The sequence below is a fragment of the Neomonachus schauinslandi genome, chromosome 11 (genome assembly GCF_002201575.2).
Source record: "Neomonachus schauinslandi chromosome 11, ASM220157v2, whole genome shotgun sequence".
In the NCBI taxonomy this organism is placed as follows: Eukaryota; Metazoa; Chordata; class Mammalia; order Carnivora; family Phocidae; genus Neomonachus; species Neomonachus schauinslandi.
The window spans coordinates 17,418,802-17,703,284 of NC_058413.1; the positions used below are offsets into that span (position 1 = coordinate 17,418,802).

Consider the following 284,483-nt stretch of genomic DNA (forward strand, 5'->3'; position numbering starts at 1 on the left):
CTGTTTGGATGTGCAGTGGTTGAAGAGAGAGCTGAGCGCGGCAGTCTCGAGGTGGGTCCCCAGCATCTGCGGCAGTGGCCACGTGGGGCCCAGCTCCACTGCCCCACGGGCCCTCCTTTCGGCTGGGTAGCCAAGAGGAGCTTGTCCATGAACGCTACCGTGTATCTCGCTTGGGCAGCCAGGTTGAGGGGAGACCGTCTCGTAGGACACCCCGGGGCCTCTGGTCTGCTTGATGGCCCTATCAGGGGCAAAGGCAAACCAGACTAGCTGGGAGGAGGATGGTTGGCAAACCGGCCCCAGGATAATCACCCATGGCCATGAGAGAGAAAAATGAGAAGACCACGAGAACCCTACTTCCAAAGTCGCAACAACCCCGCTTCACCTCACCGAGGATGCTGTAGGGAGGAAAGGCCTTCTGGCGAACCGAACGTGACCTAATCCCGCCCTCCGCCTCTCCCCCTTCACGTACACACATAGAGCTAGGCGTTTATACTACTGATTTTGAAGGACAGTTTTCAATGCCTAATAATCTGTTTGGATGTGCAGTGGTTGAAGAGAGAGCTGAGCGCTCCAAGGAACGTGAACCTCACCCAACACTGACTGTTCTCATTGTAAGATATTTTAACCCTGTATAAACGCAACTTTTCCTTTAGCTTAATGGCCTGGGGTGGAATATTAAAAATATATATTAAAAATACATTAAAAATTCAGAAAAAATGTTTAAAAAAAATGAGGTCAGTTCCATAAAGTTTTACTGCCCTATAGCACTGTGTAACTACATTATAGCAAACTATTAAGAGAATCATTTCTTGCCTTTTAAAGTAAGTTATTGCACTTACATCTTCTTTGGGAGGGGAGGAATATTGGCGAGAAGGGGACTGGGGCCGAGGCATGGGGCCCAAATGGCTTGAGCGGCAGCAACCGGGCGCTCCGGGGTGCCCTTCCCTGGGCACAGCCCACCCTGTCTGTTTGGTCGGTGTTTGCAATAAACTCCTTCTCCTTCCTCCTCTCGACTGGAACCTGTCTGTTTTGTTCCTGACTTGTGACAGATGAAATGTGATCAGAGGGGCCTCTGAAATCTCACATTAATTGAAGTCGGCAAAAAATACTAACAGTGCCCTTTTGAACTGCTGACACAGTACAGAATGGATTACCAGGGCTAGATTAACAACAGGTGGCCAGGGCTCCTGCACAGAGAGGGGGCGCTTGGCCTGCAAGGGTCTGGGACAGCCCCCCTTCATCCCAGAGAACCTGCCTGCACAGCAGGCAAGCGGGAGGGGGGGGAAGATGTTGGGGGCGGACCAGAGTCCACTTCTCAGGCAGCAGAACGGGTCCCCGCAGCTCCTTTGCCACCACCCTCCCCGCCCCAACGCCATGGCTCAGGTCCGCACAGCACTGCCCATACACCGAGGTCTTCACCGCGGCCCAGCCAGCCATCCCCCACCTCCCCGGTCCCTGAGCGCCGGTCTCTATCTCCGGGGGCTGTTCTGGAAGCAGAGAGAGCCGGGACATGGAGGTCCAGGGCAGGGGAGCCTGGCCGCTTGGCCCAGAGCACCGGACAGGCCTCCAGGAGAAGCCGGTCCCAGTCCTGGCTCTACTCCTTAGTGGCTAAGGGAACCTGCAGGAAATGTAGCCAGATGATTTTTTTAAAGCAAGGCTCTAGAAGCAAATTACGAAGCAGGGAGGGCCCAGGTTCTTGCCCCAGACTAGGGGCTTCCTTGCTTCCCGACGTGAAGGCGACTCATGGAAGAAAGAGTTAGCCTCCAAGGGACCACAGTGTGGAGAGGGGGGTCAGCTCTCACGTCGCAGTGGGCAATAAGCCTGTCCCTGACCAGTTCACCAGTGTGGGGAGGGCCTCATGGAGAGCCTTTGTAAGCCGACAGCGACATAACGGACGACGATCGTCTCCCAAAGACATCTCCCTCCGGTTACCAGCTGGGCGTCCACCACAAAGGCCCTTCCCATCCTCCCTTTCCAGCTTTTTAAGTGTTGCTTTCTTGGAGCCACATCTCTGATTTGCTACCTGTGGTGAGTGAGGTATAGACCCAACCGGGTTTTAGGTTGGCCTGGGCTGGGCATTGTTTTTAAAGAAGACACCTGTCACCTCTTCGGGCTCTGGGTCAGGGTGGCATCCCCCATCACTGCCAAGTCCCCGGGCAGGAACTGAAGCGGAGAGGGAAACCCTGTGTGCACGCGGTGCTGTCCGCCTCGTGGCCCCGAGCACCCCAGCCCCCCGGGTCCAGGTGAGTGCTAGGCCTAAGTGCAGGCGGCTTGACAGGGGCCCTGTCCCTGGGACCCGTGCCTCTGAGGAGAATCTCTGGGAGGGCGAGGCCAGCAGTCCTCTCTCGAACAGGACTGTAGCTCAGCCCTCCAGGACCACTCACTGCCCCCCGCAGCGTCTGGGGCCTTTCACTTGGCCACATTACTGGAATGCTCACACCCCCCGGTCAGCCGCGGGCAACGGAGAACTCCTGTTGGTTCCCTAAGGCTTCCTCCCAATGGCGACACCCTCCGTGAAGCTCTTCCTTAAGTCCAGGCCCCACCCCTGCCTGCACTCGAGGTCAACTGCTGGCCCCTCTGTGCTTCCGCAGAGCTGTTTCTAATCCTGTTTCAGCACATAATCTGTACATGTCATCTGCTTACCTGCCTGCCCCACGTGCCTAAAGGGCTCCAAGGAGAGACAGGTTGGTTCTGTTCACATCTGGATGTCTCAGAAAATACTCAGTTGAGTAACCGCGTGAATAAACGGGAGGATGGGAATGAGGCGATGCTCTGGGTCACGAGGGGAAGAGGAAGGTCAGAGAAGGGATTCAGGTAGAGAGAGCTGGAAGCTGGCTCAGGCCACCAGGGATCAGCCAGGAGTGAACTCAAGAGTCTCCACCTGGCCGTGGGCCTTTCCCACCCTGTTCCTCCAGGGGTCAAGGGCACTCAAAACTCGCCAAAGCCAGGACAGGAAGCCCGGCCTCTTTGTTTAGCGTTCCTGGGGTTGAGCCAGCACAAGGCCAGCTCCCCAAGACGGCCCGAGTGGTCTCATTACCCAGGGTGCTCATCTCAGACCTCTTCTGCTGCGTCTGGGGCTCAAACCCTACTTTCTCCAAGTCGTCCCTGGATAGTCCTCATGCCCCTACGCCCTCCACACCACCACCTGCCTCAGGGCCATCCGCACGCAGCCCCCCCCCCCTGCCAACCCAGCAGATGCTCGTCCTGCCTTCAGTTCCTCACCAACCCCACCGCCCCAGGTATTGCTACAGGAAACAACGCTGCCCTCAGGGCGCCGCAAGCTGGCCCCTCCGGGTCCATTTATCAGCAGAACCCCCCCCCCCCATTGTAGCTGCTGGGGAGTGGGGCGGTGCCGCGGTGGTGGCCTTCCCCCCCCACAGGCCCAGACCTGCGTGCTCAGCTGCCGAGGAACAATAGGCCCACCACAAACAGCCTGCTCCCCAAAATAGGGCCACTGCAAACCGTCTCTGTGCTCAGAAGTGAGAAGATGCATGTCAGCTCCAGAGACAATGGGGTGTGAGAGTTGACATTTTCCCAGGAATGCTGTGATTCCAAACAGATTTTTTTTTTGGCTCTACACAGACCAACAGGCTTGAGGAAGGCAAACTTCCGAAAGGAGCTTCAGTTTATGACCATGTGCGCACCATGTGTTAAGGTGTTGCCTTAAGTAGCTGGGAGCAAACCCGCTGTGGGGCCTGCACGGGATCTCCCCGCAGCCCGGGTCAGGTGTTCCTGCCCCCCTCCCGACCCTGGGGCGCCCCCAGCCCCCTCCCCATCCCTCCTCCGTCCTCTACTCCCAACAGATCTCTGTGATGGCCAGGCTCTGTGACAAAGACGGGAGCTCCGGCTGCTGTGACATAAAGGCCCGGCTCTACCGCGGAGAGAGAAGGAAAAGAAAGTGCGTGCACGTGTGCTGGCAGGACGAGGAAGAAGCGAGGACAGCCATCGGCATCCTGATGAAGGATGACGTGGCCCGTATCTCCTCTTGGAGACAGGTGTGGACGGCAAGCTCTGTTGAGATGCGGCCACCTATTAGCTCGGTTATCTCAGGCCATCTCCGACTTTCCATTGCTTCATCTGTAAAATGGGGACAACCAGCTCTCTCCCGCTTCTCTCGCAAGGCGGTTATGACGTCCAAAAGCATGACAGCATTTGAAACGAGTTTGGAGCTCACTGAACAGACAGGAGAAATCATGCACTCTGGTATCTGGGAAGTCGCCACACTGGGGAGGAGCCCTGAGAACCGCCGGTCTTATACTTACGGGACTGAAAAAGGGGTGCCGGCGAGCGATCTGGTGGTGAGCAGCGTAGTCTTGTGCTCGGGCTGCCAGAACAAGACACCCACCCACACTCAGAGTGGCTTAAATAATGGCTATTTTCTCACAGTTCCGGAGGCGAGAAGTCCACGATCAAGGTGCTGGCAGGTTTGGTTTCCAGCGAGGCTTCGCTTCCTGGCTCGTAGATGGTTGCTTTCCCCGTGTGCTTACGGCTTTGTCTCTGTGCTCATGCAGAAAGAGTTGTGGTGTCTCCTCCTTTTCTTATAAAGACACCAGTCCTATGGCATTAAGACCCCACCCTTAAGACCTCACATAGCCTTTATTACTTCCTTATAGGCCCTATGTCCAAACCCAGTAACACTGGGGGGATTTAGGGCTTCCATCTGTGGGTTTTGCAGGGGGACACAATTCAGCCTATAACAAGCAATGTGGCTGGTGTGTGACCTCGGAGGGGATGTGCAGAGCCAGATGCGCACGGCGCTTCCCCAGTCTCATGTCCCAGAGGCTCTCAGCAGGTCCCAGCAAGTTTCCATACGGGCCTGGCAACATCTCGACTCCGTGCCTTGTCGCTTTCTTCCTGGGCCACCTCGAAGTGGTCCCGTGCCATTCCTAGTCCCTCCCTGCCTGCTCATCCCATCCCTGACACCAGAGCGGCTGCCAACGACCCAACTCCCTAACTCCAACGAGCATCTGAAGAGCCTGTGCACGGCCTACACAGACATTTCAGCTCTTTTATTTAGGCCTAAACTCCTGTCCAGCCTCATCTTTTCTAACACCCCAGCCTGGACTCAGGGTTCCTGCAAATCCAAGACATCCATTACACTTTCCCATCTTTTTTAAAAAATCATTTTATTTGATCATGATGTGTACTCTTTAATCCCCATCCACTATTTCCCCACCCCGTCCCCTCCAGTAACCATCAGTGTGTTCTCTATAGTTAAGAGTCTGTTTCTTGGTTTGACTCCCTTTCCCCCCCTTTGCTCATTTGTTTCCTAAATTCCACATATGAGTGAGATCATATAGTATTTGTCTTTCTCTGACTTATTTCGCTAGCATTCTGCTCTCTAGCCCCGTTCGTGTTGTTGCAAATGGCAAGATTTCACTCTTTTTTTTGGCTGAGTAATATCCCATTATACACACACACACACACACACAAACATAATATATATATACACCACCTCTTCTTTATCCGTTCATCAGTCAGTGGGCACTTGGGTTGCTTCCATAGTTTGGTTATTGTAGATAATGCTGCAATAAACATAGGGGTGCATGTATCCCTTTGAAATAGCGTTTGTATTTTTTGGGTAAATACCTGGTAGTGCAATTCCTCGATCATAGGGCAGTTTTATTTTTAATTTCTTGAGGAACTTCCATACTGTTTTCCACAGTGGCTGCACCAGTTTACATTCCCACCAACAGTGCAAGAGGGTTCCTTTTTCTCACATTCTTGCCGACACTGGTCTCAGGTTGTTGATTTTAGCCATTCTGACAGGTGTGAGGTGGTATCTTATGGTAGTTTTGATTTCCCTGATGATGAGTGATACTGAGCGTCTTTTCATGTGTCTGTTGGCCTTCTGGATGTCTTCTTTGGAGAAATGTCTGTTCATGTCTTCTGCACATTGCTTAATTGGATTATTTGTTTTTTGGGTGTTGAGTTTGTTAAGTTCTTTATAGATCTTGGATACTAGCCCTTTACCTGATATGTCATTTTCAAGTATCTTCTCCCAATCCATAGGCTGCCTTTTAGTTTTGTTGATCTTTTCCTTTGCTGTACAGAAGCTTTTTATTTTTATGTAGTCCCAATAGGCTTTTTTTGCTTTTATTTCCCTTGCCTCAGGTGACACATCTAGAAAACTGTTGCTATGACCGATGTCAGATTACTGCCTGTGTTCTCTTCTAGGATTTTTATGGTTTCAGGTCTCACATTTAGGTCTTCAGTCCGTCTTGAGTTTATTTTTGTGTGTGGTGTAAGACAGCAGCCCAGTTTCATTCGTCAGCATGTGGCTGTCTATCTTTCCCAACGTCACTTGTTGAAGAGACTTATCTTTTTCCTCTCGTATATTCTTTCCTCCTTTGTCAAAGATTAATTGAGCATATAATTGTGGGTTTATTTCTGGGTTTTCTATTCTGTTCCATTGATCTATGAGTCTATCTTTGTGCCAGTACCATACTGTTTTGATTACTACAGCTTTGTAATATAACTTGAAATCTGGAATTATGATGCCTCCAGTTTTTTGTTTTTCAAGATTGCTTTGGGGGCACCTAGGTGGCTCTGTGTCTGCCTTCGGCTCAGGTCATGAACCCAGGGTCCGGGGATTGAGCCCCACGTTAGGCTCCCTGCTCAGTGGGGAGTCCGCTTCTCCCTCTCCTCCTCCCCCCACTCATGCTCTCTCTTGAGCACGCACTCTCTCTCAAATAAAATCTTAAAAAAAAAAAAAAAAGATTGCTTTGGCTATTAGAGGTCTTTTGTGGTTCCATACAAATTTTAGGATTATTTGTTCTAGTTCTGTGAAAAGTGCTATTGGTATTTTGATAGGGATTGTATTAAATCTGTAGATTGCTTTGGATAGTATGGACACGTTAACAATATTAATTCTTCCAATCCACGAGCACGGAGTATCTGTCCATTTTGGTATCTTCTTCAATTTCTTTCATTAATATCTTGTAGCTTTCAGTATGATGGTCTCTCACTTTCTTGGGTAAACTTATTCCTAGGTGTTTTATTGGCTTTGGTGCAATTATAAATGGGACTATATTCTTAATTTCACTTTCTGCTGCTTCATTTTTAGTGTACAGGTATGCAACAGGTTTCTGTACATTGATTTTGTATCCTGCAATTTTACTGAACTCACTTATCAGTTCCAGTAGTTTTTTGGCAGTCTTCAGGGTTTTCTATATATGGTATCATGTCATCTGCAAATAGTGAAAGTTTTATTCCTTCCTTACCAATTTGGATGCCTTTATTTCTTTATGTTGTCTGACTGCTGCAGCTCGGACTTGCAGTACTACGTTGAATAAAAAAGGTGAGAGTGGACATACTCGTCTTGTTCCTGACCTTAGGGGAAAAGCTCTCAGTTTTTCACATTGAGTGTGATGTTGGCTATGGGTTTTTCATCTAAGGCCTTTATAATGTTGAGGTATGTTCCCTCTAGACCCACTTTGCAGAGGACTTCTATCATGAATGGATGTTGTACTTTGTCAAATGCTTTTTCTGCATCTATTGAAATGATCATATGGCTTTTATCCTCTTATTGATGTGACCTATCATATTAATTGCAAATACTGAACCCCCCCTTGCATCCGGGGAATAAGTCCCACTTGAGCATGATGTATGATTTTTTAAATATATTGTTGGATTCAGTTCACTAATATTCTGTTGAGGATTTTTGCATCACACTTCCCATCTTCTTGGTTTCTTTCACTCTCAAGTCAAAGTGCCTGCCCCAACCTCTCAACACACCCCTATCCACCTAGTGCCCATCTTCACCTATTAATTCTCCAGGACCACCTCAAGTGCCACCTCCTTCCCCAAGTCAGAAGTGATCACACTCCTCCTTCCATGGCAGGGAATGTGCACAACTCACCCTGAATTATGCACTTATATGATAGGATTATAAATGACTTATCTCCTGTATTTACTAATTCCATTATAAGCTCCTCGAAGGTGGAAATGGTATATTCTTCACCTATTTATTTGTAGCACCCAGCAAAGCATCATAGCAAGCATTTGATGTTAGCTGGATGGCTGGCAAGTCTGCATTCCACATCAAGAACCTATCAGAAAACACTAAGTTAAAGCAATGGAACTAGAGGCAGCCTAGATCCTGAGGCCCTAAGAGAACTCCAAGTTAAGAAGGGAAAGGGATCCCAGCCCACAACAAAACCAAGGAGCTGTAAAAGGTGACCGTATTTCATTACCACTTAAAAAATAATCTTTATTGAGGTATAATTTACATAATAAATTTTAAGTGTAGATTCAGATGAGCTTGGACAAATATATATATGTATACACATACACACACACGTAACCGTCACCATATTCTCCTGATCCCAAAAAGTTCCCCTGTGACTCATCCCAGTCAATCCCCAGCCTCAGGCAACCACTGAACTACTCTATCACTCCAGGTGAGTTTTACCTGTTGTAAAGCTTTATCAAAGTTTTATACACACACACACACACACACACACATATATATTTCCTGCCTTTTTGATTAAATACTTTTCTTGTGTTCCACCTTCAATATTGGCCTACATATATATGTGTGTGTGTGTGTGTGTGTGTGTGTGTGTGTGTTTAAGAATACATACTGTATGGGGGTGCCTGGGTGGCTCAGTCGTTAAGCGTCTGCCTTCGGCTCAGGTCATAATCCCAGGGTCCTGGGATCGAGCCCCACATCCAGCTCCCTGCTCCGCGGGAAGCCTGCTTCTCCCTCTCCCACTCCCCCTGCTTGTGTTCCCTCTCTCGCTGTGTCTCTGTCAAATAAATAAATAAAATCTTAAAAAAAAAAAAAAGAATACATACTGTATGTATATACAGTATGTACTCATTTGTCTCTGGCTTTTGTTCACCTGTTTTGGAAAATCATCCATGTCGTGTGTCTCAGTAGTTTGTTACTTTTATTGCTTAATTGTATTCCATTGTATGGATATACCACAATTTGTCTATCCACTTATCTGTTGAACATTTGAGTTGTTTCCAGTTTTCAGCTATTCTGAATAAAGCTGCTATGAACATTTGTGTGCATGTCTTTGTGTTTTCTATGTTTCTTTAAAACATACATTATGTAAATTATACCTATTTATTCCTCTTCTATTTTTGAAAAAAGTTTATATAAGATTGGTATTATTTCTTCCTTAATTGTTTGATAGAATTTGCCAGTAAAACTATGTGGGTTTTGCTTTGAGTTAAGTTTTAAATTGTGGATTTGATTGCTTTAACAGATATAAGACTATTCAGATTTTCTATTTCTTCTTGAGGCAGTTTCATCCCTTTGTGTGTTTCAAGGATTGTGTCCATTTCACGTATGTGGCAGAATTTATCAGTATAGGGCGCCTGGGTGGCTCAGTTGGTTAAGCGACTGCCTTCGGCTCAGGTCATGATCCTGGAGTCCCAGGATCGAGTCCCGCATCGGGCTCCCTGCTTGGCAGGGAGTCTGCTTCTCCCTCTGACCCTCCTCCCTCTCATGCTCTCTGTCTCTCATTCTCTCTCAAATAAATAAAATCTTAAAAAAAAAAATTTATCAGTATAAAGTTGTTCATATGTATTCCCCTTTTAATATTTTTAGAATCTGTCCTCATTTTGATTCCTGATATTGGTAATTTATAACTTCTTTTTTTCCTTGAACAGTATAGAGCACTTATTTTTTCAAAGAACCAGTTTTTAATTTATTTTTCTCCATTCTTTGTCCATTTTCCATTTATTTCCACTCTTCCTTCTTTCTTCTACTTTGGACTTAATTTGCTCTTCAAGTTTCTTAAGGTAGTTTCTTAAGCTTGGTTAATTGATTTCAGTTTTCTTTTTTCTTTTTACTTTTTTAAAAAAGATTTTATTTGAGAGAGACAGAGATAGTGACAGAGACAGAGAAAGAGAGCACAAGCGGGGAGGAAAGGGATAAGCAAGCTCCCTGCTGAGCAGGGAGCCTGACATGGGGCTCAATCCCAGGACCCTGGGATCATGACCTGAGCCAAAGGCAGACACTTAACTGACTGAACCACCTAGGCGCCCTTATTTTTACCCTCTTTAAAGTTTTATTTATTTAAGTCACCTCTACACCCAATGTGGGGCTCGAATTCACCACCCCGAGATCGAGAGTCACATGTTCTTCCAACTGAACCAGCCAGGTGGCCTGATTTTAGTTCTTTTCTAACATAAGCACTTCAAGCTATAGATCTCCTAGTACTCTATCCCACACTGTGATACATTGTTTTCATTTTCATTTAGCCCCAAATATTTCTAATTTCCTTTGTGTCTTTATGAACCCATGCATTATTTAGAAATATGTTAATTTCCACCTATTGGGGACTTCCACAAGTATCTGTTATTAATTTAATTCCATTGTGAACAGAGAACATAGTTTTTATGTTTTTGTTTCCTCAAAAATTACTGAGAGTTATTTTATGGTGCAAGCATTTGTGGTGCATGTTGTATGTATACTTGAGAAGAACGTGTATTCAGTTATTAGTGAATGAAGTATTCTATAACTGTCAATTAAGCCAAGACAGTTGATAGTATTATTCAAGTCATCTGTATCTTTCTGACTTTTCTACCAACTTGTTCTGTCAATTACTAAGAGAGTGGGGTGCCTGGGTGGCTCAGCTGGTTAAACATCTATCTTTGGCTCAGGTCATGATCTCAAGGTCTGGGGATCGAGCCCCATGTTAGGCTCCCTGCTCAGCAGGGAGTCTGCTCTCCCTCAGCCTCTACCCACCCCCACTGGCTCGTGCTCTAATAAACAGATAAAATCTTTTTTAAAAATTACTAAGAGAGGAATGTTAAAACATCCAAATACAATTGTAGATTTTCTTATTCACTTTCAGTTGTTTTTGCTTTATATATTTTGAAGCATCATTACTCAGTGCCTGATTTAGGACTACCTGTTTTGTCTTCTTGATGAATTGATTCCTTTATCATATGAAACATTTCTCTTTCTCCCTAGCAATATTCCTGTTTTTAAGTTAATTTTGCCCCTTATGAATTAATCATCCCCACTTTTCTTATGATTCATGATTGTCTAGTATACTCTACCTATATTTTATAGTGTTTTCCTTATAGATAGCATTTAATTGCTCTTGCTGTTGAATTCAGAATAATCTCTACCCTTTACCTACAATGTTTAGACCATTTACATTTAATGCAATCACTGATCTATTTGGGTTTAAGTCTACTCTATTATTTTATTTGTCCTGTCTGTTCTTTGTTTACTTTCTTCTTTTTCCTGCCTTTTTGATTAAATACTTTTCTTGTGTTCCACCTTCAATATTGGCCTATTAGCTATGCCTCTTTTAAAGGTTTTTAGTGGTTGCTCTAGGGTTTACAATGTGCATCTTTAATTTATCACAGTCTATCTTACAGATACCTTCCCAGCTTTCTTCCTAACTAACCAGCAACTTTTCAGTCTCCTCTTCTGGATTTTCCTTTTTTTTTTTTTTTCTCTCTATAAATGTTAGAGTAGGCCTAGTAATCGGGTCTTAGTCCTTTTATCTTCTCAACCTATACTGACTCTCTGGGCAATCTCATCTAGTCTAAGGGTTTTAAATCCCATCTATATATTCAGTCCTAACTTTTCCCCTGAGCTCTAGATATATAACTGCTTAAATGACACTACCACTTAGATGTCCAAAAGGTATCTCAAACTTAGCATGTCTGCAGTAAGGCAGTTGATTTTCACTCTGAACACTTGACTGCCCTCACCCCTGCATAGTCGACATATTCCAGTTAATGGTATCACTCTGTTACTCAGGACACAAACTTAGAGGAGTTGGCTGTGAATCCTCTATTGTTTTCTTCTCCTACATTCATCAAGAAGTCCAGTAAGACTGTATTCCCAGTGTAACTTCTTACTACCTCTGCTACTACCACCCAAATCTAACTAAGCCATCATCTCTCACTTGGGCTCCCTAAAAAAGCCTTCTAACTGATTTCCTTTCCTTCATTCTTGCTCCATGTAGCCTACTCTCCACACAGTAGCCGAAATGATCTTTTAGAAAAATACCATTCAGATATCACTGCTTTGCTTAAAACCTTCCAGTGTCTTCCAATCACACAGAATAAAAATCTAGAATCCTTTTGGCCTACATGGTCCTAACACAATTTGGCTCTGGCCTACTTTTCTGGTGTCATCCCTACCATGCTCTCCACACTAAATACACAGGCGTTCTTGCTGTTCTTAAAACAAGCTGAGCTTGTTCCTGCCTGAGGGCCTTCGTGTTAGCTGTTCCCTCTGACTTGTACCCTCCTTCTCAACATTTACATCTGTGCTTAAATGTCACTCTGACCAACCCATCTAAATACCTCCTCATGCCCAAGCCACTATCTCCCCTTACTCTGCTTTATTTTCTTCACAGCATTTATTACCATTTGAAATTATATTCATTTACTTGTTTTGGTTGTCTTCCTTCTTAGAATGTAAACTTTTAGATAAAAGTGGGCATTTTGTTCTGTTCAATGTAGCATCCTCACATGAAGAACAGTATCTGGTACTTAGTACGTGCTCAATGAGTTGAACTGATTGAATGAATCCATCACATCAGGCTTATTTTTTAAAGGAAAAGAATCTTTAGGAGTCAGTAGACTAAAAACACCTGAGTGAAAATTTACTTTCTCTTGGTCTCTTCTCTGAAAGTGAATTAAATCTCATTGTTAGGCACAATTCTCTTCATTAACAGACTTCAGGTTTGGGTTGTGTCTACAAAAAGATTTCTCTACTGACTTACCAGGCTAATCCATCCTAAGTAGCCGATGCTCTTCAATCCAAGTTCTGTTAGACAAGGCTGTGTCCTGGCCATAGTCTTACCGGGTACCTTTGATGTGTTGTCAAAGCCTGAAGGAGGCAGAAATCACTCCTTAGGAAGTCCTAAATCAGAACACTTCCTAGTTCTCAGACCCAGACACAGCATGTAACACACTGCACTGGGCTGCCAGATGTTTCCTTTCCATCCCAACGCTGTCCCTAAGTCACCCTCTCCAGCGAGATGGTGTAGCCATGGGACCAAAAGGAGCAGCAATCTGATATTCATGGATATTCATCCCTATAACTGCTGAAGAAAGGCCAACATACAACTGGCAACTGGAAGATGCTGTGAGAAGAGAGGGAAAAAACCCTGCATCTCCCAAGAATTGGAGCAGATGGAGTTAATGGAATCCTCATTTGGCCAAGTTGTCAATACATTGAACCCAACTGGTGACAAGAACAAAGCTGTTACAAGAGAAGTTATTGGGACTATATCCAGAGAGCAAGAACAGAGACTGAGCACAGGGTAGGCAGAAGGGAGGGGATGAAGGTAAACCCTTCAGGATCTACTAGAGAAAGACTATTGGAAATCCTATAGGAGCTGCTGCCACCAATGCACAATTTTTGTTAATTACCTCAACTGTGGCTGTTATCCCCTTAATGAGAAACACAACTTTACTTCTAAGCAGGCAGTGAGGCTGGCAGAAAGCAGAAACCTGAAAATCAACAGATACAGGGCTGCATACAGACCTTACTATTGAAATTAAGCCACATCCAAAACACAGGGGGTAGGACTCCAAATAGCTTCAGACAGCAGCCAGCCATGCAGGGCCCTCACCAGGCACCGGATGGACGCTCTCTGGACTCGTCAAGAGGCCCAGATCCCAAGTGCTCATTTCAATAACATAAGAAAATAAACATGGGGCTTATTTATAGCACAGGAAAGGGACTGGGGCAAAAGAACCACTCATCTGGTAATCCACCCTGACGGGGCCAGATACGATCCAGACCCCCAAGCTCTCTAGTAACAGGGTGAGCAGAAATAGGGGCCGGAAGAGGGCTGGCGGCCAGCATCACCAGGTACAACTCTGTAAAGGTCCTGGTTAAGAGAAGGAGAAAAGATCTCATGCATTCCATCTCACCATCCCGGGGCCTAAGTGCTCTTGCTACCTCCAGATTCGGGTTGAAGAAACTAAGGCATGGGAATGGACTCTCTCGAGGCCAAGGAAGGCTCAGGGTTCAACTTAAGGGAAGGTGCTATGAGAAGAGGAAATGGGAACATCCTTGCATCTTCCAGGCACCAGAAAAGATAGTGTTAACGGATTCTTCACTTACAGCTGGGACTAAAAAGTATGTGCAGAGTCCTTGGCTACTGACGGGTTCCCACCATCTTACAGAGCTCAAGAACTCCCACTAGAATTGGAGCGCCCTGAGCTCAGGACAGTGTCTTATTCAACTCTCTATTTCCTGGAGCCGGCACAGAGTCTAGCAAGTGTATTTTGATGAATGAATGATTAGAAAAAACAAACAACTGAATAAATGTTCTCTTACCTCACCTGGATCAAATAAGTAGCTGGTTGTCCTTCAGCTGTGATTACCAGAAAACCAGACACTCCTTGAGTTTATTCTTGGGCATAGGTGCAAATGATATAAGTTGGTGGCTAAAAATAAAAGCCCAAGTAGATATATTCTGAAGGGAAGGCTCTTACGGTGGCTTCCATAAGAAAACACTCTATATGGAGTGGCTGGTGGTTTGGGTCTAAGACATATGGACTCCAGTCCCTGCTCTGTTGGCAGATCTCACTCCATATGCAGCTCCTGAGAGGTTGCAGACAAGATGGAGCTCTGCTAAGAAACCTCTAGCAGACACAGCTCCCTGATAGCTCTCGAGAGCCACACAGGCATCCCTCCCTTTCTTTGTCTTCTGCTTGACAGCTCTATATCCTTCAGGGGGACTGGGAAGAAATGCAATCAGGGGCCCAACTAGTTGGGACTAGAAAAAAGAAAACTCTACCCTGAAAAGGTTGTAAATTTGTGGAAACAAAATGCCAGACACAGATGCTGGTGACTCAACTGTTTTCTTGAAAATGAGAGAGGCCTGGAAAGTTGGGAGGGTGGGGGGCCAACTCTGCCCAGTCATCTTCCCTGTCTTGTCAACAATGGTGAGCCTGAAATGAAAAGCCGTGGCACGGAGCTGCCTGTGCAGACCCACACCCCGTCCCCGGGAACCTGGAAGTCACAAAGCCTGAGACTGAAACCCCTGACTAGTCCATCTGACAGTGACAAAGGTGGATGAGAGGTTGTGGGTTGGGCTTAGAATGCTCCCACCCTAAAGAGAGGGGAAAACCTTAACACTGTGAGTAGAGTCCTACCTAACTTTTCTCTGCCAGGAGAAGGTCAATGAAATCTGTTCCCAGGTCATCAGACGATGCTTAGTGGGCACAATGGGGCCACAAGCTGTCCCTGATTATACTCAGAAAACAGTGTGTATCAAACACTGGCCTCAGATAGGAGCCCCAGGGCTTAGAACGGAGCAGGGCTGAGGTGAGTAGACAGGCCCCTGGTTTCATATGCCTGCAGGCCCTGCAGTGGAAAGCTCAGGTTGCTTCCAGAGTCTTCCTGGAGGGCAGCTGCATGCCAGGATGGTGAGCACCCCTGCCAGAATGGCCCCACAGGAAGTGGCTGAGAGGCTGGGGGCCAGTTTAGCACTCTGTCCCTGCCTTTCTGTGCCAGGGCTGCCTGGGGAGCAGCCTGCCGCGGCTTCTGCTGCTGCAACAGGTTACCTGGGCCACAAGGGGTGGAAAAGGGAGCCTACCCCACAAGAAGCTAATGGCCCCAAAGCAAAGGAGACCCACTAGGCTCAGGATGGGTGGCTGACGGGGAACCTCTGTCAGCCCAAACCTCTCCCTCCCACCTGGGCTCCCATGGGACCCTCTCACTGGCCAGCCACGAAGTCTCACCAAACCTGAGCCACTTCCCAAGTGGCCTCTGCCTTCAGCTACTTGTTACTTCTACCATCAAAGGGTCTTGAATTTTACCCTGGCAATCACACCTTCAGAGCCTGTGGCTAGAAACCTGCATCTGTCAGTGGTAGGAACACTCTGGCCAGAGACCACCATCCCAGGCAGCCGCTGGGGGCACCACAGGGTGATTAGTAGATCCTTCAACAAATCACAGCAAAGAGGCAGCTTGCCCCGTCCAGCTCCCAGTCCTGGTCAGCACGCGCCAGGATGATGCCCACTTCTTTCCAAAAGCAGCGGAGAAACTAGCCCGGAAAACCACAAGTTGGAAGCACAGCTGAAAGGACATGAGGCTTTGGCAGAGGAGCTAGGTAGTCAGAGTTGTGAACTTCACGACACTGAGTACGGAGAAGAGACAGCAGCACATCGTTTGCGGGAACGAACCAGAGATTCAGAGAACAGAAGCTGTGATTTTCCTCTTTAATTTTCCTAGAGAGGGAGGTTCTTGCCTAAACACATGTGAGGCTTGCTAAAATTTACAAGATAAGAATATGAAGAACTAGGTAATGTTAACCAGCAAAAAAGGGTTTCCAACCTGCATTCCAAGCTGGCTCATCCCAATTAGGTCCCTGGGGGCAAAGGCGAGTGACTCAAGTGCACATTTGGGCCAGAGCCAGGGCCAGCTCAGGTTCATCTTCTGTTCAGGCCAGCAAGATGCAATTTCTTAAAAAAGATTTCTTAATCTAAAACCAGCTGTTGTCTGCTGTAGGCCAGAACATGACATTTTAATTAGCATTATTGTTCCGCTTCTGAAACCAGGCTCTGTGGCATCCCAAGGGCAGATGATCCAGCCCAAGCTTATGGGTGAGGCTTGCTGGTGAGCAGCTCAGAAATACACGGAGAAGGGGGTGGAGTCCCCAGCCCCCTCGGAACCCCTGCATCATGACCACTGGCTGTATCCCTGCCCCGGATTTCTCCTTGTGGCCTGTACCACCTGTCTGTTCACAGGATACAAACGTTGAGGTTTCAAGTGCCAAGGATATACTACTCATTCTGTAATAGAAATCGTTCCATGCTATGTTGCCAGATTGAACCCGCAATATTTCTAGGAGTAGTGAGGTGCCTTGCATGGAGTTTCATGCCCCGAGAAGTCCAGTGACTCCTAAGAAGATGATAAAGTCACACCAACACAGCCCCCCAGGGCTCCCAATCATCTCAGATTGAAATGTTCCTCTTCCAAAACGAAAGGGCTAACGACGTTTTAAAAAAAGAAAGAGAAAACATTTATCCTCAGAGAGGGAGACCTGGATTACAAGCCAGCCACTAAGGCGGTGGATTCAGTGACATGAAAAAGAGCAGAAAACCTGAGGGGGCCAGGCTGAGGGGACGACATGCATACAACGTTGGCGTAGTCCTCGGCTGCCGGCAAGAACTTTTTTTTTTTTTTTTTTTTTTTTATTTTTTTAAAGACTTTATTTATTTATTTGAGAGAGAGAATGAGATAGAGAGAGCATGAGAGGGGGGAGGGTCAGAGGGAGAAGCAGACTCCCTGCTGAGCAGGGAGCCCGATGCGGGACTCGATCCCGGGACTCCAGGATCATGACCTGAGCCGAAGGCAGTTGCTTAACCAACTGAGCCACCCAGGCGCCCCTGCCGGCAAGAATTTAAACGTGAGGCCCAACCCCTCCACCCACCCTGAATCTTGGGAGACAAGTTAGGGAACCCCAGAAAGGGCAGCAGTACTCACTGTCGGTGACAACAGAACGCCCCTTCTCTTGGTTTCTATCCTACCATCCCCAGGATTACGAATATGAGACTAAGCACCTTTCCATATCCCCTACTGGCGAGAATGTAATTATTCAAATCCACAGTATTTCTTAGGCACCAGTGTTTGAAGGCAACACATTGGACAAATCACAGCTTCCGTGTCCGCACCTGCAACATGAACATACAGGAGGAGGCGGCATCTCGTTCCTTCCACCAGGAACAGTCCAGTGCTCGCTCTCACTCCTCATTGCGAGAGAAGATGAAACTCTCGCGATTCCCGCTGTCAATTCTGCTACTTCTTGAAGTTTTCTTTGACCTCTCAAAGTCTATGGGAACACAGCTGAAGTGACTCTTGTTAAAACTACAAGTTTAAAAACTGTAGCTTGGTAACTATGCACCTTCGTGTCACTCGAGAGAACAATGGGTGGTGTATGAGTGACTTCGACTGGTACACAGCTAGGTTTCCGTAATTATAACCATATTCCAGGCAAATTGTTATGTATTTTGTGTTCTGGGGACATATGTTATGGCTAAAGCCCAAACTGTGGCTAATCTTAATATTAGAGCCAGATAAATCTGTTTTGAATCCATAACATCTAACATTTGCCAGAGTAGATTTGTTCATCAATGGGGCTTAAAGAGGTATACTTCACACATGTGCAATATTACTAAATGCTAAAATTTAACGATTTAAATATACCGGGAACTATTGTAAAGCGGTTGTTAGAGTAGCATTTAACATTAGCCAGAACCTCCCTGGCTAACGTTCAGTTTACACCGAAAGAATGAGGGAAATTCTGGCATCCCCTTGGGGTGGGGAATCACAACTCCCTCAACATTTACAGCATGGCACCAGCTAGAGCATCTCAGGGTATGGCTTTAGAAGGTCTCTGTTTTCCCTGAGAATACTCAGGGAAATGGACTGGATCTAATCAAGAAGCAAACAGATTCCTTTGGAGGTTTTGGGAGACATCTTCTCTCAGAATGTTTATAGTTTGGGGATCTTCTACTTGACGCACATGGCCCCGGATACTCCTCCTGGCTATGTATCCTCCTAGACATGGACGGTAGACTGAAGTTAACCAGAAGATGGAGTTAACTACACACAAAAAAGAACGTTCCTTGGATTACCAATAATCAGCATTTCAAACATAGTATAAAAAGGAATAAAAAATTTTAATCATATCAACAAGCCAAACCAAAGAGGAATGGTTCATGGAACTTACAGGATCCCAATTCAGCACTCGGTGCTCTGCCTATGCATGGGCCCAGTGCCCCCGGTCCCAGGGCAGATGTCAAATCCCACGAAGATGTTGGAATTTTGCACCAAGTTCTTGGTTTGACTTTTCCACCTAAAAAACCTCACTGATCTGAAATAGCTAAAGGTGAGATATGGGCGTGATCTACACGATTCCCCTAATCTAATATGGCCAGTAGGTTTGTCTTCTCCGCAGTCTTAGGGTCAGTGACGTTTCCTCCCAGACTGTTTTATTGGAACTGCAAACAAAGGGAGTCTGAGCTGGATTTAAACCCAGAGCATGCCACAAAGGCTTCACAAAGGTTGAAAATTTGGCATTTTCAACAAGAACCCATCGGAGGTCATAAGAAACACTAGAACAGGGCACACACCAATAAGGTGCTTAGACACTTTCTTTAGGTTCCGGTTCTTGAGGAAGCAGGTTAGGTGTCCCGGTCCAGCCTGTCAATCAAAGGTCCCCCACACGCTGATATCAGAGTGCCGGGGAGGCCGTATTCTCCTCTGTCCAAGCTTAACATTCAGACCTCCGCTAGCGGCCTGTTTCATAAGCTGCCGATGTTGGGGAAGCTCTTCAGTTTCTCAGGAAAGTCATCTTTGTACAGGACAGGGTCAGCTCGGTGCTCCACGACCTTAAGAGGCATGGTCCCAAAGACGGAAGCGAACTTGTTGATGCACTCAGACCTGAGGGGTTTGCGGAGAGGAGGTAGGTGATGGACGAGAGGGAAAGGAGTGAGGAAAACAGAGAAAATATTCAAGAGGCTGACAGATGAGAGCAAAACACATACTATTAGGTATCAACAAAAGAAATCCAAGAGTCCCCAGCCTGCTCCCAGGTTCTGACAAAAGGTTGGGAGGGTGTGGACAGCAGAAATGATCTGCGGGGACTGGGACTGTTGTTCAGGGGGAGAAAGTGAACAGGGGATGCTGTCTGGAGGCCACAGGCCTGCAGAAGTCAGAGTATCTTTTCCCCTCCCCCTCAAATTCCACTCATTCTTCCCCCCTCAGGACAAGCAGGCCTCAAACCAAGGTGGATTAGCTGCCAACAATTCTTAACCCCATGTCTGCCAGCTGAACTGAGAAGGCAAAGGGTGGAGAGGCTCCTGGATCTGAGCTCCAGCTTACTGAAGTTTAAAAGGCTGAGAGGAGGACCTTACACCTGGAGCAGTGGAAGGCAGATGAAGATAACAGGCGGGGAACCTCACCTCCAAACAATAAACCCCTCACTCACTCGACCAACAGTCATGGAGGGCAATCCCTGAACTGCCAGCCAACGGAGAGCGGCCGTTCCCATGTCAGAGCGAGCAGCGCCCTCAGGCTTCGTGACAGAACAGCCCCGCGGCTCTGTGGGAGGGGAGACGGCACTGTCCTTGCCTCCAAACCACCCCTGGAGCCCGTGAGCAACCTCCTCAGAGGTGAGCGGGTCAGGCACGCTGGCGGGAAAGGGTTCTGGTCAATCAGGCCAACTGAGTGTGACAGCTGGGAGGACGCATCCAGACCAGAGAGGAAAAACAAGCCCGTAAACATGGCTTTTGAAGTTAAGGGGACCTCCAGGATGGATTTCAAAAAGGTCAGTACTGTCTCCCCTCAAGTCAGGCCCAGGCACCCGAGAGCTACAGTAAGAACAAGCCAATCAGGCAGAACCATTTACCCAAGAGGGGCTGAATTTCAAGACACAGACCAGAAAAGTCTCTTCTGTCCTGAGATCCTGGAAGCCTTGTTTCCAATTGTTTTAATCCACAAGTTTTTGAGTCTTTGGAGCTTTAGGAAGAAACCAATTAATAAAGAAGCCAGTCATCAATTCTTTTCTCTTAGTCCTTATGTTTCTAAAAGAATGTGTTACCATTTCATTTGGAGCTCTTCTAGCTAATAACACCACCGTGTCCACCACCATAAGTCAACAGTGAATATGTATCAGAGGTTCCAGGCTGTGTTACAAGTGCCCCACGTAGATTAGGAACCCCCTCCATCATGCCAACAACCCTATGGGTAAGTCCTATGATTATTCCCATTTTCCACTGGGAAGACTGAAACATGGAGAAGCATGTAACATATCCAAAGGTCAAATAACAATAAGACGCAGAGCCAAACCCAGGTAGTCTGGCTCCTGAGACTAAAAAATCTTAATGATGAGATGATACGAATTTATTTGTCAACCTAGTTCCAGAGTCCAAGTGGAGGGGCTGGAAATTAACTGTTGAGCACCTATTACGTGCCAGATAACTTACAAACGTGATTTCATGGATTCCTTAAAGCAGCCCCCTCGATATGCCCAAGGGCTGGTTTACAGTAGCTTCCTGTTACCGGCTGAGCAGTTAAAGCTGAGGCCCGAGGCCCCTGAGCTGGAAAGTGCTGGAGCTGGGTCTCTAACGCAGGTCTACACTGGCAAGAGAGCCTTTGTGCTTTCCGTCACACTACTATAACTCACAGGTAACGGACCTTCCCTCCTGCCGGCAGTCTTGTGAGACTCAGGAGGTGGGCGTCCAAGGTTATCCCGGGAAAGACCGAGGAGTGTCCGCAAAGGGGTACCGAGTGAGCACAGCGACTCCCCTCTCCTCCAAGGATAGGGTCAAGGCGGTGGCAGACACAGTCAGTCTCTCCAAGGTCTTCCTTTTGGCAGCTGTTCTGTCTACAAACATGTACGGATTCTTCCAGTTTCCAGTCATCGTGCCTGTAGACACTGGCCAGCAAAGGCCAGCCATGTCCAGCACAAGTACCAGTGAGCATGTATTAAAGAAGAGCCATGGTTCTTGGCAGAGGACAGTGGCTCCACAGCCCGCTGGAGTGCAGCGAGGACAATGTCTCCTCTGTAACCAGATCTGCCAACAGGGCCGGGCCATGGGCAAGAGGCCACTGGGGCTCAGGCCAGCTGACTTGTTGACAACTGCCCCTGGCTAACCCAGGCCTAGTGAGTGCTTCTTTTCTCTCCACACAGCCTGCACTGGAAAAGCCGCTGGCCACTGAGGGGTAAAGGTCCTTAACGCTCCTGCCAGGTACTGACAGTGTTTCCTACCTTCTTTTCACACAGGGGGTCTGGGTTGGGCCACAGGCTGGGGCAGATGGTGAGCTGGGCTGGTTGCTGGTGGCTCACCTGAGTTGTTCTGTCAGGGGTCCAGCCACCCTGTCAGTAAATGCTCCCCCAGGTTGGTTTTCTAATCTAGTACAAACGGGCTAAGAACTGCCAGTGTCTACCTCTGAAGTGCTAGAAGTGTCTGCGGGAGAAAGGACTCATGGTTTTCTGTTTTCCTTGTAAACACATCCAATCACCTAAAGTAACCTGGAGCCTTGAGGACTAATGCTGGGGAAACTGGGAAGGAGACTCATGTGGCCCGGCATCGGGTTACGGGCTTTCCAATGTTATTACTTCATTCATCTCCAGCACATAGCACAGTGTTTGGTACAAAGATGCTCAATAGGGATTTGTTGAACCCATGAATGGATACTGTAATTTGATAGATATTAATATACCTATTTTAGGAGATGAAATGACTGGAATTCAGGGTAAGGCAAATCAGTTTTCTTAAGTCAGATAGCTACTAAGTGGCAAACCCATAATTTGAACAAAGATGGGCCTGAATCAAAATACAGTGTTCTTTTTCCTAAGATCAGCACTGTCTGTCTGCCATATTGCCTTAACGTGGTGAAACGACTGGTCAAAATGAACAGTTACAAAGACTTCTGGTTTTCTGGTTCTTAAAGAATTAACAGTAGATCCTGGAAATGGATGCTGGGCAGTAAAAGCTACACTCCTACACAACTGAGATTTCTGCTCCAAGACCCCAAATATAAGAATAAATAAGCTTATTAAACCACAAAACCTAACACAAGGTCCTAACTTGCAAAGTGGTTAACTTTTTTCACTGTTTTGTACAAAATGGGAATTCTGCAAAGGGAACTATTAAAAAACAAACAAACAAAAAAAACCCCAACAAATGAACAATTCTACAGCTGTAACTCCATCTCTTGGTCTACCCAAGATGGCTTAAATCATGACTTCCTCCCTCCCGATCTAAGTGCCTCATTTAATAATTTAGTGATTCAATCTTTAATCCAAATAGTTTTGCTCCCAGTTTCTGATTTCAAGGCTGATGTCCTCTGTTCCATAATCAAATTTCTCAAAAGCGTATTCTACATTCACTAACTCCACTTCCTCACACAGACGCACACTCCATAACCCATAGGCCCCATCACTCTATGGCATTATTTTTTTTTAAGTCACCACTGACCACTTAACTCAAAGCCCCTTTCCCCAGTCTGCATGTTCTGCGCGCTTCCCTTGCTTCCGTGCACTGTAGATCCCGCTTCTCTCCTGGCCTCTCCAGTGGCTGCTTCTGTTTTCAGTTATTCTTTCTGTCTCCAAAATGTCAGAGCTTCTCAAGATTCTGCCCTTGCCTTTTCTCCAGGCAATGACCATCTCTGGGCAGATGTCTTTCCAATATCTACCTTTGTTTTCATCATCTTCCTGAAGGTCTAGTTCATTGTTTCCAAACACTTGCTCCGTATCTACATCTGCACATACAGAGGGAAAGACCCCCAAATCTTCACCTACCTTACTGCTCTCCAACTTCACCCATGATTCAAATCTCCTCCTGTCCTCATTAAGTACACTGCTAAAGGTGCAACCATCCACATTCCCTCCTCATTAACCGGCGTCTCCTCCTAACTGTATCATTCACACTGTTGACGGTACTACCATTCTTCCTGACTTGAGATCTAAGCTCCCTCTGTCAATTCCTTCCCCATAACCTCAAGTTCTAGCATATCTTCCTTTGGAAAAAAAACAAAACAAAAACCAAAAACCCATGTCTTATAATTTAATCCATCCCTTCCTTTCCACACTCAACTTAGTTCAAGCTTTCCAAATGTGCTTTCTTCAGTTTCTTTAGCTTCATTCCATTGTGTGCACTACTTCTAAGTGAATCTCAAAACAATACTTTGATCAAGCTCCCCTGTTCAAAAACCTTCAGTGGTGTATCAGAGCCTGAAGAAGTAAGTTCAGACTCCTTCACTGGGCAGTTCTTTAGGGCCCAGCACCAACAGGCCAGAATTCTACACTCTAGGCAGACTGGACTCCTGACTGCTTGCCAGATTCACCTTCATCCTGATGACTGGAACCTTCGGCCACCCAGTCTCCCCTGCCTGCGATCTCCTCTTTTTGCCCAGTGATCCTAGTGATCTCTGAAGGCTGACTTCAGGCGCCATCTCTTTACAAAATTATTCCTAGTAATCAACCTAGCGAGAAGTCACTTCTCTTTCCCCTGATCAACGATAACATTTGGAGCCTCCCTTAAGGCACTTATCACATATAGCTTTGGATTGTTTTTTTTGTTTTGTTTTGTTTTTAATTTATTTATTTGACAGAGAGTTATAGAGCACAAGTAGGCAGAGCAGCAGGCAGAGGGAAAGGGAGAAGCAGGCTCTGCTGAGCAGGGAGCCCGATGCGGGGCTCGATCCCAGGACCCTGGGATCATGACCTGAGCCGAAGGCAGCCGCCCAACCGACTGAGCCACCCAGGTGCCCCTAGCTTTGGATTGTTAACATGCGTATTTGTTGTTGTTAATTATAAACTCTGAGAGAATCTTATTCAAAGCCTAACGACATCTGGGCAGTGGCCTATTCTGTTTTCAAAAGCCTATTCCCAAGAGGAAGCCCCCACATCTCCCTTAGTTACTTTCTTCAATGTTCAATAATAATTCTATCTAACTTAAATCTCTCTCACTGCAGGTTAAGTCTCTTTACATTTGTTATCTCAATGGTGCTAGAGAAGAGTTGTTTAGCCTTAGCATGAACTGCAAGGCCATCATCAGGCCAACCTTTCTCCCTAAGATTCCTGTCTTATACAATATAACACCATTTTAACTCAGCCCAATCAATTACCCAATAGCTTAATGCCATGAGTTCTCCCAAAGAATGGAGGTAGGTTTAGTAACAGTTTCAGGTACTCCAATATAACTATAATCGGGGTCTCTTCTAAATGAGCTATGACAGTTAATGTCACTGCCCTTGACTGTGTAATTCCTATGATACCAGTGACAGGTATCTCCAAAATCATATATTATTTCACATTGACAGTTGATAAAGGTCATGTCATTTGGGTAAGATATTTATATATGAAAGAGTAAAGGATTATTTAGAGGGTAAGAATAAGAAATAAGGAGGAGGAAAGCATCATAGAAGAATCCAGGCCAAGTGAAACAACTTTTTGTACAAGAAAATCCTCCAGGCTTTAAAGACTTGAACAGGGCGGATACGCTTTAGAAATGGACGCTGCAAGAAGATCCCTATGAGCCTGTGGACACCTGACTAGATATCTTATTCTATAAGGGCTACTCCAGCACTCTCTGAGTGCGCCCTGGTCCCTTGACAACAGTGTCACTGGATGTCCGAGCTTGCTGTCTCACATAAGGAGCTGCCTTTTGGGAGAATTAGGTTTGATTCAGGAGATGCCAAGCTTGGGGACCCTTGGGGTACAAGTGAGAACGATGAGGCCTACTCTAGGATTATAAGGGTACTGAGGGAGGATGTACACCTCCCGTTTGTTTTACACCACCTACAAGGCTGAAATAAAAGGAATATCTCAGAGCTGCCATGTTCCCCCCACTCTCTCTCTCACTCTATAATGGAAAGAGCTGTGCTTTCAATTCTGTTCTTGGTAGGTGTTTTGGTCAGCAAAGGTAATTTGTCTCTGGGTTTGGCTAAATTCTTTCTAACCAAACTTTTACTGTCACATGGAGATACTATCCTGCAGAACCATCTAGTATTTTCTTGGAATTAACTAGCTTCCACTCAAATGACTGTGGATGGTTAACTGCTTAGTCCACATGGAGAATCTGACTTCTGGAGCTTAAGGCCAGCTATATTTTTAAGACCCTTCCAGCCATTACAAATCGAGTGAGTAGCATTCCAAATTAATTCTTTGAGTGACCTGGGCTTGAACTAACCCAATGCCCACAGTGCAAAAGGAGGTGACTATGGCTACCAGCTGCTGTCCTTATATCTCCAACAAATCCCATAAACAGGCCCAAGGCAGGAAATGGGGATCAGAGGCTAGGGCAGACTTCTGGTTAGAGCTCACTCACCTCTCCACCATGTGCGTCTGGTCAAGCGAAAGCCCATCGATGGCTGTGCACTCAGGACACTTGAATTTCTTTCGTGGTGTTACCTGCCAGAGAAGTACAAAAATATACCTGGCTGTCAGTGCCAAGGACAATAAAATCATGCTTGTGACACCACTGTGCACGCTTCTGTTCTGTAAGCTGAGCTGCCTGCTCCCTCCACATGCATACAAGCGCCCGTATATGGGCACGCGCATGCGTGTGTGTGCACGCACACACACGCACACAGACACACACACCTCACCATTCCTCCATTCAATTCTGTCTGGCTTGGCCAACAGCAGAACTCACAAGGGCCCAATAAAAAAGGCTTGGAGGGCTTTTGCCTTCTGTAACTAGAAAGAAGTGGTGATGACAAGCTCCTTAATTCCTGTTTAATGACTGTTTTCTCACTGCCAAGGTCCTTGTATAAACACCATTTGTTCTTGCAGCCATAAGGGCGATGAAATACAGCTTCCCATAACTTTCACCGTAACCTTAGTTCCAACAGACACTCTTTTTCCTTCTTCCAGCTAATGGCAAATGCTACGAGCAGTGCCATGCTCTTGAAGATGCCAGGTTATTTTGCAATTCCTTTCAATCAGGAAAAAATCCAGTGGTCCCCCTCACCCTCTGAATTCTTTTCCCTGACTCTCCCTCCTGCTCTCCCAGACCTTAAACTTCTAATGATTTTCTTAGCAAACCCAGGGAGACCATTATCCTAACCTAGTGAAGCTCAGTAAACAGTAGCGGATGGGGGGTGGGGGGAAAGAGAGAAAGCTAGATACCTAAGGCCAGGCCAAGAAGTACACAGATGGCGGAAGGACTGTCCAGAGTAAGCAGGCACAACTAAAAATGTCTTGAAGCACATCAAAAAGCAATTTTGAAGGTAAGAGGGATTCCTTTAAAACTAGGTTTGTGATTTACATTGCTTCACTTTTTCTTGCAGTGAGTGCTGACTGAGTCAGAGGGCTGGGGCAGGGTGAGGCCCGGACCAAGTTTGCAGAGCACAGACAGGGACTCTTCCTCTTTCCTCGGTCACTTTGGTTTAATCCAACTTCTCCCATCAATTCATAGCATGAACAATCAGTGGGGAATGCCATACCACACTTCCAATGTAAGCTTCCAGTATGGGAAGACTCCAGTATAGGAATCTGGCCTAGAAGCATTGCCCATTTTTTATGGAATTCTAATCCAGACGGAAAAAAGGTCAGGACAATTCCACTCATAAAAAGAAGTAAACTCTCTTTGTATCTGGGGATCTGGTTCAAGCAAAATCTACATTTCAGGAATAGACACCCATTACAGATACAGAGATCCCCATGTGATCCTTATGTACTCTCAGCTTTTAATTTGTTATGGGAAAGGTACTTTCAAAAACTGGTGATTGATATTTAAAAACAATGTTTAGAAAAACTACAGTTGTAACTGGATAAGGTGTACTTATCCTCTCAATGTCTTTAAAAATAAAAACCAGCCACCTTAAGAGAGATGTAAGTTGCATTCTTTAATAGATCTAGATTCCAAATCAGATTTGAGAATACTATTAAAGGTTTTTAAAAACATGATTTGTAGATTGACCATCGCAGCCTTTATCTCTGATACTGGAGATTAAAAACTATAACTAAAGAAACCATATAAAAAAAGAAAATATGTTTAAATTATCAAAGCCTAGCTTTAATGTTACAATGTGACTGGATCGATCACAGAATCTTAAAGTTAAAAGGGAGCTTAAAGTTCATGTAACCCAACGCTTCGTTTATATTTCAGAGAACATCTCAGGCTCCGAGAAACAGAAACTTGCACAAGATCACGAAGTTAGTGGCAGACTTGGACCGGGATGTCTCACCTTGATGACGGCTTTCCCCGTGACGTTAGCCACCAGGAAATTCATGGCAATGTCTTCACAGTTCATATGAGCATCCACCCAGTTCTTGATATCCCCAGGCATTTTGTAGGTATATAGGTAATTAAAATACTGTCAGGTGAGACAAAAAGAAGAAAGATTCAAATAGCAGTGCCCCGTGGTTGACAGTCAAAGGACAACTTAATCATGGCATGGGGACAAGCTTTCTCTTGTAGGATTAATCACAAGGCTATAAGAAGTATTAGAATGCTTTTGGTCAGATGACCAAGATTCTTTCACACTGTCATTCTTTTAAAAATCACCTATTATAAGCAGAGGAGAGACAGAGTGTGAAGCCCTTGTAGGATGCAGGCCTTCCGGACTCATGTATCATATGTTTAATACATAAAATCTCAGTCAGAGACACACTACACACTGATCTCTACTCTGTTCTTCTCTTGAGCCACAGTGCTCAATCCTGTGTTCTACGTTCTGTCCTGGAGAAAACAGACTGCAAAGAGAAACAGAGAGAAACTCCTGGTGCACTGACACTGCAAAGGTGTGTGCTTTTTAAAGTAAAATGAGGCCCAATTCCGTTTTTTTTTTAAAGATTTATTTTAGAGAGAGAATGTGTGTGCGTGAGGAGGGGGAGGGGCAAGGGAGAGGGAGAGAAACCAGTAGGCTGGCAACGGAGCTGAGCGTGGAGCCCGATGCAGGGGCTCAAACCCAGGACCCTGAGATCATAACCTGAGCCGAAATCGAGAGTCAGACGCTCAACCCACCGAGTCACCCAGGTGCCCCAAAATGAGGCAGTTCTGAAGCTGCCATAACCTATATGTATGAGATAGTACAGAAATTCATTGGGGGCGGGGGGAGACTGTACACAGTGTACATCCATAAACCCCATGAATTATAAACCTCACTTACTTATTGCTAAGAACAAAAACCCATTTCTGGATTGAGAGCTGTTAAAAATACAGAGCAGGGCTGAGAAACCAACACGCATCACTACACCACCGCTCGGCTCTGTGCAAGGCACTGGGGCGGCCAGAGATGCAGAGGAGACTCCAGCCGGCAGCACCTCGTGCCGCCACCGACAACGGAGCCCGCATCACAGCTCAAGGCAGCCACGCTCTGCCAGGGGCGCTCCAGCCTCAACCCGAATGTTCTAGAGTCCCAAGCATCCTCTTTCAATCCCTCCCGAATAAAAGTCAAAAACGTGAAGTGACAATTCTCAGGAGAGGAAATACACAAAAGGAATTTCAACCACAGTAGTCAAGTCAAAGTGGACACAGTTAGGATCCTTTTTCACTTACCGAAACAGCTCAGTCTGATTTTCCCTTTTTACGTATTTCATGCAAGCAGAGGTTATAGTAAGACAGTTCTATATTTTGTTGGTGGGAGTATAAACTGGCATAAACAATACTGAAAACAAGAGACATATATATATCTCGAAACCTCCCCAAAATGTTCAGTCCCTTTGACATAATTCTACTTCTAGAAATCTATCATAATGATCACAAGTACAAACAGTTATGAAAATGGATATTAATCACTACGTAAGCATTAGCTATTAAGCATTATCTTAAATAGCCAAAAAATTTTGAGACAATCTAAATATCCAGTGATAGAAAAATAGTTACACATGATTTATGGATATTAGTACCACAGCATATTAGCAATTATGTTATGAAGGAATGCTATTAAAAAACTCATAATACATGGAAAAAGCAGGCTAATGAGCATGTTTACAACTGTCTGTACATGTGAATAAATGAATAAAAGGCAAACTGAAGATAACATCTATACAATAACAATGGTTATCTCTAAGTAATAGGACTATGAGTGACTTTTGAGTGAGTGTGTGACTCTTCTTATATGATAACATTTGTTATGAATTTTCCATATTTTCTATTATGAGCATGCATTATTTATGTAATAAGAAAAATAACTTTAAACCATCACACAACATAACCTTTCTTTTTTAACTGAAGCATAGTTGGTGCACTCGACAACATGGTCTCTGTAGGCCCTCTGAGGAGGACATTTTTCCTAAACTCAGCAGAAATTCAACTGGGCCACACAGAACACGTGTCATGCGTGCAGTTTTGTCACCTCAGATCCACTTGCCCAGCCTGCCCCCCCACCTTACCTTGTGATAAAAAGCTGCCCCCGTGAGCACCATGGACACCTCATTGGTCCACTCAGACTCATACTTCCACTTATTCATCTCGTGGTCCCAGAGGTGCAGACGGCCCGGGTAACCCACCAAGCGGTCAGGAAACTCCCGCCAGACCTGAGGAAGAAACACATCCAGTTCAGACAGAGACCAAACATAGTGCTACGTCACCCAAACGGTACAAACTCCCAGAGCCAGCTCTTCACCAGCTAAGGTTGGGATGGGCTTCTGAAGAGGTTTCCTTAAACAGGGGCTAGGTATTCTATCAATATTCAAAGATAGATGTGGATTCTAATTTACTCCAAATCCTCCTGCCGTTGCTGGGAAATTTCAAGTCATGTAGTAACAGCTCACTTATTTGGGCCAAGGTAGGTACTCTCTTAGCTAATGATGAAGGAAACAGGTGCCATTCTTTTTTTTTTTTTTTTTTAAGATTTTATTTATTTATTCATGAGAGAGAGAGGCAGAGGCAGAGGGAGAAGCAGGCTCCCCGCGGAGCAGGGAGCCCGATGCGGGACTCGATCCCAGGACCCTGGGATCATGACCTGAGCTGAAGGCAGACGCTTAACCGACTGAGCCGCCTCCATTCTTAATGCATGCACACATGAAGAATACATGGCCGTGCAATTCGATTGTCCTCATTTATTTTTTTTAAAGATTTTATTCATTAGAGAGAGAGAGAGAGAGAGAACGAGCACACAAATGGGGGCAGATGGAGAGGGAGAGGGAGAAGCAGACTCCCCGCTGAGCAGGGAGCCTCACTAGGGGCTGGATCCCAGAATGCTGGGATCATGACCTGAGCCGAAGGCAGACGCTTAACAGACTGTCCCCATTTCTAGTAAATTTGGCGATTGTGAAAACTTAGTCTCTGTTTCTAAAGATTTATTTATTTATTTATTTATTTAGAGAGAGCGAGCAAGCAAGCGGTGGGGAGGGGCAGAGGGAAAGCCTTAAGCCAACTCCACACCCAGCGCGAAACCTGATGTGAGGCTCGATCTCATTACCCTGAGATCATGACCTGAGCTGAAACCAAGAGTTGGACACTTAACCGACTAAACCATCCAGATGCCCCGGAAAGTCTGTTTCTAAAACCAATGTTTTTAAAACCCTAATTCCCTGGAGCACACAGTCATCTTTATGACCTTTTAGAAGCCTCATGTATAGAGAACGTGTCTGTTTCTATAATCTGTAACATACTGAAAACAAAGACTTGATCTCCATATTTGGGAAGGCTCTTAAGATACAGTTTTATGAAACAGAATCTGGTATACTGGGGGTGGGGTACTTCCAGTATTTTTCCCCATGTATTTCTTTCTGTATAATTTAGTTCAACCTTAATTGAAAGAAGAGTAAGTTCGTGCCTTTAAGGAGCATTGACAACTTAGCAGCTGTTCATGGTGCCACTTCTCAGCAACCATGATTCCTTATCCTTTACCGGGCCTCTAAACAACAGAGCTCCTGAGGGTCCAGTCCTGTGCCCTAGTCTCTTCTTTAAACAATCTGAGTCATTTCAACTAGTTTCAATCACTTTTGAATACCTTCTCTACTATACTGACCTCTAAATTTGTTTGGCCCAGAATGTTCCTGAGAAAACCAACTACTTAATACCTTCAACTGGATAAACAACAGGCATCTCAAACTTAACATGTCCAACGCATAACTCGAGTCCCTATCCCTGGATAAGCCATTCTCTCAATCCTCTCCATCTCAGTAAATCATCTACCTGACTGCCCCAGCCAAAAAGCTACAAGTCAGTCTTTATACCTTCCTTTCCTTCTTCCTCACACCCCATCCATCAGCAAGTCCTGCTGGCTCTACTTCTGACCACCTCTGGCCAATTCTCCCACCCCTCTCTCTAGCTCAAACCACCATCATCTCTCACCTAGACTATTGTTATCAGGCCTCTAACTCATGTCCTTGCTTCCACTCTCGCCCTTCCAAACCATTATTTACATAGTATCTCTAACAGGACTTTCCTAAAAGAATATTAGAGAACAGATGGTCCCTAACTGATAATAGCTCAACTTACGATTTTTCAACTTTACAATGGTAAAAAAGCAATATGCATTCAGTAGAAACCTACTTTGAATTTTTGAATTTGGATCTTTTCCTGGGCCCACAGTATGTGGTACGATCCTCTCTCATGATGCGGGGCACTGGCAGCGAAGCAGCTCCTAGTCAGCCCCACGATCACGAGGGTCAACAATCAGTACACTTAAAACCATCCTCTACTCGTGCGCCTGGGTGGCTCAGTTGGTTAAGCAACTGCCTTCAGCTCAGGTCGTGATCCTGGAATCCCAGGATCGAGTCCCATATCGGGCTCCCCGCTCAGTGGGGAGTCTGCTTCTCCCTCTGACCCTCTCCCCTCTCATGCTCTCTCTCACTCTCTCTCTCTCTCAAATAAATAAATAAAATCTTTAAAAAAAAAAAAAACCCATCCTCTACTCAGACAACTCTTCTGTTTTTGGCTTTCAGTATTCAATAAATTACAGGAGATACTCAATACTTTATTATTATAAAATAGGCTTTGTGTTTGATTTTGCCCAACTGTAGGCTAATGTAAGTGCTCTGAGCACTTTTTTAAAAAAAGATTTTATTTATTTATTTATTTTAGAGACAGAGAGAGAGAGAGAGAGACAGCATACAAGCAGGGAGAGGAGCAGACTCTGCACAGAGCTGGACACGGGGCTTAATCTCATGACCCTGAGATCATGACCTGAGCCAAAATCAAGAGTCAGATGCTTAACTGACTGAGCCACCCAGGTGCCCCAACTTACAATGGGTTTATCGGGTAACCCTCTGCTAAGTTGAGAAAGATCTGGTTAAGGGTAACTCAATGAACAGGCTGTATCCTATTTTATGTGTGTGTGTGTGTGTGTGTGTGTATAAATATATATATATGTATTTTAAATTAGTATTATCTTTGTCACATATTTAGCCGCATATATGTAAGTCGTATGGTCATGTGCTGCAGCAAGTGGAGGCTTCTCCAACGCCCACATGTCACTGAGTCCAGGGACGATGCATCATTGCTTTCCCCAGGGCAGAGCCAGTTGCCAGCACCCCTTCCCTTCTGCAGTTTGCTAGGGATACTGTAACAAAGTCACCACACCAGGTGGCTTAAGACAACAGAAATCGAGAAGTCTAAAATCAAGGTGTTGGTGGGGCCATGCTCCCTCTGATACCTACAGGGGAATGATCCTTCCTAGCTGCTTTCTAGCTTCAGTGGTTGGCTGTCAATCGTGGGCATTCCTTGGCTTGTAGATGCATCACTCCTAACCTCTGTCTTCATATGGCCTTCCTCCCTCTGTGTGTGTGTCTGTGTCCAAATTTCTCCTTTTTATAAGGATACCAGTCAAAATGCATTAGGGCCCACGCTAATGACCTCATTTTAACTTGATTACCTCTAAAGAGATCCTATCTCCAAATAAGGTTACTAAGGGTGAGGATTTCAACATAACTTTTTAGGGGGACACACGTCAACCAATATCCCCCCAAAATCTTTAAGAACTGTTCCACCCCTGAAACAAAACAAAAAATGGATTCCCGCTGACCAAGAATAATAGCCGAACTCCTTAGCGTACTCTAAAGGGCCCAGCCACTCCCCCACCTCTCCTCTTACCACATTCTCCCACACTTCAGTGGACTCTCTGTTCTGGAATCATGACCGCTGCTTCTATTTCTTCTGCCAGGAATGTTGTCCCAGCTCTTCAGAAAGCTCGTTCTTGCTCATCAGTCAGGTCTCTGCTTAAATGTCACCTACTTTCGAGAGGCCTTTTCAGCCTTTCCTACCCAAGGTGAACACTGTCTCCCTCCCAGCCATTCTTCATCACATCCTCTTACCCCATCCTTTCCTTCACCAAACTTTCATTTTTTGGAATTGTTTTGGTTATTTACTGTTTCCTTATTTATCACCTATTTTCCTCCCACAGAATTTAATCTCCATGAAGACAGAGGCTTCGTTTTATTCCCTGCAGTTTCCCAAGCACAAAGAGCAGTGCCTGCACAGGACAGCAGTCCATACACACTCACGGAATGCACGAATGGGCAAAATCTCAGCAGGCAAAAAAGCTGAGACTAAAAGAAGGGACTGAAGATGCTTTCTCTTACCCTCACAGGCCGAGCCAGTGTTCTCCTTAATTCAGAAAGGAAGTCTGTGACAGTACTGATCAACGGTTACCATTAATAATAATGTGATATCCTTTGCACGTGAAGATCACAGTAATAATTCACCATTGCTAAAGCACATGTTTTAAACTGCTTTTCCAGAAGCGGGTAAGGGATATTCGCTGAGTCATTACACCGCCCTCCCTTAGTCCTCCTGTGATCGTCCACATGCTTTTATGGGATATCTGACCTGGGTCTTGAGCGTGGTCTGGGGTTTCCTTTGCGTGAAACCAGTTCACGTACCAGGCGTCTCAAACCCACAGCCTTGGCCTCATTAACGCCATGTTGTACCCAACAGAGTTAATCAGCCACAGCCGCCATCAGAAGAGCTGCAGACAAACGAAGCCATGTCAAACATTTCCTCAGATGCGTGAGGCTACTGCTGTGTTCCTACTCTGGGGTTTGGATTTCAGTAGATTAAAATAATATGATACTATTACAGTTTTACAGAGCCCAGAGCGACAACACAGTATGGGAGCCGTAGCTTCTGTTTGGTTTGTGGGCCCGGGCATACTCCATTAAAGGCACTGCCAGCTTCCTTTTGTCAGCAGCGAGCACCTGCCCGTTCAAGTCACACTGGTACCACAATGCACGGTTCCCCTGTGTGGAATTACAGAGGTTCTGAAAGGCTCCAAGCACAAGTCACTACACTACCCACCAGGGATGGGTGCGGTGGGGGGAAAGGGCTGGGTGGGACAGGGAGGCATCCATTCGGTCGGCACCCCTGCTGGACGGAAGCCGCATCTCCTCCACCCCGAGGCTACTTTTGAGTCTCCAATCTGTGCACCTTCCCAAGGGTCCTTCTTTTCAAGCCCCTGTTTGCAGCAACCCTAACAACACTGGCTCCGTTTTAGGGTCAAACCCTGTTAGGATTTCAATCTTCTTCCTGTTAGCTGAAGCCACTTATCAGACTTCTCTCCACAGGGACTTAATTGGGTGACACTGGGTCACAGAATGCTAAACTATGCTGTCCTAAAAGCATCAGAGGTGTCCTGAATTTCAGACTCCTTCGGAGCCGTTAGTGAGCGCTGTTCCTCAGGCGGGGCCTCTCTGCCCTTGACTTACTCCAGGCAGCTGGATACAATCAAGATACCATCCTTGTCACTTCATCTATAACTCTGCAGCTGACTACGGGATCAAAACGGAGTAGAGCCAAGCAGGATGGGCCCTCTCTAATCGAGTCCCCCAGTGTAGCACGAAGTCGATTATGTAGACAGTAAAGCATCTTCCCAGCCAGAAGAGCGAAAACTCAAATTCCACCCCCTCTCCTCATGACTACCCACCTCCCACTCTAATTCAGCTTTTTTCTTTTTACCTCACGGAAATGCTCTGGGGTCAGCCTTTTGTCATTACTAACAGATGCCTTTATATATTGCAGTGCGGGCATCTGAAACCTCACATTCTATCCCTGGAGTTCTAGTACTAGTGTTCCACTGGCCATGCTCGGATCACTATGCCATTACTCAACTGTTTGTCCGTACTGTTCAAGTCCTCTGTATACACCATCCTCATCTATTTTTAATCACGTGCAACTCTGAAGACAGAGCCTCTGTCTGTTAAAACTCTATGCCTTGGTTAGGGGCTTAGCAATAATTTAATGGGGGCTATTTCCTTACATTTGGGGGCTATTTCCACATCACTATTCAAACAGAGATTGTAACAACATAATACCATGCCCTAACTGCTTCCTTCCACTCGAATGTTTACAATCTTGGTCCTAACCACTTATGGAAATTTGCTCTTCTCTGGACTCCAGCTGCGCTCGCTGGACTCTTTTCAGAGTTATCTATCTATTCTCTCTCTCTCTCTTCTTCAACTTCCGAGTTGTTCTGTGGCTTCCCCAAGCTAGCTGATGAAACTAGGGTCTTCTCCCTTGGTTTCAAGGCACAGGCAGCAGCCTTGATTACATGCTATGAAAAAGTATGCCACAGGTGCCTGGTGAAGGTGGATGAGCCAGAACTAGCTCTGCCCGAGGAGTCGTGCAAGCCACCTGCTCAGGTTACCCTGCTTTCATTTTGCCACCTGCAAAAGAGGGCTTGGATTAAGTGCCCTCTAATGTCCTTTTAGGCCTAAAATCTCGTATCTTTTTCCTTACTAACGTATTCCCAAAGAACTAACTCATCAACTGTGATCAGTTCCAAGTTGTACATTTCTAAAGTACATGGCCTGCATTATTAACTTTGGTTTGAAATGCCATACACATATGGGTACCCAATAAATGTTCCTGAAAAGAGGCTAGCTAATTCACTCTCTTCTAAGCCAGCCTGGAGAGTGCATTTTAAACCCAGGGTGTGTGCTAAGCATAGTCAGATTCAGGAAACAGACCGGGGCGGGGGGGGGGGGGGGGGGGGGGGGGGGGGGAAGGTGTAACAACAGGTGGCGTCCATCTGGGATATACAATTATGAAATCATGGGTCAGCTTTAGGAGAAAAGTAACTCTCTGAAGTGGCTGCTATAATCATCACACTTTCAAAGGCACGGTTCCACAGGGATATTGCTACTGGGTGAGAGGGATACCATATGTATCAGGAATCAGGAGCCCAGGGACAGACTAAGAAGTGGTGAGAGAAATACGGGGAATATGGATCCAAGGCACATCAAACCGGGCCGGGGTTTCACTTTTCTCCTTGCACACGCCCCCTGGGTTTTATCAATCCCTAACCATCAAAGTAGAACAGAACTCAAGGAGCCAGCCCAAACCCTGTGGTCACATGCCTGGGTCAGCGGGGGCAGAGCTGCAAGAATCCCAACGTGCGAACGTCTTTGAATCAGTGGCCCTTCTTCCCTCAGGCTTGTCTTGCATGCTGCCCAGATGGGAAAGGGCTAGCTGGCTGCATTCCAACTCCTAGCTAGTTTCCACAGAGAAGCCTGTTATCAGATTCACTCTCAGGCCACTGGGAACAGAGCTCACCTTTTATATTTGGCATTTCCTGAAATGAAGTGGAACGGAGGGCTTCAGCCTGATTGGCTTCGTTTTCAGCTCATGCTTTTAATCACACTGGTGGTTGGTAGTTTTTGTCAAGGGGATGCTTTGCAAAAAGCCGAAGAGCCTCTGTCCACGCCTGAGACACAATTAAATGCTAATGCTAGACATCTAGAGCAAGGGAGCCCTGAAGCTGTCACCCCGAGTTCCCTAATGCTGACTGGTTTTGACAAATACAGGTACATGCTATGTTAAGTATTAAGATTTACCTGTTAGATCACTTCAGTCTGCCTGAGAGACCTTTCCAACCCAAGGCAGCAGTCTGCTTGAAATAAGCCAAGCAGGAAAACCAGGATCATGGGAAGACTTCTGGGATTTGGGCAGCAATCCTATTTGCCCCAGTCTGGCTGAAGGTTAGTGCCTTGGTTCTGGGAGACATGCTCTCCATTCCTTTCAAGTTCTTTCTTCAGGCTCAGAGTGGTGATGAAGGCAAAAGAGACAGGCTGGGGTGGGCCAGAGTTGATGGAGGAACGTGTGCGGTTAAATCTTGCAATGGTAACCACATTAGGAAGACACTGCTGGAGAAGGTGGCTTTAAACCAGTCTCATCCTTATCAGCACCAACTCACCAGATGGCACAACCAGATGCCTTCTGCGGATGGGAAGGAGAAGATTCACACTTTGCCAGTCGGAGCTGCTGACCCCTGCCCACACGACCTCAGAGATTTGCAGCTAGAGACCATTTGGAAGACTGAGTTTGTTCGGTCCAGCTCCCTCACGGTCCAGACGAGAAAACAGAGCTGGAGAGGAAGTGGCTCTCCGAATATTACGTGGTTAGTTCAAGCCTAAGCTCGGTCCTAACTCCCAGACCGGACATCTGTTCGTGAAGTCGCAGGATTCCCCACTTCTCTGAGTCTCAAAAGCACCTCCTCTCCCCAAGCTCAGTCCCTCACTTGGGAAACAAAGTCAGGTGGTAGTGTGTGAAATCACTGTGTCCGTGTTCGTCACCGGGGCTAGTGCAGACGTGGGCAGAGTCACACATGCACACCGCCCAAGCTGAGAGTAGAACGGGGTAGGGAGAGGAGGTGGGGAAACCCGCAAAACCCTTGCTCCCCCCGGTACTTGTCTTCTAAAAGCTGAAGGTTCTTCATGAATGTGGTTCCCATTTAGCAAAGAAAGCCACATGCTTGCACCATTAAAAGAAGGAACCCCTGTCCCCAGTGGTGTAACAGTCTAGTGGGATCCCACATATGACATCCATGGGCCCGCTGGAACCTTGTAATCTGTGAGGCTCCGGGGCAGAGAAGGGAATCCAAGCAAAAAGCTGCTGAATGAAAAATTAATCTCAACTACTACTTTTCAAGAGGCAATGAATCTCCTGAGAGATAATAACAAAGGGAAGGAGAGACGTGAGTTTGAGGCAACGGGAGGAGGAAGGGATGGGTCAGGACTGGGTCGTGTGTTTTCCAATCTTGCACTCCTTAGGACCCACTAAACCTGAAATCACTTTTATTTCCATAACCTCAACTCTGGGGAGGGGGATACTATTTCTAAGTCTGGTCCCAGGGGATTGCTCAATGAAGTTAAAAGAAGAATAGTGATCATAAGTCAAATGGCTACTCTGTTTAAATCCTGCAGGAGTGGAAACAGAGACTTTAGTTTTTACAAATAACCATTACTGAGCCTCTGGAATTTCAAGTTGATTTTGGTCAGGCTCAATTTAAAAGACTGGGGACCAAAGATCTGAGCCCTGTCCAGCAAGGGGAGAAACTCTCTTTACTTCAAGCCACTGCCCTGGTGACTTCCATCACTTGCAATCAGGGATGTTACTCCAAAATGGCCAAAAGTCTGTTTTCTTCCCAACGTGCAAAGGGAAGAAGTGGCATTGACCATAAACTCCGTAATCCTGGCTGAAGCATCAATGCAGCTCCAAAATGAGTTCATCCAGCATAATGCCCTCCCTGTATGTCTGCTTAAACCCCATAATCTCCCGGTGGGGAATCAAGCAGTTGAGGGACTCTTTCAAATTATTTATTTATATCCCACGCATGTCCAAAAAATGACTTGGGGTGGCTTACAATAAAAGGCAAAAACTAGAATAAAGTCCAAACCATCAAAAGGAAGGATGTCTTCAATGGCATATATATATTTTTTAAATCCAGAGCTGTTCCATTCTACCTTAAAAATATTAATCCTGGGCGCCTGGGTGGCTCAGTCGTTAAGCGTCTGCCTTCGGCTCAGGTCATGATCCCAGGGTTCTGGGATCGAGCCCCACATTGGGCTCCCTGCTCTGCGGGAAGCCTGCTGCTCCCTCTCCCACTCCCCCTGCTTGTGTTCCTGCTCTCGCTATGTCTCTCTCTGTCAAAAATATATATATATATATATTAATCCTAATATCAAGTTTTAGAAAGGAGATCCAACAGCAAGCTAAAATCATGAAGTTTAAGGATGGAGAGACTTGAGTATTCCTATATATGAATTCATTTATGCATTCAATTCACAGATCCTTACTGAGCCTCCACTATTTTTTTCCATCAAACATTTTGAGATAATTGCAAATTCAAAAGCAGTTGTAAGAAATAAATGAATAGAGATCCCATGTACTCTTCACTCAGTTTCCCCCAATGACAACATCTTGCAAAACTAGAGCGGGACATCGCAACATGATATTGACACTGACACGGTTAAGACACAGAACATTCCCGTCACCACAAGGCTCCCTGCTGCTGATCTTTTAGAGACACCCTACCCTCCATCCACTGGCAACCATTAATGTATTCTCCATTTCTGTAATCTTATAATTTCAAGAAGGCTATATAAATGGAATCACAAAGCATGTAACCTTTTGGGATTGGCTTTTTTCATTCAGCATAATTTTTTTTTAATTAATTCACTTATTTTGAGAGAGCGAGCGAGCGCGTGCACGCGCGCACACACACACACACACACACACACGGCAGAGGGACAGAGGGAGAGAGAGAAAATCTCAAGCTGACTCCACACTGAGTGCGGAGTCTGATGTGGGGCTTGATCTCACGACCCTGAGATCATGCCCTGGGGCAAAGTCAAGATTTGGACCCTTAACTGACTGAGCCACTCAGGTGCCCCTCACTCAGCATAATTTGTAGGGACTGTCTTACACACTTCAAAGAGTGAATACAAAAATAAAGCATATATCTTGTTACTAAGGAGATTACCATTTAGAAAAACTAATGTCATATGCATAAAAAGCTAGACATGAAAGAAAGCAAGGATGTAGTTGAAAAAGCACAAAAAAAAGAGTTAAGAGGATGGTAAGATTACTTATGGGTTGGGAGTGGGAAAGCAGGAAAAAAGGAAAAAGCTTTATGGATTTCATTTTAAGAGAACAAAGTTAAATTACAAAGTGAGGGTTGCGATTCCCCCTGCCCCCAACAAAGTAAGTAATTAGTACAAAATTACCCTTTGCTATGTGTTTGGCAGGCCAGCAAGTAGATGACCTCTACTTGGATTCCCTCACTGAATACAGAATACGGCATCATTTAACTTTGAACAACTCCTTATAATTTTACTCACAGAAACTATATATAAAAAAATTCAGTGTCCGAACACATTAAGTTCACTCACTCAATCAATAAATATTTACCGAGCACCCACTCTGTGTCCAGCACTAAGCACAGAGGAGTCCATAGGGCAGCCACAATCCTGCCCGAATGGACTGCTCTAAGTTAGGGGAGCTTGCAATCCAGCCCCGGAGATCTAGGCCGTGGGTGTAATTAGTGGCCCGGCTGTACAAAACGACCAGAGTGTCAACATGAGAGCAGGACTTCTGCCGCATCCCTCAGATCTTCAATCCAACTCAAAGGCTGGTTGGGAACCCAGAAATTAAGGCTGCCAACTCCGGATCTAAACCAGTCAACAGGCAGGAGCAAACATACTGCAATTGTGATTAACGTGAACCCCAGGCACCAATTTTCGAGCACCCAGCAGTAAGTATGACCTAGGAGGTGAGCTGTAAACATCATACAGACTGGTCCACCTTGCTTTCTAAAGACTCGTTGTTCCCAGTCACAACAGTTCCAAAGGCAGTGGACTACTCGGATCCTTCAAGCTTTCTTCCGATTCTTCCAAAATGTGCAACTGCTCTTTAATGCCAGTGCCATCAAGCGGCACCGCCTTGCGTTCATGATCTTGCAAAAGCCATTTTACAACTGGCAGTGAAGAATGCAGCGTCACACTGGGGAACACCACAGAATGTTCTCTGGAAGGCTACAGACGCTGTCCCCCTGAGAGCTGCCAGGGCCATTCACCGCCTGGATGCCGCTGGGGCTTTCTTTTCCCTTGGCCCTAGGCCAAGTCCTGCCCACACACCTCCCTGAAGCAACTCTATCAAAATCAAGGCAGATAAGCAGCCCGTGCAAGACAAATTCCCCACATCCCCAAATCATCAGCCGAATTCTGAGGCTCTGAATTCTTGGAGCAGCCAAAGCCTGTAATCAATCCCAACAAGACAACAGGCAGCTTTTGGAATAATAACCCTCAAACATATGGATCCTTTCAGGTTAGGACATCTTTGCAGCTATCTCCTTTTGAATGGGGGGGAGGGCGAGTATGCATTCTTTAAACCATCAAGTGTACCAACACCTCTTTAAAATAACTATCCCACATTATAAGCATTAGTTCTGGAAGCGCGGAGCTACAAAGCCAGGTGGGCCCGAACTGGCTGCAGACAGGAAAGATGTGGGGCACAGTGGGGAGCGCGCAGGGTTGGGAGCAGAAAGGGCAGCAGAGCACCAGCGCTGCCCAGCAACAAATAAGTGCTTGTGGAAAACCCACGCACCTGACTTCTTTGGGATGGAAGTCTGCGTGGGGCCGGGGGGGGGGGGGGCGGGGAGAGTCACCCTTCCACGATAAGATGCGCCAGCAGGAAGCCCGCTCCCTCCTCGTTGGGACAGGGAGCTTTTGACGTTTCATTAAAGGCTAGGTAAATAAATTCTGAGCTTGTAACTTTAATTTGCTCAGTGGGGAAGAAAAAAGTGTCACTCTACTGTAATTCCCAACGGGGTCCTTTTTTAAATGCTCAGATGTTGCTTCCATGTTCAGCATACATATTCGATTTCCTTCCCTTAATATTTGTTTGACTTATTCTCCAGCGAGGACTGGGTGCTTGAGAAAAGCTCTGAAGGGTCAAACTTCAGTGCGGCTCCTCTCAGCACCTCCGTGGGCCCCCGGCCTCGGCTTCGGGTCCTCTTTCAGCTCCTGCTGGAGTGGTGGCCTGCAGGCGCGGCCGCCCCGGCTCCCGGGAGCCCCAGGTGTAAATCAGTGCAAGCTGGAGATAGCACAGACCTAACCCATCCCTGGGGTCTCCTCCAGGCTGGAAACAGGGGGCCCGCGGCAATGAGCAACACCCCAGGGAGAGCACTCTCGAGAAAGAGCCGCTCGCCTCTGCCCACAGTCCCCCACATGTCTCCTCTGAGGGAGGCTCTGACTGTACCTTTTGGGCAGGGACACTCACTGAAATGAGCCATTTGGCCCACACCGCTTCTGAAGACAATAGTTTCTATAACGCCCACTCTTTGGGTACATAAGAAAACTGAAAAATGGAAGGAAAGACAGACAGACGTTTTTCAATATTCAATACTGTACGGATATTACAGCCAGGCTCAGGAAAGGTACTATCGCTCACTCAGATATAACACACAAGGTTCAAAGAGCTTACCGCCACCTACTTCTCCAGATACTTAATGAGGAGGGCACACCACAAGTCCTAAGAAACGAATAATTCTACAAAGCTCAGCTCTGGCAAAATGGCTCTAGGTACACCGCAAAGCTTTAATGTCAGGCCCGGCACAAACGCTGACCCAGAACAGCTTTGGCAAGGTATGACTTTGGGCATGCCAAAAATGGGCCCGGCTCACTGTGAATCCTAGCGCTGGGGGCCATGTGGACAGTCCATCATTCAGAGAAGAGAAAGCAATGCCGGAATGTCTCAGTCTCCCACTAAGTCAGACTCTGTGAAGGCTCAAGGATCTGCCAAGAAGTCAAAGAATGGAAACCTCTGGTACTGGTTCTTTCTGAAGGCTGAGAGACTTCCGATGATTAGATTATCCACCCACTGCAGAGATGTCCCTTGCATTTTGAGCCCTCCTTTAGGGACACTCCCTTTTAATTAGTCCTGGTGATGTAAGAACTGAGTTTCTTGGTGCCCTGTTTGAACCCAAAGGGTAAGCCTGCCCTAGAGCCCATGGCAGGATGAGATAGGCAGTTCCACGAAAAACTTCTCTGAAGACAGCCTCCTGGATTCCCCACAAACCTGAGCACATCTTCAGATGTAGTACCTGGCTTACATCTAGGGGGGAAAGCAGCTAATTTCCCATCAGAAGGATCATAACCACAAGCCTGCGAGGAACCATCTTTAGACCCAGTCCAACACTTGTTTTACATTTATTTGTTCCCCAGACCCAGTCTCTGTGGTACTTTCACTGGCAGAAGGTTGGGAGAGAAACAAACAGGACAGAGAGCCTTTTTTTTTTTTTTTTTTTAGTTATCTGCTAGCTTTCAAAAGAGGTGGTTATGAAGTCTATTCTCTGATAGGCTGTTTTCACCTCTTGGTTCCTCTAGTGAGGAGAGAAAAAGTAAGAGTTCACTTGAATCACAGATTATATCATCTCGCCGCTCTCCCTGGATGAGTATATAGGTATCTCTAAATTTTACTAACTCTGGATTTCTCCAATTAGCCAAGCTCCCTCATCACAAAATAAATGTGAGCTAATGGGTAAGCCTGTCTTTTCCTTCTCGTTGGTTCTTTAATCCATTTGAATCCACTTTCCACCTCCACCTACCTGGCTTTCCCTGTCTTCAGTGTCTGTTGTTTGAATTCACCTGGACCAGACACCTTTCTACAAACCTATAATATCTTTTTACCGCCATGAGCTTTTCAGTTGGCCCTATATTGCCTGACCAACCTAGCTTCCGCTGTTAACCCAAACACAACTTCTCCCCTCCTCGATCTGCTTCTCACTGCCCCATGCGACCACACACACCAAGCTCATTCTCTTGTTGGGACCATCCCTCTTGGCTCTTCCTATACCAGGAGAACTCACTTGGCAATCAATGGTTTTATGTTCTCCAGAAAAAAAGTGGGGCATTCTATGCAATTTTGCTGCCTTGCCATGATCCGTTGAAAGTATATACTTGCCATTACCTAAGAGAGTTGTGAACAAAATAATATAAATTCTCATCATTTATTAGCACCCAAGAGGTTCAACCAGCCTCTGCCACCTATAGGATACCCAGGCAGTAAAAGGAAGGCATCAGCCTTTTGTGCGCCTAACAACACACAGTCGCTCTAAGCCAATTCCCATCCCCATATGAAGTTCTGACTTTATAACTAGTACTGTTAGCCAAGAGCATTCCACATCTCTCAGGTGAAAAATGTTCAACACTTAAGTGCTACTAATAATTTTTATGGTTGGAAATGAGGATCAAAGTATGAAAGGAAAAATAAATTCACGGGTTCATACACTCAGCCAAGTCCGCCTGGCTCATTTTCTGCCACATGTTTTAAACTCTCTTAAAGGCGGGGGAGGGGAGGAGGCACAAGTTGCATTTTATTTCCCAGCTCTTTAGGTCTGGAGTAAAAGCAGACAGACTTAAAAAAAAAAAAAAATCCAACACTCAAGTAACACTATACACTGCTACCGCCCCCCCAGGAGTTCCTTGCAAATGAATATCAAGAACTCAACAGATACTTTCCCGGTAAAATACACAAACAGATAAATAAATTATCCCAGGCTGAAAAGAAATTCCACATCTGGTAGCTCACTAGAGCTTGTCAAACAAGTCAGAAACACGCAGGGCCAGAGAAGAGCATTCTTTAGCTCCTGATTTCAGGGCTGGAGAGGGAATGCAACATTTCCCAAACTCTCTGCCTTCCAACAGGGAATATGACCCATATAAACAGGCAAATGACCCCTGTGTTTTCGTCCAATTAAATAAATAATGATCCCCAGTATTAGGTCTCGAATCCAAATGTTCTGTGGGCTCAAATGACAGCCACTGGGAGGCAAAAGGTCTCTCCTCCGTGGCCTGGCCTCTTATCTCCAGACCCTTGCTGTGGTTACCTTCGGGGACAGCCAACGTCCATTTCGCACCTTAAAGAAGTAACTGTGCCTCCCTGCACCGCGGTTTCCTAAGCTATAAAGCATCAAGTGACAGGATGATCTCTGAGGTCCCTTCACATTCTGACACCGTGTTTCTTTTCCACAGCCTTCCAGAGGGGGTGCTGTGAACGGTCACCAGGCCCACAGCGATCCCGGTCCTCTCAGCCAGTCTACGGGCCTCAGGAGACATGGCGAACGTTACCTAGCTGGGCTCTAGTAAACCACCCTCTGGAGAGGGGTTCTAGAGTCCCCTCTCTCTTACCTCATACACGAGTGGCACGCTTCCCTCTCTTACTTCAGGAAGCGTGCAGTCTGCGAGCTCCCTTTGGTCTCTGCTCTATGTTCCTTAAGCAGGCCTGGGAGCCCATCACTTTAAAATGGTCTCTGGACATCGATGCCTGCCCCCCTCTAACAAAAGCACTGCCTTAGCATGCCCTCACGTCTGTGAAAGCCATGCTGGAACTCTGTGCCTGAGTACATGTTAGTCCTCAGAAGACTCATCAGCAGAACCATGACCAGAAGAGGCCCGGGCTCACCAGCCTCCAGCTGTCTTCCATGAAAGTAACTGCTGGGTTCTCCCTTCGATTCCTGACGTGCTGCCCATCACCTCCCTACATCCTCACATTATGCAATCTTGCCGTGTTTCACAGGGAAGTGAAGGAGTTTGCCACTTCAGATGCACAGGAGTCTGACACTTTTTCACATGGAACCACAGCGTATCAGTGTGTCTGTACTTGTTAGCTCTCAGATTCATCACACCCAGAGGGATTTCAGGAAGTCCTCTGGTCTATTCTTCTGTCTCCTGGCAGCACTAGTAAAACCACTCTAGATACTGGAAAGGCTGCTGGCTCCCTCTTTCTGAAAAATTCCCAGATGGGAAGATGCTTCTGTCTCTCCAGATTTCTCAAAAAATTCTTTGGAGCCAAAGTAAGAAAGGTCTGTTGCATGGTTTCTCTTTGGTTCTCACATATTAAATAAACTATTTTTTTAATTTAAATGAGGATAACGAATTTACTACAGAATTCATAAAGGCCATGGGGGGAAAATAACAGAAGAAATGGAGATGCCTATTTTGGAGAAGAACAAGCAGGGGGATATACTGATTATATTCAAATTAAAAGTTTAAGGGGAACAAACTGGTGGTAACCAGAGGGGAGGTGGCTGGGGGTATAGGGGGAAATAGGTGATGGGGATTAAGGAGTGCCGGGTGTTTTATGGAAGTGTGGAATGACTGACTATATTATACACCTGAAAATAATATTACACTGTGTATTATCTAACTGGAATTTAAATAAAAACTTTTAAAAATTTAAATTAAACTAAAAGTGCCAAGATAAAATCTTACCTAGATGACCCTGTAAGGTCATTAAATCTACAACTCCAGAATGTAAACTCTTTGTAGGTGCACACAGAACATTTACCAAAATAGACCCTCCACTGGACCATAGAGTCTCAGTAAATTTCAAAACAATGAAGCCATATGGAGTATCTGACCACAGTAGAATCAAATCAGAAATCAATAAAAAAAGAGAAAACTTTAAAAACTGGCCGAAGTAAGCAATATACTTTTATATAACTATGAGTCAAAGAAGATATTACAATGGAAATTAGAAAATATGTTAAACTTAAGGATAATAAAAATATGACAAATCAAGACTTGGGAATACACCTAAAGCAGTAATTCCCAAGAAATTTACAGCTTTAAATGCATACATTGCAAAAATAAATAGTGAGATCAATGATCTAAACTATCACTTGAAAGACTAGGAAAATAACAGCAACTCAAACTCATGAAAGCAGAGGAGATAGCGACATTCGAGTAGAATGCTGAAGGATGAATAGCAATTACCAAGATAGATATAATCCTAACACACTGTGCTAAACACAACAAAGTAGCTCTGAGTTCCAACATAACTCCCCTAGGACATAAGTTTTTGTTAACAGATTTATTTATTCACTTAGTCAGTCGAGCCTGCTCCCAATTCCCGCATGAAATAATCCTAGGCTTTGGCATGAAGAAGAGGATTTGGGAACACCATTATCTTCTGTCTTCTGACTCAGCACAAAAGTGGGTACCCTCTCTAGAACAGAACTGTCCTCTGTGAAGAATGGAAGTAATAAACCCCCTTCCTCACGAACCGCGGCAGAATCTCGAGGAGAGTCATGAGATTGACGGCAGCGGCAGCTGACTTGGCGTCTTGTGACGTGCACAGCACCCTGCCCACCACAGAGAAAGTGCAGCTCCTGAGCGTTTTCCTTCTATGTGGGAGGCACGTGTAACTTTCTAATGTACATGTTAACCTAATAAAGTCAGTATCATTACTGCCATTTCATATAAGAATAAACTAATATCCCGAAGGATTAAATAACTTGTCCTTGCTCATTAACTGGTCAGTGAAAGAGCAGCAATTTGGACCTGGAGCTTTCCTAACTTTGTCCATTATATTAATTACTATGCAGGAAATAACTTTTACAAAATTACCCTAAAGCACCAATGGTAGGGATGCGTGAGAAACCTGTTTGTTATCCTTAGCATCAAGATAATTCTGTGAGAGACAACTGACACGCTCATGGCTCTTAGTGCGAGTTTTATGAGCCTGTGGTCTCTGACAGGATAAACCGCCCCCCGCGCAGACACTATAATGGAGACATACCGGGACCTCTATTCCAACTCTTCCACTCATTAGCTGTTTGACTATAGGCAAGTTATCTCACCTTGCTTCGTCTTAGTAAAGAATGAGAAGACAATAACCACCTTGCAGGTTTGGGAAAAGATCATAAGTAATGCCTGTAAACACCCAGAACATTCATTGGAACATGGAGGGTAGTTACGAAAGTTTTCCTTCCATGGCATCTTGAGAAGATCCCACTGAAGAGGGAGCACTCTGTCCATCTTGGCTATATCGTCCTGAATGTTCCCTTTCTTCACTTCCCTTTTACCACAAAAATAAACACATAAGTATAGTCTGAAACCACTATATGCAACAGAGGAAATACTGGCAGAAAAACTGGGTTTTTTTGCCATGAGTTGGCTAGAGAAACAAGGAGGTAACTTGCTTTTTTAAAAAATGGGAATGATAGTGTGCTAAAAATCATCCAATACTCTAGATGTGATCATGTAAAAGACATCTCTGTGAATGAGAATAAACCCAAAAAGATGATACATATTTTATTAGCCACTCTCACGAAAACCCAAAAAGATGATACATATTTTATTAGCCACTCTCACGCTCTTCGCGGCCAGTAACTATACAGGCCAAGGGTGTCACACGTCAGCCTCGTTCACAACAATTTCTTTTCCACTCAAATGGAGCTACATTAAAACAAAACAAAACAAAACAAAAAAACCCAAACAAACAAACCCAGGAAAACTTGAGCTTTTAATTTTTGGTGGTGGTGATGGTTAGGGGGATTCCTATTTCTTCGCCTTAAAATCCACTTTTAGTTTAAGGGTTAGAAAATAAATTTCTCTCTTTTTTTTTTTTAAGATTATTTATTTGAGAGAGAGAGAGAGAGAGTAAGCAAGAGCACGGGGGGAGGGGCAAAGGGAGAGGGAGAGAATCTCCAGCAGGCTCCCCACCGAGCACAGAGCCCAACTTAGGGCTCAATCCCACGACCCTGAGACCATGACCTGAGCCGAAACCAAGAGTTGGATGCTCGACCGACTGAGCCACCCAGATGACCCAGAAAATAAATTTCTATAGTAAATATAGAATACACAACACGTATTCACTTAATAAAATCTGAGTACCAGATGGCCTCATATAATACCATTTCATGATTTCTTAGAACCTCCAATTCAGCAAACTGAGTCAGCTAGAGAAGATGGCTGCCTCTGTCTGACAGGCCTGACGAGCGCAGGGGGCAGCTCTCACCGCTCTCCCCGTGCTGGCTGCGGCTAAGTGACGCATGCTCTCCGTTTTGCTTGGGTCCGATGCCGCCGGCACGCCCCCGCAACCGCAGGCCTCTGCCCGCCGCCGTCATGCATCTCCCGCACATCCTCCCTGACAGAGCTCATCAATTCCCATTGCTTTTCACCGGGCCTTGGCTCTGGCACTTTCCCCTGGGGAGACCTTTACTGGTCTCCATACTTAACCCTTGAACCCAGCCTAATCCATCAGCCGCACTGAATGAACGGTGAGAGAGAATGTTTCTCCCTAAAGACAGGCAGCCAACCACTCTACTTAAACCTCAGAAAGAAAGCCATCAACAGGGTCTGCTTTCTGTTTGTCAGCGTCGCCAGCGTCTTTGCTTACTGACATTTTTATCGTTGCCGTGCCCAGCTGCTCGAGTCAGGGGAAGCCCTCTTCAAGGAGACATCAATTAAGTGCTCGTTACGTGCTATTGATGCGCTTTTGAAAATATCCCCTGGGACTCTCCTTGGGAGTTCTCAAAACTAGTGGAGGGCACAGTTGTCATTCTGGAATAGGGTTTCCCCAAAGTTTTAAAGAACAGCTTCGTAACCCAGGCTCCTATGCACCGCTTTTAGGCTCTACTGGGATTTAGAAATTATGACTTTAGAGAATGAAATAGAATGCTCTTCATCAGGAAAGACAAGCAACACTAGGCAAGAAATACCAAATATGTAAATAGACCGTCTGAAACCTCCTTACCTCATAACCAAACTGCAGCTCGTCAGAGGTCAGCATGATGATATCGTCATCGATAGCCAGGACAGCCTCCGTCTCGATTTCGTCATACGGGAAGAAACGGTTACTCAGCTTGTTTTCAGCAGTCCTCACAACTTTTAATGGAACCCGGATCTTGGGCCAGAGAGAATCTGGGGCGGGAAAAACAGGCATGTATTACTCTCCTAATTTCTGTGAGGAGATAAAGTGGTAAAAGCACCACATCACAAATGAGATGGCACTCACTTCTGTGGCTCCCATTAAAGCTACACGTACAACTGTTCAAGGGCGAGTTCTTACAAATGCATGGTTATAAAAACTTCAAGTATTTCTATCCTCTCCAAGTCCTTGCGACACTTCTAATTCTCAATACTGTCTTAACCAGAATGTACAAATGGCTTCAACTCACAACTGAGAGACAGAGAAGCCAAAAGGACTTGCCCAAGATCACAACAGGAGGGATGGAGTCTGCACTGTCTCATTCTCAGGCCCGTGGTTTAATATCAGAACTCTGCCACCTCCCCAGACTACCTTCAGTGAGGTACACCCCAGCTCAAGACATGCCTCTGCTCTGCTGGCAAATACAAAGCATGTATTCTAGATGTTCGCCCCAGTGTGCCGACCTGCACCATGCAATCGCAAACAGATACCAAAGCTGCTCAAATCCACCCCGCAAAAACGGTTTCCCTGAACGACATGGGTTTCTTAACTTAGCACGCTATCCCTTCGACAGCCCCTTCCCTCTGATTCACTGGGTTTGGTTTCTCATCATGAACAATTTACAGAGTAAATATCAAGTTTCTAGGTCCAATTATGTGGGATTTTCTAGTATACTGAAGAAACACCAACCCATGACTTGCCTTACATTTTTTCCCATTCTACTTTGAAATGATTGAAGCAATTCAACCGCAGGTTCCTTATTTTAAAATGTTGCATTTAGCCCAGCATGAAATTAGTACCTCTTTGGTACAGTACCCTTATCCTTAGACCTCAGGGTTCTTTACAGAGGGTACTTTGTTCTTCACACAACATTTGTCAAGTGACAACAGGAAAGCTAGGTATCAGACTGCTTCCAAAAAGCCCATCGTGTAATTGTGGAAAAATCTAGTTCACGTGAATCTTGAAGCCCCAAATGCCTGTGGCCACTCCAAAGTCACCATACTGAATAGAGGTATAGCAAGGGAGAGTCAGAAGGGAAAAGGCTGTCGGTACGGCCTGCAGATGAAATATCTTCCTTTTGTATATTGTACAGCGTGTCCGTGGGGCACACTGCTGGGACACTAGCAGGATCCTTGAAGAAGCCTGTGTAAGTGGAGGCCCTATAATTAAGGAAGACAGTCAGTCTTAAATAAACACAGAGCCTAAAAAAGCGGTCAACTCCAAAAGAAGCATGTTTGGGAAGAAGGACTGAACTGAACACCGAAGAAATGATCCTAGGGGCCACTGCCTTTTAATCAATAACAGTAGTTAATTATAGTTTCATCCCTGGCTCAGAAGCACATAATCAATAAACAGCTTTGGAATAAGTGGATGGGCACAGGACTTGAGACAGTGAAGACCTGTGTCCCATGTTACTTATGGGGCGTCAGCAAGTCCCTCTCACTGTCTTCTAAAAATAAGGGGGGGGGGGGGGGACACACGTTTACTAGGCAACTAATATATGCCACACACTTTGTAGATGTAATGTTATCCAATCCTCCTGACAACCCCCTGGGGCAGAAATTACTCACAAAGCAGTAGTTACAAGGCTCAGGGAGATTACATAATTTGGCAGTATGTAAAATTACATAATTTTACAGAGCTCCTAAATGATAAGGCAAGTGATTGAATCTAAGTCTGTTTAGCATCAAAGACCAAACAGAACATGTACCATCTACTGCAGTATGAAAACCTCATGCTTCTCTAGATCTGGGACAAAATAATGAAGCTCAACATGTTCTCCAACAATCATCCTTATTCTCGTTGGCTTCCTACTCCCTCTTCCAGATAAATAAAACCCTTGGCATAAATCTACTGTCCAAATCCTTATGAAACATGAATGTGAGATCTAAAATGCAAGAGGTTATAACTCCATCTACTAGACCACCAGTTCTCCAACTTTGTGGTGTCAGGATTTCTGTATGCTCTTAAAAATTGTTGAGAACCCCAAAGAAGCTTTCTGTGGGACACACACACGGTTTGTGTGAGAGATTAAAACTGAGGAAATTTTAAAACAGAAGAATACATAAGCACACATCCCACTAGCCATTTATCCCATGTCATGTAGCCTCTGGAAAACTCCTCTGTCCCCTTGTGAAAAACAAAGAGTGGGGAATGGAGGTGACTTGGTATTACTATGAAAATAATTTCAACCTCACAGACCCCCTGAAAAGTTCTCATGGATGTCCAGGGCTCCCTGGACCACATTTTGAAAGGCTTTGTGTTCAGATTTGGGTATCATAAGATGGGGAAAGTTCCAACAAGCTGGAAAAGACTTTGGGAGGCGTTCCAAGGACAGTACAGGCACTTGAATCCAGGATTTCCACAGAATGTTTAAAGAGACTAACGGTGCCAGTTGTCAATGTATTGCCTCTCAGCTTCAATTTCACCCTTCACTGCCCTGTTTCTCATACTGGAACTAGATCCTGTGAACATTTCCCCTCTGCCAACCAGCTTGATGTTAGGCTTTGTCGGTAGAGAGTGCTAGAGGGACACTTTGGAAGGAAGGGGGCTTTTCTTGCTGGTTCGCGCATACCTCTTTAACTTGTTGCTCCTTCCGTACTTGACCAGAAGATAGGCAGGCAGGGGCACTTCTCTCCCTCAAGCTTAAGTGGTACCCCCCGCGACAGCTTTGCAACAGGTTCTGCAGACACTGCCAAGAGGAACTCAGCTGAGGTCCTCCCCATGGGTGGTTCCCAGGGAGCTCCACTGAAGCCCTCCATTTCCCAGCAAGTTCAAGAACACACCCCGGGTCACTTCCTGTTGAATTCTGTGCATACTGAAGGGGGACAGGAGGTTTCTTGTTTGCCAGACTTGGCCTGTGGCACCTCCGTAAACCTCACTGTGCAGTGGGCTACAGTCACATCCTGTCCAACAAGGCCTGAATCTCAGAGCTAGATTTGGGGAAGGGGTTCTCCCAAATTTATTTCCTGCTATCTTTAAAGTTTTTACCCCTTAGTCACCAATCACCTATTACTAATCATTCTTTATAATAAACTTTTCCTGTTCAAGTTACGGTGTGGTTTCTGTCTCCTACCTAGGCCTTGACTAATACACAGGGCTATCAGGAGGGCTATCAGATGAAAGAGGAATTATTCTCTATGACCTCTAAAGTCAGAAGCATGACCAATGGCTGGGTGAAAAGTTACAGGCAACTAATTTAGACTCAAAATAGGTAAGACTCTTCTGATGGAGGGATGCCTGGCTGGCTCAGTCAGAGGAGCATGCGACTCTTAATCTCAGGATCATGAGTTCGAGCCCCACACTGGGTGTAGAAATAACTTAAAATAAATAAAGTGGGGCACCGGGGTGGCTCAGTCTGTCGAGCGTCTGACTCTTGATTTTGGCTCAGGTCTTGACCTCAGGGTCATGGGATCAAGCCCCACCTTTGGCTCCGTACTCAGCAGGGAGTCTGCTTAAGGATTCTCTCTCTCCCTCTCCCTCTGCCCCTCACCCCTGCTCGTGCGCATGCTCTCTCTCAAATAAATAAATCTTTAAAAATAAATAGATAAATAAATTTTAAAAAAGAATCTTCTGATGGAAAAACTGAGATAAAACGAAATAATGAAATGCCTTTAGCAATACAATGTGTGCTTTTACTTGAAATGTACTAACTTAGGTCAGATTTCTACTTGACATCATCTGAGAGACCAAACAAGATGCCTCTGAGGTCCAGAATTTCATGAGGCAGTCATATAACATAGAACAGTCTTTAGGAAGAGTTTTGAATCCCAGGTGTACTCCTTACTAGCCATGGGCTCTTGAACAAGTCAATCATTTTCAACCTGTTTCTTCAACTATGAAGACAGAATAACAACACTATCTTCCCATGGCTGACTGTGAGGTTGAACATGAATGCACTTAGCAGCATAGCGCCTCGCACACGGGAGACATCCGCTAAATGTCAGTGGGGCCTTCCTTTGAACGTCTGTGTCTATTTACAGAATCAAAGGACTTCTTCCGAACCTTAGGGGTAAGGGAGGCAAAGTGGGACATGTTAGATCTGGCACATTACTCTGACGATCCAGCAGCATGCCCCCAGCTTGCACCTTCCATATTTACTTTTAGGTCAACAGGATCCCTACCAATAACCCTCTAGAATGGAGACAATGGAACACACAAATAAAACAAAAGAACACAGAACCTTTTTTTAATCTCACAAAGTAACAAACAGCTCCTCTTTTTGCAATACGTACAGAAAATAGACTAGCTGCTTTGGTTAAGTATGAACATTCCTCTACCCTGGATGGGATTTGGACTTCCACGTGGCGAGTGGGTACAGCATGTTCCACCCACAGACGGCTTTCCACATTCATCACCTATATATCCAAAGAATTACTTGAGACGATCAATATCCACAGACAACTAACTTGCCCTTGCCTTGTAAAGTCTTTGATGGAGAGGTTTTAGGGAATGATGAAGGCCAAAGAGGATGACATGGGATGAAGATGGACATGGGATTGTCCTTCCCTGTTCTGAGTTAGGCCTGGGTAGCTGAAAGTCAGCCAGGGCAAAAGCAGTCTCCACCTCAAAGGTCAACTGTCTATGTACCATCGTCACCACAAGACAGGCCTCTAAAGAGAATTCCCAGTTTTTTGTTTTCACATTTTCAAATAAAATAGGACTCCAAGAAAGGGAACTACCATTCTCTCAGGCTTCAGCATTCCTTCTGTGGAGGGCAGAAATCAAAAATAAGCATTATAATTACTCCCTGCCCTAAAGCAGGTAGTTCTGATATGGGATGTTGACTGTTTAAAAAAATTAGGACAGGGCGCCTGGGTGGCTCAGTTGGTTAAGCGACTGCCTTCGGCTCAGGTCATGATCCTGGAGTCCCGGGATCGAGTCCCGCATCGGGCTCCCTGCTCGGCAGGGAGTCTGCTTCTCCCTCTCCCACTCCCCGTTTGTGTTCCCTCTCTCGCTGTGTCTTTCTCTGTCAAATAAATAAATAAAATCTTTAAAAAAAAAAAAAAAACAAGAAAAAAAAAAAATTAGGACAGAAGCATGAGGTGGGAAAGAAAAATATGGGTGAGAAAAAAGAACTTTTCCCCCCCCCTTTCCATTAGTATTTTCAAAAGAACAGATTTACTTTCCTGTCTCTCTTTGAGTCCCTGACAAGGAAGACCTAGTTCTTCTACATAATCCCAAATCAGAGAACAGACAAAGCATGATTTTCCTCCTGCTAAATGGCAATCTAAGTGGATACAGGGGGCCTTCGTGCAAGGGGCACGAGCTTTGGATCCCTGGAGACCTGTGTTCATTTCGGGCTCTGCCACTTGCAGTTTTGTGATTCAGGCAAATTACACAACTAATCTGAGCTTCAGTTTTATAAAATGGGAGTAAGAACAGCTTCCTTGCAGGTCTGTCAGAAGGACGAGATAATATATGTAAAGCACTTAACACAGTTCCTATTCCTGGGATTTAAAAGGTATATAATACATGGCTATAAAAACATCGTATTATTTTCATCTTCATAAATGGGTTCTTGTAAAGTCTTACGGACCTCACTTCTCTCCTGACAGCCTGAAAAGGTGTAGACAGAAGGCTGTGAGGTGGCCCCTTAGGATGCAGAAGGACACAATTCATAGCTAGAGAACTTTAGGCTCTAATTCCATTGCTAAGGCCAAATGGGGTCTCTTTTTTCCTTACTCCTTCTAAAATCTAGTGAAACTCTAAATTCTAAATGAGTTCAAAGTAAAACAGCATGGCCTTGTACCTTATGTCTCATCCTGTGAACCTGTGGCTGGCAAAATAAAAATGTCACCTTCCATTCACACAAAGTAGTCTGAAAAACAGGAGTTTTTTAAACACATTGCTGAGTTTATGAAAAACAAACAGCTGAGCCAGGTGACCTGATAACTTCACAGTCAGGAACTTTAGTCTAGCTTGAAGGAGAAAAAGAACTCCTTGTGTTAAGGATTTTTTAAAAATGGGTATTGATTAACGGTTTTCTCCACGTTGGATGCCAAGAAAGATGTGAGCAAAGAGAATTTTTCCTCCAACTTGGCAAAGGTACTATAAAACGGTGAGGCTGACTGAAGATGACCCCAAGCCCATCCTGGCAATCACTGTCACAAACACAACCACAGATCAATAAAATAAATGGTCAGATTATCTCCATACCAACCTTGAGCTCACTTGAGGAATGCTCAGGCTGCTTGGTGTACAGCGGGTCCGCATGACCTTAATTCCCCACAGTCCCTGAATTCGGCTCGAAAGCAGGGAGTCTGTGGCTTCTACTTCTCTGTTGCCTCCTCTGGGATGACCGTCCTGACACACTCGGCCCGTCCCCTCCTGCCTGCTAACAACTATGAAAGTCACAATCTGAAGCCAGGGAGCTCCTGAGGTCAATTCAAATTTAACACTGAAATCAGCTAAACCAGAAGCCTGAGTTAAATCTATCTGAGCTATACAGTGTAATAGCTTCCTTCACAGGGAGGCCAGGGGCCAAGCCAAACAACCTCTATATCCATCAAGTTTGGAAATTGAAGAGTTGGGGAGGAGGAAGGCAGTGGCTTGCCTTTTTTTTTTTCTGAAAGAGCTCAAAACCAATGTGACGAAAGCTCACTGGAAATTTCTATTGCCTAGTCTAAGTATTTACTTAAACTTCAAACCCAGCAATTTAGACTTAAATGTAACCAAAAAGAAAAAAGTATTTGGTTGGAGAGTGAAAAAAAAGAAGGCGGGGGGGGAGGGGGAGGATTTCTGCCTGCATTAACCCTCCCAGCAGCAGACACGTTCACCACAATATTTATTTTAGCAAATGTAGAGAAAGTGAAAAACATCACTTTTGCCTCTAATATTTCAAAGCCTTGGACTTACTTTTTTAAAAAATATATATGCTACTAATGCCATACATACAGATTCAGACGGCTTTGCTGGCATGAGGGCCAGAGCCGACAGCCCCATATACCAACTGAACAAACACCCCACAGAGGTCTAAACATGGTTCATGCTCCCCCCAAACAACCACATCGCCAGAGCCTGAGTTGAGACCTCAAAACCACTGCTAGAAAAAAAAAGCTGGTTCAGTCTCTAAACGTGTCAAAACTGGGGCCTTGTCAGTTGAGGGCTCGCTTTCCTCCCTAGAGCCAAAATATTTCAAAAATAAACTAAGCTTCTGGTCATAGAATTAACCACTACATTTTAGCAGGGTCTACCAAAAACTAAACCTGAACATCCAGCTCCAAAACCGAGGTTCATGCTCGTGCCTCCTGTCACCTCAGTGTCAGCACTTTGACCAAGACAGCAGAAAACGATACCTTCCTTCTCACTGTCTTCGATGGTACCCGCCCCAAAGAAGTGACTCCAAGTCCCAATAAATCATTCACCTGAAGCCCAAAGCAGCTAGCCAGGGTTCATAAGGAAGGAGAGGAGTCTTTTGCATTGAGCTGTGCCTCTCTGGGCGGGTGGGGTGCTGACAGGCTCCCTCTGAAAGCTGGTGGCCTCTGGGCGTGGGAACAAACGCACGAGTGTGAATGCAGCGCCACGCAGCGGGCTACTCCAGATCCGAGGAGGGATACACGGGCCTTCCTTCTCACAACGTGATTCATCCTTTTTAAGTGAGAGACTAACGAGCAGCGCCCACCCGTCCGATCCACTTCCCTCTGGGCAAGGCACCAGCCGTGGCCCTCTCCGTGGCACCTCTCCGTGGCCCTCCCCGCACAGCTCCTGTTTATTTATCTCTGCCCTTTCATTCCACCCCTTTCTTTCTCCTTTTCTGAGAGTCAAATAAATGAAACAAACAAACAGACAAAAATCCAGAGAACTAGACGTTGGGAGGAAAACAAACTTGGCATAAAGAGACAGTTAATAAGAAAAAGCACTGCTCTCTGGAGCATAAAACAGGGCCTTCGTTTAAAGTAGCCGTTCTGTTTACTTAAACTATGGCTCCCCTAAATACAGAGAAAGCGCATGATCCTCTCAGAGAACAAAAATCTCACTAAGGAAGATTTCTTAAATGTCTCAAGAGGAACTAAAGAATTTTCTTGGGGCAAATTCTGCTTTGCCTAACAGACAGAAAACGTTCTTCTTCCAGCCCAGAGATCTACTACTGGCAGTTTCCGAGGCTGACTGTCCTGACTTCAGTATTACCAATTAAAAGGGAATAGTCCTAAAAAAGTGCAGATACTACTGTCAGGCAATAAACTAGCCCTTATCGGGGATAGTGGTGCACATGACAAACTTCAAACTCATTCCTTGCTCTAATCCATCAGAAACTTCCTGGCTTTAATAGGCTATAAAGGGCAGGAGCTTTGAAGTCCCTGGGATTAGGATCAGTAATAGACAGACTGAATGAGAAACTAAATGCAGGTGGAACATACTCTCTGCGTCTTGAATGAAACACAAATCCAATTAATCAAAGAGTCCTCAACCCTCGCTGCCAGCGCCAGCCAGCAGCTTAGGGGGGGGGGGGCAAGGCAAGGGACAAAGCGTTTACGGAGGAACCAATGGGAACCCGAGTGAGCGCTCACTTTAAGGAACTGATTCGAAGCCTGAAGAGGGCATGCTCTGCTGACTTTCCCAACTGAAAGTGAAGCCATCCTTTTTTTTTTTTCTTCCTGAAGAAAAGTGCAGTATCAGAGCCCAGATAAGGAAGGAGAAAACTAATGCCTTTTAAACTGAGTTTTCATGTAAACAAATCAGCTGTGATGGCTGAGGGAAGCTGAGATCTGTTTTCCCAAGGCTGCTGGCCTTTGATCCCACTGATTCCTAAGCTCCCAAACACTTGGGGCTATAGTGCATGCCATGGGCTTGGAGTTAAGTGGGCCACCCCAGAACAAGAATGAGATGACTGAGAAAACTGGGGTCATGCTGCCTCAGAAATGGCACTGTTGCTGACAAAGCAGGACAACTCATTTAAACCTAAGGACGCAAATAATTTGGCCATCCAAAATCGATCCAGCTGAGAGTTGCGCTAAAATCCAAACCAGGCCTTTCCTGAACACACCATTTTCCCACTCTTCTTACCTTCTGGAGGATTTTTATTCTGATTATTCCAGACAACTAGCAGCTTGGATAGACTGGGCACCTTGGACACCTCAGTGATGACCCGGAAGAGGCTCTCCACTCGGTCGTAGGTGAGGACGATGGCGGTGAAACCTTGTGACTGTGGTGGGATCAGTGGGAGGAAGAGTGGGTTGCTCACGCTGCTCCATTTCTGCAAGGCAACAGATTAATGTGGATCAGCGAAGGATCTAGTAACAATGGGGCCGATCTCTTTTCCAACGTTGTCAATAAACTAGAACATGGGAGATTTGGTGACTTTCACCATGACCAACCCAAGAGCTAAAGCAACTATTCAAAGTCTTCCCTTCCCCCAAATTTGTATTGACTCTCTTTAATTAACTTGAGCTGTGAAGGCCACTGAAACAGGAGCAGAGAATTTTTGTAAGTGAGAAGAGATTTCTAGTTAAACAGAGCAGATTAAACATGTACACTGATCTCCATTCTCTCCTCAAGCCCACTCGAGTGACAGTAGATACAAAACACAAATGGACAATGACAGTGAAATGAGAGAAGACACCACAGTGGATGAGCAGTATCGACAGGCTTCAGAAACACTGGGAGGGACCAGAGAAGTGCAGGAGCGGGAGAATGAGGGAGAAAGCTAAGTAACCACACAGAGGGGGCCAACAAAGCCAACAAGTCCAAACCACAGAACCCCACAAAGGCTCAGAAATAAGCTCAGCGAGAATCCTATGGGGTAAGAGGAGGGGCAGGGTTGAAAACAGGAAGACTGGTTAAAAATATGTATAAGGAGCAAAGAGACCCAGATCTACAAACCTCCCCTTCATTCAGCCAGTCAGCCAGAAAACTCCTCTTGTTGTCCACCCCTGCAGGACGGAGGTCTATTCTCCGGGGAACTGAAGCTCTAGGCATGGAAACATCGCCACAGCAGAGAGGAAAATGCGGGGCAAAGTCTATACTGGGAATGATGAGCCACCCAGCCTTCTTCTCCTCCAAGTCCCCAAACACTGGCAGCCATGTAGCTAGCTTGCCCCTCTGCCATCTGACTGTGACGCCCTCCGGGCAGGAGGCTTGCCCTCACACCCAGAGCTGCTTTCCAACCAGGTTTTCAGTGCTTCCCTGGTAATCATGAACAGATCCTAGAATCACAGTCATTTCAAGAACATCGTCAGCATAATGACAGAAACCAAACGAACAAATAGAAAAGCAGGAACTCAGACGAAACAGAGACAACAGAAGCAGCAGAAGGAAATTAAAACAACATCAACAACAAATTATATCCTCAGGAAGAGAATTCTTCATCCATGAAATAAGAATAAACTTTTTATTTAAAAAGATCTATCAAAGAACAGGAAAGAACTCTTGGACATAAAAAATAGGATAGCTTGGGACGCCTGGGTGGCTCAGTTGGTGAAGCGACTGCCTTCGGCTCAGGTCATGATCCTGGAGTCCCTGGATCGAGTCCCGCATCGGGCTCCCTGCTCGGCAGGGAGTCTGCTTCTCCCTCTGACCCTCCCCCCTCTCATGTGCTCTCTCTCATTCTCTCTCAAATAAATAAATAAAACCTTTAAAAAAAAAAAATAGGATAGCTTAACTTTAAAAAAAAAAAAAAAAAGCAGGATTAAAAGAAAAAGGTAACATATTCCAGTCTAGTGAACAAAAAGGTAAAGATGAAAAACAGCTCAGAAAAGATGACAAAATCCAAGAGGTCCAACATCCACCTAATAGGAGGTTCCTGAAAAAGAAAACAGAACATAGAAGAAACAAGACTGTCAAAGAAATTAAATAAATTCTTGGGACATAAGATAGAAGAGACATGAATTTTCAGATTGAAAGGGCCCAATAAGTAATTTGCACACTGAATCTGAAAAAAAAAAAAAAAAGGCAAAAAGCAAAATAAAATAAAACCTATCAAAGCACATCACTTCTGACACTGGGAATAAAGAGTGTGAATATATAAAATGCATAAATCCAGGCGATGAATTCTAGGCGTGAGTTCACGGTATGTTCTTGCAACTTCTAAGTTCGAAATTTTCTCAAAATCGGGTTTAAAAAGTCATGAAGGAAATTCCATTTCTTTGCTACCATTAAAATATTAAGTAAATTTCAATGCAGTGATACAAGCAAAAATATTTTTGTACTGATAATAAGATTGTTAAAACATTTTTATATTTTTAAACAGCTTTTTTGAGATATAATGCATATAATATACAAACTACTCATTTAAAGCAGAAAATGGTTTTGGGTATATTACGTAAATTTTTTAAAACTGTGGTAAAATATAACATGAAACCTGCATTCTAGCCACTTTTAAGTACACACTTCAGTGGCATTAACTACCTGCACGTTTGTATGTTATTACGTGAAAAGGCCAGGACCGAACTTCGTCTCTCCAGAAGCTGGCTGGACACGAAATGTCCCACTGCTCTTCTGGCCGCTCACCCTCCCATCCTCTGGTAGTCCCAGGGCCCCCATCAGCCTCACCCTTATCACTGATGGACACCCATCACCACGGAGAGGACAGCAGCTGTCTGCCAGATGTAACAGTGTGGGACAGGAAATGTACACAAACACATGGAATACACATGGGATGGGAACTCAAAGAGACTGAATGGGATTCCAGGAGCCCTAATGTAATCAGGATATTAAAGCCAAAATGTCCACAACAGGCCATAATTAGATTTCACAGCCAGGAGACACAATAAGAAAGGCTGACTGTGTTTTTCCATGACCTCACGCTTTGACTTTAAGTTGCAGTCTCAGGAACGTACCTAGATTTCAGCACTGGTACCCTAGCAGCTCATCACATTGGTAGGAACCCCTTTTAGTTTTCTACCTCAAAGCTTATTTATATCTTCCTGACCTTTACGGAAACGAGGTCAATAAGTAGCCCTGTGCTTCAGTCAGTTAATCCCGAAGGTGCTCGTTCTCTCCGCCATTACCATCCCAGCCCACCCATTTACTCCTCCTAACACAGTACTCTCTTATGCTTGAAAAACACCACTTTAAATGAAAAAGACACAAAAACAGAGTTTTTGAGGTACTGTAATGTGTGTGAAAGCTTTACTGAGCACTTACTAAGTGTCAGGCACCAGGCTGTACATGTAATATCTCTTCTGAGCCTTACAACAACTCCCAGGCCAGATACAGTTATCCTTGTTTTACAGATGATCAAACCGTAGGGTTAAAAATAGTAAATGATGCCTAATAATTTGCTTTATCAGTCAAAAAAAAAAGGAAGAAAGGAAGGGAAGGAAGAATGAATGATGTTATGATGTTCAAGGTCTGGCTTCCGAACACCGGATGGTGGAGGCCCATGGCCCATCCTCACGCCCTCTGACTCTGAGTCCGAGGTACGCATCATCATTTTATAGACTGGAAACTGGAGCTGTGGGGAACGCCAGAGTTTATTACTTCTAACCCTTCTCTGAGACAAAAACGCTGGAAGTTCTTTACCCTTCACAATCACATGTGGGCCATATAATAAGCAAGAGCCCGCCCCAAACACTATGATTTCAGAAGGTACGCGGACTAAAACACACCGAATATATAACACTGACACAAAGGAAACACATAAATTAAAAAAGGTAAATACACCTCTAACACAGAAGGAAAAACTATTAAAACTCCAACAAAATGGGGTCTGTTCTTGGGGAGAAGTGGGGAATGCCAACACACTTGAATGCCTGTATGACATTAAAAGGAGAGGAAAGTTCCCTGAGAGATGCGAAGCTTGGTTTTGGAAAACGAATCCCTTGGAATTTAAACGGAGGCACCCCCTGAAGGGCATCACAGCTCTGATTTCAAGGCACTGCCAGGAGAAGGAACCAGAGTCTGTGGCAAGATGACCGATCTGTTCTCATCCCGTTTGCCAGCTCCATTCGGGAAGCGGATGACTGTGGAAGGGGAGGAGGAGAGGTAGGAATGGGTGGGTGGGAAGCAGACAGTAACTTGTCTTGGTGCTCAGTTTTTCCACACTACTCACTTGCATACCAGATAGGTCGTGAAAATTGGGGAAGCAGAAAAGGCAGCATGAAGGGGAGACACAGCAGGCAAAGGAGCATAACCAGGTCTGAAATCTTACCAACACTTCCCCATAAAATACAGATGTTAAGATGAACACAGACGTAACACAGAAGCTGCTGAGCAGCTATTTACTAGGACACAGGCTTGGTGCTTTACTGTAGGATATGCCGACAGGGTTGGGGCAAATGACTTCAAAAAGTGAGTGGACATGTTCGGGGTCAGTTTGGGAATCACGTCTCCTTAACATGAATCCAGGCTCTTTCACTTACCAGCTGTGTGACCTGGGCAAAGTACTAAACCTCTCTTGCACCTCAGTTTCCGTAATTGTGATAATACTACTACTTTAGCAGGTACGAGAAATAAAAATGATCTAATAATGTTGATTATTAACATTTCTTAATTATTATTTCTTTTTTTTCTTTTTTTTTATTCTTATGTTAATCCCCATACATTACATCATTAGTTTTAGATGAAGTGTTCCATGATTCATTGTTTGTGCATAACACCCAGTGCTCCATGCAGAATGTGCCCTCCTCAATACCCACCACCAGGCTAACCCATCCTCCCACCCCCCTCCCCTCTAGAACCCTGTTTGTTTTTCAGAGTCCATCGTCTCTCATGGTTCGTCTACCCCTTCTTAATTATTATTTCTTAACAACCAGAGATTGTTACTAAAAGTAAACAGTTGACATATGTAAAGTACCTCACACTACAAACATTCAATAAATGGTAGCCAATGGCTGATCTTGTGGGAGTAATCACTGCTCTGGGCTCTACTTTCCACGGTTCCTACAAGTGGGGTGGCAATCCAGCAACAAGTCTAAATGAAATCCTTCTTCCTCTCTACGTTGACCTTATCATGATTTAAGGTCCTAGTTTATCTGGACTCTCTACCTCTACTTCCTCTCCAAATAGACTGTTTTTATTTTCACAATTTCCTCTTTTCCTTCCTGATCTTTGTATTTTATCTTGAAAGTTCCATGAAAGCAAGAACCACAACTGTCCGAACAGCTAGCACCTAGCCAGTGCCTAGCACTACTCAATAAAAACCTGGTTTAAAAGTGAGTAAGTTAAATCCAAATGACCCAGGTCATGTTCTTTCTGTCCTCTTTCTGTATGTACGCGAACAGGTGATGCACACTCAAATACTTCATGAGTTCTGAACACAATTGCCAACTGAGTTCATTCATTTTAAAGCACTTACCTAGAATCTTAGTGTGCCAACTATTCTGAAGGGCAGGATGGGAATATTTAACAGAAGAGAGTTTGAATTTAGGCCCTGCCATGTACTAGTTTTGTGATGCGTAAAGCTACTTCTGTATTAATGTCCTCATCTGTAAAATGGGGACCATGATGGTACCTGTCTCCTAAGGGGATGATGACAAAATGAGATCCAGCACAAAAGCAATGAGAGCTCAGCACAGAGCTGCATGAACTACAGTTTAAACCAAACACAAAAACGTCCAGCTCTCCCCATTCGTATCCTCCTTGCCTGACAAAACACTGGTATCAGCAATTCTTCAGCAATCATCCCTACCAATCGTGCTTCTGGTGATCATTTACTCAGTCTGCATTTCCTAAGCACATACTATTCGCCTGGAAGAGTCTTACAGATGCCGAGACAAACACAGGCCTTCCCCCTCAACATGCTCATCATCTGGTGGGGAGGACGGCCCAAGAAAATAACCAGTACTCACACAAGGTAGTCCAGTCCTGTGGGAACGTAAAGGTCTACACAGCGGCCTCGACCTCCCTGGAGGAGATAAGGAGGGGCCACTGTGTCGTGGGCAAGGGCAAGCAGGTGAGTGCTAGCAAACCGAGCGAGCAGCCTTGCTAACACACGCTCACAAGACAGGGAGCAAAGGAAGGAGAGCGGACGTGAGAGGGACTGGCCAGGCAGGCCTAGCCACAGCACGAAAGGGAAAGGCTTTGTAAGTCAAACGGTAAGCTTTCTGTGGAGTTCTTTCGTAACTTTCTTTTCCTGAGTATTGTTTTACTGCTAAGTGAACATGGCTACCTTTATGTTCTATTTCAAAAGGTCAGAAATAGGAAATGCTGATCTGCAACTAGGCTTCTGTGCCAATTGCTTTTTCCCTCCTCGAACATAATCCCATTTGCCTTTGGAGCACAGTGACAGCGTGGAGAAAGGCAGCTTTAATTGGGGTATGTGCCTTCAGACAGACACTCCACTCCACTGGGGTAAGGTCAACAAACTAACCCCCAGAGAAAAAAACTTAGTGGAGAAGGACATTTCAAAAACAGCATTTAGTCACCTCTGAAATACCTTTAAGAACTGACCCCCTGCTGGCTGACCAAAGAGAGTGTCTACAGTCTGGGACCTCTTGACCCCACTTTCTGCAGGAAATCAAGCAAATTTAAACCTCCATAATTTACTCAAGACTCTGACTTCTGCCAGGGAAAAGGCAAACAATGCTGGCAATTAACTCTGTTGCCTGATTAGATCTCCATCGTGGTAAGATAGGGCATGAAACCAGGCACCCAGCACTGGCAACCTGAAAAGAGGTGAAACCCACTTATTACAGCTGCACCGTCCAAATCTTGGCTACCAATACCACTTTCAAATCCACCCAGTAAAACTGTTCACTCAAAGATGGGAGGAGAAGTGTGTATCATTCTGACAGAGTTCTGGCATTTGGCCAAAATACCTTGTCCATCTCTCGCCCATCCTCCCAAACTTCACTTCTCACTCCCACAACAGATACTCATTATAGAAGCTTCAATAAGAAATCCAGATTGTTAAATTGCAATCACATACAAGTAATCCATAGTAGCTACGATAACTGCCAGGTCACAGTATCAGCTTTAGGAAAGTTCTTTCACATTGCTTATTCTGGAAAGCTCTGGTGAATGAGCAAGCAGTGAGCAGGTTAAGCAGCGAGAGAAAGTCGTGGGTTTGGGTTTCAGGATGCCTGAAAGAAAGGCCCTGGGAGGCTGGGCCTAAAGTCAACTTCCAGTGCAAAGGGGTTTCCTCCTTCAAGAAAGAAATTCAAACTCAAACTAGGTGTGCCTTTGGCAATCTCACACAAAGAAAGTTGTCTGGACCCTTCTTGCAATCTCATTTTGCCTTTTTTTTTTTTTTTTAGTTAAAAGGTCATGGTAGCCCTATATGAGCCTAACCAAAACCATGCTAGCCAAGGTTACCTACCATACAGAGAGCGGAGGAAGGTGGAAGCAAATGGCCTTTGCTAAGCATCCTGAAATGTTCTTGCTGGAACTACTCGAGGATTATAAAATCAGGAGCGAGGAAAACCACATTCCATTACCAACTAAAGGGCTCTTTCAACCTAAACCAACCAAATTCCAGACTGAAGAAATCAACCTCGAAGGATGGTTCAAAATTTAATTCCTATTACTCATCATATCAGAGATTTTTTTAAATGTCACCACGTATAAATTCAAGTGACAAGAAGAGCACTAAGCATCCTGGAGTGAACCCACATGTGATTTAACTGAAGGTATCTGCCTGAGCAGAAAAGTGAGAATTCAGAGAAGAAAGGAAGGGAGGAGAGGACAGGCTTGTTATACAGAAGCTTTTGAGCCCCTGGTAATGAGAAGCCTTACCTATCCCTACCTTGATAGAAAGGGCAGTTTTCCTGCTTGTTTTGAAGTTATCAGCCCCTTCCTCAATGTGGTTTCAATTATGAATTACCAGACTAAAAGGGGGGAAAAGCTTTGATTTATTCTTTTTTGCTCCAATTATGCATGATGTGTTTCCACTGAAGATTTTGAAAAGTATTTCATCATGCCTCTCATCCTGAAGCGGTCAAAGGGCAAAACCAAAAGGAGTTAACCCTTCCGTTTCTCCTCTAGGTTCAAACAGACTCCCTACCCACGGATGTGGGGCAGGGCCTCTGAAGCAAACCAAGCCAGGAAAGGGTTAAGCATTAGCATCATATTACTAACGTGCATAAGGGTGGTGTCCTCTGTCCAAAATGGTGAGATGATATTTATGTTAATGGTTACTGGGAGATTTGAAAGGGCAATCAGTAATGTGGCCCACGTTACCTTAACCATTAAGCCTCTACAGCCCTAACTACTGGCAGCACACACTCCACTGGGCATGCACTGCCTTAGGAAACTGGAGAAGCACGCAGACCCAAGGCCCGTCTTCAAGCAGGCTCTCTTAGATCAAGGGAGAAAAGATTCAGCAACAAGTCTGAAGTCTACTCGTTGTGTTGTATCTTTAATTCATTCCACCCACAAAAAAGAACGGATTGTTCACAAAAACAAGGATAACACTGATGGCTAGATTTCACTGACTTCCCATTAAACAGACACATGGAAGATGAAGAAAATCAAAGACTAGAAATCCCCTTCGTGCTACAGACTTAACTAAGGGAGAGAGTAAATTATCAGCTTAGAATTCCTATAACTTACTTAGAGTAATTGGTTCATAAATACGTTTTCTATATGGTGGACCTGGGATGGGTCTAACCACATCTGGGTGTACCAGGGTAACAGGCACTGGGACTCGCTGACATCGAAAGAAACCGAGCCAGAGACATAACTCAGGGTCACAGGAGCATGGGGCAAGTAATTTCTACCATTAGTCTGCCCTTTTCTTCTAGATAAGTTTAAGGTCTTCTCTTTTTCTTTGGTGTACCTCAGTTTCATTATGATGATCCTGCTTGTGGTTTCTAGGTCTTCCTGAATCTGAGGTCTGGTGTCATTCAACAGTTCTGGAAAGTTCTCAGCTATTGCATTTTCAAAGGACCTCTTTCCACTCTCTCCCTCTCTTCTCCTTCTGGAACTGATTAGACCTTGTCCCTCCGTTCTCCACATCACTTCATTTTCCTGTCTCTTTGGGCTGCATCTGAACAATTTCTTTGAATCTAATAATCTAACCTAATCCAGTAATCAAAGTCCTTGAAGGTGTGTTTCTGCTGGTTCTCATTCATGATATTGCCTTACTTCTCTATGGTCTTGTGGGTTCTAACTGTGAGCTGCTCATTTTCCTTAGATACTTAATTTGTAAGAATTATTTGAGACCCAGATTGAAGACAAATTACTCAAGAGAGGGTCTGTGTCTACTTCTGCTGCTCCCTATCAATTCAGGGCCACTTCTAATGAAATGCTCTGAAGGTTTCCTTGGACCACACCTATTGTATGAATTTGGACCAGAAACCATGTGAAGGTGGCTTGTAACTGTAGTTCTCAGCAGCAAGATCACCACAGACCCACTTCTCTTTACCCTTTCACTGAAAATATAGCGGTTTAGTTTCCTGGCTTCTCTAGGACGCTCTTTTTAGATTCCCCAACAGGCAGAGACCACAGGCTTTCCAGCCTGCTCCCTTGTCCCACTCTCCACAGCAGAAGCTCCGGGTCATCAAACTGCGAAACTCTCCACAGCAAAAGCTGCCTCTGGTTCTTACTCACTTACCAGGGGACCTAGTTTCACTCTGTTTAGTGAGTCAACAAATATCTCACTTTCCTGCCAGCTTAGCAACAGGCTAAAACTGCTTTGTAATACTTCATTCAGTATGCTAGCTGTTTAGTTGGGAAGGTCATTTAGCATGTCTAATCCATCATAAAGCCAGGGACAGAAGTCTTTCTCTATTCACACTGTCAATCTAACTCTTTGCTGTTGTGTTTCCTATTTAAGTGGGGTGCCAAGTTTGTGTGCAAGATAAAAACACTTGTGAAAATATGGCGATATCTTATAATAGATGGAATGATGGACTGAGAATCTTCTTCAGACTCCATTTCCTCTTTTCTAAGATAGAATGATGGGGAGGTGGATCTTAAGTAAGTTACACTTTCTTTATCTGTAAGAATGGAGCTCACAGAATGTTAACTCTTGGGGTTTTAAGTATTGAGCAATGGAAAATACATAATGGAGCCTATCTGCGTACAGAAACAAAAACAAAAACCACTGTCCTGTGAATTTCAATTTTCCCCACCAGGGTCCTATCGAATTCTAAGTTTGTTTCCACGTGACAAAGCATTAAGATCTCATAATAATCTTGTGAAGTAAGTAAAAGCCCCATTTCACAGATAAGGATAACAAATTTCAAAGCACAAGGTCAAGTTAATAAATGGTCTTGAACCCCAAGGTATGATTCCAAAATGTCCTTTTCAGTGGTCTTGATTAGTTATTGGTAATCAGTCACTATGCTGCACTATTCTTCTGAAGCTGTTATTATCCCTAAACCCAGTCCTACAGATGAGCAAACTGCTGCAAGAGAGAGATTCTGTCAGTAACCTCAAGTCACTCGGCTCATCACCAGGAAAGAAGGGATTAAAACGTGCAGTTCAGGAATTTCTGAGCTATTGTTAGCTTACTGAAGACTCACAGGTTAAACCCATCTGCATGCCTCTCTGAAAATTCCACCTATTATCTGAGTTTCAGCTACTTAAATTTTTCCTTTATATAGCACTGAAATGCACATTTGGCTAAATGCCCACCCTCTTCTGTAAAGCCAAACTACTGTCAAGAAGAGCAGGAAGGGTTGCCACTGATTGCTTTTCAGGTAGTAGAGGAAAAAGTTGACATTTCATCCTCCTCTTGCTTGGAAAGGAAGCCAATCATTTAGAAGAACCCTCGTCTGGCTGCAGCTTCCATCAGTGGGATGGAGAGAAGCCAGTTAAATGGCTCAACGTAAGCCATATTAAAAGAATTTGGAATGAGGAAAGAGTGGGTTCCATATGCTGATGCTTTTAATAATTCATGAGTTGTACCAGTCTGCAAGTAATAAATTTCACTAAATATATCCATGGTAAGATAGTTTAAGATACTGCTAATCAATTAAGTGGGTGAATACAATAAAGTAGGGGCAAAAATAACACATCAATGCATTTTATTGCTTTATTTTATTCGATATATTAAAAAGAACGGTTCAGCTGCTTGATAGTTCAAAAGATTTGGATTATTTTTAGAACATAGTCTTTAAACACATAATCATCATCCCTGGATCTGTTACTTAATAAGTATACTGAAAACTCTTAAAAGTTATCCTTTAATGAAAAAACCAGTGATTTGATTCAAATAAATAAGGCTGATCTATAATCCAAAGTGTTCAAGAATGTCAATGGTGCTGAAACTACCACTTCTCACGAGAGGGAACACAAATTTATGATTTCATCTAACTATCCTGTCGTTGAACTATTCTGGTAGTTAGAAAGAGAGGTTCATTCTCTCGCCCAGGCATAAAAATGTTTGCTGGCCACTACGGTATAGAGGAAGACTTCACTGGCTTGGTAAACAGAAACTCTTGAAAAAGATTAAGTTACAGCTTATGGCATCTAAGCACAAAACACCAACAAGGGTATGACCAAGAAAACCAAAGCTTTTGTGTGGTTTTGAGCTGACAGGAGTCTAACACTACCATTAAAGTTGATACAACGTGGAAAGAACAACCTCTAAAATGTAGTCATTTCTTAATTCTTAACTTCTCTGGAATTCCAGTAAGGCATATGCTTTGTCTACTCTGTTTTATCTCTGCTTCCTCTTGGAAAAAGGAAAGGCATGAGCCGACAAGGGCAAAAAGAACAGGCAAGGAGGTAACAGTGGACAAGAATTCAACACATTTTGGGAGGTGAAACAGAGGACGTTTCTTGCTATACAAGACACAGAAACGTAGGATAAAATATAACAAAACTCCTTTGAAATATATCGCTGAGGCCAGGGGAAATGGGAAGTCCCAGGCACCAAAAATGAAGAGAAACCGCAATTGAGAGCTGAACGCACAGGAGGGTTGGCACTGTGGAACCCTGAGGAGGGCAGAGGTAGTTTGGGCTTAGTGACACACAGGTTTGACATCCATGTCGGAAGAGGGACAACGGCTTTGGCCACAGGAAGTGAGGGAACCAGAAGTGGGACATACACACAAAGGCAGAATCCTTCCATGAAAAGGTGGTCCAGAATGTCATCCCCTCGTAGATGCAGGTAATAAAAAACATTTATCTTTTTCAACCTAAGTTTGGGTTGGGGTGCTTCCAACAGAGACTAGCCCTCATACAGGCTTGGGGTTTAAACAAAATCTACGTCTGGAGTATGGAAACTTCATACTGAAAAATTAATGTTAAAAAGTGATTTATCTCCAGGATAACTTTGGAACACCCAGCAGAAGCCAAAACAAACAAACAAACAAGAACAAACAGACCCTCTGGAGTAATACCCCTCGCCCAGTTGGCAACGATTACCACAGAAAGCTTACTGAAGATGAACTCACATCCCAAAATTATAAAACATATAAGGAATCAATGCAACAAGAGCGACAGGCAGTAGACAAATGACAGGAGTAGACCTTACAAGAAATTTAAAAATTAGGTAATAGGAAAAGACAAAGTATCTCAAATAATTATAAAAGAATGAATTTAAAACACAGTTTTAAAAAAGACACTGTGAAAAAAAGACCAGGCAGACAGATTTGAAAAATAATTAAATAGTTTCTAAAAATAACCGCTGAAATTTAAATCTCAATGGACGGGTGAAAAAGAAATCGGTCACAGCTAAAGAGAACAGCAAAACTGATGTGAAAAAATTATCCAGCGTGCAGTTGCAGAAAGATAAAAATGTGGAAAACGTGAAGGAAAAAATACCTGAGAGACATAACAACAGGATGAAGGAGATCTGACATACATTTAACAGGAAAAGGAAAGATTTGTGAAAATGAAAGATAGATAATATTCAAAGAGAAAACAATGGAGAATTTTCCAAAACTGATTAAAGACATGAACTCTCAGGTCAAAGATAAAATAATCACTCTCAAAAGCAGATAGAGAATGGGAATGACAGAATCACCATTTAGCAACCATTACAACAACTGATTCAGGTGAGAAATCACTGGTAGAGGCTACAACCAGCCAGGCAAAGTTTGAGAAGCAGCAGGGTATTTACATGGTCTCAAAGCATTTCCCCACAAGACACATTAAGAACAAAAACAGTAACTTTACATTGGAGAAATCCAGCCAAAACCTGTGACTGAAGTTACATCACAAGTCATAGGACAAATTGACATTATGTGTCCTCCAACATGATGCATTGAGAACATATTATTTTTGTGATATTCCAGTCAAAAAGGCATAATTTGAATTTCAACAATTTTAAATTGAATGCATAAGTTGATACAAAAGCATCAGACAAACCCAAATCAAGAGATGTCAAGAGACGTCTTACAAAGTAAGTAACAAATTCTCTGAAAAAGTGTGAATGTCATGCAAGGCAAAGAAAGACTGAGAAATTGTTCTAGAATAAGGAGACATGACAACTAATGTAATGCATGGTCTGGAATTTTCTTTTGCTATAATGGACTTTAGGATAATTGGCAAAATCTAAATAAGGTCTATAGATTAAGTAATAATATTATATCAATGTTTATTTCAGATGACTTTGATAATTGCACTGTGACTTCTTTATGAGAAATATTTAGGAGTAAAGGTGTGTCATATCTGCAACTTTCAAATGGCTCAGGAAAAAATATATAAATACAAATGAGTACATACACACACACACATAAACAGAGAAAAGAATAAAGGAAATATGGTAAAATATTAATATTTGACAAATATGGTATAGCATGTACAGAAACTCTCTGTATCATTTTTGGAACTTTCAGTTTGAAATTATGTCAAAATAAAAAATACAGAGAATTTTAGGGCTGTTTAAGCAAACAAACAAAAGGCAGAGCAACATAAACTACCAAGTGAAGCAAACAAAAAAAGCTAAGCTTTCCAAGAATGACTAGAAGACTCAGAAATTGGAGGACTGGAGATACTAGGGGGCACCTGGGTGGCTCAGTCGGTTAAATGTCTTGACTACAGTTCAGGTCATGATCTCAGGGTCCTGGGAGAGAGCCCCACATTGGGCTGCACACTCAGCAGGGAGTCTGCTTGTGCCTCTCCCTCTGCTCCTCCCCGCCCTCGTGTGCTCTCTCTCTCTCTCTCTGTCAAATAAATAAATAAAATCTTTAAAAGAAAAAAAAACTGGGAGATACTAGGTGTCCAGGAAGAAGGGACTCTGAAAACAGAAATAAAGAACAGTGGTGCCAAGATCCCTTAAACGGATAGTCACAGGCAGGCCATCCTCTCCCTGTCCTCCTGTCCCCCCTGCCACCTTAGCAGGAAAAGGGAAGTTTATTCTCTGGAGAAAATGTATTAGAGAGACTGCCTAGTCAGAGACCCCAGACATGGAAAGCAGGGTGAGGCACCACACTGAATATAGTGGATTAAGTGATCATCTATAAATGAAGAATGAGAACCTGTCTCCTTCCCCTCTATTCAGCTCCTCAAATGTTTGCAACCCAGGCATTATCCATCTTCCCCCACTCCCAAAGGCAGAAAGATTATTCTCTGATCAATGAACCAATCCAATAGAAATAACCCATGAACACTAACATCTGGGCAAACGACTGGGTCCCCATCCTCTTAACCTAAGTAAAGCTCACCAGTTGACAAGCTTTACAGAGAACTCCCAATCAGCTTTCAGAGTCTCACTTTTAAATAAGACTGCTGAAAACATCAGGTATTTGAAGAAGGCTGCCAATATAAAAGAGAGAAAATGAAGGACTGATAAAGGAGTTCAAAGGAAAAGGAGCTAAAGAAAAATAAAAACAAAATCACACTATCTTCAGAGAGAGAAAGTACTGTATTCTTACAATAAGAATAGGAAGCTATTGGGGCAGCTGGGTAGCTCAGTCAGTTAAGCATCTGCCTTCGGCTCAAGTCATGATCAGAGTCTTGGGATCAAGCCCCACATCAGGCTCCCTGCTGAGCAGGGAGCCTGCTTCTCTCTCTCCCTCTGCCTGCCACTCCCCCTGCTTGTGCTCTCTCACTCTGTCAAATAAATAAAATCTCAAAAAAAAAAAAAAAGAATAAGAAGTTATAAAAAAAGATTAATTAGAAATCAAGTAAAAGGGGTACCTAGGTGGCTCAGTTGGTTAAGCATCCTACTCTTGATTTCGGCTCATGTCATGACCTCAGGGTCCTGGGATCAAGCCCTGAGCTGTGCTCTGTGCTTAGCAGGGAGTCTACTAGAGGATTTTCTCTCTCCTCTTCCTCTGCCCCTCCCCCACTGGCTCATGCTTGCTCGCTCTCTCAAATAAATAAATAAATAAATCTTAAAAAAAAAGAAATCATGAAAATACTTAGAAATTGAAAGTGAACAAAATTTTTAAAATCAAAAGAAGCTTAGAAGATAAAACTGAGAAAATACCTAAGAAACTCAAAAAGATTATTGAAATAAAAAGAGATGATAAGTAGAACAGAAATGATAAGGAAAAGAAGGCTCAATCTAACATATTCATCATTTAGGTAACAGAAGTTCCATAAAGAGAAAAAAGAGAAAACATGGGAAGAATAAAAGATATAAAACATGAAAATTTCTCAGAATGGAACATGAATTTCCAGCTTAAAAAGGCCCAAATCAGTATCCACTGAACAAAAAAACCCACTCAGACCAAGGCACATCATAAAATTTCAAAACACAGAATTTTCCAAGAAGATAAAAATGTCACATAAAAGGATCAGGAATGACTTCCCACTTTTTGAAATTAAAATGGGAAACTTTCAAAATTCTGAAGAAAACCCACCTCAATCAGAAGTTTACACTAGTCTAATTATTACTCAAATGTGAAATAGAATAAACACATTTTCTGACATGAAAATTTGTCTCCCAATGGTCCCTTTCTCCAGAAGCTGTTAGAAAAAATAAACCAAAAAAGAGGAAGATGTTAGACCTTGGAAACAAGGAATCCAACAAAGGAGAGAAAAAAAGGGAATTCCCAGAATCATGGTGAACTGAAAATTTAAGATGACCACTGCATAGGAGACCCAGAGAGAAATCAATCCAGACTGGAGCTTAAGATGAATTGCTATAGGAGAAAAGGGAGGGAGGGAGGGAGAGAGAGAGAGAAAAAAGGGAGAGAACAAAAGAGAAAGAGACAAAAGAGAAAGAAAAGAAAGAGGGAGGGAAGTCCTATAGTTTACCTATGCTTGACCATTTACTCTTTTATTGGAAAACTGAGTAAAAATCAATTAGTGATAGGAACATGGAACACTAAGAGAAAAAAACAAAAGCAGTTATTAACTCTCTGGAAAAACAGAAAGTTGCACAAGAAAAAAAAACATAATCATGGTTTGCCACTTCATTCAGCTAAAGACAGTATTTATTCAGTCCTAATAATGCACACAATAAATATTGCTTTAATGAAAAACGGCGATACAGCCCTACTGGAAAGAAGGGGAGAAATGAATGTGTAAAGAAAGAAGAGAGAACAAGAGACAAACTGCAGACCCAAAGGAAATAAAAAGAGTATGTCTATGATTGAGAAATTAAAAAAAAAAAAAAAAAAGCACCCTAAGCATTCGATGGGGAGATAGGAAGATAAATCCCAGAGGAAAGCTACAAGAGTTGCAAGCAGTTGCCCCTTGGGAACAGGCTTCAATTTTAGTTATATGCTTTATTTTACCATTTGAATTTTTGAACCATACGCAGGCTAAACTACACAACTTTTAAAAATATAAAATTAAGAAATAGATAAAAAAAGAGAACCAAAAATCAAGAACCAACCTCTAGTTGGAGCAATGGGGAAATTTTTCTACGCTGCAGCTGCAACAAACCCACTTATTAGAAAATTACACCCAAATATTCATTAATTGGGAGGCAGGTAACTACCATAGGATATTAGAAATGAAAACAAACTTCATTATCCTGATGTTATAATACCCAGCAACTATACTTTCCTGGTAACTTCTGCTACTGAATCATTTAAGCAGACATCAAGGGCGAATTAAAGTGGCGCCCCAAAAAGGAGAAAGAGATTACGTGCTAATAAGTGCTAGCTGGGGCAGGTGCCAAGGATGACTGTGCCAAAACATTCAATATGTTCTTAATCAATCTGCTGCCAGATCAAGCTTCCACAAGACTCCAAAAAACTATTCTAGTCACTGCCTCCTACCAGCTGAATGATGTAAGGAAGCAGTCAGGTTTTGATTCATGAAAGCAAGAGCCATACAACTTGCCTCTATAAAAGCAATGGAGGTAAAACTGCATCCAGGGAAAGCGTGTGTGCTAATGCACCCATCACCTCCACTGCAGCGGCCATGTGGGCATGCGTTACACAGGTGTACGAGTCTCTCTCTATTAGGAAGAAGGCAGGGTGTTCGTGCAAAAGATCTCATTGACACAATCATCTTAGCTACACCCCCAGGCTCGTCCCTTTATATTCCTTACACATCCTCCCCATCTGGATCTGGCTTGTAACTTCGTCTTTTCCATTTTTTGACCATCAGAGTCAGCCAAGTTCTTTGCTTGGGGTCCCAGATCAAGCTCCTTGGATCTTCCTGCATCTCTCCACCCACAGACCTAACTCAGCTTTCTTTATTCCCTGGCTACTGACCATCTGAGACTTTCTAGCTTGTTTCCACAGAACAGTTCAGCGGCAAAGTCTACACAAGGGAAGGTTTGGAATTCATGGCCGTGTACTGGAGCCCTTGTGTAACTGAGATCCGACAAACGTGATACCTCTAAAAACAAGACTTCAAAAAGCTTACATGTATGTACTTAAAATTCAAGCTTAAATTTCCAAATTCCATACATACTTTAGTCCTATCTAGGCAATGGGAGGAAGAAGGGGAGAATAAGCCTAGAAGGCCTCCTGGGGGCAGGGTAGGCTTTCAAATTCCAGAGAAACATTCCACAACCTGGAAGTTAAAGGGCACGGAGCTGAGTTAAACAGACTGTTAACATGGTATCTCTTCAACTCAGAGCTCTCTTTCACGCATGTGAGCTGGCGCTTCTTCAGCCTGCAGAGTGATTTATTGCTTGATAGTGTTTACAGCTGAGTGATATTTTCAGCTGCTTGTACAACCACAACATTGGTGAGTGGGGGCTGCCGTCTGGCCATCTTGGTGCAGCCAGCCCGGAGTACTTCATGGGGCGGAGACAGATGCACTCTGAGCCGGCTCTGGATGCTTTGGACCCAGGCCCGAGGGGTCCAGAAGAGGAACTGGACAGGAGGAGAGGGAGAGCCTTCTCTGGTGGGTGAGTCAGGACACACACAGTGAATCAATCCCACATCAAAGTATGGTCCCTGGAGTGGTGGCATCAACACTTGCTAGAAATGCAAATTCTAGGACCCCACCCGGACCTACTCAATCTGTGACTTGGGGTGGAGTGCCAGCAATCTGTGTTTTAACAAGCTTTCCAGGAGATTCTGATGCGTACTAAGTATGCACTCACCTCCCTCAGAACTTATGGGAGCTAGTGGCAAGCTGTGCCACCTTTTACCCACAGCTCTGATTCCTGCTCCTCCCGGGTGAAAAGTGCCCATCAAGTGCTCTGATGCCCATTCCCCGCTACCAATCCCTTGCTAATAAGGCTTGGACGTGAGGCTCCTAGAAGTCCAGCTAAGTATACACTCCACGTCTTGAGGTCTTGCTCAGAGCTAAGTCGCCCCTCCGGCTAGATTTCACAGGAATAAGCTCTTATTTTTTAACCTCTTTCTTATGCTGGGTACGATAATCCATTTTAAGTCACTTCGCCATTTTCGTCATCAATTTTTGTCAAAGGCCATGGGACCCCTGCTATCTCTCCTTTCTGCTCTAGGTCCAGTATGGTAAACGCAGAAAAGGGAAAAATCTGAGGTCTCTTGATTAGTGTTATCTAGGACAGCAAATTTGAAAAAAATACTATGTAGTGTCCGTCAAAAGGGACTGGATAAATAAAATTACGACATACTGATAAGGTGGGGTACAATCTTTCAAATCACATCGTAAAAACATGACCTGGGAATATATTCTACTCTCCAACATGATTTTAGGCCCATATTATATTGGGTTTTAAAATAACTGCCAGTGAAAGGATATGGTTTTGGCGGCACATATCAGAAACCCAAGGTTCACAGTTCTTGGCCTGCTGCATCCCCATAACACACTGAACTCTCACTTGCCTCCGTCTCTGTCCTCCAGATGTGCTCATATTTGGCAGAGAACCAGAGGTAAGGCAAGACAGGGTGTCTGAGGAGCTCCCCCACTCCATAGGCGAGGCCCAGATGTAAGGATGGCAAGACCAGAAATGACACGAACATTAGAAGTGATACAGGTGTGGAGTACTTGGGGAGATGATAGTTTTGCTGATTATCTACAAAAAAGGGAGAAAAATGAAAGCATGGAGAGACCAAAAAGGCAGTGAAAGACAGGCACCCTGGCCATAAGGAACTAAGAAAATTAATCAGTAAAAGCAAACTCGTTGTCCCTGCATAAGGAACCTTAACTTGCTGAGAAATTCCTTCCAAAGACAAGAGTCAAAACAAAGGGCCAATCTCTCCAAACCAGACAGATCTGCTACTTTAAAGTTATGCTCAAGAATTATTTTGTCAAACTTTTTCAAGTTTTGAGAGTGTGGCACAACGTGGGTAATGTAACCTCCTCCTACCAGCCAAGAGATAGAAATGCCAAATGTCACTGGTGACACAAACACTTGGTTTTTGCAAGGCCACCCCTTGCTATCTTCAGAATCTACACACACTCAGAGGTCCTCTTTTTTTTTTTTTTTTTTACATTAAAACCAAGGCAGCAGCATCTGGCAAAATAGGACTCTCTGCTCTGAGCAAGCAGAGTACGTGGCTGGCTGGAAGCCCTAACAGCGTATCTTTGGAAACACCAGACCATCCCTTGATTTACTGGCCAAGATTCACACCTACTCCCACCTCAGGGTGTCTGATATTGTAAATTTGATGGAATCTAGAGGGGAGACTCCCCTGCAGGTTGGGCTCATAGTAATCACATCTAGAGTAGGTTAAATATTTCCAAAGGGGAGGGGAAAAGTTAACTATAAATAAATCAGCGCTACTCAGACCTCCTGTCAGTTGCCTTCACTGAAGATGCAGAAATGTACAACCCACTGATCTAAATCAGGGCTCTCAGCACCTGAGCTCCTAGAAACGTGGTGAGCACTAAATTAGCCTGAAAAGAACAATTTAAGAAGTTAAAGAAAAAACACAGACTATATTTTCCATTTGCATATCCAGATTTCAGCTTTTTGTACTTACGTTCTTTCCCAAACTGACAGTCCAGCACGTTGACCATTTTGTCCTACATTAAAACACATCTATTTCATAGCTACAAATTTTCATGTACTATTTTCTCCTGGCCCATAGTCTTATGAAAGACAGAGAACCAAAATTCCAGCCATTTATTCTTACTAGACTTTTCTTAGAGCTTTAGGTAAAAGTACAGAATAAAGTCCCACTCTTTCCACACCTTCTGGCTGGGTCATGGCCATCCCATCTACATGTATTCTCCTGCAGAGGAACAGGGATGAGTATTCTTCATCTCAAGCTTATGCCATATACTTGGAATAGTGGAAATGTTTCAGCCCAGAGGAGGAAGCTCAATGGCTCCTACAAAACTCCAGAAGCAATTCAAGATAATCAGAAGACCTGGGTTCTCACTTGTTTATACAACTTGCCAATTATATGACCTCAGACAAGTCCTTATGCACTGAGCCTCATTATGACCACCAATAGATGGGAAAGAATCTATCACGTTCCACACCTTCCCAACAGGGTTTACGTAAAACACAAAACAAAACAAAACAAAAGAAACCAGTGGATGTCGTATCAGCAGGTGGGTGAGTCCTGGGATGCCAACGTTCCTCCCTCCCTCCCTGTCTCCCTGCCTGTCTCCCTCCTTCCCTCCTTTATACACTAAGGCCCTCCTATCTGAATTAAATTGTCCTAGATATTATAAGAAATACCAAGATAACTCAGAAATTCCCTTAAGAAGCTTAAAACTCTACAGGGAATTGTGTTTCTATGCATGTTAAGTGATAGGAAAGAAACACAGATAACACACTGGAAGAGTTACAAAGAGGAAAGATTACTTCCTATTTAAGGGGTCCAGGAAAACCTGATGGAGGAAGGGGTATATGAGCAGGTCACTGAAATGTGGATAAAATGTGGACAACTGGAGGTGATGGTGGAGTAAAGCATCTCAGTGAAAGGACAAACAGTCACAAAAGCACAGAGAAGGCAAAGCATGGAGCATACACAGGAAGGACAAGGTTGTGTTGCCAGAACCCCCGAAAGACAAGGGAATGAAACCAGAAAAGCAGGCTGGAGCCATACTGTCGAAGGCCCTGCAGTCAGACTGAGTTTGGACGCCAGCATCACCCTGGCCCACAACCCCCATGTGCCCACACTCCCTACCTGGATAAAATGCCCCATATGCCTCACTCCCCCTAACCGCCCTCAATCTCCAATTAGCATAGTCAGTTCTCCCCACCATCCCTCAAATCGGCCCCCTACTAATTCTCACCTGGACTCCTGAAATAGGCCCCTGCCTCTGTTCTAGTTCTGCTGCAAGTGATCCATTTTCCACACTGATATCTGACTGACCCAAATGCAAACTCACCACATTATGTCCCAGTTTAAATAACCCACAGATAACATGCCAACACATTCCGTGACATATGAGGTGTTTTGTGATCGGGGCCCTCCCCAGGCTTTATATTCTGCCTCTCCCTCATGAGCCTCCTTCAGTCCTGCCACACTCACCTCCATGAAGTTCCTTAAACTTACACGCTCTCCAGTCCCTCTGCACCTCTGAATTTGCTATTCCTTCTGCATAGGACCAACATCACCCCTTTCTCTGACTAGGTAACACTTCCTTCTCTTTTAACACTCAGATCATCATTTAGCATTGTGCTGGAAGTACTAGCCAATGCATTTAGATAAAAGAAAATAAAAGGTTCAAGTACTGGAAAAAAGAGGGAGAATTAGCATTTGTACATATGATTGTATATCTAGAAAACACAAGAGAATCAACTTTAAAAAAGTGAAATAATTGTAGAATTCAGTAAAAGAGTAGTTAACAAAATTTATATACAAAAGCCAATAATGTGTCTTTACACCATGGTAACTAGTTAGAAACTATACTATCAGAAAGCATTCCTTTATAGAGCATAAGAAAGGTAAAACATCTAAGAAAAAATTCTACTAGAAAGACAAATCTTGCTTCCAGATAGCAAGACACCTGGCAATTTAAATTCCCCAAAGGCATGGATCTTTGCTGCTTTGTTCACTGATACACTTCAAGTACCAAGAACACTGTTTAGAAGATAGAACGTAGTGGGCACTCAATAAATAACTACTGAAATGTCTAAAACAAACTAAAAATTCAATGTGACCAATAAAATACAAATAGGCTTTATAACTGTACTCCGGGACAAAATGACAGAGATATCAACCTTCCACTTGAAAAACACACACATAAGACCTTTTACCTGGTAAAAAGCAGATGAACACAAACTCAAGTACTCAGGGTTACTGAAGGCATGGAGAGTCCAAATAACCAAAATGTTATTGGCAGAACTATAAACTGGTAGAGTCTTTTGAAAGGGCAACTTACTAGTATCTATCAACATTCAAAATATGTGTATTTCTCATCTGAAATTAATAACATTCAAAATGTGTGGTATTTTTCAGCTGGAATTAATTCTATAGATATATTCCCATATTTATGCAAACATATATGAAAATACGTCTTTTGTATTACTACTTGAAAATAGAAAAAAATAAAAGCAATCTAAATTTCTATCAATAATAGATCTGTTCTGTAAGACAGACCTAAACAATGGAATACTTTATAGCCATCCTTAAAACTGAAGGACACCTACAGAGAATGAAGTAAGTCCATGACCTATTCCTATTAAAGTAAAAAAGGCAAGGTACAGAATACTATGTGTAACATGATCTCATCTGTGTTCTAAAATTATATACTTATGCTTATATATGAATAGAAACATTCTGGAAGGTTACCTCCAGTAATGGATTCTAGGGAGGAGATGGACAGAAGCAAACTCCCCTTCAAGCACAATAGAAAGGTGTTTGTTTTTGTTGTGCTGGATTTTACCACAAGCATATATTGACTTCCTCTCAGGACAACCCATTTCAGGAAGCGTCCTGGCCCCTCCCAGCGAGGATGCCACCTCCCTGCTGTGCCCCCGGCACTCTGGACACCACTCTGCTGTGCCCCTGGCACTCTGGACACCACGTGGCATACTCGCTGACTCCCCAAGTTAGCGGAGAGCTCCTTTGAGGCGAGGGCCTTGGCTGCTTTTTCTGCATGCCCAGCACCTGGTGGGGTGCCTGACACATAGTAAGGGCAGGAGGGCGGGAAGGAGGATCTTACATGAAGATTAACCAGGTGGCCGAATACACACTATTGAGAGAAGGTGGAATCAGGAGACCAGCAGGGCTGGCCAGAAAAACAGCACTGATCTAGAACGAAGAATGGATTCGAATCTGGTTCTCTGACAGGAAAGCCTTGAGGCGTGCGAATGAGGCAGACAGGGGCGCTCCAGAGCGGCTAGGAAGCAGAACTGCCAGGCCCAGCGCCTCAGGCACTTTCCGTGAGAAGGAAGGTGCGGCCACTGCCTTGACAATCCCTACCAGGCCACAAGTGCCTTAGGACTCCTTCAAGCAAGGAGGAGTCCTGAGAGCAGCTTCCGACCCCCCAACTCTCTGCTGGAAACACCCAGGGGCCTCAGCTGGTCTGGAGCAAGTCTGGACTGTGGCCATCCATAATGCCTCTAGATCGATTTTGCTGATTATTTCCCTCCCACGGTGATGGCAGCGTTCATTGAAATCATCTACGTGAAACACTGAGTACAGTCCCTGACAGAGTAAGCACTCAAAATACAAGCTATTATTTTTAAGCTGCTCATAGAATCTTTTCAAGAGTTCTAGGCATTACAACTGCAAAAGTCATCAGGAAGTGTTTGATTTCCACCAAGAGCCAGGCCTCCCCATTTATCTCTGCAATAAATAAGCATACTGTCTTCCTAAGCACATTCAAAACAAACTGGAAGCTGCTGCTTCTGTATTTCTTACTTTTGTTATCATTTCAAAATGGAGCTGACTTTGTCAGCTAGCACACTCTCATCTTAGAAAGCTAGAATTTAAATAAACTTTACACTCAGTACGTCTTTCTCTGTCCCATCTTGACATCTGGACCGTGGCTGACATGGTTAGCACCGGAATTCACTTACCACAGTGGGAGGGTCATTCCATTCTTCATAGGAGAGGGCAGCATATGGATAGATGCGGTCATTGATAATCTGCAGAGTGGCCAGGGCAATGGCTTTAATTGACTGAAAGTACGCTTCCCAGAACCACCGTGCCTGCAAAGGAAACAACGCTGTGTTCAGTGAGCAAGTGAGACACAGTGGAAGAACTAGATGCTCTATCACAGCCAACTCTGGGTCAGGGTAATTCCTTTATTCCCGCAGGGAGGGAGCCTACAGCGAATGCTCCCTGCTGTTCGAGCCAGCTGCATCAGAAGTGTGCATTTATCAAATGCAGTCAAAAGAGAGTGGGAGCAAGGAAAATGCACACTGGATTCGATTTGGGTAGAAGAGAAACTATGTCTTGATGAAAATATCAATGTTATACCAGAGCAAGTTATAGTCCTTTTTTTTGCATATACATAAAGTGCACAAATCTTAAGTGTACAACTCACCAAATGTTTAGGTATGTACATACTCTTACAACTACTACCAAAATAAAGATACCAAACATTCCAGCACCCCAGAAGATTCTCTTCTGCTTCCCAGGCACTTTCTCAATCATCCAAGAGTAACCATTCTGATTTCTACTGTGCCTCCTACTGAATTTCATACAAATGGAATCAAAGCAGTATTTACTCTTTTGTGTCTGACTACTTTTGTCAACACTGCTAATGTTTAAGTCAGGTTTTGGTGTCAAGGTTATGCTGGCCTCTTAAAATGAATAGAAAAGTGTTCCTTCTTTTTCTATTCCCTGAGAAATTTTATGCAAGGTTGGCATTACTTCTTTCTTGAAAGATTTAGAAGAATTCACCTAAAAGCCATCTGGGTTAGGTGCTTTTTGGTGTGTGAAGATTTTAAATCATGGATTAATCTTCTTTCATAGACAGAGGATTATACATATTTTAATGAGCATGTCGGTTTCGAAAGTATTTTTCAAGGAATGTATTCATTTCATCTAAACTGTTAAATTTATTGGGCTAAATGTGTGCTAACATCTATTCAATGCATGTTAAACATGTAGTAATAGACCTCTTTTCACTCCTGATATTGATAATCTACATTCTCTTTGTATTCGCCATGTCTTACCAGAGATTTATCAACTTTATTAATCTCTTCAAAAACCAATGTATGGTTTTGTTGATTTTCTTTGTCATACTTTTTTTTTGCTATCTTGTTCCTTTCTGTTATTTTTATTTCCTTTCTTCTATTTTGGGGGACCTTAATCCACCTTTCATTTGGTTTCTTGAGACTGAAGTTTAGATTACTAATTTTAATCTTTCTTCATTTCTAATATATGCTTAAAGCTACAAATTGGCCTCTATGTACTATTTTAAACATGCCCTACACAATTATGTAACATTTTCTTTATAATTTAGGTAAAACAATTAATTTTCTAGAAGTATACTGTTTAATTTCCAAACATACTGGGATTTTCTATTTATCTTTGTTACTGACTTCTACTTTGATTGCACTATAGTCAGAGACCATGTGTTACTTCAAAACTCTGCCCTTTATTCTTGACTACATTTAAGCTTTTCTCTGTCTTCATCATACAGCAGTTCCACTCTGATGTACCTAGGCGTGGCTCTTTGTATTTATCCCACTGAGGATTGTCGAGCTTCTTCGCTCTGTGGTTTGATGTCTTTCACTGTTTTTAGAAAACTCTCAGCCAGTATTTCTTTGGAATATTGGTTCTGTCACACTCTCTTCTCCTAGGACTCTAAATATACATACAGAAATGTTTTCACCACGCCCCATATGTCTCTTATTCTCTTTTCTGCGTTGCCATCTGGGTATTTTCTACTAATTTTTCTCCTGGCCCAATTATCCTCTATTGTGTGTGTGTGTGTGTGTGTGTGTGTGTGTGTGTGTGTGTGTGTGTGTGTGTGTGTGTGTGTGTATGTGTGTGTGTGTGTGTGTCTAAACCGCTATTAAATCCACATACTGACTTCTCAACTTAGTTCCTGTATTGCTCAGTTACAAAAAAAAATTTTTTTTTAAAGATTTTATTTATTTGTCAGAGAGAGAGAGTACAAGCGGGGGAGCGGCAGGCAGAGGGAGAGCGAGAGGGAAAAGCAGGCTCCCTGCTGAGCAAGGAGCCTGACACAGGGCTCAATTCCAGGACCCTTGGGATCATGACCCAAGCCAAAGGCAGATGCTTATAAGACTAAGCCACCCAGGTGCCTCACAAAATTTCTACTTGACTTTTTTAAAAGTAGATTTCACATCTTTGTTGAAATTCTCTTATTTTATTAAGCATAGCTCCTGACTGATAACCCTAATATCTGAATCACCTGTGGGTCTCTTTCTACTATCTGTATTTACTCTTCATTTTGGTCATTTGGTTTCCATTTCTAGCACACCTCTTAATTTTTTACTGGACACCAGACATTCTATATTAAAAACTGCAGAGGTTCTGGATATACCAAATTATCTTCCGCCTAAGAGTGTAACATTCTTCCAGAAGACACGAATGCAGTCAGACCACTTTAATCCTATTAGTGGTTGGTTTTAAGTTTTGTTAGGGCCAACTTTTTTCGGCTTTCCCTTACTCTTGCAGTCTGGCCCTTTGGGGCCTTCAGGCAAAGCCTGGGGTACTTACCAGGACCCCTCGACCTTGGCAGGCCCTTGAACACCAACTCCATTTCACCAGCACTATATATGGTTGCTACAATGTTTGCACAGCTTGTTAGGCTCCCAGCTGCTTCATTCTGCAGGGAGTCTTGGAGTCTTGTTCTGATCCCGTGCACCTCAGGAGTTGGCAAACACTTCAAGGGAAGACTGCATGCCCAATTTTTGCTTACTTCCCTGTGGTTCCCATCTTCCTGGGATTTTGTCATTCAAATCCTGGATACTTTGGGGTAGCCCCAAATTCCAACCTCTCAGCCCTATGGGACTACTGCTTTCCGTTAAGGCTCCAGATGCCCAGACTGTGAATTAGAAAAGCCCTCAGGGAAAAAGCCAGAGGAAACATGCAGCTCAGCGTGCTACGCTTCCCTTCTCTCAGGAACTACAGTCCCTTAAGCACCGACTGCACGGATTGCTCTCGAATTCCGCTATACTGCTGCTTTATCTATTTTAATAAGCTTTTATGCTTCTTTTTTCCCCGTGGCTGGAGGGTTACTCTAATACCAGCTACTCTGTCATAGCCCAACACAGTCTTTTGAAAGAAGACAGTTTCTTATCCAAGCAGAGTTTGGATTCAGTCCCCAAGAAAGCGAGATCCTGGTCTAGGTGACCTGTCTGTCCAGCTTCATTCAGACCTGTGATTCCACTCAAAATCAGAGGCTATGAGGATTTCTGCAAGGAAGTGAACATGTGAAAATGTAACATGAGAAATTCGAAATATAACCAAAAGAGGTGGAGGAAAAAGATACTTTCGAGCCTACACCTGCCAGCTTTGGTTCTGTTCCCCAGGCAAGTCCTCCATTCATGAGGGAAAGCCTGGGATGCCTGCTGAGGTGTGTGATGACTACTCTCTCCAAGAAGTGTAAGAAAGAGGCAAAGCCTCACAATGAGGATTTCTCCTACTCAAAGAAAAGCTGACCCAGATTTAGCTACCAAGGGCATCTGGCTTATGCAGTCCTGTAGTGTGCCATCTGGGCACGGCCTGGTGGCTGGCTGCCTGCCACTGCTTCTTAGATATACCCTACTCACTCCAATCTCATTCCTCCTTAGTCACGTTGCTGCTGTCCTGCCTGTCATCTAGCCAAAATAGTGACATTTTATGAGACCTGAAAGAATCTATCTTCCCTGTGAAACCTTTACTGATCACCCCAAATACCAACAATCTCTCCTTACCAGGAAATCCCCCAGCACTTATACCCTTTACTTTATAAGTTGTTTATGCTATATACTGTTCTAGAACGGTTTTCCCGTTATTTCAGATGACCACTTTTCTCTCTCCAACTAGACTGTGAGTTTCATGGATGTGGAAACTGGCTTTTTTAAAATTATTAGCATCCTTGCAGGTGTCAGGATGACCTGCTGCAAATGGACTTTTGCATGCATGATCTCATTTGCTCTTTGAAAACAGCTTGTCGCTTACCTGGGGCAGTTTCATTTTCTATGCAAGGAAACCAAGATACAAAGATGTTAAGTGGCAGGGTCACAACTCAAACCCAGGATCTTTCCCACCCCATTCTAGAATACAAGGAGTAGTACCAACCACACTCCATTTTAGGAAATGGTCCTTCCTTAAGAAACTAAAAAGGTGTGAAAAAGCCACACATAAACACACACATCTTAAACATTTACCCCCTTTTCCACCCACATGGATCCATCATATGTTCTTTTATTTTAAATCATACCGAATTAAGCCGCACTCAAACTTGAGCATTCCAAAGCTGTATGTTCACAGTCTGGCACAATGGAGACAGCAGCCTTTCGGATTTAGAGGAAACAATGACTGGTAACAAATCCACCTAGCATACCAGCCAAAGGCACAACTGGACGACAATGCTTCCACTTTAAGATGTCTCAAATCATCTCGCCCTGCCCACCAAATTGCAATTCACTCAGAAAGGAAGCAAGCTTCGCCAATAATCGGAGCTCAAGTATCTCCACCTGAGGATAAGTGAACTTCTCAGGCTTAATTATTTCTGCAGGACCTCGGTAACACCTTGTAGTATTTAGAAGGCATCGTAATTTATGGCCCCTCCAGGATTCAGTATCAGCCACTCGTTGGCAGAAAGGAAGGAGTTTTCAGCTATGCTGTCAATGCACAAAAGCACCGCTGTTCCTATCCAATAAGCAAATGCGTATTATGTTTTGATTTCCTTTTTCCCCCTAAAACATGGGCCACATTTATCACTTCCTGAGAAGTTAAATGAGGGTGTCTTCAGCAGCTATGCAAATTCCTCAGTCACTTACGTTGTGGAAGCTGCACAGCTGAAGAGGTAAGTCACAGACTCATTGGTCATACCAATATAATCTTGAACAAAGCGTCTAACCTTTCTTCATTAAACATATGCCACCATAATTTTATAAAACATGCAGATTTCAAAGCATAAGAACCACAAAGTTCCTAACACTTTCAATCGTGAGAATTATAAAGCTCCTAAAGATCAGGAATTGGGCCAACTTAAAGCTATCATAAGCAAATAGGTATCTCAAATTAAAATTGCTACCTCAGTTTATACATCAGTTAAAAGTCATTAATTTCCTGGGTTTTCAGTAACATAAAGCCAAACAGGATGAGCAGTAACAAGTATTTAAAGAAAGCCAGTGCAGTATTGTAGAAAGGCTATGCGCATCTTGCACAATTCAAATTACGTAGCCTCTGTGTTTAGTCAATCTGCAAGCTGGAGAGCATATCACCTATCTCATGAGGCTGCAAAGATTCAATGAGGTTTATAAAGCTCCTCACTCAGTACCAGTGCAGCATAGACAATCCGAAAGTGTTAGCTCTGTCCTCAATACTTATATCCACTCTGTCCCCTTAGGGTCTTTGTCACTTACATTAGAATACATTCAACACTGCTTTGGGGTAAGAATGGAGGGAGGGGAAGAGGAGAGACAGAATGGGACCCCAAAGTTGCACCCCATTCATCTCAATTCTTGAAAACAGTACAGAAATCCAACCGGTAAGAGAACAGAGTTAGAAATAATACAAACATATCAAATGGGAGTGACAGAACTTTGTCCTGAAAAGTACGAGAACCAATAACATGTCCCTTCTAGCTTAATCTCCAAGCTTCCAAGGAAGAGGACAGTACTTCTCCAGAACCCGGGAGAGTAGGCACCATCTGGTTTTGCTCACCACGGACTCCCAGCCTTTGGCACAGTGCCCGTCAGAGAGGAGGCAGTCAAGACCCTTGTTGAAAGAGCGAACCCACCTAACAGCACTCCCTCAAAGGCACGAGGCAGGACAGGCACCACAGGCATCTCATGGAAATTTCTAAATCTTCTAAGTACCAACCCATCTTTTAATAATAATGATCACATCTTGTATACAGAGTTTTAAAAGGTGTGAGATGGGGGAAATGGCTTTGAGGAGAAGAAGACAAATCTATTCCTAGGGGGAACGACAAGGCAGAAATAGGACCAAGAGTGTTCCTCACATTATGTTTAGTACAGACTAGGTATAGACCATGAAGGAGATAAATAGTTTCTAAAACTACACTAGGTAAGTTTGCTACCTAAGAGTGGTCAGGATATCTAACAGCGCAAAATTCATATATAAGAATGCCAACTACCCCAGAGTCGTCCAAGAGCATCTTCATCCCCAAAGAACAATGATGGCTCTCCGAGGCCCTCGCAGCAACCAGCCAACTTTGCCCTGCCCTTCTCGTCAGAACCTCCTGAATGTGATCTGCATCAATGGCCTCGTTTTAGCCTATTAAAGGAGTTTCGTTATGAAACCCCCCCCCACACACACACAGAGCAAACAATAAACCAGGTAGTTATGCTTCTGTCCTGAATTCCAAGTGCTAATGCTGTCCAACCACCTGACAATAACATGTACCCGTGGATCAGTACTTGCTCGAATACTGCTCTATTTCCCTGCCCCCAACCCACCGGTTGGTCAAACAAAAAGCATCTGCTTCTGCTCCAGAGAACATGGACCCCACCGTAACAATGACAAAAAGCTACCAGATAACCCACTAACATCATAACCGTCTTAGGCCCATCAGAGAGCTGTGGTCATGAGGCAATCAGGGGAGCCCGAAGTTCAAAGGGTGACAAGCTCCTCTGGGAGCAACGGGACAGCTTTGGAAGATCACAGAAGGCAGAGGTGCTGCAGTAAAGACAGCCAAAGAAAACAACTAAAAACGAATTCTTAAAACTGAGTGTGGGCTAGCAGGATCATCTGGAAGCTCTAGACACGAGGGAAGTCTGCATTCCCTTGCAAGCTCTTTTCTCCTGGATGTTCTTAGAAAGACCGGGGCAGGGAAGGAAATCAAAGAGAGGCCCCCTCAGCGGCACACAGGTACACTCTGCCCATTTCTTGGACATTTTTTCATCCAAAGCAAAGCCTTCAACTGCTGGGAGAGAAGCAGGAAACCCTCCCATCCTCGAGATGCAGACACAGAAGTACCGGCTGTGGGACAGGGGTGGAAAGGCAGCCCGCCACTGGGGGCGGGGGACGAACCCTCCCAGCTCTCCTCAGACCACCCCGGAGGGAGCGGGCAAAGCAAAAGCCCCTGCCCTTACGAGAGGGGCAGGAAACTCTCTCCGACCCAAACCCCCTCGCAGTAAAGAAGAGAACAGAGCTGCCACAGGGAGAAGCAGAACCTGAGAAGCCCCACCTCCAACAGCCCGGCAAACAGGCCTGCCCAAGACTGACACTGGACCACGGGAAGGGAGAATCCCACCATCCCCACCAAGAACCCGGCACCACATGCAGCAGTGGTAGTCCACCGCTGGGGCAAAAGGCCTCCTGTGTGGCATAGGCAGGGCAGGGCCTGCTGGAAGCAGGGGGTGAGGCGGAACTCTAAGGAACCCCTTTGTACCCTGGCCCCACACAGAGCACAAGGCAGCGGCTGAAGTCTGAGGTGTGCTGAAGGTGAACTAGGCAAGAGAAAATCCAAACCCGGCCTGTTACACATTAGGCCAGTCAGCCTTGTGCCCATTTCTACACGTGACATTTACTTTAGGGTGGTTTTTCTATAAAGAATGTCTATCATTCAATCAAAATTTTCCAGAAACAAAAAAAATAAGTGAAAACAATCCATTGTCATAATATAAAGCTGTCAACAGAACCAAACCAAAAATGACCAAGCTGTTGGAACTATTAGACAGGGACTTGAAAATAACTGTAATTAATGTGTTAAAGAATCTTTGGTGAAGAAGGTAGACAACTTGTATCAACAGATGGGAATATTCAATAGAGAGATGGAAACTATAAGAAAATAACCAAATGATATGCCAGAAATAAAAATGTAGTATCATAAATGAAGAATTCCTTCAACTGGCTTATCAGCACACTAGAAATAGCAGGGGAAAGAAATAGTGAACTTGAAATAGAAAATTACCCAAACTGGGGTGCCTGGGTGGCTCAGTTGGTTAAGCGACTGCCTTCGGCTCAGGTCATGATCCTGGAGTCCCAGGATCGAGTCCCGCATCGGGCTCCCTGCTCAGCAGGGAGTCTGCTTCTCCCTCTGACCCTCCCCCCTCTCATGTGCTCTCTCTCTCTCATTCTCTCTCTCTCTCAAATAAATAAATAAAATCTTTAAAAAATAAATAAATAAATAAAAGATACCAAGGCTGTGTCTTAAAAAAAAAAAAAAAAAGAAAGAAAAGAAAAGAAAATTATCCAAACTGAAATGCACAGAAGGAAAAGAGTGAAAGAAAAGAGAAATCCAAGAATTATGGGAAGGCATCGAATGTTCCGACATGCCTGTAACTGGAGTCCCAGAAGACGGGGTGGAAAACAAGTCAACAGGTATATTTAAAGAAATAATGGCTAAGAATCTCCCAAAATTAATGAAAAACAACAAACACCAACTCAAGCAGCTCAGAGAACCAAGACATTAAATAAAGCATTCACCTTCTCCCTCAACAAGTTAAAGGAACAACCTTACCATTAAAGATGTCGAGGCACTTCTGCGTCTCAGCACCAGAAAGATTTGGGAAATTTCCCCTTAACACACGAGCATCGATGGAACCATTTATTTCAGGTGCAGGGCTGGAAGATATTTCCACACCTCAGGGATTAATCTCTCAAAGCCATGTCTGAAGATGAATCTGAAAACTTCCAAAGGGATTCCAAGTCTTTCCAAACACACGTACCAAAGCTCATTATGTCCTTCTCATCTGTTCGCTCTGACAAAATGGGTTTCCCAAACCTGCTGTGCAGCACGCTCAGGGTTATAGTGGTTCTCTCCCTCACTGCCTTTCTGGAAAGGGGAGAGTGCCAGAGCAGGGGGCCTGATGCCCTTGCTGGACAACCTCATCAAATCCTGGCAGCAGCGGAGACCCTCAGGTCATCTCTACCTGACAGCCATAAAAACTCAGTGGTGATGTCAAATTATAATCCAAGCATCCTAATTTCTAGTTGAGAATTACTGCAAGCTTGCTGGGTTTGTTTTTTCTTTGGCTCACTCCATTCTTCTAACCGTAAGAGTTACATGAAAAAAATATCAACCAAACCGCTCAGAGGCTCTTCTCATGGACTGAAGCCTTTTCTAGAGCAGAGGAAGGTCATAAACATGTAAGACACCTTTATACCCAAGAATTCAACAAACCATAATAAATAGAATTTACTTTCTTTAAAATAAAAAGGGATTTCTGAAGCAAAAAAGGTTAATATACCTACGATTTATCAGCATCCATTTTTTCCTGTGCTTAAAATATTTATTTTGTTAATTTCATTGCATTTAGACTACCTTACAACAGAAAACACGAGAGTGCTTTTTTTCACTCCCTTGATCCTGAGCTACTTTATTTGCCCTCTTCAGATGCATCCTCCGCCTGAAAGTCTGATCCTCTGGGGCACTTTTCCACCAACCAGCTAAGCTTCCCTGTCCCATCATTTCAGTTACCTGCACACGGCACTGTCACACTCACTGGAATTTTACACAAAATCACACACCTCTGCAGCAGAGGCCAATGTGCAGTTTTTTGGCAGGTGTCCATCTTTTTTGTTTGTTTGTTTCATTACCATGCAAAGTGGTAACTGCTTTTTAAAAAAAAAAAAACTTAATTCTGAAATAATGTGAGGCTTTGAGAAACAATGGTGGTTCAGAGGGTTCCCGAACATCCCTCACCTAGCTTACCCCCATATCACCGTGGTGCAATGATCAAAACTAAGAAGTTCACATGTAGGTAATTCCATTCACTAAACTACAGACTTTTTCTTTTCAGATTTCCCCAGTTCTCCCCTAAGGTCCTTTTCCCGTTCCAGGATATAGTCCAGGGGACTGCACTGCCTTTAGTTGTCATATCTCCCTAGTCTCTCCCAACCTGAGACAGTTTCTCAGTCTTTCCTGGTCTTTTACAACCTGAACGCTTTTGAATAGTACTGGGCAGGCATTTTGCAGAATGTCCCTCATTCTGGGTCGGTCTGATGTTTTCTAATGACCAAGACTGAGGTTATGGATTTTGGGATACTCCGGAGGTGATATGCCCTTCTCTCATCATTATCAGGGGACTTATGCTATCAACATGACATATTACGGGGAAGTAAACCCCGATCACCTGGTTGGGGAGGGGGCTCTGCTTCCCCACTGTATAGTTACCATCTCATTCCATATTCTATTGGTTAGGAGCAATACACTACGTTTAGTCTGTCTTCCCAAGGAGGATAATTAAGCTCTACCTCCTAGAGGAAGATGTATCAAAGAATTTTTAGTATTCTTTGAAAAAATTAAAAAGTGTAAAACTGTATTCACCCAGTAATACTTTTTTTTTTTTAAACCTAGTTTACAGACATATGGTGTGGCATTCTATTACAATCCTTAAACCTATGGGGATTTGTGGCTTGTGGAAATATTAAAGCATTTTCTTCCCCATTAATAATTTCACTAAATAAAACAACTGACATTTGCCTTAAATGTTAAGTGGATGCCCAATCATATATCTTACTTATTTAAAACAGAAAAGCACATAGCAACTTTTTATTAAAAAGCTCAGAGATGAAATCTCCTGAGCCCTCAAATATTTCTAAATTTCAAATGCTTCTAGTCTCATATTTAACTTTACTCTGATGTGCACACAGAATTACTGCTCAAAAATAAAGCACCGAATCTGATCATGTAAAAAAATGAAACAAAGAAAACTAATAGAAGTGATTAATAAGAAAAAAGAAAAAAGAAAGGAATTTGAAAAGTAATCCAAAAGCTTTCCATTGACTGGCTACTAAGGAAAGTCTAGAGAATCAGCTAAAAACCTATCAGAGCTAGTGAAGAAGTTCACTAAAGTAATGGGCTACGAAATAATTTTTTAAATAAACAAATAAAACAAAGTCCCAAACTGTTAAATCTCAGCAATACTCAGCGAGATTTTACGCACATGAGTTCGTGGCAGGGCCCTTCCCATTACCCCAACTTCTCACAGTACAGATGATACCCAGTCCTCGTGACAGACAATAAATGCCTCCCCAACATCCATTACCTTCCTCATTTTTACTAACAAAACAAATTTAAAATACTAAATAGTCCAGCCTTTTTTGCAGCAATGCAAAAAAACGTGCACTTTCCTAAATAAAAAGATAAAGCCCCACTACAACAAGCCTTCTGGTTTTTTCCCTTGGCTCTCTCTCTTCTGCTTACCTGGAATGCAAACATGGCTGGCTGGGATTGAAGTAGATGTATCGTAACTGAAAAGAAAAAGCCAGCATGCTGAAGGTGACAGAGCAGAAATATAGAAAGAAACCTGCTATCCTGATGGCATCGATGAATCCCTATACCTGCCGTGGATGACCAACTTCTGGGTTTCTTTTAATGTGAGACATGTAAACCCTGATTTCCTTAAGCAATTGTTAGTGGAGGGGTGCCTGGGTGGCTCAGTCATTAAGCGTCTGCCTTCGGCTCAGGTCATGATCCCAGGGTCCTGGGATCGAGCCCCGCATCGGGCTCCCTGCTCAGCGGGGAGCTTGCTTCTCCCTCTCCCACTCCCCCTGCTTGTGTTCCCTCTCTCGCTGTGTCTCTCTCTGTCAAATAAATAAATAAAATCTTAAAAAAAAAAAAAAAGCAATTGTTAGTGGAGTTTTCTTTTATATTCATCTAAATATCCTCCTGATACTGTCCTCTTATGTGAAGACCATAATACGGATTTCATTACTTTAAATACAAAAGCAGTAAGTATTTGCAATAATTATTTGATAGGATTTTATATCTAGAAAAATCAAGACAATCAACTAGAAATCTGCGAAGTAATTACAAAATCCAGGAAGGTCAATAATTATGAAATAAACATAATAAAATCAATAGTTTGATTCCACCTCTAGTTAGGTTATAGAAGATCACAAAAGATCACCACCTATACCACAACAAGAAAACAGTTGACAAAGTAAAAATTTGAATTTTCATTAGAGCCAAATCATTTGTATTCTACGACCTTGTTAAATTTACCTACTAGTACAGTGGTTTGTAGATTACTTTGGCTTTTCTGAGTATACAACCACGTCATTTCCAAACGAAGACATGTTAACTTCTTCTTTTCCAATTTTTATGCCTTTTATTTATTTTCCTTTTGCACTGCCTAGGATCTTCAGTACAATATTGAATGCAAATCGTAAGAGTGAGCATCCTTGACGTGACCCCAACTGTAGGGGAAAGCATCCAATATTTAACCAGTAAGTAACATGTTATGTTAGATGTAGATTTTTCATAAATATCTTTATCAAATTGCAGAATTTCCTTTCTATTCCTCATTTAGCTGAGAGTTTTTCTCAAGCATGGTTGTTGAATTTTATCTAATGATTTTTTTTCTATATTTAGAAGATGATCAGATGGGTTATCTCCTTTGTTTTGTTAATGTGGGGTAATTTACATTAAGTTTTTCAGTGCCAAACCAACTTTATATTCCTGATCTCACTTAGTCATGATATAGTATCCCTTTTTTATATACTACCAGATTCAATTTTACCATTTTGTTTAGGATTTGTGCATCTATGTGAATATGGGATAGCTGCCTGACACCAATAATTATAAGATGCACCATTATTTTATATAACACTAAGAAAGAAAAAGCTCTCAATTAAGATATGGCACAATACCAAAATGATATCAATTATAATACAGTCTTGACATCGGAGATTTTAAAATGTGAAAAATATGGGACTATGGCAATTAAATATGGCATATACTGTTTCACTTGACCCTCCCAACAATCCTATAATTAACATATCTCCAGTTTACGACAAGAAGACAAGGTTCAGAAAGATTAACGTTAACTTGTCTGTGGTCACAAAGCTTTTAACTGACAGATTCAGAACTCAAAACCACTTTGTCTAACTCTGAAGTCTGTGTTCTTTTCATCATGGTACTATCGAAACCACAGACTGCCTCAAAGGATAAATCCAGAACTGCAGCTAGGCTTTGAATCAGGTTGGCTTTAACCTGTTAAGGCTTTTCTCCAATATAGGTTTCTCTGAACGTCATTAACGAAACAGAACATGATTCTCAATCACCAAGGCAGTATCATTAATAATACCACATGTTCAAATTAAGTGAGAGAGGCCTTATATATTTAAGAATGACTAAATGATTCCAAAGTGGATGAAAGCAATAGGTCTCCCAGGGAAACCAGGGATTGTGCTGTGTAATTAGTGACATATCAGCTGGAGGATGGCCCACAACTTAGGGCTCTTTTCTGTAGCACCAACTTTAATAAACGTAGTAAAAAGAGTACTAGAGTGGAACAGATCTGATTCTAATTTGGGCTTCTGCCATTAAATGGTAAATAAATGCTGACAAGCCATTTAACTTTCCAGATCTCAATTTTCACACTTTACAATCGAGACAGGATCACATGATGCTTAAGGGCTTTTCCACATTTGATATTCAGAGAGATGGAAATTCTAAAAAAGAATTGAAAAGAAATGCTGGACAATCATTCAAAAGTCCTGTACCAGAAATGAAGAATGTCTATGATAGGATCATCAGTATGGGATGGACAGGGCTGAGGAAAGGATCTCTGAGCTTGAGGATATGACAAAAAAACAAAAACAAAAACCCAGAACAGAATATCCAAGGACTATGCGACAACCATAAAGAGTGTAACATATACACAACATAAATACCAGAGAAAAAAAGAAAGGAAGAGAAGCAATACTTAAAGCAATAATGACCAATTTCTCCCCAAATCAATGTCAGACACCAAAGCACAGATTCAGGAAGCTCAGAAAACACCAAGTAGGATAAACACAAAAAACACTGCACCTGTTCATATCATACTAAAACTTCAGAAAATCAAATATTAGAAAAATCCTGGAAGAAGAGAGAAAAAAAGAAACACTTTGCCTCTAGAGGAACACAGGGAACAATTACATCCAACTTCTCCTCAGAAATATTCAAAGTGAGAAAACCCCACGGAGCTAGAATTCTATACTCAGAAAGATTATCCTTCAAAAGTGGTTTTGAAAAATAAAAAATTTCTCGGGGCACCTGGGTGGTGGCTCAGTCGTTAAGCATCTGCCTTCGGCTCAGGTCATGATCCCAGGGTCCTGGGATCGAGCCCCGCATCGGGCTCCCTGCTAGGCGGGAAGCCTGCTTCTCCCTCTCCCTCCCCCCCTGCTTGTGTTCCCTCTCTCGCTGTGTCTCTCTCTGTCAAATAAAAAATAAAATCTTAAAAAAAAAAAAGAAGAAGAAAAAATTTCTCAAACAAAAACTGAGGGAATTTATTGCCCATAGTCCTGCCTTGCAAGAAATGTTAAAAGAAGTTCTTCAGAGAGAAGGAAAATGATACAGGTCAGAAGTGCAGATCTACATAATGAAAGGAAGAGAATCAGAGAAGAAATAAGTGAAGGTGATATAAAAACTTTTATGTTTCTTATTCTTAATTCATCTAACAATTTGTTCAAAATAATGATATCAACAAATGTATTCCATTACATATACTTATGTATAAACAAAATGACAGCAATGATACAAGGAACAAGCGGAAGGAATTAAAATTATATTGTTAATACCAGGCACAGTCTCCTTGACTTAAGGTAGTTTGACTTAGATTTTACAATGGTGTGAAAGCAACAGACATTCAGGAGAAACTGTCCTTTGAATTTTGAGTTTGGATCTTTTCCCAGGTTAGCAATGTGTGATTTGATCCTCTTTAGTGATGCTGGGCAGCAGGGAGCCCAGCTCCCAGTCAGCCATGTGATCATGAGGGTAAACAACCAATACACTTACAACCATTCTGTTTTTCACTTTCACTACAGGATTCAATAAATTACATGAAATACTCAACACTTTAACATAAAATAGGCTTCATGTTATGTGATGCTGCCCCACTGGAGGCCAATGCTCTGAGCACATTTAAGATAGGCCAGGCTAAACTATGATGTTCAGTAACTTAAGCATATTAAATGCATTTTCAACTTACGATACTTTGAACTTACTGGGGGCTTACAGGACATATCCCCCATTGTAAGTCAAGGAAGATCTGTACTTCCACTATCTATGAGGCAGTAAAGCGTTAAATGAAAGTGACCCTGGATTTGATGTAAATGTATAGTGCAATCTTGAGGGTAACCACTAAAAATGTTTAAAAAAATAAGTGCAACTGATATGTTAAGAAAGTAGAAAAAATGCAATCATGTTTAAACCACAAAAGACTTTATATAAAGAGCGTGGAAGTCTGGGGTTCCTGGGTGGCTCAGTCAGTTAAGTGGCCAACTTTGATTTCAGCTCAGGTCATGATCGCAGGGTCCTGGGATCAAGCCTTAAATCGGGCTCCATGCTCAGCAGGGAGTCTGCTTGAAGCTTCTTTCTCTCCCTCTCCCTCTGCCTCTGCCCCCTGCTCATGCACTCTCCCTCTCTCTCTCTTGCTCTCTCTCTCAAATAAGTAAATATTTTTTTTTTTTTTTAAAGTGTGGATGGGGTGCCTGGGTGGCTCAGTCAGTTAAGCATCTGCCTTCAGCTCAGGTCATGATCTCAGGGTCCTGGGATCGAGCCCCACATCTGGCTCCCTGCTCACTGGGGAGCCTGCTTCTCCCTCTCCCTCTGCTGCTCCCCCTGCTTGTGCTCTTGCTCATGCTCTCTAATAAATAAATATTTTTAAAAAGAAATTTTTTTAATAAAAATTTAAAAAGTGTGGAAGTCAGAAACAGGAACAAGGAACAAGGGCAACAAATAGAAAATAGTAATAAATATGGTAAATATGAATCCAATTATATATCAACATTCACTTTAAATGTTAATGGTCTAAATATTAACAATTAAAAGACAGATTGTCAGAGTAGATCAAAAATAAAACCCAACTGTTTATGTCTACAAGAAAGCCACTTTAAATATAAAGACACATGAACGGGGCACCTGGGTGACTCAGTCAGTTAAGCGTCTGACTCTTGACTTTGGCTCAGGTCATGATCTCCGGGTCTTGGGATCGAGGCCCATGTCGCGCTCTACGCACTGGGCATGGAGCCTGCTTAAGATTCTCTCTCTCACGGCTCCAGTGGCGCAATCGGTTAGCGCGCGGTACTTATAAGATTCTCTCTCTCTGCCTCTCCCTTTGCCCCTCCCCTCTGCTTGTGTGCACCCTCTCTCTCTCTCAAAAAAAATAATAAATAATAAATAATAAAAAGAAATAAAGACACATAAAAGTAGAAGGATAGAGAAAAATACACCATGCTAACACTAATCCAAAGACAGTGGGAATAGTATTAATTTCAGAGAGAGTAGAATTCAGAGAACATAAAGAAGGCATTGCATAATGATAAAGGGATCATTACTCCAAGAATACAACAATCCCTCCTTAATGTATATGCACCCAACAAAAGATCACCAAAATATGTGAGGCAAAAACTGACAGAACTTCACGGAGAAACAGATGAATCCACTATTATAGTTGGAAACTTTAACACCCTCTAACAGAAATGGACAGACGCAGAAGACAGAAAATCAGTAAGGACACAGCAGAACTTAACAGCACCATGTAATGACATCTGAAGACTATTTTCTCCAACGATAGCAGACTACATATTCTTCCCAAGCTCACATGGAACATTCACCTGGACAGACCACATTCTTGGCCATAAAATACCTTAACAAATTTAAAAGAATAAGTCAGCTCTTATATCACAATGGAGTTAAATTAGAAATAGTTACATGGTGGATACATGCCATTACACATTTGTCAAAACCCACAGAATGTACAGCACCAAGAGTGAACCCTAATGCAAACTACTGACTTTCAGTGATAACGAAGTATCAATATAGGCTCAACCATAACAGACAGACCACTGTGGGGCAGAATGCCCATATGGGGGAGCTTGCGCATCTCTCTACATCCTGCTCGATTTTCCCGTAAACCTAAAACTGCTCTAAAAAATAAAATTTATTAATAAAAAGAAAAATCTTTCCAGGTTCCTCTCCTCTTTGAAACTACATAAGGCCGTTCTTTTCTAATTCATCTGACAATGTTTACACAAAAGTCAGCATCGATTCTCTGCCCCATTGTTATTTCATTGAGGGAAAAACCTTATCTTCCCAGTTAGACTAAAAACTCTTTGATGGTGGGCCCACAATATGAGCAAAATTTACTAGCCCTCATCTACGGGCAAGCATTCAAGAAATCAGCCCATAAATCCTACAGACTTAGGACGGTAGGTTTCTGTGGGCTCTCATAGCTTCTTTACACTGGTATCCTGCAGGAGGGCCCAAGTGTCTTGGACAACTGGGACAGATTAAGGACACAGAATGCCATTCACCATGTCACAACTCCTTTTTCCCAACAGCAGCGACAAAGCAGGATTAGGCTTGACTTAAACAGCAGGGTTAACCAGGGGAACAGCTGAGAACCATTTTAAATGTGGCCACTGCCCCGTGCAAGATTTCAGATATCATACCCTCAAGAACAAATTTTGGCTCTTCTAAGATCTCACACAGAGCCCACTCATTCTTGCTGGGAATTAATCTCAATTTTATTTTCACCTTATCCCACATTCTCAGCCTTCTAAAAATAACATTAGGATTTGTTATTGTTTTGTCATCCACAGTAGATTTGTTGTTGCTTTCTCTTGTTTAAAATAGTCTCTACCCAGTTGGCGCATAGATAGTGAAAAGGAAAAAAAATCACCTTAATATTAAGAAACACAGTCATGAAACTCTGCCAAACCAAATGGACCCTTTCTTCTCTTTCTTGCCCTTCTCAAGGCTTTGAAAACTTGCTTACAACCTTTCCCCTCGGCGGGCTGCAGAGGACTTACTCCTTTAAATCTAGCTTTCTCCACTCCTAGCATTTCTGTGACCCATCTCTAAATGTAACCCCATCCTCCTGGCGTGGAGACGAAGAGGCCTTTGCACATCCCTCCAAGCCATGTCTCCCAGCACGCTCCCAAGAGTTTCTGAAGGACAGCAGCGGTAGCCCCCATCCCTGTGTGAATACTCGAATACACAACTTCCCCTTCACAGAACTGACTTCTAAAAATTCTAGATCTCATTCTTACACCCAAAACTCGGAGCCACTCACTGGAAGGTCAGGAAAACAAGCAAGGACACACACCAGTACTCAAATCCTAGGTCTGCAGCAGAGCTGGCTGGAGAACCCCCAAAGGCCTGCATACAAGCGCATCATCCCCTGGAAGCACAGATTTCCTTCTGCTCATCTCCAGCCTCAGTATTTATATTAATGGGCACTGACTAAAGACCGAGAACACAGTTAGCTCCCCTTGTAGTTACCTGAGAAAATGGCCACAGCACATACTCCTCAATAGTCACAAAAAAATGCAAGGAAGAGGTCTGAAAGCTGAAGTCCGGGGCAATACTTTCTGATGGCAAAACAGGGTGCTCACTTGAGTTCACAGAGCTTTTCATTATACAAGGTGTTTTCTTCAAGGGCCAACACCTATTCACAAGCTCTTTATAAGCTCACCTCGCATCGTGTTACATGGTTGAGTCCTAGGAAGAGTTGAAAGCCTGAGTTATCAGACTTTAAAGGATACGGAGAAAAAACTAGAACATGGGATGAAAAGAAGAAAATGAAAAACGGAGATTCCAAACCCCTTTCTTTCTCTAAGTCATGCAGTAGGGTTCAGAAAGGAAGTAAATTCGCAATTAGGTGGAAAACAGAAAATGAAGACAAGAAATAAACCTAGAAGCCCCCATCAGTACAAGGTTGTCCCAAAAGATATACTTCCCAGTATAAAAGGCAAGTGCCCCAGGAGAAAGGCTGAGAAAAGTGAAGTGACCGCTCACCATTAATTCTGACCTCAGATGGTGCTCATCCCCACATCACCACCTAACACATCCCACCCACGGAGCAATGTAAGCACCGTGCAGGCAGGGGGTTTCACCTGTTCTGTCCACTGCTGCGTCCCCAACACTCCGATCTACACCTCGGACAAAGCAGCTCAGAAATATGTGTTGATGAAACCAGGCACTTACTATATCCAGGCTGAGAATGTGGGATAAGGTGAAAATAAAACACAGTCAAGAGTTAGTCCTTACTAGAGATTATAAAAACAAACAGATGATAAAATGAGACCTCTGAAGGCAAGTGACTTATTCAAAGTCACACACATCAGTGAAAAGAACAGGATGAAGGCAGATGCATACAACTACTGCCCCACCACCTCTCCTGACTATCGCTGGTACCAGATGTGCCTTCTCCAAGTCTGATGCTCAGCTCACAATTCCCCTGAGAGTTACTTCCTTTGGAGGTGGGAGGGTGGGCCCCACATCACCTGAAAAGTAGCCTAGAGGCTCAGAAGAAATAAATGACTTCATTAAAGAGACACATCATCTCTCAGGTCCCAAAACATAAAATGTTAAATGCACCAATAATGTCAACAAATTTGCTATAGAAAAACAATGCCGAGTACAAGGGGAAAAAAAAAAAAAAAGCAAAGTCAATAAAATCCAGAATCTCCTCCCTCCCAGGCCTAACCCATTGGAGATAAATGCACTTAGTATGGTTTGCTTTAAAGGGATATGGTAGCAGCAAACTCTGGCTTACTAATGGATCAACAAAGCAAACTTCTGAACAGCTTATTTACATGCTTTACAAAAGATAAACTTAGAAGCTCGGTGTCTCCTTAGTTTTCTGAACAATGTGTGCTCTGGTTATTAGCCAAGGAGAATCCAATGCTCTGAAAAACATACAAATAATGTAGTTAAAGGCCATGAACTTACCTTGGCCAAGGAGACAAGGTTTCCATCATTAAAAACAAAAGCGAAAAAGCATTGTTCAACAAATATCTTCTTGATTACAATTCACCACTAAACTAACAGACCATCCTCCTGACCCCGAGGCTAGGATGTGCATGTGTGAGCTGAGGTGGGGTTGGCGTTGATCCCAATGATGTATTTGGGTGAGGCAACCGACAGCAGGCAGGGACGGTTATGAGGATAAATTAACAATTTCTCTTGAGGGACAGGAATCCGTTATTTTCATACACCTGTCTCCTCTGCCACACTCTGTTCCTCCTGCCCCCAAGTCAACCATCTTGAGTGACACAGGTTTTATTAAAAATGAAGACTCACTTTTAGCACAACTAAGAGGTTTCCTGCATTATTAAATCTTTTTCAAATTCTCTAGCATTTTTAAAGTCCGGAAGTTCTCAACCTAGTACATAATCCACACTTTTAACCTTTCCATTCTACAGATAAAACATGAATTGTGATACTCAAATTTTCAATGAAAAAAAAAAAAATCTCACCACTAAGAATCTTTCCACTGACACAGCAAAACAAACTAAAAAACCAAGCTTTTACAGGGCTTAATAAAGTCTTTTAGTAATATCCTTGTCACCCTGTTGTGATGAAAGAGCACGGCATAAGTCCTACCTCACTGACCGGTGGTGGCCAGAGCAGAGGGACGCTGAAAATTCTGAGTGGAGCCAAAAAGGCCCCTTCCTCGTGTCCTGGTGCGCAGCGGGATGATGCGGAGGTGCAGGCAGGTGGCCCCTGAAGCAGGTTACGCTTCACCCTCGCACACCCCCTTTCTACACTCTGACCTGGTCAGGGGCTGAGGACAGGATTAGGAAAAAACCGTCTCAGAAGTGGATTCACAGTGAGGAGCAAAACCCAATTCAATGGAGCCACTTAAATGACAACTACTGACTGGGGCTCTTGTACCTGATATAGACACTGAGGGACAGAACTACGTCCCCTCAAAACGCATCGAGGGACGACGTATAAGGCAACAGCAAGAGGACAGCCATCTGCAAGCCAGGGAAAGGACTCAGGAGGAAACCACCTTGCTGACACCTTTATCTTGGACTTCCAGCCTCAGGAATCGTGAGAAAATCCGTTTCTGTTGCGTAAGGCACCCAGCCTGGGGTGTTTTGTTACAGCAGCCGTAGCAAACTAACATAGACATCCGCAGACACCACAGACCTTCCCCCTCAGGACTGCTGGCCGCCCCAGGGCAGGCGCCACAGCGGGTACAGCTCGGAGCCACGTGCAGTATCTTACCCAACATGGGCATCTGATAAGTATTTTAGATTATTGTAAGAGTTCGAAGGGTGCTTTAAACAAAGAACATTAGAGCTTTGTAAATAAACTTCATACTTTTCAATCAATCACATGCCACAAATTCTTCCCAAGCCCAAATCTGCCACATCTGCCATGTAAGCTCAGGCCATCTACTAGCCTCCAAGGTTTGCCTTCCTCCTTTATTAAAATGAGAAGAACAACAGCTACCTCATCAGATTTTCAGAAGGAAGTTCCTAATACAGTGCCAAACACACATGTGTTAACATAAAAATGCTCCCCTTCCCTTTGCCAACCAGGAAATGTAAGCTCTTGACCATATTCATGACCACAGAACAAGACAGTGGTAAAATCAGGCCAGGATCTTCTAAGGCCTCAGTACCTGCTAAACACCCAGTCTTTGCGCTGAGGCAGAAGAAGACCTTGCCAGAGGGTCCTTCCTACAAAAGACTATCAGTAATATTCTATTTGAATTCTAGAAAAGCAGGGGACCTCAAGAAAGATCATTTGCTCCTTTCCTAGGCTAAAGGCATCTTGAGTAGAAGAGGCATTTTCTACGCAATATTCTTAGAATGAGAAGTTTGATTTCTCGCCAAAGAAGTTATATTGAAATCATCTAACATCCATGGGTCCCTGCATGTGCCTCTCAGTATCAAAGCTTTTACTCCTGTTCCTCAAACGAGAAGCCAAGCAGATGCGGGAGGGTGATCCACACTCTATGTCTCCTTGCAAGATCTAGTTTCCCCCGAAGGTCGAATGGGATCAAGAAGACAGTGAAGAGTGTAGCTGAGCTGTCTCACAAGTAGGCCTCATGAGATCTGGCAGCAAAGACTGAACATTTGAGCCCTGTGACGCTTGTACTATGCCATCTGCACCGTTAATTACGATCCCAGGCACCAAAGACGGCTCTGATTTCCATGTTTTAGCACAATTTAAAAGAAAAAGTCTTCCAAAATAAATGCTACTTGGAGCAAGTTGGAAGAAAAAGGGGTAAAAGAGCTTGATAGTAGGGGGAAGACCTGGTGAATACTTGTAGGGAATGCTTCCATGTTATGATCGCCTATCCTATGGGAAACAAGAAGGGATCCAGGAAGAAAAAGGGGTAGTCTGAGTCGTGTCTCTTGACATATGACAGACAGCTCCTGAAATAGAAAGCCATAGGTTTCAAGTCTCAGGGGTATCACCTTCAAATATATCAATGTTCTAAGGGTGGATCAGTTTTCCCAACTGCTGACGCCCTGCTGCGAGGAGCAATCCCAAGCAAAACACAAGCCTCTGACTGGGAGCCTTTGAGGCGGCAGGGAGCCATGAGGAGTTCAAAGGCAAGGCCGGCCAGTGGTTTGTACCTCCAAGAGCCATAGGGGTGAAAGGTTACTAAAGCAGGAGCCACTGACCAATAAAATAGTGCTTGGTCAAACCTTCTCAGCAAAGAGACTAGAGATTCATTTCTGCTGTGCCCAGTCTTCTGAGCTATCCACGCCTCTGAATCCCTAATTCCCTAGGTCAGATCAGGGAGCTTCTTTCGTGATTAGCAGCTCACCAGTTCTCTCTCCCAGCTGCTTCCATAAAATAGCTGAAAGGTAGATTGGAAAACTTTAATCAAGATCTGTCACCAAAAATAAATAAGAAGGCAACACGGGCCAACTACTTGGACAAGAATCTGCCTGGGGTGAGATTTCCCGTGTTTGCTATGCTAAAATGTTAGTTTGTGGGATCAGAGAAGGCAAATGTAAAACAAGCCTCACTCCAACCAGGCACACTGGAAAGGCCTGCCCCTCTTTAATTAAGACACACACAAACACAGTATGCGAAGGGACCAAGAGAACAGATGTGAAGGCTTATTTCAGGGCGATGATCTCTCCTCTGTCCTGTTCCCCCACATAGTGACAATACAACTAGAGAAAACTAGGGAGATCTTCTTTGGCCGGTTCTTCTTTTTTGGCTGTGGATACTAACTCAACAGACAGGTCATATGGGAGCCCTTCCACTGTGCCAACACATTCCCAGAAAAAGAGAAATTGAGAAGAGTGTGGGTCCAATGCTGTTTATCACTGTTCCACCTGACCAGGGCATGAGTCCTCTATAAGCTGCTTGCTGCTGGAAAGCTCCATCTTCTGATTAAGGATTATTAAGACAAGCTCTCCTGTTGATCCTGAATGGAAACCCCCAATGTACATTCTCCAAATTGGGACTCTGAACAGAGGGGAAGCTTGAAATAGCTACAACTGCTATGTCGGTAATCCTCAATTTTTCCTCCTGCCCCTTCTCACCTGAAGGATAATATACACCCATGAGTAAGAGTAGCTGAAGTTCATCATAGCAGGGACTCCCGAGAGAAATCCATGTCCCTGTTCCCCACCTCCACCGCCCCCCCCATCACCCATGCCAGAAAGCAGTTAAGAAATGAGTGGGAGTGGGAGAGGTATGTGAAGTTTGAAAATCCCCACGGGGAATTCGGATCCTTCCCTTGCCTCACAGTGAAAAATTACTATGGTAGCTGATGAAACAGTTAAAATCTTTCTACTCTATAGTTTCCAATCTGCAGGTTATACCAAAAAGATTTCCAAAGATTATGCTTGCTGTTGCATCATATTCAAAGTTACCTACAACTTGCTAGGCAGAGATGTGGAGAATACGGATCTGTGGTTATTCGAGGCTCCAGGGAAGCCACTCGGGTCCACTGCTCCCTACACACTGCCCCACAATCCATGAGTGTGTTATTCAGACGTGTCGCCAGCTCCTAGGTCTTCCCATTCTGGTCAAATGCCAAAATGCCTCACTCACTGCTAAACTCAACCCTCAGTCTCCAGCTTAGAACAAAAAGAAACACTCAAAGATCTTTGATACATATATAAGATCATCAAGACCTACTCAAATTATCCTGAAATTTAACAATACTTCAATATACATATGTACTTCAAATATCTGAAATATTTAAATGAAAAGTATTAGAATCTGAAAGATCACATAAGAACTGCTGTCCCATTAAAGTCCTCATCAAAATGGGAAGTACACCTTGAAATATAACAAATTAGTCTTAAGTTACGGGGCGCCTGGGTGGCTCAGTCGTTAAGCGTCTGCCTTCGGCTCAGGTCATGATCCCAGGGTCCTGGGATCGAGCCCCGCATCGGGCTCTCTGCTCAGTGGGAAGTCTGCTTCTCCCTCTCCCACTCCCCCTGCTGTGTTCCCTCTCTCACTGTCTCTCTCTGTCAAATAAATAAATAAAATCTTTAAAAAAAAAAAAAATTAGTCTTAAGTTACAAGGACAGAGATAACCATATTGCCAGAAATGGTTCACATGGACCTACATCTGTACCAATCCTGATCTGATTTAGCATGAAATAAATATATGTGATTGTAGTCTTACAACAATCTTCCCAAGGAAAATAGCATGGGATTATAAGATTAATTGTGCTATTATAAAGCCAAAAACTATGCCAGGCCAAAAATCATTATGCAACCCTAACTCCTTTTCAACATCCGCAATGCTGAGGGAGACAGAATATACATATACAAAAATATTTAACTTATATTAATATTTATAGACAGAAATTCTACGGATCACTTAAATCCTGAATACAGTAAATTCTTTACCAAACATAAAAATACTTGATAATTGACAGGTTATTGTTTTGTAAACAAACCTAGATATGTTTTAAGCATATAACAAATTTACAAAAGCTGCACTGGGTTTCCCGTAATGAGCAATTATTTCTCAGAAATGCTTCCAAATAGTCCCACTCTGTGGGAAACCAGCCCCAAAGAGTCAGACAATTTTTATATAGGCTGCAAATTAATATTTAACACTTTTATTAGAGAGGCCATTTCCTGAAGTAATGTCCCATACTGGGGACTCATTAAAAGGGATTAACCCATGTTAACTCTAGAGACAGCTCTCCAACTAATGCCCAAAGAGGAAACTGACCATCCATCCCATCATGAAAAGGCTGTGCAATGATTGTTCATAATCACGTATTTACAGAGAACTTCCAATATACTCAAGTTATTTTTATGTCACTTAGTCTCATAACTTACATATTTTTTCAGTAAGTTTGTTAAAATTACACCATAAACAATAATACCCAGTTTGTTAAACTTCTTAACTGATTACCAGATATCAATTTAGTCCACCCAAAAAATGTATAAAAAAGCAGTTCTATCGCTTTGGAGTTTGGGACATTTTGTTTTATTGCTCGTTTGGTTTTTATACCTAATTACTCTCCCCACAGGAGCTACATGAGCAATAAAACAAACCAGTATATTTTTACTGTTCACTCAATGAAAATCATTAATCCTAGATCAACAGCCATATAATTTGACTAACTTACTACAAAAATTCCTTGCTTTTGCCTCAACCTCAAGTTAAATGGCTATTTTAAATTGAACACACTTGCAAAACTGCTCATGTCCAAAACTATCTGAAAAGGGAAAAATAATGTGTTTGGTGCCAAAAGGGTACACAGCACTTAAAAATACATATCCATTGGGTTTTGCTTATCTCTACTAATGTCTTCCTAAAGGCTTCAGTTAGGAGAAGAGCAGGCAGATAGAAAGCACATCCTGAGGGCATACTCCATCCACTCTGGAACTCAAGGTTGGAAAACTGAAAGGAGAAGGAGGGCAGGGGAGCACCTTTTGAAAGGCCTGGAAAAACATTCTGGTCTGGAGATGCCAGAGATTCTGAAGCTCCCATCAAGCTGCTGGCCTTGATCCAGGTAATGGTTTTTCCTTCCCCTCAGCTGTCTGCTGCGGGAGTTTTCCAGCCAAGAAAGAAAGGAAAAGTGGTAGGGAAGAGGGAGGAGCAGCTTCCAGTCCACGTCTCCGGAAGTGAGAGGGTAAAAAGGGCCAGGCATTGCAGGCTGACATTTACAGAGGGCCTGGCGTTTCCATGAAGCACTCTGGGAGGATTACTGGCGGTTAGCAGTCTGGTCTAAAAGGGGCAGCAAAGCAGACTGAGGAGAGTCCCTTTAAATTTGGTAAGTGATGCTGTGGGCAAAGACACGGCAAGCCAGAGCGGGCAAAGAGGTGCGAGCAGACGCCCAGCCAGTCAGGCGGCCTTTAGAAAACACGTACATGGTAAACTTGGCTCCCCTAGCCCTTCGGGGCTGCCCAACTCACTTGCCGAAGTTCGAAAGCACAAACTGCCCGTGGAATGGCACTTTCTAATCGAGGGATAAAATGGCTGCCTCCACCAACCAAGAGAGCAACTCATCCGGCCAAGGGCAGGGTTCTGGACCTGCACAGGTTAATGAGCTCGCGAGTCTTTGACCTCCAAATCACGGCCACACCACCCAATCCCTCCTGCCTGGCATTTTTCTTCAATTTTAATATCAGAAGTTTCACACGCCTGCCTGAGCTCCTGGACTCGGCAGAAAGACCCATATAACTGTCAGCAAACTGATAAGAACTTTAAAATGACTCCGCGGGGCCTCTTTAGAAAGAAGAGCCAAAGACGCCCATAAAGAAACAGGGCAGGGGCCACGGAAACCAGCCGCTCACACTGGTTTAACGTGGCATTAAAATGAGCTACAGATTTATGGCAGTGTTTTAGCCCCTGGCCCACATCATCTGGGGGATGAAGCTCCCGTCCCCGCTCCCCAGAGTGATTTTAAATCTGGGATGGAGCTGGCCAGAAAGGAATGGGGGAGGGAGGCAAAGGTAGCAGGAGGAGGAGAGGAAAAAGGAAGAGGCAGAGAGTACTGGGAAATAGAACAGAACTCAGTCTCTTTTCAGTGAGATGGGAACAACAGCTATTTCTAAAAGCTATCTGGCCGGTCCTCTTAAACGCTCATAAAAATTCCCTTTATTTTTAGTTCTTACCCAGTGAACTCAAGTTCTTCAACCCTTTACCACCCCAGCATCAATTCTGATCGTAACTTTTCTCTTTAAGTTCATTTCTTTTTTAATTTTTCAGTTCAAAAAATGAATAAAATCATCATTTGGCAGAGAACACATCTGAAGAAGGAAAAAAAAAACTCAGTACAAAATTTTTTTCTCACTGGAAAGAAGAAAAAGTAATAGTGCTTTATCCAAACGCGCCAATGAATTTTTTTTTAAAGGCTAGCTAGCGAAACACTTTTTTTTTTTTATTTGACAGAGAGAGACACAGCGAGAGAGAGGGAACACAAGCAGGGGTAGCAGGAGAGGGAGAAGCAGGCTTCCCACCGAGCAGGGAGCCCGATGTGGGGCTCGATCCCAGGACCCTGGGATCATGACCTGAGCCGAAGGCAGATGCTTAATGACCGAGCCACCCAGGTGCCCCGAGAACCACTGATTTTAATCAGCCATTCGGATCCTAACAGAAAAACAGAGAGGTGAACTGCCTTCCATGCCAAGATGTAGAAAGTACACCAGACCCACAGGAATAAATTGTTTCAAGTTTCCAAGCCCAGAAGCAAATGCATAATACATCCATGTTGGTAACTCACTGTGGTTCCTTAAGACCAAACTCCATACCGGAAGGCTCCTTCCAATATTCAAACCCAAACCCAAGCAGAGCAATCCCAAATGACTGCCAGCATGGAGCAGGCAGACCAGAACCCAGATGCTTCCATGATTTCATGTAATCAACACAACTGCTCCTCAGTGGTACTAGCCCCAGGTCTGAAGTAAGGAAAGGGAAGCTTCAACAAGTTAAGTAATTGGCCCACAGACACAGGTTAGGATTTAGAACTCAGGTCTCTCCAACTCAAAAACCCATGTGCTTGCCACTGCCAACATTTTTCAAACTTTTTGGACTAAGAAATGAATATATTTTATACTGAGCTCATAGCTCATCCACATATATAACTGAAATAGAGGTTTCTGAAAGTATTTATCTTTACTGGGTAATATGCTGATATTGTCCTATTATATTTCATTTTTAAAAAAATAAAATGCCAGTCATCACCCAGTGAATTGACTTCATGATCTAACTAACGAATCATGACCCTTGGTCTGGAAAATACTGCAGTACCCAATGTCCGGGCTCCCCCACTCCCACCCAAAATCATCAGACAGATAGTGAGGAGACCTGGGATCCAGTCAGGCTCAACCCTGGCCCTAACACTTCATTCTCAAGATCACCTGAACTTGGGACGCCTGGGTGGCTCACTCAGTGAAGCATCTGCCTCTGGCTCAGGACACGATCCCAGGGTCCTGTGATCAAGTCCCGCCCACTTCTCCCTCTGCCTGCCACTCCCCCTGCTCATGTGCGCGCGCGCGCACACACACACACACTCGCTCTCTCTCAAATAAAAAGAATCTTAAAAAAAAAAAAAGATCACCTGACCTCTAGGGCTTATGTGTCATTTATAAAATACGAAGAAAGGTTGAACAGTCTCGAAGGTCCCTTCTTTGATTTTGTTTCTCAATCTCCTTAATGAATACTGCTTTCCCCTTCCTCCTAGGCCGCTGCTATTCGAAGTCGTTGCTCGGGGACGCCTGGGTGGGGCTCAGTCGGTTAAGTGTTTGCCTTCGGCTCAGGTCATGGTCCCAGGGTCCTGGGATCGAGTCCCGCATCGGGCTCTTTGCTCAGTGGGGAGCCTGCTTCTCCCTCTGCTTGCCACTCCCCCTGCTTGTGCTCTCTCTCTCTGACAAATAAATAAATTGAAACAAAACAAAGCCCTTGCTCGTTGTGCTCCATCTTACCTGCCGAGTCTTTCTCACAGAAGCCACCTCTGGGCGAAGGTCAGTACCCTCCCAGAGCATCCCATCTTCCTATCCGAGACTAGCCGCTGTGAAGATTCCCTTCACCTCCGATCTACTCCTGACTCTCCATAGCACAACTGAGTGACAGCACTTCTGGCCTTGTAGTGGGTGTATTACTGAAAGCACTCTCCCCAGCAGCCTCAGGGCCTTTCTTAAAGACAGGATCTGAGTCCTTCACCCTGCTTCTTAAAAAAAAAAAAAAAAAAAAGTCTCCCTCAATATGCCTGTATAATACTAGGAATAGAGCAGGTGCTTAATACATATTTATTTGATTGGTTTGTATTATGAAATTAAAGACTCTAATTCTCCTACATTTGGAGAATATTTAGGTGGGCTGCTCTAGCAAAAGCCACTGAACTAATTAAAGCTGGTACCATAATAAGGTAAGTGAGCATTTCCAGACCAGGTTCCACACACGACTCACTTCTGTTTGCCTGTGGACAAGGTGTGCCAGGGCTGCCAAGGAAAGCAGCTTTATGGTCTCTCCATCTGGACTGTGAGGATTTAAATCTCAGAAGCTATACAAAGTAACTGCAAATCAGCGCAAACCTTAAAGACAGGAAAATTTATTTGCAGACCCTGGTGCACTATAAATTTGAGACAGTTCTATTAAAATGCTTTTCTTGGCTTCCCATCAGATACTTGGCAAAAGTCTTTTTCCAATAAGGTTCTTAATACTAAAGTTGGGGGAGAAAAAAAAAAGTGGAACACATAAAAAATGCTCTTCCTTAAGAGTTCCAATTAAATGAGTCTTTATTTTATCCTGCTTTAAACAATATACATTAACCAATCTCTTTCGCAATATGGATTTACACATTCAGGAAAACTCAAACACAGAGAATCCAGTGCTATTGAAAAGAAATTATGAAATTCAGAATATCCCATAAAGCAATCCCACTCAATCCCCATGGCTCTCCCACGGGCCAAAGAGCCCAGCTTTGTGTCAGAACCATGGTTGTCTGTTTCACAGAAGAACTGCAGGGATCCGGTCAATGTGTTTTGGGCAAGCAATGCAGTACGAAAGGGCAAGGACGAAAAAAAGCAGAGATCGGGAAACACAGCTTGGAGTGACTTGTCGGGGCCAGAGAGTTGGGGGAGAAAAGGAGGCAGGGAATATTTAGCATTTTTTAAAAAGCCGTGAGAATTCAGTTTAAGTATACTAAAAAAATTTTCAATTTCACAGGTAGGGGGATAAAAATGACAGACATTACAATATTGATTCTGGAAATTAGAAGTGAAATATTTTCCATATTCTTCATAATATATTTCCAGGGATGCATCCAACCAGCCCTAAATGTCTCAAGCGACCGCTTTTTTGGGAAGACTATCCAATAATCAGTCATCTTGAATTATTGGCAAGTTCATCTGATTTTTTTGCCTCAATCCAGGCCACACAGCTCTGTGATTTGAATAAAGTTGTGGGCAGCTAAAGAGAGTGTGCTCCCTGTCTGTCCCTCACATGGTGTGCGGTCTTGGGAGGATTACTTTGCGTGCCTTCGTCCTCAGTATCCTCACGTGAAAACATTTAGATTACCCGTCTGCCTGCCTATCTCACTACTCTGTTTAAACAGTTTGCTCTGTAAACCGTGTGCTCGGTGTGAGGCAGGGAGGGGGAAATGGACACGGACTGTCGATGGACAGGACAGGCAAGCCACCAGCACGGGGAACCTTCAGAGAACGGGACTGCTGAGGCTTCCCGACATCTAAGGGTTTACCTTTCACTGAATCATGAACACTTTTTAAAAATAAAAACTTTTTTTTTCAATTTTACTAAGTTTCTAATTTTAATTCCAGTAGAGTTAACATGCAGTGTTATATTAGTTTCAGGTGTCCGACACAGTTATTCAAGAATTCTGTACATTACTCAGGGCTCATCATGGTAAGTGTACTTAATCCCCTCCACCTATTTCCCCCATGCCCCCACCCACCTCCCCTCTGCTGACCATCAGTTTGTTCTCTGTATTTAAGAGTCTGTAAAAACAAACATTTTGGACAGACTTTATAAAACTTTATAAAAGTGTATTATAAAAACTTTATAAAGTATATTATTTTAAGAGCTACTATTTTAAAAATATACATATGTATGTGCTAAACAAAATTTAAACCTTCACTTAAAGATTCAAGGGCATCACCAAGAGTAGCAATTTCTGTACTTCCTCAATTTTAAGACACCCCATCAATAACAGCTTTAAGAGAAAAAACAAACCATATTCAATGTTCAAACTGATGGCAAGTCTCATTTGGATGTCAGAAAGCCAAAATATGACAAACAAACAAATGTGTACTTCTCTGAATCGAGGAATTCTGCCATCTTACAATGATGCACCCAGGATACAGTGAAGCCTGCAAAGCTGTCGGCCATATATCCAATGTACTAAGAGTTTTATTTCTGAAACAGCTTTTCCATCTTCGCTATTCATGCCAAACTGGCAGATGACCCATCTCAGAGACCCTCCCTTATAGTCTTTCTGCCCTTCCAATTAGTGACTTCTAAGCTACTCTGTGAAAATTGGGTAAGTCACTGTGTTGAAATTACCTGTAAGTAAAATAAAATACAAGCCTCGATTTAGGGGCCAACCCACAGACAAAGTGCGTGACCTCTGGTACGCACACACACATTGGCTCTTGTGAGTTCTGTTCTGCTCTCTCCTTTATCACAGCGAGACCTAACTATAGTCCTGGTCGGTCCGGGTGCCACATGCCTGGGGTTTTATTTTCTTAAATACAAGTGTTTTGTCTTTTTCCTAATCAATTATATCTTCAAGTACTCCTCAGCAGCACAAATATACGGTATGCTTAGCAGGAAAATATGAAGGTAAACTGAGATGGGTCAGTGTAACAGACTGAAAAGAAACTGCTATTTTAACTTACCCAAGCTTACAGGCCAGGGAGAAAAGAAGATGCTGACTATTTCTGCCACCTCAAAGGCTCCCAGTCAATTGAGTACAAAGAAGAGTTCAAAGGCAAGGCAGGCTCCTGACTTCCACCTCCTAGTGTGGCTGAGGTTAGAGGTCACTGCCGGTGGAGCCACTGACCAATAAAAGAATGTTTGGAAACTCCACTCAACAGATAAACCGCGGATCCATTTACGCCTTTCTCCCTATCCACACAAACATTTCCAACTATACAGTCCCGTGTCTACCCAGCCTTCCAAGATCCTAGATTGCTTTCTTTTCTATTGTCGTTCAAGAGAGACTAGGAATATGAATGTTCCTTCTGACTACAGAAGAATATTCAGTTGCATACATCTTCCTGTCTTCCAATGTAAGAAAGGTGGTTGATAGGGCTCTCCACCTTTAAGGCCTACCTCAAATGCTACCCCCCCAATAAATCTGTCCCTGACAACTTTAGCCCATAACTTTTCCCTTCCATTTCAGATCCCTAATGTACTTTGGAAAATGTGCACCATTTTCTCAACTTTGTGCTTATACCCACACATCACCAAGATAATGATTAGGCCTTTGGAGTGGGGATCACAGATTTACTACTATCTCGCGCCGTCTCGAGACCCTTGAAAAAACAACACTTAATTAGGGCTTCACTAAGTTAACTAGTTAATTTAGCTTGTGGGATGATAAAAGGCCAACTGATAAGTTGGCTTTATACTGTTATAACTCTCACCCTCTACTAATTGAAGGAACTGGTTTTTAATTTACCCACAAAGAAAACCTTTAAGCTCTCCCCACCCCCAGCTTGTCCAATACTCTCATCAGCTATCTATAAGTAGATAACTTATTGTCTTTAGGCTCTAGCCTCGTACTTAACTTTAGGGCTGCTTCAACATCACATCTAAGGTCAGGAGGCAAATTTACCTACTTTTCTTTGTCAGGCAAAGTGTCTCTCCCTTGGTGCATCCTACTGCTCAAGTCACGATGAAGACTTTCACCGTGGTCCTCACCAGTCACACTGCAGCCTCCCTCATCCCGAGCTCTAAGCTGCAAAATGTCACTAAAATATTTCCATCACCAAGACTGCACCCCCACTCCGCTGGGGTCAATTCAGAAACATAGCTCTCTTCCATCTACAGACAGCAAAAATCCTGTGCTCAGCACTATTTCTTCCTCACCTGAAAAAAATAGTCTCCGGAGACTGACTACGAAGACAATGCCAGTAAGAAGCACCTTAGGATTTCTTGGAAACACTGACAGGGTCCAAAGGAAAAGGAGTCACTTAAAAGTGGATGGAGACCTCTGCTGGCTGCAATTGTCCCTGCAGCTTCTCAAGCTAGTTTTCAGCGGCTGAGCAAGAAATTCGACTGTTGCTCAGGCTCAGCTCATTCTGACCTATCAACCAGGGGCTCTAAGGCATCAACTACTGATACAACAGGATTTCCCTGGAAATTTATACCTGTCTGAAAAAAAGATCCAAATTTGACCTCCATAAAGAGAATTCACTAAGGTGTAAAAACTTTCCAGAACCAAGTGTGTACTATTTTTTCAGGCACTCCTGCCAAGGTCAGGTTAAATCGATGGGTTAACCAGAGGGCAAAATGACAAGCAGATTCTGCAAAGGATCCTATAGAACAAAAAAACTCTCTCTAATCTTAGATGAGAACTTCACTATCAATAGGACAGTGGTTCCCAATCAAAGCAATGTTGCCCCCAAACCGGACAGTTAACAGTATCTAGAGTCTTTTCTGGTTATCACACCTTGGGAGAAGGGTGTGCTATTAGCGTCTATCAGCTGAACCTGGTCAACCTTATACCTCTCTGGGAATTAGTTCAACCAGGTAATCTCACCTTTGGTAGAGTTCAGTCTAGAAATCTGAGATTGGGAGAAGAAAAGAGGTCATTTTGGGCATACAGAATATTCAGGGAAAGGGGAGCAGGACTCCATGGGGCACTGCAGTGGACTGCTTTAGAATGTCTGAAAGCAGCAGAGAAGAGGGACATGAGAAAGCCGAAGGAAGACTTGGAAAAGGAGGCAGGGAAGTGCCAAGACTGCCTTTCTGTCCAAGTTGACACAATGTGGGGCACTCACCACCCGAGGAAGTGACTGGCCCTTGGGCCTAGAGGCGTGCAGCAGAGAAGAGATGGCCACTGGGCCATTCATGTTGTCAAGGACGGTAATATTCTTGCTAAGAACAAGAGGTTCACAGACGTTTTAAACAGCTGAATGGAACATGAGAAAGGATCTAGCCATCCCCATCATTTCATAAAGGTGGAAATGAAAGCCTAGTGAGCTTTAGTGACTTATCACTGTTGTATTAACTCACAGGGACAGAGCCAGGGCTCATATCCAAGTCTTTTGACACCAAGGATATCTCTTTGAACCCAAATAACCTCAAAGTACTCAATTTTTAATGACCTCTATTCATTCTATCTCAACAGTTCTACGATTCGGAGCCCGGACTCAGAAACGACCAGCTGCGCCTACCTCAGCCCTGTGGTTCCCCAGCCGGCTCTGGGCAACAATGGCATTCCATAAGCTAGCGTGGGAGCTCGGCTCCAAAAACCCAATGATTCTTTTTCCTCCACAGGATGGTGCCAGGTTTTTACTTGGCCTTGTCAGACTGGAATCTTAAGATGGTATCTGATTTGGCAGATGACTCCTACTTAGTTACGTTAATAAATCAAGATGCCATAAAAGAAACACCCAGAGCTCACACACTAGGACTCTTCTTCTGTGAAAAGGAACATTTTCTTCTATACGACTTGTAAGAACCATAGGCTGAGATGAAGAATCTAGAGATCTCCAGACGGATTTTCTAACTGACTGAAACTCAGATGAGGTGAGTAGTGAAGTGATAACTGAGAAGCCCAAACACTTAAAATGAACACGAACAGCTCTGAAAAAAAAATGGAGAGGCTAAAATCCGACTGTGATTTGTTTTGTTTTTAAGATTTTATTTATTTAAGAGAGAGAGCATGCGCACAGAGAAAGAGGAAGACAGCACAGAGAGGGAGAAGCAGATGCCCTGCTGAGCAGGGAGCCGGACACAGGGCTCGATCCCAGGACCCCGGGACCATGACCTGAGGCAAAGTCAGGCACTTAACCAACTGAGCCACCCAAGCGCCCCTGTGATTTGTCTTCCAATCACAATGCCCGTATGTGTTACCAGTGAGGTCACTGAGGTCCAGAGAAGGCGAAGCCTTGGCCACGGGTACAGTCGGTGCCCAGCCGAGACAGCATGGGCGTAGGCAGTCTGAGGTCAGCACCTGCACGGCCGGTACCACGTGATGCGGCCGTCTCTGTGGTTTAAAGTAAGAAAGTGGTGGATCCACACATCCGCTAATTCTCCCTGCCTCCTAAAACCCTAAAATGACGATCACGACAAATTTTTTAAAATGAAGGCATCGTCACTCTAAGATCAAGAAGATGGGAGACGAGCTGAAGCAACAAAATGAGGAAGCTGAAAAGCAGAACGAGACGTGGTGGCTGACTCTCCGGGCCCAAGCAGCCGCTGAGGAAAATCAGCTGAGAAAAACCCAAGGTTGTCCGCTGCAGAACCCCAAGTGGGGGCAAAGATGAGGGACTTAATGCTGAGACCCCTCCAACCTCTCTCCTGCTCATCTCCTACAATGATAATTTTGACAAAAATAAAAACCTTAAGAATCTACTAAAAAGAAAAGAAACAACAAGCATAGTACCAATTTGGGGTAGTTTTTAAAATTTTTTTTTTTTAGCTTGCTTATTAACATTTCTGCCCACCTAAATTTCTCTAAAAGAGAAGCAGGACTATCTGTGGCCCGAGTGGCATGCTGCAGACCGTGGAGAGCAGCCCAGGGGAAGGGGTAGCAGAAGGTGGAAGAGACACCAGACAGTGAGGCAGGGGTGCAGCACCTGCTCCAGGGGACAGGGAGCACCGCTCGTGAGGGAGGCCGCTGGAACTGGGAACCTAGGCCTGCTGATATGACAACATTCTCCTGGTCAACAGCTACTCAGAAGCATCACCCTGAAATGTCCCTACTTCCTGAGCTGCCTTAGTCACGACAACTATCACCCGCTGTGAGAACAGCCATCCAAAAAGGCTCTGCATCCTGAACACACTGCTACGCTATGACCCTAAAACATAAAAAGAGGCTTACCTCAGGAGAGTTTTTAAACCTCTGATAGTTACTATCTCAAACCTTATCTGATGCGACTCACCTGAGTCTGCTTTCCTCTCTCCGGTTTGGTGAGTCGATCTAGCGGAGGAAATCGCCCCGCTCACTCAGTCAGCTCTGTCGATGTGTATCCCCACCGTGCAGGCCACCCTTCCATACCACCCATGTCACCCCCACCCCCGCAAGCAGGGCTGCCTGGCCTCTTACCTGCCGCTGCATTTCTTCAATCTGTCTTTGGGGGATGCTCTGCAAAATACCGTACACATCAGATATCTTTTCTTCCGGGACAACCACAGATGCTCTAGAGAAGACAGCAAAGCAGTTTCTATACACCCAACGCTCTACACAAAGCACCTCGACAGACCTGTCCCGCTGTGTTCTCCCGAGCAGAAACAACACACCCGCACCCTCCTTCAGCCCGCATTCCCTCCGGCGAGTGGCTCCCCATCCTCTCCTCAGGGCCCCCCTTCTCAAAGGCCTTCGTTCTCTGGCCTGCTGCATTTCCTCACCTCCCTCCATGCCACCTGTGTGCTCCAGCAAACCATGCTCTGCCCACCACGGGGCCTGTGGGTGTGAACTTCCTGCTCCCTGGTATACTCTTTAACTTCACTGCCTGCTCTGAACGAACAAGGACTTTCCTCGTTTAGCTCCCTACTCAAAGCCATTCACTCACTCAGCACGTATTTACGGAGCCGCTATCACGTGCCAGGTGCTGGGATTACAACAGCGACCGAATCAGACAAGGGCTGGGGCTGAGCACCACAGGAACACCTGCGGGAGAGCATTCTAGGCAGAAGGCCCTGAGGAAGCAGCATGCTGGGAATGTTCTGGCAACAGCACGGAGGCCGGCGTGGCTGGAGTAAAGAAGATGGAGAAAACCAGGAGGTAAACAGGGGAGGGGGGCGAACAGCAAGCGCACGGGGCCTTGCAGGCTGTGGTAAGGACTCGGCTTTAACTGAGACAGAAAGCCCTTAGAAGGTTTTAGGCAGAGCTGGCATGATCTGATTAAGTTCCAACGGGGTCATTCTGCCTAAAGTGCTGGAAGAAACTGCAGAAAGCAGGAGCAGAACGGCTGGAGACGGTCGCAAAATACAGTGGAAGAGCCGGGGAAAGTGGTGAGGACTTGCCCGCAGGTCAGACACATGGGTGAGGGAGACAGAGGGCTCAGCAACCACCCACCCGTCAGGGCATTTAGCAGGGTTTCCCGTTTTATTTGTACCGATTAACTTATGAAAATCTGAAACCCGCTCCCCAGCAAGACTAGTCTGTTAGGACGGAAACCACGCCTGGTTCCACTCCCCAGCAGCCCCTGAGCACCTGGTACATTGTCTAGCACACATAGTTGGCACTTAGTAAATATTTGCTAAATAAGTGCACGATTTCTACTGTACAGATGGGAAAACTGAGGCTCAAAGAAAGAAAGAAAAGAAACGATTTGGCAAGATCACAAAGCTAGCCAGTGACAGAGCTGGTTACCTGAACCCAGGCCTTCTGGCTCCAAATCCAGAGCCCTTCCACCACTTACCCATAATGACAACTACCCAAGCCGGTCTGGATTCTCACAGGAGTATCTTTCCAGCCGTGGCTCAGGGTCACTGCCTCCACGAAGCCCTCACCAACTCCACTGCCGGCAGAGGTGTGCGCCTCCTCCTCGCGCTTCTCCTACCATCCCACCCAGCCCGGCTGCATCTCATCGCAGTAGTCGGTCACTGCTGGTTCACCTGTCTATCCTCCACCAGTAGGCTAGGGGCTTCCTGGAGGCAAGGTTGGACCGATCATCTTTGTATCCCCATACCTAACACAGTACCTCGCAAATAAAGGGGCTCAACAAATGTCTCCACGGATGCGTAAATGACTGGAGGTGGCTCAGCACTTCTCTAAGATAAAAAGAATTACACAGCCTCGTCTTTCAGGCTGAATGAGGCTACCCCTCTGTGCTGGGCTTCCACTGCCCCCTGTGCAGGCATCTACAAGGCACTTATCACACGTTATTAGAACGCTTGGTTTGTTCCCCACTAGATCCCAGCCTCCTTAAGAGCAGAGACTGCATTATTCACAGGAGACTTTCCAATAACTATGAGATGAATCAGTGTACAGAAGAATGAATGTTACCTGCATTGTTCAAATACCTATGGTGATCAGACACGAACAGAAATATCAGAACAGGTGGGAGAGGAGAAAGTAATTAAGTATCTGAGGCAGAGTCAAGCTTGAGAGGTATACACAAAGGGAGCTAATTTTCAATAATCTTTAACCTCCAAAGTCCTAGGGAAATGAAACAACATGAGACCAGAGGGCTCTTCTGTCCATTACAGCCATAACCAAGCGGGACCCATGTTTGCCCTTCTGTGCCCTGGGAATGTCTCTAAGCTTTCACGCATGCGGCGGCACTCCCCCTCCAGCTAGTAACATCATGCAAACTCTGCAGAGTCTCTAGCACTTCACCACTGTGGCTGCAGATCACACCCACGGAGCTCTGAAGTGCAGCATTCCTTAAAGTCCTTCTGGTGACTATACTCTGCAGTTACAAGGGAGAACCACTGCTCTCGTCTTTGGTAAAAGCCCAGACAGTACGTATTTCAGGCTTTGTGGGCCATATCATCTCTGTCACAACTACCAGCTCCGCCACGGCAGCATAGACACAGCCAGGGGATAATACGTGAGTGAATGGGTATGGCTGTGTTTCAGTAAAACTTTATTTACAAAACCTGGCAACTTCCCATATCTGGCCCAAAGGCCTCAGTTTGTGAACCTCTGCTCTAGGCCAACAGACTAACTCTTCTGATGGAAAATACAGCAAAACAATCTACAGGAGTAGTTCTCAAACCTAGGTAGGCATTACAATTACTGAGGGGGCTTTCATAATCTAATGCACACAGAACCACTGGTGTGAAGTTTATTACAAGGTAACACTCACCTCTTCCAGTCCAGAACTTCAGAGAAAGGCAAAATATAGGAGTCTGCAATGACAACTGGGACACAGCCGGCGCGTAAAACGTCACTCAGTACCGCCTGGCCCAGCCGAGCACCACGAAGGACCACACAGAACGTGGCCTCCTGCGGGAACACAAGCAGAGGCAGGGGATCACAAACCAGTCTCGCTGACCCACTCTCTGGTCGCTGCAGACCATCAAGTTCTCCTGAGGGCTGAAGCCAAGCACTACTGAGACACCCTGACCGAAAACGCGAACAGATAAAAGCTCACACCAGGGGAACTTGAAAAGCTCAACTGGCTGCAACGCTTGGTATTTCCACTCTTCAGTGTCACCTCGATGCCGCCACTGGTGGCATCTGAAATGTCCAGAGCCAACGTCCAAGTCTTCTCTGGGCCCTCAGTGATGTGACCTCCCACAGCCGGGTTCCTTCCAGCCCCACACTACGCGCGCACACCGAGGCACGGGGGCTGAGCATCACTTACGGCGCTTACCTCAGCCTACCTCACAGCAGAATTACTTGTCTGGGCATTTCAGGCTTTCTAGAGGACCCCCTAGAGGGAAGCTATCAACTCTCATCTTTCTACTCCTCATGGCATCGAGCAGTGTGCTCTGTACATAGAAGGTATTCATTTCACGTATGCAGTGCCTTTGAAAACACGCAGATATGTTCTTCTTAGAACAATAAATCAAACAGAAAGCAAGTTTCTTCTCCCTTCCCTCCCTCAAGCCTAGTCAATGTGGGGAACATTTCAGAAAATGAGAGACGTACAGGAGAACAAGCAGTTGTGACAGGTAAGCAAAAATAAGAAACGACCCTCTCTCTAACACTCGGTTTTTCCCAGTTTTTGCCTCTTCAGGAGGAAAAAAAAAAAAAAAGATTAAAAAAAAACCCCAAAACCCACTGTTTCATCTTTACAGCTAGAGAAAAGGAAAGTTCAGAAAAAAATGTAAAGAAACTCAATATGCCAAACTCCTCCAGGGATACATGAGAAAGCAGCAAGGGCTGAAGAAGAGAATCAGTCATGGCGCCTAGAGGTGCAGGTGGACAGCTCAGCCTGCCCTGAAGAGTCAGCATCCAGATGTGGACACACGTGCTGATAACCATTTTTCCTGTCTAGACAAAGGTTACTATAAATACTCCTGCTCACATCACCACTGTTATCAGTCAGACATTCCAGAGGCCACGCAGCACTTTCTCGGAGAGAAAGTATTTTAACAATCTCAGCATGGGCCAGTTCTCTTTGGAGATTTAAAAAAAAAAAAAAAAAGAATCACACCAGCTCCTTGCTATTTCTCCTTGAACTATTTTAAATATTTCAGGGAACAAAACTCACTTTCTCCTTTCCTAGCCCCCATGCCCTTGGAATGCCAAGCATCCTGCTTATGCTTAAAATATCCCCCAAAGGACTACTCTTACCCTCGAGTATGGAAATACTGCCATGCCCATGACTCAGGCGAAGGACATACTACCAGTAGGACATGCCGAGGGTGGCAAAACACCAACAGACAAAACAGTAACAAAAAACGAAAACCTTCCATTCCCAGCAAAAGTTGACTGCGGCCTCGTGGGCCCGCATGTCAGAGGCTCCAAGCTGCCACCTTGAAGAGGAGATGTCTCTGCACGGGCTTAGGAATACAGGGGGAAAAGAAAAACACGTTTGCCCACTGTCCACGTGACTTCTCCGCAAACCCATCGCAGTTGCGATTCTGGAGGGTAACGGATGTCTGAAAAGGGCAGGAGTACTCAGAGGCCAAGCAGCTCTGCACAAACAGCAGACACCAGACGCCAACGCACCTGAGGGCCCGCGTGGCTGGTAAAGAGCAGGACTACGTTCTCTTCTCCCCTTGGGTAATTCCCTGGCTGCGTGTGGGAAACAAGGCCTTTTGCTGGGGTGCGTGCTACTTCGAGGAAGGGACCTCTCCCGAGCCTGGCGGCTAAGGGCAGACACTCACCTGCAGCACCTGGGGGTAATCGTAGACTTGGTGCTCGCAGCAGCGCTTACGCACCCACAGGACACCCTCCGAGAGGTTGGTGCATTTATCCAGCACTAACACCGACTCCCCGTGTCTGGCCTGCAGGGCTTCCAGGTCTTCTCTGTACTCGGGGTGGATAGCCATCTGAGAGGACAGGAGGAAGTACCGCCGGGGACTGCAAGAGAACAAGAAGCGTGACTGGAACATTGCCGCCGGCTCGCTGGTCAAGGTACAACAAACCCGGACATTCAACTTACGGCAGGGAGTGGGTTCTCACCGGACTTCACATCTCTCGATTTTCTGGGAAATCACGCTCTGCAGCATTGCTTAGGATTTACAGTATTATACACCGTAGGAACCTAAGGTATGACTCAGTCACGTGCCATCATGAAAGATTTTATTGGGGAGAAGTTCTTCAGGTTTTGAGGAAATGCTTGTAATATGCCAAGCTTGGACAGCAAGCTATAAATATGTATGTGCGTGCGTGGACAAAGAGAGAAACTAACTGGCTGACTACTTGGAAGAAACATCAATGTGTTACCATTAGTTATATCTGAGGTCTCTAATCTGAAAAGGAACTGAGAGCTGGCTGATGGGCAGTACCCATGGTAAAACCAGAAGAGGTGAAGGACTGCTTCTGGCTGCTGAATGGCCTCCTCAGGCTACAGAGACGCTTCAGGGAAGAGAGCCCCCATCCTCAAGGCCACCCGCACACAGGAAGACTGAATTGGTGTTGAGAACAACACGTGGAAAAAACTGTCTTCACCAAAGGAGGGAACCCAGTCTTAACATCTGGATAGCAAGGATGTCTAAGAGAAAATGGAGTGAAGAAAGCATTTCCATGGGTCTAGTGCCATTTAGATCTCCACAAGACAAACACACGAACACAAAGTTAGTAAGCCAGAAGTCGAGGGGGAGTTCTGGGGGGGACCAGATGGTAAGTAACTCTGCCCTGGAAGGCAAGATCCCCACAGGGCGGAGAGGTTACAGCTCATAAACACTACACAGGCTGAGGGACCACTAGCAATCACCGTCAAAGAGATGAGTAATACAAAGGAGCTTCCAGCAAGAAGTGAAATACCCATCAGACCTCGAAGCAGTACTCACAGGAATCTACCCCGCACTGGTCTGCACCAGGGAAAGTTAATGCCATCAGACAAGCTGATACGAGTCCGCACATAAGAAAGGACCGAAACCTATATTGTGTGACCTCCAGCTCTCTCTCTTCCTTTTTCTTGCCTTGGGAGAAAGGAACGGTAAATTTTTTTTTTTTTTTTTTTTAGTTTCTTAGACTTATTTGGGGGTTCTAGCTGGTGAACATCACTTTACCCATACATCCATAGCCAAAGAACAACCATTCTCTGACTGAAAAGGTCATCACGGTTTATCCAGCACTAAGCTTCAAGTCCCGAACACACTGAACAATGAGTGGAGAAGGGGAATGCTCCCCTTTCCAGCCAGCTCAGCTCCGGAAACTCCAGAAAACACAGCAACACACCCCACAGCCAGATGGCCTGCAAATCCTCAGGACCCTTTCTTCTGGTAATTCCTTTAAGCGGCTGAACTACAAGCAAAAGGTACTTCCCTGCCACGGTTAAGAAAGAAAGGGATGTGCACACTCCCCAAAACCTCACTGTCTAACAGCAAGTAGCCACATGAGGCCATTTAAATTAAACTTAAAATTCAGTTCCTCTCATACCAGCCACATTTCAAATTCTCAATGGCCATATGAAAGGTAGGGGGTACCTAACAGCAGAAATACAGATGGTCTCCCACCGCGGAAAGGTCTGTTTGATAGAGCTGCCCTTGATGGGTCATTCAGACCCAGACCACAGGGTAAAGGTAAGTGGAGATAAGAAAGACATGGAGTAGCAACCCATCGGGGAGTCAGTTTGGATCAGCTGTACAGATGGGTTCCTCTCATGCTGGGCAACTTCCCCCTAAGTTACAATTTACTGAACAATATGCTGAATATTTATAGCTAAAAGCAGTCCTTCTAGACACTGAAATAGACTCTTGGATTCTATTCCCAGCCCTGAGCCTCAATAATTTTTCTTATGTAAAAGCATTAATTTACAGAGGGATGACTTGGTGATGGAAAGATCACACATAAGAGCACTTGCAGATCATCTCGAAGCGAATACCATCTCCCTTCAAAGTATTTCTGTAATCAGGGCGCCGGGTGGCTCAGTCGTTAAGCGTCTGCCTTCGGCTCAGGTCATGATCCCAGGGTCCTGGGATCGAGCCCCGCATCGGGCTCCCTGCTCGGCAGGAAGCCTGCTTCTCCCTCTCCCACTCCCCCTACTTGTGTTCCCTCTCTCGTTGTGTCTCTCTATATCAAATAAATAAAATATTAAAAAAAAATTTCTGTAGTCAAACTTGTCTCTTTAAACAAGAGAAAGACTTATAGGCAAACTCACAAGACAAGCAGGGTTTAAAACCACCTTAACGATGAAAGCTATTTGGAAATGAAATAGACTGGGTTTGGTTTTTATTTTTTATTTCAAATCAGAAAACTTCTCATTAACAAGTTATAATGAAATCAGCCATGCGTCAAGTTAGGGCTGAATGACCTTTAAAGGTCTTTCCAATTCCTAAGACATTGGTTCTATGATGGATCTCATGGGGCACTGGTATTTGCTGGATGTTTCTGGAAACCTTCTGTTTAAGTAGAGCTGCAACCATAAAACTGGTGATGCTCTACGCTGTCTAGAATAAGAACAGACACGCCAGTACCCAGGAGGGTGTCCACGCAGAAGGGCGCAGAGTGTTGGAGTTCCAGAGAGAAAAGAGTGGTACTGCATGGCGTGGGTGGGGACAGAAATGGCCCATCCAGAGTGTGGATGCCTTTCTAGGATGAAGGATTCTACTTGGGAAAGATCTGGGAGTTGGCCCAATGCAGGGTGTGAGAGCCCTGAAAGGGTACCCAAGGTTTCGGCACTGGGGGCAGGGGTAAAAGTGGCATGGCAACCCAGTGGGATGCTGGAGAACAAGTGCGGTTGGGAGGTCATGTGGGAATCCCAGGGCAGAGTGTTAGAGCCCGGACAGGCTGAGAAAGATGCCGTGTCGTGGGGAGGGTGAGAGCAATGGTACCAGCGCCCCAGTGTGGTGAGCAGCGGGAGCACAATGTGGGGGAGTCAGAGTCTGAGTGGGGGTGATGGAGGCAGGGGCAACACAGTGCAAGAGGGTTGAGCAAGTAAGCAAAACTACTGAGGATAAATGGGAGCCAGATTTCTCACTGTCAGAGAACAGAGCTACAAATATGCAAAGGGAGAAAACCAGAATGCTCCTGTGGTGCTGGATGGATTTGCAGATGGTGATATGAATGCATGGTTCTCAATGCACACAGATAATATAGAGACTATCCATCTACATAGATACAGAAATAAATACAGATGTTCATGTGCAATGCTCGAAGAAGCTCCTGAGTAAAGGACTCAGGTCGAGTTTCACTGTTGAGAAACAAAGTTCTATTTCAGATATTCGGTCGCCAGGATCCCTGGATCCCTGGATCCCTACTCTACCATTACTCCATTTTCAGCATAAATGTGCAGATGTGCACAAGAGTCTAGAAACATTCCCCCTGCTTGCATGCTGGTTCTCCCTGACCTGACAGATGGCTGATGGAGTGTGCCCATTTTAGCTTTAAGCAAACAAAATTGTAAGGTGGATTTGTTTTTCTTTTAAGGACTAAAATTACTAGCTAGGACTTTCATGTTTCCTCCCAGCAGTGCTGAAACCGAAGTTTAAGTAAAATCATGCTGAGAACTTGAAGTCTCCCTCAATAGGAACAGTGGTAAACTCCCAATTTAGTTCCTCCTAGAGACAATGACAAGAATTCCAGCTGAGACCCGCACAGCTGTGAGAACAAGCTATCAATAGCAACAACCCTCAGCTTCCCATTGAAAAAATACTGAGAGAGATTTGAGATAAAAATAAAAACCAAGCTCTCACTACTCTCTGTAGCCCTCAAGAGATGTGGGAATTCCCTCACAAAGCAACTCTCACAAAGCGCAACAAATCCAAAGCACGGCCATCAGGTCACCCACCCGGCCTCCTCCCAAGTCCCTGGAAAGGGTCAGGAGTCTGGAGTCTGTTTTGCCCTTTTTTTTTCCTTCTTCTTCTTCTTGTTTTTTTGTTTCTGTTAGAGAGAAGGGAGTGTTGCTTATAAGAGAAACACCAAAACTTCAGGGCCAAACTGCAGGCTGGAGGGAAGTGGAGTGTGGGTCCAGCTGAGTTGTAGAAATCCACCAACTGGCCAGCAGAGGGAGCATGGCGCCCCAGGCAGCCTTTAGCTGTCTTCCCGGTCCTGGTAGGCTGACTCTTCCTCTGGCTAATTATTGGACGCAGAACCTCAGAGCCTGAGACCTTAAGTGATCTAGCTAGAGATCTTCATTTCAGGCTAATTATACATAAAAACTAGGGAGATTAAGTTACTAAGAAAATACCACCACTATGGCAGTTTAAATCTTTAAAAGAAACTGCCTGAAAATAATTTTTACTGTTCAGAGGCGGTTTGTTCTTCTCTGTTTTACTGAATCTTTTCTTTTCAGTAGGTATTTTCCCTAGGTCAAACCTGAAGGGAAGGAAGAGTCCTGAAGCAACACAAGAGAGCTAGATTATACTAGAGAGATTAGATAAGAAAGGGGGTAGAGTTCAAGCACTCTTAAGAAAGATAGGCCCGGGCGCCTGGGTGGCTCAGTTGGTTAAGCAACTGCCTTCAGTTCAGGTCATGATCCTGGAGTCCCGGGATCGAGTCCCGCATCGGGCTCCCTGCTCGGCAGGGAGTCTGCTCCTCCCTCTCATGCTCTCTGTCTCTCATTCTCTCTGTCTCAAATAAATAAATAAAATCTTTAGAAAAAAAAAAAAAAAGAAAGAAAGAAAGGCCCAGAGGCAGCCAAGCTGAAGAGACAGCCCTGACCCTCCCCCCTCCCTCCCCTGCAGCACTGGGGCCATGGGGAGCCCACAATTCTCTGTTGTGCCCTGGGCACTGCAGAGGTTTCGTGGCACCCCTGGCCTCCACCCTCTAGATGCCAGGAGCACCCCGTGCAGAAAAGAGTGAACATACCAGGTCTGACCGCTCTCCTCTGAGAGGCTGGCTCTTGGCTGGCGTATGGGAACTTCAGTTTTAGGGGAGTTCCTAGCCTCCCCAGAACTGATAAGAGTGGCTTCCTGTGCCCAAACTGTCTGTACAAACAATATGGCTTATGTTGAACACTCACTTTCCTCCTGGAAATCTGAAATGTTGACACATGCCCAGCAGAGCCTGCGCACGTGATTAGCTCCCGATGAAAACTGGGGGCACAGAGTCTCTAACGAGTCCCCGGGTAAGCAATATTTCATGCATGTTGTCACCACTCGCTGCTGGGGGAATTAAGCACATCCTGTGTGACTGTGTGACGTCACTGGGACAGGACCTTTGATGCCTGCGCCCAGTTTCCTTGGACTTCACCCCGTGTACCTTTTCCCTTTGCTGACTGTGCTTTGTCTCCTTTTGCGACAATAAATCATAGCCATGAGTGTGACTATATACTGAGTCCTGAGCTTCTTGGCAAATCATCGAAACTGGAGGTGGTCTTGGGGACCCGACACACACACACACCCTAACTCACAACAGTCAAAAAAGGCTCCGTATATTGCCAAATGTCCCTGGGGAGACAAAATCAACCCCCTCCCGTGTTGAGAACCACCAGCCTAGCTAGGCTTGGTCCAAACAGGTCTTCAATAAAGGGTTGATCTGAACTGCAGTGAACTGAATTAAACAATTTCCAGAACAACTTCGGGGGAAAAAAAAGCAAAAGGTTAAAAAACAACTTTCAAAAATCACACAACTGATTTAAATTTAAGTAAATGTTCACAGAAGCAGCAAGTAGAGAAATAAAATCTTTTTTCTAAGTTTAACTGACTTTTCTCCACTATTACAGTTTTATAATATCTATTATAATGTATTTATATTACATTATAATATCTATTATATCTAATGCTATGTAAATATGCCAAATTAAGATCCTAGATATGTGACAGAAACTTGTACCACCCAAAGGGTACCAGCTGGGCACACTTACACAGATCACCCTTTCTCATTACAGAAATCTAGTCTCAAAACAGCACTGGGGCTAAAATTAACAAGTGAGGAAACAACAAATGTTGGTGAGGATGCAGAGAAAGGGGTACCCTCCTACACTGTTGCTGGGAATGCAAGCTGGTACAGCCACTCTGGAAAACAGTATGGAGGTTCCTCAAAAAGTTGAAAATAGAGCAATTGCACTACTGGGTATTTTATCCAAAGGATACAAAAATACTGATTTGAAGGGGCACATGTACCCCAATGTTTATAGCAGCAATGTCTACAATAGCCAAACTATAGAAAGAGCCTGGATGTCCCTCGACAGATGAATGGATAAAGAAGATGTGGTATATACAGAGAATGGAATATTATTCAGCCATCAAAAAAATGAAATCCTTCCATTTGCAACAACATGGATGGAACTAGAAGGTATTACACTGAATGAAGTAAGTCAATCAGAGAAAATTATATGATCTCACTCATATGTGGAATTTAAGAAACAAAACAGAGGAGCATAGGGGAAGGGAGGGAAAAATAAAACAAGACGAAATCAGAGAGGGAGACAAACCATAAGAGACTCTTAACTATAGGAAACAAACTGTTGCTGGAGTGGAGGAGGGTGGGAGAGATGGGGTGGCTGGGTGATGGACATTGGGGAGGGTATGTGTTATGGTGAGTGCTGTGAATTGTGTAAGGCTGATGAATCACTGAACTCTACTTCTGAAACTAATAATACACTATATGTTAATTAATTGAATTTAAATTTTAAAAATTTTAATTAAAAAAAACACAGCATTGAACCATATCCTTTTCTCCAGTCTCCTCTGTAAGAATTATTTTGTATTTTCATCTTGATGATGATCAAAAAAAATTAGCTCATATTTAATGATAAATACTGCTAAGAGTTTTTCAATGTCCAAGTTTGTATTTAGTGGGCTAATAGGAAGAGAGGAAGACTTAAAATGTAAATCATGTGTAAGTACAGTAAAATGCTAATTGCAGAACCTAAGTGATGGGCATACACATATTCACTATGCTGTCAAATTTTTTAAAAATTTTTTATTTATTTGCGAGAGAGAGAATGAGAGACAGAGAGCATGAGAGGGAAGAGGGTCAGAGGGAGAAGCAGACTCCCTGCTGAGCAGGGAGCCCGATGCGGGACTCGATCCCGGGACTCCAGGATCATGACCTGAGCCGAAGGCAGTCGCTTAACCAACTGAGCCACCCAGGCGCCCAATGCTGTCAAATTTTTTAAACACTGCTGCCTGGCTTTAAGATTGTCATAACAAAATGGTGAGGAGAAATATGAATCAGGCATCTGTACCAGATGAAGATAAATGATGTCACAATATGCCAAAGGGAAGCTTCCTAGTCATTCAAACAGAAAAAGTGGTAGAGAGAAGTATATCATCACCCCACAGGCAAACCCCATAGGCATGCCAAACCCCCAAAACCTTAGTTAACTTTACACTCACCTTAAAAGACACAATCCAGTTTCAAAGAAAAAGCCTCAGCTATATTGTTAATGTGAATATTATTAGTTTTGTAGATTTGTTTGCATTTAATTTGTAAATCTGTTTTAATTTTGAAGTCCTATAAGCACAAAGAGTTTAAATTGTTTTTTATCTGTACTTATTCAAGTTGCATTATTTAAAAAGTAATCAAGATGCAAGGGACCTTGAATAGACCAAAACAAACAAAAAACAAAACCTTAAAAAAAGAACAAAGTTGGAGGACACACATTACCAAATTTCAAAACTTACTATAAAACTACAGTCATCAAGACAGCGGGGGGGCGCCTGGGTGGCTCAGTTGTTGGGCGTCTGCCTTCAGCTCAGGTCATGATCCCAGGGTCCTGGGATCAAGCCCTACACTGGGCTCCCTGCTCAGCGGGAAGCCTGCTTCTCCCTCTCCCACTCCCCCTGCTTGTGTTCCCTCTCGCTGTCTCTCTCTCCATCAAATAAATAAAATCTTTAAAAAAAAAAAAAAGACAGCGTGGTACCGGCATATGGATAGACATACAGACCAATGGAACAGAATTGGGAGTCCAGAAATAAGCCTAAATACCTATGGCCAGTTGATTTTCAACAAGAATGCCAACATCATTCAATGGGAAAAGAACAGTCTTTTCAACAAGTGTTGCTAAGACAACTGGATATCCACATGTAAAAGAATGAAGTTAGACCCCTACCTCACACCATATATTAAAATTAACTCAAAATAGGGGTGCCTGGATCGCTCAGTTGGTTAAGTGTCCGACTACTGGTTTTGGCTCAGGTCACAATTTCATGGGTTGTGAGCTCGAGCCCCACATCAGGCTCTGTGCTCAGCAGGGAGTCTGCCTGAAGAGTCTCTTCTCCCTCTGCCCCTCCCCCGACTCCTGTTCTCTCTTTTTCTAAAATAAATAAATTTTTTAAAAAAATCAACTCAAGGGGCACATGGGTGGCTCAGTCGTTAAGCGTCTGCCTTCGACTCAGGTCATGATCCCAGGGTCCTGGGATCGAGCCCCGCATCGGGCTCCCTGCTCTGCGGGAAGCCTGCTTCTCCCTCTCCCACTCCCCCTGCTTGTGTTCCCCCTCTGCTGTGTCTCTCTCTGTCAAATAAATAAAAAAATAAAATAAAAAATAAAAAATAAATAAAAATAAAAATCAACTCAAAATAGACCAAAAACCAAAATGTAAGAGCTAAAATTATAAAATTCTAAGAAACCACAGGTTTAAATTTTGTGATCTTGGATTAGTCAAGGATTTCTTATGTATGACACCCAAAGTACAAGCAGCCAAAGGAAAAATAGATAAATCAGACTTCCTCAAAAGAAGAAACTTTTGTGCATCAAAGGACACCATCAAGATAGTGAAAAGACAACCTACAGGATGGGAGAAAATATCTGCAAATCATATATCTGATATGCGTCTAGTAAGTAAAATATATAAAGAATCCTTAGAACTCAACAAAAACAAAACCCAATATAAAAAAAAAAAATGGGTAGATGACAAATAGCCAAAGCAACCTGAAAAAGAAAAACAAAACTGGAGGCATCACAATTCTGGACTTTAAGCTCTATTACAAAGCTGTAGTCACCAAGACAGTATGGTACTGGCACAAAAAACAGACACACAGATCAGTGGAACAGAATAGAAAACCCAGAAATGGACCCACAACTCTATGGCCAACTCATCCTTGAAAAGCAGAAAAGAATATCCAATGGAAAAGACAGTCTCTTCAACAAACGGTGTTGGGAAAACTGTACAGCAACATGCAGAAGAATGAAACTGGACCGCTTTCTTACACCATACACAAAAATAAATTCAAAATGGATGAAAGACCTAAATGTCAGACAGGAATCTATCAAAATCCTAGAGGAGAACACAGGCAGCAAACTCTTAGATCTTGGCCATAGCAACTTCTTACTGGACACGTCATCGGAGGCAAGGGAAACAAAAGCAAAAATGAGCTACTGGGCCTTCATCAAGATAAAAAGCTTCTGCACAGCGAAGGAAACAATCAACAAACTAAAAGCAACCTATAGAATGGGAGAAGATATTTGCAAACAACATATCCAATAAAGGGTTAGTATCCAAAATCTATAAAGAACTTATCAAACTCAACACCCAAAAAACAAAAAATCCAGTCAAGAAATGGATAGAAGACATGAACAGACATTTCTCCAAAGACGACACAGAAACGGCTCTCTCTCTCTCTCTTCCTAAAATAAATAAATAAATCTTTAAAAAATAAAAAATAAATGAACCCACTGGAGTATATACTTTGAAAGAGTAAATTTTATGGTAAATCAATTATATCTCAATTTAAAAAATAACAAAATAACAAAAGAAAAAGTCAACTCTGGGAGTCCATTAACAGAAAAATCCAGAAAGTTGACCTAGGCAGTAAGTTCATGAACTATTCAGTCTTTCTTTGTATTTGCCTAACGGCAGAAAAATGTTTCAATCTCCCCTTATCTAAATAACAAAATCTGCTACATCTAAAATAAGTTCCAGAATTTGGTCACCAGGCTACAAAGTACAACACACTCTGATTTCTCAAAGAATCCATAAAGGCATCCAAGGGGAAGTTTGGGATGCTTTGCAAACTCTTTCCTTAAGACTCATTTCTGAGACCAAATCCTATGTGCGGATTTTTAAATCTCACCCTCTATGATATTTCTAGTGTGGCAATATACAAATCAGTCACCTTCATAAGTGAGCACATGGCACACAAGAATACTACCATTATCATCACATTTGTTTAAAGTTTATTGAGATTCTCACTGTGAATTAGCACAATTTTAAACAGACTACATCAAAAAAGGCTAGACAAAATGCCCTGCACATCCAAGCTGTCAGCTCTTCTCATTTATTCACTCACATTTCAACAATATGAACCCATATGCGACAGGCACAGCGAACATGGCAGTTAAAAAACAGACCTGGGGGGCACCTGGGTGGCTTAGTCGGTAAAGTGTCTGCCTTCAGCTCAGGTCGTGATCCCAGGGTCCTGAGATCGAGTCCTGCGTTGAGTTCCCTGCTCAGCGGGGAGTCTCCTTCTCCCTCTCCCTCTGCCCCTACTCCTGCTCGTGCTGTCTCTCTCTCTCTCAAATAAATAAATAAAATCTTAAAATAAATAAATAAAACAGAAAAACAGAAAAAGAGACCTGGCACCAGCCTCACTGCAAAATCCACAATCCCAAGCAGAGAAGCTGTGAGCAAGTCATAACAACACAGCCCAGTGACTGGTACAGTAGGAGAAGTGGAGGCTGCTATGGGGGCATAAAACAGAAGAACCACTCCGGGGGCCTAGGAAAGTGCCCCTAGAGTGAGAGATACTCGAGTTCAAACCTAAAGGACAAGCAGGTCATCAGTCTGATGAAAATGAGGAAGAAGACTTCCAGACCATGGAAAGTATTTGCAGCCCCCGCAAAAAATTGAAAGAGCAATGCTCATTCTAAAAACTAAAAGGGGAAAAAAAAAAAAAAACCTAGAGATGGAAAGAGTAGTCACGTGCCAGAGGGTCGTGAAAGACATTTTAAGGGGTTTGGGCTTTATCCGAAGGGAAATGGGAAATCACTAACAATCAGGTTGTGGGGCAGCAAGACTAGAGGCAAGGAAATCCAACAGGGGGCCGTTTCCAGGATCCAAGGGAGAGATGACAGTAAGCTGGTATGCGGGGGGTGGCGGGGGTGGGCAGAGGAGATGGAAAAGTAGGCAGATCTAAGAAATATTCAGGAGGGACAATCAACAGGACTTACTCTTCTGGTACAGGAAGTAAGGGAGAGGAAGGAATTAAGGACACGAAAGGGATTCCAGATCTGGAAAGCTGGGTAGACATTCACTGAGCCAGAGAAAACTGAAGGATAAACAGGGGTGGGGTGGGGTGGGGAAGATGGCAGACTCCCAGCCCCTGGCCCGTCACCAAGGCTTCGGTTCCTGGGACACCCAGCATGCAGAACCTCATCAGCATCTCACAGCACACCTGGCTGAGCTGAATGCCCCTTACCCTGGTCCCTTCTCCGGAAGGTCCACCTCCGCTGACAGTGGACTGTAGACAGGAATGCTGACATCATAGCCTTGCCGGTAAGTCCACGTAGAAAAGCCACCACCAGCCAACAGAGCCCTGAAAGCAAAGGATTTTGTCAAACAATGAGAAAGAAAGGTCTCCATTCTGATAAGCTCTGTGGGAAGGGATAGGAGTAACTGGGTCAATAATAATATCAACAAAGGCCTGTTTCCTGAGTCACTTGTCTCTGAAGACACTGTGCTCAATGTTTCACAGTCATACCTCCTGGACACCGATCCCTGAGTTAGCAGCCTTCTTCTGGGGTCCTAAGGGGTCTTTCCTTCTTTTCCATTTTTTTAAAACACATCACAGCCCAGAGGCCACCCTGTGAACAGCCCCTCTGCTACCTTATTCAGATTCCATTCACCTCTCCCCAAAGTCCTACCTCGCTCCGCAACACTCACACCAGCAAGAACAGACAACAGGTCTGCACAGGAAGCCTGCTGAGACAGTCACTCACCAACCCTCTGGCCCGAATCTCAGGTGACAATGGGCACAGAAAGCAGTGGGGACAGCAAAGTATCTCATCCCGTGCTGCGCACGCCCCAGCCTCTCTGCAATGCCCGCCCCGGCAGGTCCCTCCGTGTTGTCCCAGAGCTGGGTGTGGATCATGTGGTCTCCACCAGCTCTCGCCTGCATTGCAGTTACTCAGTCCCCGTACCGGAAGCATGAATCCACAACTGGACTGTTAGTGCTTCACCTGCACTTTGCACGCACTAGCTTTTCTTCTCCTTAATTAGAAAGCTGTGAACATACTGTTTTAATTGGATCCAGCAAACAGTACAGTGACACTTCATCAGAGAAAGGAAGCAGGTGTAGATCACACCAACTTTTACTGTTATTCTATCCCCGGGGCCCCAAATCCATCAAAATCACTTACTGGGGCAGAGTTTTGCCAGTTTCACGCATCGCACTGTCTGAGCCAAAATGTCTCAACCGAGAAACCACATTTTTTGCAATATTGATTGCTACCAATCCTCGCCCTGCCCTGATGACAGCCTACATTCCCTTCGAACATGACCAGTTGAAGTTCAAAGATTTTCCAACCACCCCTGGAAAACCCAATCTGTTTCTTTAAGCGTTATGAGACCAAGAATTGGTTAGTGAGGTAATGTGCAGGCTAAAAACCTCTCCAGCTGCCAGTCTACTCTCTAAAACTTACTGACTATCCTTAGTGCCAACATACGGTCTTATTTTTCCTGATCAGCATTTAGCAGTGAATCCATCCACCATGAATCTGGGCTGATGCCATGACAGCAAGCAGACTGCAGGGGACCCTGTGACCTCTGTGCAGAGAAACAAACATGGATCCAATATAGAGACACCAGGCAATTCAGGTAAGCCAGGGTGGTGGGTGATTAGGTGATTACACTCACAGTCCCAAAGGAAAGGGGAACGAGCAAGGGGCAAGAAAGGAAGCAGGTGTGTATCACACCAACTTGTACTGTAATTCTGTCCCTGGGGCCCCAACTGTTACTCTGTTCCAGGACAGTAGGGTGGGGTTATGCACTGGTAGGGGGAAAGCATGCACTCGGAAGCACGTCCTACGTCACAGATCATACACTCGAGATCTCTACTTGTGACCTCCGCAAGGGCCAGGACTGCAGTCAAACAGACCTCACACCGGCCCTGCTACTGATAAGACTTCGACTTCAAGTCCCTGTATCTTCTTCTGCCAAGGACTCCACACCATGATAATGGAGACAATAGCGTGAGCTTCCCTTGCTCTACAGAACACGTTTTGCATTGAGTGAAAAGTGCATTTCTGAAAAGCACATTCTGCTTTCCTATTATGTATCCCCAAATCAGAGATCAGTTCCAAACAAGAGACTGAATAGAAAACTTGCAGCTAAAAAAGCATTAATCTGATGATCAGACTTATGCCAGGTCAAGCATCACGTCACTCGAAGTGTCCTGCACGTTGCAGGCCTTCCTGACGCTAGGACACGTCCTCTGTCATAGAGCCCTCTGCACGGCCTCACACACTCCACCATCCCTGCTCCGGTCTGTCCTCAGATGTTCTCCAGTCCTCCTCCCATCTGAGTGTCCACAGGGCCTAAACACAGTTCGTCTGCAAGCGCATCCTTTGCTTTCTTTTGAACCATGCATGCAATCAGGCTTGCAAATTCCTCAAATATAAAGCTTCAAATTTCACAAAAACAAAAGCTGACCAATTCTATTAATCATCCTTATTTGTTTACTGAATCAAACAAACTATTTAAAAAATATGTATGAGACAAGTAAATCTGAACAATGGCTAGATATCTGACGATATTAGATTCCTATTAAATTTTTAGGTGTGAAAATAGTACTATAATTATATTTTTAAAAATCCTTTATCGTAGAGAGATTCAAACGGAAATAATTACAGAGGTAATGATATAACATCTGGAATTTGCTTCTAGATAACCTGGTAGGGGGTGGGTAGGAGTACAAACTAATGGAGACCAGCCCTGAGTTGATAATTACCAAAGCTGACAGAGGGGCATGAGTTAGCCATACTAACCTCTTCTTTTATACAGGTTTGAAATTTTCTATAACAAGTTAAATAAAACCCACACGAAGTAGAAATCTGTGAGAGATGTGCAAAGAAACAATAACAATCCGCCATAGTAATAGTATTACAGAACATATATGAGAAAACAAAGATTGGTAAAGTAAGGCACTGAAGAGGTATAATTTGCTCCCACTTAAAATGGGTGTGTGTGTGTGTATACATATATATACACACACACAGACATGCACATGCACATATTTATACATGTTTGTGTATAAATCCATAGAAAAAAAGGCTAGAAAAATACAGAGTATTTGAGGACAATGACTACCTTTCAGTAAGGGAAGGAAAATAGAGGAAGATTTGAAGCATATGTTTATATTTTACTCTTTATATCCTTGCACATTGTTGCAATCTTGTACAAAGAAAGTATACCCGCAGCATGTGTAGGATTTTTAAAAATTGGAAGAGAAATAAAAACAGATTTAAGCAGCACAAAAGATATATATGCTGAGCAGACATTTCCTTCTGTCCTGGTCCTTACATTTCCCCGAGTAAAATCATTCTCAAGCAATCTCACCTATGACCTTAGATTTCAGCAGACCCTTGACGCAATCTAATCTAGCCTGCCTGCTTTCTAATTTCCAAATAATCTGATATGCAGCTCTTGCTAAAACCATTCTGTCCTCATGGTTCTTGCCTCCTCTGAATCCAGGAACAAGGACAAATGATAAGAAAAACTCACAAAAAATCTACTCTTCCTTCCAACCAGAAGACCACCTAGGTTTCAAAATGAAATTTCCCACATGCACAGATAAAGGAACACAGTGATTCATTACTTGCTATAGGACTGCCTATAATCACTTACAAAAATACATCCACAGGGAAAAAGATTTAACCCTCCTGATCCTTAACACCTAAGCACTAGCAAGAACTCAAACTTCTTCTTGACTACTTGACACTTCCCCGCAGAGAAGTGAAACCCCATTTAACATGTGCACTTGATAAAAATAAAATCCTTCTCCCATGCAAATACATATACCAAAATGTCAGCAAAAAGTGAAATGTCCCAAACAGAAATAAGCCCTTCTCAAAATAAACCCAGAACAGCAGGTGAAGACACAGCATTCCTAACAGCTTTTTCTTCCCTTCTCTGTTCCCTAAAGTATTTCACTTTGCCAGAGCAACCAAATCCATAAAACAGTAGCCCACTCAGGAACACTGAGGCTGACAGCCAAACCAGGGCTCCCCTTGTGTTTAGCTGGTTTCTATAGAATTTGTGTAGCCTGACTGCCCTCTATCGACCAAAACGCTTTCTACACCAAAGGTGAGAGGGGGGTCCTGGAGTGTAGGTCTCTTCTAGTGGTAATTGTATTTCCAGATAGAAACACAACAATGACCCTACATAATAACCACTTAAGGTAAAGAGGCTTGGATTTAATCTTCCAGGGGAAAGTAGTCCCAAGCGCAGATTTTCATAAATGCTGGTGTCAGCCTTTAGCGAGCTGAGAACACCACTGGCCTCGGGCTACCCTTTAACCCGTAACAGTGATTTTACGAGTGAAACATCAACTGTAATAAAATGACTTATGAGTGAGTTCTGATTTCAACTCACAACACTGCTGTACCCTGAGTATTGCCCGGAACCCCTACCATGGACCTCACTTTTCTGCTCTCCTCAAAGCCTTGAACCCAGTACTAGGAAAGGAACCTCACACGGCACCCCATCCCTGAGCCGTCTGGGAAGCCTTCAGCCCAAGCAGTTCAGTCGATGTGGAAAAGGGCTAATTAACAGAGTGAGCAGACTCAATCATAATCCCGCAATCCCAACCACCCCACACCACATGTGCTGTTTGGAAGGTTTCATTAGGAAGAGAGGAAGGAAAGAAGTGGGTGGGGGCCAGGAGGGATGGGAGGACAGAAGGAAAGACCCCACTGACCGAGGCAATGGAGAGTAAATGAACCAGAGTGCTCTCGTTCCCCTGACATGACAGGCTCTAGGTGTCACTTTCACACCTCCGTGCCCCCTTCCCACAGCAAGCTGCGGCTCTACTTTTCACAAATGCTCCCAAATTCGGACAGAGCCGACACAAGCCAGGCATGAAACGGGCCTTGGGGTTGGGGGTGCTGCATTAAGGAGAGCAAAACTCAGACTGAGAAAAAAAGATCGTTTTTTAAAACGCTATGCTAGGGACGCCTGGGTGGCTCAGTTGGTTAAGTGTCTGCCTTTGGCTCGGGTCATGATCCCAGGGTCCTGGGATCAAGTCCCGCATTGGGCTCCTTGCTGAGTGGGGAGCCTGCTTCTCCCTCTGCCTGCGGCTCCCCCTGCCTGTGCTCTCTCTGTGTCTGTCTCTCTCTGACAAGTAAATAAAATCTTTAAAAAAAAATAAAACGCTTTGCTATAACGTAAGTTCTAGTCGGTTCTCCATAACAGATTTAAGCAGGTCCAGTCTCACTACATCTATGTCTCAAGGAGGGAAATGCCTAGGACAATGTTTTATTTTGACAAACAATTCTGATTACATAGTCTGCCCCACTAGCCTTGGAAATAGGACTTCACATGAAACAAAGGGTCTTGCATTTCCTTAACCCTCAGAAACCCATCACTGGGATAACCCCAAATACACTTACCTGTCTCTGGGGACATCCAGAGCCGTGTTATAATCTGGGGGACCTCCAGGCAACATGTTGAACAGCAGGTGGTTTGTACCTCGATCCCACCTATTAAGAAATGAAACATGTACATGTAGTTGAATTTACATGTCAACTACGAAGGAACAGAAACAAGAATCAGTTACTGGGATGACAAGCAGCAAGTATCCCCAACCCCAACTAGGGCTACTTCTCCGGGGTGCCAAGTGAATTCCTAGAAATCCCAAGAGTACATCAGACACTAGGCTGGCTCCTCGAAAGAAAAAACAGGTAGATGTGTACTTCGAGCTTGGCCACTACAGGTGTGCCTATGATAATGACAACCCAAAAACGATCTGAATGTTCACCACTTGGTTAAAGAAACAAAAAAGGAATATAGAAGGCTGGTTAAGTACATCATGGAACATGCATAAAATGGAAGGCTGTACAACCCTTAAAATTATATAGTAAACGAACATGAAGTTATCTGGAAATACATTCACAACGTATTAAGGAAAAAAGGCAGCACAAGAGTATAGAATTGTGTAATCCCATTTCTGACGAAACGTGTACACACGCATATGCCTACTTCATACAAAAATGTATATACACATGCGTACGTGTATATTTTTTATACAAAAATGACTGGGAAGTAACATCATTGAGGTGGCATCATGGAACGAATCTTACATGCTTCTTTTTGCTTACTTGTATTTCCAGACTTTTTACAGTGAACATGCTAATATATTACGTAAGTAGTAAGGGGTGGGGGGAGATTTCAATATAACAGGAAAGCTATGGGAGGATGAGCCATCCCGAGGTTTTAAACCCCATGCAGGTGGGAGCCCACAGCAATAGGTCGGATGGCCGACGGCTTTTCACCGGTACAGAGGCGAGGTGCTCCTGGCACCAGCTTCACGCTCCAAGTCGGTCACTCATACACATGCCCTCCCACGAGGAAAGAGACAGCAGCTGGAGGCCAGCTCAAGAGGAGACCCATCCCCTCTCCCCGCCCTTCCCTCCAGCTCCCCCAAGGCCCTGGCTCCCGTCTGTAAACATGCTACACACCTAGAGAGCTGGGCCAGTGCCTGTGCTGTCTCCTTAATGCGGAGCGTGTTCTGGTTAAGGACGTCGATGGATGGGACAAACAGGCAGGCCCGGGTGATGTCATCGGTATAGTAGTCGCTGTCTGAGATGGCCGTGAGCAGTTCGTTATACTCCCGGGAGATGGTGTTGCTGACGGGGACACCAGCGTCGTCCACATACTTTTTCAGAGAGTAGATATACACCTTGATTTTGTTCTTTGGGTTGAAGCCACAGCGGTAGACATCAAAACACGTGTGCATTCTGCAGCTGAGATCGCCGCGCTCGGGGCTGGGACTATCGGCCGGCAGCCTGACCACGGGCACGTCGCGGACACTGCGCTTCTCTACGTTCCAGTCACTGGAGGACTCGATGGAATGGGGCCAGAACTGAAACATGCCGGTGGCAATGAGGCCCAGCAGGACGATGGAGAAGAGGGTGATGTAGTAGATTCGGTGCTTGGTCTTCATTCTTGGGATGAGGGCAGGACCCCGGATATTGTACTTGACCGACGCACACATAATGACACAGACAGCCTCTTCCTCCCACTCCTAGTTCCAGGGGGAGACACAAGAAAAATGAAGCAGGCAGGGTGGCAAGTGACCCCTGAAAGGACTGTCTGACCCTCAGCATACCTATTTCTCTCCCTGAAGCGGTTTGAGGAAATAATGAAAAGGGATTTTTGACCCTTCTTGTAAATATATTCAAATATATATTTGTGTATTAAATGTGTGCTATACGCCATATTTAGTATTTCGTATTGTACACACTAAATACAAATGTTGATAAATTTAACTATATCCTATAAATATATATTCAATGAAAGCATAAGTCATAAATGCGTGGGGCCTAGGAAGAGGGGCGCTGACCAAGGAAGAAAGTCAAAAGTAGAATAAAGATAGTTGTTTTATTTTGTTTTTAAACACTTGGCTAACATATGGGGCACCTGGGTGGCTCAGTCGGTTGAGCTTCCGACTGTTGGTTTCGGCTCAGGTCATGATCTCAGGGTAGTGGGATCGAGCCCCATGGGCTCCACGTTCTGCAGGGAGTCTGCTTGAGAGTCTCTCTCTGCCCCTCCCCCCCAGTCTCTAAATAAATAAAAGTCTTTAAAAAAAAAACCACTTGCCTAACATAAACTGATGCTTCATCTGGACAAACTGGCTCTTGGTTATCCTAAAATCTGTTTTCATTCACTTATTCAGTCAACTCTGTGATGAGCGAGCACCGAACACGCACTGTGCAAGAAACGAGGAAGAAAGCAAAGACTCCACCTTACGGGAACTTACATTCTACTGAGGGAGGTAAGACAAAGCTATGACAAAATGGAAAATGTAAAAATATCACTAGGAAAGTATCAATAAGGTGCCAAGGACTATTAGGCTAGATTACTCTTTAAATAAAATATAGTGATGTTTCATAAGGTGACAAATTGACACATTTAGATGGAAGGAAAGTAGAAAAGCATAGGGAGATAGGGAGCGAGGGAAAGAAGGGTCAATGTGGTGGATCAATTTCCAAAGACTGATGCCAACAATTTTTCACATCTTTGAATGTGCATGCCACTTTTCTAATCAAAAGGCAGAATCTATTTCTCTTCCCCCCTGAATCTGGGCTAGCCTCGTGACTTGCTCTGACCGGGAGAATGTGGCGGAAGTGACATTCTCGGGCTTTTGAGCTCAGGCTTTAAGAGACCTGTAGCTGCTGTTCTGTCCTCTGGGAACCCAGCTGCCGTGCCATCAGGAAGCTGGGCTCCCAGCTGAAGGTAACCCCAGGGAGACCCCACCGCAAACTGAATAAAACAGACAGGAACCATCCCCAGCAAGTTCTGCACAGACTGCAGAATCCTGAGCAAATACATGGTAGTTATTGTTGCTTGGGTCACTAAATTTTGGGTTGGTTTGTTATACAGCAATACCTGAATGAAACAGCCAGTAAGCATCTCTGAATGATACAAAGATATTCTTAGTCCTCACCTGAAAATACGGACTTTCCCTGTAGATCACAACTTAAGATCCTTACCAAACAAGCCTGCCCCATTGGATGCCTGGATACTGTGTGGGGAGGGCAGAGCCGTGGGACTGCACCACGTGTCACAGACTCACCATGTCACTGCGGTAAGCTGCTTCGGGCAAGCCACGTGTCAAAGTCCCAACCTACAAAATGGTCTCATTCTACTCACTGGTATTTCAGAAAAGCTATTAATAAAAAGGGAAAAAACTGAAAAGTTCATGGACCATCTTCAAGGTTAGCAACCATTTTTACTTTGGCTAAATGGCGCTCTCCCGCATCACTGCCCACATGGCAAAACGGCTTCCGGCCTAGCTGGCGGGGTGCTGCCAAGCCTTGAATGTTGCAATCGCACCAGCTTTGGGGGCAAAATGTAAACAGTCACAAAAGATTTCAACTTGTATCTCCTGTGACCATCAGTTGGAATGTAAGAAATCTGCTGGTCACACATGACTGCATGAAGGTGCATATATTTTTAAGCTTAAAAATTATCATCTTTGGGGAACATACCTCAACCATTCACATATGTTCATTGATTCCAGGACAGAAATATGGGCATGAGAACCATTTCAGTGTTTCTGCCATTCTAACCACCAGCTTGCCCCTACTCCCTACTACCTCCAGTCCCCCTCCCCCCCCAAGGTAGCTTTCTTGGCATTCTCTGTCTCTGCGGGAGCTAGAAGATAGGAAGCCTCAGCACACATGCAGGCAAGGAGCCACCCGCTCCACGGCGGCAAGTCAGAACTCCCCAGCAGGCTCTCCAGGTACATTTATCCCCAGATCGGTGGTTTTCAAACACCCAAAGGGTGAGCATCACAGGCGCAGGTTGTTAAACCAGAGTCTTTGGCCCAGGTGCCGGAGGTCTGTACTAGCCCGTCTAAAATAGGGTCACCGAATCTGGCATTTTAGCAGGCTCCTCAGTGTTTTTTTGTGTCATCAGGTTTGAAATCTTGACTGAAATTAGACAAACTACCTTTTAACACAGTGGCTTTCACACCTTTTTTTTTTTTTTTTTAACTAAAACCTACAATAAGAAATACATTTTATATTGTGATCCAATACAGATATAGGTGTGTGTGTATTTTAAATAAAAGCTTCACAGGGGCCCCTGGGTGGCTCAGTTGGTTGAGCAGCTGACTCCTGATTTCAGCCTAGGTCGTGATCTCAGGGTCCATGGAGCCCACGTTGGGCTCCCTGCTCAGCAGGGAGTCTGCTTCAGGACTCTCTCTCCCTCTGCCCCTCCCCCTGCTCGTGCGCGCGCGCGCGTGCTCTCTCTCTCTCTCTCTCTCTCTCTCTAAAATAAATACATCTTTTAAAACAATTTTTAATTAAAAAAAAGAAATAAAAGCTTCACAAAAAAGTATTTAACCTTAGTATACAATACTAGCCATAGAACATGGAACGAACATGGTATTTTTCTATTCCGTTATTCTACTGTTTTTTAAAAATGCTGGCCTTACCTACTAGATGAATTATATCACCTGATAATGGGTCACGCACAGTTTGGAAAAAAACTGATTTCATATAGGGCGCCTGGGTGGCTCAGTTGGTTAAGCGACTGCCTTCGGCTCAGGTCATGATCCTGGAGTCCCGGGATCGAGTCCCGCATCGGGCTCCCTGCTCGGCAGGGAGTCTGCTTCTCCCTCTGACCCTCCCCCCTCTCATGTGCTCTCTCTCATTCTCTCTCTCTCAAATAAATAAATAAAATCTTTAAAAAAAAAAAAACTGATTTCATATATAATAAAACTGGGATTAATGGAAAATAGAATCCACGTGAGCTTACAAATGTTCAAGAGTTACAGACTATGAAAAAGGCACTATCACAACAAAATAAACCCAAATAGAAGGAAATAAGTAATAAACAAAAACAGTAATTAACTAATAAAAAAAACAGAAAGGATCAACAAAGCTAAAAGTCGCTTTTTAAAGTTTTTTTTTTTTAAAGATTTATTTTAAAGAGAGCGTGCAAAAGAAAGCATGCACGTGAGCAGTGAGGAGGGGCAGAGGGAGAGAGTCACAAGCAGACTCAGTGTTGAACATGGAGCCCAAAGTGTGGCTTGATCTCACAACCCCAAGATCTCAACCTGAGCCGAAACCAAAAGTCGGACACTTAACCAACTACACCACCCAGGTACCCCTAAAAGTTGCTTTTTTAAAAAGGTGAATAAAATTGACATTTGATGTAACTCTGGTAGAATTAATCAAGATAAAGAAAAAAAGGCACAAATAAATATCTAGAATGAAAACTCTAAATGCTGCCTGTAGTTAAAAGATGATATCAATGAACTTACACCAATATATCTGAAAACTTAGATGAGCTAGAAAAATTCTTTAAAAACAAAACTTTAGGGGCACCTGGGTGGCTCAGTCGTTAAGCGTCTGCCTTCGTCTCAGGTCATGATCCCAGGGTCCTGAGATCGAGCCCCGCATCGGGCTCCCTGCTCGGTGGGGGGCCTGCTTCTTCCTCTCCCACTCCCCCTGCTTGTGTTCCCTCTCCCACTGTCTCTCTCTCTGTCAAATGAATAAATAAAATCTTTAAAAAAAAATAAATAAAAACTTTAAAAATCTTCCTATAAAGAAAATTTCAGGCCCAGAAGTTCTACTGCACATTCAAGAAATAATTCCAATTTTACACAAATTATTTCCAAGTCCAGAAAGAAAGGTGAAACACTCCCCAGCTTCTATTAGGAGGCTAGCATAACCTTAATACCCAAATCTCACACTGGTGGTTCTCAAAGTACGTCTGATGCCAGGAGTCCCCATGACCCTTTCAAAGGCTCTGAACAATACTGACAGGATTTTTTCGCTTTCATTTTTGAGGCCATGTGACACATGTTATTGTAAAGACTGCAGAAGTAGATATGAGAATCCAGCTGTCTTCTGATAAGTTTTTCCTAATTCAATGAAAGATATCAACCCACAGATTCAAGATGCTCAAATTTGGGGCACCTGGGTGGCTCAGTTGGTTAAGCGACTGCCTTCGGCTCAGGTCATGATCTTGGAGTCCCAGGATCAAGTCCTGCATCAGGCTCCCTGCTCAGCGGAGTGTCTGCTTCTCCCTCTGACCCTCCCCCTTCTCATGCTCTCTCTCTCTCTCTCATTCTTTCTCTCTCAAATAAAGAAATAAGATCTTTAAAAAAAAAAAATGCTCAAATCCAAGCAGAATATATACAAAAAAAAAAAATAGCCACCTAGATATGTCGAAGTAAAACAACTAAAAAGAAAGCTAAAGAAAAAAATGTTAAAAGCAGCCAGAGGGGAGAAAAATCTATCCAAGGTCTATTAAAAAACTACGTGTAACAGGCAAAACTATAAAATACTTAGAAATCTCTAGGACTTCTGGGCAGAGAATGATTTCTAAAACAAAATACAAGAAGTGCAAACCATAAAAAGATAAAATGATAAAACCTGTGTTACAATTAAGAATTTTTCTTCATCAAAAGATACCATATAGAAGTAAAAAGACAATCAATAAACTAGTAGAGACCTGCAATCCATATAACTGATAAGGACTAGCAAGCCAAATAAAGAATGCCTACAAAACAATAAAAACAAACAAAGAACAAGAAAACAAAAAGGAGAAAACCAGACAGAAGACTTAAGCAGGAATTACACAGGAGAGGACACAAAATCGGCACAGCGACACCTGAAAACCACCTTTAGTCTCATCAATGGTCAGCGAACGTATAACGACAATGAGACACCATCCAGCCGCCAACACAAGAAAACGGAAGAGTCAAACAGCACCCGGTGTGGGCAGGGCCTGGAGCCACTGAACTCCACTGGTAGGAGTATATGAACAGGCTTGAGTCCCAGGTGGTCAGCAGGAGGGCTGGAAAGAAGAGGGGCTAATGCCCCTATGTTAGAGTCCTAAGCATCACATTGCGCTTCCTACTTGTCATAGTTTGGTCCCCCTGGCCCTCTGCAAAAAGAACCAGAGACAAGGATGGAGGTACAGGGAGTTTCCTTACTTGGGAGGTGATCTCAGAAGGCCAGAGTAAACAGCAAGGAGAGAGAGACACAGAACCAGGGACAGCCAGTAAGGTGGGCAATAGGGGCTCTTGGGAGTGCGAGGAACTCTTGAAAAACCACAAAAACTAAACTTGTCCCTCAGAAGGATGAGAAGCCAAGGCACTGATCTCCCAACGCCCGCCCACTATTGCTTGAGATTGTCTGGTACTATTATCAGCTCATACTCTGTACTCAACAACCCTCAAAAGGTCTGGATCTTATCCTTTCCTCAATGTGCCATTAGTCTGATAAAGAGCTGCAGTTCCTGGAGGAAGGACTGGGTGAACGTCTGTCTATACTTGCAGGAACGTTTCAAAGACCTCTTTAAAGAGACCCAGGCTCCCTCTCAATCCATGGGATATGGGTCTGAGCTCCTGTCTGAAAACTGGGGTTGAACAGTGATTTTTCCACTGCAACAGCTGACATCAGCCTTCTACCTGCCCGCTCTTGGTTTTTTTTTTTCTGGTTATACAAGTCAAGCAATACCTTAGTTAGCTGCCCATCTATACTGTCCTTAAGGATACTATACTCTATTAGCATCACTGTGGATCAAGACACATCAGCAGCAAGTTGGGCTTTATTGGCCATTGTGGGGACTGTGTCTACCATGCCACTGAAGGTCAATGCCACCCAGCCTCCGCTATTTCAGAATCCTATCACCCTCGCAGATACTTGGGAACCCAGTTCCCCAATCACATCTAAAGCCAATTCTGGCCTACAGGAAACAGTCCACACTGAGCTTCTCAAAGATGCTGGCCTCCAGTGGGCATTCCATGTTGCCAGAATTATAGGAGTGAGCCCTCCCAGGAACATGGGCAGGTGTACATCTCTGGCCTCAAATAATAAATCTATTTCAAATCTCCACCTCCCAATACCTCTGATCCCTTCCTCAACACTCTCCCCAGACAGCTCTGGCATCTCCACCTCATTTCCTACAGGCCAGCAGTTTCTGGCCTGTTATCTCGGGCCAGATCATCCTTTTCTGTGGGGAGCCAGAAACAACCCCCAGTTTTGAGAACCAAAAATATATCCAGACATTGCCAAATACCCCCGGGGGAGCCAAAATCACCCCTACCTGAGAACCAGTGGTGCAGATCATGGTCATGTCCAAGTTTCAAGGAATCTGCCCAGTTGCTCCAGTTGTTCTTGCAAGATCATTAAACCCCTAATCCTGAGAGAATGCTCCTAAAGAGACACAGCCTTTCCCAAGCAGCTTTATGGTCCACCGTTACCCCACTCTTCAGCTGACACCCTCAAGATTCACTCGCACACGTGTGCCCTCAGCTCCCGCTGGTTCCCAGGAGCCAGGTCCTACAACTCCAGTACAAAAGCTATTTGTCCAGTAGCAGGGACTGTACTTCCCCGCTTAGGCAATGCTGAGATCCGAGGGGAGGGGGAGGCAGATCTTGAGAGGATAAGTACCATCCTGCAAGGCAAGAGCCTTCAGCAAGGTCTTTGCAGAGTGTCCAGAGGATACTTCCACTAGCCCCGAGGATCTAAGGAAATCTGGGAGTTCAGAGTTCTCCATGCTTCTACCAAATAGCTGCATCTCAGGCCTCACCCCTGACTTTAGCAGAGGCCACCTGCCCCAGGCTGCGCCTTCAGCCTCCTCTGCAGTTCTGCCATAATTATGATTAAATTCCGCGCCTGATTTTCGACAGTCTGGCTTCTGACTGCAGGAGATGCTGCCACAGAGCCTTCTGTCGCTCACAGTGTGTCCTGGGGTTGATACCTGGCTGATCTGAGCCTGACCTTACCTCAAGGCTCGAAGAAAGATGACAAGAGACAGCCAGCTCCACTAGCCTTATCATTCCCATGGTCCATATCTTGCCCACGCGCTAGAGCTACGGTACTAGCCAATGCTTTCCCTTCTACCTGAGTCACATCCCACCCACCGTTGGCGAGAGTCATACAACTGTGATGCTAGAGTACCAGGGGTTATCAACAGCTGCATAGGGGTCCTTGTTGCCATCTGAAGGTGAGGGAGTCCAGTTTTACAATACTATTCTCAGGGTCGGCTTTCCAGAGCCACTTCTAGTACCAACTGTCTTAGCTTATGTTCCACCAAACTAAGAGAAAACAACTGGAAAGCAGGGAGCTTGCAGAAGATGAGTCCAGAGAGCCAGAGTGAGGGACGAAGGAGGGGAGTCAGGGAAGAACGGAAAGCCATGAGGATTACCATACTGAGCTGAGGAATGGGGCTCAGTCCTCTGCAGAACTATGTAGAACACACCTCAGAACTGTCCCTTTGAAGGAGAGGAAATGATGGCATTCATCCACTGAAGCCCATCCCCTACTGGCTGAGGGCTATTCCCAGATGTAAACTCACATTTTTGAGATATGCCTACACAGTCAAAGCAAGCTCCCACAAGCCTTTGCCAAACAGCTGAGAGACATGGTGAGTATTTGAGGTGAAGTAAAACTAAAAATGAGGGGAGCGACACCTGGGTGGCTCAGTTGGTTGAACGTCCAACTCTTGGTTTCAGCTCAGGTCATGATCCCAGGGTTATAGGGTTCTGCGCTCAACAAGGAGTCTGCTTGGGATTCTCTCTCCCTCTCCCTCTGCCCCTCCCCACTGCTTGCGTGCTCACACTCTCTCTCCCTCTCTCTCTCAAATAAGTAAATCTTTAAACAAAAAAAAAGGGGGGGGAGGGGAAAAGCCTTAAATGAAAAAGGAAAGCAAAGGATGAGAGATGAGAGGAAAAAAGTCCCTTACTAAATGGTGCTTTAGAGATAGAGAACCTTCTTGGTGAGCATCCATGTACCTTTCACATACCTCATCCCAACATTTGCCATGTTATATTAAGTATTTGCAAGTTTGTCTCTTCTACTGGTTGTCATTTTCTTGTAGTCAATTCCCACACACTGAAGCACAGAAAGATGTATGTCCCCAAAACCATCATCCAAGAAAACGAGTCATAATCTTCCCATCCTAAGAGGACACTTGCTACCACCACCATGTTCAATGCCCCTGACACTGAGCCTCTCGGAAGAGGACTGAAAGGAGTCTTCTACTAATTAATGTTCCACATAATACCATAACCCATATGAAACGAGAATTTCACAGCAAAGCCTTACAAACTTAACCTCCCTGAAACACATCAAACCTGTCCCTGCAAAACACTGGAATCATCTGTCTAACTGTCAAGCACTGAGTCACTGGAAAAATCTTTTAACTCCTCTCTACTGTCAGGATGAGATGCATTTTCTGTTCCTGGAATTATTTATCCCGAAAATGTGCCTGAAAATCTATCCTTGGTGCTTCAGGCTATATCCAATCCATTTAGTCTGATGCTCTGAGTCACAATCTCTTGTCTTAACCTTTTTAGAAAAGCCCTCACAGCTGAACTCCCAGGGCCACTGCAATACTGGAACTTAACCCCACTGTGCCTGAAAACAAAGGAACCAAATATTAGCAAAAGAAGGAAGATCTGTGATTCATTGCCTTCCTTGATAGGGTTCTTTATAATTAAAGTTATATGATGACTAACCATCCCTAAAAATGGTTTCCAATGGGGGGGAAAAAAAGTGTTTCCTTGATTGTGAGAATTATACTATAATTAATATAATGTATATAACAACTAATAACTAAACTATACTGAGGACTCACTACATGCATCTGTTTTAAGCACTTTGTGTTAACTTATTTAATCTTTCTAACAGTGCCATGTGACAAGCTATTATTATCCTCATTTTACAGATAGGGAAAGTGCAAGGGGAAGGCTAAGTAACTTGCACAATGTCACAAAACTAGAAAATGCCAAGGCTAGGATTGGGAGGATGGCAGTCTGACTCTGGAGCCCCAGCTACGAACCTCCAAGCCTCGTCTAATTACCTATGAAAGCCTAGATTAGATCTACCTTTTTCACTCCTCAACAAGCAAAGGCAGCATAACTTGACGGATCCAAATTTATCTATTCATACCAGCACATGCAACCGAGAGGCTTAAGACAGCGGAAGTGAGGAATGCTGGAAACTGAGTCATACATTAACACGAACAGCCTTTGAGCCCTGAAATTTACAAACCCAAGTCCAGTGCAAATCCTTAGAGCACTCAGCTGACTCCGAAGAATTAAAATTGACATATTTCTATTTAAAGGTATCTTCAGACCAGTAAGTCAAGGACCCTTCTAGCTTAGCAGTTCCCAGTAAGTTACATCAATCAATCATTTGAGTCTCAAAACTGATCTGGCTCCCACCGCCAGTAGTAAACCTCTAAATGCCTCTGAGCTTTGATGCCCAGAGCCTGGGCACCCCGGACCACCTTCCCCACCCAGTCTTTTCTCCACGCTGAGGGCACAGTGCCCCAAGCCCTGCCCTGGCATCCTGCGCCGCACGGGCTACCACCGGCCGCGGGAGAGCCCAGCGCGCCAGAAATCGCCGCGGGGAGAACCCGATCCCCGCAGCTCGCGGGAAGGAGGTGGCAGCGGGAAGGCAGAGGTCCCGGGGCAGGATGGGCCCCGCGGGAAAGGCAGCTGCGGGGTCCCGCGAGAGAGGAAAGGGGCGGGCGGGGGCAAAGGAGACAAGTGGGCAGCAAAGCGCGGGGCGGGCCAGGTTACCAGGGACCAGGCGGTGCGGAGATCCAAGCGCTCCCACAGCGCGAGACGCCGCGAGCGGCCCCGGCGGGGGTGGGGTCGCCCCTCGCCGCCCTCAGGCCTCCGCGCGGCCCGCGCTTCCCGGCGGCCAGGCCCGACTCCGCCGCGGCCCCGGAGGCCCTTCCGCGCCGCGCTTACCTCGGCCACGGTTGCCTCCCGGTCGGCCCCGCGCTCGGTCACCGGGGCATGCCGCAGGGCGCGGGCCACGGCCGCCCGGGAGGGATCGCGCCGAGTCGCCGACCGCCGGCGCCGGGTCTGCGCGAGCGAGCGGAGAGAGCGGCGCCAGCGACCGGGCTCGGCGACGTCTGACACCGAGCGCACTGCGCATGCGGGAGCGGCCGGGCCCGCGCCCCCTGCTGGACAGGAGGAGCCAGGGCACCGCGTAGGGTTTCTCCCAGGCAGGAGCGCGAAGCTCAGGCTCCACCCTAAAACTTTGTCCCGCCGAGACCTGCAGCCTTATTCATAATTAAAGAAACTGCAGGCCCAAGCAGCGAAGCACCATGCTTCACTTATAAAACTGACACAAATGTAAACGTTTTATTACAGTGAGTAGTGGTGCAGCATTCCCGGAGGGCAACTGGGCCATATCCATCAAATGTAAAATGCCCACAACCTTTCCACCAATCCCTCTGTATGTTTACCCTATGGATATTCTCAACAGCGTTTACCAAAAATACTCATTACAGCGTTTTTCCAAATAATAGCTAAAAACTGGAAACAAGCAAAATGAACTATGGGAAAATTTATAGCAATCAAAATAAATTATGACTAAAATGGAATCATGTGAGAATGCATATATATGTCGGTACAGAAATATCTCGAAGGTGTGTGAATATGGAAGCATGCTCTAAAACTGAGTAAATATGGTCTTTTCCATAAAATTACGTATATGCAAAATTAGGAGAGAGAAAATATACATGCAGATGTTTATATTTCAAGCGTATGTATAATATTTTTTTCTGGAGGGAATCCAAGAAGCAATGAACAGTTTTGGAGGAATAATGGTGGAGATAGAAATGGGGGAAAGAGATTTTTTTCTGTTTCTTTCCGTATTATTCACATGATCTAGCCTTACATATGCACATATGCACAGCAAAACCCCTGTCATAAGGCATAAGTGAAGCCTAAAAAAAATCTATCAAAATGCAGAGTGCTGTAATTGGGAGGTTAATGAGATGACCCCACAGAGCCCGTGCAGTTTGCAGGTAATAGTCCGCAGAAGCCAAATCCGTTCTGGGCCCAGCTATCCCATAGCGCCATCTAGTGGAAGTTGTTACTTACAGCTTAAGTAATCAGGGAGTAGATTGAGTCTGGAGACTGAGGCTTCCAGCAGCAAGTGATTCCAGGAATATTCTGGTCAGTTAATGCCTGCTGGCTACTGATCCAGGGATATTGGGATGAGAGTATTCTGGAGATGGGAAACCCACATTTTGCTTCTCCACATCCAAGAGAACATTGCCCTGCCCTCCAAATCCACATGCCCCCAAGACAACAGGAAATTTACCACACATTCACCCCATTTGGTAACAGGATAGATGGAAAGTATTTTGTTTTCTTGCCTTTCTCTGAATTAAATATATGTTGTGTGTATATATAAATATATGTATATCTTTTCATTAATCATTCATCTGTTCATTAAATGAGGACTTTCTCTCTTAAAGACCTGTGTTAGGCACCGCCTCGGAGGAACCTATCTTATTTACTTCTTATAACCCTAGACATGAATAGTGCCTGGACATAGTTAAGTGCTCTAGGAATATGAATAAAGGGTGCCCAGACACTGGGAGGAGCTCCATAGAAAGAAGACAAATGCACGAGTAATATTAGGCAAAGCAGAGGATGAAATGTAGCCTGGGAGAATATAAACAAAGTGCTTCGGGGTTCAAAAGAGAAAGCAATCACATCCAGTTGCAAAGATGTGGGAAGACTTCACACAATAGTTAATATCTTTGCTGGTCCTGGAGGATAGTTAGGATTTTGGCACGTAGAGAAGTGAATAGGGCATTCCAGGCAGAGAAAAAGTCATGAGCAAAAGCACAGATGAGAAGCAGTGGATGTAAAGAAGCCATCAGAAAGACCAAGTGTTTTTTTTCATCCAGTCTAACTAGAACGATGTGGCTACATTTCCAGGGGTAGAAACCATGCAAATGATTGGAGGTAAGTAAGCACAGAGCCATGATTGTAGAAGCTGTAGAGATGCTAAAGCAGCTGAGGATGACAGCGGAGCAGACTGGTATAGAAAACTAGAAGCCAGGACCCACAGTCCCTGAGAAGGTAGAAAAGTTCAGTGGTCAGTGGTTAAAAGAGGTGAGGCTGTAGAAAGATGTTTCATTCCTCACGTTGAAGGTACAGAAAAAACCAGAGACTGCGCAGATCCCTGTCGACCCAGGGGGTCAGGAAAAGCAAAAGTGGAAGTTAGACAAGGCGTGGCTTTCCAGGCAAGTGGCATCATCAAGGGAAAGCGAGGTTACGGGCAGGAGGAATTGCTAGCGTGCAGTGGTATCCCAGATTTACCGCTTCCTTTAAATGATGGTGGTTTGCAAGAATGGAGAAAGGTATAATCTCCAAGGAAAAAGACTCTGTGAAAGAATCATTGTATGGTATTTTATGCTGGCTCAGCTTAAATGACACTGCTGGGCATCCTGGAGAGCTAGAAAACACCTATCAAGCCCAGATCAAATACAATGAACACTCTGTCTGATGGGTAGCTGAGCTCACAAAAATAGTAAAGAAAAGATACAGGGGCCAGAAATGAAGCTACAGGGAGAAAACTGAGTGTTGAAGCGACAACAGGGCATGCGAGGTGGGGGAGTGGATCCCAAGAGGCTCACAGAAAGCCAGGATACTGAGGTGGAAGGCTGGGGAACCAACTCAACATCAGTAACAACAAACCAAAAAACTGTCTGTCTTGTCCAGAGAATGGAGAACAGTAGAGTCTCTGCTGAGAATCTTTAACATCAGGCTTCCCAACCATATGGGATTTGAATTTATACCTACCAGCATGGCCCAGAAAGCTCCAAGCCTAGAGAATAACACAAAGTATTACCAACGCAGGTTGGTCACATATGAAGAAGGACACATGAACCCCCCCAGCTGGAGGGTCATGCTTTCACACACAGCCTGCTCAGGATCCCAACAGATAAAACCCCAACAAATGTAAGCACACAATCCGGAATGAGCACATGATAAATAAGCCAGTCAGAAGAAACTACAAACAGCACAAATTTTACCTCCAAGAACCACAGATAATTGGATTATGAGAAATAAATACAAAATAAGTAAGTTTATGGTGCTCAAAGACTTGAAAAATGGAACGTCAACATTAGAAAGAAACAAGATGATATTTTCTGAAAAGACCGAGGAAATTTGAAAAAGCACTAAACATAAAAATCAGGAACTCAATGCCTAAGTTAAGCAGTAGATGAGACACAATTAGTAAATTGGGATATAGATCTGAATAGACTACCCAGAATGCAGATCAAGGAGAAAACAAAGAGATGGACGAGGATGTTGAAAGAGAGGGAGGACAGAGGCAGGAAGGCCAGCATATATCACGAAGGAGGGAATAGAGAGAATGAAGAAGCAGTATCCAGGGAGAGATTAGCTGAGAATTTTCCATCACTGGGCAGAGATGACCATCTGTAACAGGTGGACAAGAAGACTAACAGCAGACTTCTCAATAAGAACAAAAACAAAACACAGAAAGCATTAAGATAATCATAAGAAGGCCAAGAGAAGCTAGTAGTCCATGTACAATTGTAGACTCAGTGAAGCCATCTTTCAAGAATAAGAAATAAAGACATTTTCAGACAAACACAAAAAGAAAGAATTTACTATCAATAAACCCTTCCTAACAGAATTTCTGAAAGATGTACTTCAGGAAAAAGAATGTTAGAACCAGAAGAAAGTACTGAGATGAGGTGTGAATGGCAAACAATAAACTGATAAACTCAAGGGTAAATCAAAACAAATACCAACTAAAACAACAACAACTATAAATACTGACTGTATAAAACTATAAAAATAAAAATGACAAATTTGGAAATTTAAAACTAGATGTTTATCCCCATGTTCACTGCAGCATTATTTACAATAGCCAAGATATGGAAACAAACCATCAACAGGTGAGTGGATAAAGAAAAGGGGATATGTATACATACAATGGAATATTTTTTATAACAAATTTTTTTAAGATTGATGTATTTATTTGCAGTGCCTGCGTGGCTCAGTCGGTTAAGCATCTGCCTTCGGGTCAGGTCATGATCCCAGGGTCCTGGGATCGAGCCCTGCATCAGGGTACCTGCTCCGCGGGGAGCCTGCTTCTCCCTCTCCCACTCCCCCTGCTTGTGCTCTCTCTGTCAAATAAATAAAATCTTAAATAAATAGAATCTTAAAAGAAAATATTTATTTATTTATTTATTTTAGAAAGAGAGAGAGAGAGCAGGGGGAGGGACACAGGGAGAGAGAGAATCTTAAGCAGGTTCCACACCCAACACGGAGCCCTGTGCGAAGGCTAGATCTCATGACCCTGAGATCACGACCTGAGCCCAAACCAAGAGTCAGATACTTAACCAACTGCACCACCCAGGTGCCCCCATACAATGGAATATTATTCCGCCATAACAAGAGAGACATTGATGGACCTCAAGGACATCATGCTAAATAAGTCACACAGAGAAAGACAAATACTGGGTGATCTCTCTTATACTGGTATCTAAAAACAAAAACAAACAAATTTTAGAAAAATAAGCATATAGATACAGAGGACAGATTGGTGGTTGTTGGAGGTGGGGATGGGAGGTGAGAGAAATGGGTGAAGGGGGTGAAAGGTAAAAAAAAAGAAATAAGTTGAAAGAAGTTTGCGGTGAATACCCACGTATCTACCATCTCTACTATGTAATTAATATTTTACGGTACTTATCACATATTGATCCACCCATTGTTGACCCCTCATTTTTTGCTGCATTGCAAAATAAATTGCAGCTATCAAGTAGTTAACATCTGAATATTTTATCGAAGGCATGTCATTAACTACAGATCAATATTTTCCAGTTCCTTTTTTCTAATGAGGTAAAATTTATGCACAATAAGGTACACACATTTTGCATTTTTTCTTTATATCAGGGAATAACAATGACTATGGCCAGTAGTGAGGGAAACATAAAGGCAGAAGAAAGGAGCAAAAAATAATCATTTTCCCTTTATACAAAAATCATAGTTCACATGTAAGCAAAAAAAAAAAAAACAAAACATTAAATTAGAAAGCAAATATACAATAGAAAGCATTAACAAAAGTAACAGTTCATTGTAAAAAACCAATAAAACCAGCAAAATCAATAAAATCATCATAAAGCTGACTATTCATGACAAAAATGAAAGCAGACAGAGCAAAAGCTACCAATACCAAGAATGAAAAAGGGGATATTACTATGAGAGGGCCAAAAAGAGAGGAAGAATGTACTAGATACATGCAACAATGTCAATGACTCTCCAAACATTAAGTTGAACAAAATAGCCCAGACACAAAAGGGAACAACTATGCGGTTCCTTTGATTGAGAAATTGCTTCATGGAGAGAGAAACCAGAATAGCAGTTACCTACAGGCAGACTCAGAACCATGGAATTGTTGTACACCTTGATGGGGACATTGGTCAAAGTCATTGCCTCTTACGATGAAGACCTGTGCAGTTCACTGTATGTCAACTTTACCTCCATTTTTAAAAATTAATAGAAAGCAGTGTTTCAGCAGAAGTTCAAGAGATGTCTGAGACCAGTACTAGACCAAATGGTATCTGTAACTCTCCTCGGGATGTAGCCTACATAGATTTTTTTGTTTTAACACTTCCAAAGTCCTTTATTGAGTCGGCAAGGCTGGGAGCTGCCCTTGGAACGGGGTCCCAGTCTATGGTGTCCCTGTCCCTGTTCCTGACGGGGGCCGGTGGCTTCCTCTGAGAGGCTACTTGGTTGGCTCCTTCTGGAATTCCCAGCCCTCCTTGGAGTACTCGTGGGCCTTGGAGAGAGCCAACAACAGGGCTAACCTCACCATCGTGATACCTGAATCCCAGGACTCCCGGATGTGAAAGTTAAGCTTTGGAGGGGCTGGGAGCTGGGGTATCTTCAGATGGGTCTGCTCACACGCGTACTTGCTGAAGTGGTCCGTGGCTGGAGGGACTACCATTACCTCCCCAGCATTCTGAAGGACGGCCTGGCTCTTGTCACGAGGGTGACGGAGTCCAAGGAAACATGGCGTTAAACATGAAACATCCTGTTGATAGCTGTGTAGCATTAGCACTGTTATTAAAAATGTTAGCGTGAAAAGTGGAGGTTCTATTTTGCCCAGTCTTCACCCAAACTGGGGTAGTTATGACTCTTCAAAGCAGTTTCTGGAGGAAGAAGGGACAAACAAACTGACAAACAGCCTAGGCATGAACTAAAATGCTCACTGACAATGTCACAGGAGATGAATATAAAGGAGTAAGAGTTAAATGCTCTCAGGTCATTTCCATGTTCAGGAGGATAAAGAAAATGCTCAAAGTATGAATGTGAATAATTTCAGAGTATCTGGCAAAGTGCTCACTTGGAGAATATATAAAGAACCCCTAGAAATGTGAGGCCCAACAAATATTTTTTTTAATAAATGAGGGAATAAATGACTGCAATAAAATGAAAAGGAGGCCCAGGAAACCATATTCTCTTTCCTGTTTCTGGAAGTGTTTGGTGAGGAGGTGATGTGTGGAGCTTCTGGAGCTGTACTGAGACCATGAGGAAGGAAGCTCGAAGGGGAAAAGTCCAACACACTAGGATGGCAGAGTGGACAGATGAAGAAAACCCCGGTTCCAACCACCACATTCTCCTGAATGGGCGGATGACTAAGGTAAAGCCAGTTGGCCTCCTGGAACAGGAGAGACATGAATGCTGAGGAAGAAAGGGTGTCTCTCTATCATTCCCATACCCTGTAGGTGTCTGCTACAAGGACTCTGGAGCTCAGAGCGGTCTGGAAGCCATCCTGCCACCCCCTGAATGGAGCATGTTTGAAAATGAAGAGAGGAAGGCAGAAAGAGAGAGCACAAAATCCGATGGCATCATTTGAACTCCTGGCTAGAGCCCTGCCTGAAACATCTGCCCTTCCCCTTCCTGCTTAATTCAATAAACCCACCCCCCTTTTGTTTAACCCGTGAGCTATGTTTACCATTTTTAGTCATTTGTAAATGAGTCTTCAGTAATAGAATAGCTTAGGAATTTTCATTGATCGGAAAAGGGAAACATTTCCCTATGAAAACATTTCCCCTTGTAATTGCCAACAATAGATGGTTCTTGAAAAGACTCACAGAAATCACTAGGTAAGCATTCGATCACTCTGGTGCCCAAACCGGGACCTGCATCTGAGTTGTTGGGGAAAGTAGCTTGAGCTCAGGAGACACACGGTGGATGCTGTTGACCTTTCATGTATACTCTGCTTTGCATGGTTCCCTGAGAGACTGAGTCTTGATGCAGGTAGCTATTCTGGGAAGCAATCCTAGGGAATGGAGAGATCGGAGTTAAGTCTAAGAGAACAAAGAAAGCCTGGCCAGCGGTGCCCCGGGGCCCAATCCCAGCGGCACTCTTCAAGGAGCCATGCAGAAGGTCAGAATTGTCTACTGCACAGCGGTCCACCTGCACGCAGGGGTATGCATCCTGGTTCCTGTCCCCTGTTGTTCAAGGATCGCCCCAGGAGTGTTAACTCCCTCAGCGTTCCCAGTTTGCACGCGCCCCATGAGGCTGTCAGAGAAGCCTGGGACAGAAAGTGACATTTGGAGCAGCCGAGGGGCCCCCGGGGCGATGCTCACGCACAGCTGGCTGGTTGTCATAAGGAGCAAAAGCAGAAAGGTGAGCACAAAGGGGGACCTGAGATGGGTATAGAATATGCCAGACCCAGACTCCACAGAGAGAGATACATGGAGCACATCCCTTCACACAGCACCAGCCAGCTGGGCTCGTACGGACTCGGTTCAGGCTCAGATCCCAGGTTCGGTCCGCCTCTGCGAGGAAGCCAGCTTGGATTCCCTCTAAAGAAGAACTAGGAGTCCTTCTTCTGAGAATTCTGAACAGAATATATCACAGGGGTCCTTCCTTGGGGGACTCTGAACCACAACGGCAGCGTCACAACAGAGGTTTTTAAAGGGGATGCAAAGGCGATGCGGCCGTTCTTATTCTGACCCATAAAACCTGAAAGCTTTCCAGAACCAACAAATCCTAGTACCAGTTTTTCCTGGAAGTGGAAATAGAAAGGAGCGATACTTGGCCAAAGGCACTGAACAACAATTAAAGGTGCTGAGGAGGACAACACAAAGCCTGGTTCTCAGGACTGGAAAGAGTCAGAGCATCCTGCTGGTTCCTGCTGGTACCTGGGCAGGGTACGAATACCACAGGATTCGCAACCAAACCGACCTGACTTTGAATCCCGGCTCTGACACTTTCTAGCTACATGACTTTGAGAATGTCATTCCAGCTCTTTGAGACTCCATGGCCTCATCTCTCAAGTGGTGGATGATAATGTCAGCTTCCCAGGATTGTCGAAGTTAGAAATAATGCACAGAAATTACCAACCCGGTGCCTGGCACGTAGAAGGTATTCAAGAGAAGACGAGGAGAAGGAATGAATGGATGAAAGGCAGAAAGGTAGAGGAAAGCAAATTCTATACCAAATACTATGGTTTGCAGAAAGTACACCCTGACTGCCCCCACATTATCTTAAAACAGAAGCAAGGAAAGAGACCGCTTTTCTACACCGGAGTGGAGACCCCAGAGAAGGGTCCTCCGCACACAGCTTTAAGGTCAGTTCAGAAAGCCCACTTGGGCTCTGAACTCAAGCAGCCCTGAGGATGGCCTGAGTGGCCCTTTGCCTGCTTAGGGTGGAAAGGCCAGCCTGGGTTCAAAGTCCAGCCCTTATCTCCCCCCCAGTAGTCGTGGCTAGATCACTGGGGTTTGAGATGTCGGTGAAGGCAGCTCCTGGCCGGGAAGAAGGAGGAAGAGCATCCCAGAGACAGGGCAGCTCTTCCTGACTGCCCCCATGGGGTCTTGTCCACCGCGGCCCAAGCGGAGGCCTGTCCCAGGTCCCAGGTGTCCTGTGGGCCCACACACCCTCACGGGGGGAGAACAATCGGAACACACAGAATTAACTCCTTCCTCCTGGGGTTTGGGAATTATCACCCTTGTTTATTTCTGGGGCATGTTCTCTCTTATATGTGTTGTTCCTCTGACTTGTTTCTCTGGCAAAAAAGGAGGAAGGACGGTGCAGTCAAAAGAAGGTACACGTTGTTTTCTTTTCATGATCTCGGGGGCGAAGGGTTGTGCTTAAGAGCAGTCACGACTCCTCCATTCTGTACATTACTCACCACAGAGGCTTTTAGTTTCTCCCAGTTTTGTTTAGTAGAGGGGGAGGGGCTGAAGCAGAGCACAGCCAAAGGAGTCTCTCACTGCCCGAGAGGGGCCAGGAATAATGGTTCTTCTTCGGGGGTGAGGTCACGTCGGGTACCCGCCTGACAAATGGCCCATCCGCCGTCGGTCTTCACAGCCCCAAATGGCTCGGGTTGGCGGTGGCTGCCAGGCCCTGCTGTCCCCCAGGGACGACCAGCTCATCTGCGCTGGCTCCTTGGCTCCTGGGTCTGACAGGAACGGGGCTCTTCGGCCACCTGGGATTTGCCCCCAAGCACCTGCCGGACCCTCTGCATCCCTGGGAAGGAGAAGTGACAGCCCCGTAGCACGGATGGCTGAGAGGGCAAGGCTGGGCAGGCTGAGGTTGCTAGAGCCACAAGTGGGACGAGAAGGGGGAGCGCAGAATGAAGGGTGTGGCGGGGCGGGGAGGTCACTTACCCAGGCAAAGCCGGTGGGCCTTGTCCGAGAAGACCAAGCGGAACCAGCCGGGCTCTTTACACTCGAAGGTCTTGCCACAGGACAGCAGCACCTTGTTGTCCAAAAAGCGGCGCCAAAGCAGCATTTCCTCCTTAAAGGTGGCCTCAGGCAGGAACTGGGAGGGTGGGCAGGGGCTCAGGCTGCAGACGAGACACCCCTGCCCCTCACCTGCCAGAGAAAGGCTTCAACTACCCCCCAGGCCTGCAGTCCCACCTGCGTTACCTTCCTCAGGTCAACCCAGATGAAGAAACCCGCCCCGCGGCTCAGGAAGGGGATGCCCATGGCCCGGAGCTCTCCTGCCACATAGGTGTGGGCAGCCTTGAGCCGGGCATGGTTCTCCGGTAAGTACACCTGGTTGATCCAGTCTGTTTGGGTGAAAAGAGAAGCCAACAAACAAATCTCTCACCAATCCTCCATGCTGTCCCATGAGTCTAAATGCTGACAAGAGAAAGGCCACGAGCTGCCAAGACCCTTTCCCCAGCTGGTGGATGGGGGCCGCAGGAATATTCCATGTCCGGTAGAAAGCACCAGAAATACAGATACCTGGCCTCACAGCTCCCAGGCCCGCAGACACAGGGTCCCTCAGGGTGCATATCCTAACTGAAGGATGGCCCACTCACACACTGATGCTTCCAAGCCACAGATGCTGCCGTTCAGATCCCAGGCAAAGACAAGACGCAGGGCCTGGGGCAACTTCACCTCCCCATCCTCAGCTTTTCTATTAACTTTCTTTGGTGTCCCATTTGATGAGGGTTTCTTAATTGTTTTTTTTTTTTAAATGATTTGACGTTTCTTTTTTTGAGAGAGTGAGAGAGCACAAGTGTGCAAGCAGGGGGAGGGGGCAGGGGGCAAAGGGAAAGGGAAAGAGAGAATCTAACCCTAACCCCAGTGCGGGACTGGACCTCACAACCCTGAGATCATGACCTGAGCTGGAAACCAAGAGTTGGATACTTAACTGACTGCGCCACCCAGGCGCCCCCACCCCACTTTGATGAGTTTTAACACATGTACATATCTGTGTAACCCACCCCCTGCAGGCAGGACACCGAACTGTTCCCTCACCCTCATCCCAAAGAACACCCTCGTGCTGTTCATAGTCATGTCACTCCCCTGCTGCCCCACAAGCAGGGGTCCATTCTCCGTCACTCCGGTTTTGCCTTTTCCAGAATGTCACAGAAGTGGGATCATACAGTCATGTCACCTTTTGAGACTGGCCTCTTACACTCAGCACAATGCCTTTGAGCTTACTCTGTGTGGCCCTGGATCCCGCTGCAGAGCCGTGTTCCACTGTGTGGATGCACCCCAGCTTGTCCCCTCCTTCATCCTCGGAAGGACATTTGGGGTGATCATGAACAAAGCAGCTATAGACTCACTTGGTGGGTTTTGTGTGACCATAAGGGTAAACAGCGGGGAGTGGGATTGCTGGGCCATTTGGGAAGCATGTGTTTAACTCTGCAAGCAACCTTGCTTTCCACAGGGGCCGCGCCCCCTTCCGTTCCCAGAGCAGCATGAGAGTTGAAGCTGCTCCGCATCCTCGCCAACACATGACGGTGTCACTACTGTTTTAAGTTTTAGCTGTTATAGCAGGTGTATAGTATCCAGTCCTCATTTCCACATCTATAAAACACCGGGAGAAAGTATAGGAATATCTGCCTCCTAGGATTCTGGGGAGGGACCAATGAGTTGGTGCAATGAGAACATCTAGCAGGGCTCAATAAAAGGTGGCAATTACAGATCGCCTTTGCTATCCAGACTCACTATCTGAGATCCTCGTCGGCAGAGATACTTCCATTATAACCGTTTTCCCTCTGTCGCTTCTACTCTCTCTTTCTTCAAGGACTCACAGCTAATAATGCTGAGTTTGTGTTGATTAAGTGCCTATTATATCCCAGGTATCATTCAAACTGACAAATCACACGAAATGAGGTTTGGGGAGGTGAAGGAATGTGCCACACGGCCAGGAACTGACGGAGTCGGCTATGAACCCAGTCGTGGCCCTGGGTTCTCGAACACCACCCTAAATTCTTCTCATGAGAGAAGCACCCATGATCCCTGGCCCGCCCCCAACTGACTATAACCTCCCCCCACTTCTCAAATGACCAGGCCCAGGCAGTCACCACGGTCCCGGAGCAGCTGCGCCATCTGGTACTGGACCAAGCCACTGAGGCCGTGATAGCGGCAGAGGGAAGCCACCGCAGTGGCCACGTCCCGGTTTTCCGTGTACAGCGTGCCAAAGCGGAGCCCAGACATCCCGAAGTCCTACGGAGAAAGGCACCCTGAGCAGTGGCCAGCCCTCCACCGGGGAAGCTGGTTCCACCCACCTCTCTGCCCTCCCACCTCCCTGACATCCCGAAGCCAGCCAGGAACCTACCTTGCTGGTCGCCCACATCACGTGGGTCCTCTGGGGGTCAGGCAACCTGCAGAGAACACAGTGTGGGAACGGAGGCAACACAGATCCACAAAAGCTCATACGTGTTTGGATGGATTTGGTTCTGGGTCTGTGTGAAGCCCTGGTTTCATCTCTTGAATCACCAATTCCTACACATCCTTTAGAGCCAGGGTCAGCAAACTACAGCCTGCAGGCCATACCCGGCCCACAGCCTGTTTTTGTAAATAAAGCTTTATTGGAACACAGCCATGCTTTTTCATGTACATACTGTCTATGGCCGCTTTTGTGCTATATGGCAGAGTTGAGTGAGAGACCGTAGGCCTATAAAGCCTAAATATTTGCCATCTGATCCAAAAATATTTGCTGGTCCCCAATCTAGAGCTTAGCTCAAATTCCACTTCCTCAAACAGATCTTCTCTGAGCACCTCCCAGTAGACTGGGCCCATTGGGGACCCCAAGCAGATCCCCTCATGCCTCCCCAGATTTGTCCTTTTTAGCACTTATCAAAGCCACAATCAAATGACTGTGTATTTAGCTGCTAAAATGTTTTTTCTGGGGGCGCCTGAGTGACTCAGTCGGTTAAGCATCCAATTCTTGGTTTTAGCTTAGGACATGATCTTGCAGTTGTGGGATTGAGCCCCGAGTCAGGCTCTGCCCTCAGCGTGGAGTCTGCTTAAGATTCTCTCTCCCTCTCCCTCCTGCTCACTCACTCTCTCTCTCTCAAATAAAATCTTTAGAATGTTTTTTCTGGCTAGAAACAAAAGTTCCACCTGAGGGGGGCCTGTCTTTCTCGCTCACTGTTGTATCCCAGCACCGAGCATGTCTGGCACAGAGTAGACGACAAGTCGCTATTTCTCTGCCTCTCGCTTTCCTAATCCATAAACAAACAGGAGTAACAACCATCCACTTGGCAGAGCCTCGTAAGGACCAGCTGAGAGAACCAACGGAAAGGACTTCACGGGGTCCAAAGTTCTGAACAAATAACAGGAACTCTTAGAATCTCTCAATGTCACATTTACAGACTTCACAGGTGATCTGGTCTAAGAGTTTCCAAAGCTGTTGCAGCCACAGATTCTTGGCTCAGACTAAATCTAATGAAAAAGCCCAAACAGCTAGAAGTGCTTGGCACATGCCTGGGGCTGCAGAAGGATTTGCTGAATGAGTGAGTGAGTGAGTGAGTGGACAGATGGATGATGAAGCTGAAGCTACTCTGGAAATGAGGGGGACAGCACCGGCCAGTTCCCACCCTCGCAGCCCACCCCAGCCCCAAGAATCCTACGGCCCTGGCCCTCCTTGGAGCTCTCAGAAACCCCACAGAACAATTTGAAAACCCCTGATGCAGCCCGGCCCTCCCATCTTCTCTTTAGGGGATCTGAGGACATTGGGACCAGCTGGATGGAAGAGGAACTGCCCCGGACAGGTCATGCCCTGTGGGCCGAGCCACAGGGGCCCGGGGACTGGGGCTTGGCAGAGTTGGCTGTGACAGGGCAGACTCACCCTTCCAGGCTCAGGACGCTGCAGTAGGCCGCCGACTTCTCAAACACGGACAGCATGTAGACCTCATCCACCATCACGTGCAGCTCGTGCCTGGGGGGGCAGGGCCGGGGAGGAGACGGCTTGCTCTGCAGGCCAGATAGGTCCCCCATGGTGGGGAAGCAATGACTCAGAAACCCAATGGGACTAGGGTCGAGCCCAGGGCTACCAAACTTTTTTCCAGAGACACCTTTCTCATGTCTCAATTTTCACACAGGAAGCCGCACACACAAAGCAGATGACAGTGGGGCTTTTGAAGCACTGTGGAGGAGAGGCGGAGGCCTCGGGCACCTCCACGGAAGAAGGGCCCAACTGAGTGCCAAACAGGTATGTACAGACAGACCCAGATTCAAGTCTGGCTTCGCTGCTCACTCTAAGGCTCAGTAACCTGGGGACAATGACGCATGATGACTAATAGGGTGACTGGGAGGACTACATGAGATACGGCATGTGAAGAGCTTAGCAGGGTACCCGGCCCCTGGGGGGGGTACAATACAGGACAGCTGTTGTCCTAAAAAGAAAGAGGGAGAGAACTAGCACCCCACAAACCCCTGGCCCCTCCACCCCACTGCTGGGAAAGGGCCAAAGCAGGTGGGAGCCCACAGCGGAGTGGACAGGGTAGAAGAGTCTGTACCAAAGCCCACACCAGTATCCTGGTCTGCCAGGACGTTTTGTGGGGTGACTGTGGGGGGGCCTCACCTCTTGGCAAATTCCAGGTAGTCCCGCAGCTCTCCTGGGGAGTAGATGTCGCCCAGAGGGTTGTGGGGGTTGATGAGGATGAGACCTTTAACCTTCACACCCTGAAACCATCAGTGGGGCAGGAAACGCTCAGCTGCTCCTGAAGGCCAGAGCCACACACTCCCACTGAATGGGGCCTGCGGCTGGGCGGGCCCCCGGGGAAATGGGATGGGAACGCGTCCACGACCCAGCGTGAAGCGGAAAAGGGCAGAGAATCACGTATCTGCAGCAGACATCCATATGTGCATCGCGTCAACCGGGAAGGAAACCAGAGGCAGAGAACAAAGCCCAGAGGCCAACAGGCCCAAATGCCAGTAAAGGCTGCCTCTGTTGGTAGAATAACGGGCGGGGGTTGCACTTCTAGAATTCCTACAGCAGGCACATATGACGGTAATGGCCACGGACGGACTGGAAAGGAACCACGGGAGTGGTACTCGTCTCTGCCTTTCTCCAGGAGGTGTCCCCAAAGGGGATCGTGACAGGGGAATGACCTCCTCGAATGACCAGGGAGAGCACTGAACGTCAGACCACTAAGCTCCACACTTGACCCACTGAATCAAACTCGGGTGCAGCAGGGGTGGGGGGTGTTCATCGAGTTCCCTGGTTGACTCTTTGTACACAGGTCTCAGAGTCTTTCTCTAGTGGCAAGACCTTCCACGGGCTCCTGATTGACCCCCAGAATGTTTCCCTGTGACCATCTGACACCCCAACCCCATCAGGGAGCGCCAACCCCACGGTGGGGATGAGATCAGCCACAGGAAGTCCGTGCCCTGCTCAGACCCACCACTCCCAGCCTTGGGTTTGACTTGACCGCCAGACCTCAGAATTAGCTCTCTGCAGGGCCATCTCAAGCCTCTCCACGGTGAGCTGGAAGGGGCGTGTGTCCAGCCCAGTGACCTGGAAAAAGACGGAGAAAAGCCACCAGCCCCATTCAGTGATCCCCCAAACCTGAGCTTCTGGGGCCTCTCCTACCCGTCATCTCTAGCCTCCTTAGAACAGTCTCTGAAAAAACGCTGGCAGGGTCACTCCCCTCCTTGCTGCCCACCCCATCACCTCAGGGACACCTCCGCACTCTTAGTTGGGAAGAGGCCCCACAGATCCTCTGACTGGAGCCTAAGAACTTACACGTTGAGGTCTGCTCTGCCCCATCCTCACCCCACCATTTTGATGTAGTCTCCCTGCGGCTGCCCTTGGCTTCTACACTGACCCCAGATCTCAGAGCCAGGACCTGGGGAACCCCAGGGGAAGCCAGGTACGGACAGCCTTGGGCGGCAGAAGGGTCTACTCCCCTTGCAGCATGGATTCCTCCCATGTCTGCCCTCAAATTCGGAGAGAGGAAAGTCTTCCCCTACGGGAAGGCCCGGGTCCCACCAGGGTCTCAGGAACTCTTACCTCACTGTCCAGATAGACACAGACCAGACGGACGTGGCCATAGAGATAGACGTGCTGTGTGATGGCTCCATAGTAAGGTGTGGGGATCAGGAAAGCCTCTGAGGGCAGGAACAGGCCAGGGCCTGTCACCCTCTGGCCAGAACACCCAGCCAACCCCGCCCACAGGCTCCACACCCCTCCCAGCCTTCCATGCCCTTGGGGGTACACTGGGGCTACACTCCATCTCTCAACTCCCAAGCTCTCACTAACACCTGGATCCACTGGTATGAGTCCCTTTTCTGATCATCTGCAGCTGACATGTACCGAATGCTTACTACGTGCTGGGAACTGGGCTAAACGTGTGTTTGTGTGTTATCTCATTTGGGCCTCACAACCGCTCTGGGACATCAGTACTCTTGTCACCCTAACTTTACCGATGAGGACACTGAACCTCAGAGGATCCCTCTGAAGCACTCCACGTGCCGGCTCACTCCAAGGACAGACCGGGATCCAGTGAGTCAAAGCTGCGGGGTGATCTGGGCTCAACAAATGGACAAACATGACGGCATACAGAATTGCCCAGAGATAGAGTGTGTTCAGGAGGAGTGGATTCTCCCTCCCTGGGGACATTCAAACACAAGGCTGCTGAGGCCATCTGGTTGGGAGGCATGTCATGCGGAAGATTCTAGCTGGAGGGGCAGAGGGGGGCTGATGACCTCCAAGGTGTACCCTAATGCAGAGGCAGGCATTCCCCTAGTTCCGAAGAGGATGCGAGGTCAAGCTGCCCTCCCTTCCCCCAGTCTGCCCCACTCACAGCTCTGGAAGGGGCAGCTTTGTCCTACATGTTCCCTACCCCAGCCACGGGGAATGGACCAGAGGGAAACAAGGGACCCGAGGGAGCCAACCACCGGCTGGCCAGAAACCCGTCACGTGCATGCTCTCTCTCACGACTTCGCTCCAGGAAGCACAGACACTCAGGGGGTGAGAACGTGCACCTGAGCAGAAAGGTCATGAGCAGGTGGAGCTGGGGCAGCTGCGGAAGGTCCAGAGAGAGGTCTGCACATACAAAGGGAAGGGGGAGGAGGGACTGTCTAACCCCTTGAGAGGTGGAGAGTGTGACACTGAATCCCGTTCTTGACTGTTCGAGAATGGGTAGGAAATTGCCTATCCTATCCTTGCGATGAATCTTCTTCTTATGGTTCAAATCCTGGTTCTTATCTCTGTGTGTGAATCTGACAAGTCACTTAACCCCCTGTGCCCTAATGTCCTCATCTGGGACATGGGGATGGCACAGGACCTACCTCAGAGGGGAGAAGTGAGGATTAAATGGGCCTATGTGTAAAGCCTTAGGCCAGTGCCTGCAACACAGCATGTGGTCAGTAAAGCTCACCCATATGATTACTGTCAGCGAAGCTGGTGTGAGTGGGCCTCTGTTCTGGTGACAATAACCCCTGACCGGAACCCGCTCTCAGTCCCACTACGGCTCCTCTAGCAGATGGTGCTGGCTGCCTACTCTACAGCCATTCCAATTTCCTGGCTAAGAGAGCACCAGATTTCCCAGGAATGACCGGCAGTAAGTCCGAGGACAGAGGGCCTCTTCCCCCAGCCCCTGGGGATGAACCACGTTTGGTTGAAGTCCACTGTGGTTCTTACCCGTCTACCAGGGGCTGCTCTGGGAACGGGTCTGTGAGGCGGTTCTGGCCAGTGAGACGTAAGAGGAGCTCTGCTGGGACTTTCTTCGGGAAAGAGTATCTCCCCTGCCCCCTCCCAATAAAACAAAGACACAGGCAAGGCACAGCCTTTCCCCTTTGTCCCTGCTTTAGGACCCACTGTCATGTAAGGATGCGACAGCCATCACAGGAAGGGAAAAACCAAGGTCATCCCAGAGACAGGCCCCGAACCCTGGCATCACATTGACCTCTGAAACTGCCAACATCCGGGTATCTGGTCAAGCCTCATTAAGCCCCTTGCAGTCTCGTAGTCTACTGTGGCCAAAGGCGTTCTGATGCAGCCCGCAAAGACAGGCAACTGTGGACCCTGCAGGCATAGGGCGGCTCCCAAAGCTGAGCAGGCCGTGGGTCACTTACCCCCGACCTCACACAGCACTGTGGCCAGAGCCGAGAAGAGAGAGGCACAGCCATTCAGAACAACCACCTGCAGGTGACACATCCATGTGACAAAAATGAATATCCGTCCAGGAGGGAGCAAGGACCTACAGCTGTATCCAGGCTGGCATAGAGGGAGGGACAGTGCCCTCTGTCACAGCAAAGCCACCAGAGGAAGCCAAAGGCCTCTCTTAACAGCCAAGTGCATCTGTGGCTTATTCTTTGGACCACGCTCTGGATCAACAGAGCAAGGAAGAGGGAGCTGGTCACTCAGAGCGTCTTGCCCGAAGGTATGAAGGCAACGAGGGACCACAGAACAAACTGGAGCAGAAATTGTAACCAAATTATATCCTAAATATCTAGGATGAGGAAGACAAAGGGAGGGGGTGTTCCTAATTCCACCTGGAAACAGGTCAAAACCGAGTGAAAGGCAGATCCCAAGCCCACGCTACCCCTGCATGGGATGGGGGAGGTGGGCAGAAGAGCAGGGGAGAGCCAAGGAGGGGACTACTCACATTCTCTGGCTTAAGGGGTGTAGGCCTCTTGCAGTAGAAAGACAGGAATCTGGCCACTTCCTCCCGGAGGCTAGAGATCAGAGGATGGGCAGCGCTTGTCAGATGATCCCCAACCCACGATCCATCCCAAAGCTCCTCTGGTGAACTTTCACCCGGATGCCATTAACCTTCTCTGGTTTCCCACGAGGGCAGTGGGGTGAGCGTGGCCTCCACGTCGCAGGGCCCACCAGTCGCCTGCCCCACCACTACCCACACACGGAGACTTGCATTCTCTGTAGTTCCAGGACGCCCGACCCACCTAGTCCGCCGGCCTCAGGGATAGCAAAAGCAGCTCCATCTACATGTAGATCTAGCTAATAGCAATAATGTTATTGTAACAGTAACTAGCGTCAGCGTCACTGTTGGAGCATGTGCATTATGCAGGAGTTAACTGGGGAATTTTACTCATTTAATCTTTATAACAACCCTATGATGCCATTATTATTCCCATTTTACAGACAAAGAAACTGAGGCTTGAAGGAACTAAGTCACCTGCTGGTCAGTGGCAGAGTCCACACTCGAGCCAGCGGGCTGTCTCCAGGGCCCTCCATCCTCATCACTATAGGAACATGCACTTTGGAACCAAGTCCTGTTTGGCCACTAAGCCCCTGGAACAGTGGCTGCCCCCAGCAGGTGCTCACTAAGTTCCAACTCCAATTAGCATTATTTAGCACACCCCATCTGACCAGGAGGAAAATGCCCTCGCCAGCAGCCCCCCAAGACTGATCCTGGTTCCTGTAAAACTACTGAGAGAGCGGAGACAAGGACTCCATGCCTGAAGGCCCTCCGCAGGCCTCAGACCTAGGGAATGCAAGCGACGGAGCTCCTGAGCTGGGGAGGAACCAGCAGAGGGACTAGATCCCTGCGGACGCTCCGGGAGACCGCAGGATCGCCAGGCCCCCAGGACGGGCCCTCGGCCTAAGGCAGGCTTTCTCCACCTGCCATATTCACATTTGGGGTGGGATAATTATTTGTTGTGGGGGCTATCCTGGGCACCGTAGGAGGTTTAGCAGCATCACTGGCCTCTACCCAGTAAATGCCAGTAACAGCCCCTTCCCAGTTGTGACAACCAGAAGTGTCTCCAGATGCCCTGGGTCCCGTGGAGAGCAAGACCACCCAGGGCTGAGACCCACCGGCCCACGGCAGCTACTTACAACTGATGTCCCCTCCAGTCAGGGTACTGCAGCAGGGATGGCTCCACCCGCAGCATGTCGCTCTGGCTCAGCTGGGGACAGAGGAAGAGTGGGGCTGAGGGACACACTCTCTCCTGGTGACCACCGGCGCTTGCCCCCACATCCACACTGCACCCAGGCCAGTAAAGCCCAGCCTCGGTCCGCTCATCAGAGAAACCAGCAGAAAGACAGCACAGGCACGGCTTCTGCCTATTTTGCAGATGAGGAAACTGAGGCTCAAAAAAGTGAGGTGACTCAGCCAAGGTCATGGAGCTGGCAAGTGGCAGAGCTGAGACAAAACCCAGAAGGTCTGACTCCTAATCCAGTGCTTTTTAAACAACACTGCCATCTCAAAAACCTGGAGGGGTGGGGGTGCCTGTATGGCTCAGTCTGTCAAACATCTGACTCTTGATTTCCACTCAGGTCGGGATCTCAGGGTCGTGAGATCGAGCCCCATGTCGGGCTCCATGCTCAGCAAGGAGTCTGCTTGGGCTTCTCTCTCTCCCTCTCCCTCTGCCCCGTCCGTGTTTGTGCACACACTCTCTCTCTCTCTCTCTCAAATAAATAAATAAATCTTTTGAATAGATAAATACATAAACAACCCAGAGGGGTGGATTTGTAGAGGCAGGGATAGAGACCATGCTGCTCAGCTTCTCCCTAGGGTGACAAAAGGCGTCCCAGAATTGGGTGCCATCACCTCGGTGTTGGCTCCAACTTCTGGAGGGACTCGGGCCATTGTGTTCCTGCAGGCTCAGCTCCACCTTACGCTTCGGAAAGTGTGGCCATTTCTACACCGTCCCCACCCTGACCAGGTGCTGGGTTAGTAACTCGCTGGGCATCACAGACACGACGTCAAGGAAAGGCAGAAGTCTGGGGGAGTGAACCAAAGGAGAAGGGCGGTCAGCCACTCGTGTATGACGCCAGCCTCTCTGTCTCTCCCTTGGCCCAGGGAGCCGCGCCGTCCAGCAAGGCCGTGGCCACGCGTGCGTCCTGAGCACCTGGAACACGCCTCGTCTGAACTGAGACCCACTGGATTTGAAAGACTTGATATGAAAACAGTACGTAACATATCTTAATTTTTCAGATTGATTACATGTTGAAACGGTCCTATTTTGGATGTATGGGGCTAAATAAAATACATTACTAAGATGAATTTACCAATTTCTTTTTACTTACCTAACAGAAAATTTTAAGTTATATTCGTGGCTCACGTTTTACTTCTATTGGACAGTGCAGCAGGGAACTGGCTAGATAGAACATGCATCTTAAGCCCCCTTCCTACACCCCTCTCCCCTTGGGTCTTGGATTTGTCACCCTCAGAAATAAGTTCCTCTGGGTTAGCCGTCGCTTTCTCTACAATCCCAAACTTTGAGTGTGTGGCCTTGGGAGACACATTTATCAGGCATTTTCACTGGTTTGCTAGAAATGGCTCAAACTATTAAGTTTCCAGGAATTTTATATGCTGTGTTTTTAAAAAACAGACATTTAAAAAAATTAAATTCTATAAATGTATAAATAAGTAAATTACACTAAAAACAAAGGTAATAACTAAAACATCACTGCCTCTGATTATGTTACTACATTTTTTTTTAGATTTTATTTATTTATTTATGAGAGAGAGCACGCACAAGCATGGGGAGCGGCAGGCAGAGGGAGAAGCAGGCTCCCCGCTGAGCAGGGAGCCCGATGCGGGGCTCGATTCCCAGACCCTGGGATCATGACCTGAGCCGAAGGAAGACGCTTACCCAATGGAGCCACCCAGGCGTCCCTATGTTATTACATTTTATGTGTGTTCTTGAAGCTATTTCCATCTTGTGTCTACATGGTGGGGACACTACATAATGGGTGCCACAACCCCCCTTTGCCCAACTTTGTGTGCAAGGATGTCACCTCCGTGGCCTGAAATCAGCCACAGTGGAGTATTTACACTACGGGAACTAGCAAAAGCTGCATATCAGAGTCCTCCCTACCCCAGACATGGTTGATAAATACTGACCACACCCCACTGAGTGCTCCCCCCCTCCCCAGCCGTGAGAGCAGGAGGGACTGAGTATGGGGAAGAGGTGAAGAAGCAGGACCAGAACAGGGAAGTGGCTCGCTCAAGACCACAGAGAAAGCTGTCCCTGAAGCAGATCTGGAACCGGGGTGGGCTGACTCAGGCCAGGGCTGCGGAGGCAAGTGGCAGGCTCTGGTCAGGGAAGCCTTCAAGGGAAGTCCAAGAGCAGACAGTCCCTGGGAGCTACTGATGCCACTCAGAGGTGCACCAGGACTTACCCGCCTGGACAGCAGGTCAAAGCAGAGTTTGTTCTCACTGGTGCCCAAGTTAATGATGCCCTGGAGACAGAGATACGGAGGCATGGTGAGCATAGCCGAGGGGTCCCAAAGGAAGGCCCGAGATGCACACCGAGGCAGAAAGGCAAAGCGGGAGTGGTCCTGCCATTCCAAACACCCTTCCTTGGCCTTCCCATGAGTGTGGGCTGGACCTAGTGACCCAGTTCTAACGAACAGAATATGCAGATGTGACATCTTGCAAGAATAGGTTATAAAGTCCCTGGCTTCCATCCTGGGTACTCATGGTGTCTCCTTCTCTCTTGGATCGCCTGCCCTGGGGGAAGCCCGCTGCCATGTCATGAGGCAGTCCTGTGGAGCTTCCCATGTGACCAGGGACTGGGGCCTGCCAACACCCACAAGAACGAGCCTGGAAGTAATCCTCTCCCGTGCCCCCCACCAAGTCAAGCCTAAGATGAGACCACAACCCTGGCATCACTGCGAGTTCACAGAAGATTCTGAGCCTGAGGCACCCACCCAGATCCTGAATCCCAGAAATTATGAAATGTTTCTTTTAAGCTGCTGAAATCTAGGGTAATTTGTTACACAGCAACAGATAACTATACAATCCTTTGCTTTCTTCAGGTCTCTACTCAAATCGTCACCTTAGGAAAGTGGCCCTCTGTGACCACCTTACATAAAACAGCAACATCCCCAGACCGCCCCATCGTTCTCTATCCTCTTTACCCTGCTTTATCTTCTCTATAGCACTTATCACCATTTATTAAAGGGATTTTTTTTTTTTTTTTTTTTGGTCTGTTCCCCATCTGCCTCCCCCAGTAGAACAAAAACTCCATGAGGGCAGGAACTTTGCTTTTGCTCATGGATGTAACCCCAGCATCTAGAACAACCTCTTGGTCAAGGTAGGGCATCCCACCCTGCAGTCCTCCCTTGGGGTCCAGTGGGGACAGGGGTCTCACTCACACTGGGGTTCTTATCCTCATCATACTCATCCATGTGGTAGGTCCTGTAGCCCTCTTCTGCCGAGTCCCAGAACCACTTAATGATGCCTCCCCTAGAGGACAGGTAAGAGCTGTCTGAGGACAACATGGCAGTGGGATCACCCACTCCACAGAACTCTGGCACCTTCTGGTCTGGTTTTCTGGAGCATTCTCTTTCCAGACCATCCCCGTAGTTACTGTCCAGGTCCTGTGTGGAGGCTGGGCCCGGACAGGTGGCAGGTGCCCTAGATTCCTTCTGAAGCAGAGTGAACATCTGCAAAAGGACAAAAGTATTCAGGGCCTGAATTCAGCATTCAGAAAAGAAGGGCTTTTCACAGCAGCAAACCTGAATTGGGAGTCAAGAGGTCCTTCCCATTCTCCGTCTGCCCGTTCCTTTATGTTTATGTATCACCATTTCCTGTGTCCCTTACTAGTCGTAACCATGTGTACAATGGCGTCAACAAGTAAATTCTGTTAAGGATCTATTCAGGCCCAGGGGCTGGGCTTGCTACTTTTATATGATGTCACCTACAGCTGCTTTCGCTTGTTTTACATTTATGGGAGTTTTTCATTCTGCAGCCTAAGGGGTCACCAACGTTCTTTTTCCATTCTTGCTGACCTCATTTTCAAAACACCAGGGTAAAATGTTCTGACTTAAGCAGAAAGAGCCCGGGAGTCCCAGGGGTCTTGCGGTGATTTATGTCAGCGGGGCTAAAGGGCAGGAGATCGCTTGATCGGGAGCGGGCGGTGGGTGGGGACCAAGGGGAGGACGACTGGGCGTCTCCCAAGGGCAGGCACCCCGGCAGAGCTCCAGGGGCCGGCCTCCCGCAGGTGGAGGGAGGCACAGGTGTCAGGAGAGGGTGGTCTCCTGCCGGCGGCTGTGCGCTCCTCCACTTTCTAAGCCCCTTTCCTCATCGGCAGAGCGCGCGTAAAACCGCAGGGCACCGGGAGGCTATAAATGTATGAGTTCCCGTAGATAAAGCGCTTAGAGCCAATCCGGGCTCGTGGCTCAAGTTCGGTAAAGTAGGTTATCCTCCCTCCTCGCCGAGTTCCGGGTCCTGAGGCAAGCCCACACACCGAGTGCCGGGGAACAGCCAGCGGCCCCGACCCCCGGGGCGCTCCCGGGGGCAAACACTGCTCCCCGAAGCACCCTCCCCGCCCCACGCCACGTGGCCGGCTCTCCCGGGCGCTCACCTCGCTCCCCACCAGCGACACGCAGGCCGGCGGACGGGCGGCGCGGCGGGAGGGAGGCCGAGCGGGAACGCAGGACTCCGGGTTCCGGCCGCGGGGCTGCGGAATTGCGCGGGGGCGGGGCGCCGCGGAGGGACGACCGAGGCCTCGGCGGGCGGCTGAGCCTCGCGAGACCAGCCGGCTGCGGTTCCGGGACGAGGAAGTGTGAGCCGGGCCGCCCGCGCCCCCGGAGGCCCCGTTCGCTGCCCAGCAAAGCGGGATCGCAGCCCCGGGCCGCGCTGGGGAGGCGGGCGCCGGCGCGGCGGAACCGTGCGCCCCGGGCCCCTTCCGCTGCCCGGATCCGCCCTCCGGCGCCCGGCCTCCTGGACGCCCCGGCGTGACTCCCGCGCTGGCGGGAGAGGGGGGTTCCAGCCGCTCCGGGTGCCGGATCCCTGCCTCCGCCCCCACTCTTCCCTGTGCCAACCCCTTTCCCGGCGGCAGCAGAAGCCGAGAAGACCACCGCGGCAAAGGGTCGGCCTGCGGGCCCTGGTCTTCCTGGCTGGCACGTGGGGGCGCCTCCCTCTACCTCCCGGCCTCAGTTTCCCGATTTTGAAGCAGTTAGAGTGCCGGAGGTTACTTGGCAAACATATGCCTGCTTGCACCCACGGAGAAGCCTTTCTGGTTAAAGCGAGGGCATCCTTAAAACATCTTTCCCCTAGGAGAGTTTTTCCACTGGCATTTGAAATTCTCTTTTCGCTCCATGGGACATTTGTTGAACTCTGCCACAGACCCCTACACGTTCTGGGGCTTCGGCAGTGAGTTAGGCTACCCAGGCCCCAGCCTGCGCAGAGCCTTGAGTAGAAAAAGTCTCCTTTCCCCATGAAATAAGCAGGATCCTTCAATACAAGTATGGCTGGGAAGACTTAGGGGTCTTCTGACCACTCCATTTCTTTTCTCTTTGGCCTTGCCAGGAACATTGTGACCTTAAGCAGCTCTCGTGACTTTGTTGGTCCTCTGTGTGATGTTCTGTAAAACAAGCCAGTTCTCTCCATTTAAGTCATATTCTATGTAATTCTGGTTAAGTACTCTTAATGAATGCCTGTCTTGTGCCAGATCTCTGCAAAGTGCTGGGATAGGGTGATAAGCAAAACAAACAGTGGGCCTGTGGTTGATTGGGAAGGCAGACATACAAATGGGAGGACTAATTTTTTTTTTTAAGATTTTATTTATTTATTTGACAGTGAGAGAGGGAACACAGCAAGGGGAGTGTGAGAGTGAGGCAGGCTTCCCCCTGAGCAGGGAGCCTGATACGGGGCTGGATCCTGGGATCATGACCAGAAAAGAAGGCAGACGCTTAACCGGCTGAGCCACCCACGCACCCCAAATGGGAGGACTGTTAAGAAAGAGATTACCCATGCCATGGAAGCAAGCAGCAGGGAGATTCACCCCCAACCCCAATACATGCATTGGCCCCACATGGGAAGCCCTACACACATATAATTGCTATAAACACTAAGGAAATGATGGCTGAGTTCTGAAAGGTAAGTCCTGGCTAGCTGGTGAGAGGGTGGAGTCTTGGAAATAGGGATGCATTTGATAGGGCCTTGAAGGTCAGGGTTAGTCTGGAATATTAACATTCTCAGGAATTGAACTTAAATGGACACATTTTCTTGAAAGACACAAGTTGCCAAAACTGACACAAGAAATAGAAAATGTGAATCACCTGATATCTGTTACAGAAATTAAATTTATGAGTAAAAACCTTCCCGTAAAGAAAACTCCAGTACAGATGGCTTTACAGGTGAATTTTACCAAATATTTGAAAATTTAAAAAAAAATTAACTTGACACAAACTTCCAGAAAATTCAGGAACAAAGATTTCCAAAACATTTATGAGGTCAGTATTACTCTGATACCAAAACCAACCATGCATTACTAAAAAGAAAATTATAGCACAATACTCCTCATGAAAATAGATGTAAAATTCTTTTGGTGGAGGGGAGCCCACCGCCCAATGTAAAATTCTTAATATCAAACCAAATCCAACAATATATACGAGGAGGATGCATCCTCCGTGCACCTTATTGCAGGAATAGAACATTGGCTTAACATTTAAAAGATTCAATGTAAATCCCAAAGATACAAATGTAGGGATCCGAAGGGGCACATGCACCCCAATGTTTATAGCAGCAATGTCCACAATAGCCAAACTATGGAAAGAGCCTAGATGTCCATCAACAGATGAATGGTTAAAGAAGATGTGGTGCATATATATATACAATGGAATATTATGCAGCCATCAAAAAATGAAATCTTGCCATTTGCAATGATGGTGGAACTAGAGGGTATTATGCTAAGCAAAATAAGTCAATCAGAGAAAGACAAATATCATATGATCTCACTGATATGAGGAATTTGAGAAACAAGACAGAGGATCATAGGGGAGGGAGGGAAAAATGAAACAAGACGAAACCAGAGAGGGAGACAAACCATTAGAGACTCTTAATCTCAGGAAACAAACAGGGTTGCTGGAGTGGTGGGGGGGTGGGAGGGATGGGGTGTCTGGGTGATGGACATTGGGGAGGGTATGTGCTATGGTGAGCGCTATGAATTGTGTAAGACTGATGAATCACAGACCTGTACCCCTGAAACAAATAATACATTATGTTAATAATAATAAAAGATTCAGTGTAATTTACCACACTAACACTTAAAACAATTATATCTTCTCTAGAGGTATAGATAAAAACATATGACAAAAATTGAACCCTTATTCATGGGAAAAACTCTCAGCAAACTAGGAACTGAAGGAACTCTTATCTGGTGAAGGGCAGTATGAAAAATACTTACAGTAACATTGTACTTAAGGGTCGGGTGCCTGGGTGGCTCAGTTGGTTAGGCGTCTGACTCTTGATTTCAGCTCAGGTCATGATCTCAGGGTTGTGAGATCAGCTACTCACTGGGCATGGAGCCTGCTTAAGATTCTCTCTTTCCCTCTCCCTCTGGCTCCCCAACCCCCTCCTTGAAAAAAAAAAAAAAAGGCGAGAGTGACCTCAGTCCTGCTAAGATTGAGAACGAGAATGTCCTCCCTCACTACTTTTATTTAACATTGTACTGGAGGTTCTAGGCAATGCAATTAGAACAGAAAAATTAGAAATATTAAAAAGGAAGAAGGAAAATCACCTTTATTCACAATCAACATGATTGTATACTTTGAAAATTCAAAGAAATCCCCTCCCCCCACCATGCTACTAGGGCTAATAATGAGTTTAGCAAGTTCACAAGATACTGTCAGGAGAGGATTCTTCCTGGGTCTCTCGTGTTTCTGCCTGTCTTACAAGGAGGGGCACTGACTGCCTTTGTTCTAGGCTGTCTTCAAGGAGATACACACTCACGTACATACACACATATATACACACATGTGTAGAGTGAATAGCATTGGATGATAGCAATAGTGTGTCTCTCCAGAGCAAAGGGTAGGTTTATTACTCAATATAATAAAGATAATGTCTCCTTTGGGGGCCAGGGTTCAGGCAAGCTTACTGCTCACCATAAAAGAATCTTGTTCCTTAAGCTTGGGTTTGCTCTTCTGCAGGACACCCCATGGCAGGTGCAGTCATCAGCGGGTCCTCCTCACTCTTCCCTGCAGTAATCAGGGCTTGGGGAATCAAAAGCTGATACTCTGATTCCTCCTACTGTTGTGAGTAATAATTCTCTGACCCAAAATTCTCATGCCTTCTGCCAGCATCCATGAAAGCTGTCTGTACGTAGGGTAAAATCTCAGAGCCTTCAAAGCTCTTGATAGATACAAGATACAAAAATCAATTGTTTCACACTAGCAAAAAAAATTCGAAAATGAAGTTAACAATACCTTTAGCAGAACATGAAAAGCATAGTATACGGATAAACTTAACAAGATGTGTGTAGGACGAAATTGTGTTCTCTGAAAGCCACAAAGACCTTGCTGAGTGAAATTAAAGACCTAAATAAATGGAAGGAGATTCCATGCTCATGGATAGGGAGATATTAAGTTTTCTCCACTCAACCATTCAAATCTTGACGGGAATGGAATACAAAAGAGTCTATCCCTTCCATGGAAGGCATCATCCCTTTCAACCGAGGGCAGTGTCCTGATGAGACTATTAGGCCCCATTACAGAGATCCCAAGAGCACCTCTGCCTCTCATCTTTCACATCTGCATCTTCTCTCTGGTCCCATGAGCTCCCTCATTTATCCAGTGAATTCCCGCTCTGTGTCCGTTACCCTATTAGTCAACTTCTAATGAACACTGTCTGGTATAAAACAAAACAAAACAAAACAAAAAACCTAAAGAGTCAGGATTTGCTGGAATACTGCTTTTGTTGATTAAAAAAGAAAAGAAAAAGATTGTCATTGAAGAACAAGAACCACCAAATCTGGACCCAAGGGAGAGGATGGTCACAAAGCCAAGTGACTGACCAAAGCCATCAGTTGGTGCTAAAAGCTCTTTCGTCATCTATAAAATGTGGTCGTCTGTGCCAGGCCCACAGTCCTCCGACTGAAGTGCAGATATGCAAGAGCTTTACAGAGAAACTCCCAGGTGGTGTGATTTGAATGGCTGAAAACACTAGAGATGAAAATGGAAGACCTCAGGCTTATCACTAGAGATTCATTTTAAAAGCCTTTTGAGGGGCGCCTGGGTGGCTCAGTCGGTTAAGCGACTGCCTTCGGCTCAGGTCATGATCCTGGAGTCCCAGGATCAAGTCCCGCATCAGGCTCCCTGCTCGGCGGGGAGCCTGCTTCTCCCTCTGGCCCTCCCCCCTCTCATGAGCTCTCTCTCTCTCTCATTCTGTCTCAAATAAATAAATAAAAAAATCTTTAAAAAATAAAATAAATAAATAAATAAATAAATAAAAATAAAAGCCTTTTGAGGGGCGCCTGGGAGGCTCAGTTGGTTAAGCATCTGCCTTCAGCTCAGGTCATGATCTTGGGTCTTGGGATTGAGCCCCATGTCATGCTCCCTGCTTGGTGGGGAGTCTGCTTCTCCCTCTTCCCCTGCCCCTCCCCGCGCTTGTGCGCTCACGCGCTCTCTCTCAAAATACTTAAAAAAAAATTTTTTTTAATTAATAAAAGCCTTTTGAAAAAGCGCAAAGAACTCCTATTTGGAAGAAGGAACATCTGGCATTACACCCTTACCCTGCACTGCAGCCACACATGAGCAAGGTGGGTGTGATCTTGTGGGATACGATGTCCCATAGGATCCTGACATCTAGAATGTGCTTTGTCAATTAGGGATCACTTTTTTCCTTCCTTTTTCACCTTCCCTGGACAGTATTCTTCACATACAATTTGCCTTAGAATTTAAAAGAAACCCCCACCCCCCCAAAAAAATCTCCCAGAGGTGATACGAAGAATGTAAAAAAGAGAATAAGCCTAGAATTTAAGAGAACATGAAATTTATTAGATGCGGACTACAAAAATAAAACCATAAAATCGGGACCCAGCAAGCCCCCACCCCAACCCCCATAAAAACATTTCATGTACACATACATGGCTAGCAAAGACTAAAAAGATGCAAATCTTCCAAAGCGACAGATGCTCAGCTGGAGAAGGTTGATGACTGGGTCAGAGGAGCCCATTCCCGGAGGGGCCCACTGTTGGTTCAGTCACAACACCAGGCCCAAACCCCAGGCTTCTGGCCCAGAGGCTGACGTCAGGGAGTCCCTGAGCATGTGACTGGCTGCAGCCGCTGGGTGGGAGGCAGACCACTTACTCTCTCTGTGCACTCTCCAGTTGCTTCACTCTCAGATCCCTCTTCTGCTCCTCCAGCACCTGGTAGAACCGATATGTGGCTAGAGTGTCCAAACAGGGACAGAGAAATGAAGATTTAGTGGGTTTGTGGGTGGGCCCTAGACATCCCCAGAGCCTGGCAGACCACCACAGAGCCCCTCGCTCAGGGATGCTGACGTTCAGTCCTCCCTTCTTTGGGATGGATTTCCAAGTCTACCTGCTCTCATGAAGCTTCACTATCCCAGCATCTGCCTGCTGGACACCTTCAGCTCTCCTATCAAATCCTGTAACCTGGCTCATGGCCTTGGCCTCATCAGGTTTTCTATCTGCCTCTATTTGCTCAGTCCATTCTCCAAAAGGTATTTCTGTGACATAAATGTTCTTGTTAACGGGTCTATTCCCAGAGGGAGAACAGTATCTGGCACGTGGCGAGACGCAATAGAAAATTGGCAAAATGAAGGTCAGATTCTCCAAAACCTTCAGAGGAGACTCTGAACTCCGCAGTGTAATGTACAGGGACCCCCACGGCCCTACCGGCCTCTCTCCCCTGCCGTACTGCTAGCCCCAAAGGGCAGTGTACCACTTCTCCTTAGTGCACAGTCCCAATGCCCTGCTCCAGGCAGCCACAGAACAGATACCCAAAGGGTGCGGTGTTCTTCACGGGCCTATCTATGGGTTCCTATTTGCAAAGGAGCTCGAGGACGTGAAGGTAGAAACAGATGTCATAGCAGGGCTGGTGCTACAGGCTGCTGAAGGCCAAAAACAAGAGAAGATCCAGGAACTGGGCGATAGAGGAGTTGACAGGGCATCTTTGAAGGAGGCCAGGATTGGGAGGTCGGGACCACTCACCTTGTTTTAGCCGGAGGGGCCTATCCGCAAAGACCATGTGGAACCAGCCAGCCTCCTTACACATGTAGGTCTTGCCTCGGGACAAGATCAACTTGTTATCCAGGAAGCGGCGACAGAGAAGCAGCTCTTCTTCAAAGGTGCACGGATCCAGGTACTAGGGAAGGCCGAAGGACAGGGCTGAGCCAAAGACGCATCAGGCAGGGCTGCCCAAGAATACCACACCTCATTTCCAGAGCTCACCACTTTCAAATTGATCCAGACGAAGAGGCCAGAGCCACGGTTGAGAAAAGGGATCCCCAATGCCTTCAACTTCTTAGTGATGTATCTGTGAGCTCTCTGCAGCCGGGAGTGGTAAGTGGGCAGGTACACTCCGTCAATCCACTCTGGACGGGTCGGGGGAAGATAGCCGTCACGGGTCTGGTGGCAGAGATCTGCAGGCTTATCAAAGGCTCCCTCCCTGGGCTTTGTACCAGCTCTTTCTATCCAAGCCAGGCTCTGTGTTATATCTGCGCTGACGGTAGCCATACCCAGCACACCTTCTCAATAGTCCAGTAGGAATGTTCTGATACAAAGAGTCGGGGTGCCCCCGAAGTGGGACAGATGCTGCTATTGCCAACTGGGCAGATACTCAGAGCCTCACACAGTGGACTTCGAGAAACCTAGATATGCTTGGGGAGGCCCTTAGCCCAGGTGTTCTTAGCACTGGCAGCACATTAGAACCACTTGGGGAGCTTTTTAAAAGTCCCGATGCCCAGGTTATACCTCCAGATCATCTAAACCAGAATCTTTGGGGATAGAGCCCATGTATCAGCATTAAGCTCCCCAGATAATTCCCATGTGTCCAAGGTGGAGAACTCGTGTCCAAAGGGCTAAGAACCTGGTTTCTGCCACATATCAGAGGGCCTGGCACCATGCACGGAGCCATCTGGTTGGATTTCTCCTATCGACCCCTTTCCCCCTGCCAAAGCTGAAAGCAAATTGTTTCTAAACCAGATTATCAAATTACATTAATTCGTATCATTATATCCCAGCTTTCAATTTAAATCCTCCAGCCTGGCATCTGCCCTGTTATAGGGAATTAAAGAAGGGGGGGCCTTATCTAAGTTTGGGCGATGGCCTTAAATAGAGGGGGTTGGGGGAGGTCTCCTCTAAAGCCAGGATTCACTTGTGACCCATGGAGGAAACTGAATGCAGGTGCCATAGATCTAGCCACACCCACTTGCCCAAATGGCAGCTCTCCTTCGGCCACCTTGGAAGATGAAGTCAAGTCCTATTCAAGGAGTCATGGCATTTTTGGGTCATCTTCGCCTAAAGCAAGCCGGGCATTGGGGAGGGAAAACTGACCTTTGCATAGAGACTGGTTTCTGTCTTTCAAGCCTTAGAGAACAATTTGCCTTTCCAGGCACAGCACGAGTTCCCGAACATGAAAGCCCATCTGTGTTTCAGGCCAGCAGCTTCGTCTTGTCTCTGCCTACTGCGCGAGCTGAGCTACAGCCTGCCTGCCTTCAAACTTCCTGTCCTGCCTCCTTTAAACCCAAGACCGTGAACAGGGTCTCAGTGGATTAGAGGTATGTCAGGGGCCCAAGCAGACCCAGGGACTCCCCCATGGCCATGAAGCCTAGCCACGATCCCAGCGCGGGATGGGACTCACTGCCTACCTCAGTCCCGCAGCAGCCGGCACAGCTTGTACTGGGTGATGCCAGAGACACTGTGGAGATAGCCAAAAGAGCTCACGGCAGAGGCCACCTCCTTGTTGTGCGTGTAAAGAACACCAAAGCGGAAGCCAGAGATGCCGTAATCCTAGAGGAAAAGAAGTAAGGGGAGGAATACCCGGTTTGCCCACCTCCTGTGGCCCCCTTTCCCTTCAAATTGAAGAATTTGAAAGGATTCCTCAATACAGGAAGGTATACAAATACAGGAAGCTGGGGCTTACCTTACTGGTGCCCCAGATCACATGGGTCCTGTTGGGGTCAGGCAAACTGGAGAGGAGACAGTACAATCAAGGTTATAAAGACATATTGAAAGGATGAAAACTTGGGGTCAATGAGGGCAAGAGAGGAAAACAGACTTGAGGTCATTCCTAGACATAAGAGCCTGTGGGGCCCAAAGTTCAAGAAACAGTTGCCCCAGTTAACAGCCAGGGAGTCAGCAAAAGGTATCCTTGGGGAACTAGATGGGACAGCTCCCGAGGGCCCACCGAATGAAGCCCAGGCCCCTCAGCCTGGCTCAGAGCCTTCCTGCAGCTGGTCCAAAGCCACCTTCTTGGCAATCAGCTCTTCACACACGTGGGCCACCCACCGTTTCTAAAATATGCTCACCTATTTCTAACTGCCCCACTTCAGATAAAGCTGTTCCTTCTGCCCGGCATGGCCTTGCCTTGCTTTGGCTGCTGGGATCGTATCTTAGGGCCACATGCTACCCTTAAGAAAGTTCTGCCCTATTTCTCTTCTTTCCCTATGCACTACTTATAAAGAAGTTCCTACCCTGACCTTCTGTGGGGCTCTATGTAGACGTGGGACAGTGCACTTTCTACCTTGCCTTCAAGTTATCTCATGTACAAAACAGCATTGCAAAAAGACACGTGGGAGGAAAGAGGATGCTTTGCTCATTTTCACACTCCCGGTGGCACTTGGCCCCAGTTCCTAGCACGTAGCCAATTAAGTTTATGGCCCATGAATACACCCAGCAAAAGCAGGAACCTCATGGCTTGCATTCCAAACTCCAGTTGAGGCCAACAAACTCACCTTTCCATGCTCAGAATGCTGTGGAATGTGATGGATTCATCAAACACAGACAGCATGTAAATCTCATCTATAATCACATGTAGGTTGTACCTGCAAGTTGGGCAAAAGAGGGAGAATATTATCTAGGTTCTCTCTCATCTCAACTCCCTTTCTTTCTTGGGCTTCTCTGGATACAGTTCAGATACTCTTACTGCTCTGGCAGCCCATCCAACCCTTCCAAGGGGCATGGTAAGGCAGAAGGGGCATACACCTTAGACCTGGCTCGGGGGTAGGAAGGAATAGGACCCAAAGACACTCAACAGAACATCTAACCCTTCGGCCGTCAAGCAGAGACCAATGCAATGGGGAGGGCTGCGTGTCCCAAAGAGTTTTATATCTGGTACAGTCAGGAGCTCCCACCCAGGGTCCAGATTGAATAGTGGCATTAAGTGGGCTAAGTGCTAATGCAGGTCATTGTGTTTTTTCTCCCAACAGCCCTCTGAAGCAGTGCTGGTATCTCCATTTTATGGATGAAGAAACCGTTTCTGAGACAAAGTTAGTTTCCTCAATTAGCAGGTGCTCGAGCTGGGATCTGAACCCAGTTCTGTCGAATTCCAGCCCACACACTTCCAGCGTTCTTCCTCTTGTCCTCATGCTCTGCCATGAATTGGTCTGGATTAGAGTTATCAAATTTGGATAAGTGTGATTCTTCTAGAAAATGGGGAGGTTAGCACCCCCTATTGAATAGGGCTATTTCAAGACTCCAGAGATAACTGATGTTAACATGTCCGTGGGAGTGGGACATAAGGGTTCTCTGGCGACACATCTTCACCCCACAAGGTCTGAGAATTTGGCTGCCTCGGTACCTCAGGCCAAGTAGTTGGGAAACGGATGCTGGGAGAAAGTGGTTACATGACAAGAAGAGGAAAAGCAAAAAAACCAGATCACAATTGTTATGTAGGTGTCTGTACCTGGGCCAAAAAAAAAAAAGGCAAAATGGCAAAAAACGTTCAGTTGAAGCATGTGGGTGCATTTTTTTTACTTCAATTTCAGTGAGTTGTACATAGCTTTGCAAAGTATACTATGCAGTAAAAATACTGGGGTAAATGACATCTGGTTCTGACTTCTAGGAACCTTGTTCAGGGACTTCGTGTAGTCTCAAGGGGTGAAACACCTATGTCTTGGCAAATTCCAGGTATTCTTTCAGTGAATCTCAGGAGTAGACATCCCCCAGAGGATTCTGAGGGTTGATTAGCACGAGACCTCTGACCTTTTTCCCCTAAAAAAAAAAAAAAAAAAACCCAAATTAAACAAAACACCCCCAAAACATCACTGAGGTGAACATAATAGGTCCCTCACGTCTACCTCAAGTTCAGCCAAAGGTCAAGTCAGGATACCCAGTTTTGGACACATCCCCCCCACCCCCGAGGCCTTTAGTTGGGGTCTCAGCAACTTAGGTAGGATCTGGAACACTCAGCTCTCTTAGCACCCACAGAGGGGGAACAAGGAGGAGCTCTGGGGGCTGCCCCCAGAGACAGGGGCTCAGGGCTCCTAGGGGGACACGCCCCTGGGACACAGCCCCTTCCAAAGGAGCCCACAACACCTTGGTGAGAACACTGTCCCGGATCTCCGGACCCAGCCCCTCTCAGGGGCAGCAGCACCCACCCCGAAGACATGGGTCCCTCCTTACTGTAAGCGTCGCCTCAAGCAGAGCTTGCTCTAGCTTGTCCACAGTGAGCTCCAACGGGCGGGGGTTCACGTCCCTGCTCTGGAGGCAAACACTCTGCCTGAGCACCGCCTACCTGGAAGCTTCTAAGCCCTGGTCCCTCGCTCCTCTACACATCGCCCAACACCTCACACCCAGGCCTGCAGTCCCACACGCCCTCCTTGCCCTAATTTCCCCATCCTCCCCCCACCGTCACTTATATGGGAGGAGAGCGAGGTCCCCTACCCCTTCCAAATGCCCTTAGGACGGTCCATTGTCTGGCGGGGGAAGGGGCCCCATTCTGACCTCACTGTCCAGGTGGATGAGAATCAGCTCAACTTTCAAATACAGGTGGGAACTAAAGACGAAGCCGCCATAGAAGGGGGTGGGGGTCAGCAAGGCCTCTGGAAGCACAGGGAGAAAACACTGTCAGTCGGGGGGGGGGGGGGGGGGGGGGCGTCTCAGTCGGAACCTGCCAGCCGTGCCCCCCCCCACAGACAAGTAGCAACACTACAGACAGAGAAGGTTAGTTTGGCAATCCCTCCTACTTGGGGCTTAATTTTTGGCCTCAGGCTCTATAAAAGTTACGTTCTTATAAACGTTATGTGGGGAAACACTAGAGAAGGGGAAGAATATTGCTAGGAATGGCTCCGAATTAAGGTTACAAACCCAAACGGGCTTGCTAGCGGGTAGAGCGCTAGTCATTCAGCAGGTCTCACCAGCTCCTGTCCAAACATTAGAAGCTGAGGTCTGTGCCAAGAGAGGGCACTCATCTCTCTGCATGGCCCAGGCTACCTGCACCTGGTGAGCTCCTGGGTTCTTTCCTTCCCCTTCCTTTGGCCTCACGGATGAGTTAACCAAGCACCTACTCCTCTGAGTGAAACTGGCCATCTGGGTAACTTCCTTCTATGCAGCGAGAGCTCATTAAGACCGGAGACTCTTGTTTGGGTGGTGTTAGGAGGGAGACTGAGAACAGATCCCTCGGCCTTATTTGATCTAGAACTAATTTGCCTTTGGGGGGTGGGCAGAGGAGGATACAGGAGTTAGGAAATCTAACTGCTCTAAGCTAATTTACCAGGGCTCTCTGTACTGATGTTGAGTCCAGAAGCCCAGCTAATAATATAATGAGTTGGCTCCAATTGTCACTCTTTCTGAGGCATACCTCCTTGAGGACTGTCCCATGTTTTCCTTCCATATTAAATGGGGACCCAAATCTGTCACTCCTGTGGAAATAGTACGAAGATGTTCTAATCAGGGTAGAAGTTCCAGCACTTTAGGGGAAAGGCCTCTGAGTCAAGATATTCTTCTTCCCTAAGGACCAGTGCCCACGAGCTGCTCTTTTCCTGAGGGAAAGCAGAGCCCACTGACTTACCACCTGGATCACACAGAACCATGGCCAGTGTGGAGAATACAGAGGAGCAGCCATTTAGAACAACTACCTGAAGATGCACAGAAGGCAGAAGTCAAAAACCAATCCCCATGTAAGAAGGTCTAGCCCCTTTGTCTCCCTCTCCCTAGGAGGGACAGGCACCAGGAACCTCCTCTTCTGTGACCCATTGGCCTTGGCTCTGCCCTGGCCCTAGGGTCTCTGCTGGTTCTAGAAAATGCAGCGAGTGCCCCAAGAATACAGTCCTCTACCAGGGTGGCAGTGAGGCTTGGAAATGGACTCACATTTTCTGGATCGAGCTGAGCAGGTACCTTGCAGTAGTAGGTCAGGAACCGGGCCACCTCTTCCCGCAGGCTATGGGTAGACCCAGAGAGACTGTGTGGTGCCCAGGCCCAGGGACCTTTCCTTATTCAAGGTGTAGCCTACGGTCGTTTCCAAAGAGCAAGGCATCCAACCTCATGTCACAGGGCTACTGGCTGACACCATCAACTCTCCAGGTGATGCAGACAATAGGTGTGAGATTTTGGACGAGAACTCAGGCCTTCTGAATACAGGGAGGTGCTATTTCTACTACACCAGGCTCCCTCCTGAGGTGGTTTCACTCTAGACATTTTCTGGAAGTTGTTACCCAGAGAAATAGGGAAGTAGCCAACCAAGAATCTGGTGCCGGGGGTCCTTCCCTCCCTGAGAATAGGTATCTGGGGGCCACGAGACTTTAGATCTAGAAATTACTTACAATGGTTGCCCTGACCAATCAGGATACTGCAGCAGGACATCCTCAATGAAGTTCATATCACTCTGACTCAACTGTTGACAAACAGAGCATGAGGACAGCCAGACCAGGGAAGACCAACCTGCCTCATCCTACTGCTAGGATGCGTATGGGTGTTTGCCCTACAACCCAGGGCCTTATGGAAGAAGAATAGGGAAACATGCCACATGCCCCTTCATGAATGGAGCCCCCAATCTCCTTGTCATAGGTTACACAAAGAGAATTCACTGAGGAGTGTTGGATGACCTCCACAACCCTACACTTGGGCCAGAGTCTCCCTTGGCAGCCTACCCACCATATACCCCTCCAGAGCACACCCCTAAACACAGCAAGCCAGGAGGTCAGAGGTGTTATTCAAGAAGCTGTTTCCCCACTCCCTTCCCTAAACTCCTAAGTCCCATTCCTGTATCTACCACATGCTAAGAAACAGCCTAGGGGGACTGGACCTGATGGTGGGTCCCAGCATGGCCCAAGACTTGGCTTACCCTTTCAGTCTTCAGATCAAGGCAGAGTTTATTCTCACTGATGCCAAGGTTAACGAAGCCCTGGAGATGGAAGGAATCGATCAGTCCACTTGCCCTGCCCTCTAGGGACCTCCTTAAACATTCCAGTAAGGACTCATCTTAGATTATTTCAAATGGAAATCTCACTGCCCCACGAGGCAGTTCACTCCATGTCTAACAGCTTCAAGTGTTAGAAAAGTTGCCATAGATTCAAAAATCGTACAGCTTGCAATTTCCCCCTTTAGAGCTACCCAGTACTTCTATCCCTGAGAGCAGGCACTGAGTTCTTACTATGTGCCAGGCCCTAGACTCAGTGCCTCATGCAGTGGACTTACTTCTCATAACTCCTGAGAAAAAGGTTCTATTATGATCCTCACTTTAAGAGAGGGAGGCTCCGAAATGTGGACTGCCCCACTAGCCACATGACCTCGGGGACGGGCAGAACGCCATCTGCCTGGCCCCAGGGCCTGCCTCATGCCCATCTCTGCTACTTCCATATCAATGTGAGGCCCCTTCGAGTTACTGGAGGAGATATGGTTCTTCAGAGTCCAGTGGAGATGCAGGACTCAGTTGGTCCCCAGAAAAAGCTGATGACCATTGACCACATATCACTTAGCTAGAAACAGAAAAGAAGGTATGATTCGGGCTGTCCTCCACCCTCTGGCTAGAGATCTGTTGTGAACGGCTCCTGCTGGGAGCCTCTCACTGGCTCCCTATCCTAACCTCACCATCCTAACACCTCACAACTCTTGTCACGTCACTCATGTTCCCCAATCTAGCCTCAGGAGCCTCATTTTCCCATCACTCCAAGCCCTTCCCACTTTAAAGCTTTCACACCTGCAGTTCCTCCTACCTGGAAGACCCCCCTCCCACCCCCTACCGCCCCTACCACATGGTTGGCTGATTCAGCCTTTAAGACACCTCAGACCACCCAATCAGGCCTCCCTTTACTTCTCTCAGGTTGTTATTATCAATGTTCCTTTCCCCAGTGCCAGACAATATTCAGCAACTAGACTCAGTGAGGGTGGGTTTGCTTAGCACTGTGACCACTGTGACCTAGTGGGCAAGAGCAGGGACTGAGGGAAAGCATGCGGAAGAGGGGGGCGGGAAGGACCCAGACACAGCTCTTAACTTTCTTGGCATTGTCACCTTGCTCCTGTGCCCATTCCCTTATCTCTAAGATGACAATAGTGTCTCCTTCATGGAATTAGGAAGAGTGAGAGAGAGCCCAGTACTTGGCACAGGACTCAGTAAATCCTAGTGATCGGGGCCCTCGAGGAGGTGTCTCTCCCCACCCCCCATCCTCACCAAGGGGTTCTTGTCCTCATGGTATTTGTCTCCTTGGTACGTCTTATAGTCCTGGAAGCTGGCCCGGTATGACACAGAGATTTCGATCCCACGGTTAGACAGGTGCTGGCTGACAAATGTCGCTTCGGGATCCTTCAGTTGGTGAACTGGCTGGTCAGGCTGCCCGGCTGATTGGGCCCCCTGCCCACCTCTGACATCCCCCCTCACATCCAGGGAAGGGTAAGACGGTTGGAGCCCCAGGCCACCCAGACTGTAGGAGATTGACCAACTGGGACATTAAGTTGCCCAGGAGGGCTTCCTGCTCCCCGGTGGCCTGATGATGCCTTTGGTCCCCCAGCACCAGATCCTGCTGCTGGTGCCTGGTGGCCAACTGCATGATATGCTTCTTGATGGTCTGCTGCAAGTGCATCATCTCCATGGGCTGGGTGCGGGTGCCCTGGCTTCTGAGGCCCTGACCCCTCATCTGACCACAGGGCAGATGGAGGGTGTCTGATTGGTGACTCATGCTCTGGGCCTTTGTCTCGGCCTCAGCAGGCTGGCTGGAACCTGCAGATAGAGAGGGAGACCATGCACTGCAGCAAAGGAGACTCTCCTCGACCCTCAGTTTCAGGTCTGATCTCCGGCTCCTCACTGCCTCCTCCTACTTCCACGCATGGGGTACAGGCCCATGTCGGTTCAGGAAGAATTACCGACTCATTCAACGGCAATGCTTAAGTGGCCCCAAGCCCAGACACTGGAGCACTGTACTTCAATGACATTAAAATGTGTCCTGAGAAAAAGCGTTAGGACCCACTTTGAGAAAAAGGGGAAACTGAACAGGTAGGCTCTGGGGGCTCCACCCTGTGCCTCAATTAGAGCAATTCCTGCTTTACAGGGTTCTAAGAAAAAGGGATTTTGAAGACAGAGAGAGAGAGAGCTGGAGAGAGAGAGAGAGAGAGCTGGAGAGAGAGAGATGGAGAGACCCAAACACCTGGACACCCAGAAAATAAAAAGCCTCAGTAAATTATTCTGCTAGAACAGAGGTTAGTAAACTACTGCCCAAGGGCCAAATCCAGCTACCTCTTTTTGTAAATAGCTTTATGGGAACGCGGTCACATTTGTTGGTTTATGTATCACCTCTGGCTGCTTCTACGTCACAATGGCAGAGTGGAACAGCTGGGACACAGACCATATGGCTCACAATGTCTGAAATATTCATCATCTGGCCTTGTATGGAAAAAGTCTGCCATCCCTTATCCTAGAACATCAGCCCTTCTTTTTATCTCTTTTTCCTAAGTTGGCCGTACCAGATATTCAAAGCTCGGTCCTTCCACTCCTCCCTTGTGTCCCTTCCTTATAAATGCCTTCAACCTGCTCACTGGGACGGCCACCTTAGACATTCATCACTAGTAACCATGGGCGCGATACATGGTTCTTGAACTTCAGACTTCACCAGCATCACCTGGAGGACTTAGGACAGGGATGGCGAGGCCTCATTGCCAGACTTTCATTCAGTAGGTGGGGGCTGGGAATTTTGGGTTCTTTTTTTTTGGGGGGGGGGGAATTTTTTAGTCTTATAGGAAGTATGATATTTGGTGTTCTTTTTTATATTAGTAAGTCATTGTGACTGAGATGGTGGAAACTGTGGTGTGTCAGGGGTCACCAAGACCACTTCCAGTTTCACTGATTCACTGGAAGCACTCAGAGGACTCAGAAGTCATATACTCAATGGTTACACTATACTCATCTTTTTAACAGCAAAAAGAGACAAAACAAAAATCAATAAAGGGGCAAAGAATGGAGGAAAGCAGCCACATGCCCTTCAGATTCCTCTCCTGGGAGAGTTATAAAGGATGTACTTAATTCCAAGAGCAAGAAATTGTGAAAATATGTGCCAAGTGATGCCCATTAGAGAATCTTGTCTGAGTCTAGAAGTGGAGGGTTATTAGGGTTTGGTCACAAAGGCACATAGTGCCTGTGTGATTGACTGCAGTTACTGATGCTCTAGACCCTCTGAAGGAAAGCAGGTGTTCCCCATAAATCACATTGTTCGCACAGACTATCTCTCTAGACAAGCTAGAGTGGTTCAGGGCCTCAAATGGGCAGAACACTCTTATCAGGACATTTCCAAGAGCACAATTCCCAGGAGCCAGTCAGGAAAATAGGCACTTTGGGGGAATGCATAAAGAGACTAATGAGATTCTTTTTTGAAGAGGTATTAAACAGATTTTACAGCTGCTTCCAGCAATTCTTGAAATATGTTATGACTTTGTAACCTAATCGTTGCTGGTCTTGTTCAGTCAGGTTTGTGTAAAGATTTTTTTTTTTCACTCATCAACGAGGTACTAGCTTTCTATTGCTGTTATCACATTGCCACAAATTAAGCAGCTTAAAACACACAAATTTATTATCTTATAGTTCTGTAGGTCAGAAGTCTATTGGACTTGGCTGGTTTTTCTGCTTTAGGTCTAAAAAAGCCAAAACCTAGGTGTCAGCAGGGCTGTATTTCCTTTGGAGGCACTAGGGGAGAATTAATTTCCAGGCTTATTCTAGTTGTTAGTAGAATTTTAGTTCCATATGGTTGTAGGACTGAGATCCCCATTTCCTTACTGACTATTGGCCAGGAGTTGTTCTTAGATTTTAGAGGCCACCAGTGTTCCCTGGCTCATGGCCCCATTTCTTCATCTTCACAGCTAGTAACAGCAGGTCCAGTCCTGATGCTTTGAATCTCTGACCTCTCCTGTCTTTTCTTCTGGCACTCCTGGGAATTTTTGGTTCTAATGAGTTCCTGAGACTCTGCTTTGAGAACTTCTAACATTCAAACCACCCTTTCCTCTGAAGAGAAGTCAAAATGATGGGTAGGACCTAAGAAACACCTTTTTAAAGCCTCAAAGAACCCAAATACTGGACGTTCTGCCCAACCTCTTCCGACCATGTTCAGTCAGCTTGTGATATTCCCAGAGCAACTAGTACTTCCCCTGAATGACACTTAATACAGTTCCTTGTTCAGGGTCTCCCCAGGGCAGCCTTCATCATGATATCGTTAGCACAGTGCCCAGCACCTAGCTAACTAGTAGGAGAGGCACAACCACGGGGATATTGCCGAGTCCATGAAGACAGGAGCCCTAACTGAGGACTTGGCTATAGAAGATGGAGCAATGACCAGATGCAGCCACAGGACAAAGTCGTACCAAGTCTTGACTTAGGGTGCCAACCTCTCATCAACACTGATACAAAGAACTTCACTCACCAGAATTAGGAACGTGCATACTGTTTAGAAAGAAATGGAACAAACATAAGCCCTCATGCCTAGGCTAACCCTGTGTTCCACAAGCAAAAGCTTTGTTGTGGCCCAAACTCCCTCCCTTAAAAGTAGGAAGGTCATTTTAATGGGGCTCTCCACCCTGCAGGTAGGTAGGTCATGCTGTCCTTCCGGATACAGACATCCCCCCAATTTAGGATGGTTCAACTTATGATTTTTTTTTAACTTTACAATGGTGCAAAAGTGATATGCATTCAGTAGACACTGTACTTGGAATTTTGCTTTTGTTTTTTTAAAGATTTTATTTATTTATTTGACAGAGAGAGACACAGCGAGAGAGGGAACACAAGCAGGGAGAGTGGGAGAGGGAGAAGCAGGCTTCCCACGGAGCAAGGAACCCGACGTTCGGGCTTTTAGGACAGGGATCGAGCAGTGGCTCAATCCCAGGACCCCAGGATCATGACCTGAGCCGAAGGCAGAAGCTTAACAACTGAGCCCCCCAGGCGCCCCTGTACTTGGAATTTTGAATTTGAATCCCTGGGCCAGGGATATGTGGGAGGATCCTGTCTCGTGATGCCGGGCACTGGTAGTGAGCTGCAACTCCCAGTCAGCCCCACAATCATGAAGGTCAACAACCATCTTACAACTATCCCGGACCCAGACACCCTTCTGTTTTTCACCTTCAGTACAGTATTCAATAATTTACAGGAGATATTCAACACTTCATTATAAAGTAGACTGTTAGAGGATTTTGCCCAGGTGTAGGTTCATGTGAGTGTTCTAAGCATATTTAAGGTAGGTTAGGCTAAACTAAGATGTTCATTAGTTTAGGTGTATTAATTAAATGCATTCTCAACTTGTAATGGGTTTATCATTACATAACCCCCTCATAAGTCAAGAGGGATCTATACTTGGATCGCATAGAGGGGTAGTTAAGGGTCAAGAGAGATTCCTGTGGTTTTGCCTTTCAAAAAGTGGTGCCTATCATCTCTGTTGGTCCTGGGGAGTGCTGGTGGGAAGGGTCACAATGGTGGACAAGATCTCTTTTCAATGGGCAAGAAGTTATCAATGGGGGGGCGGGGGGCGGTGGCCTGCTTTCTTCCAGAGCTGGGTTCTCACATATTAAAGGTCTTGTCTTGTGTCAACTTAATAACAAAATCAAAGATGTCACAGTTCCATAGTATCCACTAGACCAGCACATAGCCCCAGAATTTAAGCAGTAATTAGGGGCACTACTGGACTCCTTGCCCTGGAAGTCCTTGATGTTACCAAAGTTCCACGATTCTGCCCCATCTACCCAGCTCTCAGCCAGGGACTCTAGGACCAAAGAAAATAGCAATCAGGATCACGTAGGGAAACCGGAGGCCAGTGCGGCCCAACAAGCCATTGGAGGAGAAAGGCTGCTTACAGCAGATAGAATGAGGACCTCTCAGACAGGCTTATGGAACAACAAATAGGTGCCAAGGCAAGTACCTGAAAGAAGTGTATTTTCTTGGCAGAATGTATTTTCTAATAAGGAAGGAAGTATGTGTTGGGGCGCCTGGGGGGCTCAGTCTGCCTGAGTTAAGCGTCTGCCTTCGGCTCAGGTCATGATCCCAGGGTCCTGGGATTGAGCCCCGCATCGGGCTCCCTGCTCGGCGGGAAGCCTGCTTCTCCCTCTCCCACTCCCCCTGCTTGTGTTCCCTCTCTCGCTGTGTCTCTCTCTGTCAAATAAATAAATAAAATCTTTAAAAAAAAAAAAAAAAAGGAAGTATGTGGCAAGGCCAGGAGGAAACCTGGCAGTTAGGCCTCTGCCAAGACTTGTCTTTGCTATAGGAAAAGTCTATTGTGAAAGAAGTTGGCCCACAAAGGCAATAATGTCCCTAAATTGTACTGGGGTATACCAACCCTTTCCTCAAGTCCTCTTGTACGTACCTTTGGTTTCAGTATTCCCCAGCTTCCAACCATCTACCTGTTAAGTCACACTCAGGGACCTTCTAGAACAGCTAGAAGCAGTGTCTCAGAGCCAGCTCAGCAGACAGCAATAGCCCTCTGAAAAGGCTGACAAATAGTAGAAGCTGAGAAGGAGCGAACACAGGAAATGAGCTGGGAACAAGCTGGTCTCCTGTTTGTTTGCAATGCCAGCACATGGGTATACCCTTTACAGCAGGAAATTTTTTATGTCAATTTTCCTAGTACCCTACAAGCTCTTCTAGCTCTGCCTTGCCCTCCAACCTTCCCTCCCTCTGCCATGTACCAGCCTCCCCTGGTGTCCCAGTCCTCTGACCTAATTCAGATATTTCCTTCTTATTATGGTAAGTAGGATAAGGATTGCAGAGTCTCCTCTATGTGCTTGGGAAGCAAGGTGTTGGGAAGAGAGACCCCTCAACACAAGTTGCAAAACTGAAATCTCAGGTAAAAGCAGGCTTGAAGAGCTTAGGTTATATTTTAGAGTTCCTACTCACCAATTGTAGCATGTTGCAAGAATTATCTTCCCTGTCTGGGCATCAGTTTCTCCATATGTTAGATGAGAAGATGCCTCAATTCAAGGTGAGAAAACTGAAGATTAATGAAGATGAGTCACTTCCATGGTCCCACAGGAGAGCCAGGATTTTAAACCTCAGACCTCCCACTTGAGTCCAGAACTTCTGGGAACGAGCATAAGTTGGCTGAAAACCAGTCCTTGAATGGACAGCAGCTGGGCTTCATGTCACAATGCCCAGGAGATCTCAATTTCTGGAGTTGGATGAACTTCATCCAACAACTTTGTCCTCCTCTATTGTTCGTGACTCAAATTCCCCGGGCAGAAGCTAATAAATACTCTGGATGTGGTTACCTTAGACTTGCATTTCTCAGAGGATCACTTTTCAAATACAGTGTCCAAAACACAAAATCCAAACACATGAACAAAGAGCATGAGGTAAGACCAGTGCAGACAACAGAAAGACTAACTAGACTCCAGCTACTAATGGTAGACTGTAAAATAATCACTTTTCTGTTCAAGGAGATAAAAACCCAAGTCTGAAAATTGGCAGACTGGAAATTGTTTTCTTTCAAATCTGTCCTTTTGATAATCCATTCTAGAGGGTAAAATGCAATGACCAAAAGTGAAAATCCTCACTGGAAGGGTTTATTCTCATATTAGATAAACGTAAAGAGAAAATTAGTGACCCAGAAGAAGAGGCTGAAGAAACTTTCTAGAATGTGACATGAAGACACAAAAGAAAGTTAAGAGAAGATATGAGAAAATCTAAAATATACATATACATATTCATCTGGAGTCCCAAAGGAAGAGAAAAATGGAGCAGAAGCAATCTGAATAAGATGTTTCATCAGTGCCAAATAATCAGACACCAAAGCATGGATTCAAGAAGCCCAACAAATGCAAATTAGAATAAAGAAATCTACATATATACATACATATATATGTACATACATATATATTTAGGATAATACATGTATATATATATCATCTACAAAAAGCAAACATCTCAAAAGCAGCCAAGAAAAAAAAGTTACCCTTAAAGGAATAATAGACCAGAAGCTGACTTCAGCCAACAGGGGAAACCTGAAACAATGAAATGTTATTTTCAATATACAGAAAGAAAATAGCGCCCAACCTAGAAACCTGTAGCCATCAAAGCATCAATACTTCATTAGGCAGTACCAATTCCTCCCCATAGAGGAACTGGATTTGTGTGGAGAATACTATTAATCTGCACAAGTAGGTTTGCCTTTAAAAACTTCAAAGACAACTGAGTGAAAGAAACCAGACACAGTACATATTGTACAGTTCTACTTATAGAACTAGCAAAAGTAATCAAGAGTGATAAAAATCAGAACAGTGGTTGCCCGGGGAGAGAGTTGGGAAACTGACTATAATGGGGTGCAGGGAACTTTCTGGGGAGATGACGTGATCTAGAACTTAATGAGGTGGTGGTTACATGGCCATAACCATTTGTCATAGTTCAAACTGTACACTTAGGAATTTTACTATATTTAGGAACTGGGTTTTTTTAAATGCAGCTGTAGCTAATTTAAAACTGTTAGGATATGAATAGCAAAGTGAAGCTTGTTTCCAATGCTAGCCCATCGAGTGGGAAGACCAATATGGGGGCAGGTGCCAAGTACACAGGAGCATATTTACAGAATTATCTATAGTAGAAAAAAAAACGAAGAGCCAATTCACACACACACACACAAAAGGCACATACAGAAAATGTTCAAGTCTGGATGAAATTGACAATTTAGCTTAAAAATGTAGTTTATTAATCCTAATTCCAGATGAGAAAGTCGAAACAATTTACATAGAAGTTATCAAAGAACTGATTCCCTAAAAAAGTACCGGTCCCAGACAGTCTCATCAGAAACTCTACATTATTGCAGTGCTATTTAAACTATTCTAGAGAAAAGGAAATATACCCACATTTTATAATTAAACAATAACGGATTTGATAAAGTTCATAGTTTATAGTTAATAGATCCTAGTGGGATAAAAATCACTTGATCTATAAACACTAAAAAGACATCTGACAAAATCAGACACCCATTCTTGACTTAGACAGTAGGATAAATGGATACCTCTTTTTTTTTTTTAAGATTTTATTTATTTATTTGACAGAGAGAGACACAGCGAGAGAGGGAACACAAGCAGGGGGAGTGGGAGAGGGAGAAGCAGGCTTCCTGCCAAGCAGGGAGCCCGATGCGGGGCTCGATCCCAGGACACTGGGATCATGACCTGAGCCAAAGGCAGACGCTTAACCGACTGAGCCACCCAGGCGCCCCGAATGGATACCTCTTTAACATTAGACACATCTCAGCCAAAAAGCCAGCCTCCTATTCAATCGGCAAACTCTGAAAGGCTGGAAATCCTGAACAAAAGAAAAGGCTACCCACTGTCACTGTTAAATATCTAACATGGTACCAGGGTCTCAGCTGAGAATATTAGGCAAGGAAAGAAACTAGAGTTAGAACAAGGGAATTTGGAGGTCTGCTATCTACAGATTACTACTCTCTGCCTGGAAGACACTAGAGAATTGGCAGATGATCTACAAGAGAATTTAGTGTAGTTATAGAATGGAGGCCCAACTCATGTTTCTGTAAATACAGTTTTATGGGAACACAGCCACACCTCTGTTGCACATATATGCCAACCAGACTTTGGTAGTAAACACTAGACCGGTACTTTCAACCCCTGGTCACTTACCTAGTGAGTGCGCCTAACAACTGCCCAGCAACCCCAGCCCCAGCCCCATGCAGCATTTAATCCTAACTGCTAGGAAGTAAGAATTAGTCCCAGCCTTCAGAAGGACCAACTAAGGGCATAATTTATTACAGTCCATTGAATTTAATAAGGCCCCCCAATATATCCAGAATAGGTATGAATGGTGTAAGCTGTTTGGGGGGACACAGGACCCTCCAAAACTCCAATATGATCAATGACAGCTAACACTGCTTGAGCACTGCCTTGAACCAGGCTCTGGTCTGGGTGATTTAATCCTCAAAACGACTGTTAGGAGAGTACCGCCATTAGCCTCACTTTACAGATGAGAAAACAGAGGCCCCAAAGAAGGAGATGACTCACACAAGTAGGATGGGAAAGGGGAGCTTTAACCCCAAGTCTGCTAACCCCAGGCTCCAACTGCCCTCTTAACCATCCCTCCTCAAGGCCTCTTCCTGGAAAGCTGCACATACCTTCAAAGCTTGGCGTTCACTTGTGGGAATCCAGAAGCCCCCTACCCCACCAGGGGGCTCAGGAGCCCCAGCTGAAGCCCCAAAGCCCCTCTCCCACTCCACATGCCGCGGCTCCCCTGTCCCCACTACCCCACATTTACCTTTGTCTCTATTTCCACTCATCTCTTCTCCCGTCTAAAATCCCTATTGTGCCTGATGAAACTATCCTTGACCATCAGGGCTCAGAGACCTCTCCACCACCCTCCTCCTCTCACCAAGCTTGCTTACGGCTTTGGGCACCCATGCCCTGCTTTTAAGTACAAGGTGGTTTCAAGGGCAATAATAAGATCCACCTTTTCCTTCCCAAGGGGATCTCCCCAGGCATTCTCTATTACCTAAAATGGCCTTTCTTTGCGTCTACAGAGAAAGGCTCAGCGACACCCAAACATGGAAGAGCCATCTATTGGAGCCAAGGTTCTCAAGCTTTGGAGGCATTGGCACCACCTGGAGAGCTTCTAAAGCGCAAGAGGCTCTAGGAATAGCTACTGCCTGGGCCCATGTAATAGCTCAAGGCTGCCAGGTGATTCAAATACTACCAGCATTTGAGAACCACTGGAGCAATCAAATCTCAATTAAAGAACAAATGAGCTACTAGCTTTCCCCACTTCTGGAGAGGCCATGATTGAGAACAAGGTGAAGTGGGTTAACCTAGGGCAGGAAGGACAACTTGACAAGGACACCCAGCTCTGTCCCACTTTCCCTGAGGGTCAACAAACAGAAACAAGGCCAAAAGCAGCCTGTGGTCTGAAAATGCCCTGCCTTGTGACTCTTCTCCAACTTCAGTGGGTGTTTGTCTAATGCACAGATGCCTGGGCTCCGCCAAGGGATTTCAACTCGGTAGGTCTGTAATTGGGCATAGTAGCCTACATTCTAAAACAAGCATGGCAGGTGATGATGGACTACTCTTGGAGAGACGTTGCCCTAGCGGACTCCACGTGAGAGGAAGTTTAAGCTATGGGTGGGCACCTTACCCCAGAGGGTTAGGACCTCATGTATCCCCCAGCCTGGCCTGTACTGACGGCCCATCCCTTCCGTCATTTATCTGTTCACTCCCCATTCATTAAAGCACAAAACTAGAACCAATTCACCGGGTACTTATTATGTACCCATACTACATGTGTTAGACCCTGTGTTAGACTGTGTTAGGCCCCGAGACTCTCAGAATGAAAGAGAAGGTCCCTGGCCTCAAGAAGCCCCAGAACACCTCCCAGTGGAAAAGTCTGATCACATCTTTCCTGTGCTCAAGATCCTCCCATGGGTCCCCTTCACCCTACAGGGGTTATAAAGTCAAATATCTTCAGGGACACAACAGTAACAAACGCGCAAAGCTGGCTTAAGGCAAAGGGTAGATTGGGGAGGACATTGGCTAAATGCAGCCGGCATAACCTCCCTACGTGCATCAAATTAAAAAAAAAGTAAGCACTGTGAGCATGGTTTGACCAGATTCTGTCAGAGCCCCAGCCATTAGTCTGCAACATCACAATCCAAACTCATTCATGTGGCATATCAGACTCTAGAATCATCAATCACAGATTACCTCCCTAATCTCATTCTTTGCACACCCCTCCCACTCCCACTCCCACTGCCTGCGACAAGCCCAAACACTGACCCTCCTTAACTCTCCCAGAACACCATGACCTCTCATTCCTCCTTTGTACCTACTGTTCCCTGCAATCAGAAAGCCCTTTCACAGACTCACCTGGTCGGCAGACCTCTGCTTCTCCTTCAGGTCTACACGTGCGTGTCACCGCCTCCAAGGAATCTTCCCTCCCTGACTCCCCAGGTAGGTTGAGGAGCCCACGCCCTATATCCCCATGCATTTTGCCCAAACAGAGGGTAAAAAGCACATAAGCCAGGCAGCGTGCCTCAGGGCCTTTGCTCCAGCTGGGCCTGCACTGCCCTGCCCCTAAAACCCTGTTGGCTCACTCTCTCACCTCCTTGTCCCTGCTCAGATGTCACCTTCTCTCAGCGGCCTAGTATGACCACCAACTTCATTTCACAAGCCGCGTCCACCCTTACCACACCGTGGTGCCTCCTCCCCCATTCTACCTGCCATTTTTTACAGCACTTTTCCCCTCCAAACGTACCATATACGTTATTATTCATTATATGCATTGTTTCTTTTCAGTCCCCCTTCTAAAACATAAACTCCGTGAAGGCAAAGGTCTTCAGTTGTTTTGTTTACTGATGTTTCTCAAATGCAAAGAACCATGCTTGGCCCTTAGGGAAGCTCAGTAACATTTGTGGATGAATGAATGGATGGATGGTTGGATGGATGGATGGATAAATGAGTGGATGGATGGATGAGTACCATAATGCAATTGTCTAAGGTCTGGCTCCCCCTCTGCACTTAGGCTTCTCAGGTTCTGCCACAGTTCCAAGGCACGGGGGTCGGGGGGAGGCTGGTTCTTGGTTATTGTTTGTTCAATGTTCTTGGCAACTTATCAGTAATTGAAGCGGGATTGAGGGAATCAATTAACTGTAGGCACCAGGTGAATGTTGACGGTGGACTGAAGACTTGCCCAGAGGAAAACCCTCATTGCCCACAACTTGGACATTGTGGGGCATCGCCCACAACTTGCCACAGCTGGAGCCCCTCTCCTGTGCCCTCCTCCTCCGACCACAGCAGCTGTAACCAGGACTCGCCAAGAGGGGGCGCTAAGCCCTTATTTTCCTTCCTGGCACGGAAAACAGGGCCACCACCTCCACAGCAGCAGCGAAGCTGGGGTGAGAGGACAAGGAAAGGTGGGCTATGGGCCGTGCCCTCCGAGAGCAGCCAGGCCCCGTGCACATAGTGTGCGCCCGTGAAGCCTGGGTACCGAGCCAGGGGCGGGCCACACAACCCATTCGAACCCACCGCAGCCCTGTGCTCCGAGGCTCGCCTGGGGTCTCCAGCTTGCAGACAGGAACCCCGGGCTCAGAGAGGTGGGGTGCCTTGGCCAATGTCACACGACTAGAAAACATCAGTGGTAGGATTAGAATCCAGATGTGGGGAGCCCTGTTTTTCCCTCCCTCCACTCCTCCTCCTCCCCAGCTCCTTTTGGCATCTCTGTTCCAGAAGCAAAGGCAAGATTCCAAGTCCAGTGTCTGGCTTGGCCTAACTTAGAGGGCCCTGGGGTTCTTTTTCCAGGTTGGGAAAGTGAGGAGGAAGGCAGTGGGAGGTGGGGGAAAGGCAGAGCTCCTCCCCCAAGCACCGGACCCAGCTGCCCTGACCCCCACCACCTCCGGGCTGGGATCACTCTTGTTCCCTTGATTTCAGTCCCCCCAAGCTCCCAAGGAGCCACTTGGCCACATGCAGATCCAGTTCAGAGAGAGGAGCCTGGTAGGCACAAAGAGGAGGGCAGGAGGGGGAGGACACTGCAAATGGTCCCCGGACCCCTGACAGTGATGAAACACAGTCTCAGAAGGTTTGAGAAGACTTTGGCCTATGCACCCTTGTGGCCAGAACCCGGGAGTCTGCAATGAGAGGCTCTCTTTGCTGACATGGCCCAGAGGCCCACGTTCCGGGCTTCCCAACAATCCAGGGAGGAAAGTGTCCTTGGCCTCACCTTAAAAATGGGGAAACTGAAGCCCAGCAAGGTTTCCTCAACTTTGTCCAAGTTCATGCCGCTTGAATTGGCCTGACTCCAGGGATGTCTGAATCCAGCCTAGCATGTTCTCTTCCCAGATTCCTGGGCCACAGCACCTGGACCCTAACCGTCTTAGGAGGTTCAGCCCAGTCTCCAGGTCGTATGAGGTCACCTGGAGTAGGGAAACTGAGGAGGAGGAATGCCATGATGTTGGGGGCCGGTGGCTCTGGCCCACTCACCCCATCTTCCTCTGGCAGGACCTGAGGCCAGTTCCCACATGGTTGCCTCCTGGGTCCTGTTCCCCAAAGGGCACACCTCCACAAAGCCCCGCTGACCGCTCCAGCTCCTCAGGGCAACAACGCCTGTCCGAGGTCCCAAGCAGCGGCCCACCTAGGCGTTCTGACCTTAGCACTCCCACCTGACTGCTTCATAAAGACCTTGAAGAGAGAAACTCTTTGCGTATACCTCCCTTTAGCCCATGGGGGCTGAGCATACAGTAGGTGTCAAGTAACTGCTTTGTGTTTACTTGCTTACTGTTTACATGGGAAAATACATCCAAACAGCAGCTCTCTGTTTCTGAGGAGTTTTTGAGGAACCTGGAAAACGACATTTGTGTCCTGTTGGACAACAGGGAGGAGCAAATTCACATTATTCATTCATTCAACAAATATTTATTGGGCACCTGCCAGGTGCTAGCCACTCTTCTAGGTGCTGGTAACACAGAAGGCAACAGAACAGATACGCCCCCCTGTGATTTACCTTCTCAAGCAGGTGACAGAAAATGAACAATATATGTAAATAAATCTAATTGGGTAAGTGCTGTGAAGAAGACCCAAGTTGGGGAGGGGATCCAGAGCAAGAGGGAATGCTATTTAGAGAGGGTAATTAGGCAAAGACCCACAGGGAGTGAGGGATCAATCCGTGTGGATCTCTGGGGGAACAGCGTACAAAGGGACATGGGCTTCCAGGCAAAGGGAATGGCAAGTGCAAAGGCCCTGAGGTGGGAGCACGTATTTGCTGTATTTAAGGGAAGGACCTCGTAAGGTTTTGTGAACCTTGTTAAGATCCTTGGGTTTTAATCTGAGCATGATGGGAAGACAGTAGAGCTCTTCCAGAGCTGGTATCTGAGTCACTAACTGCCTTGTAGAGCTGGCTGGGGGATCCCAAACCAGGAAGGGGACCTCCGGCTGTCTGAGGTTCGTTCCTGGCTTGGATTCACTTGTTCTCATTGCTAGCTTAGAACACCTTTGCTCCTTGAAAGCCCAAGGTCTTCATCCGGGGTTCCTGAAGCCCCTGGACCACATTCTCAACCAGGGGCTATGTTGTCAGAATCACCCAGGAAGCTTTTCCCCAAACCAGTGCCGAGTTCTACCTCTGCCTTTGCTGACCCAGAGTCTCCGGGATGGGCCTGGGGATGAATGCCACTCATTAGGAACCGCTGTCTACGAGGGGCTGTGGATGGGCCTCAGGGGGCCTCTCCTCCCACCCCACACTTTATCTCCACATACCTTTGGTGGGAAAGGGATGATCAAGATCACAGCTTTCATCAGACTCCCCCAAAGATTGAGATTCACATTCCAAGGCAAACAAAGCAGGTCTGCCAGGGAAAAACACAATGATAGCCCATAGCATGCTGGCTGCCCCCTTGGCCCTCCTGCTCCTTCCCTCCCCACCCACCCCCTCCTGCCAATGCCTTCCCCTCCGGCTCCTCGGGTTCCTTACTTTGCCTAGATTTCTTTGGATGGCAGCGCCGCCCTTCCTTCTAGCACTTAGTACGCCGCCAGCATTCAATACCTCTTCAAACACGAATACGCTGTCCTCCCTGCCATAGCTGTGGCTCAGTGAAGTCGGCCTCTTCTGGGCCCTTTCTGTTTGCTTTTCCCCAAGGTCTTGCCGCTCTGGTCATCAAAGAGGAGTTTGTCCCAGTCACCCTTTTCTCCCCCTCCCTGGGGCTCAGTATCCCGCCTCGGGCACAAAGAAAAGGGTTTTGTTTCATGCTCCAGTGTCACCCACACTTCAAAGTGGAAGGGGCCCCTTTGAGAGCCCAGGTCCTGGGAGGGAGACAGAGTGACCTTGGTCCTGGGTGTGCTGGCGGACAGCAGTGGGGTGACCGGGTGGCCTGGCTCCCTGGCGGGGGTGGGGGGTGCGGTGCAGTCTGGCCTCGGCAGGCACTGAGCTCATCTGCCTGTTCTCTGGCCCCATTTGCTGTGATGCCCTGAGAGGTCCCTTTCTCTGGATGGGGTATGGTGGGGTGTGATCTATACGGAGCTATTGTCAGGGGTCTGGGGTTCAAGTCCCAGCTCAGCCACCTCCACCCTGTGTGGCTGTAAGTTAGTAAGCATCTCTGGGCATCAGTTGCTCATCTGTGAAGACAGAAGGGAAGGCGGTTGAGGGGATTACAGGAAATAACGAATATAAGTTTGAGCCTCCCCCCTTCCAAATTCTGTCCAGCTATCCACCAGACCATTCTTCCGCCCGATTATTTAAATTTCCATTCTTTCAATCCATGGCTATTAAGACCCACTGCACGATCGCCAGTCTCCTGAGACTGAAGTTTTTACAAGGAATATTCCAGAGGGAGCCGACTCCTCCCAGCAGACCTGGGAGTCGACGAGCTGAGCTTCCACAGGACTCTTCCTTCCAGTCACACCACATGTGTGATATCCTTCCCACTGGGAAACTTCTAGGCAGGAAGTCCTCTTGTCCCCTGAGAGGCCTGCCCTGACTTGCTGACCTTCTGTTGACCTGGGTCTCCCTCCATACCCAGACTCCCTGAAGCTGGTCCCTACACCTCCCTTCTTCCTAGGAATTCTTAGACAGGTACAAGGCTCTGGCATCCTTCATCCCACCAGCCCACTCTGCTAAGTTCCCCTCAGGGCCAGAGAGGGCTCCTTCCACCCCCTGAGCCCCTCAGAGAGCAGTTTCATCCTGCTCCAGCCACTGGTTTTTGGGCACATGTTTGAGGCACTTAGCAACATTATCACTCCCCGCCCGCCCCCGCCCCCCCGCCCCCCTCCCGCACACACACAGCCCTGGGCAGCCGGTAACACTGGTGGCCTCGATGAATGCCCCTGTGTAGTCCCCTCCTGTGCCAACTCTGGGCTTGGCCATGCCATGTGCTCTGGCTATTGGGACATTAGGCAGCATGATATAAGCAGGGGCATGACAAGTGCCCAGGCCCTGGGGCTCGTCCTCTTGGAAGGCTTGCCCTTAGAAGCCACGCCATGCTGTAAGGAAGCTCAGGCTAGCCTATGGAGTCAGGAGAGGCTATGCGGAGAGACAGCCTGGGCGGTGAGAGGCATCTTGCACGTTCCAGTCCCAGCCAGGAGCGCCTCTCTGATTTCAGTCCCATGGGTAATCTTGGCAATAATGTATGAAGCTGAAGAAACTACCCAACTGAGCCCCGTTAACCCACAGAATCATGAGAAATAATAAATCATCGTTTTAAGCCAAAAATGCCAGGGATGATTTGTTACACAGCGGTAGAAAACTGAAACAAACCCCAAGACCTGGATACTATTATTATTACCCCCATTTCACAGATGCTGAGGCTGAGCTTCAGGGAGCCTGGGTGTGTTTCCCAAGGTTTCGCAGCGATAAGCGAGCGTGGTGGCTGTGAGAAGGACCGCTTATCTCCTGTTGGGGGGCTTACTGGACTGACAGCCCCAGCTCCTGTCCGCCTGGACCAGTGCATTCCCCCTGTGACCCATTTCTGCTCCCCCCAGGCTGCCCCCAGTCCATGGAGTACCAGGGAACCGGCCGGGGTCATTCCCGGGAGACGTGGGGGTTCCTCCATCAGTCTGCTTTGGCTCAAGGACTCCCCATCGGTCTGGCTGAGCCTTTCTTGGAATTGTGTTGCAATGCAAGACTCTTCTTGCCCCAACTCCTCTTCGTTCTCTCTTCTTTACCAGGATGGCACCACCTGAAGACTCTCCCCCCTGCTTCCGCTCCCTCCCCCTTATGCTTCACAGGTGTTTCCTCCAACGAATACGTTGTATCTTGAATCCCACTGTGGCGTCTGCTTCTCAGAAGACGTGGACTCACACAGGGACGAGTCTGAGACTCAAACCCTGGAACCTCGGCCGACACTTCCCTTTCTTTCTTTCCCTACTCTTTTCCTCTCTTCAAAAAGAGGCATCTTCAAAGGGCACGACTGTCCAGGCCTCAGATTTTCTAAGGCCACTGAAAAGGACAACTCCCAGGACAAGAAAAACAAGGTGCAGGAACCTCCTCAGACACACCTGAGGAGCCTGACAGACACCCGGCTCTTCAGGAACTGACGTGACCTGGGAGCGTCCCCAGAAGGAAAGATGCTAACATTCATTTTCTTCTCTGCCCCAGTCTCTTTACACAGCATCTCACTGGATCCTCCCAAATGCCCATTAGGCCAGCATATGATCCCTACTTTACAGGTGAGGACGCAAGGCTCAGAGACGTGAAGCCGCTTGCCTCAAGTCACATAGCTACCAGGTGGCAGGGCTGAGATTTAAACCCGGGAAGCTGAGCAATCAGGTGCTTTCTAAACCCTGGGGGTAAATCTCTGCGCTTTCACATGTTCCTGGAAGACCTTGGGCAAGTTCCTTGACTTCTTTGAGTCTCCACTGCCCCCCATATAAAACCTAGACACTAGCTGTCCCTTCTTCCTAGGGAGCTTATAGGCATAGAAAATAGGATCTGGTGCTAGAGGGTGTTCAGGACATACTAGCTCTGCTCTGCGCGGCCACCCCTGCCTCATTATACCTCCTCGCTCCATTCCACTGAAGACACAAATAAGGTAAGAAGCTTTTTTTAAAACCCCAAACCCAGGCTGATCACAACTGCACAAGACATCCAGGCCTGATTCATAATCTGGTGCTGCTTTCATTCCTATAAAAACAAACCATATCAACAACTGAAACCCTGATAAATTAGCAAGGAATGCACAAAAATTGAAGGCTTCAAGCCAAGACACCCCCCCACAAAAAAAAAAAAAAAAATCCGGATTCTTTCCCCATGAGGGGAGGTTTTCCACAGGGACACAGTCCCATGCTTTGGCTCAGGGACCACGCTGCTCTCTCCTTGAGAAAGCTCCTGGGGTAAAAATAGCCAAGCAGCAGCCAGTCCCTTCTGGGGCCCAGAGAAGAAAAGGGAGGGACAGGATGGGGGGGGGGTCCTGGCTCCTGGACACCTGCCCATATTCTTGAGAAACAGGGGGAGCGGGGCTCTGCAATTTGGGGTCTGAGCAGGAAAGAGGAGGGAGGAATGTCAGATCAGGACTCCACAAATTCGTCAAGCCAGAGAATCCTAAGGAAATACTGCTCAGGGAGTGAGAAGAGGAAGTATTGGGGGCTAGACTCTGATAAACCAGAAGGGGAGAGGCAGGCCGCAGGGCCTCCACGCAAGAAAGACAGGAGGAGCCCCTGAGTACATTAAAGACAAAACAAAACCACACCAAGGCCCAGGCGACCCTGACTTAAGTGTCTGAAAGGAACCCAGGCCCACGGAGCTGCTTCCAAGAGACCCATGTTCTGCAGTTGTCCTCTTGCCCTTACAGTCCCCACCCAAGGGACCCCGATTTAGACCCCCTCCCTCTCCTTCCTAAGCAACACCTCGGCCAGCCCAAGGTCCAACACTCCTCTGGAGGGCCACCTCCCTGAGCCATCAGGCCAGCTAGTAAGCAGAACAGGGGGCCCTAAGGCGCTGAGGGCCATAGACTCTTTCCAACTATAAGGAATCTTCAAAACTGGGCAGTTCTTTATTTAGGCCTCATAGTGCAGATGGGGCATCTGCAGTCCAAAGAGGGCAAGCAGTGTGTCCAAAGCACATAGCAAGTCTCCCGAGCTGCTAGTGATCTCATCTGCCCAGAATGTCATTCATCCAGCAAGAATGACTGAGCACCAGCTATGCCCCAGACACTGTCCTTGGGAAGTTGGCATACAAGGCAGGAGCTGACCATTTTGTCAGGTGTACACAGAAAGCCTCTCTGTTAAGGTGACATTTGAGCAGAGACCTGCAGGCAGTAGGGGTGAGCCAAGAGGCTGACTGGCAGGGAATCATAAGTGAAAAGGCCCCGAGGCTTAATGTGTTCCAGGACCAGCAAGAGGCTCTATGGCTGGAGTAGAGGATTTGGAGATGAGGTCAGAGGGAACAGGAGGGCTCTGTCAGCCACTGGGAGGACGTAGGCTTCCCCCATGGGGCAGGAAGCCTTTTGCAGGGTTTTGAGCAAGACCTGATCCGACGTAGCATTGGAAAGGATCTCTCTGATTATAGTGGAAAAGATGCTATTGTAGAGGGTCAAGGTGGGACCAGAAAGGAGATATTGCATTACCCCCAGGGTGAGGTGGTGGCTCTGTGGCTCTGTGGCTCTGGGTGGTCCTGTGAGGATGATACGAAGTGGCCGATTCTGGGTAGAGGTCAAGCCCACAGGGACAGGGGTGGGCTGGGAGGGGAAGAAAGGCCTCAAGGAGGACCCGTGAAAAGATCAAGTTGCCATTTACTGAGGTGGGGAGACCGTGGAACAAGTGTGTGGATCCAGCCTGAGGTCAGAACCCATTCCCTGACGGCCTCTCATCGGATCACCTGGTGCCTTGAGCCTGAACAGCCCACATGTGAGTTCAGCCCCCTGCTGGGTGGCCAAGAGCACAAGCCTAGGTCCAGGCTGTATGACAGGTCAGATTCCACGACCCCCAGTTCACTCACACTGCATCCCCATACTCAGCCCAGCCAGACCACACTGGTTCCAAGAAACTCATCTACTCTGAAAATAGTTTTAGACAATTTTTTCCATTTCTCTACTATTTAATGATGTATAAAACATTCTTTCCTGTGTTAGTCACATGACCCTCATCACAAGCCAACGTGATATACGGGGCAGGATTTATTAGTCCTATTTTACACATGAGGAAACTGAGGCATGGAAAGGCTAAGTCCCTTGGGCAAGACTGCATAAGCACACAGCCCAGGGTTAGGGGCAGAACCCTTGTCTGCTGTCTCCTGGGCGCAGGCTCCACGTACCACGACTCTAGGCTCAGCGAAGCTGGCAGACCCGTGGGGCCGCTGAGCTGCACTTGATCTCTCCATTAGAGCAGCCACTAGTCACACATGGCTCTTTGAATTTGAATTTAAAAGAATTAAAAATAAATACCATGTAAAAATGTAATTCTTCAGTCATCCTAGCCGCATTTCAAGTATTTGATGTGGTCGGTGGCTACCATATTGGATAGCACAGAGAGAAGAAAGTTTCCATTATTGCACAAAATCCTACTGGACGGGGCCATTTGGACAACCCTTCCTGCCCTCCCCCACCCTAACTCCCAATGTCAGAGTGGAGGGCTTCTGGGTAGAATGTGGTATCATGCCAACTCCCAAGATGCTCAAATTTGCCCTGACAGCATACCACCTAGACCATACACCACCTATACCATGTCTTACTTAATAATTGTTCTTAGTTTTTATTTTTTAAAGATTTTATTTACTTATTTATTTATTTGTTTGTTTATTTATTTATTTATTTATTTAGAGAAAGCGAGCATGTGTGCATGCAAGCGGGGGAAGGGGGCGGAGGGAGAGGGAGAGAGAGAATCTCAAGAAGACTCTGCACTGAGTGTGGAGCCCAACACGGGGCTCGATATCAGGACCCTGAGATAATGACCTGAGCCAAAATCAAGAGCTGGATGCCTAACCGACTGAGCCACCTAGGCACCCTGTAGATTTATGCCTTGTCCTAAACATAAAGGCATGGATTGGGTATACAAATTATATACACACAAATATGCAATTAAAGCTGTTAAGTGATTATCTATATAGTACTTCAAATCATCTTGTGATGGAGAAACACTGTATGGTAGAAGCACGAGAAACAGAAAAGAAGTCACCATTTGACCAGCTATGTGCCCTTGGGCACATTTCTTCACCTTTCTGAGCCCCAGCCTTTTTATCCATAAAGTAAATGTTCCAGTAAAAAATCAACTGAGTTTGGGGGCGCCTGGGTGGATCGGTTGGTTAAGCGACCAACTCTTGGGTTCAGCTCAGGTCGTGATCTCAGGGTCATGAGATCAAGCGCTGTGTTGGGCTCCACACTCAGTGCAGAGTCTGCTTGAGATTCTCTCTCTCCCTCTCCCTCCGCCCCTCCCCCCTACCCTCTCCCCCTTTCTCTCTCTCACTCACAAATAAATAAATAAATCTTTTTAAAAAATAAGCTGAGTTCTTATAAGAATCAGGTAAAGAGGTTCATGGTGAGAGCACTAACACTGGGCCTAGCACATAGTAAGTGCTCATCAAATGTTAGCTCCTTTTCCCTCCTCTTTTTTGCTCTCCCAGCCCCACTCAGGGCCAAAAACTTAAAAGTAGACACAAGAATGAAACGTCCATAGAGGGCTGTGAAAAGTGCCGATATATTCCTGGGAATCTAGAATTCCATATACACGCAGAAGGCTGTGAGCACACCCAGGAAAGATCTAAGAAGGCCTTAACCTCTCTCCTCTGGCTGACACTGAGCCTCCACACAAGGAAATGAAGGCTAAAGGCCAAGTTGTAAACTGTCTACCAGCACACTGAACACATGCCCCAACACACACATGCAGAGCCCCTTGTCAAAGTCTGAGAGACTTACCTGATCTGGCATTTAAGGAAATCTCTGTCTAACCATTAGCTGACCCATAGCCTAACAAGCAGACACTTTAGGGGCCATACATGATAAGGATTGCAGACTTCACAGAATTGGTCCAGCAAATAGCAACAATAACAACCCTAGTGATGGGACAGACTCTGATTTTCAGAGTTCCTACATTGTATTATTGAAAATGCCTACGTTTCAACAACAACAACAACAAAATTACAAGACACACTAAGTCTGGCCCATACCCAGAAAAAAAAAAGCAGTCAATCAAAAATATCCCCAAGGAAGCCCAGATATTGAATTTAACCCCCTTTCAACAAGGATATATGGTAACTGGACAGGTGATCAGCAATGAGATAGAAAATTTGAACAACACTATAAACCAACTAGATCTAACATATTTAAAGAACTCTCCACCCAAAAAAGCAGAAAACACATTCCTCCCATGTCCACAAGGAACATTCTCCAGGACAGACCACACTTTAGGCCATAAAACAAGTAAATTTGAAAGGATTGAAGTAATACAAAGTATGGTCTCTGAACACAATGGAATAAAATCAGAAATCAATTAACAGAAGAAAATATATGGAAATTAAACAACACACTCTTAACCCATGAAGTAAAGAAAAAAATACAAGTAAAATTGGAAATGCTTTGAAATGAGTAAAAATGAAACACAATGTACCAAACTTATGAGATGCAGTTAAAGCAGTGCTTAAAAGGAAATTTACAGCTATAAGCATCTATATTTAAAAAGAACTAAGATCTCAGATAAATAACCTAATTTTCCACCTTGAAAAGTTAAGAAATGTGTGAAGTTGGTGTGAAGGGGGTCAAAAAGTAAAAGGTTCCAGTTATAAAATAAGTCATAGAATGTAATGTACAACCTGGTGACTATAGTTACTGATACCGTATTATATATTTGAAAGTTGCTGGGAGGGCAGATCTTAAAAGTTCCCATCACAAGAAAAACATTTGTGACTATGTATGATGATGGACATTAACTAGACTTATTGTGGTGATCATTTCACAATATATACATATGTAAAATCATTGTAATGTTCATCTGAAACTGATATAATGTTACATATCAATTATATCCCAATCAAAAAATAAAGAAATAATAAAGAGAAGAATGCACTAAACCCAAAGCAAGCAGGAGGAAATAAACAATAAAAACTAAAGCAAAATAAAAAATAAATAAATAAAATAAAGCAAAATAAATGAAATAGAGAATGGAAAAACAATACAGAAAATCAACAAAACCAAAAGTTGATTCTTTGAAAAGATAACACAATTGACAAGCTTCTTAATATAACACTGTATGTTAACTATACCAGAATTCAAATTTTTTTAAAAAGGAAAAAATGTAAAAAGAAAGGAAGAAAGAAAGAAAGAGAATGCCTGACACAGAGTAGGTCTCAATAAATATTTACTGAATAAAAAAAAAATTGACAAACCTTTAGCTAGACTGACCAAGAAAAATAGAATAAAATATTTAAATTACTAAAATAAAAAATGAAAGAGAGGACATAGTACCAACAACACTAACCTTACAGAAATAAAAGGATTATAAGGGAATACTACCAACCACTATATACCAACAAATTAGATAATTTAAACTAAATGGACAAATTCCTAGAAAGACACAAACTATCAACATTGACTTAAGAAGGGCGGCTGGGTGGCTCAGTCGTTAAGCGTCTGCATTCGGCTCAGGTCATGATCCCAGGGTCCTGGGATCGAGTCCCACATTGGGCTCCCTGCTCAGCAGGAAGCCTGCTTCTCCCTCTCCCACTACCCCTGCTTGTGTTCCTGCTCTCGCTCTCTCTCTCTGTCAAATAAATAAATAAAATCTTTTAAAAAAAAAATTGACTTAAGAAGAAATAGAAAATCTGAATAGACCTATGATAAGTAAAGAGAAAGAATTAGTAGTCAAAATCTTCCCACAAAGAAAAGTCCAGACCCAGATGGCTCCACTGGTGAATTATATTAAACATTTAAAGAAGAATCAATCCAAACTCTTCCAAAAAATAAAAAAGGGGGGGCACTTCCTAATTCATTTTGTGAGGCCAGTATTACCCTGATATCAAAACCAAACAAAATTAGCACAAGAAAAAAACCCCACAAAGATATCCATTATAAATATAGACACAAAAACTTTAAACAAAATACTAGCAAACTGAATCCAGCAATACATAAAACGGATTATACACCATGACCAGGTGGGACTTATCCCAGAAATGGAAGGTTGCATTAACATCCAAAAATCAGTCAAGGTACCATATTAATAGAATTATGACAAAAACCATATGATCATTTTAATAGAATCAGAAAAAGCATTTGACAGAATCCAACACCCTTTCATGATAAAAGCACTCAATAGGAATAGAAGGGAACTTCTTCAACCTGATAAAGGATATCTATGAAAAATCTACAGTTAACATCCTTTTTTTTTTTTTTTTTTTTTTTTTTAGTAATCTCTATACCCAATGTGGGGCTTAAATTCACAACCCCAAGATCAAGAGTCACATGCTCTTCCGTCTGAGCCAGCCAGGCTCCCCACAGTTACTATCATTCTTAATGGTGACAGACTGAAAGCTTTTCCCCTAAGATCAGGAACAAGAAAAGAATGTCTGCTTTTACTATTCCTATTCAGTATTGTACTGGAGGTTCTAGCCAGGACAATTAAGCAAGAAAAATAAAAAAAAAATAAAATAAAAGGCATCCAGATTGCAAAAAAGAAGGAGGAGGAGGAGGAGGAAACTATTTGCAGATGACATAATCTTATATATAGAAAATTCTAAGGAAACACATGTGCACAAGTGCATGCGAACACACACACACACACACACAATTAGAGCTAATGAATGAATTCAGCAAGGTTGCAGGATACAAGATCAAAATCTAAAAATCAGTTGTATTTCTACCCTCTAGCAATGAACAATTCAAAAATGAAATTGAGAAAACAAATACCTAGGAATAAATTTAACAAAAGCGTAAGATTTGTACATTTAAAGCTACAAAACATCACTGAAAGAAACTAAAGAAGATCTAAATAAATGGAAAGACATCTCATGTTTATGGATGAAAGGCAAATTGTTAAGATGGTAATAATCCCCAAATGGAACTACAGATTCAATAAAAATCCTTATCAAAATCCCAGCTGCCTTTTTTGCAGACAGACATTGACAAGCTGATATGAAAATTCATTTGGGACCTACATAGCCAAAACAGTTTTGGAAAAGAAAATTTCTTGAAAAAGAAAACAAAGCTGGAGAACTCATACTTCCCAATTTCAAAATTTACTATAAAGTTGCAGTAATCAAGACAGTGTGGTACTGGAAAAAAAGGCAAACATAAAAATTGGTGGAATAGAATTGAGAGCCTAGCAATAAACCCTTGCATTTATGGTCAATTTATTTTCCGCAAGTGTCAAGACAATTAAATGGCGGCAAGCATAGCCTTCAACAAATGATAAGGAACAACTGGATATCCACATGCAAAAGGGGGAAATTGGACCCCTGCCATATTTAAAATAACTCATAATGGGTCAGAGACCAACATGTAACAGCTGAAACTATAAAACTCTTAGAAAAAAACAGAAGTAAATCTTCCTGAGTTTGGGTAAGGTAACGGTTTCTACAGATAGGGCACCAAACATTCGAGTAACAAAAGAAAAAAAAATTTATTGGACCTTATCAAAATTAAAAACTTTTATGTTTCCAAGGACACTATCAAGAAAGTAAAAGAAGCGTCTTCAGAGTGTGAGAAAATGTTTGCAAATCATCCATCTGATAAGAATCTAATATTTAGAATATATGAAAAATGCTTACAACCTAAAAATAGCAAGAAAAATTACCCAATATGTTAAATGGGCAAATGATTTGAATAGACATTTCTCCAAAAAAAAATATATACATGGCCAGTAAGCCCTTGGAACAATGTTCAATATCATTAGTCTTGAGGGAAATGCAAATCAAAATCACCATGAGATACCACTGCACACTCACTAGGATGGACAGACTTAAAAAACCAATAACAAGTGTTGGGGAGGATGTAGAGAAATCATAACTCTCATACGCTGCTGGTTAGACTATAAAGTGATGCAGCCACTTTGGGAGATAGTTTGGCAGTTCCTCAAAAGTTAAACTTAGCGTTACCATAGGACCCAACAATTCCACCACCAGGTATATACCCAAAAGTATTTAAAACACAGGTGAGGACAAAAACTTATACAAAAATGTTCATAACAGTACAGCATAATATATATAATATAGTTTTTGGCTATTATACTATATTATACATATTATAAAATGTATAAAATCTGGAGAGAATCCAGTTCACCAACTGAAGAATGGGTAAACAAAATGTGGTATATCCATGCAATGGAATATTATTCAACCATAAAAAGGAATAACAGTACCAGTATATGCTACAATATGCATGAACACTGACAATATTACCCTAAGTGAAAGACACTGGTCATAAAAGACTTTATATGATTCCATTCATGTGAAACACCCAGAATAGTCAAATTTATAAAGACAGAAAGGAGATTAGTGGTTGCCAGGGGCTGGGAGGAAGCAAGAATGGAAAGTGACTATTAATTGGGTTCAAGTTTCTTTGATAAAAAGTTTCTGGAATTAGATAGTGGGGATTGATGGTCACACAACTTTGTGAATATACTTAAAACCACTGAATTTGATACTTGTAAAGGGTGAATTGTAAGATCTGCGAATTATATCTCAATAAAGCTCTTTTATTAAAAAAACAAGCAGTTCGGGGCGCCTGGGTGGCTCAGTTGGTTAAGCGACTGCCTTCGGCTCAGGTCATGATCCTGGAGTCCCGGGATCGAGTCCCGCATCGGGCTCCCTGCTCGGCAGGGAGTCTGCTTCTCCCTCTGACCCTGCCCCCTCTCAAGTGCTCTCTCTCTCTCTTATTCTCGCTCTCTCAAATAAATAAATAAATAAAATCTTAAAAAAAAAAAAAACAAGCAGTTATTATTTTTTTAAATCATTATTATGCTGGCCCTGAGCCTGGAAACCCTTCTGGAATGGAGGGGCTGGTGCCCTCACTGAGCGAACGCCGTTCACCTTCTGTCTGCTGAGCCTGGGCTGAGGCCAAGCCTTTGGGAGAAGCTTCTGTCCTGACTGTCCGCAGATTCCTGGGTCCAGAAGGCAAACCTGTGTGGAAGTGGGGTGAGTCGGGCCCTCCTGCTGCTCAGGCCTGTGTCTGCAGAGCTGGTGTAAGCAGAAGGAAGCTGAGACTGACCCCACTGCTGGGAGTTCATAGCAGTCTGGCGGAGTGGTCTGTCTGGAGTCATGATGCTCCCTGGAAAGCTCAGCTTCTCCCAGATACGCCCGCATCTCCTTGGCCGGGCCTGGGGTGGGCAGCACCCAGGGTGGCCAAGAAGTCTAGCGACTACGAGATCCTTCCCCCAGTAGAGTGACAGACACACAGAGGCCCAGATGCAGGGAGTGGCCCAGCATCCCTGCGAGGCAAGTCAAAGAACTCCAATCTCCTGGGGCCCTGGCTCCAATGTGCTGCACAAAACATTTTTTTCCTAAAACAGTTCTCCCACAAGGCCCTGCGAGTGCCCTGGGAGCCATTTAAAGGTTTATGGTAAAATTATTGCTATTTGGCTATGGCTCTTGCCCAGCCCAGTCACCAGCTCCTTGCCCTCCCCCCCCACACACACACAACCTTCCCCAGCACCCAGGAGCTTCCAGGAAACCATCCACCCATCCTCTCTCTCTGTCCCCAAGTCAGTCATCATAACATGTGTCATTTCTCAAGCCCAGGACTAGCACTTCACATACATGATCTGCTTTCACCTCCTCCACAGCCGGTAGAGAGGAACCCTTATGATGCCCACTTTCAGGAAGAAAGTGGAGAGGTTACGCCACTTGCTGAGGATATGATAAAGCAATGGAAGGAGCATCTGAATCCGATCTCTTTGAACTTTTTCATGAACATTTGGAGCCTTGTTCAGGAAGGAGCAGAGCTTGTGCCCCAAGGCCGAGAGAACTGTACCACCTCACGCCAGGGGGGCAAATGGGCACTCCAGGGGCTATGCTTCCCCACTCCAGCAGCCCTGGGAGACAGCTACCCCACATTTTTCCAGGGCTTTCCCATAAAGCCAGGGAGATTATACACAGGGGGTGCTAGTCCCATGGACTGCAATGAAAAGGGTGCCTCCTGGAGTCGTGCAGTGCACATCCCACACAACTGTATATGTGAGCCCTGACTTTTCACCAAGTGTTGCACAGACACCCTACTCCCTTCTCCTAAAGTGATGAATTCTTCCCATCTTCCAAAGCCTGCCTCAAACTGCACCTCCTCCAGAAAGTCTTTGTGGACCACCCTCCACCACCTTGATCTCCTTTCCTCTGGTCCCCTATAATAGGCACCGTCCACTGGATATAGGGTAGCTACTTCTGTGTGTGTGTGTGTGTGTGTGTGTGTGTGCCTGTATGTATCTGAGTGTCCTTGATGAGCTCCAGGAGGACAGAGGCTGACTCTGAAACGACTTGTTTCTCCCACCTCACCTGACAAGGTGCCAAATGTTCCATAAATCTTGTGTACTGGCAGATCTCCAGATTACCAGGGATGAGACAAAAACCCCAGAAATGAACCAGAGGTTTTCAGAGCTGGAAGGGTTTGGGAAGGAGCATGGTCTCCCTATTTTATAGGTAGGGAAACGGAGGCTCAGAGAGGGAAGTGGTTTGCCTGCAGTCACAAGGTCATTCAGAGCTCAGACTTACTATCTGGTGTCCTTCCACTAACCACCCTGGGTCTTGGCTCTTGGCCCCGCTTCTCCCCCAGCAATGCTGCAGCAGATTTGTCTGTGAGCCCCCACTCTTATCTACTTGATCAAGAGGAAAGTCCCAAATCATGGAGCCCTGTCCTTTGAGGACTGGAAATGACCTTCAAGGCCTGGTCTGACCACCTTTCAGTTCCTGAGAGCCACCCAACCTCCCCATCTGAGTGGATACTATCTTTTTCTGGTTCTATTAAGTCAACCATTTGAGAGTGAGCCAACTACAGGGGCCTGGTTTTCAGACCAAAACTTCAGACCAGAGTAGCTAGGAGAGAATTTGGGATCCTTTCCAGTCCCACTGCAGACTAGATGAGTGTCTCTAGAATGTCTGCTCTCCCTCCCATGCCCCCTCCCCCAGCTCAGCCAGGACAGAAGCAGCTGCTCCCCAAGGGACCTCAGTTGCTGGAATCCAACCACCTCCTAGGCCTGCCCCCGGTGACGAAGCTGGCCAGCAATACTGAGCAGCCGCCGCCCAGCAACCTGGGGTTTTTCCACTCCAGAAAAACTGCAGGAACTTCCCCCAACCTGACCCACTAAAGGGGCACTTGGTTGAAATTAAGCCAGCTATATCAAGGCTCCCTTTTCTTGGGGGCTTCAGGTCTGGTTTTATCAAGGTGCAGAAGAGAAAGCCCCCATCAGTGCTGTGGAAGTTTTCACTGATTGGAAGAAGTGTTTGGGGATGTTAGGGTCACACAGGGGGAAAAAAACCCTAGCAGGCTAGACTGAGGGCCCCTTTTTTAACACAAATAAGAATATTTTTATTGGAGGGAAAGTTGGAGCTTCTACAATATGCTCTAAAAGGACTAAAGGCAACAAAGAAACAAATATGATTTGGTACTTACCACATACCAGGTATTTTCACTGCTTATGTTTCATTTAATCCTAACAACTAAGGAACTAGCGTGATTGTCCCCATTTAGCAGGTATGGAAGCTGAGGCTCAGAAAGGTTAAATATTTGCCCAAAGACTTAACACAGATCTCCGTCTTGCCATAGCTCAGGCTCTTTCTAGCATGCTACCTCCTGGAAATTAGCTCCACCCTTGAAAATGAACCAGTCTCATGCTTGTTGCCGAAGTACTTTGGAGGGGCTGGTATGAGGACTGGGCTTCCAGACAGAAGTAAAAGACCACCGGTCTGGCTCTTAGGAGGCTTTGGGTCTGGGCTCTGCCTCCTACTCAAGGAGGGAAGAAGTTGCTTCTTGTCTTGGGACTGCACCTTCTCCAGCTCTTTAGTGAGGAGTGGAGGACCTAGAGGCCTGCGAGGTGACTTTTAGGCCCCAGAGTCATGCCCTCCCTTTTAAGGGGCCCTGATCCCCACTGGAGGAGAGTGGGTGAGAGGCAGAGGCAAGAACAGAGGCCTTAGAGCCATCCTGATCTGGACGGAAGTCCTGTGGGGCTTTGGGCAATGCGCTGAACCTTCCCTGCCTCAGTTTCCCACCCGTAAAACAGGGCTACTATTATTACCAACCTTATAGTGCGTGTTGCGGGCAAACAATGATGTAATGCATGAACTGTAGGCCTAGCAAAGGACCCGGCAGCAGTAAACATTCAATACATGTGTTTAGAAAAGGGGCCATTAACCTGTCACCAAGTGTTTATGTAGCACGTATCACATGGCCAACTTGGTGAGATCATTTGTCCCGAGCAGCTCACTCATGCCTGTGATTATGGTGCTGACGGTGCCCACTGGCTCCCAGGTACCCCCCCCCCCCCAATTTGTATCACCACATCCCTGAGAGGAGGGAAGGCTAAGGCAGTCAAGTCCCCACTGGCCCTGGATGGACCGCACTGAGACCCAGAGGACACAATGACTTGCCTGTGATGTCTTAGGGTTGGAGCAGAAGCCCACACAGGGAAGTGCTCTGGAGGCCCAGACCCCTTCATCCCCCGAGGTGTCTGTCCCCACTGCACCCCAGCTTTCCTCCAGGTGGGTCCTCTTACCGCTCCTGCCCCAGGGGCCACCCAGAGATAGAGCCGGGCTTTCAGAGTAAGACTCTGCCAGGAGCTGCCCTGTGGTCACCAGCCTCCAAGATGTCCCCCAATCATCCCACTTGCTGGAACTCACGCCCTCGGGTAGCCTCCTCCCACACTGTACTGGGTGACTGGAAGTGACAGCATGTCACTTCTGAGATGGGGTCATAAAACACCGTGCTTCTGTCTTGGGTCCTCTCTCTGACTAAGAGCCACGTAGGGACTGAGGCCTGCCCACGCTCACAGGGTGAGGGGAAGCAGATCCTCCCCTTTCAGAGGCCAGCAGGCCCGGCCCACAGGCTGACAGCAACCTCACAAGGAACCACTGTTCGTCAGCAGCTGTGAGATAATAAATGTTTGCTGTCTTGAGATGCTATCTGGGGATATTTTGTTTCCCAGCACTAGGTACCTAATACACGGCCCCTTCCCACCAGTTACCGTGGTGTCAAAGCCAAAAGGACACTTTTCTGCTGCCTGCCCCTCAGTGAGGCTCTGTAATTCTTCAGGCCTCAGTTTCCTCAACAGTAAAAATGGTGGCAGGCCTTCTCAGGGTTGATATGAAGACCAGCAGAGACGAGCTCCGAGCCAGAAGGGGTTGACGGGGAAGGGAGCACCGCTGTGGGCTGGAAAAACCCACATCCAGCTTCCCCAACCCAGAAGTTCGGTCCACTTCCTACATCCAAGTCTTGTGGCAACTGAGGTAGACCAGGACGTCCTGATGGTTTGGTTTCGGTTTTCTAATGAAGCTGGGTTTGGTGGTGGTGGCTATTCTAGAATCACTATATGCTCATGATATAAAATTAAAACAGCTCAAAAACCCTATGAAATGCAAAGCCAAGGTTTTCCCTTGTTCCCCGCTCCAAACTCACCATTAAGACTTAATTATGTTCTTTTGCACACATTTGCTATCCATAGACAGGCATAGACTCTTCCCTGTCTTCCTCTGTGTATACTCTCCAGGGAATACTCTCTTAACCTCTCAAACACACACACACACACACACAGAGTGAAAGGGGCCCTACCCCCCACATGTAACCTCTGAACAGGCCAAAATGCCCTTCCAAAGGGAAAGTCTTGAAATATTTCCTCAGCATTTGTTTGGTGGGGGAGAAGAAAAGCTGATTTCATGTGTGTAAAAAATTATTTCTCTCTCTTTTATGTTTAAAGACAGCTTTATTCACTTATCTGTTTGTTGAGTAAATATTTGTTGACAAATATTTATTGAGCACCCACCATGGCTCAGGGTCAGCAGAGAGAGAGGGTTGGTGTCAGGGTAGAGCTAACTTATATGGGTACATTTACAAAGTCTGGGTCAAAACGTGTTTCAAACTCCTTCCTAGCTTTGTGCTAAGTGCAGGGGACAGAAGGATGAGCAAAAGCAGCCATAGGCCCTGCAATCGAGGGGGTGATAGGGCAGTGGGGGAGGCAGGTATCACTTCCACAAGCTCCCTCATCAACACACAGTTAGGACCACAGTAAGTGCTGTGAAGAAGGGTCCGTGTCAGAGCTGGCTATGGGGATGGAGTTTGGCCTAATTGATGGGTTGGCTGTGCCAGTTGAGAAGATGCCCGGGCACGCGGTGACGGCAGCATGGACCAAATATGGAGCGGCGGAGGTGGGGAGACGTGAACAGATCTGAGATACTTAGGAAGTAAAATCACAGTGGGACGAGGAGAGGAATGTGTAGGGGGTCTTCTCCAAAGGGTGGGAATATTGGGAGAGCCCCAGATTGCAGGCCCTGCATGCAACACAATATTTTAACTTATTTGGACTTCTTTTTTTAAAATTCCTTTTTTTTTTTTCTTAAGTAGGCTCCACACCCAGCGTAGAGCCCAATGCGGGGCTTGAACTCACGACCCTGAGATCAAGATCTGAGCTGAGATCAAGAGTTGGACGCTTAACTGACTGAGCCACCCTGGCGCCCCCTATTTGGACTTTCCATTCCCAGCTTCTCCATCATACCATTTGCCTGACTTGAGTCACCCCCACTGACTAAGGAGAGAGGTAACTTACACGGCTGTGTTTACAAATTCTTGTTAAAATTTTGGTGCAAGCTCCTCAATCCTGGCTTCCCCGGGAGCGAAACCTCATTGAGTGATCTGACTTCTTGTGCCTTCTTCCATTTTTCCCATTTTCTATTGCTGTTTTCCAGCCCTGATGACTTCTCAGGAGACCGAGGAAAGGGTTCTGTGTGCAGATAACCAAGTTCATTGGTTGCTCCGAGCTACTTGGCGCCGTACCACGTGGGGTTCTGATTCGGTTTTGACTACCTAGGATCCACGGCCTGAGGGCGCCATCTGCATGTTGCTCTGTGACCTACCTGCGAGTCCTACCCGGGGGCACAGCAGAACCACTCTGCAGGGGAGCTCAAGAGAGGAGGGGAGACTTTGCCTCTTACGTTACCTGCTTGGACATAAGAGGGGTTGATTCCAGTGTTGCCAGTCATGTAACAAGTGCGCTCTGAAGACCGGAGTCAACTTGGACCATTTTCCCACTTGATTTCCAGCTCCCAGAGCAGTGCCTGCACATATGAGGTGCTCAGTATTTGTTGAATGAATGAATGAATGAGAGGTTGTTTTGTTATCTCTCATGTATATATCACTCCCCTTACTCTAGTTTTTCCATCACCAAAGAGTCGTTTGGAGCAGGCAGCTCTGGCCTCACATTTAGCAGCACTTGGTAAGAGAGAAGACGATTATGACCAGGGAGGATAGAGTGAAGAGAGAACTGAGGACTGCTGAGCGTGACTTGTCTGTTCAGAGTAACAAAGACACCAATTTTTTTTTTTTTAAAGAGAGGGACTGGGGAAGGGGCAGAGGGAGAGGGGGAGAGACTCTAGAGCAGGCTCTACAGCCAGCGCAGAGCCCGATGAGGGGCTCGATGCGGGGGCCGATCTCACAACCCTGAGAACATATGGTTCTCAGGCACCAAAAATCAGCGGCTCCCTTACCTTCCCTCTAGGCATTCAGAGCTTCCCTGAGGCCCAGATGTAGCACCAAAGGTAACCCTGCTGGTGGCGGGACCCACGTGGCTCAGTCTCTAAGTGGTGTTGGATTCAAATAGTACAACCGACAGTCGGTTAAATAGATTTGTTTTTAACTCACCTATCTTTTTTTTTTTTTTTAAAGATTTTATTTATTTATTTGACAGAGAGAGAGAGAGAACAAGTAGGCAGAGAGGCAGGCAGAGGGAGAGGGAGAAGCAGGCTCCCTGCCGAGCAGGGAGCCCGATGCAGGGCTCGATCCCAGGACCCTGGGACCATGACCTGAACCGAAGGCAGCAGCTTAACCGACTGAGCCACCCATGTGCCCCTTTAACTCGCCTATCTTAAAGGGTGCTTAAGAGACCAGTTCATAAGCTCTGAGTCACATTTTTTTATGTTCAGTTTTTTTCTTCTCCCAATTTTGTTTCCCACCCTCAATTCTCTGGCGCTCTCCTCCAGCTCTCCTGGTCCTTCTCCTCCAAGTCCTGGCTGTGGCCATGGGCCGCACTGTGCTTGGAGACCCTCCTGGCTGGGTGAGGGAGGGGAGAAACATCGGAATCCTCTCTAGCAGCTGGGGGAAGCATGGGCCTGGGCACACTGAGACCCCCTCACCCTTGTCCTGTTCAATAGCAATAGCAGGGCACGTTTATGGAACACCAGGCATTGTGGTCAATTTTAATCACACAACCACAATAACAGTAGAAGCTAACATGTATTTATTACGAATGTGGGCTCTGGAGCCAAACCCTTTGGCTCTGACACTGACTAGCTCTGCGCACTTGGACCTCAGTTTCCTCATCTGGAAACAGGACTAGCACTGGCATCTGCTTCCGAGGGGTGTGAGGAAGATGGAACTCGCCGATGCAGGTGGCCAGGTTACCAGGTGCCTCGGGCCACTTAAAGAAGCAAACCTAGGAGACAGGTTCTATCACCACTGGCATTCTACAATGGGGGAAAAGAGGCCCCCAAAGGCTAAATAACCTGCCTAGGTGGCCCCAGGTCACATGTGGGAGGCCAACTCTACAAACTCAGGCAGGTGGCCCCAAGCCCACCTTCTAAACCGCTGAGCCCACAGTCTCAAAAACCCTGCTTTTACAGATAAAGAAACCCACAGCGACAGACTAGGATGGCTGATCAGTTCCCCCGACACTGCTCTCTGCCCTGACAGCTCCGGGATGGCCCTGACAGGTGACCAGACCGCAAACAGATCCCTACAGTCCAGGTAGCCAGCCCTGGGCCATGGGCTGCTGGGTCACCTCTCGTAGCTTTCCGCAATCTGGTTGCATCCCCGGAAGGAAGTGTCTAAACTCACAGTGGTCGGGGTCCCTACCACCACCCCCAAAAGCAGTCACTGAGCATCTGTTTATGGCCTGGAGAGAGGGGCAGCCACACACGATGACATCCTGGGGTTGGGGAAGCATTTGGGAGATGTCCTTCGAGTACTGAAGTATTGGCATGGTTGATGGGAGTGATGAGACAGAAGCCTGGAAATTGGCTGGAGGATCAGCAGCGATGCCCTGCTCCAGGCCAGACCAAGGCTCTGTCTACATAAGTGCTGGGTGGATGCTGTCTCGTGCAAGAGCCTTCTTCTACCCTCAAGGGCCTGACCCACCTTCAGGGACAGCTGAACACTGTGTGCTGCTTCCAGGAGCTGGAACAAATGTCACTGTACCACCCAAACTCCCACCCACGTCGTGTGAGCAGAGGAATAAAGATGAGCATATGCAGAGCTCCTACTGTGTGCCAGACCTGGGCTTGTTCCTTCCGTCCTTCATTGTATCATTTAATCCCTACCACAAACCTGTAAGACACGCATTATCATCCTCATTGACCAGACGATAAGCCTGAGGCACAGAGAGGTTAAGTGTCTAGCCCAAGGTCACACAGCTCCTGCATGTCAGAGGCAAGGTTCAAGAGCTGCCTTTCCCCCTTAAACTTAGGTGCCTTTTCTTGGTCGGACTCCAAGGCCTTGTCTCTGTGAGGCAACAGGGACATGGTTTGAGGGACCAGCTTCCTTCTAGGACAAAGAGGACCTAAGTGACCCATTACTGAACAAACACCTAGAAGTCTATTCCTAGTGGGATTTTTCTTTTTAAGATCTTATTTATTAGAGAGAGAGAGAGCTGGGGGAGGAGCAGAGGGAGAGGGACAAGCAGACTCCCCGCTGAGTGCGGAGCCCAACATGGGGCTTGATCCCACAACCCTGAGATCATGACCTGAGCTGAAATCAAGAGCCAGACGTTAACTAACTGAGCCGCCCAGGCGCCCCTAGGAGGGATCTTGAAGCCCCCAGCTTTTGCCCAGACACTCCCCAGCAGTGGCGGCTCCAAATTCCAGGTCCAAGAGAGGCATCTGGGAAATCTTGGACCTCGGGGCCTCTTTCCTACCAGGGTTCTGGCATGTCTGGTGGGGAGTAGGGCCTGGAGCCGGGGGCCTCTTCTCTTAAACTGATTTCAAATAAAACTCAACCCCCAGAGAGTCATCCATCTGAAGGAGAAAGAGCCTGTGACATTCTTGGGGCAGCCCCAGGCAGATCTGGCAGAAGCCAGAGCAGGCCTGAGGCAGTCTGCCCTGCAGCTCCCTGCCCCAAGGGGCTGCCAGGTGGCACCAACTATGGCCTTGTACGGGCAAAATCATCCTGCAAAGCTTGCTTTGGAGTCAGCTTTATCTCTATTTTAGGCCTCAAGGGTAGTGTCAGTCTCTCCCCATCAGCTCTCCTTGGCTAGAACATCAGCCAGGCCTGCCAGGACCCTTGAGGCAGCCAGGGGATGGGGGAATTAGCTTGAGTCCCCACCCTCAGGGAGGAGGAGATCACTAAAAATAATAACAAAAAGAACAGCAACAACTAGCTGTTATTTCCACTAGGCACCATTGTAAGAGCTTTTCATGCATCGTCTAAGACCTCAAAGAGGTGGGCAACAACATCATTATCCTCTCTTTACCAAGTGCCTTCGAGAAGTAGGTAATTTGCTCAAGGTCACGCAGGCACCGAGGGGCTGCAACCAGGCACACTGGCTCTCGGCCCCTCGAACGAGCTGTATCCAGCTGGCACCCAGAGCTGGAAGGGGCCTCGGCCTGCATCCAAGCCAAGCCCTCCACCGCACAGGGGAGCCTGGGCCTCCCATGCTGCTCTTCGGTGGCAGATCCAGGCCTACCTCATCCGGGCGCCCTACCCTGGGCACCCTGCCCCCCAAGAGTCTAGCCAGGTCCTGGCTGTAGACAGCCCACCCGTCCTGAGCCAGGTCCAGCTCTGGGATCCAGGAGAAAACAGTCTGAACAGAGAAAGGCTGGAAGCCCTGTGGGCAGCTGGGGGAGGGTTCGGTGGGGACCTTGGGCCTTGGCCAGGGTTCAGAGAAAAGACGGGGCTCGGGGGCACACCCTGCAAACCTGGGCCCACCCACCAGCTCTCCCCTGCACTGTGGCATTCAGGCAGATTCCTTGCGCCATACACCTTGAGGATCAGATAGACCTGGGTCCAAATCTAGCTTCTGCTACTTAGCAGCTGTTTGGCCGTGGGCAAAATTCTCAAGCCCTTTGAGCTCTGGTTTCTCCATCTGTAAAATGGGACCAATGGGTCTCCTGGCTCTTCCAGCTGTAGAGAGAATTAGATGTAGCATGACCACCTGTCCATGTTTGTCTGGGACTCTGGCGGGGGGTGGGGGGGCGGTATTGGGGATGTGTTAAAACTAGGAATGTCCAGGGAAACCAGGATGAATTGTCACCCTGTGAGATCCAGTATGCAAAGCACAGAGCCTGGCCCAGAACACACTCAATGCACAAAAACTGCTTTTGCATTAACTAGCCCACTCCTCAGCCTCGGCGCCTTCCATCAGCCCTGCCTCGCTGCAGGGGATTGGCTACAGGAGCCCCTGAGCCAAGGAGCAGAACAAAGCCCGGTGCTGCCTTCAGGGGCCCCCTCCTTGCAGAGGAACCCCTTTGTCCTCAAAACCCTTCCCTCCCCATCCCGGCAGGCGGCGTGCCAGCAGTAATTACAGAATCACTTATTCACAGAAGCCTGCACGTGTGGGCCCCCCCATCAGTGGTAATTAGGCATCTAAGGGAGTTTGAAAGCCCATCAGCCAATGCTGCGAGGGGGTGCTGAATGGGACAATCAGCCTCACCAGGCGGGGTTGCTGGGGGCAGGGAAAGATTGGGAGTCTCGGGGAGGCAGCCGTTGAAACAGCTACCCCCACCCCCTCTACAGCTGTCGTGTAAATGAAAGGGTGAGGGTGCGCTCGCTGGAATCCAAAAGCACCAAGCAGGCTGGGGGTGTGGGGAAGCAGTGGGGGGAGGAGGTGGAGTGGGTAGGGCGGGGTCTCTGAAGACAAGACCACCCTCATCACCACAGCACGCCCCCATAAAAGAGACCTTCTGGAAGTGTCTGAATGTCCTTCATTAGGGGTCCACCCTTTCGAAGTAGGCAGCCCCTCCCTGTGGGCAAGCTGCCTCATCTAAACAGGAAAGAACTCCTCTAAAGAAAGCAGTGCTTCTCCAACTGGAAAGTGCTCCCAAATTACCAGGGCTCTTGCTGAAATGTGGATTCTGGTTCGGGGGTCCAGGGAGGGTCCTGACATCCTGCATTTCTAATCAGCTCCCAGATGCTGCCGATGTCCTCATGTTGGACCACACTCTGAGGAGCGAGGCTGCAGTACATCTCTGGGGACGGGGTGGGCAGAGGGGAGAGGAAGCCCCTGGGGTCACTTTCCTGCTCTGTGGCATTGGGCCAGCCCCCTAAATTCTCAGAGCCTCGTTATCCTAACACAGAAAAGAGGGGACATCGTGCCTGCCTCACAGGACTGCGCTAAGAACAAGACAAATAGCTGGGCACACGCCCTCATGGGCTGCAGAATGGCGTTTGTGGGGGGCAGCCGGACCTCAGCTTGGCCGGCTCACCCACAAAGCCCTGGGTGGGGGTAGGGATCCGCCTGAGTTCAAATTTCAGAACGGGCTGGTGAAACTGTTTCTCTCACCTCTTGATCTTGGGGTCTGTGGGTGGTTTGGGAGTCCCAAGGCGGGGGCACAAGTCCCCGGGACAACCCTTTCTGTGCCCTTCCTCTGACTTGCACTCCGGCGTGACCTGCTCCAGGTTCTTCCAGCTCCAAGCCTTTGTGCGGTGGCTCTGGCTGCCTGTGACACTCTCCTCCCCTTCGCCTGGCTCACTCCTGGGAGCACGCTGGCCTCAGTTTCCCTTTCCCAACTGCAGCCTTACCGCACCCCGATCCTCGGAACTAGAGGTAGCTAGGCAGTCTTTGCTCAGGGGCCAGGATGCCTGGCTCTAGTGACCCGGACCCCAGCCCCTCCCAGGACAGAGGCCTGGCCTTGCTCAGCCTGCAGCAGCCACTCCAAGAACCCTTGCCTTCCTCTCTTCAGCCTGCAACCCCTCAGGGAGTGCCTCCCTGCTGGGGCTGTCGCCCAGAGAGGGGTAGGACCTGGGTGAGGTTCTTCCAGGTGAGGCACCTACAGAACCCCGACCTACAGCCCACAGGCAGCAGCTGGGTTCTGAGCTTCTGGAAACCTCCTGACCTGGCTCCCCATGCCGGGAACTAGAAGGGCAGGCGAAAAGTCAGAGGGGAGAACTGGCAAGGACTGAAGGGGCCACTTAAGCCTGGGCCATTACGGCAATTTTTCTCTATCTCACTCCTTTTAAAAACAGGTTTCTTGGGGCGCCTGGCTGGCTCAGTCCATAGAGCGTGTGGCCCTTTATCTTGGGGTTGGGAGTTCAAGCCCCATGTTGGGCGTAGAGATTACTTAAAAAAAAAAAAAACAGGTTTCTAGTAATTGAGTTACTTTCTGCAAAACGTAATAACATTTTACAATTAAGAATGTTTATTATGAAATAATTCAGATGACCCAGAAGGTCTTTCCCGTGCACACCCACCCACTTTCAGCAGTAAGACACCAGCAGCGCAGTGTCTGCACCTACGCGGCCTCCTGCAATGAGGCGGGGTCACATTTTTCTCCCTCCCCATTCCCAGAAGGGCCACCCTCCCCATGCCCCATCCAGACCCCGGAGCCTTGCGCAAGCCCACAGCAGCCACTCCCTCTTACGGAATAGCCGGGCCTTTGCAGATTACCTCACTGAACCCCCCCCCCCCCCCGTGAAAATCACTACCAGGCAAGGTGACTATCCCCACTCTGCCAGGGAGGAGTCTGAGGCTCAGAGAGGTTAAGTATCTTGCCTGACACCACACAGCAGTCAGACCCCTAGAAGGCAGATTCCCTAACTGCTCCTTTCCAGATGTCAACTGGGGCTTGGGAGGGCCCTTCCCACCCCGAGTAAGGGAGTGGTGGCCCTCGGGAAGTGATAGCCTGACCACAATCTTCAGGGTCACTCGAAGTTCCCAAGGCGCAGTCTGTTGGGACCGGGGTGGGTGGTGGCTATAAAACCCTAAGTGGGCCGCAGGGACGAGTTTGGCCCTCCTTTGTCAGGACCAGTTGCAAACAGAAGCCAGAGGAGACATATTTGCTAACTGCCAGAGACCTTCGTATCATAAGCTTGCCCCGAAAACCACCTGGAGTGCAACTTCTTCCAAAGAGTGGGTTACTCCTGGGGGTCCTTTGTACCCCCCACCCTGGGAGCCCCTTGGCCAGCTCAGGGGCAGGGAGGGCTGGAAGGACTCAGGAAAGGTCAGGCTCCAACAAAGCCCAGAGCAATGTGGGGAGGCTCAGTCCCAAACCCTGCCCCCCACCAGAATGCACCCCCCAGATGGTCTGGGGTCACAGAGCACGGGAGGGAGGAGAGCCTGTGTCACCTGGCCCAGAAGCAGGGACAAAGGAGCAGGGACAAATGCTTTCTCTACCTCCTTGCTTGCAGATGAAAAAAAAAAAAAAAAGACAAAACAAAGGCTGTAATTGCAAACCCATTTCCTTCTCCCTGATGGCCTGCCACCAGGGCCCCCTCCCTGAGCCATTAATACTGGGAACAAGCCGTTCTGGCTCTGAGAGGACCTGTTACTCAGGGTGCAGGGGGGTGAGGGGTGCCAGGGAAAAAGGGACTCTGAGCCTCCAGGGCGGGCGGGAGAAGGAGCCTGTGGGGAAGCAGGGCTGAGCCTCCTTCTTACACATGCACATGTGGGCTGACCCCATCAGCCCCACTCCGGCACCCCCTCCCCGCCAGCCTCCTAAGGCAGAGGCCCAGCCTCCTTTTCTAGAGTTCCTCCTGTCCACTGGAAGTGTGTATTTATAACTCCGCTGCGAAGGCGGTGCGCAGGATCTCTCTCATAGTTTCTTGAATGAACGCAGGAACGCGTGAATGACTCTCCATTGAACAGATGGGCAAACTGAGGCTAGACTCTGCCACCGGCAAGTCAGAAGAGGCACCGACTTCCATTCCATTCCTTTCCACACAGTCTTACCCCCAAATCTTACAAAATTTCCCAATTTTCATAATTCTGAAATTTCTCCTTTTTTTTTTTTTTAAACCTTGGATACCTGTTGCAGCTGTCTGCCAGCAAAAGCCTGAACAGAACAGCCAGAAAAGCCCCGTGGGGGAAAGTTGGAAGCAAGCCACCACCCAAAGCTGGGCAGCTTGCTTTGCTCCTGAATGCAAGCATAATTCTCCGTTGTGATTTCATTTTGCATACAAATAGAGTATTATTCATCGATTTTTCTGCTGGTAAATTGTTCCTGGTTTCCACATTGCCTGGTATTATGTGTCTGTTTATGTTTCTGTCTCCCCTACAAGACTGGGAGCTCCTTGAGGGTAGAGACTGTGTCTTAGTGCATCTCTGTGACCCCTTTGCCCAGAACAGGACTTGGCACAAAACAGGTGCTTAGTTAATGTTTGAGTCCTAACAATCACGGCTACCATATCTCAGGGAAAGAGCTTAGTGTCAAGGTTAGAAGGATGAGCTCCGGAATCACACTGCCTGCGTTTGAATTTAGGCTCAATTTTCTTAACCTCTCTGTGCCTCAGCCTCCTCATCTGTGAAATGGGCTCACAATATTTATTTCACAGGGTCAAATACAGGGAATTCACCTGATTTGCATTGCAGAATCCCCCAGACAATCAGGATACATGGACGCAGGAGCTGGGGCTGGGGGAGGGGGGGGTGAGGCTAGAGGTGAATTAAGGGGAATGGATGAAAGATTTTAGAACAGCAGTTAGAGTCCCAGATCCCCTTTTTCATTCCTTGCAGTGGGGCAACCCCTCCCAACCTGGCCCTCCTGCCCAACGCCACCCTAACAGAGGAGAGGAGGAAACTGGAAGAATCTTCTTGGGAACTCTAAAAGCCCAAAAGACACTGACACCAGGGGTTCCAAAAACAGTTCAGCTGGACCAACCCACGGTGGAGCGGCAACATGGCGCTCTCTGTTCAGCTAAAAAAGAAAAAACAAACATTGATACCTGTGTCCCTCCCCAAGAGATCCCAGTTTACTTGGTCTGGGATATGGCCCGGGCATTGGGATCTTAAAACCTCCCCACTTGAGCATAATGTGAAGCCAAGGCTGAGAACCTCTACTGGGGCCATGAGTTACCCCCAGAGGCCCATCAATGCTGCCCCGAGTCCCCAAAGCAAAGGCTCCTGGAAACATCTGGAATGAGGGTCCACACTTTATCTCCAGTCCAAATTTCCTGAGGGACAGAATCTGTAGCTCTAAAAGCACCTCAAATTCAGACACAAAGTCATGATCTTTCCCCTCAGACCTGGCCCAGGTGTCTTCATCTCAGGGACTGGCACTACCATGCTCTCCTTAGCAGAAGCCAGCATGCTAGGACCCATCCTGGGCATGCCCTGTCAGCTCTACCTTCAGCCCCTCTCCCACGCCTGTCCACTCTGGCCCATCTCCATCTGCCTCAGCCACACCACACGGCCATCACCTGTCTCCAGAACGTCGCCGTCTTCTCCCCACAGCCGCTTCTGGGCCTCTGTCCATTCTCTACACCACACCAACCAAGACCATCTCAAAACACCGAATCTAGTTGTGTCGTTCCTCGCTAAAAGCTCTCCACAGTGCTTCAGTTTCCCGGGGCTGCTGTGACAAAGCCCCACAGACGGGGAGGCTCAGACAACAGAAACGCATCGTCGCACAGTTCTGGAGGCCAGAACCTGAGAGCGAGGTGTGGACAGCGTGGACTCCTTCCGAGGGCTGGGATGGAGAACCTGCTCCGTGCCTCTCCTCCGGCTCCTGGTAGCCTCAGGCATTCCTGGGCCTGTAGACAGCTCTCTGTGCGTCTTCGCGTGGTCTTCCTTCTGTGTGTGTCTGTCCCCGAGTCCGTGTTTTCCCTTTACATAAGGATATTGGTCCTACTGCATTAGGGGCCACCCTCATGATCTCATCTTAACTTGACCATATGCAAAGACCCGATTTCCAAATAACGTCATGTTCACAGGTACTGGGGGTAAGGACTTCCACATCTTTTGGGGGGAGGGTGCGGGGAGGGGCACATTCAACCATAACACCAGGCTTCCTATTGCTTGAAGGATAAAAACCAAACTCTTCCCATGTCCATCCTGGTCCTGGGGGGTCTGGCCTGGCCACCTCTCCTGCTTTACTCTCTCTTTTGCTCTCCAGGCTCCAAATGCACCAGGCTCCTTCCTCTTAAATGCCCTGGCTTCCTCACGGCTGGACACGAGTCATATTGGACAGTTCCGGCCACGGTCTCCTTGGGCACAGGCCTCTCCTTCCTGCTTCCCAGCTGACTCCACCGGCCCCAGCCCGGCCCTCCTGCGCTCACTCCGGCGTCGGGTCCTGTCTCCTAGCACACGCTCTCCCTGTCCTCTACACCTTGTGAGAACACCTATGTTGCTACAAGCTCTCTGGGCTCTGTCTTCTCCACCAGAACGTAGGCTCCGGGCAGAGAGACACTAAATCAGTTCCGTTGCCAGCCGTCGTACGCCAGTGCCTCGCGCACGTCCTCGTCACCTGTGGGTATTCAGCTGCTTGGTGAGAAGAGCGGTCACTGAAAATACCCTCTTTCAACGTACAGGTAAGCGGCCTTCTGTAGCATTCCCCTGCCAGCACCTGACAGCTGTGCGCCTATCGGGCAGGGTACCCAGCCTTCCTGAGCTGCAAAATGGGCCTAAGGAGACCCTCTCCGGTCTCCGGGAACAGCCGGCACGGGGCCCAGCACACGGCAGGCTCTCGGAGAGGTGCGCTCTCCTCCGCCAGGAAACAGCGTGGAGCCAGGAGTCAGGGCAGGGGCAGGGGCTCCCTGTGCCTCCAAGCCCAAGTCACCCCCCCATCCGGGGCCTGTTTTACTCTGTCCAGTGTGGGAGCTGGACCAAAGCAGTGGTCTCAACTCTAACAGATGCAAGGCCCCCTTTCTAGAATAAATATTTACTAACACCCCCTTTACCTCCCAAGATGAAATTCTTAGAAACAAAAAAATGACCCACTCACTAAACTGAAACACACACATACACACACACACATGGCTCTAACTCCAATGTAAGGCAGAAATAAAAGGGAAGTATTTTGCGCTAAAATCATGGGCATTTTAAAACTATTTGAACAATGATCTGAGTACACCAAAGGCCTGAAGAAGCAGTGGGAGACTGGCAGGCATGGAGAGGGCGCCACAAACTCCGTGTGAGGTGTTGCGGCAATGAATGCAGACCACGACAGTGTTAAATCGGCCACTTGGCCACTTCCAGTGGCATTGCCAAGGGAAACTATTTCCTGAGATGGTGAAAAACTCCTGGTGAAGTTCCCAAAAGGACAAAAGAGATTAATCTCTAGAGCAGTTGCAATCCAGAGAATTTTCATGAATATAAGAAGCGCAAAAAACTGCGTGTGTTTAGACGTAAAACAGAATCATATCCTCGGCTCAAATGCTTCAAAACAGACTTCCCCCTATGACAACTGTCCTCGAAGTGTGGTCCCTGGGTATCACCTGGGAACTGTTAGAAACACACATTCTTTGGCCCGCTGCAGACCTGATGAATCGGGGACTGCGAGGGGGGGGCCGGCCATCTGAGCTTTCAGGCCCTGCACTGTCAAGTCTGGGAAGCTCCGCCCTCCAGGAGTACACAGCCGCCCCTGGGGAGGCTCTGCGGGACGCAGGACGGTTCTTGATGCCCCCAGAGCTATGTAGCCTCCCTAGCCGTGTGCCCGCCCCCCTGCCACTGCAGCTAGACAAAATGCCCCCATGAAGTTCCAAACATCCCCACTGAGGACCACTGGGCTCCCTGGTCAGTAAGAATCCTCCCTGCTCGGGTTTCCTGAGATTCTTGGCCTGGGAGCAGGACTGGCTGAGAAAGGCGGCCAGCCTTACAGTGGACGGGAGGCAGGGCAGGAAGCTGAGCAGCCGGCCGGGCTGCCAAGCTGTCCTAGCTGAGCGATGCTGCTCACCCCGGCAAGGGTGGGCCAGGGGGCTGGTTTCTGCTCCCGACGGCTGGAAGTTTCAAGGGGAAAGGAGGCTTGGCTTTCAAAGAGCCTTTCAAACTGCAGCCGAGTGCACTTGGCCATAGAAATAGGCCTGGTCTCCACTAGTGGATGGTGCTGGGGCTGCAGATAAGCATCTGGGACCACCTGAAAGATCAGTAAGACATTACTCAGGACGCAGCCCAGCCTACTCTTGTCAAAGGAGGAAGAGCAGCCTGTCCGGGGTCTGGACTCCTTCAGAGGAAGAAAACCCTGTCCCAGAACGCTGACAGAGCCCTCAGGCCCCCAAGAAGAGTGCCTGACCTAGAGCCACCCTCCAACCCCACGTGGGCTTCCCTAAGCCCTCCCACCCCCATCCTGACCTGTGGTCAGCCTCCATCTCTGTTGGCCCAACAGGCCAGGAGGCTGTCACCCATGCACTGCCCACGCTGTGTGAGTTGCACACGGCATGGGCAACGTGGGGCAGCCAGGCTGGCAGCCCAGTCCCCTTCACTATGGCCCGGGGGTCTGCCCGACCGTGTCCGCACACACACGGGAGCCAGGAAAAACCGAGTCAGACTGGGGGCTGTACTGGCAGAGATGGTCAGTGATCACCCAAATCCGGGGCACACGGCTGGACTCCATCTCCCACCTGCCCCGCTCCCAGGAGTTCCGGGCGCCGGGACGTGAGCAGAAGCACCCTGTACCCTGTACCAATTCTGAGCTGAGGCTTTTCAGAGCAGCTCTACCTCCTCCACATTCTTTCTCTGTCTGCCCGTTGGATGCCGATGACAACGAGGACCTAAACAATGGTGGAGCCACAGGACGGATGGAGCCCGCACCCCCAGATCGCTGTGTGCAGGAAAGCCGCGTGCAGACCAGCAGCATTCGTCTCAGACTTAAACGAGTGAGAAATCAACACCTACTACGTTTGCCCCATTATCCGCTGTGGGGTCCGTTTCTTGCTATAGCCTACGCCCGCTAACACGCTCCATGACCCTAGCACATGGGGCCCTTCGGGTCCTATCTGCTAGAGCTGGCCGTGGGGATGGCATTGGCCCAGGCCTTTCCCTTCCAGGGGAGCGTGAATCTCTAGCATCGATCCCCCCAGAGATGGCTCAGCGTCCTTACACGTGCAGCCGCCAAATCCCACAATATGCCAGGCCCGTGCTAGGCGCTGGGGGCGCAAGGCGAATGTGTGGCATTCCTGCCCAGGGGCCGAGGGGACAGCCTGTGGTCACACGGTAATGATACACCCTGGGAAGGAATGAACTAGAGGCAGGAACACCTGGGACGAATTGCCCAGACCCGGGATGGGAGGCTGGAGAGACTGTTTTTCCTTAGCAGTGATATGTAACCGGGGCTGCCTTGAAAACATGAGGAGGGGGTGTAAAGGCAAGGGGAGGGGGCGAGAAATTCCAAGAAAGGAGAACAGTGTGGGCAAAGGGAAGGGGTGTGAACGGCCCCTGGGACACCGGGGCTGGCCCGAGGAGCGGAGCGAGGAGCGCAGAGACTCAGAGACGGGGCTTGTGGGGGTGGGGGAGGCAGCTCCTGGTACTGGATCACCAGAGCCTTGAATGCCAAGCCTGAGGCCAGCACGAAACTCGGAAGGTTATGAGGAGTGGCATGACACCACTCTCCCCGTCCTTCCTCCGGAGCTAGCACTCAGACAATATTTCACACGCCGTGTGTGAGCTATGTGCTCAACACACAAAATACCTACGTAATCCTCACGGCGGGCCCAGGTTCTCCATGATCCCATTCTGTAGCTCACACAATGATGGAGGCTCCACGAGGATCGGAACTTGCCCACGGCCACCCAGTAGTAGGGCTGGGCCTGGAGCCCACTGGAAAATACGCTTCCTCCTTTGTTTAGGGCACTCAGGGCACCTGGCTCTCAGAACACGGCTGAGCGCATAGTAGGCGCCCAAGTATTGTTGAGGGAATGAAGGAATCTACCGGATTCCAAAACCCTGCAACACAAATCAGACTTGTGACTTAGAAAGATGCCCCGGCTGTAGCGGGGAGGAGAACAGAGGCGGTGAAGCCAGTGAGCGGAAGGAGAGGTTGAACGAGGACAGCCGTAGAGGAGATAAAACCCATGCAAAAGAATTGGAGGGGGCAGACTCTGTGGACCAACTAGAGAAGAAGAGCTACACTGAGCAATGACTGTGTGCCAGGCACTGTCCTAGGCTCTCTACCAGTATCAACTCATTATCACTTCCCCACGGGCCCATGGAGTAAGTACCCTCCTTAGCTCCATTTCACAGATGAGCAAATTGAGGTATGGAGAGGTGAAAGGTGACAGATCTAATAAGTGAGGGAGGAGGGACTCAAAGCCAGGCAGAGAGGGTCAGAGCTCTGTGCTGAGAGGAGGAGGGAGGGAGAGGAGGCAAGGGTGACTCCCACTGTTTCCAGCGTGGCCACAGAGGGATGTGGGGCCTCGGCTTCCCCTGCTGGCCAGGAATCTCGAACCATCAGGCCCCAGGCCAGGGAGCTGCCTAACTTCCGGGCTGGGCCAGCATTCTGGATGGCCATGTCCCTCTGTAGGACCCCGAGGTGGCTGTGAGGGAAGCAGTGTGTGCAATACAGATGACCCCACCTAACCCTCAATCCCGGCAGTGACAACGGGGTGCTGGCAGCCTCTGAGGACCAGGCTCTGCCGAAGGGGAGCCTGGGCTGGCAGGGGCTGGGCCAGGGCAACAAGGGGCCGGCTCTAGCTCCTCACATTCGCGATACTGTAGGCAAGCAATCAGCCCTGCCCCCAAGCTCCTTTGGGCCCCTGACCTCTGCCTCTTCAGGTAGGGGCTGTGTGTCTGCGCTGGGAGCCAGGATGTGGGGGGTCACAGGGCCCAGGCCATGAGGAAGGGAAGGGCTAGGAGTGAGGGGCAGAGGAAGGATAAGGCCAGCTCTGAGCCTATCCTGTGAGCAGAGACCCGCAGTCACCACATGGCCCCAGGCAGGAAAGGAAACAGGAGGATTCTCAAAATAGACTGGGAGCTTGCAGCTCGGCTGCATTTCCCAGGTCCCACCATCTGGCCAAGCCTGGGCCGGAAGCAAGGCGGGGGAGGGGAGAGCCAGAGTGCGGATGGGCTGGCAGCCCTGAGCCAGGCGGGCGCCCACCGTTCACCCAGCACCTCTCTCTGCCAGGTTTTCTGTTCGTCCTCTGAGGCTCTGAGGACTCTTACGGCACAGTGGCAAGGCAAGCACTGTTGTCACGAGAACTATCAGGAAGCTGAGGCTCAGAGAGGTAAAGTGACTTGTCCAAGGCCACACAGCGGGCGAGCGGCAGAGCTGAGGAGGCCTGCGTCCAGTGTGGAGCTGTCCTCACAGCCATGAGGCTGGACAGCAAGGCCTGCCATCTGCTCGGGAACTTGCTATTAGCCTCCTGTCTTTGGGCTAAACCTAAGGTTAGACCAGCTCCCCTTGAAAGCCAAGTTTGTGACTTACCGATGATAGCCCAGAAAGGAAAAGTCTGCGGCAGGCCTGCCCTGCGGCTGCCCAGTGAGCCCCCCCAGCAACAGGAAGCTTGGGCACTCTGGGCAGGCCCTGCCCGGGTGCTGCCTGGGAGGAAGGAAGGGGACTCCACACAAACCTGGTAGATGCCCCAGGCCCATCTCCTACCTCCTGAGCTGGGACCTGGCCTGGCCCTCTCCCACCTGCCACCACCACCACCACCCGCACCCCTGCCGGCAGGAGCACTCCAGCTGCAGGCCCTACGGGCACCTGGTCCTCTCAGCTGCCTCGAGGGGGTGGGTGAGGGCAGAGTGATCCCTCCCTATTTTACCCAAGAGGATCGGGAGGCTCAGAGAGGTGGAGGGATGCATCCGAGGGGAGGCAGGGAGCCAGGACTGCAGTCTGCGGCTGTCATTCAGTCACTCCACAAATACTGGTGGGGCCAGCCACTCCACAAATACTGGTGGGGCGCCCGCTGTGCCTGGGGACATAGATGGGGGCCGTGCATGTGTGGAATTCAGGCTCCAGACTCCTACTCCAGCGCACTTTCCTCTTCCCCTGGCTTCCTTCCTGCACCTGTCTCGGAAGTGCGGCTTCATCCCCACCGGGAGTCTTGGCTCCAGTGCTGGCCCAACAGGGGTCGGGGCGTGCCGGAGCTGGGTGTCACCCCCAACCCTCCCGCAGGGACACTCAGCCCAGGAGGAACAGCAGCAGCCCCAGGCTGGGGTTGCCCCAGGCATCCCTGTGAGCAGAACTCGCGCCCTTCTGGACACCCAGAAGGAGGTGAGCTGGGGCAGCAGGGGCCTCAAGTCCTTCACAGACAAGGTAGGAGTAAGGGGAAGGAGGTAAAGGGGGAGACAGAAAGAAGAAGGGAAAGAGGCACGAAAGAAAAAGAAGGAAGAAACAGAGGGAGCAGGTAAGATAAATGGGCAAGTCTGTCTGAGACGAAGTGGAACTGGGAGCTCCAACTGGCAGTCCTGGTCTTTATCTCGTCTTCTCCCCAGGGCAGGACGCAGGGTGTGTGGCCACCTAGAGCCTGGAGCCTGAGCAGCGGAAGCAGTACCTGTGGGTGCTGCTCACCAGGGTGGGCTTCCTGGAGGAGGAGGGCCGGGACCCAGAGGATGGAGATGGGCCGGAAGGCTGTGGCTCTGGCCCCTGCCAGCCACTGCAGGCACACACCTCCTGTGGCTACAGCTCTGCTGTGTCTCTGCGGGGTTTCCCTTTCAACACAAAGTCATGACCACCTTACTGGCTTCGGGGGTCCCAGAGGGTGTGGAAACGGGAGCGCCCCCGGGGCTCAGGGCCAGCTCCCAAAGTAACAGGCACCATTTTCTGAAGACCTACAGCATGCCAGGCCTGTGCTTGAGCCTGGGGGGTCCTCTGGTGAGCCAGGTGGATCCTGGTCTGGAGGAGCACCGTCTGGTGGGGGAGGCGGACAAGCAAAGCAAGACTGAACACTATGGGTTGAGTGACCTGAAGGACGCCATCATGAGAAGGGCAGAAGGGGGACCTCCTGCACATGGGGGCTAAGAGCCAACCCCAAATGAGGCTCCCTGCTCTCCAGCCGAGGCTGGGCTCCCCGGAGCCTCTCCCAGCCCGCCATAAAGCTGGGCATCCCAGGGGCCACTGTGCCTTTCACCAGTCAGGTGGGAGCCGAGAGAGGGCAGGAAGGAAAAGCCCATCAACTGACCTCTCCTCGGTCCTCTCCCAAGTCACTGATTGTGATTTGGGGGCTTCCTGGAATAAACCATCACTCCCACCCATTCATGGTAGCCTTGGAACATGCCTAAAATTCCACCATTAGAGACACATGTTGGCGGGTTAAGTGTTAGCTTATAAAAGAGGAACTTTAGAGAGAGCCTATTTAATCTTGGTTCAAACTTATCTAGCTTGTTGGATAAGCGTGTGTATTCTGGAGCCAGATTGTCTTGATTTGAACCCGGCTCCACCACTGTTAGATTCTGGGTAAGTTATTTACCCTCCTTGAGCCTTGGTTTCCCCCCTCTGTAAAATGGGATAATAGTACCTACCACGAAGTGAGATAAGGTAATATACATAAAGCCATTACCAGACTGTGCAGCGTTTAGAAAACGTTCAGTGTTTGTTAGTTATTATTGACATGGGAAACAAAGGCAAAAGGAAAAATTAAATTTCCTTACTGCCTACAGCCCACTGACAAGTCTCTGAAAGAGGTAGAGTGACCTCCTCTGGGAGCTCAGCTGCCTCAGTGTTAATACTTTGCTAAGGGCAAAAGGCAATCGCAGCTTAACATTATCCCAGCGCCCCAGGATCCTGTGAGTCTACTTTAACATATAAAAATTCCTTTGGAAACCTCCTTTATCTCTACCCCCCATCAAGATACATGTTGGCAATCATCCTCCAAACATATGGCTCACTGATCTACATCTGAAGGGTCTCATGACCGAGTGTGTACTAAACAGTAATAAATGACCTTTTCCTAACAATAGCTAGTCCCTCAAGGTCCTGGAAACCTTGCTTCTAAAATTCCTTGGAGACTTATGTTATCCCTAACCCCCTCCCAACTTGAAAGTATATAACCAGTCACACGTCACAAACCCAGGGCAGCTCTCTCCGCCCATGGGTCCTGTTCCTGTGCCTTCATAAGACCACCTTTTTGCACAAAAGACATCTCAAGAATTCTTTCTTGGCCATCGGCTCCAAACCCCAACATTTCTACATCATTAGTATTTATGATCCAATATTGCTGTCATCTTTATTATTATTGACACACTTTCGTTCCAGAACTACGATTACAAAGAAGAGTAAAACAGAGCCCATGCTGCAGGAATTCATAATCAAGTGCACAGAGCAGGTGAAAGCCAGCAGGGATGAACTAGTTTAATAAACTATCGTCCTTGAAAGGGGGCAGGGGGCTTTCTAGGGAGATGACCATGTCTGTAGGAGAAAGGGTTTCACACCAAGGAAAGCTTTTGCCTGAGGCTAGAGCATCAAGGGAATTCATCCATCCTGTTTTGCTTTGTTGGAATTAGAACGGGGATGCAGATCTGACCCCCAGGACAGAAACCAGGGAAACCAGTTTCCATGCAGATTCTTCCTGGGGCTGCTGGTCTTTGGCCCAAGGAAATTCCCTGCAGGAGGTGCAGGAAGAAGTATCCGCTTGAAGCGCCTGAAAGGAAAAATCTTCTCTGCCTGCCAAATGCACATTATTGTTCCCGCCACAGCTCCAGCCTCCAACCGACTTCTGCTGGGACTTCTGCCCTGCCTTGGCCTTGAACTTCAGAATGCTGGATTATCTTGATTCTGTTCACTTGGGAAGAGACATGAGCCTATTTTGGGAAGTTGGCTAGGCTTCCTGTTCTGTGGCCCCCCCTCCTTCCAAAGATCGGGATGTTTCTGCACGAGAGGAGAGCTGGGCAGGCGGTCTCCATGGCTGGGCCCGTGAGGGAGCTCGGCTCACAGGGAGGCAGAGCGGGCCTGGGAACGTGGGCGGGGGAGGCTCGGTGGGCTGGTGACCCAGATCTCACTTCCTGTCCCGCTTCCCTTCATTCCCAGACACTAGCTAAGGCTGGACACTTGGAGCACAGGCCCGCAGGAAACCGACTGTCTCCCTGCTGTGAGTGAGGCTGAGACTCTGGCTCACTCCAGCTAGAGTCAGGCATCCCACAGCCCACATGGTCACCCTGGGCCATGTCCCCAGCCCCTTCTAACGGAGTCAGGGACTTAGCCCGTGAGGTCCAGCCCTTACCTTCCTTTGGACAGAGGAACAAACGAAGCCCCAGAACCAGGAAGAGCCCCAACCAAAGCTACACGATGGGTTGGTGGCAGAGGTCACATCTAAGCCCAGGACTTGTGAATCCAGGTTCTCAGGATGTTCGGAATAAATGCACGAATGAAAATCCTGATGCCTGTGTCCCAATAGTGGTGACAGGGGGTATAAAGGATCCATTAAACAGCTCTTCTTAAAGACCGATTTAGGAGACCAGCACACCAGAGAGAGGGAGTAAGGCCCTGATTCCTGCAGTACCCACACACCATGCCGCTAGTTGGAGTGGGGGGGCATCGCTAGAACTCGCCCGAGTCCTGGATCCACACTTTCTCTTGCTCTAAGAAGCTGCTGCTTTCGCCTCTTCTGGGATGGAGGCCATGAGGGAACACATTCCTTCACCTACTTAAGTTTATTGGGGGCACATCACGCGGACCATGGAATGTGCACTGCAAACCATCCAGACAAGGTCCCTGCACTTGCAGGGGAGACAACTAACCAACAGGCAAAGGAATGAATGAGAGATGACCAACTGCAACACCCACGTGACAGACGCAAGCGGGGTTGGGATGCACTTGGTAGAGAAAAGGGCTGGGAGGGGTCTATATTGCTTCTCCGAAGAGGTGGCATTTAGGCTGAGCCCGCAGAATGAGAAGGAACCAGCCCAGTGAAGGTCTACGGAAAGGGCTTTTGCAGGCCGTGGAAGCAGCAGGTCAAAGGCCCTCAGGTGAGCAAGATCTCAGCATCTCGGCACCGAAAGGCCGCAATGGGGGGAGGTCCGTGAGGTTTCGGGGGGTGGCCCCACAGAAGGCCTGTGAGGCTGGTCAGGGCCAGGTCACGCAGGGTTTCGTGACCAGGGTGTGGAGCTCGGGGCTTATTCTGAAGGCGCTAGGAAGCCAGGAAAAGGCTATATGCCAGAGGGTGGATGGAATCCAGTTTACGTTTTAAGACCATCATATGTTGCTCTGAATAAGGGGGGCGGGGGACGGGGCAGGATTGGAGAGAGAGGCAAGGAGACTGGTTAGGGGGCTGACCAGGCAGCGGTCACGATGGGAGGTGATGCCTCTCGCCTGGGGGCAGTGTCCCCGCACACTGCTTGAAGAGAGCTTTAGGTGGCAGAAAGGATAGGGCCTGCTGATGAGGCCATGACCGTGAGGCCAGGGAGGAATCATGATGGCTCCCAGGGGGAACTAGAAAGACCGGGGAGGGGCAAAGGAAATGCTCAGCTTCGGATGAGTTAAGGTAGAGAAGCCATTAGACGTCTGAGGGGAGATGCTAAGGAGGCATCTGGATATTCAGAGCAATGACAAGAATCGTGGTGATCAAATTTAGAGTCGTGTTTCTATTGTCCTGTGTGCCGTGGGCCTCCCGCCCCAGATCGGGCCCCTCGGGCGCAGGGGCTGAGCCTGGTGTTTCTCCTAACCCAGTTCTCAGCCTTGAATCCATTGCTGCACTAGGACCTGGCCGGCGGGGTCGTGGGGGCTCAATAAACATCTGTCAGATAAACAACTGAATGGACAGAAGCCACTGGGTGTGTGGACGGAGCTGGAAACTGAGGCACCAGCGACAGACCCTGCCTAAGCCTACGGTCCTGACTGGCCCCCTGCGAACCTCAGGCCTGGGCCTCCCGTTTTCCCTTCCCCTCCCTCTGGTCTCCCCTCATGCCAGGAAACGCACCCCCCAGGCATTAAGTCATTAACTACAATCACCTCTTGCATGGGCGCTGTTCTGCGGTCCTCAAAACACTTTGCCTTCCATTATCTTGAATGATCCATGAAAGTAGCCTGGGAGGGGGGCCCAGGGGACGCCTGCCCGACCGCCTCAGCCAAGACGGGAGGTGAGGGAAGAAGCCTTCAGCGTGGTGCTGGCAGAACTGGACCTCTGCCTCCCTCCCTTCCCCGAGAGCCTGCGAGCCTGCGAGCGTTGTGTTCCCCAAGGACATTGCCCTTAGAATAGCAGAGAAGCCCCTAAAAAGAGAGAGAGTTAATGGTGGCCCAAAGGTCTTGTGACATCCGGCCAAGGAGAGTGCAGGGCTGGGGAAAGCCTTGGGCACACGGGACCTCTCTACACACAGCCCCTCTGCGCCTTTGAATAGGATTCCGTGGGAAAGCCAGCCTCCCTCTACACTGTTCCACAATGTTCCTTGATCCAGGTTCACCCTCCACCTAACAATAACTCCCACTAGCTCTGGCAGAGGGTTCTGTGGAGGATGCTGGAAAGAACTTGCTGTGCTGCCTTGGCCAACTCCCTTTCTCTCCCTGCACCTCAGTTTCCCCACCTGACAAATGGGGCGTAGGAAGTCATTGCACAGGTCCCTTCCTGCCTTACAGTTCCCTGAGTCTCTCTAATTTGAAGGTCCCTGCACCCCAGCTCTAAGCCTTCCCCCAGGAGGTTCTAAAGGCTGCGGATCTGAAGGCCCACCCCCCAACCCTCTGGTGGCGACAGGAGGCCTTGGTCATTTCCTCAAAGCCACTTCGCACAGTCCGGCAGACACGCACCACCTGCTCTTCACATCCAAGCCCTGTGGCCCCAGGCTTGGAGAAATTTCCCTCTGTTGGGCAAGGCTGTGACAGGAAAGGGACAAGACCTGACCTCTGCTTGGAAAACCAGTTGTGCAACACAGTCCTGTGAAGGGGAGGCACGTGGCCGACGGGAAAGGCCGCCTGAAGGAGCCAGGGCCTTCTTTGAAATGAGTATCTTGGCAAGACCCACAGAGAAATGTCCTTTTGGACACACTAACTCTGGGTCACTGCTAATGAACTCAGAGACTGGCTGCAGTGTCTCTGTCCCGGCAGCACCCCTAAATACAGAGCCTTGCTGGGTCATTGTCAAGGATGGTGGAGTTGCAGGGGCAGGGGCTTCCCTTGTGGCTTCTGCACTCCCAAACCTTTTGTTTGTACTTAGAGGAGGTCTAAGCTGCAGCACCTTCATCTGGGCACCTCTCCCAAGGCAAACAAGTAACATTTTCAGTCACAAGGAAGAAGTCATTTTGTATCAAGTCTAATAAATAAAGCAGGTAACGTCATTTGGGGCTCCTAGGGCCAGAGGCGGAGAAGAAATTTTAATGGCAACGCTCTATGTCTATGGAGCATTTTTTTTCTTCTACTGTTACGTGGTTCTGAAGGTGATGGTCTTCGCACTGTTGCTTGGAATAGTGCATAATAACGGTCGTGTATGTTAGATACCTATCACGTGCCAGAAAGAGGGCTGGGACTTTTACACGTGTTCCGTCTCTTTCTCACAGCATCTTGGCAAGGCAGATTTTTTTTTTAAATGTCTTTAATTGCTTTCAGGCTGTTAAGGTGTTCTATCTCTTCTTGAAACTTCTTGAAAGACAATTTATGTCTTTCACAGGACTTTTTGTATCTAAAATTTCAGTTGTACTGGCATAAAGTTGTTCATAATACCCCCTCCCTCATTTCTTTCTGTAGGGTCTCTAGTTATGTCCACTCCTTCAGTCCTGATATCGGTGATTTGTGTTCTCTCTTCTCATCAGTCCCGAGGAAGAGGAAATGGAGGTCCCACGGGATTACAGAACCAGCAAAGCCACTGTTCCTGGTGCAGGGGCTGCAGTCCCCCCAGGTCCGTCTGACTCTACCTGCCCCCCCACCAACCCCCAAGATTATTTTGAAGAACAACAACATCTAAGGTGTGACTCATGGAAGTGACCCTGGCAGAATATCTCCATCTCTCAGTGCGTTCTCTCAAAAGTTACTCATGCCCCTTCATGACCTCAGTCAACAGCATTCTATGTGCCTTCCCTCACCCCACCTCCACCCAGCACATGCTCTTCCCTCCCTGCACTGGGGCCTCCTCATAAAGACCTCCCTGCCCCACGCCCCACTGTCTGAAAGAGCTCCCCAGCCCATTCTGCTCCTCTGTGCTTCCCAGTTCCCTTCCTCAGAGCGGTGATCAATACCTAAAGGGATCCTCTATATTTGGTGGTCATCTGTCTCCCCATTAGAAGGTACATGAATGAAGGCAAAGACTAAGTCCCTCATACCAGGCACATAGTAGGTACTCAATGGGTATTTATGGAAGAATGAATAAATGAAAGCAATGAAATTCTTTTTTTCTTAAGAATATTCCTAACTCAGACTTGGCCTCCTATTTCTCTTTATCTAATTCCAAGCAACTGAGTTTTGCTGGGAGTACCTTTATTTAATACCCTTTAATCAAATCTCTTCTATTTGCTTTCTCAAGTCCCTTGAGAGCTTGGGGGAGAGGAGATACGATCACCCGCGTTGAGGGTTGGGTGGGATGGAGCGCAAGAGGTTGTAGGTGGAGGCTCAGAGCCCACTCGGAGCTCCTCAACGCCACAGGCCTGATCCCCACCCTCAGCGGTCGGCCTCCTTTGGGGAGTGCCTCTGCTGAAGAGAGCCTCCTCCCAGACTCCTGCCCCTTCCCGGGTGGCTGCACCTGAGGGCCGACTGACTAAGGAGATAAAGGCCTGCCCTGTGGCCGCCACTTGGAACAGCACTGCAAGGCCACCCCCTCCTCGGACTCACCTGGGTGAGAGGTCGGCTGTGCCGCAGCCCACGGTCCCTTCCTCCCCTCCTGCAGCATGAGTCCCCCAGGTGCTCTTTAATTATGGGCCCCGCACACATAGCTCCTTCTCAGAGTTGGTTCTGGGGCACCTAACCCACGACAGGAGGAAGTACGTCCAGGCCCCCACTAGAGGACTGGGTGCCCAGGTCCCAGTCTGAGTGCTAGGGGTGGTAAGCTTAGAGCATGCATCCCTACTTCCTCCCCTGTGTGAGAGTCTCTCTCTCTCTCTCACACACACACACAGAAAGCTGACAGTTTAAAGTGGCGGTAAGTTGTATAAAGAAAAGTTTAGAAACGGGCAGAAGTGGTCAAGAGGCCCTTGGGGTGGGGAGGCAGGTTAGACTGGGGGCCCTAGGAAGGCCTCTGGGAGGGAGACAAAGGAGAAGGATCGGGTGAGCAGAGGGTCCAGCCCAGCCCACAGCCTCTGACTCCAGTCCTGCTGGGGCAGCTCAGGCCCTGCCACCCTGTGAGCTAGGAAGGGGGTGGCTGGCATACCCCTCAGCACCCCCCAGGCCCTCCCATGCTCCAGTGAGCTCACTATGTCACCAAAGCCTTCTCAGCAAATGGATTCTGGTTACTCCACACCCTTAAAGTCACAAACTGAACCCCAACACCTGTCACTCTCCTTGCAGGTCCTCCCAGAGGATGTTTTGAATGGCATTGGAAGAGAGAACTGTGAAGATGCCTCCCCCCAGGGAGAGGGGAGCAGAAGAAGGGGCTGGGGCAGAGGGAAGCCAGGCTGGCCTCCTCAGAATCCTACCCCACACTGATAGCACCAGGCCACATGCTTCCCCATCCAGGCACTCTGCCAAGGCATCTTGGAGGAGGCTCGGGATCAAAGGGTCCCTAGAGTTTAGCTTCTGGGCTGGCTTCTTGGAGCTTAGATGGCAAACTACTCAGAGTAAGAGCAAGAAAGATGAATTCCTTCCTATGAAACACCCATGGATGGTGGGATGGTAGGAAGGAGTAGTTGGCTAAAGTTGGGAGGGGCATAGATAGTGTTGCATTGGGAGAAAGGGATTTCCTTTAATGTATAAGCATTAATCAGAAATGCTCCTATAAACAGGATTATTTTAAGTGATGAAAGCTCATAAAATACTAAATGCACCATAAGGTGAGGATATAAAACTATTAATATGAAGGAAGAACAAAAAGTACAAAAAGATTAACAGGGATGGAACACTGGTGACTTTCTTTTTGTGTTCTTTCTACTTTTTTTTTTAAATTTCGTATTTCTCCTATTTTCTACAACAAGCAAATATTTCTTGTATAATTAGAAACAAAGCATGTGAATTTAAAAAAGATGACAGCAAGGGGGGGTGGTCTCAACGTGCCATGCCAGAGGCTTCCTTCTCGGGGTAATGTGAGAACATTCTGAAAATCGGCCTCTTTATACCAACCAATATGCAGAATGTAGCTCAAACACAGGACACACGGGTTGGGTTGAAAGCTTCTCTAAGTGGCTGCAGCTTTTTTCCCCTTGTGATAAAGGGCCAGGACTGCCACATCCAGGACCTCTGCCCCAGCCCCCCATGAGATGCCACTGTGTCTCATCAAGCTTTGGTCTGGAGTAGGCTTGACTGCAATAGAAACCATGAGCGTTTGACTTCGGCCAGCTCTAAACCACCCAGAACCTGTGCCTGAGGGCTCTTCCTTGGTCCTTTACCCAGATTTAAGGGAAAGCAATTGGAAACATCCCTTACCTGGAAATCATAACAACAACAATAATTAGTACCAAGGGCTTTCCTAATGAAACCCCAAGTCAAAATCTCTCCCACTCAGGGTTAAAGTGGGGCCAGATAGTTAAAAGAATGAAAACTCCTTACCAAACCAGTTGACCTTCAAGACCAGGACAGGCTCAGAGCTGGGAGAAAAGCAGTCCTTCCTTTTATTGGTGAAAACTTCACCTTATCCACCAGGAAGTTGCTTTTATTTTATTTTATTTATTTTATTTTTTTATTGTTTTATTTTATTTTGTTTATTTATTTATTTATTTATTTATTTATTTAGGCACCAAGTAGGTGAGGTGTTTCATCAACCCCAGTGAGCACTGTCTCAAGCAGAAAGAGAAAAACAAGCCTCCCCACCTCAAAATGATGATGGGATGGTGAGAGATACGGTGCCTCCTTGCGCAGGTGGGAACAAAAACCACCTGTAGGTGTGGCCAAAGGTACTTTGGCAGTGGGGAGGCTGAGGAGGGAGCTTCTGGGCCCCTGTCCCCACCACCCTGCCAGGACCTCAGAAGAGCCTCCATTACTCATGCAGCGATCTGTATGAACTTGTAGTGCTAATTTGAGATTTTTCTTGTAACCCTATTTCATGAGTGCCTTACAAAAACACTTGACAAAATGGCAAGTCAAGGAAGGACCTCGATTGTCTTGGGCTGGAGCTTCCCAAAGGCAAGTAAAGGAGAGATTCTTCCCATCCAGTGACATGTGTATCCCTTATTATTGCCCATTATGATAGAGCATATCCTCCATATTATACAAAAATGATGTCATTTATTACCCACAACAACCCTAAAAGCATTTAGCTCCCCACCTTACAGATAAGGAAAATGAGGCTCAGAGACATGAAGTGACTTGCTCAAGATCACACAGCTGGTGAGTGGTGAGGTCAAGATTCACACCCAGTCAATTCAACCGGGGACCACTGTTAAATTGAGAGACAGATGTCTACAAACAATCTTGGTGGGGTCCTTAGGCAGGATACCTAGTATATTCGTTCCCAATTGTTGCTGCAACAAATCACACAAATTTAGGGGCTTAAAACAACACAAATGTATTATTCTAGAATTCAGAAGGATGTCAGAAGTTTACAATAGGTCTCACTGGGCTAAACTCAAGGTGCTGACAGAGCTGTCTTCCCTTCTGGAGGCTTAGGGGAAAATCCATTTCCTTGTCCTTTCCACCTTCCAGAGGCTGCCAGCATTCCTTGGCTGGTGGTCTCCCCCAGCATCTTCAAAGACAGCAAAGACTATAGCATCTTTCTCACGATGCCAGCTCCTTGGTTCTCACTCTTCTGCCCCGCTCATCCCCAGGTCAAGATCCTGTCATTACACTGGTAATCCAGGAGAATCTCTCCAAAGTCATCTGATTAGCAACCTTACTTCCATCTGCAGCCTTAATTCCCCTCTGCCATGTAACAGAGCTTATTATTTACAGGTTCTGGGGATTAGGTCCCAGACATGTGGTTGAGGGAGGTGCATTATTCTGCCTACAGCGACTTCAAGGAGCCACCAAACTCAGGGTCTGGTTTTCACTCATGTATGGCATTTGAGAAACTGACTCATCCTGACCAAAATGCCCAAAGAGACTGATTCCAAGGCCAGGAACATCAGTGATCCATCACAGTTGGAAGCACGCCTATCTGGTCCTGATAGGGTCAGAAAGACCCAGCGTAAGGATTATTTAGCCAAATCTATTCATGGTGACTTCACAAAAGTAGTACCTGCTCAGGCAAAATATTGGAACATTACACAAGTGTGTGTCTGTGAGGCGCCATAATGCGTTCATGGGAACCTGCCTCCCACTCTCCGCGGGGCACACAGCTGGCCCTCCCTTCGCAGCGTTCCCTCTAGTCCTGTGTGGCCACGTGATATGCTCTGGCCCAGGGGGACAAGCAGAAGTGAAGGGCACCACGTGCAGGCCTGGCCCCAGGAAGCCTCTTAGAGGCCGTCCTCCCGGGACACCCCGTATGGAAAATGGCAGCTCAGGATGGATCTGGAACATTGCATCACTGCTTGAGAGAGACATGTGCACTGGTCAAGACACCTGCTCTTGACTTCATGAGCCAGAGGAGAAGTTCTACTGCATACACCAGGCGGCTTTGGCGGTGGGTCACACCAGCTCTCGTTACCTTAATAAATACCTTGACATGTAGGTTTTGTTAAATCTTTCAGAATGACTCATACCAGACAAATACATAGCATATACCTATAGGACAAATATAGAAATTGTACCTTGATATAAATGCTATTTTGCAACTTGTTCTTTTCACTTAGCAGCAGACCAAGGGCATCTTTTGGTACTTGTAGATGGACTTGGCTGTTTTTGGATCAGCTTAATTAAGGTAAAATCAGTCTACAAAGCACCGCACATATTTAACGGGTACAATTTGATGAGTTTGGAGATCTGCAAACACCCGTGGAACAATCAAGGTGATAGACATCCCCAGCACCTCCCAGACTTTCCTTTGTTGTTGTTGTTGTTGTTGTGCATGTGTGTGTACCTGACATGAGATCTGCCCTGTTAACAGATTGTGTAGTGGACAAAGCTATATTGTTAACTCCAGACACTACTGCTTCTCAGACTTTTGGCTAAGAGTAAGCGTATCTGCTTAGTTTTGTTACTAGCATCACATTTCTTGGTATAGGCAGCCCTGTAATTTACCTTGCCAGTCTTCCCTCATGGATGTTCCAAAGGAGTACAGTTTTTTTTTTATTCTTCTGTTAATCCCCATACATTACATCATTAGTTTTAGATGAAGTGTTCCATGATTCATTGTTTGTGCATAACACCCAGTGCTCCATGCAGAATGTGCCCTCCTCAATACCCACCACCAGGCTAACCCATCCTCCCACCCAGGAGTACAGTTTTTTGATAGCATGAATAATGCACTCTGGGCTTCCCTGTACATACAGCTCTGCACAGCCTTGTGTGGCTTCCTGGAGGCCAAGTTCCTACAAGAAGAACTGCTAGGATCAAAGACCGACTCGGTCTACCCGTTGTGAAGGGCTGTCATCAGTTTGCCTCCCCCTAACTTTGTACCAATGTCAACTCTAATGAATAGTGAATGGAAGTGCCTGTTTTCCCAAACCCTTGCCAATACTGTGTGCCATCGAGCTGTTTCATCTCTGCCAACTTGTTAGATAAGAAATGGCAGCTTATTTCTCTTGGCATGCCTTAATATGCCTCATTTTTAAATAAGATGTATTGGTGGTTTGTGTTTTCTGCTTTCATCCTGAAGTCTTTCGGTGAGCACAGTATCACAGTAGAGGGAACAGGTGGTCCTGAGGGACATCCATGCCGTGAAACACCCAAAGGACGATCCCTAACACAGGATGGAGCCCACATCTGGTGGCGACACATTCATGGATGCCTAAGCAGGGTAAAGAACCACCTCCTCCCTTTGGGCTTGTGACATCATGGAACAAATAAGTTTTAAATGCCTACTATGGGGGCGCCTGGGTGGCTCAGTTGGTTAAGCGACTGCCTTCGGCTCAGGTCATGATCCTGGAGTCCCGGGATCGAGTCCCGCATCGGGCTCCCTGCTCGGCAGGGAGTCTGCTTCTCCCTCTCCCGCTCCCCCCTCTTGTGCTCTCTCTCACCCTCTCAAATAAATAAATAAAATCTTTAAAAAAAAATACTTAAATGCCTACTATGTACCAAGCACTGGCTATGCGGTGGGGATACAGAGGAGACTAAGAGACAGCCAGTCTTTCATTCCTTCCTTTCCAAAACATGGTGATTTTGTTCACCCTTCCGGCAGCACTGTGCTGGGTCCCTTTGCATCCCAAAGAGGGTGGGTTGTTGACGGGTCTGAGTATTCAGCATCATCCCATTCCCTGAGCCACATGACTAGCTGGGGTAGGTGCGTGTGATGTAATTCTGGCCAATGACATGATTGGGGCTATCTGATAGGGGGTTTCCGAGGAGGTTTTCTTTGTGCCTAAAAGACACACACACATGGCGTGATTCTGCTTGGAGCTGCTGCAAACACCTTGGCACCATGAGGGGAGCGAGGCCAAAAGGATGAGCCGATTGCCTGACGATGGTGGAGAGGAAAGACGGAGGTTTTTTGGATCTTAGACGCCATCAATCCTAAACTTCTTCTGATGAGACAATAAACAGTTCTTCCTAATTAGCAGCTGTGATTTGAGTCTTCTGTTTCTTGCAATTGAAAACATGCTTTATATCAGTTAACCCTCATGCAGTGAGGCAAGGAATCAAATGGCCGACTTGGACTTTGAAGGACGGGTAGGAGTCAGCCCCGAGAAGAGTGTTCCAGGCAGACAGAGTCAGGCGCCTGCGCATGCCATGTTTCCATGCTTAGAAGAGGCCGAATCCAGTTGCAAGAGGACCGCTAAGAGATAACAGCGGAGACAGGATGGGGCTGGCAGGAAGGGCTGTGTGAGCCGTCAGAAGGAGCTTGAACTTTCTCTGGAGGATCCTAGGGAGCCACCGAAGGCTCTGAGAACGGACTGACATGGTCACCTTTGCATCAGCTACAGCGGGCAGGGCTAAGGGAGGAGGCAGAGGGACCGGCCGGAAAGCTGCTCCCACCGGCTTGGCCTGGGATTCCCCTGGCTTCCTTCTCCAAGTGGTGGCGGCCTCTCTCACCTTCTGTGCTCACGTTGCTGAGAATGCCTCTCCAACCTAGAAAGACTGCTGTGCCCTCCCGTGTGCCAGGCTGTGCCAGGAGACCTGACCCTGCTCCTCCAGACACTCAAAGACCCACAGGTGCAGCCCCAGTGTCCACCGACAGACAAAGGGCTACACAAAATGTGGGGTACACCTACAGTGGGAAAGGGAGGGCGCTCTGGCACCTGCCCGCACGGGTAAATCCTCAAGGCATGATGCTAAGTGAAAGAAGCCTGTCACAAGAGGACAGATACTATGAGAATCCTCTTACATCAGGTTCCTAGAGCAGCCAAACGTCTGGAAGTAGAATGGTGGCTGCCAGGGGCCCATGGGAGAGGACGGGGTGGGAAGTCAGTGTTTAGTAGGTACAGAGTCCCAATTTGGGAAGATGAAAATATTCTGGAGATGGCCGGTTGTAGTGAATGCACAGTGTGAATGTACGTAATGCCATTGGATGGTATGCTTAAGATGGTCAGAAGGGTAACTTCCATGTTATGTATATTTTACCAGAATACCAATTATTTTTAAGGCCAACAGAGTGGGCTGAGCCTAGCACTGACGGCTACCACATGAATGACGACAGAAGAAAGGAAAGTTTCCAGTGAGAAAAGTGCCAACAAGGAAAAGGGAAGAGTGGCCAGTAAGTGTGGATTTTGAGAGAAGTCAAGAGAGGGTTCGACAGATGTGGGGAAGGTGAACTCATGTTCAACTACACACCAGGCTCTGGGCTGTTTTCATATCCTGGGTGTTATTCTCTGGACTCCTCACCAAGACATTTCAGGCTTATTTTATTTCACAGATGAGGACACAGAGGCTCAGAGACTCCAAGTGGTTTTCCCAAGATCCCCCTGTGAATGGACAGTGGACTTGGCATTGGAATTCTGGAGGCATTGGAATTCTGGGGAGCCAGCGGTCTGGCCTGGTGAGAGCGCAGAACTGAGGTAGGAAGTAGGAACGAGAAGGCTGGAAAGGCAGGGTAGGAGGCTTGAATGCCAGGCTGGGTGTCTGTACTGAATTCTTAGGAACTTAGGAACAACTTAGGAATGACTGAAGGTTTGGATCTGGAAAGCTGTGCTGAATTAATTAGGACTTACGTCTTTAGGTTAAGTACTGATCCTCCCTATTAAATGCAGATGCTGGCTGAAAAGCTAAGCTTCTTAAGAACTGGCACCCACCGACCTGCTGCTAAAGATGCATGTATCTACAAGGCTCCTTGAGGGGCTTAGCCAGTGGCTGCTTTATGTTTTATCTGCAGCTTTGGTTCTCTTCCTCTCTAATACCACCCTTGTGCCTCCTCCCAGCACTCCTTGTTTCCCTTGGCAGGCAAAACAAGTCCAGTGAAGCATAAGTCTATGGCCCAGGTAAGGCTTGGCCTCAGAGGCCCTCGAACTGCAGGGGGTGATGCTAAAAGGGAGGAGGAAGCTGACAGAAGGTATGGGATCCAGTTCAGCTTAATGCGCTGACGCCTGACTTGGGTTAGGACAGGTCAGAACAACCTTTGAGTTGACAGCCCCTGCCCTCCACCAAAGCCTGCTTAGACAAGTTAGGTGCGAATAAGGGACTTCTCAATACCACCCCTTAGCTTCAGCTCAGGAGGAACTGACACAAGCAAAAGACATCTCAGTGCTGTCCTTGCAATTCATGCTGCCTTCCCACCCAGACACACACCTGCCTTACTCGACAGCAGCCACTGGCTTGAGAATGACTCACTGGAGATAGAACACCCTTCCCTTTGGAGGTGACCCAAGGAGAGCCACAGGATCAGTAACCTGAGCCAGAGATGACACCAAAAACTACCCGTGAGCTGGAAGTGCATCTCGGCATTATGGGGCCAACTGGATCATTTGCCGCCTTTAAAAAAATTACTTCTTACTCTTAATTTTGAATCATTTCAAAGATACAGAAAATGTGAAAACCAGCATCCTCTATACCACATCACCCGGATTAAACAGATTTAACATTTTATCATAGGAAGACAGCAGTATAAATACAGTGAGAAACTCACCCACACTTTCACCTCTCCCACCTTCATCTGAGGTAACCACCATGACACATACACATAAGTAAAGTCTTCCGCTCCCAGTATACATACACCCACTAATACATAGCATCTTCTGTGATTCTGAGTATCTGAGTTTGCTGTAAGCATCCATTTGTAGGGGTGCCTGGGTGGTGTAGTCAGGTAAATGTCCTTGATTTCAGCTCAGGTCATGATCTCAGGGTCATGAGATCAAGTCCCAAGTTGGGCTCTGCGCTCAGATTGAGATTCTCTCTCCCTCTCTCCCTCTGCCCCTCCTGCTCATGCGCTCTCTCTCTCTAAAATAAATAAATAAATCTTTAAAGAAAACATCCATTTGTAATTTGCCTTAAGTTCTCAATATAATGTATTTATAGTTTCTCCATGTAGAAACACACAGCTCTAGTTCATTCATTTTTAACTACTGATTAGCTTTTTGTTCTATGATTATGATGATACAGTTATGTTATATGATCACAAAGGTCTGATCCACTGAGGGATAATAGGGTTGTCTTCATCTTGTTTTGTTTTCTTTCATTTTGTTGCTTCTATGCATGCAATTAACGTCCTTGTCCGTGTTTGTTTATGCACCGATGAGAAAGTTTCTCCACAGACACCTAGAAGTAGAATCCTTAGGTCACAGTGCAATGAATATTTTCAACTTTAGTAGGTATTACAAAATTCTCTCTAAGGTGGTTGTACCCATTTACACACCCACCTGCAAATATTATTAAATTAGATCATTATTGCTAAATTGATGAATGTGAAATTTTATTGTTTTTATAATTTGTATGTTTTGATTTCTAGTGAGGTCGAGCATCTTTTCAGTAAAGTTGCCAGATGAAACACAGGAAGCCCAGGACATATGTGGTGCATCTTTTAACTTGATATATGATGTATCTTTTGTCATATACAGGATTGGGTTTTTAAAAATTTCAGTATAGTCATAAAGACGTAAAGACATTTCTTCTGTGTTCTGCTAAAAAAAAAAGTCTTAAATTTGTCTGAAATTTATAACTACATGTGGTGTGAGTTAGTAACTTAGCTTTATGTTTTTCCATATGGATAGCTATTTTCCCCAACAGAATATATTAAATTGTCCATACTTGCCTCACTAATCTGCAATGTCTTTCTACTGAGTTTATACTCCCATATTCATGTGGGTCTGTTTCTAGGTTCTCAGTTCCATTCCACTGTCTTTGTCTACCCCTCCCCCTAAAACATAGTGCTTAGTAATTATTTTTAAGAAGATTCATTTATTTATTTGAGAGAGAGGGGGAGAGAGCAAGTGCGTGCATGTCTGCGAGTATGGGCAGGAGCAGAAGGAGAGAGTCCTTCAAGCAGAATCCCCGCTCAGCCAGGAGCCCGCCATGGGGCTCAATCCCACAGCCCATGAGATCACGACCTGAGCTGAAATCAAGAGCCGGACACCTAACCAACTGAGCCACCCAGGTGCCCTAAGTATTATTGCTTTAGTAAATACTAGTATCTTATAGGATGATTTTTCCAATTTTCTCAAAAATTATCTTTGCTCTTGTAAACGAAATGGGCTTCAACATGAATTTCCCCCCAATCTGATAGCAAAAATTTATTTACAGTTATAAAAGTATTGTCAGTACATACACAAAGCCTCTTTCTATTGTTTCCAGAGTGTTGTGATGACTGCGAAGTGGTCTTAGCTCAGAAACTAGACGACATGTCTCACTTCCCAGCTCTGTCCTTTTCTAGTGCTCTGACTTTGAACTTCACGTGTTGGTGCCCTGTTTCCACATCTTCAAATGGGGATAAAAAAATAGAACCTACATCATAGGGTCATTATCAAGGTTAAATAAGTTAACATGTATAAAGAGCTTTACTTATTATTAGGTAATCAGAAAACAAAGAATTAAATGTGACTAAAGGCTTATGCTTTGATGTCAGGCTGCCTGGAATAGAATCGCCCTCATCATCCATTCATCAACAAAACCAAAACAAGCTCTTTTACGAAATGCAGAAGAGGACATAAAGCAAAGGTCTATTATATCCTATGCACAACAATGATAAAGTAAACACCCATATGATCACTGTCCAGCAAAGAAACTGACCATCGTTGGCAACTGTTAAATCCGCCGGACTGGTCCATACTACAGCCCCTCGAACTCCCTCACCCCAGAGATGAGCCCTGCGCACACTCTTAACTGTAATCAAGATGTTGATCCTTCTTTAACAACCATCTTTATCTCTATTGGTCTCTATTTTTTTGTTGTTGTTTTAAAACCTACTTTCTCTAATGTTCATATAACTATACCTATTTTTTTTTAACTGTTTAGTTTTTACATGGGATTATTTCTTTATTCTTTTGTTTTCAATGTGTCTTTATGCTTTCGATTCATCTCTTGGAAATGGCATAGAGTTCAATGTTTCAATCGCCCCGTGTCCTTATTTTCTAACCAAAGTAATTAGTCTATTAACTTGTAATAAATTTACAAGTATGTATATTTATTTGGGTTATTTGGGTTTATTTATTTGGATGTATTTAGGTTTAAAATCTACCGCCTTATTTTGTTCTTTCTATTTAGCCCAACCTACTGTGTTTCTTTTTCGTTTTTCTTCTTGTTTGCCTTTGGATGGATTGAGCAATTGCTTTCATTCCATTTTCCTTCCCCACAGTTAGCATCAGACAATATGCAATCCTCACATTCCTTACGTGGTTATCCTAGAAATTGTAACGTGCACCCCAAACTTGCCAGAGCCCAGTGCAACTCAATATCTAATCCTCTTTCCAAACCGTGCAAAAACCTTAGGCCTCTTTGACTCCATTTGTTCAACTCCTAAATGACATGCTATTTTTGGAGCGTGTGTTTTCACTTCATAATTTTAAGGGCACATCGGGCACTGTTAGTATTGTCTTCTACAACTGATGCACATTTTGATTTACCTCTTCTTTACCATTTTCTTTCTCCTCTACTCCTGCATTTCTAACCTTGCAGCTATCATGATCTCCCTTCTGCCTGAAACTCCTTCAGAATTTCCTTGACTAGAGCGATTCTTGTCTGAAAAATCTTTACATTGACTTTATTCCTTTTAAACTCTTTATTGTGAAAACTTTAGGCATAAACTAGCATAGGCAAAAGAAAAGAAACTGGTACAGTGAACCCCACTGGCCCATCGTAAGCTTCAGCAACTCCCAACTCACGGACAATCCTGTTTCCCTGGCTTCCCACCCATGTCTATTTACCCTGAATTACTTAGTGACAAACATCATACCGGTTTACCTATAAATATGTATATCTTAAGAAGGGGGACTCCCTTAAAAAAAAAAACACCATACGGTCCACCAAAAAAAATCAGCGATGGATATTAACTAAGCTTATGGAGGTAATCATTTTGCAATATGTACCTATATCGAATTGTTATGTTGTATACCTTAAACTAATACGATGTGATATGTCAATCATATCACAGTAAGACTAAAAAAAAATACCAGTCGGGGGAGAAACTATCAGCAATAATTCCTTTATATCATCATGGATCTTGATGTTCACATTTCTCCAATTGTCCCACTAGTTTCTGTTCCTACTGTTTATTTGTTTAAGCTGAATGCAAATGAGTTATTTACATTGTTATTAGTTAACTTGCCACTTCCATTTCTTCGGCTCTACAGATGTTCCCCTCCATCTCTTCTTTTTCTTGCATTTTTTGTTGCTGTTGTTATTGCAGAAACAGTCTGGATTTTGCAAACTGCAGCCCTTTACTGTCATGTAACACATTCCTCTGTTCCCTGTTTTTCCTGTGCATTCATAATTGGATCTGGAGACATAATAAAATTCAGGCTCAATTATTTCGCAAGACTACTTCATAGGTAGGTTGTGTTATTCCACCAAGAAGCATGTAGTGTCTGGTTGTTTCCCTTTGGGGAATATAAATAGGAAGGATGATCACTGCCTAGATCCACAAATTCATCAGAAGTGGGATATGGCGATGCTCTAACTCTAGCAGTCCTTCTCCATTCATCGGCTGGAATACTCATGTGAAGGGAAACTCCCTCATCAATCATTTGGTAATTGTGAAGTACAGTTTACATAGGAAAGGCAGAATAACTGATTCTTTCCCTATCGTTAACATTTCCAGAATGAGTTGTTCATTGGTATCTCCCAAAGGTGATTAATGAGATCATTATCACTATAGAAATTATGCAATTAAACATATTTGATGTGTTTCAATCCATTACAGTTATTATCCTTATTGATGCTCCAATTGTTTCCATCAATGGTCAGTGGGAGCTTATTCAAGTTGGCTCCTGAGTCCTTTTGACTGACTCCAGTAGCCTTTAACAGATTCTTTGCTTTTTGGTGAGAAAAATATTCCAGGCTCACCCTGTATATTTTTCCAAAGATCCATGGTAATTTTTGGTGGCAAGTGGTATTTAAAGACCATAATCTGGGCACCAGGGGTGCTTTTCACTACTGGGTTAGTCATTGTTTCTGGACTTTTCCATGGACAGAACTAGGAAATGTGTTCTTATTTTTAAAATAAAATATATCACAAGAAGAAAAACATTATGAATTGATACTGATACTTCCAATTCAAATTTAGCAGTACAGAGTGTTTACTTACCCTCATTTATCACTCGCACACCAAAAATCGTGGTCCTCAATGACACCGGCCTATTTATCCATTGGCTTTAGCCTGCACAGGGCCAGGACCAGGGTGAGGCAAGGGAGGCCCGTACAGTGCGGAAGTTCAGGAGCCACCACTCTCTGGCTAGTGCAGGTGCATGAGAACCTCCTCACCCATGTTGGACCCCACATATCCACTGCAGGAAAACTGAGATAAAAAGTTCTGGGTTGGGAGGTTGCATTAAGTAAATGAAGATATACAGAATGCTGTGGCATTACCTACCTCGAGGGACAGACGGGGAGTGAACTGTCCCCAAGCCCTTCTTCTTTAACTGAGGATTCCAGGGCAGCCCCCTCAACACTTCCTGCAGCTACTGCAGTGTTCCTCCACCTCTTCTCCTTCATTAGATGTTTCTCCTTTCTTTCCTGATCTAGGAGCTCCCTTGTATATCAACTGCAATCAAATTATCCTACCCTAGCCCACCACAGGGGCTGAAGGCAGACCAAAGCAATTTTTTCAGACAATTAAGAACATGGGGATGGTATGTGATTAAGCATTATGACCTTGCAAACTATTATTACACATACTGAGGTTTCTTTTCCCCATGGATATCGAAACTAACCAAAGAACAGGGCATCTACATTTAAAAAAAAAAAAAACGAAAAAACTCCATGATGTAGATGCATGTAGAATGCATAAAATGAAACAGTCACACATTAGAACTACCACTTAGAATCATTTAGTGTGCAGGACATATTATGCAATAATTTCTTAGCTGTTTGGGATAAATAGTGTCGGACTATCTCACAAAGTTTGCATCCCCACACATATATTTGGTACTGGAGGGTTCTCATGCCAGGTCACATCATGTAGTCTTTTCTTGATGACACTGGGCTTCAAAGACCAGTGTAGGGGGCCCTGGCTGGCTCAGTCGTTAAGTGTCTGCCTTCGGCTCAGGTCATGATCCCAGGGTCCTGGGATCAAGCCCCACATCGGGCTCCCTGCTCCACGGGAAGCCTGCTTCTCCCTCTCCCACTCCCCCTGCTTGTGTTTCCTCTCTTGCTGTCTCTCTCTGTCAAATAAATGAATAAAATCTTAAAAAAAAAAAACAAAGACCAGTGTAAACCAGCATCCCTTTGGGTAATGGATGCTTATGAAAGAGAAAAATGCTTCTTAGAGATCATGATTTAGCATTATTGGGATAGAGCCCAAGTGTCTGCATGAACCAGCTCGCTCAGTGATTCTGCTACAGAGAAACCCCACTCGTGGGTGTTCTCTTCCTGGTCCTGGCTCATGGCTTGGGTTTTGAGTGACTTTTTTCTTTGAATTGATATTCACCCTTTACTTGGCCCTATTGGTAAACCAGATACAGAAACTCCTTTCTTGTGCCTGTCAGTGACAGCAAATCACCTTTGCCCTAGGGTATGTCTCCTAATCTGGGTTTAGTCCTGATACCTACTATTACCAGGGGGGTCTGGACTTCATGGGAGAAAGGTCTTTTCTGGCTACCTTCAGGACTGCACAGCCAAGCATAGCTGTCAATTTTAGATAGGTTTTAAAGCCACTCCTGGTACCAGTCTGACTCACCAGAAACACTTCAATTATATAAATTTCAAAACCAAGTATTAGGAATATAAATAACTTCATTTTCCTGAGAACTAATTATTACCCAGAGTTCCTCTGCATGAGTTTCCAGAAGCCCAGAGCTACTTCCACGGGGCTGGGATCTGGACACTGAGGTAAAGGGCACTGGGGGACACAAGTCACAAAGGTGCAATGGGCCTGGTTCTAGCTCTGCACCTTGCCTGGTGTGGGCTTTGGGCAACAGGACCTTTCTTTCTCGGAACCACAAGGATGCCTTCATTCTCTATAGCTGAGGACGCTGTCTTGCAGGACTCTGGGGAAAAGTCAGGGAAAGAGTAGATGAGAGAGTGAAGAGCTGTAGTCATCCACACCTTCCACAAGTATTTACTGGGCGCCTACTATCTGTCTGATTGGCTCAGGAGATACAGTGACAATCAAAGCAGACGTGATGTCTGTTTTCGGGGAGCTTAGAGTCTGTTGGGGTAGGCAGACAGACACTGAACCAATCAAATAAATACCTGAAGCTGTGACAGGGGTCGGCGCTCAGAAGCAGAGGGTCAGTGGTCAAAGCCACGGACGCATAGGCCGGGAGCTCACCGTCGAGGAGCATGGGATGGGCTATGAGCCAGAGCTGCTCCTGCCGAGCGAAGGCAGCAGCAACAGGACTGATGGGAGGCAGCACGGAGCCAGAAGGGTGAGGCTAGAGGGTCACAAGATGCCGCCCAGGGAGCCGGCTGGGAAGGACACCTCGGGGTCTGGACCTTCATACCTTGCGCCCTGCCATGGGTATGATAGCTCTCATGCTGCGACCCCCTCCCCCCCCCCCCGTTGTGTACTCATCGGTGTATCTGTCTCACTCTCAGGACAGGTGTGAGGGGGCAATGCGGCCCAGTGGTCAGAACACAGGCTCTGCAGCAAACAGACTGGGTGTTACTCTTGGAGCCACCACATACGCCCGTGTGACCTCGGGCAGCCTTGGTTTCCTCTGCTGCGGAACAAGGAAATAGTATTGCTTACCTCCCAAGATCAGTATAATGAGTTAATACGTGTGGATGTTTGTCGAATAGGACCTGACACATAGGAAGTGGGGAACAAACACAAGCTATTCGTATTAATGGTGCGCTAAGCACTTTGTATTGTAATGGCTCCACTTACTTCTTGCAAAAACCCTATGATAGTTACTGTAATTACTGATACTTTACAGATAAGGGTTCTACCATTCATTAAAAAAAAAGTGTTAGGTTTAAGGGCGCCTGAGTGGCTCAGTCGTTAAGCGTCTGCCTTCGGCTCAGGTCATGATCCCAGGATCCTGGGATCGAGTCCCGCATCGGGCTCCCTGCTCGGTGGGAAGCCTGCTTCTCCCTCTCCCACTCCCCCTGCTTGTGTTTCCTCTCTGGCTGTGTCTCTGTCTGTCAAATAAATAAATAAAATCTTTAAAAAAAATATGTTAGCCTTAAATTGCACTACTGGGTATTTACCCCAAAGATACAAATGTAGGGATCTGAAGGGGTACATGCACCCCAATGTTTATAGCAGCGATATCCACGATAGCCAAACTGTGGAAAGAGCCAAGATGTCCATTGACAGATGAATGGATAAAGAAGATGTGGTATATATATTCAATGGAATATTATGCAGCCATCAAAAGGAATGAAATCTTGCCATTTGCCACGACGTGGATGGAACTGGAGGGTATTATGCTGAGCGAAGTAAGTCAATCAGAGAAAGACATGTATCATATGACCTCACTGATATGAGGAATTCTTAATCTCAGGAAACAAACTGAGGGTTGCTGGAGTTGGGGGGTGGGGTGGGAGGGATGGGGTGGCTGGCGGATAGACATTGGGGAGGGTATGTGCTATGGTGAGCGCTGTGAATTGTGTAAGACTGTGGAATCATAGACCTGTACCTCTGAAACAAATAATACATTATATGTTAAAAAAAAAAAAGAAGAAGAAGAAGATAGCAGGAAGGGAAGAATGAAGGGGGGGAAATCGGAGGGGGAGACGAACCATGAGAGACGATGGACTCTGAGAAACAAACTGAGGGTTCTAGAGGGGAGGGGGGTATGGGGATGGGTTAGCCCGGTGATGGGTATTAAAGAGGGCACGTTCTGCATGGAGCACTGGGTGTTATGCACAAACAATGAATCATGGAACACTACATCTAAAACTAATGATGTAATGTATGGTGATTAACATAACATAATAAAAAAATATGTTAGGCTTAGAGAACAAATAGACAGTTACAGGGAGGGGGATGGGTGAAACAGGTGAAGGGGATGGAGAGTTCACTATCACAATGAGCACTGAGTGATCTCCGGAAGTGTGGAATCAGTACATTGTGCCCCTGAAACTAAGATAACGCTGTATATGAACTGTACTGGAATTAAAAGGAAAGAAAAAGTAAAAAAGTGTTAGGTGCTGTGCTAGGAGCTAGGATTGGCAATGAGCAGAAGAAACACAGGCCCTGCTCTTAGATGCAGGAAGAACAGTTAAAATGCTCCTGGGCCCCCACTGACCGAGCCTGGGACAGTTTGAGCCTCCACATAGACAATGATAGTAAAAATGATAAGGTGTTGAATAAAACAGAAATTTGCGAGTCCAACCTGATATAAATAAATGAGCACACAGATAAAGGTGCGGGGGAGGACTCTGTTGTGTTAGAATGCCGACTAATGAATGCAGAGGAAATGGTGGAGTTTTGAAAAACTGCCAGTTGACAAACATCATAGTAGAAACTGATTCAGGCAAGAATTGTTATTCCGGGCACCTGGGTGGCGCAGTCGGTTAAGCGGCCGACTCATGATTTCCGCTCAGGTCGTGACCTCATGGGTGGTGAGCTCGAGCCCCGCATCAGGCCCCGAGCTCAGAGTGGGATCTGCTTGAGTTTCTCTCTCTCTCTCCCTCTGTTCCTCCCCGCCATGCGTGACCTCTCTCTTCTAAATAAATAAGTACATCTTTTTAAAAAAAGGAATCGTTAACTGATGCTAAAACCACAGGGTGAAGTTGACAAGGAATGGGATATTTACCTGCTCTCAAAATACTTCTTAATTACAATGAGGAAAACCCTTTTTTTCCCTAAGTTAACCAAAACTCTATTTTTTTTAGAGTTTTAATTTAAATTCCAGTTAGTACATAGAGTGTAATGTTAGTTTCAGGTGTACAATGTAGGTGATTCAACACTTCCGTACATCACCCGGTGCTCATCACGACAGGTGCTCTCCTTAACCATCACCTATTTCACCCATCCCTTCCCTCCCCCACCACCTCCCCTCTGGTAACCATCAGTGTGTTCTCTGTAATTAAGAGTCTGTTTCTTGGTTTGCCTCTCTCTTTTTTCCTCCTACTGCTCAGTTATTTTATTTTATTTTATTTTTATTTTTATTTTTTTTTAAAGATTTTATTTATTTATTTGAGAGAGAGAGAGTGAGAGAGAGCATGAGAGGGGAGAGGGTCAGAGGGAGAAGCAGACTCCCCACTGAGTGGGGAGCCCGATGTGGGACTCGATCCTGGGACTCCAGGATCATGACCTGAGCCGAAGGCAGTCGCTTAACCAACTGAGCCACCCAGGTGCCCCCTGCTCAGTTATTTTAAAATCCTGTCTCTATAGTAGAAAATCCTGGCAGATACCACCTTAACCAAGGGGTGAAAGTGAACATCACCAGTGAGGGACAATGACACCATGTGCCTTCTGATCCGATGTGCTGAGAAGGTCACGATATCGCTCTGTGGTATTCGCGTCAAATATTCATAACCGTGAATTTAATCATGAAGAAACTGCAAACGAACTCAGATTTAGGGATGTTCTACAAAAGAATTGGTTTATACTCTTCAAAGATGTTAAGATCATGAAAGACAGGGCGCCTGGGTGGCTCAGTTGGTTGAGCGACTGCCTTCGGCTCAGGTCATGATCCTGGAGTCCCAGGATCGAGTCCCACATCGGGCTCCCTGCTCAGCAGGGAGTCTGCTTCTCCCTCTGACCCTCCCCCCTCTCATGTGCTCTCTCTCTCATTCTGTCTCTCAAATAAATAAATAAAATCTTAAAAAAAAAAAAAAAAAAAAAAAAAAAAAGATCATGAAAGACAAGGGCAGACTGGGGGACTATTCCAGATAAGAAACTTGACAACTAAGTGTAACGTGTGATCCTGGATCCAGGACAAGAAAAAAAAGAGAGTTTTCTTTTTTGCTATAAAGGACATTATTGGGACAATTGGAAAAATATGAATGTCTATAGATTACATCATAGTATTACATTTATATTAACTTCCTGAATTTGAGAACAGCACTGTAGGTATGAAAGACAATGTCCTTCTTTTTAGGAACACACACTAAGAGGTACTAAAGGGTAAAGGAACTTCATATTTGCATCTCTCACATGGTCCAGAAAATAAAAAAAAATAAAATAATAGTAATGTATGTGTGTATATATGTATATATATATATAGATAGATCGGATAAACCAAGAGATAAAATGATAAAGCAAATGATGTAAAATGTGAACTCTTGGGGGATCTGGGTTAAGGATATACAAAAGTTCTCTCTACTATTTTTGCACCTTTTTTCCCCTAAATATGAGATTATTAGAAATTAAAAGCTATCAAAAAATCAAGGAAGCTTCACCCCTGCCCCCACGCCTGTCTGGGGGAGAGGTGGGGGCAGCGGCGAGGAGGGGGAGATGTGACCCCAGGTCTGCAGAACACGCAAACCTGCCCAGGTGGCTGTGCCTCTCTGCAGACAGAGCAGTTTCCGGCTGGCTGGGGAAGGGTGCTGACAAGAAACAGTATTCCTGGCCCTTTTCCAGTGCGGGAGGAAACAGTGAGAGGAAACAGTGAAAGCTCTGCAGGGCTGAGGAGCCGGCACCAGAAGCAGAGGCGTGGGCAGGAGGTGGAGTCCTGGCAGTGTCTGTGGCCAGCAGGGCTTGTTGGGGACCAGAGATTTGCTGCCCTGAGGCCCTCTCCCACCACAGGGAAAGGGGAAGGAGGGACTGGAAGGGACTGGGAAAAAGAGAAAGGGAATAACTAACGCTCACGAGCCACCCACCATCTGCCAAGCACTGTTCTGGGTGGTTTACGTTTATTACCTCACTAATCCTCACAGAAGGTTCTGAGAGGTGAGAGAGGTTCTGCTATGATTCCCATTTTAGAGATGAGGAAGTAGAGGCTCAGAGAGGTAAGGACAGAGATTCTGTGTAGGGGCAGGACAGTGGAATAGAGATGCTAGCTGATTTTTATGCTGAAAGCCACAACAACAAAGCTGGTTAAAATAAGAACTTAAAAAAATTAATGAAGGATCTGGCAAGAAAGTATAAAACATTCAGAAGTCAAAATCTAGGTGAAATTAGGAGCCCAGAGAGGTGGGCAGGGCAGGAGGTTGCCGTTCACCTTGCGGGCATTTGTCAGATCATGTGACCTTGGCTTTGGTTCTCACAGGCCAATAAAGATGAGAAACAAGGGTCAACCCAAGGTGGGAGACTAATGTAAGACACCAGCCCCCCACAAAGCTGATCTCCATCAGATTAGGGGGAAACTAGGAGTACATCCCCCCCGCCACCGCCCGCCCCACTCATCATCCCCACTAAAACCTACAAAGAGATCTTAGCACTGAATTGAGGAAGCAAGCATTTTCCCTGAGAATTCATAACCTCAAATGTGCTGTCGGTGGTTTTGAAGCCGGAATTCATATTCCCTGGTTCAACTAAAACATCTAAGCTGAAGTTTTAGATTGAAGTATCCCCCCAGAGATTTTGGTATGAACGCTGAAGCAGGAAGAAGCAAATTCCCTCTTCCTTCCTGGACGTTCAGAAAGTGAAAAGGTAAACAGAAAAAATAATGCAGACTCCATTACAGAAACCACAGATTCAAAAATACATAAAGACTGGCAGAAACAAAGATTTCACACAAAAGCCATGAAGGTGGAGAGGTGAAGAACAAGCCAGCCCAGGAATGGCCAACTTCAAAGAACTCAGGCCAAAATACTCCACCTTTAACCAAAGGCCTACTCTGACGATGAGTTTCTCAACCTCAGGCACATAATTTTTTGTTGTCGGGGCTGATACACTGTAGGATGTTTAGAAGCATCCCTTGGGTTCTACCCACCAGATGCCAGTAGCATCAATCCCCAGTCTAGACTGTGGCAACCAAAAATGTCTCCAGACATTGCTAAATATCCCCTAAGGGGTAAACTGCCCCTGGTTGAGAACGACCAACCTAAACTAATGAACCTAGATGCTAATAATAATGAACACAGGCTACAGATCTGAGAAGCAAGAGTAGAGATAGAAAAGCCTCATTGCAGGTGAGGCTTTTTTTTTTTAAGGGGTGCTGAGGGGTTGCTCCCCTTTTATTATTGACAGGAGGTTTCTCTAACGGGAGTGTGACACCCCTCCCCTGTGGGGCCATTGTCCGACCTGTGCATTGTCCCTTCAAGTACCCTCTCAGAAGAAGAGCCCCCGCATCCGCCTGCCAATGCCTTGTCAATCACAGAGGACGTTGAACTTGTTCACGAACTGGTTCACGGTGTTGCAGGTTGGGGTGACGCAGCTAATGTGCGGAGAAAATAGTACAATAACCCAGTGGCAGCAAATCTCAGAAAGAGCCAGCAAAATTACACTCCCTGAAAGAAACTTCTACAAATATCTGGGGCATGAAAATCCAACTCATTTTATGGCACATAATTTTTTAAATTGAGTTAGCACAGAATCAATACAAAGATGCTAAAAAAGGGGTGGGGGGGAGGCTGGGAAAAATCCACAAAGCCTGCCAGATAAAGAACAATGGCCAGGAAAAAAAAATGTTCTCACGGAATAGATGAAAAAATCTGACTAAACATCGTTCTATGAATGCACAAATCTTACTAAAACAATTGCCTCTGTGAGAGAAGACCACAAAGCAGAAATAGGACAACAGATCTTAGGGGATCACTACCAATCTACAGCCACCAAACACCCGAGTGTGCTCATTCTCCCATGAGTAGGACACACTCAACCCTCCTCCTTGAGGGAGACACCAAAGTTACCGTACTCCAGATCTTTGAGTGATGCACAGACCTCTCTACCAGGTTCAGATGTGGTTCCCTGTGGTCTGATGACCTGCAGGCTACAAGACAATTCATTTGTCCCACCCACCTGACCAACAGGCAATGGTGAAGCAGAGAAAACAAGACTGTAATAGGTACCAGCTACAGAAGACAGGACATGGGCAATGCACACTAGTCCTGGGCAGGGACTGTGAGGACTCCTGCCCTGGGAGTGGATGGTCAGTCCTCTGGAAGACTCCCCCTTGTCTTCTGTCCTCATCTGAAGTGGATGACAGAAAATATGTCTTCCTTTAGGGCTGTGTTGGGGCCTAAACACTTATGGGCTTTTGTGGTTTCCTTGGATAAACAATTCCCTGGATGATTTATTAGGGATCCATGTCTGTTTGCTTCCTGTCCTGGTCCTGAGCCGCTGCCATCCTTTGGGGTGGGAAGCTGATGTCCCCACCCCAGTCAGGAGAATGGGACATTCTTCTGATGTGGGAAAATCTGCTCTGGGTCAGATGGGTGGTGAACAGCCTCTGGCCCTGCTGCAGATGAAGGCAAAGGCCTAGCTCATACAAAGAGATCCAGAGGGAATGCAATGGTTTAGGGAAGACAGGAGCTCATTTCTCTCTCAGCTAATGGCCCATCTTGAGTCCTCATTCCTCCTCCACAGGCAGCTCAATGTCATGAGGTCCCCAGGCCTTGCCCTCATGCTGGGTCAAAGGCAGACTGCAGGCAGGCCTACATTCTTCTGGGAAGAACAAGAGGGACATGCCCACAGTCTTAAAGCCTCAGTCCAGCATGGCATGCACTGCTTGCTTGCTGAGTCCAGGAAACTCTGGCACGTGGCCATGCTCACTGCAAAAGAGGCCCGAGGGATTCAGTCTAGCCCCGTGCAGAGAAAGATGCAGAAAATGGATTTCAGTGGACCACGGGCAGTGTCAACTCTGCTCTGTCCAACTGGCTACCGGATATGGGTGAGATCTCCCTTCCTACCACAGAACACACTCACCCCCTCTCCGAGCACGTCAATCCCAAATTCCATCTGGCTACACTCCAAGCCAAAGTACAGTTTATCTGGGAGAAAGGAAGTCCTCTCTAGAGCCACATATGGTTCCTCATGGCCCAGTGACATGTAAACTTCAAGATAGCTCCTCTGTCCCCACCCCCCCCACCCCCAGCAGCCTCCTCCCCGCACACCCAAGTACAGTGCTGGACAGGAATGGGGAAACCACAGTCAAACTCCCATGTGGAAAAGGGAAGAAGAGAAACACTCAAAAGTCACCAGTACACGCATGCAAAGATGTTCAGCATCACTCATTATCAGGGAAATGCAAGTCAAAATCACAATGAGATACCACCTCACACAGGTCAGGATGGCTAAAATAATAATTAAAAAAACACACACACGCACACACACAAGAAACAAGTGTTGGCGAGGCTGTGGAGAAAAAGGAACCCTCATGCACTGTTAGTGGGAATGCAAACCGGGGCAGCCACTGTGGAAACCAGTATGGAGGTTCCTCAAAAAGTTAAAAATAGAACTACCCTACGATCCAGTAATTGCTCTACTGGGGATTTACTCAAAAAACACAAAAACACTAATTCAAAGGGATACATGCACCCCTGTGTTTATAGCAGCATTATTTACAGTAGCCAAGATATGGAAGCAGCCCAAGTGTCCATCTGTGTAAAGAAGTGGTAGATATATACAATGGATTATTACTTGGTCATCAAAAAGAAACCTTGCCATTTGCAATAACATGGATGGAGCTAGAGGATATCAGGCTAAGTGAAGTCAGTCAGTCAGAGAAAGACAAATGCGATTTGATTTCACTCATATGTAGAATTTAAGAAACAAAACAAATGAGCAAAGGGGGAAAAAAGAGAGAGAAAAAAAAACCAAACAAGAAACAGACTCTGAACTATAGAGAACAAACTAATGGTTACCAGAGGGGAGGGTTGTGGGGGGATGGGTGAAATAGAAGACGGGGTTAAGGAGTGCACTTGTCGTGATGAGCATGGGGTGATGTCTAGAATTGCTTAATCACTATATTGTATGCCTAAAGCCAATATAACACTGTATGTGAACTATAGTGGAATTAAAATTAAAAAAAAAAGTCACTGGTGCATAAGAAATTATACTGGCAACTGGTGAGGACTTGCTCTGGCAGATGAGGCTAATCTGGCCAACCCAGTTCTGGAAAATTCTTCCTTCCCCATCATCCTCTGTGGCCGCTTCTGAAGTAGGTATTAAAAGGTCTGACCTCCTTGGGGCTCAAACAATTGTAATCACAGGTCAATTCCTACTTTTCTTGGCAATCCCCTCAAAAGGCTTCTGGACTAGGTGCTTCTAGCTAGTTCCAGGTGCCAATAACCACACCCAAAGATGTTTTTTCAGCAGAGTTCTGAAGCCTGTTTTATTACTTTGTTTCCTGCTCTGGCCCATCTAAACATTCATTCCAGCCACCCCGGGGGAATTCTGAAACAATAAGTCTGAGTGGGAAGACAATACCCTTAACCTAACCTCACTCCAGGGCTGGATCCTGTGCTGGGCCTCCTGGGTGGTCTTCCAGAAAGGCTCTAAGCCACAATAGCTGATTTCCTTCTACGTGGATGACAAAGAAGGGTGGGTGGCTTTCACCTCTCAGGCGCTGTGTTTCTAGATATTCTCTATTCCTTTCCATCTCTCAGGTCTTTTTTTTAATAATCTGCTGAAAGCCACAAAGAACAGCAACCAGTATACACTGATATTCCAGCTCTTTCCAGCCACTTCTCCTAGAGCTGCGAACTCAGCCAGTACATGACCGGCCTTCCAAAGCGTCATAAAAATGGTTTTATCAGCTGTTTTTCCAAGGTATAACAAGAGTCTCCAACTTTCCAGCCTGCAATGTCTGCACCCTTCCCACCTGCAGCAAAACCACTAAGTCAATGCCTCATATTGTAGGGGTTTTGCTAAAACAGCAAATAATAAACTGCCAGTATTGTTCTTTGTTTATTTAGGGTCAGGGAAGGCTGCTATAAGAATGAGAGCCCATAATGATTTGGTGGCTCAACGAAGAGGGAAATGTGTTTCTTTCACATGTAATAGTCTATGAGGACCATTCCAGATTGGCAGGCTGTTGGGTTCCAAAAGTCATCCAGGAGCCTGGGGGCCTTCCGTCCTGTTGCCCTGCCATCCTCTAGGCCATTGGCCTTGGCAGCTTGATCACCGCTGGGTTGGAGGCGCATCCAGGTTCCCACTTGTGGGAAGGGGAAAGAAAGCATGGGGGTGGTGGGAGGGTACACCTGAAGGCCAAGGCCTGGGAGAATCACGCTTCCCTTGCCGGTATATGCCACTGGCAAAAAACTTAATCACATTGAGAGACCTCCGTGCAGGAGCATCTGGGACCTAGAGTCTGGCTGTGTGCCCTGGAGGAAGGGGAAAATGAGTGTTGGTGGGCAATTAGCAGTCTCTGCCCTGTGCCTGGGAGCTGAATGGGCAGGTGGTCCTCCTGAGTCATATGGCCTTGAGCATAAGTCGAGAGGACGTTTGTCTCTGTGGGAGGCCCTGGTCCTCTCACCCCACACACGTGCTTACTGCCCATCCAGAATGCGGGGCCAGCAGACCACGATGACACACGTTTGCTTGGCCAACTTTGCCGGATCTAAAATGTACTCTACAGTACTCTCTAAAATGATGCCCAGCCTCCTCCCCTGTGCAGGTGGGTGCCCAAGAGAGACACATGGCGGCCCCAGGAACCTGCTGGGGGATGGAAGGGTGTGCTAGCCTGGAGTCTCCAAGAAGCAGACGCCAAGAGAGGATTAAGTGTGCAAGGATGTCATTAGGAGACATGCATGTGGGAAATGAACTAGAAGGAGCCAGTGAAGGCCTGGGGGACTCAGCAGGGCAGGCCTCGATGCAAGAATGACCCCGAGAGGAGGAGATAGGGAGAGGTGACCGTGGCAGTCTAAGAAAGCTTCGGCAGACCCACTGGGAAATTCTCGAGCCAAAGTCGACCAAGAAAAAAATCGGCGTCTCCTGGGAATGGTTCTGTCCTCGTGTCCCCAGCTGTGCACATGGTCATTGGTGGGGAGCAGCTCGTGGGGGCATGGGATGGATGTCAAAGCCAGGGCTGCTCTGATAAGTGTCTCCCCTGTCCCGAGAGGTCTGCAAGGCCCATTCTCACGGCTGCCATGGGAGGTTACGGTGGGAACTGGGGTTCATACTCTAGACAGAGGCTTTGAAAATTTTGAAATTAAAAAAAAAAATTAGACTGGGTTGCCACCCTGCTCACCACAGACAAGCTGGGTGGCATTGGGTGAGAAAACGAATCGCTCTGATCCTTATTGGTTTCTTCATCTGTAAAATGCCTGGGAAATGTAATCAGGATCAAAGTCAAGTTCCCGCATGAGGTGCTTGCTAAATGGTGCCCTTTATCCCCTCCCCATTTTGCCAGAGCTCAGTGGGTCTAGGGGCTACTCCACATGTGCTCCCTGAGGAAGGAATCCCAAGTCCACGGCTGATCCCAGTTCCCTGGGACAGCAGCTAGCCCCTTCCTCTCAGCCCCACAGCGAGTGGGCCCAGAATCAGTCCGGAGTGGGCTGCAGAGGCTAAGCTGGCTTGTAAACCAGTCTGAGAAGCACCCTGATAAATCTCTCTCCCAGAGCCAAAGAGCAATACTTAGAAGAGACTGTCCCGTCCAGGCCTGGGAGGGCCACTTGTTACCTCCTCTGGGCTCCAGCTTGTTTGAAAACTCATCACCCAAGCTAGGGCTGTGGGCTGAGGCCCAGGTGGGGAAGGGAAGGAAGGAGGCGTCTCCTTGGACAAGCCTGTAAATCCCAGCGGCAGACGGCAGACGGCTGGGCAGGCTTCCACCCACCCCAGGCACACGTCGGCGCTACAGCTCCTGAGAGGCGCTGTCTCTGGTTTCTCTCTCTCCCTGTGCCCGTTCTGCAGAGCACTTTCTCGGCCGCCTTCCCTCCCTCCTACTCTCTGTGGGCCCCTCCCCCCACCCACCTTTCTTCTCTCTCTCCAATGGTGGCCCTGATTCTTCTCCATCTCCTGACACCTCCCGGGGCTCCTGGAGTCTGAGTGTGTAGCTCTCTGTACTTCCCCATCTCTGGAGGTCTCCGAGTCTCCCTGTCTCCCTCAGGGGCCTCATTCCTCTCTGTCTTGCTGGTTCTCATGCTGTCTTGCTCCCTCGGAGCCATCTCTCTCCCTCTGGTTCCTCCTCTTCCACCATTTGACCTCCCAGCCCAGCCGCCTCCTTGGAGCTGTATGCTGCCTTGGACCGCCTTCAAGCCACAAGGAGCAGCCGAGCCCCAAAAGTTCCATAGGGACCTTGGAGGAGCGCCCCGATGCCCCATCCGCCCTCCTTCTTCCTCTGTGCACGGCAGACCTGTTCAGAACCAGAGGGCCACGCACCCCACACCCAGCCTGCTCCCTCTAATAATACAGCCTCCCAACCTCCGCCCCCTCCCCCAACCCCTCTTGGGGTCACTGCCTCTTCTAAACTTCTTTCGGTATCCAACCCTTAGAGCTCATGGCTAGTTACAAGCGATACTAAGAAACTGGGACAAATAGGACATCGTTTTTATACCAAAGAGAGGGGAACTGGCTTAATTAAATGTGCAGTATCTATTCAACAGAATTTTATAAAAACCATGATGTAGAGCCATACGTATGGGTGTTAAATACAAATCCAGGTAAGCCAAAAGCAGATTAAAAATAGTATTTAGAGCATAAACCCATTTTGTAAAAGAAAAGAAATATGCATAACATCATAATTTACTTCAGGGTGGTGAGAGTATGGGTAACTTGTTTTTTATTGTGATGAACAAATAAAGCCAACCAGGACATAGGCCAGATAGGCACTGATCTTCTTCACTGCCCCTTTATTGATTTTAACCCAACAAACATTTCTGAAGCTCCAACTGGGTGCTCAGCCCTTCCAGCAGCCAAACAGGAACTGGAGTGATCAGATATGCAACAGATCCTATGACAACCCCTGGAGACTGGCCAGGGTGACCCAAGGAGACCCTTCAGGTAGGTCTTCAGCTGGGGTTGGTGCTGAAGGTGAATAGAAGAGGCTCTCGGGGGCAAAGGGTACTGGCAGGGGAGGGGTACCCAGAGGGGAGCTGGGTAGCTAGGATCTCAAATGTGAAGGGTGTGAACCCCACCCCCCCAGGAAGGCTTGGGGCACCCACCAATTAAACAGCAGAAACAGGACCCACTGCTCAAGACGTGCGGTAAGACAGGGGAGGAGGATGAGGGACTAGAATAGGGGGGGCGGTTCTCAAACCAGCCTAGCCAGGCAGCAGCAGAGACTGGAATCAAAGCCTGAACTCACCGCTGCCTGGCCAGGCTGTGGCCCTTGAAGTTAAGGGCCTTCTGTCAGGAACCCCCACCACAATGAAACTGTGGCCGTGGACTGCAGGGGCCAGTGTGTTCCCAAGGGCTAGGCAGCGCCAAAGACCCCTGCCCCCAAGGCCCTGGGCCTGGCCTCCTCTGTTGGAGCCAGATGGGAGGACATTCTTTCAGGCCCTGTGGGTTCTATTTTTGTTTCTTTGTTTCACTTCCTCGGCTCTCTAGTTTTCTGCAGAGTCTAGCGCTAGCAGTCCGCGCTAGGAGAGGTGCGGAGTCAAGAGGCAGTTCAGTTGTCCTGCGGGGCCGAGCTGAGCGCAGCACCAGCCCCCACCACCAGAGGGCACCCGAGCACAGAAACTGGCAATTTCGAGAGAGAAGGGTAGCGAAAGCACCCAAGCTCTCCGCGGATCTCTGAACTTCTCAGCCTAGGGCCTGGCCACGGTGGGTCAGCTCTGGAGTAATCCTGGAGGGCTTGGCTGGGTGGGGGCCCCATGTGTGGGGACCTGCCCTCCTCGACCGAACGTGGCTTATTACATAGATCGCCACCTACTGCCAGGTGATAGTGTTACACTGCCAACCCAGAGGGTTTAGGGTGTAGGCAGGAGTGCGGGGCAGCTGCTGGAGAGCACCGGAAAGGGACCCGTGTGATGGAAGGAGCACTGGACGCGGAGTCAGGACAGCTGACTGCGCCGCCACTACGTTCCGTGTGACCTCTCCCTCTGCCCTGTTTGTTTTCTCATCTGTAAACAGAGGGGGTGGGAAGACTTGGTGGTACCCAAGCGCCCTTCAGGCTTCCAAAGATATGCCCCACCCTCCTTGAAGTGGCCTAAAGAGGGCCACGGAGGCTGGAGAAAGGGGACCGAAGAACCGAAACGGCCGCTGTCTGCTTGGGGCCAGTGCAGGGGCGCCCGGCACGGCGCTGAGTCAGCACGGGAGACGCGCAGCACTCTGTCGGGTCCCACCACCCAAATATCCCCGCCCAGGTCTCCCGCTGCTGGCCCGGGCAGCGCCCCACCCGCCGCCTGTAAGGGGCGCCGAGTGAGTGGGATCTTCCGCGGTGAGTGCGGGACGATGACCCGGCCTCCCTGAGAGGTCAACCGCACCAAGAAAGGTTCTCTCCGTCCTCACGGCGCCGACCTTCGCCTCGCGGGCGGCTTCGCTCCATCCCGGACGCTGGCGATGGGGAACAGAGCAGGGAGGCAGGAGCGCTCTGGGCCGGGTGTGGATCCACTTGGGGCGGCGGGTAATGGCCCCGGGCACCGCGGGCGCGACCTCGTTCCGGTGATTGAAGCTTGTGGAGTTACCTCCACCCGGGGATCCCTGGCCCCACATTCCTGCCACATCCTTCTCCCACCTCCCCCAGTCTCGGGAGCCTGGGCCCCGAAGGTTCAAGAAGTCAAGAGCCTGGAGAAATGCACTGTGCAAATATATTGACTTTATTTGTCTCCGTTCGGGAGCCTCACAGACATATCCAAGTAAAAAGATTGTTAAATAAACGCCGTCAGCCATTGCAATGCAAAAATAAATATCAGTCCTCCGGCCGCAGCAGCAGCTGCGCTGCGCCCCAAGTCCCATCGGCCGCGCCTAACAATTATAAAAGTGTTCAGCGAGAGTGTGTTGGCGTGAGTGTGAACGGGTGTGCGCTGGGGGGCACGGTGGAGCGGTGTGCAAAATCGGAGTTGCAAACCATCAGACAAGGGCGTGGAGCGGCTCTCGGGGGAGCCCCGGCGACCCAGGGCCGACTCAGCGCAGGCGCGCCTCCCGCACACACTCATGGCAGAGTCCGTACTGGGAAGAGTTAAAAAATAAACATTTACAAGGGCAAAGAAAGCGGCCCCCCTCCCCGGCACCCCCGCGCGCTCCGGCCCGGCACCAGTGCAGCGCGGGGCGCACCGAGCAGCTCGCAGCCCAGCGAGAGGTCCCGGTCCTCGCGGGTCCCGGGGCGCGGGGCCCGGACCCTCTGGGGCTTGGTTCGCGGGTCCCCCGGCGGGCGGCGCCCCTCACAGGGCCGAGTCGGAGTCGCTGGAGTCCAGGCTGTTCCTCAGCTTGCAGCTGCTGAGCTGCTCCCTCTGCAGCGACAGGCTCTGCGTGCTGCGGCGCAGGCACTCCAGGCTCTGCAGGAACGACTTCTTGGCCTTCTCCTCCTCCATGGGGGACACCCCTTCCTCCTCCACCTCCTGGATCTCGTCGAAGGTCACCGGCTGCGTCTTGAAGCGGGACTGGCGCGGCCGCCGCAGCCGGCCCTTGCCCTTGGACAGCTTGGCGGGCCGCACGGGCTGCGGGAACTCGTCGGCCAGGCACACGAAGTGTGGCATCACCGCCTGGTAGCTGGAGCAGATGCCCATCAGCTCGCCGGGCTTGGCGGCCGCCATGGCGCTACCGGCGTCTTCGGGGCCGGGCGGCGGGGCGCCGGGGCTCTCAGGGGGCGGCCGCTGCGCCGGGGCCCCCCGGGAGGCAGCAGCCTGGGGCTCGCCGGGCGGGGGATCCAAATCTGCTGCGGGGTGGCGGCGGCCCTCGCGGGCCCGGGTCGGCGTTCCTCGGGAGGGCGGGCGGGAGGGCCCGTCGGGGGGCGCGGGGCTCGGCTGCTGGGCTGCGCTCCCGGGCGCTCGCCGCCGCGGCTGTCACCGTTTGCCCCGCGGCGGCCCGGCCCGCCGCTTATATAGCCCGCTCCTGCCCACACGGCCGCGAGCTCGGATGACAGCGAATGCCATTTAAAGCGTGCGCGCCCCGCGCCCTTCCGCCTGACGTCGCCCCGCCGCTCTGGGAAAGTAACGGCCCTTTCCCCAGCGCCGCCCGCCCGCCCGCCCCCAGCCAACCCGGCTCCGGAAGGCAGGCCCCGCCCGCGGGGTTCCGGGAGCATCCGAGGCCCCGGGAGCACGCGGCGGGGCGGGGTGGCCGGAGAGCCGGCGGCGGGGTGGGGCTCGGATCGGCCGCACTGGGGGCTGCCACTGTCCGTCCTGGGATCCCCAAGTTCGTACGGACCGTGGTGGCCGCGGCGGCGCAGGTCCCCTCCCCCTCCCTGATCCCAAATGCACACACTCAAGACGCTGGTGATTCCGCGGCGGGTTCTGCGTTGGGTGGAGGCAGCTCCCAGCCCTCCTCCAGCGGGGAGAGCCGGGGCGCCGGGAGAGCCGGGGCACCTGATTCCCCAGAACTGAGTTCGGAGAAAGGGTTGGGTTTCTTCTCTGGATCCTTGTCACCCATCCCCAGACAAACGCAAATCCATATACACACACAAACACGCACAGAGCCATGCACGAATAAAGACGCACCCCGATTATTCCATCCCGGTTCTTCCCTTCCCTAGCCGCCTTCTCTCCGTCTCCTCACAACCCCACCCCCAAGTCCCTCGGGCACCAGCCCCCTATTCATTCTCAGAAGAATGACACTTGGATAGGCACTAATAACAATGATAATAACTACAATCTGGAGAGCTTCACTGCAAGCCAGCCAGTGAGCTTCGTTTTACATATATTACCCTATTTAATCTTCCTAACAGCCCTGTGAGGTAATTGGTATTCTCCCAAATTTACATATGAGATAGTAAAGGCACAGAGAGGATAAGTAGCTAGTTCTCTAGGAACGGATGGAACCAGGTGGAGCAGACCGCACAGGGCGCTCTATTATGGTGCCGGGGCCGAAGGCTGGTACCCCCCCCCCCCCCCCCCCGTGCCCCTAGGGCTTCTAAGAGCAGGTGCCCTCGTTTTCCTGACTCCCAAGAAGGAACTGTGAGCATGGCTCCAGACCCCAGGGGCCTCAAGAGTGCCAGGCAAAGGGTGGAGCTCACCCTGCCTCCACCTTCTCCACAGGCACCCAGCTAGGCTCACAGGGCCAGGGGAATGAAGGGACTCGATGGGATTTGGCCTCCATTCCTCCCACAGCCATTCAACAGATTCATTAAGGACCGCCTGTGTCCCAGCTCTGGCCTTACATTCCAGTGGGTGGGGCAGACAGTAAATATGGAAACAAGACCGTGTTCTTGGGTGGTGTGAGAGGGATGCAGATGTAGAAAGGTGCAGAAGGGGTGGCCAGGAAAGGCTTCTCACCGCGGGTGATATTTAAGGTGACCCTGAGGGACAATAATAACACTGCTACATGCTTAATATGGGCCATGCTCTGAGTACTTTTTATACCTTAACTCCTCTCAACAGCCCTGGGAAACAAATACTTTTATTATTGTTCTTTACAGATAGAAAAACCAAGGCACAGATAAAGCTAAGCAGCTTAGTCAAGGTCACACAGCTGGTACGCAGCAGAGCTGAGTTTCAGACCCAGGTGACTTCGCTCCTAAGCCCTCACTCTAAACTTAACCCTGAAGCCCTTTGCCCTGTGCAGTACAAAGAAGGAACCAGAGTGTGATCAAATGAAGAGTGTTTCAGGCAAAGGGGACCCTAGGGCAAAGGCACCAAGGCAGGGAAGAGCTAGTGAGAAAAGCCATGTGGCTAAAGCAGAGTGGGAAGGGGGGATGAGGAGTAGGGACAGGCGCAGAAGGCCTTGATGGCCACGTTAAGGAGACAGCATTTTATTCTGAGGGCAATGGTAAGGCACTGGGGAGTTTGGGGCAGGGGAGCGACATGCTCCAATCCCTGTTTTTAAGAGCTCACTCCGGCTGCCATGTGAGGCGTGGACTGGAGAGGGAGGGGTGTGGAAGAAGCAGGGAGCCCACTTACAAGAGTGTGACATCACCGCCCCCCCTCCCGGCCCAGATACAAGGCACTGAAGACAGGGACTGGGTGAAGACAGTGGAGAGGGAGGGAAAAGGTCAGATTTGGGATGTGCCTGAAGAGAGAATGAGAGGACTTGCTGATGGATTAGATGGGGCGGTAGGAGGAATCAAGATTGACTTTGATGGATTTGGCCTGAGCGAGTGGTAGACCGGGACAGGAAGGTTGGAGAGTGGCAGGGCCATTGTGGAGTCTGCTGGCTAGCCATCAAAATCCTCTACCTATGGAGGTGAGGCCTGGAGTGCTCATATCGGAACTATATTATGCGAGTGAAAAGTTTATTTATATAATCTTAAGACCATCTTATTTGGGATTTTCTTTTAACAGCAGCTTAGCAATACTCTAATACAGAAAGTGGTACCAGGAATGCAAAGCTGCCATGTATAAAAACCCTAAAATCTGTGGCACTGGCTTCGCCAACAGGTGGTAATACAGAAACCAGGAGTGGAGGATGGAAAGCTGGTGACCCTTGTTATGCTGTGACAAAACATTTATTAAAACCGTTACCTGTGATCATTCGGAAGACGGACCACATGCCTACTGAGCCTGTAATTCTTGAAAAACGGCTGGAAAGAGCTAAAAACAGTTGCACGTGTTGGCTGCTCAATGATGCTTTTAGCCAGATACCCCAGCAAAGAGATTGGCTAGTTTGCAAGAAGAGATGAGCAGAAGGGGAGATAATACAGAGACCCACTATCATCAGGGCTGGAAAGCCCAGTTGGTTTTGTCCAAGGAGCAGAAGAAAATCAGACTGTCATGGCTTGTTGTGGCAGACCACCTCTCCCCAGTACCCTCTCCAAGCTTGTCTGTGAGGCCATGCCAAGGGACCACCCCTGTAGCAAAGTATTATATTAGCACTGTTGCCTTGTCATTCAAGTCTATTATTTTAGATGCCTTTAGGATAACTTTCATTTAAAATGAGAGAGAGAGGAGTTGGGCAAGGCAAACAGACTTAATAACTCTGACAAGAAAGGAGCTCTGGGTGTGGTTGCTGGCACATGGAACTGACTAGAGGCAGACCAAGTTTTTGAAGGAATTATTATTATCAACAAAACTGCAAGGCTGGACTTCAAAAGCCCATGATCCTTCCAGCCCAAATACATGTTCAAAGAAGACAGACTTTCAATACCCTGTAGGGTGGTAGTGAAGAGTAATAAACAAGAAGGAATTTGCCAAGGGCAAAGTCAAGGGCCAGGGAGACACAGGGCCAGAACCTCCTCCACCACCAGAGCAGGGAAGTCCTCATGGTTCTAGAAGGGGGACTGTGGCGGAGACTGCTAGCTGTCCATCAGCTGGGTCACATTTCCCAGCTTCCCTTGCAGCTAAGACTGGGCCATGTGTCAAAAGAGTCATCTGTGCAATGTGAGCAGAAGTCAACGGTTCGACTTCTGCCCCACTTGCGTATGAGGAAATTCCCACCCTAAGCTTCCATGTTTTTCCCCATACCGACTGGAAGAGTGATTACCAGACCCTGGATCCTTCATGTTAGTCTGGATCCCTACATGACCCCATGGGGCAGAGCTATCTACCAACCTGAAACACTTCCCTTGGAGCTATTACATGAGAAGGCAGTCAACTGAATATTTTTAAACTACTCTAATTTCAGGTCTCTATTATATCGACTCAGCATTGTCCTAACCAAGAGAGCCACTAGACATCTAAGGTCAAGCAGGACACTGGCAGAACTCAGACGAGAGGTGAGGGATGGAGTAGCACTTTGGGAATCTTCAGGGTACAGATGGGATAGTGGTTGAAAGCCCGCCTTCTAGAGAAAGAAGGGCTGCGAGCAGCCAACACTGGGGGGCCAGATGAGCCAGTCAAGGACTCAGAGAAGCAATGTCCAACAGGGTTAAGAGGGAAACCAGGAGAACATGTCAGAATGCACGAGAAGGATGTTTCTAGAAGGAGGAAGATGATTAGAATGGCAGTCCAGAGACAGGTCCTAGCCTGGCTCTACCTGAACCTCCTGTGGGGCCTGGGGCAAGCCACTAATCTCTCTGCACTGTGGAGGTCTCAGCTCAAATGGTGCCCCATAAGAGCAGCCTTCCCTGGCCACCCTATTCCAAGTGGTCCCTCAGTCACTCTATACCACTAACTAAATGGCCTTCTTACCTGTTTGTTCCCCTCAACAGTGTTGTCTGCCTTCCCCACCGGCCTGCCAGCCTCCGTCTCTCCCCAGTACCTGGGCCAGCTCTGGCACGCAGCAGGAGCTCCGGGTTCCTCACGAGTGGACCGCCACCCTGCTCCTCAGCTCCCCGTGACCTCTGCTCCCATAGCTCCTGGCAACACCATCTCCACCAGGGCTTCCTTCCCAACATGCACAGCTCCTCCAGACCCCAAGGGACTGGGGTGCCCTAGGTCGCTCCTCTCAGCTTCCCTTGACAGAAGACTCCCCATACCCGGCCCCAGGGAGGTGAAAGTAGGAAAAGAGGCCCTTGGCTCACAGCAACGGTCCCAGGTTAGCAACCAGCTCGGCCCCCTTCACTTCCACTCCACTGCATGTCTGGCCCTGCTCACAGGGGGCTTCTAGGAAGAGGAGAGGGAGGGTAGAGAGATGGTCCTCCCCTCAAGGATGGCATCTGAGCTCCCACATGACCTAGAATCCTCTGTTCGACCACTGACACCCCCCACCCCCCGGCCCCAATCCACAGCTCTCCACCTCTCAGGCTACCTCCAGGACCAACCCCAGCCCTAGGTGGCCTTTTCGAATGTGCTGTGCCCTCCAGCTCTGCAGGAGTCAGCCAAGGGCCACTGTTGGGTCAGGAGAACACGGAGCTAGATCCCATCCCCTCTGCCCCGAGCTCATCCTGTGACCTTGAGCAGGTCCTACTCTCTGAGACTCCTTTTTTGCACCTCAATGCGTAAGTAACGCTGCTGAGAGTCCATGATGAGTGTATGGAAAGCAGCTAGCGGAATGCCAGCATGTTGGAAGCATGAGAATCAAGTTCCTTTTGTGTTCATTATCTCATGCTCAAACCTACCCAGCCCCCTAACATGGTAGAGAAGATGGACAGGGACCAAGAGACTCCTGCTCCAGGGGGCATTTGAGGGTTTGGGTGACTTATGCTCTCTGCCTGACTCACAAGGTAGAGGAAAAAGCCAGACACAGCAAGGTCAAGCTCTAAGTGACTAAGTAACGTCTCCATTGTATGGTGTTACTGCTGGTGCCCAGAGGTGGTCCTGGGGGGTAGCAGGGGATATTGGCCTCCTTCAACAGAACCCCCAGCCCATATCTACCTTCCTCCAAAGGTGCATGGGTGGTATGGGGTGAGAGCTGCATGTGTTGAGGAGGGGTGGGCAGACCTGGGGGTTCTGGGAGGGGGGTCTGCCCAGGCGTCAGGGCCTGGGTTATGTTGCCCTCTGGGCCTTGCTCAATTTGCTGGGTCAGTGTGGGCTTTGCCAGGACAGGCTAAGTTGCCTCCCTGGGCCCAGTGGGGCAGAGGATAGCCATGAAAGGGGATGAGGATGGCCCCTTTTCTTAGTAGGCTTGTAGCCCTGGGATTACAGAAGAGGGACATAGAAATGTCATCTGTTGAATATTTACTATGCGCCTGGCCTTCTGCCAATGGTGCTTTGCGTGGACCTCACCTAAAATCATCCTCACAGCGTCCTTTGAGGGGGAGCCTCGCTATCACCCCCATTTTGCAGATGAGGACTCTGGGGGCTTTGTAGCTCACCAAGGTCACTCTCAGTGCTACGTGCAGCGCTGGAAGCCAGGGAGGTGTGCCTGACCCAGAAAGCAGTGCTCCTTGCCTGTACCACCCCATCTCCCTGCCCCTCCGACGGGATGGGGACAGCACCGGCCACATCAGACGCGCGGGATGCCATATCTGCTCCATCCCCCATGTACTCTGTGGCCTTGAACCAGTTGCTTCCCACCTCTGAGCCTCAGTTTCCCTATATGTGATGCGAGGAGGCCAAACTCACTTACTGGGGGCCCACCAGGCTCTAACATTTTAGAATCCTCAGGAGGATCAGGGATGAGGTGACCTGTTCCCAAGAAGGAGAGGCTTCCTCTTGAGCCCAAGAGTGGCAAACAGCCCAAGCTAAGGCTGCGGGGGAAGGCCGGCTTCCATGGAGGGGGTTGCTGGGGGAGCAGATGGGGCAGAAGATGGTAGCAGCCCGGGGAGGGCTTATGCTACCACCTCCTCCACCATCCCCACCCACACTTTGGCTTTTGGGCAGAGCCCAGGTTTAAAAAAAGCAACCACCAGTTCTTCAGCTATTAACAGGGTTTTGTTTCCAAGGGAGCCTGCAGTACACTAGCCCAGGTCGGATGGGAGCAGGGATGCCAAGTCCATCCCAGGATGCAGAGACGCATTGAGCCGGGGAGGCCACAGAACAAAGCAGAAAGAATGGGGTTGGGGCAGTTCTGCTCCCAGATGCTCCCCTGCTTCCTGGGGGTAGAGGGGACAGGCAGGAGGGTCACTTCCGGTGACTGCTTTGCCACCCTGGCATATGGACCGATTGCCAGCTAGAAGCCTTGGTCAGCTGGCTTTCCCCCTACACTCACCCAGAAGTCTCCCCAGAGTTGATCTCATGCCTCCAAGGGCTGAGTGAGGTGATGGTTATTCCAGATGTTGCTGTTTGGGTCAGTCTGCACTATGGGTGTATTTGGCCCAGCCAGTGTGTGCGTGT

General features: G+C 46.8%; 4 protein-coding genes across 8 annotated transcripts; all 4 read right to left on the bottom strand.

Moving 5' to 3' along the window:
• Window positions 1-18,619: 18,619 nt before the first annotated feature.
• On the bottom strand, window positions 18,620-157,648 carry EXT2 (exostosin glycosyltransferase 2). 4 transcript variants are annotated; one of them, XM_021685386.1, is made up of 14 exons: window positions 157,635-157,648; window positions 141,406-141,971; window positions 140,338-140,427; window positions 135,150-135,266; window positions 123,566-123,761; window positions 121,594-121,733; window positions 118,884-118,977; window positions 82,889-83,020; window positions 58,852-59,041; window positions 49,672-49,838; window positions 29,802-29,945; window positions 27,653-27,781; window positions 25,789-25,871; window positions 18,620-19,393 (listed from the first exon to the last, which is right to left on the bottom strand). In XM_021685386.1, the coding sequence occupies exons 2-14, from the start codon at window positions 141,939-141,941 to the stop codon at window positions 19,255-19,257; spliced, it is 2,157 nt and encodes a 718-aa protein (XP_021541061.1). In that variant the 5' UTR covers window positions 141,942-141,971; window positions 157,635-157,648; the 3' UTR covers window positions 18,620-19,254. The 4 variants fall into 4 exon arrangements, with proteins under 4 accessions (XP_021541061.1, XP_021541064.1, XP_021541062.1 ...); XM_021685389.1 differs by lacking the exon at window positions 157,635-157,648 and adding an exon at window positions 152,172-152,330; XM_021685387.2 differs by lacking the exons at window positions 135,150-135,266; window positions 157,635-157,648 and adding an exon at window positions 152,172-152,330.
• Window positions 157,649-161,212: 3,564 nt separating this feature from the next.
• Window positions 161,213-176,304, bottom strand: ACCS (1-aminocyclopropane-1-carboxylate synthase homolog (inactive)). Of its 2 annotated transcripts, none has more exons than XM_021684760.2 (15): window positions 176,249-176,304; window positions 175,200-175,328; window positions 174,060-174,119; window positions 171,768-171,838; window positions 170,575-170,644; window positions 170,042-170,108; window positions 167,976-168,073; window positions 167,403-167,480; window positions 166,545-166,645; window positions 165,810-165,899; window positions 164,295-164,340; window positions 164,041-164,182; window positions 162,146-162,288; window positions 161,885-162,038; window positions 161,213-161,744 (listed from the first exon to the last, which is right to left on the bottom strand). In XM_021684760.2, the coding sequence occupies exons 2-15, from the start codon at window positions 175,326-175,328 to the stop codon at window positions 161,647-161,649; spliced, it is 1,347 nt and encodes a 448-aa protein (XP_021540435.1). In that variant the 5' UTR covers window positions 176,249-176,304; the 3' UTR covers window positions 161,213-161,646. The 2 variants fall into 2 exon arrangements, with proteins under 2 accessions (XP_021540435.1, XP_021540434.1); XM_021684759.2 differs by having other exon boundaries at window positions 175,038-175,328.
• Window positions 176,305-181,942: 5,638 nt separating this feature from the next.
• LOC110575740 (probable inactive 1-aminocyclopropane-1-carboxylate synthase-like protein 2) lies at window positions 181,943-191,745 on the bottom strand. Its single transcript, XM_021684758.2, is given in 15 exon segments — window positions 181,943-182,055; window positions 182,843-182,996; window positions 183,083-183,225; window positions 184,501-184,642; window positions 184,776-184,821; window positions 185,587-185,676; window positions 186,738-186,844; window positions 187,256-187,333; window positions 187,577-187,674; window positions 188,643-188,709; window positions 188,942-189,011; window positions 189,394-189,464; window positions 189,915-189,974; window positions 191,241-191,484; window positions 191,486-191,745. Coding segments are annotated over 15 exon segments (1,713 nt in total). The 3' UTR covers window positions 181,943-181,972.
• Window positions 191,746-276,305: 84,560 nt separating this feature from the next.
• Window positions 276,306-277,667, bottom strand: C11H11orf96 (chromosome 11 C11orf96 homolog). Its single transcript, XM_021684757.2, has one exon. The coding sequence runs from the start codon at window positions 277,491-277,493 to the stop codon at window positions 277,122-277,124; it is 372 nt and encodes a 123-aa protein (XP_021540432.1). The 5' UTR covers window positions 277,494-277,667; the 3' UTR covers window positions 276,306-277,121.
• Window positions 277,668-284,483: the final 6,816 nt, after the last annotated feature.

Bases quoted from the DNA above. Each gene is read 5' to 3' on its own strand.
- EXT2 (XM_021685386.1), bottom strand. From the start codon at position 141,941: ATGTGTGCGTCGGTCAAGTACAATATCCGGGGTCCTGCCCTCATCCCA. The intron at 135,267-140,337 runs GTAAGTGTATTT...CTTTGCTTTCAG, and splicing joins CTGGATGTCCCCAGAGACAG to GGCTCTGTTGGCTGGTGGTG. The intron at 118,978-121,593 runs GTGAGTGTTACC...TGTCTTCTCTAG, and splicing joins GAAGTTCTGGACTGGAAGAG to AGCATCTGTGGTTGTCCCGG.
- ACCS (XM_021684759.2), bottom strand. From the start codon at position 175,328: ATGTTCACTCTGCTTCAGAAGGAATCTAGGGCACCTGCCACCTGTCCG. The intron at 167,481-167,975 runs GTAAGAGTTCCT...GTCTTTTTCCAG, and splicing joins GTGTCTATCTGGACAGTGAG to GTCACTGGGCTGGACACACG. The intron at 166,646-167,402 runs GTCTGGCGGTCA...TGATGGTTTCAG, and splicing joins TGCAGAGAGCTAATTCTGAG to GGTGTGAAGGTTAAAGGTCT.
- C11H11orf96 (XM_021684757.2), bottom strand. From the start codon at position 277,493: ATGGCGGCCGCCAAGCCCGGCGAGCTGATGGGCATCTGCTCCAGCTAC.